The 262,552-nt window shown below is 46.3% G+C and overlaps 1 protein-coding gene across 7 annotated transcripts; it reads left to right on the top strand.

Moving 5' to 3' along the window:
- The first annotated feature begins 50,773 nt into the window (after positions 1-50,773).
- On the top strand, positions 50,774-226,894 carry arhgap40 (Rho GTPase activating protein 40). Of its 7 annotated transcripts, XM_072515021.1 has the most exons (17): positions 50,855-50,997; positions 133,115-133,180; positions 150,174-150,356; positions 169,139-169,332; positions 186,340-186,560; positions 190,900-190,990; positions 197,206-197,369; positions 203,242-203,407; positions 204,666-204,757; positions 205,668-205,745; positions 205,856-206,015; positions 207,728-207,810; positions 213,862-214,068; positions 215,932-216,057; positions 217,936-218,099; positions 224,562-224,620; positions 225,769-226,894. In XM_072515021.1, the coding sequence occupies exons 3-17, from the start codon at positions 150,232-150,234 to the stop codon at positions 225,873-225,875; spliced, it is 2,037 nt and encodes a 678-aa protein (XP_072371122.1). In that variant the 5' UTR covers positions 50,855-50,997; positions 133,115-133,180; positions 150,174-150,231; the 3' UTR covers positions 225,876-226,894. The 7 variants fall into 7 exon arrangements, with proteins under 7 accessions (XP_072371120.1, XP_072371119.1, XP_072371118.1 ...); XM_072515019.1 differs by lacking the exon at positions 133,115-133,180 and having other exon boundaries at positions 50,774-50,997; positions 190,900-190,975; XM_072515018.1 differs by lacking the exon at positions 133,115-133,180 and having other exon boundaries at positions 50,774-50,997; positions 217,942-218,099.
- Positions 226,895-262,552: the final 35,658 nt, after the last annotated feature.

Raw genomic sequence — 262,552 nt, 5'->3', positions numbered from 1 at the left:
GGAGCGCTACAATCAAACTCATTCCTCCACCAAAACCATCCGAGAGCACTTCTTCACCACTCATTGGTTCCTTCTTAAATTGCGCTTCTGCTGTGCCTGCATTTAAAGCCACGTTCCACAGAGTGTTTATCACAGAAGTAACAATTCCCATTCAGTAAAAAGCGTGCAAAAATGCAGCACATGTCAATCAGGAATACTGCTGGTGTCCCTATTTCCTCTCTAGCCATCACACTGTCCGAAATATGTGGCATGCCTTGATCGTTACATCTGATACTGTGAGAGGCCACAACATATCTTAATTATAACAAACAATTGCAGAGAATGGATTATATCTTGCCTATACTTGTCAAATATTATGGAAAAATATCATCTGTGTCATCTTTGTGTTGTAATTTAAAAACTAATTCTGACCACGATGTCTAGGTGCTACCCTGATATCAGCAGCTAGGTGGCAACAGTTTGCTTCACTATGATGTCCCTTGCCTTGGATGACTGCGGTGGCTGTCTTCTGGAGGTGTGGGGCCTTGAGGGCTGCAGTACTGGAGGTCTCTAGCACTGGCACAGGAGCATCGTGACCTTCCCTGCTGAAGCTGTTGAAGTCAGCGGTGGAGGGGATGAGGAGACTCTTGAGGGATAAAAGCAAATTACTGCGGATGCTGGAATCTGAAACCAAAGAGAAGATGCTGGAAAATTGCAGCAGGTCTGGCAACATCTGTAGGGAGAGAAAAGAGCTAGCGTTTCGAGTCTAGATGACCCTTTGTCAAAGTTCTTGAGGGTGTCCTGAGAGGAAGGCCTTGGGGCAGGTGGCATGTGCTCCTCTGCCATCTGGGTGCATGAGACATCTCCATAAGGGGAAGTGGCTCCTGGATGGAGGCCCATGGGCCTCATCCCCCTCTTGCCTAGCCAATGAGCTCATCGGTAGTGATGGAATGCATGTCTGAGCGCATATGGATCGAATGCTCGATCTATGCCGGTTGCCATGCGCTTCAAATTCTGGAACATGGCAGAACTCATGGCGAGCATGGCCTCCTCCATACCCTGTGCAAAGCTGCCCAATACCCTTGGCATTCTGTCATATTTTTACCGAAACTCTGCTACATGTCCAGCAGGCTTCTTGGGGCCATGAGGAGAGGCCAAGAGGGGCCTGGTTCCCAGCAGTCCTCCGAAACTGGGAACCCAGATACCACATTCTCCCTCAGCTGTTTGATCATATGATAGAATCTCTCCAGTGCAATAATAATCTTTGTTGTCACAAGTAGGCTTATATTCACACTGCAATTAAGTTACTGTGAAAAGCCCCTCGTCGCCACATTCCGGCGCCTGTTCGGGTACACGGAGGGAGAATTCAGAATGTCCAAATTACCTAACATCACGTCTTTCAGGAGGAAACCGGAGCACCCGGAGGAAACCCACGTAGCCACGAGGAGAACGTGCAGACTCAGCACAGACAGTGACCTAAGTCGGGAATCAAACCTGGGACCCTGGCGCTGTGAAGCAACAGTGCTAACCACTACGATACCGTGCTGCCCAAAAGGAGGCCATTCGGCCCATCACATACCAACCCTGCAAATTGCACTCCACCAAGTTCCACTCACCCATCCCATCCCCGGAACTCTGTAACCCCATCTGACCTTTGGACATTGAGGAGCAATTTAGCATGGCCAACTAAACTGCACTTCTTTGGACTGTGGGAGGAAACCGGAGCACCTGGAGGAAGCTCACACAGACACTGGGAGAATGTACAAACCCCACACAGACAGTCACCCAAGGCTGGAATTGAACCCAAATCCCTGTAGTTGTGAGGCATCAGTTCTAATCATTGTGCTGCCCTATGGATATCTGTGCTGTGCTCAACAGATTGTGTTCCCGAACCTTGACACAAATCGTCCACAGACCGTGTGGATGTATCTGAGCTGGTCGGAGTGAAGGATGAAGCAGATGATGCTGAACTCTCTGGGACATTGGCTGCTTTGTCTCCAGAGGAGACTGCCTTGGCTGTAGCCATGGGCCGGGATTCTCTAGCCCTGCGGCCAAGTTCTGACACCGCCGTGAAAAGTGGCGCGAGCCACTCCGGCGTCAATGAGCCTCACCTGTCAGCTATCCACCCCTTCCCAGGGGGCTAGTATGGTGCCGGAGTGGTCTCCGCAGCACCGGCACCTGAAAACCAGTGCGCCACGGCCGGCGCGAGTTCACGCATACGCATGGGTTCCCGTCTCCGCGCCGGCCCCCGGGCAATATGGCGGAGCCCTACTGGGACCTGGTGTGGAACCCCCATGGAACCAGCCCACCCGCCGATCGGTAGGCCCCGATCACAGGCCGGCCACCCCCCCCGGGCCGGATCCCCCTGCCCCCCCCCACCAGGACAGCCCCCGCAGACAGAACTCCGAGGTCCTGCTGGGTGGGACCATACGTAACCCACGCCGGCGGGACTCGGCTGAACCCGGCGGGCACTCTGCCCTTCGAGGCCCGGAGAATCGCCGGGGCGCCACTTTCAACAGCCCCCAACCGGCGCGGCGGTGATCTCGCGGGCACCTGAGATTGTGTATTGAGTCTGAAGAGATAGGAGAGGTCTTGAACGAGTACTTTTCTTCTGTATTTACAAATGAGAGGGGCCATATTGTTGGAGAGGACAGTGTGAAACAGACTGGTAAGCTCGAGGAAATACTTGTTAGGAAGGAAGATGTGTTGGGTATTTTGAAAAACTTGAGGATAGACAAGTCCCCTGGGCCTGACGGGATATATCCAAGGATTCTATGGGAAGCAAGAGATGAAATTGCAGAGCCGTTGGCAATGATCTTTTCGTCCTCACTGTCAACAGGGGTGGTACCAGGGGATTGGAGAGTGGCGAATGTCGTGCCCCTGTTCAAAAAAGGGAATAGGGATAACCCTGGGAATTACAGGCCAGCTAGTCTCACTTCGGTGGTAGGCAAAGTAATGGAAAGGGTACTGAAGGATAGGACTTCTGAGCATCTGGAAAGACACTACTTGATTAGGGATAGTCAGCACGGATTTGTGAGGGGTAGGTCTTGCCTTACAAGTCTTATTGAATTCTTTGAGGAGGTGACCAAGCATGTGGATGAAGGTAAAGCAGTGGATGTAGTGTACATGGATTTTAGTAAGGCATTTGATAAGGTTCCCCATGGTAGGCTTCTGCAGAAAGTAAGGAGGCATGGGATAGTGGGAAATTTGGCCAGTTGGATAACGAACTGGCTAGCCGATAGAAGTCAGAGAGTGGTGGTGGATGGTAAATATTCAGCCTGGATCCCAGTTACCAGTGGCGTACCGCAGGGATCAGTTCTGGGTCCTCTGCTGTTTGTGATTTTCATTAATGACTTGGATGAGGGAGTTGAAGGGTGGGTCAGTAAATTTGCAAACGATACGAAGATTGGTGGAGTTGTGGATAGTGAGGAGGGCTGTTGTCGGCTGCAAAGAGACATAGATAGGATGCAGAGCTGGGCTGAGAAGTGGCAGCTGGAGTTTAATCCTGAAAAGTGTGAGGTTGTCCATTTTGGAAGGACAAATATGAATGCGGAATACAGGGTTAACGGTAGAGTTCTTGGCAATGTGGAGGAGCAGAGAGATCTTGGGGTCTATGTTCATACATCTTTGAAAGTTGCCACTCAAGTGGATAGAGCTGTGAATAAGGCCTATGGTGTTCTAGCGTTCATTAACAGAGGGATTGAATTTAAGAGTTGTGAGGTGATGATGCAGCTGTACAAAACTTTGGTAAGGCCACATTTGGAGTACTGTGTACAGTTCTGGTCGCCTCATTTTAGGAAGGATGTGGAAGCTTTGGAAAAGGTGCAAAGGAGATTTACCAGGATGTTGCCTGGAATGGAGAGTAGGTCTTACGAGGAAAGGTTGAGGGTGCTCGGCCTTTTCTCATTAGAACGGAGAAGGATGAGGGGGCGACTTGATAGAGGTTTATAAGATGATCAGGGGAATAGATAGCGTACACAGTCAAAGACTTTTTCCCTGGGTGGAACAATCCATTACAAGGGGACATAAATTTAAGGTGAATGGTGGAAGATATAAGGGGGATGTCAGAGGTAGGTTCTTTACCCAGAGAGTAGTGGGGGCATGGAATGCACTGCCTGTGGAAGTAATTGAGTCGGAAACATTGGGGACCTTCAAGCAGCTGTTGGATAGGTACATGGATTACGGTAAAATGATATAGTGTAGATTTATTTGTTCTTGAGGGCAGCATGGTAGCATTGTGGATAGCACAATTGCTTCACAGCTCCAGGGTCCCAGGTTCGATTCCGGCATGGGTCACTGTCTGTGCGGAGTCTGCACATCCTCCCCGTGTGTGTGTGGGTTTCCTCCGGGTGCTCCGGTTTCCTCCCACAGTCCAAAGATGTGCAGGTTAGGTGGATTGGCCATGATAAATTGCCCTTAGTGTCCAAAATTGCCCTTAGTGTTGGGTGGAGGTGTTGACTTTGGGTAGGGTGCTCTTTCCAAGAGCCGGTGCAGACTCAATGGCCGAATGGCCTCCTTCTGCACTGTAAATTCAATTATAATCTATGATTAATCTAGGACAAAGGTTCGGCACAACATCGTGGGCCGAAGGGCCTGTTCTGTGCTGTATTTTTCTACGTTCGATGTTCTATTTCTTGGGTACATTTGGCCTCAGTAAAAAAAATCAGAGGAAGACCAGATTTTTTTTCTTTACTGGTTTGATGACCTTACAAATCACGCTGTCCTGATGCAAGGCGTTGATGAATCTGAAACCTGCCATGGGGAATTGTTAACAGCCTTTGATAAATATTTTTATCTTCAAGCTGAGCAGAGTACAAGCGTAATAACAGGCATTTTTTAAAAAACCCAGCAAAATGATGAAAAGGCAAAAGACACCACCCAAACAAACCACGCAAGGTGCCTGAGAGGCACAGAACTCCCCAGAAGACCCAATAGTATGTTCTGACGAGAAGCCTGAGCGAGAAGTCCCAAATGATTTCCCGCTTGTAGTCACGGGCACATTTCCAGAACTGTAGCATCAGCTAGTAGTGAGCAACGAGGAAAAAGCCCTGCGCCAAGCCAAGCAAGGAAAAGCAAAAACACAATCTGATAATGTTCGCATCAAAGCTGGGTTGGAAGAACAGAATCCAAATACACCCAGGCGTAGCAGCAAACAGGGAAGGCACTCACAGAGCTCATTACTTTGAAAGATGTTTTGACAACTCAATATCTATTCCTGGGGAAATACGAGAAGCTGGAAAAGACTTTGAATGCTACTTCAGGAAACGTTGTGTTGGAGCTAGCAGCAATGACAAAGCTATACACTGAGACACAGAGTGAGAACACGAGAACTGAACAAGAGAATAAACAATTGAAAGTGCAGCTAATTGTCATTCAGGATCGGATTCAAAAATAGTCCATTACTCTTTAGCCTCAAGACAGAATAAAGACGACCCTGAGCAGCAAAATGGTAGAACAAACTCACTGAGACTCTGTTAAATTACAAGAAAACTTAAGTCAAAATAACTGCAGGAACATTCCGAAATGTAACATAATGAATTTAATGCCACTTTAAAAGAACTGCACACCAGTATTCAGAGCAGTCTCAGAATGTTCATTATTCTCGGAGGAGCCGAGAGGTGTAAGAATGAGACTGCAGCACTGAAGGAAAGACATAGACATAGAATATACAGTGCTGAAGGAGGCCATTCGGCCCTTCGAGTCTGCACCGACTTCAGCCCTCACTTCCTCCCTATCCCTGTAACTCAATAACCCCTCCTAACCTTTTTGGTCACTAAGGGCAATTTATCATGGCCAATCCACCTAACCTGCACGTCTTCGGACTGTGGGAGGAAATCGGAGCATCCAAAGGAAACCCACGCAGACAAGGGGAGAACGTGTAGACTCCACACAGACAGTGACCCAGTGGGGAGGAATCGAACCTGGGACCCTGGTACTATGAAGCTACAATGCTAGCTACGTGTGCTACCCGTGCTGCCTCTGAAAGTGTCGCACATTTGGAAGGAACCTTGGTAAAACATTACATTCCCAAATAGGTATACAATGGGATAAAAATCAGGACCATAGAATGGCAAGCAAAGATAGAAGTTCTCACTCAACTGCATGAGGTCTTTCAGAAACAATTGGAAGAAGTTCAAGAACAGATTATGAGCTTAAAAGGGTAGCACAGAGGAATGATACTCAGCCAAGGAAAAAGTGATCTGCGAAACAAATACAACATGAGGCAGAAGTCAACCCTCAGTCCAGCTTATTTGGTCACAAAGACTCAGGGGCAATCTGAGCCAGGAAAACCAATTCACAAATGGCTAGGCAGAACGGCTTTGCCAGCAAGACCAAGATTTCATGCCGTCTATAAAGCAAGCAAGCCATAGTTTGGTAGCATAGGTTTCTGGATCATGTATTCTTTAAACTGAGTAATAGATGTGTCTCATCTAATTAAGTAATTGTTTACAATATTGTTTGGAAAAATAACAAATTAAAATTATCGAGGAGGGGATAGTTGTAAATTATATGCACAGCTGCTGATTCACATTTTCCTTTTATGAGTTGTAAGAATGTGGATTGAATATCATTGCTTTCAGCACCTGTAGAGTGACTTTAACATTATGCAGATATGCCTGAGTTAGATACTATCTTGTTTGGCTGTCTGCGAAGAAACACAAGCAGCATTGAAAAATATAAAAAGTGGTAGGAACCACCTTCCAGCAGGTGTATCCCCATATTGTGATTTTAATGTGTTTAAGATTGCGAAATTTGCTTTGAAATTTTGATTTTGCGGATGTTAGATAAATATGTGAACCATTATGCAAATGCTTCACTGTCTGCTTGGAGTGAAAAGTCCCTTTCTGGACTATAAACCTTTTGATAATTGAAGTATGGTGTCACAATGCATTGGGGTCCACTGCAAAATGAATGGTATCAGAGTGATAAAGGTTGTGGAATGTAATATTTCTTAAATCATTAGTTGGCTTTCAGTTTATGCATGAGGCAGATCTATTTCACTATGTGCAACTTTTTAGCAGCAAAATATTCAACTCTAGTTCTGACTAATAAAAATAATAAATTGCATTACAGGCTTTAATTCCTCAACAATTTGTTCAATGATTCAGTGTTATTTTCTCTTCACATTTAGGCTTTTGGCGTGTGGCATATCTCTCATTGATCTGGATTGATGTCGTAATACTGAAACTGGTATTTCTACCCTGCTCTGTTTGAGCTGCTTGTTTCCAAGCATTGAATAGTTTAAATCTTCAGAATATAGCATGTTATATCAAAGAAATGGCACTGCTGCCTTTGCTTTATTTGCCCTTTTCTTCAAATTGTCAGTGCATTTTGGGAGCTCGGTATTGGTGGCTGAGATCTTCTCAAAAGAGAAATGGAAAAGAAATGCAGTACCAAGGAACAAATTGTGCTTGTTTCATATAAATGTAAACTGAATGTAAGTTTTAAAATGTAAGTATTTTTTATCTATGTCATTTTAATGTTATTTCTTTAATTTGATTGCATTAAGACTGGACATATCCAAATAATAAATAAATATCTGGAATCAAAGTTCACCTCATTAGTAATGAGAAAAACTAGGCTTTTTAAGAATGACAGAAATTTATAAAATGTTACTTATCACATTACCCTGTTTAGCTGTGGTCAGATAGTTTGTGTGGAAGTGTACATTAAAGCGGTGAATTTTAATTGTTTTTCAGAAATTATAAGATAATAGATCAAATCCTATTAAATGAAACTGGGGGGCCCGGGCAGTGTGGGATGTCCCCGTCGGGAGCACACAAAAGGATACTTCTTTCCCTCGCCTGGCCTTTGGGCCTTTCCCCACTGGTCTCCAGAACCCCCCACCCCCACCCTCTTCCTCCCCTCCCATTGGGTCCCTAATCCAGCCCTAAACAAAAACCCCAGACTCACATGTCAGTCCAGCATCCATAGACCATCTCCTTGGGACTGCCTGTAGTCCCAACAGTGGCCACTACTGAGTTCTGGCACTGCTGGCACTCAACTGGCAGTCAATCAGATTGGTTGGCAGCTCTGGACGGTGGGGCTTCCTTTCTCTAAGAGGCAGAAATCCCACTCTCAGCTTGTTGAGGCTGGCTCCAATGTAAATGTCACCAAAGTTCCATGATGTGGAGATGCCGGTGTTGGACTGGGGTGAGCACAGTAAGAAGTCTTACAACACCAGGTTAAACTCCAACCGGTTTGTTTTGAATCACTAGCTTTCGGAGCACAGCTCTTTCCTCAGGTGAATAATTCCGGACCTTGGAATGTGTCAGTCTGCAAAAGTCAGCCATGGAGAGCGCTTTTGATTGGAAGAATCTAAATGAAAGACTTATTATTTATACAGTTAAGTACACAAAACACACATGGCATTGTAGCTGCCCCTCGTGACTAAATCTCCAACAACTGTGCATAGTCCTTTGAGAGGATGTAAACGGGATCTATTTCAGGAAAATTTGACAAGCAGGTTGATTGACAATTAAAAGCAGACTGACTCAGAAATCCAATAACAGCCCGGCAAGTCCACAAGGAACCATATGGCACTATTGTTAACTGACCAGGCAACCTGCTCATTAATGGAACCTGGGAGAAGTAGATCTGTTAGAGGTTGGGATCATTCCCAAATGAGGGTCAGATAACGCTGTAATCCAGATGATCTTTTGTCTCTGTGCTGGTTTGTTCTAACCTACATGGGGGCCACCAGACCAGGCTGATTAAGCCCCTCGTGATTCTCCGATTCCCAGGAATGTTAGAACATCTCACTGAAAGCTCCAGTTTTATTATCATTGGCAAGGCAATTTAATGTTGATGACTTAAAGCCCTCGATTTACAACATTTACTGATTGAATTTGTACAGGATGAAAAAAAATCTGCCAGAGAATTCGGCTGAGTTGGAGGGACTCATTGATAATAATTGTGGCAACTCCAAATGTAAGGTCACTTGCACTGTTACCTGGCAAAGGTCAATAACTATTACTGGGCAGTTAAGTGGCAAATGAACTTTAATATAGATAGATATGAGAAATAGTTGGTAGGAAAATGAGAAACGCCACTTACAACTTAGAAAAAAACTGAATGGGGGGAGGGGGGAAGAGCAAAGAGATCCCAGAACACAGAACAATCATTAAAAACATTTCAGGTCAGCAAATCAATTAAAATGTTAACAAAGCATTGGTGTTTATTTCCAGGGGTAAAGAATTGAAAAGTCATGAGGTTATATTGAACTTCAAGTACAGGGGCTGTTTAGCACAAGGCTAAATCGCTGGCTTTGAAAGCAGACCAAGGCAGGCCAGCAGCACGGTTCAATTCCCGTAACAGCCTCCCCGAACAGGCGCCGGAATGTGGCGACTAGGGGCTTTTCACAGTAACTTCATTGAAGGCTACTTGTGACAATAAGCGATTTTCATTTCATTCAAGTAAGTACTGTGCACGGCTCTGGTCTCCATTATATTAAACCTGGGGCGGAATTCTCCCGAAACGGCGCGATGTCCGCCGACTGGCGCCCAAAACGGTGCCAATCAGACGGGCATCGCGCCACCCCAAAGGTGCGGAATGCTCCGCATCTTTGGGGGCCGAGCCCCAACATTGAGGGGCTAGGCCGACGCCGGAGGAATTTCCGCCCCGCCAGCTGGCGGAAACGGCCTTTGTTGCCCTGCCAGCTGGCACGGAAAGGACATCTCGGGGCGGCGCATGCGCGGGGGCGTCAGCGGCCGCTGACAGTTTCCCGCGCATGCGCAGTGGAGGGAGTCTCTTCCGCCTCCGCCATGGTGGAGACCGTGGCGGAGGCGGAAGGGAAAGAGTGCCCCCACGGCACAGGCCCGCCCGCGGATTGGTGGGCCCCGATCGCGGCCAGGCCACCGTGGGGGCACCCCCCGGGGCCAGATCGCCCCGCGCCCCCCCCAGGACCCCGGAGCCCGCCCACGCCGCCTTGTCCCGCCGTTCAAAAGGTGGTTTAATCCACGCCGGCGGGACAGGCAATTTATCGGCGGGACTTTGGCCCATTCGGGCCGGAGAATCTAGCGGCGGGGGGGGGGGGGGGCCCGCCAACCGGCGGGGCCCGATTCCCGCCCCCGCCGAATATCCGGTGCCGGAGACTTCGGCAACCGGCGGGGGCGGGATTCACGGCGGCCAACGGCCATTCTCCGACCCGCTGGGGGGGTCGGAGAATGACGCCCCAGGTGTTGTAAAACTTCTTACTATTATATTAAAAGGACAGAGAAGCACTGAAGAAAAGTGCAAAATTGTTTTGTTTTTACAGGGATGAATACCGAACTGAGAGATTATAGATATTGAGGAGAAAATGAGCAGTTTGAGACTATTTTTCTTTAGAAAAACGAATACCTAGAAGTGACCTTGAGCAAAACCTTTAAAATTATGAATGGGTTCGGCAGAGTAGTGGCAGAATTTTGAAATGATAGTTCCAGCTAAAACGACAGGAACTGTACTGGGTTGGCCACATGTTGGCATCTCCAATGGGCTTTGCAGAGGATCTTTAACTGAGCCAAGGTGTTTAGAATACAGCTCCTGGGTTTCCTGACCAATCAGAGAGGCTAGGTGGGATGATGTTCCAAATCTGCCAAAGGAAGGACTTCTAATTAACTTGTCATGGGTCAGAATGGGACTGGAATTCCTGATGCTGCAGCAACCACGGGAATGGAGTGGAGATCTGGGAAGGCTGTTCACCGCATCTGTCACTCATCCCTTGTGAGGTTGCTGTGGAATCTGAGGGGCTGAAGTGATCAGGACGAGGCAGCCTTTCAAAACAAGCAGGCATGCATATTAGAGGCCAAGGAAGTGAGGAGCAGGTGTGCAGTCATCAACGCTGGAGTCAATTCATCTGGAGGATCAGGACGTCAAAAGGATGGGAAAGGTAAGTGGCATAGCAATATCAGGTTCGAAGCCTTACATTCTGCCTTTCCCGGCATTTTCCTGCACAACACTCCTCAGAACCATAGACTTTGCAGATCTATTCGTGCCTCTTTCTCCGGGCACATTCTCACATATCCATTTGGAAAGCAAAACTCATCCTATTGTCCTTTTACACCCATGCCTCATAGTCACTCTCCACAAATGTTGTTCTTCCTACCTCTCCACAGAATCCATTTCTTACATTCCTAACTGTCCACTTTCTCTCCTTGCAGAAGGTATCGCAGAACTTTAGGAAGAGGCAGCGATCATGGGCTCACTTCTCCCTGTTTTGCTGAGCCATAATGTCCAGCCTTCATCAAAAACCGTTTTCCTTAGTCTTTTGAGAATCCCTGAACACCAGCAAGGGTCATTCCTGTGATTCCGTCTCCCAGCATCTCCAGAGCAAATCTTTCAGTGACTATAAATCTCTCCAAGTCCCTTCACTTCTCCCAGAGGCCAAACTTTCTCTTGCATTCTGCCTGGTAGCTGGCAGAGAATAGATTTTTCCCCCTGCTGTTTGCATCAGCTGCTGGCTCCCTGTCCTCCTCTCTCACTGTCTAGTTTTTTTTTTAATTAGACTGCCTGGGAATTAATGAGACTGGACAAAGTAACAGTAGCTGCCTCAGAGTCTGTAAGCCTATCCATATCACATCCAGATGTTCTAACCTTTGTTTTCAGGTCTTAAACCTGGCATGTAAATTTCAAAAACATTTGACCTGGGCCCCTGTGTCCATGGTAACCAGGTCACATCAGCTTGCCGCCAGGCAGAAATAACAGCAGGTCACATGTCGATTTTTGCTCTGTCATGTTACCTAAAATTAAAGGGACAGTCCAAAACATAATCATCTCACAAAACCACACATTTGTAACAAGCTGCATTACTTGTGCACGTGCTAAGATGAAACCTGACAGCAGGGATGTTCAGCTCGAGGTGAGTGAAGTGTAAGACAGGTGAATTGACTTCCAAAATAATGTCAATCACCTGTCAAACAGAGAAAACACATTCACAGAAGTACTGTGGACACCAGCCTCTCATCTGGCCATGGCTGGAGCTCTTCACTTCAACAATTCAATCCTTGCCAGCCTGTCAGTTTTACTGAAGCAGCACTCCCTACCATGCACTAGCTTGGTTGACCCTAGCAACCTGCTGAGATTTGGGAAATATGCTTTGGTTAAAGTCAGAATGTCTGAGTAAAGACGGGCAGCACGGTAGCACAAATGGATAGCACTGTGGCTTCACAGCGCCAGGGTCCCAGGTTCAATTCCCTGCTGGGTCACTGTCTGTGCGGAGTCTGCACGTTCTCCCCGTGTGTGCGTGGGTTTCCTCCGGGTGCTCCGGTTTCCTCCCACTGTCCAAAGACGTGCAGGTTAGGTGGATTGGCCAAGATAAATTGCCCTTAGTGAACGGTTAGGAAGGGTTGTTGCGTTACGGGGATAGGGTGGAAGTGAGGGCTTAAGTGGGTCGGTGCCGACTCGATGGGCCGAATGGCCTCCTTCTGCACTGTATGTTCCATGTTCTAAAACAGCAGATAGTTACTTATTTGCATATTGAAACTACATACCTGACAATTCTAAGGAGGGTCCTCATTTGTCAGCAAACTCATCTGGATGAAACTGGTAAGTGGGAACGGTGATATTGGGAGCATGACCTAACATACCGGGCGCGATTCTCTGCTCCCACACCGGTTGGGAGAATCCCCTGGCACGCCATTTTTCCCTCCGACGCCGGTCCGACGCCCTCCTGCGATTCACCCAAGAGGCGAGAACGGCCGCGTCGAGTTCTGCGCGGCGCAGGCCGGAGAATCGCCCGGGACACCCAAAATAGCGATTCTCCGCTACACCCGCTATTCTCCAGCCCAGATGGGCCGAGCGGCCTGCCCAAAACGGTGCCGCCATCCATACCTGGTCGCTGCCGGCGGGAACAGCGTGGGGCGCTGGGGGGGGGCGGCCTGTGTGGGGGGGGGGTGGGTGAGGGGGGTTCTTTCACCGGGGTAGGACTCAAAAGGGGTCTGGCCCACGATCGGTGCCCACCGATCGGTGGGCCGGCCTCTCTGAAGGAGGACCTCCTTTCCTCCGCGCCCCGCAAGATCCATCCGACATCTTCTTGCGGGGCGGCCTCGGGGAGGATGGCAACCACGCATGCGCGGGTTGGCGCCAGCTGGCGCCGGCTACCCCGCGCATGTGCAGGTGTCGCCAGTTACGCCTTTTACGCGGCGCCAATGCCCGGCACGCACTGACGACGCTGCTTTCGCGCCACGCCCCCCCGAGTTTCCTGCGGCCCCGATCCTAGCCCATTTTCGGGCCCAAAATCGGTCGGGATTGGGGCCGTTTCGCACCGTCGTGAACCTCTACGGCGTTCACGACGGCATGGGCACTTAGTCGCGGGAGCGGAGAATCGCGCCCAACGTTTTTGGGATTTGACTGACCACATGCACCCAAGCTTGACTCCCATTGGCAGTTAAAATGTTGAGGCATTGCTTCTACTTGTGGGAGAACTCAAAACCAGAAAATAGAGCAGTTATCACTTTGAAATCACCCAAATGATCTGGAGATAGTCTTGAGATTGCAGAGAGATCCTTATAGAGCTGCTTGCTTAGAGAAACAAAGAAAAATGTATTTACACATGGCATGACTAGAATGTGGAACTCAAAGACGCAGGAAGTCATGGAGACAATACTGTAGCTTAGATGCATTCAAAGGGAATCACAGCAAATATGTGAGACAAATATCATGAGAACGATATGCTGAAAGGGCAGGATGAGGTATCTGGAATGGGAGGACGCTGGTGAGGATCGGTAGGATGGCTGCCCTCTTTTTTCACTTCTCGTTTGACTGCAACACCTTTTTAAAAATAAATTTAGAGTACCCAATTATTTTTTCCAATTAAGGGGCAATTTAGAGTGGCCAATCCGCCTACCCTGCACATCTTTGGGTTGTGGGGGCGAAACCCACGCAGACATGGGGAGAATGTGCAAACTCCACACGGACAGTGACCCAGGGCCAGGATTCGAACCCAGGTCCTCAGTGCCGCAGGCAGCAATGCTAACCACTGTGTCACCATGCAGCCCTGACTGCAACACAAAAAGGATATATTTGCCGTGCTGTGACTGTAAAAGACAAATTGACAGATTTTGGTCAATTCTTTGAAAAATAAAATATTTATTGTACTTAATCCGGTCCAAGAGAAATAATAAAAATGCTCCGGCTTTCACACAGACCTGCACCAGGGGCACACAGACAAAGCAGATCTCGAGTGGGAGAATAAATTACATGATATTTGGAAGTCCAATAAATATTACAGTTAATACGTGGGGTGATGACTTGGGTGGATCCAGGCTGAGCTCAGCGGTCCCTCAGGATTTGGCGTCAAGGTGGTTTGAAGATGTTGGTGATTAATATACCTTTTCCTCTGGACATAGCAGCTGCAGAGTTGATAGCTTTCAAAATCTTTGCTTGTGAGGAATGGGATAATCAAACAATAGACTGAGCTGAAACTTGCACGTTGGATGGTGGAAGAGGGAAGTCCACGCAGGGGGTCTTGCTACATCAGTATCCCTTCTGCTTCTGACTGATCTGGAGAAAGCGGGAATGAAGGTTAGCTGACTTGTCACATGATCCCCCCTTGTGAACTGAATGGTAACCCCAATATGGTGATGGCTAGTGGATTCAGAATGCATTGCTTTAACGTAGATTATGGCTGGGCAAACTCTCTTAGCCGGTCTTTCATCTTAATTCATTATGTCTAATGCCTGTTTCCCACCCAATTAAGTCTGGATGTCATGTGAATGACTCAGGAGATGTGGTTCATACACATTATTCTCAGGTGATTATATTTGATGTGCTCCTGCAGACAGGTTGACTCCATTTAATGGGTACAGTGGTGCCAATGTTCAGCCACCTTTGAATCTGCGATTTCAAGTCACTGGAATGTTACCTCAGTCTTTTGAAAATTAATACAGTGGTTGTCAGTCAGCCAATAAAAACATAGAAAATAGAAGCGGGAGGAGGCCATTTGGCACTTCAAACCTGCTCCGCCATTCATTATGATCATGTCTGATCATCAAGTTCAATACCCTGATCCCGCCTTCCCCCCATATCCCTTGATCCTTTTAGCCCCAAGAGCTAGATCTAATTCCTTCTTGAAATACACAACGTTTTGCCCTCAATAGCTTTCAGTGGTCGTGAATTCCACAGATTCACCACTCTCTGGGTGAAGAAATTTCTCCTCAGCTCAGTCCTAAAAGGTTTACCCCTTATCCTCAAATTATGGCCCCTAATTCTGGACTCCCCCACCATCAGGAACTTTCTTTCTGAATCTACCCTGTCTAATCCTGTTAAAATTTTATACGTTTCTATGAGACCCCCTCTCACTCTTCTAAACTCCAATGAATATAATCCTAACCGACTTAGTCTCACGTCATATGACAGTCTTGCTATCCCAGGAATCAGCCTGGTAAACCTTCGCTGCACTCCCTCCACAGCAAGAACATCCTTCCTCAGATAAGGACACCAAAACGGCACACAATACTCCAGGTGTGGCCTCACCAATGCCCTATACAATTGCAGTAAAACATCTCTATTCCTATACTCAAATCCTCTCGCTATGAAGGCCAACAAACCATTTGCCTTCTTTACTGCCTCGTACCTGCACGCTTACTTTCAGCAACTGATGCAGGAGGACACTGAGGTCTCACTGAGTATCCCCCTCTCTCTCTTTACACCCATTCAAATAATAATCTGCCTTCCTACTTTTGCTACTGAAGCGGATAACATTACACTGTGTCACGTGAGAGAACATTTAAGAACTGGGTGTTTATTAAATAGCTGTAATGGATGTATCTTTAAGAAATGGGTATTTATCAAATAACAGAGTGTGGGTGGAGCTGGGATGGGATCCTTTCGCTTTGAGCAGGCAGCTACAGGGTGTTTTTAGTTTTGTTTTGGGAGCTGGGTAGCTGCAGGAAAAGCAGGCAGCTCTATAAGGATCTCTCTGCAATCTAAAGACTGGCTCCAGATCATTTGGATGATTTCAAAGTGATAACTGCTCTCAGTAGAGAATTTAAACCTGATCTCTGTGTTAAAAAGGGTCTTTTTGTCTTATGGATGTTGTAAGGAAAGATTAAGGGTTACATAGGATATTGTACCTGTGGGGATGATTGGTGTTGATAAAGTGTTAACTGGTTTCATAAAATAAACATTGGCCGGGATTCTCTGCCGGCGGGATTCTCCGTTATGCCGGCGCCCGGGGTTTCCTGGTGGCGTGGGGCTGCCCCACAATGGGAAACCCCATTGACTGACGGCTGGTCGGGGCAGAAATGTGGCGTGGCGGGGCAGAGAATTCCGGCCATTGTTTTAATTTAAAAGTACTTTAGCTCTCTGTTTGCATCACACCTGTAAAGTAGGCCCTTGAGCCCCTCATAACCACAATCTATTAAAAGTTGTGGGTCAGGTGAACCCCATGATACACTTTGGGATTCTCTAAACCCTGGCCCATAACAACTGCCTCTACCATGCATGTGCCCACTCATTCATCCTGTCCAAATCCTATTGAAGCATCTCTGCCTCCTCCTCACGGCTCACCCTCCCACCCAAATTTGGAGATAATACATTTAGTTTCCTCGCCCAAATCATTAATATATAATGTAAACAGTTGGGGTCCTAGCACAGATCCCTGTGGTATCCCACTAGTCACTGCCTGCCAATCAGAAAAAAGCCTCATTTATTCCAATATTAGTTCTAAAATTTTCAGATGGCAAGCGTCTCACTCTGCCATCTGGAAAGTCAGCAGGAAATGCATCCCCACTTATTTTGACAGGCCTGCTGCTATTTTATGCTCAAATGAACAGTGATTTCAGCAGATGGGACATCTGTCTCCACGTGGAAGGGAGTCTCACCTTGGAGAGATGTTGGCCAACATGATAGGCCGAAAGCTCTCCAGACACAGTGCTGCAGTGGCCAGACAAGGCACTGCAGAACCGTGACCGGGACTAAGTGCAGGAGTTGGTGTAAGGTACGTGGCAGGAGTTCAGGAGAAGAGAGGATAGAAGATGCTTTAGGAGGTTATGGGAGGTAAAAGTAAGTGGGTAGTCAAGGGATAGGATGGGCTGGGGGAGGGACAGAAAAGCATCGAGATGCCTGGGTCTGTGATGGGAGGGCACTCCAGTCAGAAGGGGCCTTCCAATGGAGAACTCAGGACTCTCCCTTCCATCCTGAGAATAATTTTTTCTCTTTGCTACCTTGAGATATCTGGCACCCACCAGTGGGCTAGGAGGGGGGTGGGGCCATAAAGTCATTTCGGACATAAGCATACCTTTGCAACAAGTGTATAAATATCAGCACAGACTTGTTGGGCAGAATGGCATGATTCTGTTGTGTATATTCCTAGTAATTCCATAGAAGATCCATAGAATCCCTACAGTGCAGAAGGAGGCCATTCAGCCCATTGAGTGTGCAGCAACTCTCTGAAAGAGCACGCTACCTTGGCCCACTCCCCCACCCTGTACCTGCAACCCCACCTAACCTGCACATTTTGGACACTAAGGAGCAATATAGTGTGGCCAATCCACCTAACTTGCACAACTTTAGATGGTAGGAGGTAGCCAGAGCACCCAGAGGAAACCGATGAGGACACGTGGATCCACAGTCACTAGAGGCCAGAACCGAACTCGGGCACCCTGGTGCTGTGAGGCAACAGTGCTAACCACTGTGCCACCGTGTCGCCATCTTTTACATCCGTTCATGGGATGGGATTCTATGTAATTCTATGTAATATCCTTTACTTCCTCGAAAGTCAGTATGGAGGCAGATTTACAGTTATGTCATTTTCTGCAAAGAATCGTGCCTCCACCATGAAGGCAACATTGTCAACAGTGATCAAGGTTACTTCCTCAATACCTTCTGGCTACGGTTCTTTTCCAGTTAGCAAAGGAATCATCTGCATTATCAGCCAATTTGCTGCCCAACTTTTATTTCAGAACAAGGGTCCGTTGTGCAGTGCCAGCACTCTCAGCTCAATTTTCATGGCATAGCAGCTAGAACATGATTCAATTACCAAATGTCACCGCAGATAATATCATTGAGGAATAGTATATAAAAGATAGGTAAGATGGGGACTGAAAATCCTCAAGGATACGAGAGGTAATCATTTGGTTTTTTTTTTAACACTGTTTTAAAATCGTTAAACAGCTTATTGACCCATCATTTAGCAATGTGACTAAGCACATTCATTCTACCTAAAATATTTGATGACTTCATGTGGTCAGACTTTATATCACATCCATAAGTACAGAGACTATTTTTGTGCATTAGAACCCTTCTTAGGTTACATATCTTCAGTTCTAGGGACAAAAATATTTCCTGCTTTAATCCTGGTACTTTATGTGGTGAAGTTGTCTTTCTCTCTATTCTCCTGGCAATCTCAAAATTAACTTGTTTGGGGCGGCATGGTGGCACAGTGGTTAGCACTGTTGCCTCACTGTGCCGGGGATCCATGTCCGATTCAGACCTCGGGTGACTGTGGAGTTTGCACTTTCTCCTGTGTCTGCGTGGGTTTCCTCCGGGTGCTCCGGCTTCCTCCCACAGTCCAAAATTGTGCAGGTTAGGTGGATTATTATTATGATTGGCTATGCTAAATTTCCCCTAGGTGGGGTTACGGGGATAGGGTGGAGGATTGGGCCTAGGTAGGGATGTACTTTCAGAGGGTTGGTGCAGACTCGATGGGCCGAATGGACTCTTTCTGCCCTGTAGCGATTCTATGATTCTATTGTATTCAGTTTGTCACAAAGAAAATATTTGAATCTCAATGACTTCTCCTGACTACACTAAAATTGCAGGTTTATGAATGAGAATAAAATTCAGATATACTTTAAAAATTGGTGGATACATTCAATTGGCTTAACATTGTACTTATGACTTTTATCATAGAATTTACAGTACAAAAGGAAGTCATTCAGCCCAGCCGGCCTGCACCAGCCCTGCAAAAAAGCACCCTACTTAATCCCACACCTCCACCCTATCCCCATAACCCAGTAACCCCACCTAACCTTGGACACATAGGGGCAATTTAATATGGCCAATCCACCTTCCCTGCACATCTTTGGACTGTGAGAGGAAACCGGATCACCCGGAGGAAACCCACACAGGCATGGGGAGAAAGTGCAAACTCCGCATAGACAGTCACCCGAGGCCGGAATTGAACCCGGTCCCTGGGGCTGTGAGGCAGCAGTGCCAACCACTGTGCCACCCATATGGCATATCTGGTCAAGTGGCAAAACATGCCTTATACTGGGGTAATAAGCTATGCTTCTCCTTTGCAACTCATTTCTGAGAAAATATGTGATTTATGCACCGGATGTTGTGCAAGAAATCTTTACTTCAGCAGTTCGGACTGTAATTATAACATTCATATTGTAGATCCACTGTATTAACTGCCTTGTAATTGTGACAATAAGCAATTATTATTATTAAATGCAACAGCAAAACTGCATTTGTGGCCTATTGTAAAAGAGAAATCAAAGAGGGAAGAAGTTGCATGTCCTATGAGGAAGTTCAAAATATACATTTTCTGAAGTGTTTGATGGAATTATTGTTGCCTGAATCACTAGCAGATGAAATGATGCAAATATTTAGGTCAAAGATGACCCATGGATGCGATACTTGTTCAAATAAATGATAAAGCAGTCAGTTCTCTCTGAAAAACACATTCGGCCGAATTCTCTGCCTCCCGACGCTGGCAGCTGGAATTGTGGTCGGGTGGAGAATAGTGGGTAATGGAAAAATCGTAATCTAATCCTGCCCCCAATTCTTTTTTTAATAAATATATTTTTTATTGTCATTTCTCAAATTTATGAACAATTGTATATATACATCACATTTTTCTTACCCACGTTAATTTACTTTATTGTCCAGAAAGGTTTATTTTGTCTTTTTAAAAATTGACCCTATATACATTTTGCCGCCCTCTGGATCGGTCTATGGTCCCTCCACTCACCCCCTCTGCCCCACCTTGCGTACTCCCTCTGTCTCCCCCCCCCCCCCCCCCCCCAACCCACCCATTGGCTTCAGCTGTGCTTTTCTTTTATTTCCCCTCTTCTTTTGTAGTTTTCCCACCTTCTGCCTGTTTTCACACCCCCGCCTTGCCGATTCTGATGCCATGTTTCAATCCCCCGCTGGCAGCGTTAGTGAAGCTCGCGTCCTGCTTGCGGGCCCATGCAAAACTGGCATTTGCCATGATTAAAATCTCATTAGCTGCTTGGACACAGCATGCTCCACCCCTCTGCGATGCTCCACCCTTCCGCGATGCACCACCCCTCTGCAATGCTCAACCCCTCCGCGATGCTGCACCTCTCCGCGAAGCTTCATCCCTCTCACGCTAGAGCCACATGGACGTGAATTGCTGCAAGCATTTCCAAATGGGGCCTGGATGTCATGGCTGTTGAGGGGGAGCGAGAGAGTAAAAAAGTCTCTCAAAACTTGTCGGGCTTGCTAGGGGGTGGCTGGGGGGGGGGGGGGGGGGGGGGGGGTAGCGGGAAATGACTTGGTGCCATGTCCGTGCACTCGGGGTGTCCCCCTCGGGATCGGGGTGACCAGGTTCAGACAACCATTGCTGCAGTATGTGTTCTAAATGCATCCCTCTGGTGCTACTTACAGGTTCCTGGTTGCTCACAGTGTCTTTTAAATGCACAGAGAGTCTTTGATCATGTGGGGGCCCACCCAGGCCACGTGGTTCAAGTTCAGGTTATGATTAATAATACAGCACACCGCTTAGTAAGGATTAAAACAACGGTCATTTATTATATACAACAAGCAATATTAATACCCTAATACTACTTTCTATATAATAAACCTATCACTACTGGCCAATACTTAACTTAGGAAGAGCCCACCAGGTCAGGGAAATGAATGGCTTGTCCAATCAGATCTGGCCCGCGGGATTCAAAAGGCTGCTACAGGTCGGTGGCTAGGTGTCTCTACCGGATAGCAATCGCTGAATTCAAACTTACTGTTGCCGGTTGCTGTTCTTGCGAAGGTCTCGAGAAGGCGAAGAGGAGAGAGAGCGAGATCTGAACTTGGCCCCTCACTTTTATAGGGCCCAGGGGCTTCCTGCCTCCCGGGGCGGCCCTTGACCCTGAGTCCCAAGTGATTGGATTTGTTCCCAATCCCTGGGGTCGATGTGTCCAATGGCGAGGCGATTCCTCGATCGGGGGGTGGTCGTTCAACTGTCTTTGTTTCGGCCACTGCAGGCACTGACCGGCCTGGCCCGGTATTCAATTGCTAATATGTTGCAATTGTTCCCGGGGCTAGCCAATTTAACTGCAGATGTCTGGATAGATGGGCTGCAAACAGTCCTGAATGTAACTGCAAATACCTGGGTTGATGGTCTGTTGATAGCCCTGAGTATCGATCTGGGCTAACTTCCCCAGAGCCGAATATGCAATACTGTCTGCAGCTGCCTGCTTGTGTCTTGTTAGCTGCTTTTCCCAGCAGTCTTTCGGGTTAGCCATTTCAAACTGGGTTTTGGCCAGATTAATCGGAACGCAGCCATTTTACGTGGCTACATTCCCGCCTTGTGATCCTAACGCGAAGCGTGAAGGATCACATAAATTTTGTCCTCTTCGTTCCCTGACCCGGGGGGGGGGGCGGGGGTGCACCTCCTACATGGCCACTACTCTGACCCTAGCTATGCACAAATATTTACCTAAACAATTCTTGAAGGCGCTATGTCAGGCAGGGGCATGTATCTACATTAAAAAAATAAACTGGGAACCTCTAATTTACCTAAACAATTTTTCAAGCATTATACAATCTTATCTCTCTAAACATACAATAACAATCACAACATTTAATATATTCTTTCCTGGCTTGGCAGTCAAGCTCAGGATCATACATACCATACATTTTCTTTTTATTTACAGGAAAAACCGCCAGTGCATGTTTTATTATTCATATGTCGCGGGGGTCTGGGGTCTGGTCATAGCCGAATATCGGGGATCGGATCCGTTCGAGCGCGGTACGCTCTCCTTTTCCACTTGCGGAGGCGCATGGTCTGTACTGCACAACTGAGTATAGCCAATGCCAACAGTGCCTCAATGATGTACGATAGAGAGTACCAAGTTATGAACTTGGCGCACCAGGATAATGCAGCGTGGTTGGTGACTGGGCCCTCGGTACTACTGGGCCGTGAAGTGTTAACAGTAAAGGGGTTTGGAGTGATGGGGTCCGTGTTCCCGCGCAACCAAATGTCCAGCACAAACATGTTGAGCACGAAGAAAGGAGTCCTCATGGCTGTCTTCTTTCTTTCCTTTTCCTGTGTTCGCTGGTTTTCTCCGGACTTGGAGCTTCTGGAGTTCTGTAAGGCAAGCGTAGCGTGTGTAAATACTTTGGTTTAATATCTGGTGTGTTAGTGTGTCCTTCTTGGGGCCAATTAAACCCTTATAATTGGTCACAGTATGTGACTCTCCCCCCATTTTTTTTTTCAAAACAAATGTTTGGACACGGCACACTGCCCAATGGCGGACCAGTGCTAGGTTTATCATCCAAATGTTCCAGGATGTAAATAGCATGTGGCAGCAACCCAAAGGTTACCACAATAAAATAAACTGTTTTTGAAAGAAAAGGTCGAATGAGGTGCGTGTGGGCCGCGACGGGTAAGACTTGGGTGGAGTCCCCGAGTAGGACGGCTACCAATACCGTATCTTCCCTACCCCAGCGTTTTTGACCAACGGGGGGGGTCCCCAGGCAGGGCGGGTCTCACGCCGTTTCTCCACTGCCTGAGCAACCAAAGAACAGACAAAAATGTAGTCATCATGGTGGGGTTACTGTGCTGATTCTACCATCGAATCAGAAGAGCAGCTACGATCGGGCGTCTGGTCTGGTGACCACGTAGCTGTGGACAAGTTGGTACCGCTGAAAAAGTGTCTGGCTTGTCCAATTGGAAAGAGCTAAAAAAGGTCAGGTGAATGGGTGTGGGGTGGTGAGAACATTCTCCTGTAGGACGAACAACATTTAACAAACAGACAGATAACGTAAAACATTCTGCAGGTTCCATCAGAAAACGGGACATCGTAAATCACATTTGGGCTGGGGTGTAATTAGCATATGGAGGGAGTGCAGCGTGACCAAAGAAGAAAGGAAGGAGGAATGAAACAAAAATGAAGTGGCCTTGCTGAGGTAACGCTGCCATGAGAAGTGGTGGGTAAGCGCTCCCAGTTTCCATGGGGCAGCTGGGACCTTGTAGCTGCTGTGGGTGGTGTCCTCTTTCATATCTGGGGGCTAGTCTAGCTGGTGGGGGTCTCCTGCAATCTCGGGCGAAGTGTCCTGGCTGCTCACAGTTGTAACATGACCCCTGAGGCACATAAGGTGGAGCAGGCTCTCTGGTGCATTGTTCCCTTGGGTGTGGTTCCCTGGGTGGGGGGTCGGGGCTGTTGGTTTCTTTGCTGGTTCGGGGGGCATTTGTGGGCTTATCCCGTTGCTGCTTCAGGGGGGCTTGCCATTCTCGTGCGTAATGTCCTAATTGTCCGCAATTGTAACATTCCGGTGGTTTCTGTGGGGGGCTGTTCCTTCGATTACCCATGCGGGGTTCTGGTGTGTTTTAACTGGATGCATGTCTGCCTGCTCTTCCTCGGGTTCCCTAACTGCGGGTTTGTCTGCTTCTGCCTGCTGTTCTTCAGGATTTTTAACTGTGGGTTTGCTTTGTACAGACTGCTCCCAGGTGTGGGACAATCTTTTTAAAACCCATTTCTCATTGTGGGCTTCCTCTGAGGGGTCATAATTTGTACAGGCTTTCTGTCCTGCCTCTGTGGCATGGGAGATAAGGGTGCAGGTCCACTTGGCCATATTGTCTGGGGACAAATGGGCATGATCTACGTTGCCGAAAACGGCTTCAAAATGAATCCACAAGCGTCCTGCGAACGCTGTGGGGTGTTCAGACTTTTTCTGTCTGCATTTATTCAGACCGTCTACGGGGTCGCCCCGGTTGTACCCGATCGCATCCAGGATGGCGGCATGCATTTCTGCAAGGGTGCCTCCTCCTACATTCTGTGGGTCGGGAAGGGCTGCTGCGAACGATGGGTCTAAGCTGAGGACCGTGAGCTTTACCTGCTCTGTCTCATCCAGGTCGTACATGGTCGCCTGGTGTTTGACGGTGGCAAAGAAATGGTGTGGGTCTAAAGCGGGGAGGAACGGTGTGATTTTGGCACACGCGTCCCGTAATTGGGTCACTGTGAGGGGGGTGGAATATAAGACTTCCGCCTCGTCTGCTGTGGTGGTGCGGTGGGTTGTTACAGGGTTCATGGGAGCCTGTATTATCTGTTGTGTGGGGGGTGGGGGTGCTTTCCTCCTTTGGGGTTTTCCCTGCGCACATGCTCCCTGAACATATCTCTGCGCTGTCTCTTGCAATTCTTCCCAATCAGGGCCGTCTTCCTGGTCTAAACTTTCCCCAAAGGTTTCTTGAAATCCCTTTTGGACAGAAAGCAGTGCTTTCAAGTCTGCAATCTGCTTTCGGCACTTTGCATGGTCCAAAGTACTCTGCCTTTGTTCCGTGGTTGTGGCGTGGAGCGCTCTCAAGGCTGCCTTGAGATCACTGCATTGTTTCTTGAGCGTCTCTACCTGGTTTTCTGTTTCTTTCTTTACCAGGACTGCACGCTGCAGGTCCTGATAAGCCTTTTCATATTGTGACTGGAAACTATTCAAGTGCGCCAGACAAGATTGGTGACCCCGTTTGGCATCAGCCGCCTCTTCGTCCTTTGCTGCTAATTTCCCTTTTAACTCCAGGTTCTCTTTCTCAATTTTGCATACATCGATTTTACTCATCCGATGTATGCCTTCTATTTCCTTGCGGAGCGTCCTGACGACCTCCTCTGTGCCTCGCAATTGTGCCAGACAGGACACAATTGCCATCGGCTTGCGCGCTTTTGCTAAACTCTTTTTGTGGATCTCACCCAGGTTCTCCCACCAAGTATGCCCTATACTTCCAGGACCTGAGTCGTCATTATTGCAGAAATCCTTCCACATGGGCCATCCTTTGCCCAGCAGAAATTTGCGGATTTCCACTTCCCAAACGGGACACTGTCCCGCTCCTACGCTGCTGACTGGTGCGACAGCAAAATCTTCGGGGTTCATGAGGCGCTGCATCGCTTGCATTGCCTGCATGGCTCTCTCTTATCTGCTCGTTACATTCAAATTTGGAACAGGGGGCTAAGGTGGTGTGGTAGATGTGGGTACGGCTTGCGCTAATTTCCGAAATACCAACTGCCGATAGTTTTGACGCAACAAAAACTCTATCAGTTTTGCCTTATAACCCTGTTAGTTACGCATGCATATACACACTTCCGAATTGTGAATTATTAACCAGAACCGCTTGAACACTTATGTTTTTTTTTGTTTCCGATTGGATTCTAATTCAAAATGTTGGGGTTCTCCCGGAGTGGTTTTCCACTTTTAAGTCGGGTCCCGGCGGAGTCGCCAATTATGTTGCTCTTTTTAACCTTAGTCTATTTGCTCTGATTACGTCATCTTTGCTCATGAGTCGCCAGGTATCTTTATGATACCGCCACGTGGTTCAAGTTCAGGTTATGATTAATAATACAGCACACCGCTTAGTAAGGATTAAAACAACAGTCATTTATTATATACAACAAGCAATATTAATACCCTAATACTACTTTCTATATAATAAACCTATCACTACTGGCCAATACTTAACTTAGGAAGAGCCCACCAGGTCAGGGAAACGAATGGCTTGTCCAATCAGATCTGGCCCGCGGGATTCAAAAGGCTGCTACAGGTCGGTGGCTAGGTGTATCTACCGGATAGTGATCGCTGGATTCAAACTTACTGTTGCCGGTTGCTGTTCTTGCGAAGGTCTCGAGAAGGCGAAGAGGAGAGAGAGCGAGATCTGAACTTGGCCCCTCACTTTTATAGGGCCCAGGGGCTTCCCGCCTCCCGGGGCGGCCCTTGACCCTGAGTCCCAAGTGAGTGGATTTGTTCCCAATCCCTGGGGTCGATGTGTCCAATGGTGAGGTGATTCCTTGATCGGGGGGTGGTCGTTCACCTGTCTTTGTTTCGGCCACTGCAGGCGCCGACAGGTCTGGCCCAGTATTCAATTGCTAATATGTTGCAATTGTTCCCGGGGATAGCCGATTTAACTGCAGATGTCTGGATAGATGGGCTGCAAACAGTCCTGAATGTAACTGCAAATACCTGGGTTGATGGGCTGTTGATAGCCCTGAGTATCGATCTGGGCTAACTTCCCCAGAGCCAAATATGCAACACTGTCTGCAGCTGCCTGCTTGTGTCTTGTTAGCTGCTTTTCCCAGCAGTCTTTCGGGTTAGCCATTTCAAACTGGGTTTTGGCCAGATTAATCGGAACGCAGCCTTTTTACGTGGCTACAGATGCCAGCATCTAAATTAACCCCCCCCCCCCTCCCCCCAAGCCCCCCCGTAGCATCCGGCCGTAGGGCACGGCAAAAGAGCGGGGTGAGAACCACATTCCGGGAGCCAAACCACAGATTAAAGAGGCAGCAGCTGCCATCACATGGCCTCCAGGTATCGAGCAATGCCCAAATCGACAGTACAAAAACTCTCCCTCCCCCCCCACAGCCCCAGTAGTGGACTCGCATCAGTGGAAAGTTGCTGAACGAAAGGGCTAGAAAAGGTGCCCGAAAATAGTCTGTTCCACGCCCAACCTGGTTGGAAACCTGCATCCAACAGGTTCACTAGAAAATCTAAGTTGAACCGCATTTCGGAACCTGGAATGTACGAATGCTCGTGGATATTGAGCAAAACAATCGACCTGAACGGAGAACTGCCCCTGTTGCCCGTGAACTCAGGTACTTCAACATTAACACACTGCTCTGGAAGAGACCAGAAGAGCAGGCGAAGAGTAGCTGAGGGAAGATGGTGGTGGTTATGCCTTCTTCTGGAGAGGAAAACCTGAGGACCAGCCCAGGACACATGGAATAGGATTTGCCATTGAGAAGAAACTCATCAATTGATTCTCAGTTTCCTGTCGGCATCAACGAGTACCTCATGACCCTCCCTCTGCGTCTTACCAAGAACTAACAGGCAATAGCTGTGACTGTCTATGCCAAATCCTTGATGCCAATGATGAGTCCAAAGAAGACTTTTACTCCACCCTCTCCAACATTCCTAAGGAAGATACAATCATCCTCTTTGGGGACTTTAATCCCAGGCTTGGTAATGATTCTCAAATCTCGAAAGGAACCATTGGAAAAGAAGGAGTTGGGAATTGCAATGCCAACGGGATTCTCCAGCTCAACAAATGAGCAGAACACCAGCTTGTCATCACTAACACACTGTTCCACTGAAAAGACAAGTTCAAAACTTCCTGGAGACATCCACGATCAAAGGATTGGCACATGATCGACTTTGTCATCGTCCAATTCCGAGACCAAAAGGATGCTTTAATCACCAAAGCAATGACAAATGCAGATGACTACTGGACAGACCAATGGCTCATCTGCTCCTCTACATCCATCAAAATCCACCTGAAGCAGCGGAAGATAAAGAAACAGCTCAGAAAAAGATAAACGTTGAGCAGATTCAAGAGTCAAGAATGCTAGTGAACTTCCAACAATGTCTTCTCAAAAATATCTTCAAAGTACCCACTCTAATGGAGTGGAGGAAAACTGGAAAGAGCTGAAGTCAGCCATCATCTCAAGCTGTGAAGAAACTATCAGCTACAAGTTCAGGAAACACCAAGACTGGTTCAATGAGAAAGATCTCATCGACAAATAGAGGAAAGCTCTCTGCGCCTGGCAAAACAACACAACCAGCAAGACAAAGAGGCGATTCATCAATCAACCAAGTCGGAGATACAAAGAAGAACTAGGGAAACCAAGAATCACAGGTGGATTGAGAAAGCTAAGGAGCTGTAACTCCTCGCCGACAAGCATGACACCCATGGCTTCTTCAGTCCACCAAAGCAATATATGGACCCAATATCCAAGGCCTCAAACCAGTGCAGAGTAAGGATGGAACCCTCTTGAGAGATAGAGAAAATATCAGTCTTCGATGGAGAGAACACTTCAAAGAACTCCTAAACTGTGATACAATCATAGATGAGGACCTGTTTGAGGAAATTCCTCAACTCCACATCAAAGATGATCTTGGACACACACCAAGGGTGGATGAAGTCGAAGCCGCCATTATATCCATGAAGAATGGAAAAGCAGCAGGAATGGTGGGATTTCAGCAGACATTTTAAATCTTGGAGGAGAAGAGATCACCCATCATCTCCATCAGCTGTTCCTGAAAATCTAAGACTTGGAAGAAATTCCTGCCAACCTCAGGAATGGCATCATCGCCTCCATCATCAAGAAAAGAGACAAAGCGAACAGTGGGAACTACCGAGGGTAGCACAGTGGTTAGCATTGCTGCCACACAGCACCAGGGATCTGGGTTCAATTCCAGCCTGTCTGCACATTCTCCCTGTTTCTGAATGGATTTCCCCTGGGTGTTCGGTTTCCTCTCACAGTCCAAAAGATGTGCAGATTAGGTGGATTGATTGGCCATGATCAATGAATAGGGTTGCAGAGATAGGCCTAGTTGGAGTGCTCTTTTGGAGAGTCGGTGCAGACTCGATGTAGAGATTCTATGGAATTTTCCTACTTGCCATTGCTGGGAAGATCATTGCCCAAATCCTCACTAGCTGCCTTCTCCCAGACTCGGGAAAAACCTTCCGGAAAGCCAATGTGTGGCCTCCGACCAAATCATGGAACAGCAGGCATAATTCTCACAGCTTGGCAACTTCAAGAGAAATGCCAGGAGCAACACCCACCACTCTACATGGCCTTCATTGATCTGGCCAAGGCTTTTGACTCAGTCAGTTGGGAAATGCTATGGAAGACCCTGTCAAAGTCCAGCTGCCCAAAGAAACTCATCGACATCCTCCGAATCCTTCATGACAAGATGTCAGTGACAGTCCTCCCCGACAGACATAAGACAGATATTTTTGACGTCAAGGCTGGAAACCAGCAGGGATGTGTCATCGCTCTCACCCTTTACTGCACCTTCATCAGCACCATATTTCACTTTGCCAAGAGCAAGCTTTCCAGTGGAGTGGTCGTGGTCTACAGGATGGACGGAAAACTTTTCAACCAGTTGAAATCCAAGAAGAAAACAACATTTATTTTGTTCATGGAACTTAAGTATGCGGATGACATCACCATCTTGTTCCTACGAAACTCATCTCCAAACTCCGTGGCCTTGGCCCCGGATCCTGAACTTTCTAACCCACAGGCCACAACCAGTAAAGATAGGCAACAACACCTCCTCCACGATCATCCTCAACACCGGTGCCCCACAAGGCTGTGTCCTCAGCCCCCTACTATACCCCTTATACGCCTATGACTATGTGGCCAAATTCCCCTCCAACTCGATTTTCAAATTTGCTGATGACACCACCGTAGTGGGTCGGATTTCAAACAATGACGAGACAGTACAGGAATGAGATAGAGAATCTGGTGAACTGGTGCGACGACAATAATCTCTCCCTCAATGTCAACAAAATGAAGGAGATTATCATCGACTTCAGGAAGCGTAGTGGAGAACATGCCCCTGTCTACATCAATGGGAACGAAGTAGAAAGGGTCGAGAGCTTCAAGTTTAGATGTACAGATCACCAACAGCCTGTCCTGGTCCCCCCATGCCGACACTATAGTTAAGAAAGCCCACCAACGACTCTACTTTCTCAGAAGACTAAGGTAATTTGGCCTATCAGCTACGACCCTCAACAACCTCTACAGATGCACCATAGAAAGCATTCTTTCTGGTTGTATCACAGCTTGGTATGGAGCCTGTTCTGCCCAAGACCGCAGGAAACTACAAAAGGTTGTGAATGTAGCCCAGTCCATCACGCAAACCAGCCTCCCATCCATTGACTCTATTTAAAATTCCCGCTGCGTCAGAAAGGCAGCCAGCATAATTAAGGACCCCAAGCAACCCGGACATACTCTCTTCCACCTTCTTCCTTCAGGAAAACAATGCCAAAGTTTGAGGTCACGTACCAACCGACTCCAGAACAGCTTCTTCCCTACTGCCATCAGACTTTTGAATGGACCAACCTCGTATTATGTTGATCTTTTCTCTACACCTTGCTATAACTGTAACATTATATTCTGCAGTCTCTCCTTTCTTCCCTATGTGTTAAGTAATGGGTTAAGAGACATTGCAATTAGTTGTCTCATTTATGTTAAGTATCCATTAAATGACACTGATATGTAAAGGGACTTCAGCTGGCCTCTGTCAGGTGATGCGTTGTTAAGAGTTTTGTGCAGAGGCTGTGGAAGTGAAATAAATGGTGTTTGGTAAAAAGGAACAAGAACTTTAGACTCTTCATTTCACAGCAACTAAAACATCTAACAATGGTAGCAGAGGATGGTTGCTGTGCAAATGTGAAGGGTTGAAAGATACAACTTTTCCTGATCAAACCAAGGAGTGAGTGAGAAGGAAAAAAAAGATACATGGCTGAACCCAGGATAAAGATGGCTGGATATGACTATCCTCCCTTATTTTCTGAAAGGGAATCGTATGATCAATGGAGAAGTGCAGTAGTTATGTGGACGAAAGTAACTGCTTTGGGAAAGAGAAAACAAGGTATGGCATTGGCTCTTTCTCTACCATATGGCAGTAAAATCCGAAACAAAGTGCTTTCTGAGCTGGAATTGGACGAGTTAGACTCAGAAGAAGGTCTGGAGACTTTATTACATTATATGGATAAGATTTATAAGAAAGATGACTTGTTAAGTGCGTATGAAGCATGGTCGGATATTGATAAGTTCTGGAAAATGGAGGATATCTCCATGGAAGACTATATAATGGAATTTTATATAAAAGGCTGCAGAAACACAACTGGAATTTCCACAGTCTGTGTAGGCCTTTAAATTACTTGACTGTACTAGAGTGAGCAACATGGATAGGCTCCTGGTTTTGACAGGAGTTCAGTTTACTGATAAGGATACCTTATTCGAACAGATGACAATGCTTTACAAAAGTTTCTGGGGAAACATTTGATTCCGATGGCTCTGATGACCCAAATAGGTCAGCCTGCAATAAGGCAGAATATGGAAGATACACGAGTAACAGGATGGCAAATCATATGTCTACGAATAGGGCTCAAGACTATAGACGGAGACCGAGACAAGGAAATTATGAAGACAAAAGTGACATACTTGCCTGAAGGGTTTAGTCAATGGAAGGATGCAACTGTTAATAGTAGAGCAGGGAAGGCCATTGGAAAGTATGAACATTGGTTGAATGTACAGCATTCAGGGGAAGGCGCCAAGACAATGGATTGGGAAAACGAAGTTCAAAAATGGAGGGCACAGAAACGCAGTGCCAATTCAGATAGTACATCGGATAGTAAACAGGTCCGCAGGAAAAGGTCGAGAACTATTGAAAGGACATCCCACAGCAGAAGGGAAAGATCAAGCAGAAGCAGTACAGAACGAGATACCAGGCGGGAGAGGGGACGTAGTTTGTCAAGATCTCGGAACATGAGTAAGACTACGAATACTAATAGGAGTAGAAGCCCACATGCACGGGAGATTTTGGTGGCTTCAAATAAATTAGATGAAAAAGTTATTAAAGATGCTAAACAGCAAGAATTGCATAGTTGGAGTGAAATTGGGGTATACATGGAAGTACCGGATAGGGGACAAAGAGCTCTAGCCCACAGATGGATTTGCACGGAAAAGGTTCTTCCGGACGGAACTTATAAGGCAAAGGCCAGGCTCGTGGCAAGGGGATTTGAAGAAAACTTAGAAGATCCGGATTTAAGGGTAGATTCACCTACAGCAGGAAAGGTTATTTTAAAGATCTTCTTGGCCCTATTAGCCACAAAGGCATGGGAATGCAAATCTATAGATATAAAAGCTGCCTTTTTGCAGGGGCATCAGCTCCAGAGATACATTTTTCTCCGTCCTCCTAAAGAAGCAGCTAACACAGAAGGGGTACTCTGGAAGTTGAACAAATGTGTATATGGATTAAATGATGCATCTAGTATTTTTCGGTAAGGTCAGTTTTGTTAAAGTTAGGCTGTTGCTAGTTGAAAGCAGATCCTGCAATGTTTTACTGGCACTATAAAGGAAATCGTTCTGGCATTTTTATGATGCATGTCGATGATTTTTTTGTGGGGTGGGACTAGTGATTTTGAAGCTATTGTAATCTCTGGTTTGAGAAAAGAATTCAGGGTTGGAAGTCAGGCTTCCGGTGCATTTAAATATATTGGACTGGAAATTGGACAGACTAAATTAGGGGCAACTTTACGTCAGCAATCGTATTTGGAAAGCATCACCCCAATAGCAATTAGTCGTGGCCGAGTTTCACAAAAAGACGTAATGGTTTCAAAGATAGAAAAAGAGCAACTACGAAGTTTAATTGGGCAACTGAACTGGTTAGGTAGACAGACTAGACCGGACGTGAGTTTTGATGTCTTAGAGTTGAGTACAAAAATGAATGATCCCAAAGTGGAAGACATAATAAGAGCAAATAAAGCGTTGGCCAAACTAAAAATGCAGGAGTGTGTTTTGAAATTCCCAGTTTTAGGTGACCTTAAGCACTTGAAACTCATAGTTTATAGTGATGCGTCCTATGCAAATTTATGTGATGGTGTTTCAAGCGCAGGAGGTTTTATAATTTTCATTTTGGGGAACAATGGTAAATGTTGCCCACTTATGTGGGAAACCAAGAAAATAAGGAGAGTGGTAAAAAGCACTTTGGCTGCTGAGGCGTTAAGCCTTGTAGAGGCGGTGGATATGGCTTTTTATATAAGTATGATATTGACAGAAATTTTGGGATTAGGGGATTTGGGTAATATACTTATTGACTGTCACATCGACAATAAATCCCTGATGGAAAATATGCACTCTACAAAAAGTGTAAATTAAAAGAGGTTACGGATAGACATCGCAAATTTGAAGCAGATGTTGGACAGAGGGGAAATAACAAAAATTAAATGGGTCGACAGGAGCTATCAACTGTCAGACTGTTTTACGAAAAGAGGGGCGAGTTCACAGAAACCTTTGGACATTGTTAATGAAGGGCGCTTGTTTCTGTGACTGTTTTTTTTCTTTCTCGTCCAAACAAAAAAAACAAAAAGAAAAGAGGTGGACATTATGTGTGTGTTTTTGAGTTTCTTGAAATTTTGTTGCCACCTAATTATTTTTTTCTCCAAGGAAGGGGAGACTGTTAAGTAATGGGTTAAGAGACATTGCAATTAGTTGTCTCATTTATGTTAAGTATCCATTAATTGACACTGATATGTAAAGGGGTTTCAGGTGGCCTCTGTCAGGTGGTGTGTTGTTAAGAGTTTTGTGCAGAGGCTGTGGAAGTGAAATAAATGGTGTTTGGTGAAAAGGAACAAGAACTTTAGACTCTTCATTTCACAGCAACTAAAACGTCTGACACTATGTACGGTATGCATTGTTTGTACAGCATGTAAGAAACAATAATTTTCACTATATACTAATACATGTGACAATAATAAATCAAAATCTCCAGTCTCTCAGAAGACAACCTCCAAATGATGCTTGATACCTTCCTAGAAGCATACCAAAGAACCGGTCTCAGCCTCAACCTCAGGAAGACTCAGGTTCTTTACCCCCCCCCCCCTCCCCCGGGGCAAGATCTGGTTTCTCCTTCCATCAAGATCAACAAAACATTTTCCACTTCTCATCTAAGGCTGATATCAATGCGGAGATCCAACATCGGATCCAGTCCGCCACAGCCTCCTTTGGACGGCCAAGGACGAGAGTCTTTGATGACCGCGACATTTGTGCTGAATCCAACCAAGATGCACATGTACAAGACAGTCGTCCTTCCAACTCTTTTATACAGCTCAGAAACTTGCACCATATACAAACACTACCTCAACACCCTGCTGGCGAGGTAACATCAATGCTGTCTGAGGTGTATTCTCTGCATCAGCTGGGAGGACAGTGTCCTTGAAGGAGCCAAGAGCACCAGCATCGAAGCCATTATCATCTGGATACAACTCTGCTGGGCCGGCCATGTGCTTAGGATGTCAGAGTCCTGAATGCCAAAGTAAATCTTCTTCACCTATCTCAAGGAAAGTACCCAAACAAGAGGAAGACAAAGGAAGCACTTCAAAAACACCCTGAAGGCTTACCTCAAGAAATGCTACATAAACATCAGTGCATGGGGAAGCCTTGCTCAGAAGAGGCCCACTTGGAGGAACTTCCTGATTGAAGGGACATAATTCATCAAGGACACCTGACGACAAGATGGAACCCAGAAAACGAGCCCGGGAAAGGGATACCAGCGATCTAGAATCCAAAGACCAATCCTATGTCCCGGGAACACCTGCCAAATGTCTGCTCTAGGATCCAGCTCATCAGTGTGCAAGAACCCCAGAACCCAATAACACAGAGTTTCTTAGATGGACAATCATACTTGTTAGCGAATGATTGGTGAAGATGTCTAGTCTTGCAAGTTGACTAGCTTCTGGAGAGTTCCCATGTGAACTGAAATTCAGACATGCATGACACCCTTCTCTGAAATTTCACACCTCAGGATGGCAAGAACCATTTCAAAGGGATTTCCTGAAATGCCCTGGTCATAGCATTTTGCATTTCTATAAGACTACCTCTCAAGCAGAAACATAACATTTGCCACATCAATGGTTATATGGAAATATGACTTCCTATCTCGTCAAGATGGATAATGGCTCATTCAGGAGGTTAATGAATATAGAACATAGAACATACAGTGCAGAAGGAGGCCATTCAGCCCATCGAGTCTGCATCGACCTACATTAAGCCCTCACTTCCAACCTATCCCTGTAACCCAATAATCCCTCCTAAACCTTTTGGACACTAAGTGCAATTTAGCATGGCCAATCCACCTAACCTGCACGTCTTTGGACTGTGGGAGGAAACCAGAGCACCCGGAGAAAACCCACTCAGACAGGGGAGAATGTGCAGACTCCACACAGACAGTGACCCAGCAGGGAATCGAACCTGGGACGCTGGCGCTGTGAAGTCACAGTTCCATCCACTTGTGCTACCATGCTGCCCTAAATGGCTGGGACATCACAGAAACTACTCAGCCCCAGTCATGAAACAAAAAGAACTGTAAGGTTCAGACATCGATAAATAAACCCATTCTGAAATCATTATGGGAGAGAGTGGTCATGTTACTGAAGTAATCATTTTGAAACCTCTTTAATCTAAGCTGCTAAAGACAGAAGTAGTCAGTATTCTGGAAAGCTGCCAATGAAGTAGTAATGAGCTCCCTTCCCTCCTCTCCCAAGTTAGCCCCATCTCTTATAGTTTAAAAATCCAGCAGAGATACTGAATTTTCCATCAAAAAGAACGTCAGGCGCAAAATGCATCGACTTCTGGAAGAGATGGATTGCAGAATAAAAGGATGTTTTAACCCAGCAATTGCAGTTACACAGACTTCAACTCAACTCCCAGAATCTAAAGATATAGGGAAATGTTTCTGCCGTAGCCACAGTGACCAAACAAAGACGAAAACAGTGAAATTGCAAGTTCTTTTCTTAGCATTTTCAGCATTAAACTTTAATATTGCTACAAAAGTAACTACCTACAGTATAACTTGTAGATTTTACGTGCTTGTGTGTGAATGTGAGTAGCAAAAGTTCAAGGAGCGTGGGTTTACTTTTAAAAGTATTTAGCTATCTTTCTCTGTTTCTTTTTTAACTCAGTAAAATCTAACCCCTTTTTGTTTTAACCTGAAGAAAACCTGTCAGATTTGTTTCTTTTCAATCAGTATGTAAATTGTTAAACACAGACATTGAATGAATACCTTCATCCTTCTAAAACCCTGCCATGGTCAGGAGTCATATTTGTATCCCTCCTCATATGACCGTTGTAAGGCACATTGTGAATATTTTATCAAACTCTCGACTTAAATCTTGGATTTTGGAGAGGCTTTGAGGAGTCAGGAGATGTGCCATTGCAGAGTACCCAGCTTGTGCCCTCCTCTCATAGCTGTGATATTGATATGGCTGCTGCAATTAAGTTTTTGATCAATGGTATCTGCCAAGTTGTTGTGGGGGAACTTTCTGATGGTTGTCAAAGAAATGTCCCTTTAATAAATGTTTTTGTCTTATCACATGGCTTCAGTGATGTCATTGTGTAGGCGGTGCTGGGCTGTGGCTCTGGGAGTTGGTTTTACTTTTGCTTTGGGTTTGGAGCTGGTTTGTGGCTCTGAGCATTTACTTTTGTTTTCACATTTGGCTGCTGTAGACTCAGACAGAGAAGTATTTTTGGCCTGTCTCTCTGTTTTCAAATTTCAAGAGTTATTCCAAGGAAGAAACCCAATTATTATAGTTACCTACTGTTTTGTAGAAAGGGGTTTTTGGTTTATGGGATCTTGTTATAAAATTGGAACAGTTAAGCGGGAATTCGTTAAGGGTTATACATAGGTTTTGGCAGCTGTGTGGGGTCTTTATGTTTGTAGTTGATCATAATTCTTACTGTGTATGATTATGCAAATGTCACCTAGATTTGTCAAACAAAGCTTGTTTTTTGATTAAAAGCTTCTAAGAATGCTGTTAAATAACACCTGAAAGGCAGGCTCTTGTGCTTATCGTAACCAAAATCAATAAACAGTTATAGGTCAGGTGAACTCCATAATATACTTTGGAGTTGTTCAACCCTGGCCCATAACATAGTAGTGCTACCAAAGTTCAAATGGAGGTTTCTGGGCTTTTTCTTGCCTGAGATAGCCATTACATGGCATTTATATTGTAAAGATGTAACCTGAAAGTTGACAACTCATGTCTTATTTTAACGAGGTCCTCTTCTAGCTTGCACAGACCTTTCATTATCAGGGGAGTTGCAAGTGGATCTGGACACTGCGGAACCATCGGCGAACAGTCCCACTCCTGTGATGGAGGAAAGGTTCTTAATGAAGCAACTGAAGACACCATGCAATGACATCATGGGGCTATAATAACTGATTTCTAATATCCTCAGAAATCTCTATTTGCATCCAGTTTGATGCCATCCACTTATACGGTTCCTTGGTGCAATACTTCATCAAATGTTCACATGTTATTCTCATCTCTCATCTGGGGCGGGATTCTGTGGGGTGGACAACTCCGGCAGGAAGGAGTGGCATGAACCACTCCGGCGTCGGGCCGCCTCAAAGGTGCGGAATCCTCCGCACCTTCAGGGGCTAGGCCGGCGCCAGAGTGCTTTGCGTCGCGCCGGCGGGGAAGGGGCTTGGCACCACGCCAACCAGCACCGAAGGGCCTCCACCGACCGTCGTGAGTTGGCGCATGTGCAGGAACGCCAGCGTGTGCTGGCATCATCCCAGCGCATGCACAGGGGGAGGTTCATCTCCTCATCGGCCATCGCGGAGGAACAGCAGCCGACGCGGAGGAATAGAGTGCCCCCACGTCACAGGCCCGCCCGTGGATCGGTGGGCCCCGATCGCGGGCAAGGCCACCGTGGGGGCATCTCCCGGGGCCAGATACCCCCCCCCCCCCAAGGACCCCGGAGGCCGCCCGCGCCACCAGGTCCCGTCCGTAAGGACCTACTCTAATTTACGCCGGCGGGACCGGCAAAAAACAGACGGCCACTCGGCCCATCGCGGGCCGGAGAATCACCAGGGGGGGCCGCTGCTAGCGGCCGTTGACCGGCACGCCGCGATTCCCACCCTCGCCAAATCTCCGGCGCCGGAGAATTCGGAAGCCGGCGGGGGCGGGATTCAGTCTATTCCCCGGAGATTGGTCGGAGAATCCCACCCCTGGTATTTAGTTCTTGCATTCATGTGTGGATCAAGGTTTCAATGAGGTTTGATGATGACGATGTGTGGTTCTCGCAGAATTTGAAATGAACATTGGTGAACAAGCATTGCTTGATAAGGAAATAAGAAATAGGAGCGAGGTATATGGCCCCTCGAACCTGCTCTGACATTAAATAGAATCATTGCTGATCCTCTTCCTAAACTACACTTTCTTGCCTGGTCCCAATATCAATGGATTCTCTGAGAGGCCAAGATTTGTCTATCCCAACCATAAATATACTCAATGATGGAACATCCATGATCTGGAGTGAATGATTCCAAATCCTCTGAGTGAATAAATTTCTTCTCATCTTGGTCTTAAAGTTTTGGTCCTAAGGCAGTGCCCGTGTTCTGGATTTTCTAGCCAGGGGAAACAGCTTCTCAATGTCTATCCTATCAAACCCCCTCAGAACCTTATGTGGTTCCATGAGATCACCTTTCATTCTTCTAAACTTGAAAAAGTATCAGCCGAATTTATTCACCCTCTCATCATTGGACAACCCTCATTCTAAGAATTGATCTAGCAAGCCTTTGCTAAATCACTTCCAATGCAAGAAAAGCCTTCCTTCAATATGGAGACCCAAACTGTCCACAGTACTCCACTACAGTTCTATTATTATAGCAAGTTTTCCTTATTCCTGTACGACAGTACCCTTGTAATAGTTATAAAGATGCTATGGATGACTCCTTCCATAATTTAATGATTTTTAGGAGGTAGTTGATGTGGTAATGATTACCTGGATTCGATTTCCTCTTTTGTTTTGGGTTGGAATGTACCTGATCAGTCTATTATATTTTTAGGTACATGCCAGTGTCACAGATGTACTCGAACAGCCTGTCTAAGGAAGTAGTTTACTTTGGTGCACAGGTCTTCAGTACTTCAGCTGGGAAATTGTTCGGGCTCATTACCTTTATTTGCACTTATTAGATGGTTAATAATGAATAAAATTGGTTTGGAAGGGCAGCACGGTGGCGCAGTGGATTAGCCCTGCTGCCTCACGGCGCCGAGGTCCCAGGTCGTTCCTGGCTCTGGGTCACTGTCCGTGTGGAGTTTGCACATTCTCCCCGTGTTTGCGTGGGTCTCGCCCCCCCCCCAACACAAAAGATGGGCAGGCTAGGTGGATTGGCCACGCTAAATTGCCCTTAATTGGAATAAATGAATACTCTAAATTTATTTGAAAAAAGATTGGTTTGATATTGATATCTATGATGGTGGAAGGCGAAGACCATCCAACTCAATATTTTTGGCTGAAGATGTGTGCAACCATGTCAGTTCTGGCTCTTGAATTCATAGTAGCCTCCACTATGGTTGGATAGGAATGTTCACAGAGCCTCCTCCTCCTGAGCTGTTGATTGTGGATTTCTTTTAAACTCCGTCTATTGCCACTGTTTTTGGTGTTTGATTTTCAGGTAACCCTGGTAGTAGATTCGTTAGAGTTGTACCTTATTCCAAGACTGGGTTTTTCAAAGTTAGGGCCGCAACCCGCGGGTGGCGCAGCATTCCCGATCGTTGGAGAAGTGCCCAATGGCCGCGACCGGCTTTTAGAAATGTATGCCGTAACTGGTTTTCAAGAATGCCGGCCATCCCACTTTCCCACTCATACGTGCCCCCTCAGATGTGTCTGCCCCACAGGCCTGGAGCCCACTGGAACAGACCGCCTCCTCCTGATGTCAGCACATTGTCCCAGGACCAAATTTGTTTTTAAAAGCGATCGAGTCTGTGAGAGGGTTAGGAGGTCCGGTCAAGAGGTCAAGGGTGCTTGTGCATCTTAAAAGTTTGGCAATGCAGCAGGGGACTCACTTGAGGGTGAAGGATCAGGTGAGACTTAAAAAGGGCTGGGTTAGTCAAGTGTTTCACTCTGGATTTGACGGAAGGGCTCGCGGGGTAGCGGTACTGATCAGCAAAAGGGTACGCTTCCAGATGGAGAAGGTGGTGGCAGATCAGGGGGTAGGTATGTGATTGTGACAGGGGCTCTGGAGGGGAGATTAGTGGCGCTGTTAAGTGTATACAGTCCCAATTGGGACGATGTGGGAATCGCGAAGAAGGTGTTTGGGGCCATCCCCGGCTTGGACACACACAAACTGATAGTGGGGAGGGACTGGAACTTGGTGCAGGAGCCAAGGTTGGACAGGTCACGGCCGCGCTCACTGGTCCCATCGGGGGGGGGGGTGAAAGCACTGGCTGGGCTAATGGTGGAAATGGGAGGGGTGAACCCTTGGAGGTTTCTGCACCCAAGGGAACGGGAGTACTCGTTTTTCTCAGCAGTCCATAAGGTATACTCGCGGATCGACTTTTTTGTGGTGGGGAAGGCTTTGCTGGCTGGGGTTAAGGGGACGGAATACTCGGTAATTGCAGTGTCAGATCTCGCTCCGCATTGGGTGGATATGGTGCTGGAGAAGGGGTAGCGCAGAGGCCAGGGTGGAAATTGGATGTGGGACTTTTGGGGAACCAAGTGTTCCGTGAGAAAAATGAAAAGGTAATTAAGGAATATGAAGGTTTCAACTGTACGGGTGAGGTGTCGAAGGCAGTTGTCTGGGAGGCTCTAAAGGCGGTAGTGAGGGGCGAGGTAATTTTGTTTAAGGCCAGGGTGGACAAAGAGGAGAGGTTGGAGCGGCAGAGGGCAATAGATGAGATGTTGGGGTTTGATAGGAGTTATGCAGTAGATGGGGACCCAGCGAAGCTGGAAAAGAGGAAGGAACTACAGGCGAGCTTCGACCGACTGTCTACCAGGAAGGCGGTGCGCCAACTGAGACGAGCAAAGGGTGCAGTTTATGAACATGGAGTATGTTAGCAGGTCAGCTCCGGAGGGAAGCAGCGGCAAGGGAAATTCTTCAGGTGAGGGATAGGGCAGGGAAGTTGGTGGTGGCTCCAGATCTGATTAACAAGGTTTTTGAGGAGTTTCATGAGAGGTTGTACAGGTCAGAGCCACCTGGGGGAGACCGTGAGATGCAGGAATTTCTAGATGGGTTGGAGTACCCGAGATTAGGGGAGGGGGGACAGGGCTACATTAGAAGGAGCAATAGTGGAGCAGGAGATAAAGGATGCGATTTGGAGGATGCAGTCGGGGAAAGTGGCAGGGCCAGATGGGTTCCCGGTGGAATATTATAAAAAATTCAAGGATAAGCTGGTGCCCCTGATGGTGGGGATGTTTGAAGAGGCGAAAGGGAAGGGGGTGTTGCCACAAACTTTGGGGCAGGCATCGATTTCACTGTTGCTAAAAAAAGATAAGGATCCGACGGAGTGTGGGTCGTATCGGCCCATATCACTTCTGAATGTGGACGTAAAAGTATTGGCGAAGGTACTGGCGGGTAGGCTGGAGGAGTGCCTCCTGAAGGTTATAGGTGAAGATCAGACGGGGTTCGTGATAGGGAGGCAGCTCTTTTCAAACGTTAGAAGGGTATTGAACGTCGTTATGGCACCGGCGGAGGGGAAGGAAACAGAGGTGGTTGTGGCATTGGATGCTGAGAAGGCGTTTGACCGGGTAGAATGGGGGTACTTAATGGCAGTTCTGGAGCGGTTTGGGATTGGACCAAGATTTATAAACTGGGTAAAGCTACTATATAAGGAGCCGAGGGCGGGTGTCCGCACAAACAACATCAGCTCGAGATACTTTTCTCTCCATCGTGGGACGAGGCAGTGATGTCCTATGTCCGCCCTGCTGTTTGCACTTGCAATTGAGCCGTTGGCAATCGCATTAAGAAGTTTGATAGCATGGAAAGGAATAGTGCGGGGGGGGGGGGGGGGGATAGAGCATAGGGTGTTCTTATATCCCGACAGCTTGCTTATACGTGTCAGAACCGAGTGTGTCGATAGGAGGAATATTGGAGCTGCTTCGAGTATTTGGGTCTTTCTCGGGGTACAAGCTCAATCGAGACAAGAGTGATTATTTTGTGGTGTCTTGGCCAGGGGTGGGGGCAGGTGTGGGGGGGCAGGTGTGGGGGGGCTGCCATTCCGTAGGGCAGGGACTCACTTTAGGTATCTGGGGGTGCAGGTTGCCCGGGAGTGGGGGAGGCTTCGCAGGTACAACATCTCTAGTTTGGTGGGGAGAGTGAAAGTTGATCTGGCAAGGTGGGATGGTGTCCCTCTGTCACTGGCGGGTCGGGTACAGGCGGTTAAAATGAATGTGTTGCCGCGATTTCTGTTTATTTTTCAATGCCTGCCGATTTTCCTGCCAAAGGCTTTCAGAGAGATTGAGAGAAGGATTACCTCATTTATATGGGGAGGGAAGGTGGCCAGAGTGAGAAAGGTGCTGCTACAGAGGGGAAGGCAGGCAGGGGGTTTGGGTCTTCCGAACCTGATATATTATTACTGGGCGGCGAATATGGAGAAGGTGCGGAGCTGGGTCAGAGGGGTTGATTCCCAGTGGGTCAGAATGGAGGAGAGTTTGTGCAGGGGGTCGAGACTGTAAGCACTAGCAACAGCGCCGCTCCCGATAGCTCCGGGGAAATACTCAGGGAGTCCGGAAATAATAGCTTCATTGAGAATTTGGAGGCAGTTACTGTAAGCACTAGCAACAGCGCCGCTCCCGATAGCTCCGGGGAAATACTCAGGGAGTCCGGAAATAATAGCTTCATTGAGAATTTTGAGGCAGTTTCGCCAACACTTTGGGTTGGGGGCAGGGTCAAGGGAAATGCCGATTCGGGGGAACCACAGATTTGAGCCAGGGAGGTGGGATGGAAATTTTCAGAAATGGGAGGAGAAGAGGATTAAGACGCTAAAAGATTTTGTTTCTTAGGGGTCAGTTTGCAGGACTGAAGGAGCTGGAAGCGAAGTATAGGCTGGAGCTGGGGGAAGTGTTTAGGTACATGCAGGTTCGGGATTTTGCGAGAAAGGAGATACAGAGCTTCCCGGTGGAGGCAGCCTCCACATTGCTGGAGGAGGTGCTGGAGTAGGGGGTAGTGTCAGCGGTTTACGGAGCTATTTTGGAAGAGGAAAAGGCACCACTGGAAGGGATCAAAGCAAAGTGGGAGGAAGAGTTGGGAGAGGCTATGGAGGAGAGGTTCTGGTGTGAGGTGCTCCGGAGAGTGAATGCCTCCACCTCGAGCGCGAGATTGGGGTTGATATAGCTGGAGGTAGTATACAGAGCACTCCTCACGAGGGCGAGGATGAGCAGATTCTTTGTAGGAGTAGAAGATGTGTGTGAGTGTTGTGGGGGGGGGGGGGGGCGCTAATTACGTTCATATGTTTTGGTCCTGTCCAAACCTAGAGGATTACTGGAAGGAGGTTTTCAGGGTAATTTCCAAGGTGGTGCACGTGAAACTGGACCTGGGTCCCCGGGAGGCTATATTCGGGGTGTCGGACCAGCCAGGGTTGGAAACGGGTGCGGAGGCAGATATCGTAGCCTTCGCCTCGTTGATCGCCCGAAGGCGGATCCTGTTGGGATGGAGAGCAGCCACTCCATCCTGTGCCCTGGCGTGGCAGGGAGACCTGTTGGACTTCTTGACTCTTGAGAAAGGAAGGACGGAGGGGTTCTACAATTCATGGGCATTATTCATCAAGCACTTTCAAGCACTGGATAACATCGAACATTAGTTGGGGGGGATGGGTGGGAAGGTTGGGGGGAGGGGGGCTGTGTGTCTTAAGGGTGACTATAAGAACATAAGAACACAAGAACTAGGAGCAGGAGTAGGCCATCTGGCCCCTCGAGCCTGCTCCGCCATTCAATGAGATCATGGCTGATCTTTTGTGGACTCAGCTCCACTTTCCGGCCCGAACACCATAACCCTTAATCCCTTTATTCTTCAAAAAACTATCTATCTTTATCTTAAAAACATTTAATGAAGGAGCCTCTACTGCTTCATTGGGCAAGGAATTCCATAGATTCACAACCCTTTGGGTGAAGAAGTTCCTCCTAAACTCAGTCCTAAATCTACTTCCCCTTATTTTGAGGCTATGCCCCCTAGTTCTGCTTTCACCCGCCAGTGGAAACAACCTGCCCGCATCTATCCTATCGATTCCCTTCATAATCTTATATGTTTCTATAAGATCCCCCCTCATCCTTCTAAATTCCAACGAGTACAGTCCCAGTCTACTCAACCTCTCCTCGTAATCCAACCCCTTCAGCTCTGGGATTAACCTAGTGAATCTCCTCTGCACACCCTCCAGTGCCAGTACGTCCTTTCTCAAGTAAGGAGACCAAAACTGAACACAATACTCCAGGTGTGGCCTCACTAACACCTTATACAATTGCAGCATAACCTCCCTAGTCTTAAACTCCATCCCTCTAGCAACGAAGGACAAAATTCCATTTGCCTTCTTAATCACCTGTTGCACCTGAAAACCAACTTTCTGCGACTCATGCACGAGCACACCCAGGTCTCTCTGCACAGCAGCATGTTTTAATATTTTATCATTTAAATAATAATCCCTTTTGCCGTTATTCTTACCAAAATGGATAACTTCACATTTGTCAACATTGTATTCCATCTGCCAGACCCTAGCCCATTCACTTAGCCTGTCCAAATCCCTCTGCAGACTTCCAGTATCCTCTGCACTTTTTGCTTTACCACTTATCTTAGTGTCGTCTGCAAACTTGGACACATTGCCCTTGGTCCCCAACTCCAAATCATCTATGTAAATTGTGAACAGTTGTGGGCCCAACACTGATCCCTGAGGGACACCACTAGCTACTGATTGCCAACCAGAGAAACACCCATTAATCCCCACTCTTTGCTTTCTATTAATTAACCAATCCTCTATCCATGCTCCTACTTTCCCCTTAATGCCATGCATCTTTACCTTATGCAACAACCTTTTGTGTGGCACCTTGTCAAAGGCTTTCTGGAAATCCAGATATACCACATCCATTGGCTCCCCGTTATCTACCGCACTGGTAATGTCCTCAAAAAATTCCACTAAATTAGTTAGGCACGACCTGCCCTTTATGAACCCATGCTGCGTCTGTCCAATGGGACAATTTCCATCCAGATGCCTCGCTATTTCTTCCTTGATGATAGATTCCAGCATCTTCCCTACTACCGAAGTTAAGCTCACTGGCCTATAATTACCCACTTTCTGCCTACCTCCTTTTTTAAACAGTGGTGTCACGTTTGCTAATTTCCAATCCGCCGGGACCACCCCAGAGTCTAGTGAATTTTGGTAAATTATCACTAGTGCATTTGCAATTTCCCTAGCCATCTCTTTTAGCACTCTGGGATGCATTCCATCAGGGCCAGGAGACTTGTCTACCTTTAGCCCCATTAGCTTGCCCATCACTACCTCCTTGGTGATATCAATCCTCTCAAGGTCCTCACCTGTCATAGCCTCATTTCCATCAGTCACTGGCATGTTATTTGTGTCTTCCACTGTGAAGACCGACCCAAAAAACCTGTTCAGTTCCTCAGCCATTTCCTCATCTCCCATGATTAAATCTCCCTTCTCATCCTCTAAAGGACCAATATTTACCTTAGCCACTCTTTTTTGTTTTATGTATTTGTAGAAACTTTTACTATCTGTTTTTATATTCTGAGCAAGTTTACTCTCATAATCTATCTTACTCTTCTTTATAGCTTTTTTAGTAGCTTTATGTTGCCCCCTAAAGATTTCCCAGTCCTCTAGTCTCCCACTGATCTTTGCTACTTTATATGCTTTTTCCTTCAATTTGATACTCTCCCTTATTTCCTTAGATATCCACGGTCGATTTTCCCTCTTTTTACCGTCCTTCCTTTTTGTTGGTTTAAACCTTTGCTGGGCACTGTGAAAAATCACTTGGAAGGTTCTCCACTGTTCCTCAACTGTTTCACCATAAAGTCTTTGCTCCCAGTCTACCTTAGCTAGTTCTTCTCTCATCCCATTGTAATCTCCTTTGTTTAAGCACAAAACACTAGTGCTTGATTTTACCTTCTCACCCTCCATCTGTATTTTAAATTCCACCATATTGTGATCGCTCCTTCCGAGAGGATCCCTAACTAGGAGATCCTGAATCAATCCTGTCTCATTACACAGGACCAGATCTAGGACCGCTTGTTCCCTCGTAGGTTCCATTACATACTGTTCGAGGAAACTATCGCGGATACATTCTATAAACTCCTCCTCAAGGCTGCCTTGACCGACCTGGTTAAACCAATCAACATGTAGATTAAAATCCCCCATGATAACTGCTGTACCATTTCTACATGCATCTGTTATTTCTTTGTTTATAGCCTGCCCCACCATAATGTTACTATTTGGTGGCCTATAGATTACTCCTATCAGTGACTTTTTCGCCTTACTATTCCTGATTTCCACCCAAATGGATTCAACCTTATCCTCCATAGCACCGATGTCATCCCTTACTGTTGCCCGGATGTCATCCTTAAATAACAGAGCTACACCACCTCCCTTACCATCCACTCTGTCCTTCCGAAAAGTTTGATACCCTCGGATATTTAACTCCCAGTCGTGACCATCCTTTAACCATGTTTCAGTAATGGCCACTAAATCATAGTCATTCACGATGATTTGCGCCATCAACTCATTTACCTTATTCCGAATACTACGAGCATTCAGGTAAAGTACACTTATGTTGGCTTTTTTACCTCTGTTCTTAATCTTAACACCTCGATCAGTAACCTCTCCTAAGTTATATTTCCTCTTAACCTTTCTCCTAATTTTCCTTGTCGTCGAACCCACATCTTCCTGTAACAACCTGCCGCATCGCTTACCAATAATGTTTTCACTTCCCGTTTTATTCCTTTTAGTATTCCTGGTCCTATTCACTGAGCTCCCCTCAGTCACTGTACCTTGTACTGTCGCCCTTTTTGAATTTTGACTATGGCTTCTCTGCCTTACACTTTCCCCCTTACTGCCTTTTATTTCTGTCCCTGTTTTACTACCTTCCAACTTCCTGCATCGGTTCCCATCCCCCTGTCACATTAGTTTAAACTCTCCCTAACAGCTCTAGCAAACACATCGGTTCCAGTCCTGCCCAGGTGCAGACTGTCCGGTTTGTACTGGTCCCACCTCCCCCAGAATCGGTTCCAATGTCCCAGGAATTTGAATCCCTCCCTCTTGCACCATCTCTCGAGCCACGTATTCATCCTCTCTATCCTGACATTCCTACTCTGACTAGCTCGTGGCACTGGTAGCAATCCTGAGATTACTACCTTTGAGGTCCTACTTTTTAGTTTAACTCCTAGCTCCCTAAATTCAGCTTGGAGGACCTCGTCCCGTTTTTTACCTATATCGTTGGTGCCTACGTGCACCACGACAGCTGGCTGTTCACCCTCCCCCCCAGAATGTCCTGCAGCCGCTCCGAGACATCCTTGACCCTTGCACCAGGGAGGCAACATACCATCCTGGAGTCTCGATTTCGTCCACAGAACCACCTGTCTATTCCCCTTACAATTGAGTCCCCTATCACTATAGCCCTGCCATTCTTCTTCCTGCCCAGCTGCGCAGCAGAGCCAGCCACGGTGCCATGAACCTGGCTGCTGCTGCCTTCCCCTGGTGAGCCATCTCCCTCAACAGTATCCAAAGCGGTATATCTGTTTTGCAGGGAGATGACCGCAGAGGACACCTGCACTGCCTTCCTACTCTTGCTCTGTCTTTTGGTCACCCATTTACTATCTCCCTCAGTACCTTTCACCTGCGGTGTGACCAACTCGCTAAACGTGCTATCCACGACGTCCTCAGCATCGCGGATGCTCCAAAGTGAGTCCATCCGCAGCTCCAGAGCCGTCAAGCGGTCTAACAGGAGCTGCAACTGGACATACTTCTTGCACGTGAAGGAGCCAGGGACAGTGGACGTGTCCCTGAGCTCCCACATCGCACACGAGGAGCATGACACGGGTCTGAGATCTCCTGCCATGTCTTAAACCTTCGGTTAACTTGAACAATTTCAATTTCCCCCCCCAAAATTTAACTAAATAAATAAACAATGAAGAAAAAAAAAAAATATATATATATACACCAATGAAAAGAAACAGAAAACAGAAACACTACTTACCAGTCACTTACCAGGGATAAAAAGCACTTCCTCCCCACCCAGCTTCGAATTCCCACCTCGATTCAAATTCCCAAACTCACTCTTTGCTGTCTCACTCTGGCTGTGTCTTCTCTGGCTCACTGGGAGAACTCACTGGGAGTGAGTTACAAGTTGCTCTTTTTAAACTGTCCTGAATTGACTCCCCTCCCCCACCTGCTTTCAGATCAAAGTAGATTAAAGTGACTGACACTTAACTGCCAACCAGTTATGTGAGTGGGTGGGACAGCCCTTGTTAACCTACACTGCCCAATGCCCAATACTAGCTTAATATAAATTAATTTAAACTCCTGAAATTTACAAGGAGCTGCCTTACTGATTCAATTCAATTCCCACCTCGATTCAAATTCCCAAACTCACTCTTTGTTGTCTCACTCTGGCTGTCTTCTCTGTCTCACTGGGAGAACTCACTGCTAATGGTTGATTCCTGTTTCCTTTTTGTCATTTGTTTATGTGAACCTGCGGGCTAATGTTTGGGGTTTCGTAGGAGGATGGGATTGTTGTTATGGGGATTGACATATTTGTTGCTGATTATTGTTTATTATTGGTGGGTGTAAATTTGGGAGAAAATGTGAAAAAGGAGGAGAATAAAAATATATATTTTTAAAAAGCGATCGAGTCTTCCCTCCAGAAGTGGCGGCAGAGCAGTTCATGCACCCAGCACGTACACTGACATTATGCGCCCTGTACCTTCGTGCTTTGGGTGCGAAATCACGGAGGAGAGATTCCTCCAATTTGTAGCTGCCATCAAGCAACAGGACTGTAAAGAATTGAAAATGGATTGTTTCGTAATAAGGAAGAGAGAGCCAGAGATACAAACAGGCCAGGATTTCACAACTAAATCTGCTGGAGAGAGCTGATCAGGAGAGTCCACGGCAGGACAAAACAGTGCTGGTGCAAGCTCCAGGGCCTCAAGTAAACAACCCATTAAGAAGAAGCTGAAAACGGGAACAAAACAGTGGAAAGATGATTACTTGAGGTATGGCTTTATTAATTGTGCCAATGCAAATCAGGATGCAAAGCCCATGTGTGTTATATGCTGGGAAGTACTAGCAAATGAAAGTTTAAAATCCTCAAAGCTTCAAAGACATTTAAACTATGGCGAGTTTGAGGACAAATCTCTTGATTTATTTCAAAGGGTGTTACAAAAATTTAAATCATCAGCTGAAATCATTATCAGAAATGTAACATAGAACGACAAAGCAAGTGGGATCATGAGGACCAAGCAGGCTCACCTGTCGCATTAAAGGTAAGCGAAAATGGTGTGTTGTGAAGGTTGGCCAGCGTGGGTCACGAAGGTCGGGCGGCGTGGGTCATGAAGGTCGGCCAGCATGTGTCATGAAGGTCGGCCGGTTGATAAAAGTGGGTCCTGGGACAAAAAGTATGAAAAATGCTGTTCTAAGGTATGCCTGGTGATGGCTCTGGCATGGCCTTCTCCCTTCACATTGAATGAAGGTTGCTCGACCTTCTTGATGGTCAGCACAAGGTACGGTTTTCACTGTGCCAAATGCTGACAGACATTTTGCAAATCCCAAGTTCCCACAAAGAGCAAACGAGCTAAAAAAACAGCTGATATGTTGTTGCGGACAATCTTATTTGATCACATTGCCAAAGCCTTGGTTTAATATTGCCTCAAAAGGCCATTGCTTTGAAGTGATGGAAAATGTCCTTCAACTTTGGATCAACAACTTTCTGCCAGATTGGAGACAATACTATGAACTGAGAGAAACTGAGTCTTTATCTATGTATTTTTTCTCATTTTATGTCCTATTTAAGTCACAATAGACGATTAATTGAAAAGCAAATTATTTCTATGGAGGGATTTAGGTTTCACGGAAACTCTTGTGGTTTTAAGTGAGGTTTACTGGAATGACTCAGTAGATGAATGGAGATACATTGTTCAATATGTCACACAACTATGCACTTACTCCACGGAACTAATTTATATATCCCATGACTTTATACAATATGATAGAAACTGTAAGTATGTGTGAGCATTGCTGGAGAGTCCAGACTTTCTGCCTCCCTGCCTGCTACCCCAGTTCCTGTGTGCGATAAACTAAATGCAACCTTGAGACTGCTCCTCTATTCAATAAGATTGTAACTGATCGTCACCTTAACTTCACTTGCCCACTCCACTCGAATATCCCTTGATTCTCTTTGCGTCTGTCGTTTTTTAAAATTTAAAGTACCCAATTGGTTTTTTTTCTCCAATTAAGGGGCAATTTAGCAAGGCAATCCACCTACCCTGCACATCTTTGGGCTGTCGGAGTGCGACTCAGACAAACACGGGGAGAATGTGCAAACTCCACACGGACAATGACCCGGGGCCGGGATTGAACCTGAGTCCTCAGCGCCGTGTGGCAGCATTGCTAACCACTATGCGATGGTGCCGCCAGCACGCATCTCAGTCTTGAAGATACTCAACAATTGAGCAATCCAAACAACTCTTTTCTACCTGTTATTGTTAATTCAGAGAGCTCGCGGCCATCAGCTAAAGGAGCATGACCCCAGGTCAGTGGCAACACTTGAATTGGGTCAACCAGGTGGTTGTTTAACCCCTGCCGTTTGGGGGTGGGTTCGCTCAATTGGCTGGACCGCTGGTTTGTTGATGCGGAGGGACGCCAACAGCCCGGGTTCAATTGCCGTACCAGCTGAAGTTATCCACCAAGGCCCAGCCTCCTCAACCTTGCCTCTCGCCTGGGGTGTGGCTGGCCCTCAGGTTAAATCAGCACAAGCCAGCTCTCTCTCAAAAAAGGGGGAGAGAGCTGCCTATGGTCCTCGGGAACTGTGGCGACTTTCATACCTTGTCCTATCCCACCAGAGTACCTGGGCTGCTGTCAGATTGAAATCTGAGATTCCAGAACCACATGACTTGACAGTCAAACAAGGAAATATTAAGGAAAGGAAATATGACACTTTACGTTTTTCCAAATTAACTGAGGTTTTTTTTAATTGGCGCGGGGGCGGGGGGTGTCATTTTAATTAAAATAGTAGAAGAGATGAATTCCAAACCATCTGGAAAACACAGAGAAAGTAAACGGTGCAACTTTTCAAGAAAGTTTCAGAAAGAGCAGTTCATAGGGATTGCACAATTCGAAGGGGGTTCTAAAAATAGCTCCCGGATATTGTAATGTGCAGACATGAATAAACATGTAGCATTGACTACAAGGCAACAGGAGAAGAATTGCCCGCTGCCCATTCAGGGCAGTGGAGGCGCCTCGGGTTGCAGGCTGACGTCAGGCGGAGCCACAAGAGCGCCGTTTGCTCCGGGGCGATCGTCCAACGAGGCTGAGCCGAGGACATGCACCCTACATTTCTGTAGCCCCTTCCTCTCACTGACACCGGAAAGGTTGGTGTTTTATGTACATATGCACAATCTCTCTCTATACACTCCTGCGCTCTGGGAGACTCGGGAAAGCGAGAAGAGGCTTTCGCCCAAACTTCTGCTCAGGGGAAGCAGCTGCTCTGCTCGATCTGGTTGCTCAGGGCAGCTGGAGCGGTTGCCATGGAGAAACTTGGTTGATTTACCATTCCTTCTCCCTGCCTCAGGGCGGAAGCACGGGGAATTGGGGACGAATTGTTTGAGGAGGTACTGGCGGGTTTATTTATCTGAGGAAACGTAACTATTAACAAATGTCTTTCTTCCAGGTTGCAGTTAGGCGCAACGAGAAAATTGCACCGACAGGGATCAGCTCCTTTTAAGATCAGATTTCCACCCCCAGTCCCTTGTTTGGCGATTATTTTTTACGGGGGAGAGGGTATTATGTATGTAACAGGACACACCTTTTACCATGTTACAAAGGACTTGGCACCAAAGCAACTTGTTGGTCGCCGAAGGTGAAAGGAATCTGTTGGCGAAAAATAAACTGCTGGGGAAAGTAACAAAAGGGCGAGTTTTCCTCTAAATTACCAACCCAGCAGCTTCGATCTCAAAGCGCCTTGCCGATTGATTTAATATTTAAATGGCTTTGCACTATTGACACACACACATTATCAAAACGTTGCCCTCCAGCAGAATGTTTTATGGACCTTATTTGGGGCGAAGCAACAGCGAACCACAATAACTTATGTCAATTGCAATGGAAGAGAACCGTTCTTATGTTGGCCACTTTGCAAAGGGTTTAAAATCGGCGTACTCGGCGCCCTGTATCGCGAGGTTCACGACACAGTACCCCCGGATCTGCACTGAATGTGATCCGGATGCAAGGGAGATTGTTTGGGTGCGGGGAAATCTGGAGGGAATACCGCCTTACCGTGTCCGGATGGAAGCAGCTCTCCGTGCTCCCAGAGTCAAACAGACAGGGCGTTTCGTGCCCATTGACCCGGATGGCCATCATGGAGTTCTTGAGGTGCTTGGGCCGTGACTGGTCGAGAGTGACAGGGCCAAGCTGCGGGTAGCCGGCGTGGTCGGTGGTAGCGGGGTGGTCCCAAGGTGGCTGCCCCCATCGGTCGCACGTGTCGGGCGGCGTTGAAGATGGCGGCCCCATGAGTCGCACGTGTCGGGTAGGGTTAAAGATGGCGGCCCCCATGGAGAGCACGAGGCGGATGACGCGTCAGAAGGGGGCGTTACCGGCAGGCACACAGCCACGCTGCGGGGTCTGCGGGCCTGTGAGTTGGGCCTGCGATTTTGGAACTTTGGGTCGGGCCACGCAGACTTTGGCAAAATGTCCTTTCTTGCCGCAGTCGCTGCAGGTCGCGTTCCGAGCTGGGCAACGCTGCCTGGGGTGCTGGTTCTGACCGCAGAAATATCAAGGCGGCTCCCGGGTTGGGCGGGCTGCCGCGCGGAACAGGCCTGGGACACCCTCGGGTCGGGTGATGGTCGCGCCTCCGGCGCCCACGAGGAAATCGGAGGGGGAAGCATTTAGGCTCTGGAAGGCTACCTCTAATGAGGTGAATAGTTTTACCGTCTCTTCTAGGTCGAGGGTGCCCTTTTCAAGCAGGCGCTGTCTGACGTAGTTGGACCGGACTCCAGCCACATAGGTGTCCCAGATGGTGAGTTCCATGTGCTGCAAGGCCGTGACGTCCTTGTAGTTGCAGTTTCGAGCGAGTACCCTCAGGTCACGTAGATATTCCTCCAGTGATTCCCTGGGGTGTTGACGACGTGTGGTGAGGAGATGCCGCGCAAACACTTCGTTCATCGGCCTCATGTAATGTCTTTTCAGGATTGTGACCGCGTCTGCGTACATGGCCGCGTCTTCGGTTAGTACAGAGATTCTGTGGCTCACCCGGGCATGAAGGAGACTCCGCTTCTGTGCCTTGGTGACGGCGGGCGAGGAGGAGGCGGCGAGGTAGGCCTCAAAGCAGCGGAGCCAGTGTGAAAAGATTCCTTTTGTTTCAGCTGCCTGTGGGTCGAGTTCCAGTCGATCAGGTTTGAGGGTGGCTTCCGTTGTGATATCTTAGCTTATTAAATTGATGCGACCATCAATTCACACGAGACGATTAGTAGAAGTGAACAGTGGTTTTAATAAGCTAGACCTGTGCCTGCCTGTGACTGCTCTGTACTGAGTGCCGCCTACAGGCTGCAGATCTATATACCACCCCTGAGGGGGCGGAGCCCACAAAGGCATCAACAAAATACAATATAATACAGTGGTAAATTGTAGCAGCGATACGTTCACCACAGGAGGCTACCACAGTGAGGCAGGACATGGCCCTTCATTGGTGCTTTTGTGTTTAATTGTCTCCCTAGTGGGTGGCCATGCTGTGTTTTCCTTAATTTGCTTTGCCTGCTCATTATTTTATTTGTAGAGCTTTCTTGTATTATTAATACCTTTTGTATCAGTAATTTCTGTTGTAATAGTGATTATCCCAATGCAAGTGATTATTCCTCTTTCATTTAAAGAACAATAACCAGTTTCAAGTTGATGTCTTTGCACGGTTCTGTACCAGATGTTGGCAGCTCGGACAGGGCAATTGACTGCAATATCATGTTCCACCCTATGTGACATCATTAATACATCTGGCCCCACAGTTCTGATTAATCTCTTTTTTTCAATTTAGAGTATCCAATTCTTTTTTTTTTCAATTAATGGGCAATTTAGCATGGCCAATCCACTTACCCTGCACATCTTTGGGTTGTGGGGGTGTGACCCATACAGAAAAGGGGAGTCTGTGCAAATTCCACATGGACAGTGACCTGGGGCCGGGATCGAGCTGGGTCCTCAACGCAGTGAAGCAGTAGTGCCAACTACTGCACCACCGTGCAGCCCTCTTAATGTTGCCAAAATTTCCAATTGTATTGATGTCTGTGGCTCTTTCAGTCAGTCAAGTCTCTTTTTTTAACATTTGTCCTGGCTGTATCTTTTAGTACCAAACTATGAACAAGCATCATAAATGTCAGTTGCCTGTGTTGTTCAGAGATCTGGAAGGTTAGTAGTGTTGATTTGTTGCAGTTATGCAAAGTCATGATGCCACTTTCTTACCATAGCCTGCACACCAGGCAATGATACAGATGTTCCTATCCGAAACGTATTAAAACCAAACAAAATTTACAAAGAGATTTCCTAGTGAGAGCATTGGACATTAAATAATTAAGCTTACATAAGCTGAACAACACAGGGATATATTCCTGTGTATTTTCAAAAAAATCAGATTTTATCAACACCACCCAACTATGGGACAACAGAATCCTACAGCAAGAGCAAATGTGTAGATTTGCAATAAATTCTGGTTTTGTCAGTGTATCATTATAACATGGATTCCTTCTGACTTGTTATTATGTCGGTGATGATGCAGGGATGAGGAATGTGTTTCCAAGTCAGGATGGTGTGTGGCTTGGTGAGCAGAACTTTGAAATGGTTTTGTTTACATGTGACTGCTGCCCTTGTTCTTCTAGAATCATAGAATAGAATCATCTCTACAGTGCAGGAGGCCATTTGACCCATCTTGTCTGCACCGACCTTCAAAGAGCACCCCACACAGGCCCACTGCCCCACCACCCCACCCTATCCCAGTAACCACACCTAACCTGGACACTTAAGGAATAGTCTGCACATCTTTGGACTGTGGGAGGAAACCGGAGCAGCCGGAGGAAACCCACACAGACACAGGAAGAAAGTGAAAACTCCACACAGTCAGCCAAGGCAGGAATCAAATCCGGGTCCCTCGTGCTGTGAGGCAGCAGTGCTAAATACGGTGCCTCCCACTGCCACTGTGCCACCGTCTAGATTGTATAGGCTGTGTATTTGAGAGACGCTGTCTAAGTCTTGGCAAGTTGCTGCAATGCACCTTGTAGATGGTAGGCACTGCAACCATGTTGCACCTTGGTGGATGGAGTGGATGTTTAACGTGGTGGATGGAGCATTGATCAAGCGAGTTTCTTAGTGTTGACTTGTGTTCAAAGTCTTGAGTGTTGTTAGAGCTGCACTTGTCCAAGCAAGTGGAGAGTTTTTCCTCACACTCCTGACTTGTGCCTAATGGAATGTGGACGGGCTTTGGGAATCAAGAGGTGAGTTGCTCACCACAGAATTCCCAATCTCTGACCTTCTCTCATAGATGCAGTATGTATGTCGCTGGTCAAGTTAAATTTCTGGTGACTTCCGGGTGCGGCTATGCAGAGCTAGGTCGCATATTCGGTAGCTCCCGCTTGGAATGGACTTTTGGGCTCTTTTACAGGGCCCCCACGGCATTTGTTTGACATTTCCCGGTGTGGGAAGAAGACTGCAACATTCCCCTGACAGTGTCCCCCAGGAATGGCATGTCTTTTGGTTACCAGACCCGGCAGAAACAGTAAAAGATTTGGCTGTAACTGCAGGGGAGAGAGGGCCCTCTTCCAACATGCAGGCTGGGAAGGGCAAGCTTAAAGCTGCAAGCTGACTTGAGGGCCTCTATTAAAGGTGAATTCTAGCAGCAGAGGGAACAACCGTGAAAAGATCTACCAAGGCCATTGAAGAAGCGGGGACGAGGCTTCCGGTGGCGGCCATGGAGGAGTAGGTCTTGCATTCGACAGCTCCCGTCTGGAACGGACTCTCCGACCTTTTTCAGGAGTTTCCATCGACTTTTTGGGGCAGATTGGTGAAGTGAACACTGCCAAAAGGATTCCCTCTCGAGACTTCCGGTTATGGCTATGCGGAGCTAAGTCGCACATTCGGCAGCTCCCCCAAAAACTGATTTTTGGGCTCTTTTCAGGGCCCTCAAGGGCACTTTTTCAACGTTTCCCGGTGTGGGAAGGAGTTAATAATAGCTCCCCGTCAGTATATGGCTTTAACTAGGAGCGGGGCGACAGAAAAGGTGGTGGTGGACCAGAAGAAGGGTGGGAAGAGGGACAAAATGGCGGCGGGCGGAGACCAGGCAGCGGGTGGAGGAGCAACAGGAGGGTATCCAAAGCTGCCTCAGAGAGATTAAAACGGACCTGCTAGAGCCGATGAAGGCTTCTATTGATAAGCTGCTGGAGACACAGACGGCCCAGGGGGTGGCGATCCGAGAGGCTCGACAAAAGATCTCTGACAATGAGGGCGAGATCTTAGGCCTGGCGGTAAAGGTGGAGGCGCACGAGGCGCTCCACAAGAAATGGCAGGAGCGGTTCGAGGAGATGGAGAATCGGTCGAGGCGGAAGAATCTGCGGATTATGGGCCTCCCGGAGGGGCTGGAGGGGCCGGACGTGGGGGCCTATGTGGTCACCATGTTGAACTCGCTGATGGGAGCGGGGTCCTTCCAGGGGCCCCTGGAGCTGGAAGGGGCCCATAGAGTGTTGGCGAGGAGGCCCCAAGGCTAACGAGCCTCCGTGGGCAGTGCTGGTGCGGTTCCATCGGTTCGTCGATCGGGAGTGTGTGCTCAGGTGGGCCAAGAAGGAGAGGAGCAGCAGGTGGGAGAATACGGAGGTTCGGATATATCAGGACTGGAGTGCGGAGGTGGCAAAGAGGAGGGCCGGGTACAATCGAGCAAAGGCGGTGCTACACAGGAAGGGGGTGAAGTTTGGCATGTTGCAGCCGGCGTGACTGTGGGTTACCTACAAGGACCAGCACCATTATTTTGAGTCTCCGGAGGAGGCGTGGGCCTTTGTTCAGGCCGAGAAGCTGGACACAGACTGAGGGTCGGGATAGGCGATTGGGGACTGCGGTGAATATGTTATGCCTATTTTTGGTTCGGGGGGGCGGGGGGCGGCCTTTGCATTGTTTTGGGTTTCTTTTTCTCTGTGTTTTTCTCTTTCGGGTTGGGGAGGGTGGATGGGGCAGGTTGGGCACTGTTTTGGTTGGTGGCGGGTCCTGGTAGGTGGAGAGCGCGGGCTTTTTTCCCACGCCGATAACTGGGGGGGGGGGGGGGGGAAGCGAGGATTGTTTCCCGCGCTTAGAACGGAGGGGGAGAGCCTGTGGATGGGGAGCGGGAGAGGAGGGTGTGCCACACAATGAGAGGAGTCGAAGGGGAGGCGGGAGTGGCCGGGGTCAGCAGGCGTCAGCTGACTTGCGGAAGTGCAATGGGGGGAGTAAACCAGCTAAGATGGGTCCTAGCCCGGGGGGGGGGGGGGGAGAGGAGAGAATCGAGTTGCTGCTGCTAAGGTCAAGGAGGAGCTGGAGCGAGTGGGTGGGGGGGGGGGTGTCGAGACGGGGGTATGCCGCTGTGGGGAACGGGCCGGGTGTGAGGTGCGGGCACGTGGCTGGCCGAGGAGGGGTCATGGCTAGTCAGCGGGGGAGGGGGGCGGGTAGCCCCATGATCCGGCTGATAACCTGGAATGTAAGAGGACTGAATGGGCCGGTTAAGCGGGCCCGCGTGTTCGCGCACCTGAAGGGGCTCAAGGCGGATGTGGTTATGCTCCAGGAGACACACCTGAAGGTGGCAGACCAGGTAAGATTGAGGAAAGTGTGGGTAGGTCAGGTGTTTCACTCGGGGCTAGATGCCAAAAATCGATGGATGGCGATCTTGGTGGGAAAGAAGGTGTCATTCGAGGCGTCGAGCATTGTGACAGATAATGGTGGTAGGTACATAATGGTAAGTGGTAAGTTGCAGGGAGAGAGAGTGGTACTGGTCAATGTGTATGCTCCGAACTGGGACGATGCGGGTTTTCATGCGGTGTATGTTGGGTCGGAACCCAGACTTGGAAGTGGGGGGCCTGATAATGGGGGGAGACTTTAACACGGTGTTGGATCCGGCACTGGATCGCTCCAGGTCTAGGACGGGTAGGAAGAGTGTTGAGGGGATTTGTGGAGCAAATGGGAGGGGTGGACCCTTGGAGATTTGCAAGGCCGGGGGCTAGGGAATTTTCATTCTTCTCACATGTCCATAAGGCTTATTCTCGAATCGACTTTTTCATTTTGAGTAGGGCGCTGATAGCGAGAGTAGAGGATACCGAGTATTCGGCAATAGCCATTTCGGACCACGCCTCGCATTGGGTGGACTTGGAGTTGGGGGAGGAGAGGGACCAGCGCCTGCTGTGGCGCTTGGAGGTGGGGCTGTTGGCGGACGAGGAGGTGAGCGAGCAGGTCCGAAGAAGTATAGAGAGGTACTTGGAGACCAACGACAAAGGGGAGGTCCGAGTGGGGATGGCATGGGAGGCACTGAAGGCGGTGGTGAGGGGAGAGCTGATCTCCATTAGGGCCCACAAGGAGCGGGGGGAGAGGGAGAGGCTGGTGGGGGAGATGGTGAGGGTAGACCGGAGGTATGCGGAAGAGCCTGAGGAAGGATTGTTGAGGAAGAGGCGCAGCCTCTAGGCCGAATTCGACCTGGTGACCGCCAGGAAGGCGGAGGTGCAGTGGAGGAAGGCCCAGGGGGGCGGTCTACGAGTATGGGGAAAAGGCAAGCCGGATGCTGGCGCATCAGCTTCGGAAGTGGGGCGCAGCTAGGGAGATCGGGGGAGTTAAGGACAGGGGAGGGAGCGTGGTGCGGTGTGGGGTTGGCATCAATGGGGTCTTCAGGATCTTCTACGAGGAATTGTACCGATCCGAGCCCCCATGGGAGGAGGGAGGGATGGGCCGTTTCCTGGACCAATTGAGGTTTCCAAAGGTGGAAGAGGGACTGGTGGCGGGACTGGGGGCCCCGATTGGGCTGGAGGAGCTGATCAAAGGGATAGGAAGCATGTAGGCGGGGAAGGCATCGGGGCCGGACGGTTTCCCGGTCGAGTTCTATAAAAAATATATGGACCTGTTGGGCCCGCTGTTAGTTAGGACCTTTAATGAGGCAAGGGAGGTGGGGGGCTTTACCCCCGACGATGTCCTGGGCACTGATCTCCTTGATCCTGAAGCGGGACAAGGATCCCCTGCAATGTGGGTCTTGCAGACCGATTTCCTTGCTAAATGTAGATGCCAAGGTGCTGGCGAAGGTCTTAGCCACGAGGATTGAGGATTGTGTGCCGCAGATCATCCATGAAGACCAGACGGGGTTTGTGAAGGGGAGACAGTTGAACGCGAATGTGCGGAGGCTTTTGAACGTTATCATGATGCCGGCGAGGGAGGGGGGAGGCGGAGATAGTGGTGGCGATGGACGCTGAGAAAGCCTTCGATAGGGTAGAGTGGGGGTACCTGTGGGAGGTGCTGAAGAGGTTCAGGTTTGGGGAGGGGTTTGTCAGGTGGGTTAGGCTGTTGTATGAGGTCCCGATGGCGAGTGTGGCCACAAATAGGAGGAGGTCCGAGTACTTTTGGTTGCACCGAGGGATGACACCCTGTCCCCCCTGCTCTTCGCATTGGCGATTGAACCCCTGGCTATGGCACTGAGAGAGTCGAGGAACTGGATGGGGTTGGTGCGGGGTGGGGAGGAGCATAGGGTGTCGCTTTATGCGGACGACCTGCTGCTGTATGTGGTGGACCCGGTGGGAGGAATGCCAGAGGTAATGAGGATCCTTGGGGAATTCGGGGACTTTTCGGGGTACAAGCTCAATATGGGGAAGAGCGAGCTGTTCGTAGTTCAGCTAGGGGACCAGGAGAGGGGGATTGGCGAGCTCCCACAAAAAAGGGCAGAGAGGAGCTTCAGATATTTGGGGGTCCAGGTGGCCAGGAGCTGGGGGGCCCTGCATAGGCTTAACTTTACAAGGCTGCTGGAGCAAATGGAGGAGGAGTTCAAGAGGTGGGATGCGTTGCTGCTGTCTGGCGGGTAGGGTGCAGTCAATCAAAATGACGGTGCTCCCAAGGTTTTTGTTCCTGTTCCAGTGCCTCCCCATGTTTATTCCGAAGACTTTTTTCAGGCGGGTTTTTCAGGCGGGTTAACAGGAGTATAATGGGGTTTGTGTGGGCGCGAGGGACTCCGAGGGTGAGAAGGGTGTTCCTGGAGGGAGTAGAGATAGGGGGGGTTGGCGCTGCCCAACCTCTGTGGGTACTACTGGGCCGCCAATGCGACAATGGTGCGCAAGTGGGTGATGGAGGGGGAGGGGGAGGGGGCTGCATGGAAGAGGCTGGAGATGGCGTCCTGTGTGTGTACGAATCTGGGGGCGCTGGCAACGGCGCGCTGCCGCTCCCTCCAAGGAGGTAGCCCTCAAAATTTGGGGGCAGTGGAGGCGGCATAGGGGGGAAGTTGGGGCCTCAGCGTGGACCCCATTACGGGGGAACCACCGGTTCGCCCCAGGAAGAACAGGTGGAGGGTTTTTGGGGTGGCACAGGGCAGGGATACGAAAGTTGTGGGACCTGTTTGTGGACGGGAAGTTGGCGAGCTTGGGTGAGCTGGAGGAGAAGTACGGGCTCCCCCCGGGGTGCACCTTCAGGTACTTACAGGTAAGGGCGTTTGCCAGACGGCAGATGGTGGAATTCCCGCGGCCACTGCCACACACAGTACAGGACAGGGTGCTCTCGGGGCGGTGGGGGGGGAGTCGGGAAGATCTCGAAAACTTACCAGGTGATGCAGGAGAAGGAGGAGGCCTCGGTGGTGGAGTTGAAAGGTAAGTGGAAGGAGGAGTTGGGAGAGGAGATCGAAGAGGGGACGTGGGCAGATGCCCTAGGGAGGGTGAATTCTTCCTCTTCGTGCGTGAGGCTCAGCCTCATACAGTTTAAGGTGCTGCACAGGGCACACATGACCGGGACAAGGATGAGCCGGTTCTTTGGGGGTGAGGACAGGTGTATTAGGTGCTCAGGGAGCCCAGCAAATCACACCCATATGTTCTGGGCATGCCCAGCGCTGGAGGAATTTTGGAAGGGCGTAGCGAGGACTGTGTCGAGGGTGGTAGGATCCAGGGTCAGACCGGGCTGGGGGCTCGCAATATTTGAGGTGGCAGAGGAGCCGGGACTGCAGGAGGCGAAAGAGGCTGGAATTCTGGCCTTTGCGTCCCTGGTAGGCCGGTGAAGGATTCTCCTTCAGTGGAAAGATGCGAGGCCCCCAAGCGTGGAATCCTGGATCAGCGATATGGCAGGGTCCATTAAATTGGAGAGGGTCAAATTCACCTTGAGAGTGTCGGTACAAGGGTTCTTTAGGCGGTGGCAGCCGTTCTTAGACTTTCTGGCAGAAAGATAGACATTGGTCAATGGCAGCAGCAGCTCGGGGGTGAGGGGGGGGGGGTTACTTTATTTTTGTTTATATTATTTACACTGGAGGGTCTGAGGGGGTGTATACACCTGTTGTGTTAAGTCGGGGTGTTAATGTTAATTTATTATTTATGTTCGGGGGGGGAGAGGTTTGGGGGTTGCTTTTTTAGATTGTGTTTTGTACTTAACCCTGTTGGGTTCTTTTTTCTTTCTCATTTTGTTACTGATATTTTATGAAAACCTTTAATGAAAATTATTTAATAAAAAAAGTTACATTTCTGGTCAGTAAGATCCCCAGGATGTTGATGATGGGGGACTTGATGAGGTAATGCCATTGATTGTGACGTGGAGGTGATTAGATTCTCTTTTGTTGGAGATAGTCATTGCCTGGCACTTGTGCGGCACAAATGTTACTTACCACTTTTCTGCCCAAGTATATTAAAAAATTTCTCTTGACTAGTCATGAAATAATATTTTTAATTCTCCTAGTTAGACATTCTCATGAATGATAATGTGACGTGTGAATTACAGTCAACTTCACGAGAAGAAATGTAATTTACAAAGACCAGGATTATTTTATTCAGAATACTCATGAATTTGTGTTTGACCTATTTGCTAGTCAACTCCCCTCTACATAGCATTGAGTCCATACTCAAATGAGGCCTACGTGATGGATACAATCAAATCCATGTTGGAAACTGCAAATGTTTAGGTCATGCCTGAGTTTGTATTGATGGATCCAACACGGGCAGAATTCCAGTCAGGCAGATTTTTCTTATAAATGTTCATCACTATTGTGTGAGGAAATAATTTGGAATTGTTTGTGTCTTGGGAAGAGATTCAGTGGTCCTCCAGTATAAAAATTGCAGGAGGAGAGAAGATAACCTATAACAGGGTAAATGATAATATGGCAATAGTTTTTTGGTGGGGGCAGGATGGTAATATCACACCTTCTTATTATATTGTCTGTCATTATATAAAGTACATTTCTGGATCGTAGGTTAAAATTTAGAAAATTGGTGGTTGTAATAACTGTGAACAGCCTGGCTTTCTGCTCCGCTGCATGGTATAATCAGAGTGCCAAAACAAGCACTTGCCCAATGATCTATTATCTGCATTATTCTTTACAGTTTTTTTGTCACAAGATAATTCAAACATTACTGATTAGCCCATTGAAGTACTGTTCTTTGTTTATTGCTGGTAGGTAGCAAATATGTCTGTGCAGTTTTTATTTGTAATTCGGTAATCTACATCTTAATACACAAGATTTCAAATCAACACTAAACAAAAAGATTTGTAATTTGTTGGTAGAAATCCCTACCCATGAAATAATAAACAATAATATCAATGTAGTATTTATTATAAAACACTGAAAATAAGTCTTCAATCAAATACACATAGATTTTGCTTTATTATGGGGAGAGAGTGACAAAGTGGTAATGTCACTGGTCTAGTAATTGAGAGGCCCAAGCTAGTATTCTGGGGACATAGGTTCAAATCCCACCATGGCAGCTGGTGGAATAAAGAGCCAGTCTCCGTAATGGAGACCATGAAACCATTGGTGATTGTTTTATGAAGCCATCTTGTCCAGGGATGGAAATCTGCCATCCTTACCTGGTCTGGCCTACATGTTACTATAGGCCCTCAGCAACGGGGTTGATTCTTAACTGCCCTCTGAACTGGCCTCTAAAGCCACTCTGTTTCAGGGAAATTAAGGATGGACAACAAATGCTGGCCTTGCTTTCAGTGCCCACATCATACGAAAGAATAAACAATAAGGGAAGAGATTTAGAAATTGAAACATTCCCTGTATTTGGGTTTAATATAAAGCTTTATTAGTTTGACTAATTTGGAATCACTGGTGTAAAACTGTAGTAAGATAAATAGTGTGCTCTTACACTAATGAAATGAAATGAAAATTGCTTATTGTCACAAGTAGGCTTCAAATGAAGTTACTGTGAAAAGCCCCTAGTCGCCACATTCCAGAACCTGTTTGGGGAGGCTGGTACGGGAATTGAACCATGCTGCTGGCCTGCCTTGGTCTGCTTTCAAAGCCAGCGATTTAGCCCTGTGCTAAACAACCAATATTAAATGGTAATGGATGGATTATTTTCTAACATAGGATAAAATTGTTATAAGTTATTGGGAACCAGAAACTGACTCAAAGGGAGACTGAAAAATGGAAGAGTATGTAAAGCCTGTATTATGCCCAGTGATTCCCTGGGGGGAAAAGCTTCAGGGTTTAGCTTATTTTCAAATCGAGCTATTCTAAATTGTTATGCAACAATGTATTTGTGTAATTCCTACTCGTGTGCAGAGAATATCACAATATTAATGTTCAGAGAACCAGGGTGAGAAATTGAATCATATAGAGCTGCTATGAGCATCCACCACCCCTGGGCAGACAGCACTGCGAGTTGCTACCTGCACAGATAATGTGCATTTCTTCATTGATTTTAAATTTTTTTTAGAGTACCCAATTCTTTTTTTTTCAATTAAGGGGCAATTTAGCGTGGCCAATTCACCTACCAAGCACATCTTTGGGTTGTGGGGGTGAGACCCACGCTAACACGGAGAATGTGCAAACTCCACACGGAGAATGATCCAGGACCGAGATCGAACCTCGGTGCCGTAGGCAGCAGTGCTAACCACAGTGCTACCGTGCCGCCCAACATTGAGTTTCATGGTGTGATAAGAGGTGTGAGCTGTATTGAGCGCCCTCTTCACTTGTTCTATTGTAATACTTCGTAAAATTCTCATTTAAAAGTACAGGCACATATCTCTCAAGACAAGACGAGGAAGCCCTTGGCAAAGTACTTGACTTGGAAGTTATTGCTATTGCTGTGCAAGTGAAATCAGCTGCCATTTCCCCCTCAAACAATAATAATAATGACAACTTCATCTATTTTAGGAAGGAACTTTAGTCCAGCTGTACACCAGCTCTTATTCAGAAATTGCCGTGAGATATTCAACAGCAGGGAGGTGAGGTCTCAGTTTGTTGTATTGGTGAAAAGAAGGCATGTTGAACAATACAGCACTCCACTGAAAGATCACCAGAGATTGCATTCAAGTTGTGAAGTTAGTGGGGGAGTTGAACCCTCGATTGCAGAGCAAAGAATGCTGTAACTCGGCTCAAGTTGAAAACCTTTCCTTTTATTTTTGATATTTTTCTCTTTGTCTTCCATAGAAGTTCCTGATTCTTGCTGTTCAGCTCTCTGGTACCTCACCCTGATAGACATCATTCATGCTCATGGAACATTCTCATTATACCCAATGAGTTTGGTAAATTATTCAACTGTTGATGGCATTAAATTTGAGCCTGATCCTGTGTTGACTTGCTCTGTAGATATGGATCACTAGATCGTAATCAGGCACAGGAATATTCCCATTCTCAATCCCAGGGACACTGTGAGACCAATTGGAGCATTCCATTACTCAAAATTTTCCATTGGGATGAAATCAGCCAATTCAGCCCTGACTGGAATCAAACCTGGATACCTCCTACAATAAAAGCAGAATGCATTTTTTAAATGTTCAACAGCTCGAAGAGCATCTGTGGAGAGATTTTAGGCTCATTAGTTTTTGTCCAAATGACAGGGTCACCCTGAAATGCTAACTCTGTTTCTGACGTCAATGAAGAGACGCGGGCAGCACGTTGGCGCAGTGGTTAGCACTGCTGCTTCACGGCACTTAGGACCTGGGTTTGATCCCAGCCCCGGGTCACTGTTCGTGTGGAGTTTGCACATTCTCCCCATGTCTGTGGGTTTCGTCCCCACAACCCAAAGATGTGCAGAGTAGATGGATTGGCCATGCTAAATTGCCCCTTAATTGGAAAAAAATTATTGGGTATTTATTTTAAAGTTAACTCGATGTTTTTACAATTACGTGGCTCTTCCTTGAGGCTCTATAAACTGCAAAGCTCAAAAATTAAATCTTTTTATTAAGAGCTTCTGTCTCACTGAGCAGGCCTCAGGCCAATCTACATTTAACAACCTGCCCAGGAAACGCAGCTCACGTTTTGACAGATTCCACCACAGCAGCTGAGACAATCCACAAGATTCTAAAACAATCAACACATTCTAAATAAGACAACCTAAGGCCTTGTAAAAATCTCTCGCTATTCTATCTGTGTACCACGTTTGACTGAAAACCATCCATTTTTTTTGTGATATTATTGTTTGCAGACTCCGACTAACAAACAGGGATGAAAATGTTACCTCCATCAACCTTCAATGGCAGAGGTAGTGGTTTGTTCACAATGCTTCAATGTCACTGAACATTGAGGTAAAAATGCAGATCCCTGTGTATTGAAGATTTTGTGTTAATTTTTGACGACCGAGGCTTAGGAAGGTGGCATAAAGAATTTAAGACTAAAATATTATTTTACAAGTCTGGACCTGGTCAGATAGTACAGCTAAACTTTTGTTACGTTGAAAACGTAACAACACCTATGCTCATTTTAAAACAGGTGGGCGGGCAGCACAGTGGCGCTGTGGTTAGCACTGCTGCCTCATGGCGCCAAGGACCCGGGTTCGATTCTGGCCCCGTTTGGAGTTTGCACATTCTTCCCGTGTCTACGTGTGTCTCCCCCCAACAACTCCAAGATGTGCAGGGTAGGTGGATTGGCCATGCTAAATTGCCCCTCAATTGGAAAAACTAAAGAGAAAATAAGAGGAGGGGCATGATTAAAATGTTATTGTTCTTACAAATTTGCTCTAGTTACTTCCCGTGTATTTATGATTTTAAGAAGGTTTAAATAAATAATTACTGAATGCAAAGCATTCATTTTCCTTTCTCCATTATTTATGGAAATCCCTCCAAGCAGTTTTGCCCCTTTAAATAGGGGCACCTGTTAATTCATGGATGAAAATTGTCATTCTAATAGGCAATATTTTTCAAGGAATAAAGGTGGCATATGGGCTGATATTTAGTATGACTTTTCAGAAAAACATTTGCGGCGCGATTCTCCGAGCCCCGCGCCAGGCCGGAGAATCGCCACAACCGCACTACGTCGGCACGTGATTCTCCGAGTTGCGGAGAATCGGCACCATTTGCGCCGGCGCGTTTGGCGCAGCGCCGGTCACGGGCCGCTGTACAAGGCCAGGCCACCGAGTCTCCGGCCCGGATGGGCAGAGCAGCCGCGCGGAAACGGCAGAGTCCCGCCGGCACCGTTCACCCCTGGTCGCTGCCGGCGGGAACTCTGCGTGTAGGGTCGGGCGGTGGCCTGTGGGGCGGGGAAAAGCGCTCCTTCACCAGGGGGGCCTTCGATGGGGTCTGGCCCGCGATCGGGGCTCACCGATTGGCGTGCCGGCCTCTTTCTTTCTCCCCTCCCCGGCCTACTTTGTTCCGCTTCCGGCCCCAGAACCACCGCGCCATGTTGTGTCGGGGCCGGAGCGTTGAAGAAGTCCCCCGTGCATGCGCGGGTTGGCGCGGCCCAACTGCGCATGCGTGGGTTGGCACGGCGCCCATTTGGCGGCAGGAAGGGTGGCTGCAGCGGCATGAACCGCTCCAGCGCTGTGCTGGCCCCTTGTGGGGGACAGAATCGGTAGCCCCCCTGCCGGTTTTGCGCCGTTGTGAAATACGACGGCATTCACGAGGGCGCGAACACTTAGTCTCCATTTTGGAGAATCGCACCCTTGAGGTTTTTAGCATACCCTCGCCTACATTGTAGACAAGATTGCAAAAACAGGTTATTATTTTTCAAAATTATGTGCCATGCTTTGTTGTTTAATTCTGAAGTAGACGTTTGGCATGATTTCTTTGGAACACAATTTTTCTCTGACATAATAGAAACAGAAAGTGCTGGAAAAAATCTCAGTAGTTCTGGCAGTGTCTACGGGGAAAGAGAAACAGTTCAGTGCAATGTAAGAGAGGGGACAAACACCCATCGTTAAGGATAAACATAAAGACAAAAACAAAGGCATACCATATTGTAAAGGCCAGTGGCAGGCTGGAAGGTTGGGCAACTTTTAAAGATCAACAAAGGGTTACTAAAAATAATAAAAAGAGCAATGTAAATTATGAAAGAAAACTTGCGCAAAATATAAAAAAGGATAGCAAAAGCTTCTATGTATATAAAAGGGAGAGAGTAGCTAATATTATTAATAATTGCTTAGTGTCACAAGTAGGCTTCAATGAAGTTACTGTGAAAAGCCCCTAGTTACCACATTCTGGCGCCTTAAGAGGCAGTTAAGAAGAGGTTCAGTAGATTGATTACAGAGACAAGGGGTTTGTCTTATAAAGAGAGATTGAGCAGTTTAGGCCGATACCTTGATAAAAGGTATTGACAAAGTAGGCATTGACAAAGTAGGCATAGAGTGTATGCTTCTTCTTGTGGGGAAATCTCGAGTGAGAAGTCATAGTTTTAGGATAAGGGATGGAAGATTTAAATGAAATGAAATGAAAATTGCTTATTGTCACAAGTAGGCTTCAAATGAAGTTACTGTGAAAAGCCCCTAGTTGCCGCATTCCGGCGCCTGTTCGGGGAGGCTGTTACGGGAATCGAACCGTGCTGCTGGCCTGCCTTGGTCTGCTTTCAAAGCCAGCGATTCAGCCCTGTGCTAAACGATGAGGAGAAATTACTTCTCTCAAAGGGTCGTGAATCTGTGGAATTCACTAGCCCACAGTATGGCGGATGCCGGGACATTGAGTAAATTTAAGGAAGAGACAGACAGATTTTTAATTAATAATGGGTTGAAGGGTTATGGGGAGTGGGCAGGAAAGTGAAGATGAGGCTGAGATGAGATCAACCATGATCAAATTGAATGGCAGTGAAGGCCAAGAGGGGCTGAATAGCCTTCTCCTGCTCCTAGTTCTTATGTTTTTATATGACTCTTCGGATCTCTTTTTAAAAAAAATAATCTTTATTGTCACAAGTAGGCTTACATACACTGCAATGAAATTACTGTGTGAAGCCCCTAGTCGCTACATTCCGGCGCCTGGTCGGGTACACAAAGGGAAAATTCAGAATGTCCAAATTACCTAACAGCACGTCTTTTGGGACTTGTGGGAGGAAACCGGAGCACCCGGAGGAAACCCACACAGACACGGGGAGAACATGCAGACTCCACACAGACAAATCAGGAATCGAACCTGGGTCCCTGGCGCTGTGAAGCAACAGTGTTAACCACTGTGCTATCATGCCACCTACTCATTCTGGGTTCTGAAGGAAAGTCCTATTGGAATCCAAAATGTTAACTCTGTGGGCGCGATCTTTCCAAAAGGGAACCAAGTTCTCGAGCGAGCGTGTTTAGCCGTGTGTTTCTGGGCACTCGCAGTGCCAAGAAGCACGTGGCTATTCAATGTGACTCGCTAACGGGGAATGCGTGGCCAAAGCCGCACATAGCCTTATTTTATACAATGGGGAGCTTTGCTCACCAGAACTCCCCATTGTAGTGAGAATTAATTAAGCCATTTCAAACTCCAAGGCGCACAAGAAACTACCCGACCTCTATGCAACATGTCCTGCAACCCTGGCCCAATCACGTGCGCACAAAAAATGCCAGCTTGGCACTCTGGCAACGCCAACCTGGCGGTGCCACCTAGGTCCCTTGGCAATGCCAGGTTTTCGAAATGGAAAAAAACTTTGCGATGCTTTTTTGCAGTGGGATCTGGGTCTCCTTGTACATGAATTGCAGAAAACTAGCAGATAATAAGGAAGGCAAATAAAATTTTGTTTTTTTATAGCTAAAGGAATAGAATAGAAAAGTAGGGAAGTGTTGCTGCAACTGTACAAGACCGCATCTGCAGTACTGTTTAGAGTTTTGGTCGCCGTATTGGAGGATGGATGGGGTTGCCTTAGAGGCAGTTCAGAAGGGCATGCAGCTGGGGGTCTCCAATCCCCTTGGGAAACCCCCACGAGTGCCGTTGGGGACCAGTACCAAACAGCACTCGCCCGAGGTCCCTGAGGTGAAGGGATTGAATCCCAAAACCTCATATATTTTGCTCTATATGCAGATTTGCCAAAAACTGATCCCGCCGATTTGTGGGTGGGATTCCTCTTGCAATGTCTTGTGAGATTGCACTGAATCTCGCGAGGCGTTGCGAGCCAGGTAGATCCTGGGAGCGGGTCTCCTGGCTTTCTCAGGCCACACTGCGCCACGCGAGATGCTTTTCTGGCGCAGCGTGGCCGGAAGATCACGGCCTATTTCTCTCTCCACAGTGGCTGCCAGATCTGCTTACAGTTTGTCCCTAATATTCTTTGAACAGATGACCAAGAGTAGTTTAACATACTTGTATTCTGTTGACTTTCTCATTTGTTCTGTGTTTTCTCTTAGCACAGTGTACTTACTGGAATATTAGACTTACCAAATGTTGAACTGATCAAATAAAGTGTCTGGTTTCAGATAAGCCTCCTGTACTCAACACATGAGCTAATTCATTCTGTCTGTCTCTTTAGCTGTTGGAGGATTGTTTGTGTATTTGTGTATATCTTTGTGTATTTGACATCGGTATACAAAAATATGTCTTAAATTTATCCTTTTACCGACATATCTATTGAAAGGTTTGATTGATATTTAAAATTTTGTATGCACTACTATTGCAATGTTGATATTAAAGTTGCCACATAATTTTGCAGCAGGATTCATGTGCTTCTGCAATCCAGTCATGTGAAACTATCATGAGTAGGTTGGTTCATCCGTGCATAGTGTAACCAAAAGAGAAAATGCTGGAAAATCTCAGCAGGTCTGGCAGCATCTGTAGGGAGAAAAAAGAGCTAACATTTCGAGTCCAGGTGACCCTTTGTAACATACTTTTTAAACAGAAATCTACCTAGCATTAAAGTAAATGTTTTACGAGTAGCAAATCTGCCACATGCACTACTGAAAGAACAGTTGTGCAAGGAGTTCTCTCCCGGATGAGTGAGTTGTAGTTCTAACTGTGTACTGCAAAGAGAGTAGTGCAGAAAAAAGACACGTAAGTTTTTCATCTTGCACTCATCAGTACACTTTGCAAGAATACAAATTTAGGGGGAAAACCCCAATTTATACTGTATGAGAAGAGAGTGCTGATTGGTAGAGGCATTGCCATGCCGACTGCACCAGTTAATGGTGACTGATCATTAACTCTTGAGCATTGTAGAATGGCACAGTGGATAGCACTGCTGCCTCACGGCGCTGAAGACCCGGGTTCGATCCCGGCTCTGGGTCACTGTCTGTGTGAAGTTTGCACATTCTCCCCGTGTCTGCGTGGGTCTCACCCCCACAACCCAAAGATGTGCAGGGTAGGTGGACTGGCCACACTAAATTGCCCCTTAATTGGGAAAGAAAAAGAATTGGATACTCTAAATTTAAAAAAAACACTCAATCATTCTTTGAAAATTTAAACCATGCAGCTTGACCTGATTTGTCAAGGCTTTGTACTACCAAGATACTAAAAAGAGTATTGGCTGACTGGAACAATTGCTGTATTAGACCTGCAATTGCAATATGTGCAGCATGAAAGTACATTACAGATTATTCAACTTGTTTGCAATTCATTCTAACAACCCTCTTTCGCATGAAGGTAGTATAAAGGATTAGTCGTACCTGACGATGACTGTGACATATAAGGATCAACAAATTGGAAATCCATAAAAGATGAGTAAGGAGTGAGCATCTATAATGGAAAAGGCAGGCTAATATTTTCTACAAGACTAAAACATTAGTTTGTCTTTTATTTATACAGCTGTTGATGGCGTTGCTGTATATTTCCAGTTCATGTTACTTATTTGCAAACTAACTTATTTTCAAAGTTTGCAACGTGTGTTTTCCATTTTGCATAAGGAATGCTACCATTATTATATTCATATCTCTGTTTCAGCTGTAGGATATTCACATTACTGAGTCAGATGTCTTCATTTGACCTTTCAGATTACATCAAATAATGTGGATAGCAGTTTTCCTATTACAAACACTTCCTCTAACGGAGAACGCTAAACCAAATTGTTAAAATGTGCTTACCGAAGGAAGTTCATGTTCATGATCTCACCACATCTGCACATGAAACGCAACCTGATCTCTGCCTCTCTGTGTACTGACAATTTTTGCAGACATAAACCAGCCACAATGGACAATAAGTTACAATAAGACTATTATTTAACAATAATGGGGAGGTGAAAGTAAATTAATTTACCAGTGATGTGTTTTTTAACTTTGTGTTTGAGGCAGATCGTATGGCTGGATGTATTTAACATATTTCAAACTTTCCAGTCCATATTTTCTTCTTGTTGTACTTTCTTTGGTGGGATCAGTTGGATAACTCACATTATGGTGGCAGTATGATTGAATACAGAATTGTCCAAACATTTTTAAAATCCAAATACCTAAATTCTCTGTCGAGTTTTGTTCCCATGAATTTGCAAATGTCGCAAGTTGTTGACACTCAGATATTGATGCCTAAATTTGATATGTTAAATACAAATCTTTCCCATTCTTCAGCCACACAAAATTCAAATAGCGAAGAGCAGCAAATAAGAATTGTACTGAGTTGTCTGGGTGTAAGGCTGAAAAGCTGTATTTAAAAATATGAGTCACAAGTTGGACCTATGAGCAATCTGAGCATGCGTTTTTTTTTCACATGCTCAGCTGCCTGTCCGATAAACAAGTTTTAACTTTCTAGAATCAATCAATGGTGTAACAGAATCTTTCAAAACTGGTCCATATGGAGGTCCACAGGGTTACTGCATTCAGAATTCGTCCGTCTATTTGTCATCAACTTCTTTCCGTCTCTGCATTTGTTGATTTACTTGGATGTGAAAAGGAGGCATAAACTTATTTGGGGGGTAACAGTGTTTAAAAAATAGGGAACTACCAGAGAAATTGGACTGAAAAGATAGAAGTGAATCTGTTTCCACTTTTGGACAATGCATTGCAGATCCTAACCACTCTGTGTAAATAATCATTTTCTTTCTGTCGCCATTGGTTCTTTTGCAAATCACCTTAAATTGGTATCCTCTAGTTCTCTACTCCAGTGTTCTTCTAGCTTTTTTTCTGGGGACCCATTTTTACCAACCGGCCAACCTTTGGGACCCAACCCGGCCGACCTTCGCAACCCACGCCAGCCGACCTGCGCGACCCACCATTTTCTCTTGCCTTGTTGCTGCTGACAAAAATAGAGGAAATGGTTTTGGGTCCCTTTGGCCCTCGTACACGCTCCTCCAATAGAACCTGTTGGATGAAGGTGAAGCCTTCCGTTGTCGGAAAGTATGGATTCTCCATCTGTCCAAAGTTCTGCATTTTTTGTCCTGCAAAATTTTATCAAATAAAACCCCCAAAATTGTAAATTAAAAAAATGAATAAAATAAATGAATAAAACCGCCCCGAACTTGTAAAACAAAAAGCTGCGGGCGTTTAATTAAAAAAAGCAGCTGCACTGTGCATGCGCGCTGTGCATGCGCGCTGATGATCGGGCACGCATACACAGTGCGGCCACATTTTTTAACACATTCACGGGTCATATTGAAGGCCCCTTGCAGCCGGCGTTATTAACAGCCGGCTGTTGCGCGCAGATTTGGGCGATCAGGAGCGCTGCGATGGACGGCTCCGCGACCCTCGCGACACCCACCCCCGGGTCGCGCCCCCGAGTTTGACAATGCCTGCTCTACTCTTCTATCAGTGGGAGTGGGGGGGGGGGGGGGGGGGGGGGGGGAGGGGGGGGAGATTCTCTCAACCTCCTCTGTCTCGACCTCTCATGGTTTTAAACAATTCTATTCTCAAAGTTCTCTGAGAAGAACAACCCCAGTTTCTTGAATCCATCCATGTACCTCAAATACTCATCCCTGAAACCATTCTTGTAAATCTTTTGTGCACCACCCTGAAGTCCTCACATTCTTCCCAAAGTGTGGTGACCAGAATTGTACACTAATTGTGGGCCGGTTTAGCGCACTTGGCTAGCCAGCTGGTTTGTGATGCAAAGCAAGACCAGCAGCATGGGTTCAATTCCCGTACCGCCGAGGTCATTCATTCATGGAAAGCCACTTTCTCAACCTTCCCCTCGCCCGAGGTGTGGCGATCTTCAGGTTAAATCACCACCAGTCAATTCTCCCCTCAAAGGGGAAAGCAGCCTTTACCTTCACGCAATACTCCAGTTGAGGCCAAACCAGTGTTTTTGCACTCCTAGGCCGGAATTCTCTGGCTGTTGGGATTCTCTGTTCCCATCGGCAGCAGGCTTCCTAGCGATATGGGGTGTCTTCAATGGGAAATCCCATTGACCGGCGGCAGGAACAGAGAATCCTGCCACCAGCAAACGATGCGCCATTGAGAAACTAGCTAGTGGATGGAGAATCTAGCCTCTGTTTATAAAACCCAGGATCCCGTAAACCCTTTTAACCACTTCTCAAGCTACCGAGTCACCTTCAAGGATTTGAGCAAGGTGTTCCTGCACCACTTTTAGCGTGCGATTTTCTGGTTCCCACCCAAGGTCAACTAACCTTTTCATGTCCGGCGCATGACAATTCCCGCGGTAGGTGAGATGGAAAGATTTATGTCTTAAAATGTCACCTTTTTAAAATATTTTGTCGTCTCATTCATCCTACCAAAATGGATCACTTCGCACTTCCCTGCATTAAATTTAATATACCTAGGGGGCGATTCTCCGAGCCCCGCGCCGGGCCGGAGAATCGCCGTAACCGTGCCACGATGCCCTGACGCCGGCGCGCGATTCTCCGAGGTGCGGAGAATCGGTGCCATTTGCGCCGGCACGTTTGGCACGGCCGGCCACAAGCCGCCGATTCTCCGGCCCGGACGGGCCTAACGGCCGTGCCGATACGACAGAGTCCCGCTAGCACCGTTCACCCCTGGTCACTGCCGGCGGGAACTCTGCACGGACGTTCGGGAGGTGGCATGTGGGGGGGGGGGGGGGGGGGGGCGGTGCGGGAGGGGGCTCCTTCACCGGGGGGGGGGGGCCTCTGATGGGGATTGGCCCGCGATCGGGGCCCACCAGCCGGCCTCTTCCCCCCCCCCCCCCGGGCCTACTTTCTGGCGCCCATTTGGCGCAGCGAAAGGAGGCTGTGGGGGCCAGAATCTAGCGTACCCGGGCCCGGTTCACGTCGTCTTGAAACGCAACGGCGTTCACAACGGCACAAACACTTGGGCTCCATATTGGAGAATCGCCCCCCATGTGCCGTCCATTCCAGCTGCCTATCTGTGTCCTCTTGAAGTCTACGACTATGGTCCTTGCAGTCCACAATACTTGCAAGTTTTGATTCATCGGCAAATTTTGAAATTGTGCCCTGTGCTCCCAAGTCCAGGTCATTTACATGTATCAAGGAAAGCCATGGTCCTCTGGGAACGCCACTGGGGGACCTACCTTCAGCCTGAAAAACAACTTTTCATCACTATTATCTGTTTCCTGTCACTTTAAAAAAAGTAAAATTCCAACTAAGGAGCAATAGAGCTTGGCCAATCCACCTACCCTGCACATCTTTGGGTTATTGGGGTGAGACCCGTACAGATACAGGGAGAATGTGCAAACTCTACACAGACAGTGACCTGGGGCCAGGATCGAACCCGGGTCCTCGGCGCTGTGAGGCAGTAGTGCTAAGCACTGCGCCATCGTGCCGCTCTTCCAGTCACTCTTTCAACCTGGTTTCCTTACTGCCCCTTTCCCTTTGATTCCATAGATTTTAGCTTTGCTGACAAACTTATTATCCAATAAGAATGAAACTTTATCAAATGCCTTTTGGAAACCCATATGCACCAAATTAGCATTATCTTCATCAATCGTCTCTATTGCCTCATCCAAAATGCAATCAAGTTATTTAAATCCAATTTGACTTCCAAGAAGTGGGCAAATATTATTATTGCAAATGGACTTTTACTCACTGTCCACTCCATTTCAGGTGGTTTTTATTTAACTTTACAAGAAACCTCCAGTAGACACTTGAACAATTTTTTATTGATCTTTGGCTTGTGTGGTCATGGATAGGTATTAGTCCATTTGTCTTCCTACTTGTGTGAGCCTTCTCAAACTTTATTGGTCAACTGCAGCTTACACATTAATATGGTAACAAAAGGCAAGGCGCTCTAAGATGTAGAAAATATTTGATATTAAAACCCATTTGACAAACCCATTAGTTTTATCGGTATATGTGCCCTCTGCAGAGCAGCTGTGAAGAATTATCTGCATCTGTTTACCAGGCTTGATTGCATTGACCTTGTTGTTAACCGTAAAAGATATGCAATTTGTATTTATATCCGCTATTGTTATTCCACTTTCTCAGCAAAAGTATAGAGCTGAAAATTACTGTTGGTGATTAAAGTGGACGTATGTTTAATACATTTGTATGACATTCCTCTATTTACTGCATTTTAATGGAGGTGCTAATCCATGTAAAGTAAATGATAAATGGATCAACAGAGAATTGCCATCCAAAAATGTTGGCCACAAAGATTTGGTTCCTTTGCTGGTGCCAAGAATACCTCACACACACTTCTGGTCGGGAAGAAACAGCAGCGATACAATTATCAATGTACTGGAAAATGAAGGTGAGGGGGATAGGACTAGAACAAGTTGTGTTTCACATATCTCACGAAAATGCATAGCTGAGAGACGCAGGTTTCCAGAATAATGGATTTTTATTGGGAGGAAGTCAGTGGGGTTAAAGGAGAAGTTGTTTAATCTGAGATCACATTCAGGAAGACGGTGGTGATTGGGGACTGTTTGAATATCCGTTTACGAAAGATACTGGGAACTCTCAGACCACCGTGATGGCAACGGATACCGAGATATTGGATGTCCATGGTGAACAGAGGATGATTGTAGCTAGGACATGAAATTGTTCAAGAGGCAAAGAGCATCAGAACAGTCGAGAACCTGAGTTTAACTATAGCCTGTAATAGGATTGGTTCGCTGATGGGATAGGCACAACTAAGACACCAGCAAAGTGACACTGGTGGGGTGCTGAATGCTATCACCCTGAGAGAGTGCAGCAGGATCCTACTCCATTAAACCACTGCCACACCACCTGTAACCTTTAGTGGACTGCTGTGATGTCCTGCGAGCTCCTTTCAACAGCCACCGCCGTGATGGTAGCAGTCTGAGTTTGCATGACAGCAAACTGAACTTGAATCTGGGTTCAAAAGAGAAAATGCTGGAAAATCTCAGCAGGTCTGGCAGCATCTGTATGGAGAGAAAAGAGCTAACGTTTCAAGTCCAGATGACCCTTTGTCAAAACTAAAAGACACAGAAAGTGGGAGATATTTATACTGTAGGGTGGGAGAACGCAAGATGAGTCACAGCCATAGAAACCAAGGGACTCCGGTTGCCCATGGGCAACAATCCATTTGACTGCCACTGGTGGGGGCTCGGAGCCTCTTCTGGGCTGCTGGTATAGATAATCCGAGATTGGCAACAGATCCTTTAGAATTGGTACGGGCAGAATTGGTACGGGCAGATTGTAAGATGTCCTGGGAAAATCCCCAGAGGTCAAGACGGCTTGGGTAAGATGAAGGGGGCCTTGGCTAAAATTTATGTTGACTGAGAAGCTCAATCCAAGTATTTTAGGGCCTGCCCAGTCTTGTATGCCCTGCTGTCAATGGAGGAAGACCAACTTAGATGGCTAGACAACTTGGGATTATTCACCCAGTACACTTCATGGAATGGGCAGCACCAGTGGTACCAATGCTGAAGCCGGACAAGACTGCCCACTTGTGTGGCAAGTATTAAATGATGGTCAATAAGGCCTCCCATTTAGAAGGGTACCTTATGACATATGTGGAAGACCTATACGGAAATTGGCTGGGGCCATTCTTTCATGCATACATTCAGCTGGAATTGGACACCACATCCAGGAAATATGTATCTATTAATACCCACAGGGGATTGTATGAGTACACCAGGCTCCCAATTGGAGTAAAATCTGCATGTGTAATCTTCCAACAGATTATGGAGGGTGGTGGTGGTGGTCTACCTGGAGACATGTTGATAACAGGAGGCATCTGCTTGAAAAGGGGCAAGTATTTCTTCCAGGCGAGAGGGATCATAACTCTGGTCCCAGCTTGATTCAGGTGAAAACCATCCCATCAGAACAGCTCCCTCCTTCCCTAGTACTGATGCCAATGCCTCCTAAATTCAAACCCATTTCTCCCACACCAACCTTTGAGTCAGACATTTACCTCATTTATTAACACTATGCCAATTAACACGAGGCTCACTGTGTCAATTAACTCGTGGCTCAGGGAGTAATCCAGAGACTATTACCTTTCTGGCTTTGCTTTTTAATTTAGCCCATAGCTGCTCATATTCCTTCAGCAGAACCTCTTTTCTACCTTTGTCGTTGGTACCTTTTGTGAACCACGACAATTGGATCTTTACCGTCCCACTCCCAGGTTCCCCTGCAGCCCAAATGAGATATTCCAAACCCGAGTACCAGGTAGGCAACACAATCTTCGGGACTCTCAGAAAACAGTGACTATGCCCCTAACTATACTAACCCCAAATACGATGACATTACTTTTCTCTCCCCCAACTTGAATGACTCCCTGTACGTGCTGTGTTTAGTTTGCTCATCCTCCCTGCAGTTACCATTCCTACACAGGGACAGGGCCAAGGGCTGAGGCTTCTGCAACCCTACCTCCTGGATCCCTCTACCTGCCTCACTTACAGTCACACTTTCCTGTCCCTGGCCACTGGCCGAGTTCAAGTTAGTTAATCTAAGGGGTGTCACTGCCTCCTGAAACAGAGGCAATGTCCAGGTACCTCTCCCCCCTCCCTGATATGTCACAGCATCCAAAACTGAGAATCCAGCTCATCAACTCTTGAGCTGGAGTTCCTCAAGCAACCAACATTTACTACAGATGCGGCCACTGGTATCCACCAGCTCCCACATCATGCAGGAACAACACATCACCTGGCCCTGCATCTCTATTTTATTTAATTAGATTTAATTTTTAAAAAATAAAAAATTCCAGCTAGTTTTAGTCTTTCTAATCTGTGAAATATTTCCCTTTTTACCTTTAATCTGAAAGCATTTTAGAACAGGTCATGAAAATTAGCAGTTACTTACCAGCCAATGAACTTACTGTTGGTCTATCCCAAATTGTTTTTCAAACTCCATCCGCTGCCTAGAGGTGTCCCGCTCTTTTAAAATCTCCGCTCAAACTCTCTGCTCCCTTTGAATCTCCGCACCAATGACAGTACCACTTTCACGAGTGAGGAATTTCTGGCGTTTTATGCAGATGAATGGGGTTAAGCACATTCAAACCGCCAACATCACCCTTCTTCAAACGGTCCGGCTGAGTGGGCAGTGCAAACCTTCAACAGGGGCATGAAAAAACAAACTACGGGGTCAGTTGAAACAAAACTGGCTCGTTTTTTTGTTGTTGTTTGTTTAACTGTAGGACCATGCCACATGTGATGGTTAGGGTAGTGTCGGCAGAGCTGGGCTGACAGCTTAGAACCCATCTAAGCTTGACATTTCCCAATTTTAATGCGAAGGGGGAGAAGAAACAAGACCCACAGAAGAGGTATCATGATCACCGGAAGCAGGACAGAGGGTTCAAGCCAGAGGGCACTGTGTACATCCGGAACCTTGGGGACGGCATCCTGTGGATCGTGGGGACGATAGCGGAGAAGACAGGACCAGTCTCCTCTCTACTCAAAACCCAAGAAGGCACTGTGCGTAAGCATGTAGACCATCTTAAAGGCAGAGAGCCTGCACCAGAGGCAGCCGGCAAGACTCATCAGTTTGTCGTCCCCCTTACCTACCATCCATGTGCCAGGGAGCACGACTCTCTAAGGAACAGGGCATAGCCACATGAGATGGAAGGCTCTATGCCAGATATGGAGTCGTAATCCTCCATGCATTCGGAGGACAGTATGGTCAGGAACGATCTCTGACAGGACCCCTCCGATGCTTGCATCATGTGCAGTTTGTAAATTGGAGTGTGTGGTATGTGGGAGGGAATGGGGTGTGAAAAGGCAGATCAGATATGAGGCTGCCATCATCTTTGATCATTTCAGCCCTGCCGCTGACCACAGACCCCAATGTTGGCTCCAATGATGCCAATCACTGTCTCCTCCGTTGAAGCATCTGATGATCCATTTGCTGACCTTGACGCTCATGTGAAATAATTGAACTGCTTGCGGTACTGCATCCAGGCCCTTGGAGTTTTGGCTCCTGGCATTGACCAAGATGGCTATCTTGTCCCACTGCCTTTTGTAAAGTTTGTTTGGAGAGTCTCCTTCTCCTTCTTCTCCTCCGCATGTCCTGCCCCAAGACACCCAGTGTGGCATCAAAGAACTTGGAGCATGTTCTTTCCTCCGTTGTGTTATAATCTATTCTCTTTGCTGCTCCGACTCTTCCACAAATAGTACGAACACTTGCTCCAGTCAGAGTGCACGTTCCCTTTAAAAAGTGCAGGCTGGCTGTAAATATTGTTTGCCCACAGAAATTGTCGCCCCTTGTTGAGATCTGCTGCATGCTTATGGTTGCTGCATGCAGCAATCATGCAAATTAGCAGGTGGCATGCCAATAAGAGCAGGTTAATCAATCATAAGACCATAAAACATAGGGGCATAATTAGGCAATTCGACCCATCGAGTCTGCTTTGCCATTCACTCTTGGCTGATTTCTCATCCCCATTCTCCTGCCTTATAACCCCTGATCCCCTTAGTAATCAAGAAACAATCTATTTCTGTCAGTGACTTGGCCTCCACAGTGATTTGGCCTCCACAGACTTCTTCGGCAATGAGTTCCATCCTCTGGCTGAAGAAATTCCTCCTCATCGACGTTTTAAAGGATCGTCCCTTCAGTCTGAGGCTGTGCCCTTGCGTTCTAGCATCTTCTACTAGTGGAAACATCCACTCCACGTCTGCTCTATCTAGGCCTCTCCGTATACTATAATTTTCAATAAGGCCCCCCCCCCCAAAAAACCTCTTTCGAAACTCCAATGAGTACAGACCAAGAGTCCTCAACCGCTTCCTATATGACAAGCTCTTCATTCCAGGAATCTTCTTGTGAGTGTCCTCTGGACCGTTTCCAAGGTCAGCACATCCTTCTTTAGATATGGGGTCCAAAACTGCTCACAATGCTCCAAATGGGGTCTGACTAGAGCCTTGTATAGCTTCAGAAGTACATTCCTCCTCTTGCATTCTAGCTCTCTCGACATGAATGCTAACATTGCATTTGCCTTCCTAACTGCTGACTGAACCTGCACATTAACCTTAAGAGAATCTTGAACTAGGACTCCTAAGTCCCTTTGTGCTTCTGATATCCTAAACCTTTTCCCATTTAGAAAATAGTCCATGCTTCCTGAGGAAGGAGCAGTGCACCGAATGCTAGTGATTCGAAACAAACCTTTTGGACTTTAACCTGGTGTTGTAAGAGTTCTTACTGTGCTCACCCCAGTCCAACGCTGGCATCTCCACATCCATTCTTCCTACCAAAGTGCATAGCCTCATCCTTTTCCACATTGTATTCCATCTGCCACTTCTTTGCCCACTCTCCGAGCCTGTTCAAGTCCTTTTGAAGCCCCCTTGATTCCTCAATACTACCTGTCCCTTTGCATATTTGGGCAGCATGGTAGCACAAGTGATTAGCACTGTGGCTTCACAGCGGCAGGGTCCCAGGTTCGATTCCCTGCTGGGTCACTGTCTGTGCAGAGTCTGCACATTCTCCCCGTGTCTGCGTGGGTTTCCTGACATACAGGTTAGATGAATTGGACATGATAAATTGCCCTTAGTGACCAAAAAAGGTTAGGAGGTGTTATTGGGTTACGGGGATAGGGTGGAAGTGAGGGCTTAAGTGGGTCAGTGCAGACTTAATGGGCCAAATGACCTTCTTCTGCACTGTATGTTCTATGTGCTATGGTCTATATCTTTGTATCATCTGCGAACTTAGCAACAGTGCCCTCAGTTCCTTCTCCCAGATTGTTGATGTATGTTGTGAAAAGCCACCGACCCCTGAGGCCCACCACTAGTCACTGGTTGCCATTCTGAAAAAGACCCCTTTATCCCCACTCTCTGCCTTCTGCCAGTCAGTAAGAAGTCTTGCAACACCAGGTTAAAGTCCATTCACCTGAAGAAGGAGCAGTGCTCCAAAAGCTAGTGATTTGAAACAAACCTGTTGGACTTTAACCTGGTGTTGTAAGACTTCTTACTGTGCTCACCCCAGTCCAATGCCGGCATCTCCACATCATTTCTGCCAGTCAGGCATTATTGAATTTTGCCCCTGTTCAGTTTGCTCTGCAAGTTTCTTCTGCTAATATAACCAATAGTAATTTTGAAGGTATAATTCTGTATCAGTTCTATTAAGATTACTAATTTCTAGCTTGGTCATCAGCCTCATTGGGAGCTGTAGTCCACACAACCAGGCTATCTTCACTTTCCTCCCACAGGATTGTAACAGTACTGAGAGTAGTTGAATTTACTGGTGCTTTTTATTTACTCTAATTGTATATAGCCATCTGTTATGCACACAGCTACAAAAGTAAACAAAAAAAGCTATGTATATTTACCTTATGAATACTATTCTACATACTGAAACTCCGTTACTTCAGATCCAATGATTATGACGATATTTCCAGTGTCTTATGGGAAGCTCCAGTCTTTCAAAAATTGACTTCTATTTCTGGATCAGGTTATCTTGGGGTGTACACATAGGCTGGCAAAACCCTTGCCCAGCGAAGTTGGCTTCAGAAGTGGGGAGATGGGGTTGTTTGGAGAGAAATGCTTTGGACTTGCTTCCCAACATGTTCCCGCCTCAGCGCTTTTTCCGAATGCCAACTGCCATCGTCAATGGCTACTGGCCCACTGCCTATTAATTGGCTGACTCCTGCAACATTGTGCCAGGTGGCACACTGCTGACACAAGTGAGGTTGGGGCCCATAAATAGTCCTGATTTCGAGTTCCCGATGCTTTTGAGAAAATTTAGCTCCTTTGTTCTTGTCCTCCATTGCTTAGGCAGTTATTAATTGCCGAGATGAAAACAAGGGCAGGATTCTCTGGTCTCCCCATGCCGTGCTTCTCAGTGGCAGGAGGCAGCTGGTCCCGCTGCTGTCAATGGAATTCCCACTGATTCCTACCCCACACTGCTGGAAAACCGTGGATATACACCGTTGGCGAGACCAGAAGATCCCGCCAGTGTGAAGAGCTGGAAGATCTCGCCCCAAGTGTACAGAGGAATCTAGTGTCAGCTAGCACCTTGGCTAATTCGAAAATGCACCTGTAACTTCTACAAGTGTTAAAAGATTCTGAATGGTGAGGCAGATTCATAAGCCATTTTACCCTAAATTTAAGTGACCTAGTTCTAAATTTACTTTAAAGTTAAGTGTGTAATTTGCAGATGAGTTTGAAATTTCGAAACTGATTTTAGCAAAAGATGTGAGAGCATTTTGAGGAAATGATCTTTCAGCAATTTGGCTTTGAATGAGATGGCTTGCAGCGCCAGACCTTCTGAAACTGGGGTGTGGGGGGGTGGTGGCACTCCAAAGATGCGCTGTGGATCCCCCCCCCCCTCCCTCCACACACACACCACACCCACACCTCCCAATCCTACCCACTTTCTTTACAAAGCTACCTTCTCTCTGGCTTCTGAAAGTGGCTGCACCTTTAAGCTGACCTGCTCTAAGGCAGCTAGTACCACAAGAAAGCCAACTCTCCAGCTCTTGACTGAGGGCCTCGGGAGCGTGATGTCCTATTCACTTCTCGCCCAGCCTAAGTCAGGTGAGACGGGAACTGCTGGATTTCCACGCAAGTAACTCGGGGCATAGTGTCAATCCAACTTTTTAGCCAACAAAATTATGATTGTGTTGAGAATGCGGTGTTCACATTCTCGCAATATTAAAAGAACTCTTAGTACATTTGTAAAATGACCTCGGTTATCCATTGGATGATCTGGAGATTATTTTTCAGAATACCTTTGCTTTCAGAACAAAGATAGGCAAACATGGCACAAAGCCAAAGTAATTTAAAATAGAGGTGATTTTGCCAGGAATCAAAAATGAGGGACTCCGTTTGTTGGTTTGCTTCCTAGGATTGGCACCTCTGCTTGACATATTCATAGAGCTCTGATTACACAATGTCTGATTATTTAATCTCCTAGTTCCCAATGAAGTATCTATCTCTCGGGCAGCACGGTGACGCAGTGGTTATCACTGCTGTCTCACGGCGCCGAGGTCCCAAGTTCGATCCTGGCTCCGGATCACTGTCTGCATGGAGTTTGCACATTCTCCCCATGTTTGCGTGGGTTTCGCCCCCACTTCCCAACGATGTGCAGGGTAGGTGGATTGGCCATGCTAAAAATTGCCCCTTAATTGGAAGAAAATGAGTTGGGTACTCTAAATTAAAAAAAAAAAAGCATCTTTCTCTGCTAATTGTGCCTCCGTGTCCCCAAAGGCAGGGAAAGGCACAAATGGATCGCAGGACATTTGTCCAAATCACCAGACGTTTCCAAATATGTCCCCAGGTTCCCTTCCAGTACCTCATCCAATAGGCCCAACTTCTCCGGACAGAGTGTGTCAGCTGGTTACTTGACCGTAGGAAGAGATTCACTGTTGAGCCTGGATCCTGCCCTCACCCGACACCCTCCTACTCTGTAACAGTAATAACTGGACAGTGTTCAGGAGCTAGATCTTGAATATTCCATTACTCCCAACCTCATCACCGAGGCTCATTTCAGTCCCTAATCTCTCAATGAACCAGAACCAATCTAGCTACGGTACTCACTTTAAAAAAAATAAATCTTTGTCTTTGAAACTATGGTTGGCAGAGTCTGAGCAGGGAGAAAGAGATTTGAACCTGTTCAAAGTTCTGTGCCACACCCTAATTTCATTGACAATGCACACATTTGTGTTGTAAAAATTCGATTATGAATAATAAAATATTGGCCTCCTCAACCTTGCCCCTTGCCTGAGGTTAAGTCACCACCAGTCAGCACTCCCCCTCAAAGAGGGAAGCAGCCTATGGCCATCTGGGACTATGGCGACTTACAATAATAGAATCCTTATAGTGTAGAAGGAGGCCATTCGGCCCATTGAATCTGCACTGATCCTTCGAATGAGCACTGCACCAATGTCCACCCCGCCCTATTACCGTACCCCATAACCTAACCTGCACATCCCTGGACACTGAGGGGCAATTTATCATGGCCATTCCACCTAACCCGCACATCTTTGGACTTAATATCCTCTACTTTAGCATGAAGATCGCAGTCTCTTGCAAGGATAACTAGCCCTCTGAAGTCTTCCCAATTTAACCTCTTGTTGAGTCTGGCAACATTTTATTTTGACTTCCTGAGGCTGGACCTTTGATTACTAACTTAACAATTATGCAATTTATGCTCTATTCTCACCCTCCACCATTGTCCCCCAACTCCCAACACCATCCCCTCCTCTCCAAATTTGATTGCACTTTCGGGGCATTTGCTTGGTCCGTATTCGGTTGTTGAATTGCAGGAGTCCTATGCAACTTCCTTGGCGTTGACTGAATTGCATCCTTTTGTGAGTTTTCATTCAAGTGTTTAAAGGAAAATTTTGGCACGGGAAGTTGATACACAAGAATGTCCTGTGAAGCAAGATCAGAGAAGTGTGGAGTAATCAATTTGCTAGGTAGAATGAGGAGGGGCATTATGAAACCGTAATAACCTGCACAGGACTCATCCAGCTGGGGATGATTGTTCCCTGTGTTCAATTGGACTGAGTTAACCCAGCACTAGCATAAAAGGTCGGCAGCTGTAGAGCCAGCTAAAAAAGGAATGAGGACCCGGTGAAAGGAAACCCTGTGCATGTCTGATGCTGTTGCTGAAATTATGGGGGCGATTCTCCCAAATGGAGCCCTAGTGTTCGTGCCGTCAAACGCGACGGCACGAAACGGGCACGGGGACGACCGATGCTGGAGTGGTTCACGTCGCTCCAGCCACCCTTCCCGGTGCCGAATGGGTGCCGCGCCAACCTGCACATGCGCGGGGGCTTCTTACACGCACCTGCCCAGACACAACATGGCGTCGGTGTTCAGGGGTCGGCCATGCAGGAAAGTAGACCTGGGGGGGGGGGGGAGGAAGAGGCTGGCCTGCCAATCGGTGGGCTCCGATCACAGGCCAGACCCCATTGGAGGTCCCCGTCCCCCCCGCGGGGACAGAGCCCCCCCCCCACAGGTCGCCCCCCAAAACCTTTCGCACAGAGTTCCTGCTTGCAGCGATCAGAGGTGAATGGCGCCAGTGGGACTCTGTCGTATCCGCGTGGCCGCTTGGCTCATCCGGGCCGGAGAATTGGCGGCCCCGCCAATTCCAGCGGCTGGCGCCGCGTCAAACGCGCCGGTTCAAATGGCACTGATTCTCTGCACCTCAGAGAATCGCGCGCCGGAGTCGGGGCGTCGTGGCGTGATTGCGGCAATTCTCCGGCCCGGGGCAGGGCTCGGAGAATCGCCCCCCAAAGGACTTTTAAGAAGTTTGTTGGAGACCCCTGGCGTTATCACAGGAACAAAGGGTCAATGTGCAGGTGCAGATATATATACAAATCATTGAAGGTGGAAGGACAAGTTGAGAAAGCAATTCAAAAACCAGAAAGGATCCTGGGCATTATAAATAGGGCGGGAGTACAAAAGCAAGGGAGTTAGGATAAAATAGTGGTTTGGCCTCAACTGGAGTATTGTGCCCAATTCTGAGCACCACACTTTTTAGTAGGAAGAATATGAAGGCATTAGAGGGAGTGCAGAGAAGATTCCAGAGAATGGTTCCAGCGATGAGGAAATTCCGTTATGTGGATAGATAGCAGCCTCTTGAAGGAATAATTGGGCCTTAAAGTCTTTTTTTTAAAAAAAAATATTTTATTGAAAATTTTTGGTCAACCAACACAGTACATTGTGCATCCTTTACACAATATTATAACAACACAAATAACAATGACCAATTTTATAAACAGAAAATGAATAAATAATAAATAACAAAAATGAAAACTAACCCTAATTGGCAACTGCCTTATCACAAGTAACACTCTCCAAAAATATAATTTAACAGTCCAATATATAATTATCTGTAGCAACGACCTATACATATTATACAGTATATATTAACAACCCTGAGAGTCCTTCTGGTTCCTCCTCTCCCCCCCCCCCCCCCCCCCCACCGATCCTGGGCTGCTGCTGCTGCCTTCTTTTTTCCATTCCATCTATCTTTCTGCGAGGTATTCGACGAACGGTTGCCACCGCATGGTGAACCCTTGAGCCGACCCCCTTAGGACGATCTTAATCTGCTCTAGCTTTATAAACCCTGCCATGTCATTTATCCAGGTCTCCACCCCCGGGGGCTTGGCTTCTTTCCACATTAACAATATCCTGCGCCGGGCTACTAGGGACGCAAAGGCCAAAACATCGGCCTCTCTCGCCTCCTGCACTTCCGGCTCTTGTGCAACCCCAAATATAGCCAACCCTCAGCTTGGTTCGACCTGGACCCCCACTACTTTTGAAAGCACCTTTGTCACCCCCATCCAAAACCCCTGTAGTGCCGGGCATGACCAAAACATATGGGTATGATTCGCTGGGCTTCTCGAGCACCTCGCACACCTATCCTCCACCCAAAAAATTTACTGAGCCGTGCTCCAGTCATATGCGCCCTGTGTAATACCTTAAACTGAATCAGGCTTAGCCTGGCACACGAGGACGACGAGTTTACCCTGCTTAGGGCATCTGCCCACAGCCCCTCCTCGATCTCCTCCCCCAGCTCTTCTTCCCATTTCCCTTTTAGTTCATCTACCATAGTCTCCCCTTCGTCCCTCATTTCCCTATATATATATATATGACACCTTACCATCCCCCACCCATGTCTTTGAGATCACTCTGTCCTGCACCTCTTGTGTCGGGAGCTGCGGGAATTCCCTCACCTGTTGCCTCGTAAAAGCCGTCAGTTGCATATACCTGAATGCATTCCCTTGGGGCAACCCATATTTCTCGGTCAGCGCTCCCAGACTCGCGAACTTCCCATCCACAAACAGATCTTTCAGTTGCGTTATTCCTGCTCTTTGCCACATTCCATATCCCCCATCCATTCCCCCCGGGGCAAACCTATGGTTGTTTCTTATCGGGGACCCCCCCAAGGCTCCAGTCTTTCCCCTATGCCGTCTCCACTGTCCCCAAATCTTCAGTGTAGCCATCACCACCGGGCTTGTGGTGTAGTTCCTCGGTGAGAACGGCAATGGGGCTGTCACCATAGCCTGTAGGCTAGTCCCCATACAGGACGCCCTCTCTAATCTCTTCCACGCCGCTCCCTCCTCCTCTCCCATCCACTTACTCACCATTGAAATATTAGCGGCCCAATAATACTCACTTAGGCTCGGTCGTGCCAGCCCCCCCCTATCCCTGCTACGCTGTAAGAATCCCTTCCTCACTCTCGGGGTCTTCCCGGCCCACACAAAACCCATGATGCTCTTTTCGATCCTTTTAAAAAAAGCCTTCGTGATCACCACCGGGAGGCACTGAAACACAAAGAGGAATCTCGGGAGGACCACCATCTTAACCGCCTGCGCCCTCCCTGCCAGTGACAGGGATACCATATCCCATCTCTTGAAATCCTCCTCCATTTGTTCCACCAACCGCGTTAAATTTAACCTATGCAATGTGCTCCAATTCTTGGCTATCTGGATCCCCAGGTAACGAAAGTCCCTTGTTACCTTCCTCAACGGTAGGTCCTCTATTTCTCTACTCTGCTCCCCTGGATGCACCACAAACAACTCACTTTTCCCCATGTTCAATTTATACCCTGAAAAATCCCCAAACTCCCCAAGTATCCGCATTATTTCTGGCATCCCCTCCGCCGGGTCTGCCACATATAGTAACAAATCGTCCGCATACAAAGATACCCGGTGTTCTTCTCCTCCTCTAAGTACTCCCCTCCACTTCTTGGAACCCCTCAACGCTATCGCCAGGGGCTCAATCGCCAGTGCAAACAATAATGGGGACAGAGGGCATCCCTGCCTTGTCCCTCCTATGGAGCCGAAAATATGCAGATCCCCGTCCATTCGTGACCACGCTCGCCATCGGGGCCCTATACAACAGCTGCACCCATCTAACATACCCCTCTCCAAAACCAAATCTCCTCAACACCTCCCAGAAATAATCCCACTCCACTCTATCAAATGCTTTCTCGGCATCCATCGCCACTACTATCTCCGTTTCCCCCTCTGGTGGGGGCATCATCATTACCCCTAACAGCCTCCGTATATTCGTGTTCAGCTGTCTCCCCTTCACAAACCCAGTTTGGTCCTCGTGGACCACCCCCGGGACACATTCCTCTATTCTCATTACCATTACCTTGGCCAGGATCTTGGCATCTACATTTAGGAGGGAAATAGGTCTATCGGACCCGCATTGTAGCGGGTCCTTTTCCTTCTTTAAGAGAAGCGATATCGTTGCTTCAGACATAGTCGGGGGCAGTTGTCCCCTTTCCTTTGCCTCATTAAAGGTCCTCGTCAATACCGGGGCGAGCAAGTCCACATATTTTCTATAGAATTCGACTGGGAATCCATCCGGTCCCGGGGCCTTTCCCGCCTGCATGCTCCTAATTCCTTTCACCACTTCTTCTACCTCGATCTGTGCTCCCAGTCCTACCCTTTCCTGCTCTTCCACCTTGGGAAATTCCAGCCGATCCAAAAAGCCCATCATTCTCTCCCTCCCATCCGGGGGTTGAGCTTCATATAATTTTTTATAAAATGTCTTGAACACTCCATTCACTCTCTCCACTCCCCGCTCCATCTCTCCTTCCTCATCCCTCACTCCCCCTATTTCCCTCGCTGCTCCCCTTTTCCTCAATTGGTGTGCCAGCAACCTGCTCGCCTTCTCCCCATATTCGTACTGTACACCCTGTGCCTTCCTCCATTGTGCCTCTGCAGTGCCCGTAGTCAGCAAGTCAAATTCTACATGTAGCCTTTGCCTTTCCCTGTACAGTCCCTCCTCCTCCGGTGCTTCCGCATATTGTCTGTCCACCCTCAAAAGTTCTTGCAGCAACCGCTCCCGTTCCTTACTCTCCTGCTTCCCTTTATGTGCCCTTATTGATATCAGCTCCCCTCTAACCACCGCCTTCAGCGCCTCCCAGACCACTCCCACCTGGACCTCCCCATTATCATTGAGTTCCAAGTACTTTTCAATGCACCCCCTCACCCTTAGACACACCCCCTCATCTGCCATTAGTCCCATGTCCATTCTCCAGGGTGGGCGCCCTCCTGTTTCCTCCCCTATCTCCAAGTCTACCCAGTGTGGAGCGTGATCCGAAATGGCTATAGCCGTATACTCCGTTCCCCTCACCTTCGGGATCAATGCCCTACCCAGCACAAAAAAGTCTATTCGCGAGTAGACTTTATGGACATAGGAGAAAAACGAGAACTCCTTACTCCTAGGTCTGCTAAATCTCCACGGGACTACACCTCCCATATGCTCCATAAAATCTTTAAGTACCTTGGCTGCTGCCGGCCTCCTTCCAGTCCTGGACTTCGACCTATCCAGCCCTGGTTCCAACACCGTATTAAAATCTCCCCCCATTATCAGCTTTCCCATCTCTAGGTCCGGAATGCGTCCTAGCATCCGCCTCATAAAATTGGCATCATCCCAGTTCGGGGCATATACGTTTACCAAAACCACCGTCTCCCCCTGTAGTTTGCCACTCACCATCACGTATCTGCCCCCGTTATCCGCCACTATAGGCTTTGCCTCGAACATTACCCGCTTCCCCACTAATATAGCCACCCCCCTGTTTTTCGCATCTAGCCCCGAATGGAACACCTGCCCCACCCATCCTTTGCGTAGCCTAACCTGGTCTATCAGTTTCAGGTGCGTTTCCTGTAACATAACCACATCTGCCTTAAGTTTCTTAAGGTGTGCGAGTACCCGTGCCCTCTTTATCGGCCCGTTCAGCCCTCTCACGTTCCACGTGATCAGCCGGGTTGGGGGGCTTCCTACCCCCCTCCCCCCCTTGTCGATTAGCCATCCCATTTTTCCAGCTCCTCACCCGGTTCCCACGCAGCTGTATCTCTCCCAGGTGGTGCCCCCCCGCCCATCCCCTCCCATACCAGCTCCCCCCTCTCCCCAGCAGCAGCAACCCAGTAATTCCCCCCCTCCCACCCCCCCCATCCCCCCCGCTAGATACCCCGCTAGCGTAATTACTCCCCCCATGTTGCTCCCAGAAGTCAGCAAACTCTGGCCGACCTCGGCTTCCCCCCGTGACCTCGGCTCGCACCGTGCGACACCCCCTCCTTCCTGCTTCTCTATTCCTGCCATGATTATCATAGCGCGGGACCCAAGCCCGCGCTTCTCCCTTGGCCCCGCCCCCAATGGCCAACGCCCCATCTCCTCCACCTCCCCTCCTCCCCCATCACCACCTGTGGAAGAGAGAAAAGTTACCACATCGCAGGATTAGTACATAAAACTCCTCTTTCCCCCCTTTTTAACCCCCCTCTTCGCCCCCCACATTCGCCCCACCACTTTGTTCAAACATTCTTTTTAATAACCCGCTCATTCCAGTTTTTCTTCCACAATAAAAGTCCACGCTTCATCCACCGTCTCAAAGTAGTGGTGCCTTCCTCGATACGTGACCCACAGTCTTGCCGGTTGCAGCATTCCAAATTTTATCTTTTTATGAAGCACCGCCTTGGCCCGATTAAAGCTCGCCCTCCTTCTCGCCACCTCCGCACTCCAGTCTTGATAAACGCGGATCACGCGTTCTCCCATTTACTGCTCCGAGTTTTCTTTGCCCATCTAAGGACCATTTCTCTATCCTTAAAACGGAGGAATCTCACCACTATGGCTCTGGGAACTTCTCCTGCTCTCGGTCCTCGCGCCATCACTCGGTATGCTCCCTCCACCTCCAACGGACCCGCCGGGGCCTCCGCTCCCATTAACGAGTGCAGCATCGTGCTCACATATGCCCCGACGTCCGCTCCCTCCACACCTTCAGGAAGACCAAGAATCCTCAGGTTGTTCCTCCTTGCATTGTTCTCCAGTGCCTCCAACCTTTCCACACATCGTTTCTGATGTGCCTCATGCATCTCCGTCTTCACCACCAGGCCCTGTATGCCGTCCTCATTCTCGGCTGCCTTTGCCTTCACGACCCGAAGCTCCCGCTCCTGGGTCTTTTATTCCTCCTTTAGCCCTTCGATCGCCTGTAGTATCGGGGCCAACAGCTCTTTCTTCATTTCCTTTTTGAGCTCTTCCACACAGCATTTCAAGAACTCTTGTTGTTCAGGGCCCCATGTTAAACTGCCACCTTCCGACGCCATCTTGGTTTTTGCTTGCCTTCCTTGCCGCTGTTCTAAAGGATCCACTGCAATCCGGCCACTTTCTCCTCCTTTTTTCATCCGTATCCAGGGGGGATTCCCTTCTGGTTTACCGCACAGTGTTTTTAGCCGTCAAAATTGCCGTTTGGGGCTCCTATCAAGAGCCCAAAAGTCCGTTTCACCGGGAGCTGCCGAAACGTGCGACTCAGCTGGTCATTGCTGCACCCGGAAGTCGGCCTTCAAGTCTTCTAAACTCTCCCCAGTTCAGTTCTCTTGTTGATTCTAACATTTTATATAGACTTTCTAATGCTGAACCTCGGATTCTTATAAAGCCGGACAGTTAGGCAAGTATACTCTGTTCTCACATTCCCCGCACACATCCCAGCCACTCCTGGAGCTGGAGCTGTTCTCCTTGGAGAAGAGAAGGTTGAGAGGAAATTTGGTGAGAGTATTTTGAATCATGTGGGGTCTGGACAGAGTAGATAGAGAGAAACTATTCCTGTTGGATGGATCACAAACTATAGAAGGCACAAACTTCAGGGAATTGGCAAAAGAAGCTGGTAGTAAGTGGTTGGGATCTTGAATGCACTGCCTGAGAATGTGGTGGAGGCAGATTCAAACGAGGCCTTCAAAACAAATTGGACAATTATCGAAAGAGGAAGCATATGTAGGGTTGCAGGGACAAGCCAGGGTGTGACATCCGCTAAATTGCTCTTTCAGAGAGCCGACATGGACATTCAATGACTCTGAGAGCACAGGTGTAATAACCCAAGTACCTTACGGGGTGGGAACAATTAACTTCCCCATGGACCTTGCAGAATATGAGCTCCCCAATTAAGGGGTCAGGGGACATCTAAACAATGTTCAGTTGTAGGGTACATAAAGCCACCCAGTTAGGCACCGGCAAGGCAGACCTAGTTGGGATCTACCGTGAGATGTATATAATAGTGGTTGTAAATAAACCAAGTTTCTTTGAACTACTCGGTGTGGACTCATTCGTGGCCTCTGTCATAATATACATCAGTATATCATGGTGCAGATACACACACACACTGATGGACACACAGCAAGACCAATCAACACTTACAACACCCCAGCCAATCACCAGTTAGAGCACACTCACTATAAAGCCAGGGGCATCAGAGTTCCCGCTCATTTGGGATGCAGCCTACTAGAAGGACAGAGCTTACAGCTTACAGCACAGATCTTCACCATGTGCTGAGTGCATAGACTGGTTAGGACAGGCATAGGTCTTTAGTTTAATCTAACATCGTGTTAAACCACAGTGAAAGTATGTTCAACAGTTTCTAACTTAATAAAATGGTGTTGCACTATTTTAAGTGTTGGTGGCCTGTATGTGTTCCATGGATCCAGAGCACCCAACACATCATGATACCAGGAGTTGAGAGATAGAACTTCTTAGACCTACCTGCAAGTGATCTGCCTTCCACCAGCATACAGTCATCCTGCAAAATGGACAGCGTCCGCCCGCCGCCGCTCCGCATCACCGGTAACCTGGGGGCCAACTGGAAGATATTCAAACAACGCTTCCAGCTCTACCTTGAAGCCACAGACCGGGAGGATGCCTCGGACACCAGGAAGATCGCTCTCTTCCTATCCACGGCCGGGGAACATGCCATCCACATTTTCAATTCTCTCACCTTTGCTGATGATGAAGATAAATCAAAATTCAAGATGGTCCTCCTCAGGCTTGACACTCGCTGCAACATAGAGGTGAATAAAAGTTTCGAGTGCTATGTATTCCAACAGCGTTTGCAGGGTAAGGATGAACCATTCCAGTCCTTTCTCACCCACCTCCGCATCCTTGCGCAGTCCTGTAATTACGGGCCCACCTCCGACTGCATGATACGCGACCAGATCGTTGTCGGTGTTCAGTCGGATGCCCTACGCCAGCAGCTCCTCAAGGTAAAGCAGCTCACCCTAGCAACCGCCATCGAGACCTGCGTGCTACACGAACACACCACTAGTCGGTATTCCCACATCCAAGCGGCTGAAACGGCGCAGCAAGGTCCCCACGATGCAGAATGGGTCCAAGCAATCGAGCAACTCCAGGGCCTCAGCCTGGATGAGGGCGGCCATTTTGCGCCCTTTTCGCGGAACCCCGCGCTTGTGCGCACCGAACGAGGGGACGGCGACGTCGACGAACGTACTGCGCAGGTGCGCACCACGTATGACCGCACCGTGCATGCGCGGTGGCGCAGCGAACGTACTGACGCTACAATGTGCGGCAACTGTGGCTCCACCCACTTAAAGCAGCAATGCCCTGCCAAACCCCGACGATGCCTGAGATGTGGCAAACTTGGCCACTATGCTGCTTTATGCAGATCAGCTCAGCCTGTCAACTCGTATCGCTCCAGCCAGCCTCGCAGGAATGTCCGGGCCATTCAACCCATGGTCACGGAGTCCGATGCGGACCTACTACCCGATATTGACACCGAGGACCCGAAGGCGCCTGTTCGAGTTGGTATCGTTACAAAAAACAGGGTGTCCCCAAAGCAAAGAATCCAGCCTCTATCGGTATACAGCATCGATCCAGACGATGAGTGGTGTGCCACCCTGACGGTCAACCGGTCCCAAATACCATTCCGCCTGGACACTGGTGCCTCCGCCAATCTCACTGCGAAGTCTGACCTCCAAAGCCTTCGTGTCAAACCAGCCATCCTCCCATCAGCCTGCCAGCTATTAGATTATAATGGCAATGCCATTGCTGCCAGCGGCTCATGCCAACTTGAAGTGACGCACAGGTCACGCAAAGCCATCCTTCGCTTTGAAATCGTGGGCTCCTTGAAAGCCTCCCTGCTTGGTGCGCAGGCATGCAAGCTGTTGAACCTAGTTCAGAGAGTTCACTCTCTCTCTCTCTCTCTCTCTCTCCTGTTGACGCGTCTGCCTTTCAGGACACTGACTTCAGGGCTAAGCTCGACGCCATTATCAACCAGTACCACGACATCATCGAGGGCATGGGCACGCTCCCGTACACCTACAAGATTTCATTAAAACCGAATGCCACACCTGTGGTGCACGCACCTCGCAGGGTCCCAGCACCCCTTAAGGACCGTCTCAAGCAGCAGCTGCAGGACCTCCAGAACCAAGGAGTGATTTCCAAAGTCACGGAACCGACCGACTGGGTCAGTTCCATGGTATGTGTAAAAAAAGCCTTCCGGCGAATTGAGAATTTGCATTGATCCCAAGGATCTAAATCGCAATATCATGAGGGAACATTATCCAATTCCCAAGTGCGAAGAGCTCACGTGTGAGATTGCTCGCGCCAAGCTCTTCACCAAACTCAACGCTTCAAAAGGATTCTGGCAAATCCAGCTCGATAAATCCAGCAGGAAAATTTGCACATTTCATACCCCCTTTGGCAGATATTGTTACAACAGGATGGCGTTTGGGATCATATCTGCACCAGAAGTGTTCCATAGGATTATGGAACAAATGATGGAAGGCATTAAAGGTGTTCGCGTCTCTGTCAATGACATAATCATTTGGTCCACCACCCTGCAGGAGCATGTTAGTCGCCTCCAGCACGTATTCAGACGTATTCATGAGCATGGCCTCTGCCTCAACCGGGCCAAATGCTCTTTTGGTCAGACGGAACTCATGTTCCTCGGGAACCACATCTACCAATTGGGTGTGCAGCCAGATGCAGACAAGGTAGCTGCCATCACAGCTATGAAAACACCAGAGGACAAGAAGGCGGTCCTCCGATTTCTAGGCATGGTCAATTTTTTAGGAACATTTATCCCTAACCTCGCCTATCATACCACGGCTCTCAGGAACCTAGTCAGGAAGACGACAGACATCCAATGGCTCCCTGCCCACGAGCGCGAATGGAGAGAACTCAAAACAAAACTGACCATGGCCCCGGTCTTAGCTTTCTTTGATCCAGCAAAGGAGACCAAAATTTCGACCGATGCCAGTCAATCCGGCATTGGGGCAGTGCTCCTTCAACGTGATGAGGCCTCATCATGGGCCCCCGTTGCATTTGCGTCACATGCAATGACCCCACGGAGCAGCACTATGCGCAGATAGAAAAGGAGTGCCTGGGCCTTCTGACCGGTGTGGTTAAATTTCACGATTATGTCTACGGACTTCCTCAATTCACCTTCGAGACCGACCATCACCCGCTGGTCAATATAATACAAAAAGACTTGAACGACATGACGCCTTGCCTCCAGCGTATTCTTCTCAAGCTCCGGCGATATGACTTCCAGCTGGTCTACACCCCAGGCAAAGGCCTCATCATTGCTGACGCTCTCTCCAGGGCAGTCAACACTCCATGTGACCCAGCGGGATTTGTCTGCCAGGTTGACGCCCATGTGGCATTCGCGGCCTCCAATCTACCTGCCACAGATGAACGCCTCGTCCAAATTCGCCGCGAGACGGCGGCTGACCCCTTGCTACAGCATGTCATGCACCACGTATCGGACGGGTGGCTCAAGGGCCAATGCCCTCAGTTCTATAATGTCAGCGATGATCTGGCGGGAGTAGACGGGGTTCTTCTAAAACTGGACCGCATTGTTATCCCGCACAGCATGCGCCAGCTCGTCCTGGAACAACTACACAAGGGCCACCTTGGCGTGGAGAAGTGCTGCCGACGGGCCCGAGAGGCAGTGTACTGGCCCGGCATTAATGAGGACATAGCCAACACAGTGCTCAACTGCCCCACTTGTCAGCGCTTCCAGCCGGCCCAACCACGTGAGACCCTGCAGCCCCATGAGTTGGTCACGTCACCCTGGACCAATGTGGGCATCGACCTGTTCCACGTGCTGGGTAGAGACTATGTCCTGATCGTGGACTACTTTTCGAATTTCCCAGAGGTGATACGGTTGCACGACATCACCTCGTCTGCAGTCATTCGTGCATGTAAAGAAACCTTTGCTCGACACGGCATCCCGCTCACGGTTATGTCGGACAATGGCCCCTGCTTCGCCAGCCAGGAATGGTCCTACTTTGCCAGGCGGCACAATTTTGCCCATGTGACAGCCAGTCCCCTGTACCCCAAATCCAACTGCAAAGCGGAGAAGGGAGTACTATAGTCAAACGGCTTGTATGCAAGGCTGCCGATGCTGGGTCTGATTTCTACCTCGCCTTGCTGGCCTATCGCTCTGCCCCACTGTCCACTGGCTTGCCGCCAGCTCAGTTACTCTGACGCAGTCCAGCGCGCTCCTGAACCGGCGGCTCTCGACTCACCCTTGAGGCGTTTAACCAGAATTCGCCCACCTCAGAGACTTAATTTTTGAACTTTGCGGACTTATAGACTCTGAATTGATTTGTTGCTTTGTTTGATCGTTTCCCTGGTTTGTATATAGTGTTGATCTCGTTATTCTTGTTGCATACTGCTTCTCTGCACCAGGCACCTTCCCATGTAAATAGCTTAGTTCTCATGTACGTAGTCCTGTAAATAAGTCTTCGCACCCCACACGTAGTTAGGAACATTCTCGCCATACATTATTTATTGCCACACACATACATTCTTTTATAAAAGGGAGGGTGTCATAATATACACCAGTCTCTCATGGTGCAGACACACACACTGATGGACACACAGCAAGACCAATCAACACGCACAACACCGCAGCCAATCACCAGTTAGAGCACACTCACTATAAAGACAGGGGGCATCAGAGTACCTGCTCATTCGGGATGCAGCCTCCTAGGAGGACAGAGCTTACAGCTTACAGCACAGATCTTCATCATGTGCTGAGTACATAGACTGGTTAGGACAGGCATAGGTCTTTAGTTTAATCTAACATCGTGTTAACCCACAGTGAAAGTATGTTCAACAGTTTCTAACTTAATAAAATAGTGTTGTACTATTTTAAGTGTTGGTGGCCTGTATGTGTTCCACGGACCCAGAGCACCCAATATATCAGCCTCATAAAAACAGGTAATAATTGGACCAGGTTATCAGCTATAATTCAATCTCCATTTGAAAGTCATAAATTCTATTCAACTTTTACACTTCAATGTAAATTCTATAATTTGTGATGATAAATTGTTATGCTTTTGCCAGGCTCTCCTGCCAGTGTTGGCACCATGGCATCTCTGTTGATGAGACCACTTTCCCTGAATATTTCCATTGTAAATGTAAGCACAGTAATTTATAATGCTGGACAGTAGTGTAAATGGATGATAACGTTTTTATATAGATTTTCTTTTTCAAAAAATGTTCCATCACAGTTCAAGCTGTGGGCAGCACGGTAGCATAGTGGTTAGCACAATTCCTTCACAGCGCCAGGGTCCCAGGTTCGATTCCGGCTTGGGTCACTGTCTGTGCGGAGTCTGCACATCCTCCCAGTGTGTGCGTGGGTTTCCTCCGGGTGCTCCGGTTTCCTCCCACAGTCCAAAGATGTGCAGGTTAGGTGGATTGGCCATGATAAATTGCCCTTAGTGTCCAAAATTGCCCTTAGTGTTGGGTGGGGTTACTGGGTTATGGGGTTAGGGTGGAGGTGTTGACCTTGGGTAGGGTGCTCTTTCCAAGAGCCGGTGCAGACTCGATGGGCCGAATGGCCTCCTTCTGCACTGTAAATTCTATGAAAAAGTTTGACGTTACATAAAGTACAATACAGTTTCAGTCCAGTATGAGGCATTCTGTGGTGTCCCTTCCACTAACAATTACAGTTTATATTTATAATACATATAATGTATATTTTCTGGTGCATACAGGCTGAGGATATATGCTCAATTCAAGCATTGCGCAGGTCAAGGAGACACAGCCTGAGTGAGTGAGACACAGACAGAGTGAGAATTTGGTAATTTGGTGCAGTGAGGTAATTCGGTGAAGAGTGGGAGAAGGTGCTTTTTCCCGACTGTTTTGTTCTCTCTCTTTCTCCGGGCCTAATTTCGGGAGCCGTTCAGAGGAGGAGGAGCAGTCTCTGTGAGTATAAAAACCTAAACTTCGTTTTCCAGTTTTTTTGTTTTTTTTTCCAAAAGTGACATCAGAGGGAAGCTGTGATCTGATTGGTTGATAGCAAATCTGCCCCAAATTTAAAAAAAAACACACACAGCTAAACTCGTAAACTTAAATTAAACTAATTAATTGATTAGAGATGGCTGGTCAGGTGATGTGCTTGAGCTGCTTGATGTGGGAGCTGGCAGATCCCATTGCGAGCTGCAGCGACCACATCTGCAGTAAGTGTTGGCTGCTCGAAGAGCTCCGGTTCAGAGTTGATGAGCTGGAGTCTGAGCTTCAAACACTGAGGCACATCTGGGAGGGGGAGACTTACCTGGACACTGTGTTTCAGGAGGCAGTCACACCTGTCAGAGTAAGTAGTTTAAATCCTGCCAGTGGCCAAGGACAGCATGGTGTGACTGCAAATCAGGCAGGTAAAGGGAACCAGCAGTCAGGAAATCAGGAGCCTCAGCCCTTGACCCTGTCCAACAGGTATGAGGCACTTGCTCCCTGTGTGGATGGCGAACAGGGCTGCAGGAAGGATGAGTCAGCTGACCAAGGCACCATGGTTAAGCAGGCCATTCAAGGGGAGGGAGTAAATAGGCAAGGTTTAGTTGTAGGGGATTCTATTATCAGGGGGACAGATAGTATCCTTTGTGAGCAGGATAAAGAGTCCCGCATGGTATGTTGCCTGCCCGGTGCTAGGGTGCGGGACATCTCTGACCGGCTTGAAAGGATACTGGAGAGGGAGGGGGAGGATCCAGTTGTTGTGGTCCATGTCGGTACCCACAACATAGGCAAGTCTAGAAAAGAGGACCTGTTTAGAGATTATAAAGAGCTAGGATTCAAATTAAAAAAACAGGTCCTCAAGGGTCATAATCTCCGGATTACTGCCCGAGCCACGTGCAAATTGGCAGGGAGGCAAGAATAAGGGAAGTTAACACGTGGCTGAAAGAATGGTGTGGGAAAGAGGGGTTCCTTTTCATGGGACACTGGCATCAGTTTTGGGACAGTGGGGTCCTATACCGTTGGGATGGTCTCCACCTGAACCGAGCTGGGACCGGTGTTCTGGCGAAAAGAGTAAATAGGGTGGTCAATAGGACTTTAAACTAGAGATTGGGGGGGAAGGGGAAAGTCAGGGAACCAAGAGGTGAGGTAATCAGTGGGAAGCGTAGCTGCTTAGGAATACAAAAAAGCACGAAAAGACAGAACTCAGGAGAGGTTACGATACTCCCCATCTCACAAAACATGACACAGTGTATGGAAAGGCTCAGTAAACCAAGGTCCACCACACTAAGAAAACAAAAGGGGACGGTCAATAGAGAATTAAATGTGCTATATTTAAATGCGTGCAGTGTACGGAACAAGGTAGATGAGCTTGTGGCCCAGATTGTGACTGGCAGGTATGATGTGGTAGGTATCACAGAGACGTGGTTGCAGGGGGTTCAGGACTGGCATTTAAACATCCAGGGATTCACAACCTATCGAAAAGACAGAGAGGTGGGCAGAGGGGGCGGGGATGCCTTGTTAATTAGGAATGAAATTAAATCAATAGCACTAAACGACATAGGGTCAGATGATGTGGAGTCTGTGTGGGTAGAGTTGAGGAACCACAAAGGCAAAAAAACCATAATGGGAGTTATGTACAGGCCTCCTAACAGTGGTCAGGACCGGGGGCACAAAATGCACCACGAAATAGAAAGTGCATGTCAGAAAGGCAAGGTCACAGTGATCATGGGGGACTTCAATATGCAGGTGGACTGGGTAAATAATGCTGCCAGTGGACCCAAGGAAAGGGAATTCATTGAATGTTTACAGGAGGGCTTTCTGGAACAGCTCGTGATGGAGCCCACGTGGGAACAGGCCATTCTGGACTTAGTGTTATGTAATGAGCCAGACTTGATTAAAGATCTTAAAGTAAGGGAACACTTAGGAGGCAGTGATCATAATATGGTAGAATTCAATCTCCAATTTGAAAGAAAGAAGGTAGAATCAGATGTAAAGGTGTTACAGTTAAATAAAAGTAACTACAGGGGCGTGAGGGAAGAACTGACGAAAATCGACTGGGAGCAGAGCCTAGTGGGAAAGACAGTAGAACAGCAATGGCAGGAGTTTCTGGGAGTAATTGAGGACACAGTACAGAGGTTCATCCCAAAGAAAAGAAAGGTTATCAGAGGGGGGATTCGGCAGCCATGGCTGACAAAGGAAGTTAGGGAATGCATCAAAGCAAAAGAGAAAGCCTATAATGTGGCAAAGAGTAGTGGAAGTCAGAAGATTGGGAAGGCTACAAAAACAAACAGTGGATAACAAAGAGAGAAATAAGGAAACAGAGGATCAATTATGAAGGTAGGCTAGCCAGTAACATTAGGAATGATAGTCAAAGTTTCTTTAAATACATTAAAAACAAACGGGAGGCAAAAGTAGACATTGGGCCGCTCCAAAGTGACGCTGGTAATCTAGTGATGGGAGACAAGGAAATAGCTGAGGAACTAAATAAGTACTTTGCGTCAGTCTTCACAGTAGAAGACATGAGTAATATCCCAACAATTCCGGAGAGTCAGGGGGCAGAGTTGAATATGGTAGCCATCACAAAGGAGAATGTGCTAGAGAAACTAAGAGGTCTAAAAATTGATAAATCTCCGGGCCCAGATGGGCTACATCCTAGAGTTCTAAAGGAGATAGCTGAAGAAATAGTGGAGGCGTTAGTTATGATCTTTCAAAAGTCACTGGAGTCAGGGAAAGTCCCAGAGGATTGGAAAATCGCTGTTGTAACCCCCCTGTTCAAGAAGGGAACAAGGAAAAAGATGGAAAATTATAGGCCAATTATCCTAACCTCAGTTGTTGGCAAGATTCTAGAATCCATTGTTAAGGATGAGATTTCTAAATTCTTGGAAGTGCAGGGTCGGATTAGGACAAGTCAGCATGGATTTAGTAAGGGGAGGTCATGCCTGACAAACCCGTTAAGAGTTCTTTGAAGAGATAACAAATAGGTTAGACCAAGGAGAGCCAATGGATGTTATCTATCTTGACTTCCAAAAGGCCTTTGATAAGGTGCCTCACGGGAGACTGCTGAGTAAAATAAGGGCCCATGGTATTCGAGGCAAGGTACTAACATGGATTGACGATTGGCTGTCAGGCAGAAGGCAGAGAGTTGGGATAAAAGATTCTTTTTCGGAATGGCAACCGGTGACGAGTGGTGTCCCGCAGGGTTCAGAGTTGGGGCCACAGCTGTTCTCTTTATATATTAACGATCTAGATGACGGGACTGGGGGCATTCTGGCTAAGTTTGCCAATGATACAAAAATAGGTGGAGGGGCAGGTAGTATGGAGGAGGTGGGGAGGCTGCAGAAAGGTTTAGACAGTTTAGGAGAGTGGTCCAAGAAATGGCTGATGAAATTCAACGTGGACAAGTGCGAGGTCTTGCACTTTGGGGAAAAAAGAATAGAGGCTTGAACTATTTTCTAAACGGTGACAAAATTCATAATGCTGAAGTGCAAAGGGACTTGGGAGTCCTAGTCCAGGATTCTCTAAAGGTAAACTTGCAGGTTGAGTCCGTAATTAAGAAAGCAAATGCAATGTTGTCATTTATCTCAAGAGGCTTGGAATATAAAAGCAGGGATGTACTTCTGAAGCTTTATAAAGCATTAGTTAGGCCCCATTTAGAATACTGTGAGCAGTTTTGGGCCCCACACCTCAGGAAGGACATACTGGCACTGGAGCGGGTCCAGCAGAGATTCACACGGATGATCCCAGGAATGGTAGGCCTAACATACGATGAACATCTGAGGATCCTGGGATTATATTCATTGGCGTTTAGGAGGTTGAGGGGAGATCTAATAGAAACTTACAAGATAATGAATGGCTTAGATAGGGTGGACGTAGGGAAGTTGTTTCCATTAGCAGGGGAGACTAGGACCCGGGGGCACAGCCTTAGAATAAAAGGGAGTCACTTTAGAACAGAGATGAGGAGAAATTTCTTCAGCCAGAGAGTGGTGGGTCTGTGGAATTCATTGCCACAGAGGGCGGTGGAGGCTGGGACGTTGAGTGTCTTTAAGACAGAAGTTGATAAACTCTTGATTTCTCGAGGAATTAAGGGCTATGGAGAGAGAGCGGGTAAATGGAGTTGAAATCAGCCATGATTGAATGCTGGAGTGGACTCGATGGGCTGAATGGCCTTACTTCCGCTCCTATGTCTTATGGTCTTATGGTCTCAGCAATGTAATCTTTGATAGCTACCAGGTTACCCATAAGGGTAGACTTGCTCAATTTCAATGTGCAAATTCTTTGCAGCAAAGGTTGCTTATTCTGTATGGTTCTGTACCTAGATAGGAGAGCATTTTCTAAGAAATGTCATTTGTAGATCAGTTCTAACAAGACTAATCAGTACATCCCAGCAATAATCAGAACTATTATTCTTGGGCAGCCGTATGGAATAGTATTCCCAACATGCTTCCTTTTTGATTATTTCTCCACAGCAAGCAACTAGTAAACCAGCAGCCTTAATTTTTTTTTTGTTTGCGTCCCATTATTTAATCAGTAGACAACCAATATGCATCACCTGCCCTGCCATTTTTTATCGCATTTAATTAATTCAGAGATTAGTTGCTCATATTGTCTGAGCAGCCTATCTTTCCTAGTCTCACTGAGGTCATTGGTAACTACGTGAACCATGGCAACTGGATCCTCCCCTCCCATTGCAAATTCCTCTCCAGCCTAGAGCAGAAGTCCTGAATGCTGTCACTACACAGGCAGCAAAGCCTGCTGAACTCTTGCTCTTGGCTGCAAAGAACTGTGCCTATCTCTCTGACTATACTGCTCCCTGATGTGTTGGGTGCTCTGGATCCGTGGAACACATACAGGCCACCAACACTTAAAATAGTGCAACACTATTTTATTAAGTTCGAAACTGTTGAACATATTTTCACTGTGGGTTAACATGATGTTAGATTAAACTAAAGACCTATGCCTGTCCAAACCAGTCTATGCACTCAGCACATGGTGAGGATCTGTGCTGTAAGCTGTAAGCTCTGACCTTGTAGGAGGCTGCATCCCGAATGAGCTGGAACTCTGATGCCCTCTATATGGTGCGTGTGCTCTAACTGGTGATTGGCTGCGGTGTTGTGTGTGTTGATTGGTCTTGCTGTGTGTCCATCAGTGTGTGTGTCTGCACCATGATATACGCGTGTATATTATGACACTCTACGAGCACTACATTCCTATTGACTCGCCCAGCCTGAATGGCTGCTTCCTGAACTATGGTGCCAGGGTCAGTTTGCCATTCACCCTGTCGCACCCGCCGCAAGAACCTCTAACCTGTTGAACAATTCTTATAGCTTTTGCAATCCCGATGCTTTGATTCATTTGCAGTCTCATCCTCCTGTGCCTAATCATGAACAAAATCCGATGACCCTTTCCTAAGGGGTGTGACCACCTTCTGGAACAAAGGGCTGGATTCTCCGCACCCCGACTCTGAAATCGCAGCCGGCGCTGGGGTGGAGAATCCATTTCCCCACATGGAATCGGGACCGGCACCGGTTCCCTGATTCTCCGGGCCCCAAAAAGCGGCGTGGATCCTGCTGGTCGGGATACTAGCGTGGCGGGTCGGGGGGGCGGGCCGATCGGAGGGCAGAAGGGGCCTTGTACATGGCCAGGCAATGTTTGGGCAGGCGGTCAGGGTTGGGCACGCGGCCGATCGGGGGCACTATGCTTAGGGTTCAGCTCCGCGGTCTGAGTCCGCCATGGAGCACAGCGTGGCCGCTGGAGGCCTCCGACCCGGAAGTGCGAGGGCCCGTTTTTCTGGCGTGAAAGTCCACCGTTTTTACAATGGCGTGGGTCATAGTCCCAAAAACAGAGGATAGAATTTTACAATGCAGAAGAAGGCCATTCAGCCCATCGGGTCTGCACCGGCCCTTGGAAAAAGCACCCCATCCAAGCCCAGAACCCCACCCCATCCCCGTAACCCCACCTACGTATATTTGGACACCTAAGGGGCAATTTAGCATGGCCAATCCACCTAATGTGCGCATCTTTGGACTATGGGAGGAAACCAGAGCACCCAGAGGAAGCCCACGCAGACTCTGCACAGTCAGAATCAAGCCCAAAGTGTTCCACCCTTACCTGACATGTCGCCGAGCCTATGGCTCGACCTTCAGCTCAGTAATTCTGAGCTGAAATTCCTTCAGCCTCGGACACACTACAGATGTTTTTGCCTAGGGGGCGCATGCTGGTGTCCACACACACTCCCACATTCTGCAGCCGCACCTGCCCTGCCATGTTACTAATGCTTAATTAATTAAATACTGTCCTGACTAAATTTTAAATAATTGTCTCTGGTCCTCCCTGTACTTATAATCTTATTATTTCAATAATTGTCTTACTTACACTAATTGAAATTCACAAGTTAAGATCAATAGGAAATACTCGCCAACCATTCTAATAAGCTTTACTTCTGATTGTAAACCGTATTATTCCTAATAAAGTCATATAATTACTAAAGTTAGCTGAGTTCTGAAGATGAATGAAAGATGAATAAGAGAACTTCCTGGGATGCCACACTTTGATTTTTCTCAGAATGCCATAGATTACTGACCTTTTAGCGGCGGTCTGTCTCCGGGTCCTCCTCTCCGCACTCTCCTCTTCTTTTCGGTGTTGCTGTCTTGTCTTTTTATATTCATTGGGATGTGGGCTAACATCTATTGCTCATCCCTGATTTACGAACCAACTGCATTGCTGTAGATCTGGAGGCCAGACCAGATAAGAATGGCAAATAGCCTTCCCGCAAGGACACTAGTGAACAGTTGCTTCTTTATGACAATAGTTTCATGGTCACTATTAGACTTTTAATTCAAGATTTTATTGAATTCAAATTTCACCTTCTGCCATGTTGGGATTCGAACCTGGGTCCCGAGAGCATTACCCTGGGTCTCTGGATTGCTAGTCCAGCAACAATACCACTACACCACTGCTTCTACTATCCTTTTCTCTTTACTCATTACTTGTGTGACTGTTCGGATTTTCACTGTACTGAGGGGTGATGATCAAATAAGCGGACTGGGAATAGCACGGTGGCACTGTGGTTAGCACTGCTGCATCACAGCACCGAGGTCTCAGGTTCGATCCCGGCTCTGGGTCACGGTCCATGTGGAGTTTTTGCACATTCTCCCCGTGTTTGCGTGGGTTTCACCCCCACAACCCAAAGATGTGCAGTGTAGGTGGATTGGCCACACTAAATTGCCCCTTAATTGGAAAAAATGAATTGGGTACTCTAAATTTATTTTAAAAAAACAAGTGGACTGAAATGGAGAGCTGATGCAATATGCTTCATGCTGATGCTAGTTTTCTGCAGGATTTTGTTGTGAGTTAATGTTGGTTCCGTTTACTTCAGTTACAGGTTACCCCTTGCAGCCTGCATGCAAATGTGGTCTATGATTCATTTTGCGGTGTACATTAAAATAGACAAGCACACCTTGCTGAGAAAGTATTGCAGTCGGCTTGCAATTGGATAGGTCTTGACTTTTCTTTCCCTTCTGATTTGTATTCCTGGAACACAGGAAAATATTAGATAGTTGACAGACTGCTGCATTTCCTGTTCTTCAACCTTCAAAAAAATGTACCATTAGCAATTTTCAAAGTTGTACAGTAGACGTTACTGCATTACAAAGTGACGAGAGGAAAGTATATGCTCCTGATACTGACGGGCCTGTTGTGCATTTCCAGTATCCTGTGTTTTAATTGCAGTTCATTTTTTTTGGTCAGCTAGTTTTTTTTAGTATTAATCTCCTCAACATTTCTTTAACAGGTGACTTGTATGAAGCGGAAGAGGTGTTGGCCGTCTGTCAGGCAGACATGTAACTACCATTGCCCTGTTGATTTTTATTATGCGCACCACCTTATTAAATGTTCCATATTTACGTGCTGACTAAGCTGTTGTTCGTGGCCCATTTGTTTACCTTCTGAAAAGCTGAAACTGCATTTCCTGCAGTTTTGGTTCATGAGGGTGAATTTTCACACTGTGGATTGTGCTGCTTTTGCATCTGTGGGAAGAGATTTGTGGTCACAAGTGGTTAGTAGCGGTATTTATAGTAGGGAGAATTCACCAGAGAGTGTTTGGAGAATCAAATGGGCTGGATTTTAGACAGGACTGTTTGGGTTGGGCTTGGGCCAATTGTTAATAATTTTAAAACGGCACAGTGGCGCAGTGGTTAGCGCTGCTGCCTCATGGCGCCGAAGACCAGGGTTCGATCCCGGACCCGGGTCACTGTCCGTATGGAGTTTGCACATTCTCCCCATGTTTGCACGAGTCTCACCCCCACAACCCAAAAGATGTGCAGGGTAGGTGGATTGGCCACGCTAAATTGCCCCTTAATTGGAAAAAAATGAATTGAGTACTTGATGCAGTATCAATTACGACGAGACAAGAGTAGAATGTAATCGAGGCTTTATTACACAGAGATGTGTGGCCTCCTACAGCAGCTTACGAAATGGCTGCTGTTCGGAGAGCACACACATTTATACTCTGCCTACTGGGCGGAGCCAGCAGGCAGGGATCTACCCCCGTACCTGTAGTACAGGGGCCTTACCGTAATACCCATATATACAATATAATACAACAGTGGTGACAGTACTTTAAATTTATTTTTTAAAAATAATTTAAAAACGTCAAACCCAACCCCTGCCTCTAAAACACCCGGAGGCTGGGGAAAAGGTGGGCAACCACCATTAAATGTTTTATGAGGCTGGCAATCACTGATTTAACCTGTTTTGGAGACTTTACTACGCATGACCAAGTTTCTTAGGCCTGGGAAAACCAGTACCTGAAATGAGGCAAAGACAGCTTCACACAGAAGGTGAGTGCCTTCACAGCACTGCTTGGATTCGGAGGAACAAGAGTATTTTCTTCGAGCTTCCCACCTCTTTTCCCCATCATTTTCCCCTCCTTCCAACAGCTTCATTGGCCCCGATTTGGACTGATCGCTCACTCCCCTGGGATTGGAGATCATATTGCCCCATCTTGTGGACGATGATGTGGAAGGAGCCTTGGTGAGTCTCTGCAGTGGATCTTCTGTGTATACAGTGTGCCGCTGTGTGCTGTGGTGGAAGGAGGCCACCTGAAGGAGAGCTCCGAGGATGCCACTGCAAATGACGCGTGACTGTTGTCATCCCCACCCTCCACCCGCGCAGAGGCATGCACCTCGGTGGGAAATGTTAGTGGTCAGGCTTCTGGGGCACAGTCTGGTGAGCACCACACTGTTGCTGATGTACATAAGGTGGAGGCCGGAACCCCTGGGCGAGACAGCAGTCAGAGGCCTGCGGGATCCCAGGACCCAGCTGGGTCCCAACCTGATGCTGAGCCTGTGGAAGAGGTTTTCCCTGAGCTGATGGAGACATTAGGGAGCAGCTGGGACATTCAGAGGGAGAAGTCAGCGACACTCCAGCAGATCCATAGCATCTTTGAGGAGGCCCAGAGGGCATGGGCGCTAGAGATGTCGCCGGCAATGCGTGGCACTGAGGCCAACACTGATAGGGTAGCGACCGCAGTGGAGCCTGATGTATGATGAGTGAAGGTGTACAAGGCGTCGCGCAGTCAATGACGGCCATGGCTGAGGGCCTCGGCAGTATGTCTGCCTCACTGGAGGATGTTACCCAGACTGACCTTGATGAGGTGCTGCGGGACATGTCCGGCTCTCAAATTAGAATGGCCGAGGCACTGTGCAGCTTATCCCAGCGACAGGTGGGCATTGCAGAGGCATTGTAGAGCATGTCCCAGTCACTGAGGAGTATCGCCAAGGGTGTCGACATGATTGTGCGGACGACAGGGAACCACCAGGACTGGCAGAACCAGAGGTCCAGGCATCGCGGTTTGATTGGGATGCAAGGCAATGACTCCCACATGTTACATGGCCCACCCACCCACAGGAATCCACTTGTTCACTTAAGCACAATTGCCAATTCTCTATCAACAATAGCCGTCAGCCGCATGGCCAGAGGCCTCGGCAGTCAGTGGGTTTATGGGTGGTCGTTGGCCAGACGGGCAGGGACAAGTGTTGCCCCCAGAATGGGTAAACATGATCCAGGGGTTGGCATGGTGGTGCTGTGAGCGGTTGCCCCCCTGGTTGCCCACTTCCCCGCCCCTTCCAATGGCAGCTCACTCCTGCGGAGGGTCCCCAGCGCCCCCAGGCTGTGAACAAAGATGGCTACTCACTTGCTCAGCTCCCCACAGAATCCCTTCCGCCAACTTCCCTTTTTAAAAAATAAATTTAGAGTACCCAATTCATTGTTTTTCCAATTAAGGGGCAATTTAGCGTGGCCAATCCACCTACCTAGCAGATCTTTTGGTTGTGGGGGTGAAACCCACACAAACACGGGGAGAATGTGCAAACTCCACACGGACAGTGACCCAGAGCCGGGATCGAACCTGGGACCTTGGCGCCGTGAGGCAGCAGGGCTAACCCACTGCGCCACCGTGCTGCCCAGCTTCACGTTTTAATAAGGAGTACTAATCGGCGCCAACGTGTCCACTTGCTGGGAAGGTCGATGAATGACGGGAAGCCATAGGATATGGCATCGCTCCCGTTACTTGTATGGCCCACAACAAAATCCTTGACGGCCCGATCGCGCGTGTGCTCAAAATGCCACCTTGGCAGTGACACCCTGGCAGTGCAACCTAGGCACTTTGGAAGTGCAAATCTGGCACTGCCAGGGTGCTCAGATGGCACCAGCAGTGCCAGGGCATGCAGCTGGGAGCTTTTGATCCCCTTGGAGGCGCCTACGAGTGACGTTCCGTCTTGTCTCCATTCATGGGGACCACTACCAACCGCCACTCGCTCGAGGCCTCCGCTACCTGGGGAAACTGCACATTGGAGTAAGACCTACTGCCTTGCTCTAATATGCAGATTTGCCAAAAATTGATATCGTCATTTGTGGGCGGAATTCCCCTTGCAACGTCTCGCGAGATTGCGTTGAGTCTCGCGAGGTGTTGAGAGCCAGGTAGATCCCGGGAGGGGTGTCTCCCGATTTTCACCGGCCACACTGCGAGATGCTTTTCGCTGCAATATGACTGGTGATCGCGCCATTAGATATATTTTTGTTAAATCGTGCCCCCAGTGTAGTCAAGATACAAAATATTTTCAGCCAATTTGTATCTTTTTATTTATTGCCATGATATTTCACAAGAATACCTCCTGACTAATCTAAACTATTGCAGGAAATTAGCTTGTGGACACAGACGTTGGGATGAATTTTCTGCCTCCCCTGGCACGCCGTTGCAGGCAGCGGGATTCCCCGTTCCACTGCTGGCCAATGGAGGTTCCCATTTTAACCAATCCACACCGCCAGGAAATCAGGGTCAGCTGCTGGCGGAATGGAGAATCCTGTTGGCGAAGAATTCACCCCGTCATGTTTAAGAAAAATTAAAAGAACTATTCCGTGGTGACAGATTGAGAACCGCTGGGCTTTCATTTAGTAAAGCAAGTGTCTTCTGGATAGATGGTGATGCACTAAACAGACATTTATAAGGATAGCTTTGAAATTAGACCATTGTCTATTTATTAACATTTTCTTTGTCATGGGCCGGGATTTCTCATTCCCTGCCGCTAAAATCGGGAATTCTGATCGGGTGGAGAATCCCATGTTGGCCCAAGAAAAGGATCGGTGCCTGGTGGCACCGTGCCCAGTCTTTGGTCCCACCCATTGGCCACAGCAGGCTCCATGACCTGCGCCGGCAGAAACATGCAAATGGCTGGTATGCATTGATTAGAATGCAGATAATGAGCTGGAAGCACAAATCTCCAACCCCCGTCATGCTCCGTTCACCCCAATCCCCCCATACCCAGCGGGGACTCCACCAGGTGGGCTTTGGTGCAAGTATTGACAAACTCAGTCTTGGTGCGATGGATTCCAAGGGGGTGAGCCCATTGCTCATGTGCCCCTTTGCTGCTACCAGGCTGCTGTTGAGCCTATCAGAGTGTTCTTTGAAGATTCAAGCCAGGAAGACTTTTCTCGCATGCTCCCTCAGAATTATGTTTCTAAAATTACTGTTCTTTGAAGTGTCAGAGCCTTCCCATAAAGACTAACACTTAAAGAGCTTTCAAATTCGCTGTGAGCCTTTGATTAACAGTTCAATGGTTTAAATACAGCAGCCAAGAAGTTTGTTTATTTATCTTTCTCTTCACACTTGAATGCACTAGGAGCACCCTCCATTTATCCTAACTGTATTGTTTATAAACATGCTTGTTCCGATTGACAGGTGCTGACCACGTCAATAATGCTAAGTGCTTTCTGCAGTTAGAAAAAAGGAAGTGAAAGCACTTATCTGGTTTGAAGTGGCCAGCATCTGGCTGAAGGAGGGGGTGGAGGGAGCTGGGGGTTAGAATGGAGGGGGGGGGGGAGATTGGGTTGGGTTACCCTCATGCCTGTGTGTATGTGTGTTTGGGGGGGGGGTGGGTGGTTAAGATGACCCTCCTTGATGAGTGGCTGGGGGTACTTCCCTAGTCAGCTTGGGGGGGGGAGGGGCTCCAACATTTGCGTTGTGCGGGAGAGGGGGGGATGTTGGGATTGGGTCTCCCATTCAAAATGGCGGGCTGACAGTAGTAAGGGCTGGGAAACCGCCGTGTTTGCCGCTATGCATTATTTTCCATAGCAAAGGTCTGAGAATTCCATCTTGGCGACGCATCAACGGGACACAGTTTGGATTCTCCACTGGTAAGCGCACCTAGACCCTGGAATGGAGACTCCCACCTAGGGTCTTACTGTCTGTTAGTTACATTGTTCAGAATCCCAGGGAGACAGCTACTGCTTCTCTGAGTAGTTGAAACCCAGTGAGCAATGTCTGCTTCTATTTTGTGGGGAATAATGATAGGGATTTTCAGGTGAGACATTAAACCAAGGTTCCTCTCAAGTAGATGAAAATGATCCCATATTTTGATTTTGATTAAAGAGCAAGGGGGTTATCCCCAATATCCTGGCCAATATTTATCCCTCAATTAACACCATAAAAACAGATTATCTGGACATTATTACATTGCTCACTGCTGTTCGTGGAGTTTGCTGTGTGCAAATTGGTTGCTGCATTCCCTCTATGGCAATGGTAACTGTGCTACCAAATGTTGGCTGTAAAGTGCAATGGAAAGACCAGGGGGTGTGAAAGGTGCTGTATAAATGCAGTTATTATTTTGCTCTGTCACTCTCTGTCTCTGTCAATCTCTCTCTGTCTCTGTCACCCTGACTCTGTGCTACTCTGCTATTCTGCCTCTCTATCTCTGTCTGCATCTCCCTCCCAGTCTCCACACTCCAAAACGTACCTCGCTCTTAAGTAGTTCCATGCAGTCTGCATATACATTGAGCAAGCTCTGACATCATGCCCGCTGGCCTCAACATCACTTCAGTTCTGACAGGGGTAGGGCTGATAGGAGGGAATTGAGGCATAGGAAGGGGTGGAAGTTAGTTGCTGGGAGGGGTAACTAGGGTTAGGAGGTGGCTTTAGAGGTGGGAGTAGGAGGGGGTGGGGCTAGGTGTAGAAGCGGGGGGTCAGGTGGTCAGTGGGGGTTGTAGGGAAGGTGGGGGTATGTCAAGGATTTGTTGGGTACTTTTTTGTCACATCAGAAATTGGGAGGCGGACATGTCGAGGCCAGCCCATAATAATTGTTCATACTTGGAGTTATACCAGGCTGCAGGGAATTAGTTACATTTCCAATTACTGTAGGGACTTGTACATTTCTACTTGTGAGTGCTCAATCAGCTTTAAGGTACTTGCTATGAGCATGGGTGAAGCTAGCTGGGTGCTGATTCAGCATCATTCCAAGTCATCGGAACAGCAATGATGGCAGCTGGACACCTGCAACCAAATAAATGTATGCAACTGATATGATTTGAGTACAGCGTGAATTCATTTCAAGTCAGTGACTTCACTTGATCTTTTCAGATGGCTAGTGATGACTGAAACTTTGCTTCAGAACGCAGAGTATCACATCCGAGTGCAAGTTAAAACTGTTGCACACAGAATTCTCTCTCAATTTTCAGGTAGGGGCTGGTTTAGCACAGTGGGCTAAACAGCTGCCTTGTCGTGCAGAACAAGGCCAGCAGCGCGGGTTCAATTCCCGTACCGGCCTCCCCGAACAGGCACCGGAATATGGCGGCTAGGGGCTTTTCACAGTAACTTCATTGAAGCCTACGTGTGACAATAAGTGATTATTATTAGTTTTATAATTACTATTATAATGAATGTAAGAAATTGTCTTATTTTATATATTTTTGCAGTAATGTCATTAAAACCTGGGTTAAGCTGCAGAGTCAGTATGTCTGCGAAAGTTGCGATTAGTGGGTCATGAAAGTGAGGTAATCATTGATTTTGCAGGTGAAGTGTTCTATTGATAGACTTGAGAACCCATGTACAGCTGGCTAGCTAATGGAATATTGTTTACATTTAAAAGATAAATAGGGTGTAGATAATTTCAAGGGTTGTATTTGGTCATTGCGAAACAGGTCATGGGGACTCTTGTGGGAGGAGACAGAAGGATGCCTTGTGCTTTGGCTACAGATGATGTAATTAAGGGGAGGAGCTAGGTCTGTCTGGAAAAAGTTAGTTCTTCCCAGGATTTTAATCTGAACAGAGGGTGTTTCAGTTTTGGTCCTGAAAGATTCTCTCACCAAAGATCCTGGACAGAGAAAAGCAAGTGAAAAGACATGGGGCGGGATTCTCCAATAACGGGGCTATGTCCCCAAGCCAGCCAAAAAATGCGGCGAATCACACTGGACTTTCCATAAGAAGGTCCTGAGCAATTCTCCTACCTGCATAGGGTTAGCAGGACCCCGGAGTGCTTCTCGCAGCTGTGGCTGCACTTCCGGTCGGTATCTGTGCATGCGTTCGGCGGCGGCTGCCCCGGACATGGCGGACTCGGACTGCGGAACGGCACGAGAAATATAGGCCCCCCCCAAGCTTGCGCGTGCCCGTGGGTCCGTGACGCCCGATCGCCCCCCTGGCCGACCATGAAGCCCTCCCCGGTGATCGACCCCCACCCACCTCACCTCCCCACCAGGGCGGCAGTGGACTTGAATCCGCAGCCACCACCGGCTGTTCCCGACGGCCGATAGGTAGTTATAACCATGCCGTCGGGAATTCGGCCAGTTTTCCTCTGAGAATCGCGGGATGGGCCTCTGTCAATGATTCTCCTGGGACCGGCGTCGGACCGGATTTCGGCGTAAACGCCCATTTTCTGCCCCCGCGCTGATCGCGATTTCTTCTCCAACATTGGGATGCTCCGTTTTGCCGGCTGCCCAAGGATTTCCCGATGGCCTGGTGCTGTCCCACAATGGGAAACCCCATTGACCAGCCGGCGAAACGGAGCATCCGCCGGCGTGCTGAACCAGAAATCTGGCAGAACGGAGAATCATGCCCATGGTTGTTAACTTTATTCATGAATGGTATTTCAACTATGTTGATTTGCTTAATTGGAAATGTTTTAGCAGGTTTAGAAAGGACATTAAAGTTTCTTGTTTCACTTGAGAACTGTTGTAATGTTAACTGTAAAGTCTGTTGTTAATGTGATTGATTCTGTGTTTAAATTAAAGTTTGTTTTAACATAAAAGATACCCACTGATCTGTGCCATCGCACCTGGGTGCAGTAACCTTTCCTCATAGTTTTACAAATTGCAAATAGTTGGCTTCTTGTTCAGGATCTTAACATTATAATGGATGTGACAATTGAACAGAAGGGATGGTTGGCATGGAAGCATCAATCATGGAGGGATGTTTTTTTTTGCTTCTGCTTGTTTGTGTGACCTCACTATGGACCAACTGTGGTTTTGTTCATTTGTAAAATAAAAGGACAAATGTTTGGTTAGTTAGCACGCATAAGCAATAGTGCATGGGCAGATGTGGTTGGCAGCCAGTGGAATGCCACAAGATCAATGTTAGAAATGTAGTTATTTATCATTTTCATAAATCAATTGGAGGAAGGAACTGTGTGTAAAATGTCCCAAGTTTGCAGCAGGTACCCCCATTGGGAGTAGTGACATCCACTACTGAACATACATTCAGCCTCTTGAGAGTAAGCTTTTCTAATAGTAGCATTAAGTGTGGATGACACAGCAGGTGAGACTGCAGTGTGAGATGAAATGCATCAAAGATAAAGGGGTTGTCTACATTTTCTACTGTGAGTTGCAAACAAAAATGATCCTGACCTTGGCTCATTTATTTGGGTACAAATTCACAAAGGATCTTGACGAGCTCAATCGGTGGGCAGAAATGGCAGTTGCAATTTAAAGCGGACAAATATAAAGTTGGGGTTTGGCAGAGTGAATATGGAGTATGTGTTATACTGGACTACACTTGAGGTATCGAAACAGGAGAGCGATTTTGGGAGTTCTTTGTGGCTGGATCGCTTACACAATCAGCACAATATTCCCTGGCTGTTAAAAAACAAATAGTGCTGGGATGAATGGAAAGGCGTTTAGGCTGCTTTAGCACACTGGGCTAAATAGCTGGCTTGCAATGCAGAACAAAGCCCGCAGCACGGGTTCAATTCCTGTACCGGCCTCCATGAACAGGCGCCGGAATGTGGCGACTAGGGGCTTTTCACGGTAACTTCATTGAAGCCTACTTGTGACAATGAGCAATTATTATATGGGGCTGGTAGCACAGGGCTAAATCGCTGGCTTTTAAACCAGACCAAGGCAGTCCAGCAGCACGGTTCAATTCCCGTACCAACCTCCCCGAACAGGCGCCGGAATGTGGCGACTAGGGGCTTTTCACAGTAACTTAATTTGAAGCCTACTTGTGACAATAAGGGATTTTCATTTCATTTCATTGTAAATCCTAAGGAAGTTATTTTAAAACTCTTTTTGATCTTGGTGAGACCATATCTGAAGGACTGTGTGCAGTTGTCATTTCTCTGATTCCAAAAGACTATTCAGTTATTGGAGGGATATAGGAAAGGTCTGCAGAGTTGATCACAGAATTTAAGGGCCACATGAGAGAGCTTCACTATGCTGGCTGTTTTGTCTCTTGAAAAGAGAAGATTGAGAGGGCATACGAACATTTTAAAGTTTTTAAAAGTTGAAGAAATTGGTTGCAACATTTTTATTGTATCACCAACAGAATACATTTATTTTCCACATTTAAAAAAATGTATTCATTCACAGGATGGGGAAGATGCTGGAAAAGTCAGCATTTATTGCCCCCTCTCCCCCTTGCTTTGAGAAATAAGTGGTGAGATATTTTCTTGAACTGTTGGCAGTCCATACAGCAAAGGAAACAGCTTTCGGTGAGGCGTTCCAAGATTTTGATCCATAACAATGAAGCAACAGTGATACATTTCAAAATGAGGATGAAGTGTCACTTCAATGGGAACTTGGAGATCGTGGTATTCCCATCAGCTAGTTGCTCTTGTTCTTCCAGAGTTTTGGACGTGCTGTCAAAGAAGTGCTTGTGAGTTATTGTAGTGTGTCTTGTAAATGGCACACACTGTAGCAGGTTATGATAATGATGATGGAGGGAGTGAATGTTTAAGTTGGTAGATGGGTACTGAACAAAGAGGTTGTTTCGTCTTGGAAGCTGCCCAGTCTCTTGAGTGTTGTTGGAGGTGCACTTATTCTGGCAAGTGGAGTGTATTCCATCATACATCTTACTTGTGCTTTGTGGCTGATGTGAAGCCTTTTGGAAGACAGGAGATGACTCCCTTAGAAGATCCCAGCCACCGACCTGCCCTATAGCCACAGTATTTGCATTATTGGTCCAATTAAATTTCTGGTCAATGGTGATTCCCAGGATGTTGATGGTTGGGAATTAAAAAATGATGATATTATATAATGTCAAGGGGGAGCTGGTTAAACTCGGTTTTTAGCTGAAGAGTTCTGAATGGAGCTGAACATTTTGCAATCGTCAGTGAACATCCTGACTTATGATCTTATGATGGGAGGAAGGTTGTTGATGAAGCAGTTGAAGATGGCTGGGCATAGAGCACTGCCCTGTGGAAATCATAATAATAATCTTTATTGTCACAAGTAGGCTTATATTAACACTGCAATGGCGTTACTATGAAAAGCCCCTAGTCGCCACATCCCAGCGTCTGTTCGGGTACACAGAGGAAGAATTCGGAATGTCTACATTACCTAACAGCACGTCTTTTGGGACTTGTGAGAGGAAACCAGAGCACCCGGAGGAAACCCATACAGACATGGGGAGAACGTGCAGACTCCTCACAGACAGTGACCCAAGCCGGGAATTGAACCTGGGACCCTGGAGCTTTGAACCAACAGTGCTACCCACTGTGCTACCGTACCCTAGGGTTGGGATAATTGTCACCTAACAGCTGCAAACATCTTTTGTGCGAGTTATGGCTCCAGCCAATAGAGAGCTTTCCTCCCAATTCCCATTACTTCAATTCTACTAGGGCTCCTTGATGCCACACTTCATCAAATGCTGCCTTAAGATCCAGTTCACCTCGATTCTTGAATTCAGCTCTTTTGGCCATATTTGGATCAAGGCTTTCATAAATCTGAAGCCAAATGGTCCTAGTGAAACCCAAGCTGAGGTCAGCAGGCTACTGTGCCTCACCTGCCATGTATCCAGATCATTAGTCCAGGTCTCTGGATTACTAAAATAAAAGCAAATTACTGTGGATGCTGGAATCTGAAACTAAAGCAGAAAATGCTAGAAAATCTCAGCAGGTCTGACAGCATCTGTGGAGAGAGAACAAAGCTAATCTTTCAAGTCTGGATGGCTCTTTGTCAAAGCAGCTTTGACAAGGAGTCACCCAGACTCGAAACGTTGACTCCGTTCTCTCTCCACAGATGCTGTCGGACCTGCTGAGACTGTCCAGCATTTTCTGCTTTTGTCTCTGGATTACTAGCCTTGCAACCTAATAGCCATGTTACCATATCCCCTCCATCACGGAGCGAACAACCAGGCTTCTAGAAATGCTTTAATGAATCTGCTTCTGAGAGATCTTCCAGGGCATGCTGGAGAGAGTGATTATTTCTTCCTGTTCCCATCTTTGTGAGGAGATTAATCTCCGGTATGCCTAATGTTTTCATATGAACGTACAGTAAGGGGCAAAGTTGTCCTGTTTCCTAACTGTCTACAGCTCAGAATTAGCAAGCGTGGCTATTGCAAATTTAACCTAAACATTGAGCAGTATGCTCCAGTTAACAGACATTTCATTGTGTGAAAGAAAATGATCAAATTCAAGTGAATTTGCAGCTGGAGTTGTCCTGTAACGAATCGCTATGGTTCAACATCTGCAACAGCATTGATGTACAACAGTTACTCATTACCTGCTGGCTCAACCACACTGTAGCCGAAGTGTAAAACATTTGTTCCCGTGCATGCTGCCCCCTGGAGGATAAATCGCTACATGCTTAGTGGCCATTTCTGAATTTGTGACACAGACATTGTGCATATGTCACACAATGTTAGTTTTTATATGTTGGAGGGATTTCTTAAAAAGAAATAAAGCAGTATTTTACAGTCGGCCACCAATGTGAGTCTGCCAGAAATGAACAATTACACAGCATCGTTAACCTCAGGCGGTATTTCCTCCCCACACTGACCATACCACCAATTAGTTAACAACTTAGCAACATAAACCATGCTGCATTTATTTGAATGCGCCTCAGAAAACGAACATTGAGAACGCAGAGGCCCTGACTATGAAAGTGAAATTTTGCGTATTTGAAGCCTCGAATTGTGTGGATTGCACAGCAGTGCTGATTTTGAAAGCTAGCAGGAAAGGAAGGACACGTTACAAAAAAGGATTTTGAATTGTTTGTTCGGGAGGAAATCATAAATAATGAAGCAGATGCATTTTCTGTTCCATTCTGTCAGTTCTGTATAGCCTGTACTCTTCAACTGTTCAACATCCCGATTAAAAACAGAAATAAAGTAAGTCATCTTGGGGAAGGGTGGATGGAGAGATGAAAAATCCTGCAGGCAATCGAGTTGAATGTTCACGTGCATTTACCGTAACTGGGTGGGGAGGCAGGCTGGTAGTGGAACAAGAGTTGGGAACCCAGAGCGAAACAGGTGAAATTGATGGATGCTGTCGTTCCAGTGTTTCTCTGACTTTTCTGTCAAAGGGATGGTGTACAAATGGGGGAGTCACCATAGAACATTTCCTCCGTGGTGCCCAGGACTTTCATGCTGGGCAGGGATCAGATCATCCTTATTTGCTTTGCTGCATCCAAGGTTTTGTTCTTGACAATACCTTGAGTTCCTTTATCCTTTCTGTCATTGTGACAGATCAATTCGATCAGAAAATGGTGCTGGACTCAAATTAGATGGACTTGCGTCTGCAGCTGAATGTCTGATATATGCTCCTGTCATGCAGTGTACTGTGCCAGGAGTGCAAATCTTCATATTTATATTCATATTCTTGAGTGAATTGTCTTCTGGGAGAAGTGGGAGTGCATTTTAAAAATTGTGTAATGTGATTATCTCTGATGAATAATGAAAGAAAAAAAAGTTCCACTTGTTTGAGTATAAATATAGCTGTAGAAATAAATATAGATACATTTATTAACAGAAATCCCATAACATTGCTTATGACGGCCAAGAGGACTGACTCCACATTTGGGGTTTCTTTCTTCAAATACTTTGATCTGATTGATACCTGTGACGTCAATGACATTGACGAATCAGAAAGCCAGAAACGTTCCGCTCATTTAGTCATACAATTGTGCAGGTGCAAATCCTTTCATGAGAAAGTTTATTTTTCATTTGCTAAAAATAAAATTGTTGCTTGCTGCTTTTGTGAGCTGAGATATATAAAATGCTGTTGAGTCTGAAATGGCAAATAATGAAGTGGAACGCCTCCAATAGATTCTTGCTGGACATAATAGGGTTGTGAGAATGGGGCAGAGTGCTTGATATTGTGATGGGCAATCTCCCAAGAAAAGAGATACAGCAATGTGCCCACGTGAAAATGTGTTGGCTGTTCATACTCTTGGTTCACAAAAGAATCTGTAGCCTATTGAAGATGTGTTCATTTCAACCTTCCATTGGGCAGATTGTCACCTTGGTACAATACAATTTCAATGAAACCAGAAGTATGAAAGACAAAGGGTGCGATTTAACGTGGGGGGGAACCAGAGCCCCGTTTTTGGCCTGTTTAGCGCGGTGTTTCTCAGCATCAAAAACAACCCCGCTATCGAATGGGAGTCTTCCTTTTTAGGTCTTTGAGAGGAACATCCCCGAGGCTGCACTTAGCTTCATTGCCTGTAGTAAGAGCTGCAAGAAGTGATCGAGGCACCATTTTTAAATGCCAACCCGATCATTGGACCATGCACTGTGGCCTCTGGACCCCCAATGTCCCAACTTAGCTTTTAGAGAGTCCTTGAGCAACCTCTCACCACACCTCTTGAGGGCAGGGCACCTCTGGGCCAGACCCCTGGCAGTGCCAATCTGGCACCCTGGCACCTTGACATTGGCACCTGGCAGTGCACCCGCCAGCCTGGCAGTGCCATCTGGGCACCCTGTAAACGCCAGGGTGCCTGGGTGGTGGCACCAGGCTGGCAGGTGGCCACTGGTCCTGCCCTGCCAGAGTCCTGGGGCCTTTGATGGCCTGGTAGACCGCCCCCCCCCCCCCCAAGGTTCCATTACGCCTGGTCCAGTGATATATGGCGAGGCCTCCCAGGGATGGGCATTCGATCCCGGGCCTTGGGGGAATCCGGCGCTGATGTATTTATGTGAACCTAGCTGCTCACTTAAATATGCAAATCTGGATCCCACCCAGTGAGGGCGAGATCCAGATCATGTAGTCTAGTGAAATCTCGTTCGATCTCGCGAGGCGTCCCTAGCGGCGCAAATCTTGCGAGAGGCATCTCGCGAGATTTAACAACGTTTTTGTGTCCCGAGTTGGATGCGATGAGGCTGTCCGACCGGGTATAAGATAAAGAGATTAATAAGGATAGCAAAGATCCTCGCGTATCTTGGATCAGTTAATTCTTCGCGGATAATAATGAATCTGGATTCAGTTCTAGCGATCATTTGCATAAATAAAAGAAGTACTGACTACTAAAGTAAAGGAACCATTAACTATTATTAATTAAAATTAGTTACGGTCAGATAAGAAGTGATAGAATGGCTCCTGCCTTTTTCCACCAGGTTTTTTTTGTTGAGAATTTGCTTGGCAATTCAGTCAGTGTTTAACTGTTCCAAGTGTTGTGACTGTAACACACACACTGGTTTTCTGGTATACTTTAATGGTCATATTTATTATACTTAACATCCAATCTAACTAAAAATAATAAAAGCTCTCCAATTTGCACTCGCGTGTGCATTCAAGAGTTCATGCGCACACACACAACACACACACACATGCCAAAGTAATTTACACAATGGGAGGGTAGGGTTACTTTGTTTAAAAGTCCAAAAAAGTCAATTGTATTTGGATTCTGTGGATTGAAGGCTTATATGGTTACAAACTGGTCTCAATGGTCTTAGTGGAGAAGATTTAAAGATGCCGAGGAATGATTTTTGTCCTTCCTTCTGGAGTCAACAGCTGCTGTGTTCATATATAAGGTGCTGCCTGCAGTGTGTGGCTGGTCAAAAACAGGCATGTCACAAGCTTGCAGGATGGCTGGAGAGGGAGAGAGAGATTCTTATGAAATATGAAAAGTTCATCACATGACCTTCCTTCCACAAATTGGACAGTCACCCAAATGTGGTCATAGCAAGCTGATTCCAAGTCCATTGTAAAGATGATTAGAATATGGCAGGTGGAGTTCCCTTCTCAAATAACTCTTAATGGCTTGGTCCACACTCCATTGAATGCACAAATTATGTCTTGTGAATGGTTCAGGAGATGGGTTATTCAAACTCCTCTAAGTTGATTATCTCTGGTGGGCTACCTCTAGACAGCCCGGCTCCATTCTGATTGCTTTGCAAATGGCAGGATTTTTGGTGCGCCTCCCCATATCTAAATAAATGATTAATGGTCAATTTGGCTTTCTGCCAAGACAATTGACTGGGATATTACACTGCCCATGGCAGTTGAACAAGGGTGGGAATGTGGGGGGGGGCATATCATTTGGAAGTGCATCGGAGGCAATTCCTTCCAAGATGTCACTGCTACCCCCCGCCCCCGGCCCCTCAGTTCCATTTTGTGAGGAAGAACATAACAAGTGACAATAAGATAGCCACCAAAATACCCAATAGGAAATTCAGAAGAAACGTCTTTATCCAAAATTTAACCATGAGTTCCTTGTGCATACGAACATATAAATTAGGAGCAGGAGTAAGCCATTTGGCCCCTCGAATCTTCATAGAATTTAAGCCATTCGGCCCATCAATTCTGCACCAGCCCTTGGAAAGAGCACCCCACTTAAGCCCATGCCTCCACTCTATCCCTGGAAACCCCACCTAACCTCTTGGACACTAAAAGTCAATTTAGGATAGCTAATTCACCTAACCTGCACACCTTTGAACTGTGGGAGGAAACCGGAGCACACGGAGAAAACCCACGTAGACATTGGGAGAAAGTACAAACTCCACACAGTCACTCGAGGCCAGAATTGAATCCGAGTCCCTGAAGCTGCGAGGCAGCAATGCGAACCACTGTGCCACCGTGCTGCCTGTTTTCTCTGCAACAAGATCGTGGCTGATCTGATTGTGGCCTCGGCTCCATATTCCACCTACCCCTGATAACCCTCGAGTCCCTTGTGAGTCAAGAATCTACTACCTCTGCCTTATAAATATTCAATGGCCACTGCTTTCTGGGAAGAGCGTTCCAAAGACTCACGACCTTCTGAGTGAAAAACATTTCTTCTCAGTCCCATCTTAAATGGGAGACCCCTTATTTTTAAACAGTGTCCCCTAGTTCTAGTCCCTACCACACAGTTAAACATAATGAGAATAAATATTTTTTTTTAATAAATGTTTTATTGAGGTATTTTCTTTGGCAGTTTAACAGCAACAAAATCCACCATATAAATAACAAGAAAAGCAAAAAAATCCATACATAGTGCAAATTCCGCCACTCTCTCCCACAGGTCCTGCCATTACTTACCCCCCTACGCTACACTAACCTAACTTACCCCCCTACGCTACACTAACCTAACCCCCCCCCCCTTCTGCTGATGTTTAATTCTCTGCGAGGACGTCGACGAATGGTTGCCACCTCCCGGGCGAACCCTAACCGAGACCCTCTCATGGCGAACTTAATTTTTTCCAGACAGAGGACGCCTGCCATGTCTGAAAGCCAGGTCTCCGATTTTGGGGGCTTTGAGTCCCTCCATGCCAGCAGTATACGCCTCCGGGCTACCAGGGAAGCAAAGACCAGAACATCTGCCACTTTCTCCTCCTGATTCCCGGGTCCTGCGATACCCCAAAATCGCCACTTTCGGACTCATTGCCACCCTCTTATTTAATACCGTGGACATGGTGTCGGCAAACCCTTGCCAAAATCCCCTCAGTTTTGGACATGCCCAAAACATGTGGACACACTTCGCACATCTGTCCTCTATCCCAAAGAATCTGCTCATCCGGGCCACCGTCATGTGAGCCCGGTGGACAACCTTAAACTGGATTATTTGTCTGTGTACTAGCTACCGGCACCCGGTACAGCAGCCTAACCCAGTCAACAAAGCCCCTCCCAAACCCAAACCCCTCCAGCACCTCCCATAAGTAATCCCACTCGACCCGGTCGAACGCTTTTTCCGCATCCATCGCAACCACCACTTCAACTTCCCTACCTCCCAGGGGAATCATAGTGATATTGAGCAGCCGTCTAACATTGGTCCCCAGCTGCCTGCCCTTAACAAACCCTGTCTAGTCTTCTCCTATAACGTCAGGTACACAGTCCTCAATCCTAGAGGCCAGAATCTTGGCCAGGAGCTTGGCATCCACATTTAACAAGGATATCAGCCTATAAGAACCACACATCTGCAGGTCCTTGTCCCTTTTCAAAATGAGCAAAATCATGGCCTGTGACATTGTCTGGGGTAGAACTTCTCTTTCCTTGGCCTCGTTAAAGACTTTCAAAAGCACTGGCCCCAATATCCCGGAGAACTTTTTTATAGAACTCGACTGGGTACCCGTCTGGTCCCGGGGCCTTTTCGACTGCATGGCCTTCAAGCCCTCCATTATCTCCTCCAGCCCGACCAGGGCCCCCAGCCCTTCTACCAGCTCCCCGTCCACCCTCAGAAAAGTCAGCCCATCCAAAAAGTGCCTCATCCCCTCCGGCCCACAATGGGGTTCCGATCTATGCAGCCTACTGTAAAAGTCCCAAAAGGTCTTGCTCACCTCCTCCAAGTCCCCAACTAAGTTCCCATCCCCATCAACCACTTTCCCTATTTCCCTAGCCGCCTCCCTTTTTCTGAGTTGCTGTGCAAGCAACCTACTGGCCGTTTCCCCGTGCTTGTACATTGCTCCCTTCATATTCCTGAGCTGCTCCACTGCCCTACCTGTAGTTCACAAACTAAATTCCGCCTGCAGTCTCCGGCATTCCCTCAAACGTCCCGCCTCTGGACCCTCCGCATAACTCCTATCCACTCAAAGGATCTCTCTTACCAGTCGGTCCATTTCCACGCTATCCGTCCTTGCCTGTGAGCCCGGATCGAGATCAGCTCCCCTCTCACCACCACCTCCAGCGCTTCCCAGACCATCCCTGCTGAGACCTCCCCCGTGTCATTTACCTGCAGGTAGTTCCGCATACACTTCCTCATTCTCTCGCAGACCGCTTCATCCGCCAACAACCCCACATCCAATCTCCAGTGCAGATGCTGCTTGCCATCCATACTGACCTGCAGGTCCACCCAGTGCAGAGCATGGTCTGAGATCGTAATCGCCGAATAGCCCGTGTCCACCACCCCCGCCAACAGGGCCCTGCCCACAACAAATAAATCTATCCGGGAATAGACCTTGTGAATGTGCGCGAAGAAAGAAAATTCCCTGGCTCTCGGCTGCTTAAATCTCCATGGATTCTCTCCCCCCCCCCCCCCCCCCCCCCCCAATCTGCTCCATGAAGTCTTTCAGCTCCTTTGCCATTGCTGGCACCCTACCCGTTCTCGAACATGACCGGTCCAGGCCTGGATCAATAACCATGTTGAAATCCCCACCCATAATCCACCTGTGCAAATCCAGGTCCAGAATCTTCCCCAGCACCCGCTTTATAAAGTCCCCATCGTCCCAATTTGGAGCGAATAGGTTGACCAACACTACCTTCATCCCCTGCAGCGTACCACTCACCATGATAAATCTCCCTCCTACATCCAAGACTATCCTCCCCACCTCAAATGCCACCCGCTTATTGATCAAAATCGCAGAACCCCGAGTCCAGCCCCGAGTGGAAAACCTGCCCAACCTGACCTGATCCACCACCTTAAGATGTGTCTCCTGCAGCAGCACCACATCCGCCTTCAAACTCCTAAGGTGTGCAAATACACAAGCCCTCTTCACTGACCCATTGAGCCCCCGGACGTTCCAAGTGACCAACCTATTCGGGGGGGACAAAGTGCCCCCCCTCCCCGCCGGTCAGCCATCACCCTTCTTGGGCCCGCCTCTAACCCGTGCGCCGTACCTCCTCCGGCCCGCCACGGGGGTCCCCGACCCCCTCAATGACCATCCATGAAAATCCCTCCGACGTCAGCAGAACCCCCCCCCCCTCCCCGCACGCGCCCCCCCCCCCCCCCCCCCCCAGCAAAACTTCTCTAAATCCCAACCCAACTAATAAACTAATCTTAAACACACATCCCACTGTGCTTCTGTGAGCTAGATAACTCTAGCTAGCTTGGTGACTCCCCGCCTCTGGCGCCTAGAAGTCTCCCACCCATTGTTCCCTCACTCCCCTTCCCCCGCTCCTACAAACAAGTTTCCTCATCCAGCTGTCTCCCAACAAACACCCAGCACCAAACTAAAACAAAGATCAAAGGCACCACCCACCTAAACCCAGACAGGCACATCTCCATCCCACCAAAGTGCACAAGAGCATAATTACCCAAGCTACAACACAAGAAGAACAATTACCAACATCTACCCCACAAAACAGAAAAGAAGCAAAAACAAAGCAAAAAAAAAAAAGCGATTTCGCCCCCCCCCCCCACTCCCCTCTCCCCTTTACAGAGCTCCAAAGAGAAAACTTATACAAAGCAATACGAAAAAACATAGCCAATTTCAACACCAATAAGAGAGGAACCCCCCCCCCCCCCCATTCCCCACCAACCGCAGCCCCACCGGCAATCCGAGGGGAGATGAAAAAACCAAATAAACAAACCCCCCCCCCCCCCAGAAAAAGAACAGACAAAGAAAAAGGGCCCAATAGAGGCCAACATATTGTCACTGAGTCCAAAAGTTCTCAAGCTCCCACCAGTCCTTTTCTTTTTGTGTAGCCCAGCACCTCATCGGGCGACTCAAAATAATGGTGTTGGTCTTCATGCGTGACCCACAAGCGCGCCGGGTACAGCAGGCCGAACTTCACCTCCTTCTTAAAGAAGATTGCCTTGACCTGGTTGAAGCCTGCCCTCTTCCTCGCCACATCCACGCTCAGGTCCTGGTATACCCGCAGGATGCTATTCTCCCACTTGCAACTTCGCGTGCACTTGGCCCACCGCAGAATACATTCCTTATCCAGGAACCTGTGGAATCTCACCACCTTCGCCCTCGGAGGTTCCCCTGCCCGCGGCTTCCTGGCAAGTGCCCGATATGCCCTGTCCACCTCCAGCAATCGGGGGAATGACCCTTCGCCAAGCAGCTTTTCGAACATACCCGCCATGTATGCTCCTGCATCTGCTCCCTCAGCTCCCTCAGGAAGCCCGACGATTCTTAGATTCTGTCGGCGGGACCGGCGGCAGCACGGTTCAATTCCCGTAACAGCCTCCCTGAACAGGTGCCGGAATGTGGCGACTAGGGGCTTTTCACAGTAACTGAATTGAAGCCTACTTGTGACAATAAGCGATTTTCATTTCATTTTCATTTCATTTCTCAAGGTCTTCCACCTTTTCCAAGAGCCTTTTCTGCTGCTCTCGGAGCATCCCCACCTCCAGCTCCACCACTATTTGGTGCTCCTCTTGTTCCAGCAGCACCTTCTCCGCCTTCTGAATCGCCCGGTCCTGGGTGTCCAGTCTGCTTTCCAGGCGATCAATTGACTCCTTGATCGGGTCCAGGCATTCCCGCTTCTGTCTGGCGAAACCATCCTGGATGGCCTGCATCACTGGGTCCGCTGCACTCTGCGCTGCCACCCCAGGGGCCCGCCCCTTGGCCATACTGACTCCCGTTCCAGCTTCCACACCAGTCACTACTGGCTTCTTGTTCCTGCCCTTTCTCACGCTTCTAATCCTTTTTTCCATAAATCAATGCGAGGAAACAGCTGCCTCAGCCAACAAATCTTCTGATTAAAATCGAAGAAAAGTCCGGGGGAAAGGTCCAAAAGCCCAACAAGAGCGGGAGCCACCAAATGTGCGACCTACTCCTCCATAGTCGCCACCAGAAACCCCCATGAGAATAGGTATTAACTGATTCAGTTGTACCTAACATGTAGATGAATGATGCACGGAGAGCTTCAAATAGGCTATATTGTTGAATGTGTGATAACAAATGTTTGTGATCTGGAGCTCACAAATCGTGATGGATTCAAGGGATTTTGCAACACATTTACTGCAATAATTGGCAATAGAGGTATTTGTTTCCCTCTAGTGAAAATGGAGGACTATTACACCGCAACAAATTTAAATGCTGTTTTTTTTCTCCTGTGCTTGGATTCAAGACAAATATTATAGTGCGCAGGACAAATCTTCCCCTTTATTTGATGAGATACAGACTGACCATCTTTTTAAAAAAAAAAAAAAGTATTTTATTACAAATGTGTATCAAAAAGGATTACAGCAAATAAACACCCCGGGAAACATACTTCCCAGCAATCAACTCTACAGTCTGTACAGATTTGTTTTCCTTTTTCCACCCCCCACGAACAGCTCCTCAAACACGGTCACAAACATCCCCCAACTTTTTTCAAAACCCCCTGCAGACACCCCTTAACTCATACTTTTTTAAAATATAAATTTAGAGTAGCCTATTATTTTTCTTTTCCAATTAAGGGGCAATTTAGCATGGCCAATCCACCTAACCAGCACGACTTTTGGGTTGTGGGGTGAAACTCAGGCAGACATGGGGAGAATGAGCAAACTCCACATGGACAGTGACCCAGGGCTGGGATTCGAACCCGGGTCCTCAGCGCTGCAGTCCCAGTGCTAACCTCTGTGCCACATGCCGCCCTCCCCTTACAGTGACCCAGGACCGGGATTCAAACCCGGGTCCTCAGCGCTGCAGTCCCAGTGCTAACCTCTGCGCCACATGCCGCCCTCCCCTTACAGTGACCCAGGACCGGGATTCAAACCCGGGTCCTCAGCGCTGCAGTCCCAGTGCTAACCTCTGCGTCACATGCCGCCCTCACCTTAACTCCTACTTTATCTTCCCCAACTGCAGGAAGTCATACACGTCACCCAACCAAGCCGCTACCCCTCGTGGTGATGCCGACCGCCACTCCAGACAGACCTGCAATCTGATTAAACTGAGAGAAACCTGTAGTTTATTTGAACAGGCAGTGGGAAAATTCCATACCACAGGATTGCGTTTACCAAAGTTATATAGACAGAATTGTTCAAGATGATATAAAGCACCTTCCAATTCTAGTTAGAAGCCTCTGAAGAAATTAGTTTGTGTGAAATTATTAAGGGAAAAATGGCTAGGGCAAAACTGTAAAACTATAAAAAATTACCAAAAAACCCAACATATTGCATTAAATGAAGCACAACACTTAAGATCTACAGAGTTGAGAGGATTGTGAAAGAAGTGTGATTTAATTCTTAATGTCTTTAACTTCTGTTAAGAATGGAGCTTCCATGTTTCTACCCATGTTCAGTTTGGGGAGCATAAGTAATAGAGTCTTAGAGGATTGAATTCTAGACAAGATGACTTTTAAGTCAATGCTCATTTTTGATTAAATACCAATAGCTATCATTTAGCCAGTTTGAGGTAAAGTTGTTGTCAAACCAATTTACTTATGAACCATTACAACATAGGCACCATTGTTCCCTAAGTACTATTTCTGTATGGTACGCTGACATACATGGTGTTATTCAGTTTTATGCCACACAGCGTATTGTAGTAAAATGTCCTAATGTCAGGTATTTCAGTAAGCAGTGCATTGCCATGTATTTCCATTTTTGGCAGTAAGGATTCTCTTGATTTGATGTTTCCTTAAAAATACTATGACATTATGTCACCAGAAGTACCTAGAATCAGCAGCTGGCAGGATTTTTACCATTATTCCCTGGAATAATATTGTTGCCCATGTTTGTTTCTGTCATGATTGACAAACAGGTATGCATGGGCATAATGAGGTAGTCAAACATTCAAAGACTCCACGTTCAATACCAGATTTCTGCTCCAGTCTGCATGCTGCACATTTCTATTGGTAATATGGGCAGATGCGGCTAGCTCCATCTAAAACATAATGACACCTCAGTGACATTACGCGCTCTGTTCTGCTTGTTGCCTGTTCCGCATAGACTGCCCTATTTCTGTCCGTTAACCTGTTTGAATGTCGTACCGTATTTTTCTCAAGTGAATTTTGTTTTTACTGGTGCAAAATCCACAATCTGCAAGGGGGCGTTGATTCATTGAAAGATTTTGGAATGGTATCAGTAAAGATTGATCAATAAATGGAAGGGTGAGCAGTGGAGGGAAATGAAACTTTGAGTTATTGAAGTGGGGCTGGTCAAGGTGAGGGATTTGTATTTGCAGGAAGGATTCGCCAGTCTGGAGGAGCTAAGGGAGAGGGTTGAGTTGTGGAGGGGTAGTGAGTTCAGGTATCTACAGGTTAGAGACTTTGCACGAAAGGTCTGGAGGGGGTTCCCTAGGTTGCCGGGCACCCTGCTTGAGTGACTGCTGCTTCCGGATATGGAAGGGGAGGGAAAAATTGGGGATATATATAAGTGGCTGGGGGAGCAGAGAGGTGAGCGGGTGGTGAAGATCAAGGGGAGTTGGGAAGGGAGATCAATTGGGGAGTATGGAATGAGCCACTGCTAAGGGTAAACGGGACTTCCTCTGGTGCAAGAATGAGCCTGATACAGCTTAAGGTGGTGCACAGGGTGCATATGACTCGGGTGAGAATGAGTGGGTTCTTTCATGGGGTAGCAGATGAGTGTGAGAGGTGTGGGCGGGGGCCAGCGAATCACGCGCACATGTTTTGGGGTAGGGAAAAATTGGGAAGATTCTGGGCGGGTCTGTTTGTGGTCTTAGCCAGGGTAGTGGAGGAGGAGGTGGACCTGGTCCCTTTGGTGGCGATATTTGGGGTTTCAGAGAAGCTGGAGCTCATGGAGAGGAGGAAGGCCGATGTCGTGGCCTTCGCCGCTTTGATTGCATGGTGGCGAATTTTGCTGGAGTGGCGGTCGGCATCGCCACCGGGGGTAGCTGCTTGGTTGGGTGACCTGTGCGACTTCCTGCGGTTAGAGAACATAGAGTATGAGTTAAGGGGCTCGGCAGGGAAGTTTGAGAAAATGTAGGGGATGTTTGTGACCGTGTTTGAGAAGCTGTTCATCTGTGGGGGGTGGGTGGTGGAGGGAGGGTGAATAATGGGAAAAATCTGGCCAGACTGTATAGTTGATTATTGGGAAGTTTGTTTCCCAGGGCATTTATTTGCTGTAACCTGCTTTGACACATGTTTGTAATAAAATACGTTTAAAAAAAAAAAAACTTGGAATTATTTAAGAAACAATTGAATGCGATAATGAGTGACCTGGACAAATGAACTAAGATGGGCTGGATAGCCTTCGGCATTTATATCTGTATTATGAATGGAATAAAATAAAAAGTAACGACAACTATTTCAATATAATGCATATATAATTAGTGTCCAATATTATAATGCTGAAGTTTTCAGTCCTTGCGCAATGACAATTACAGCATCCAAATTAGAGAGTTCTAATATAAAATATTATCTTAAGCACAAAATGGGATTTTTACATTGCTCCAATAGGTTGTCAAAAGCAACACAACCAGATCTCTAATGTTGCAGACACTCCCTTTTTCTTTATTTGAGTCTTATTATTTCTTTTGTTGAGATGTCATCATCGTTTATTTCACAGAATACTACAAACACCTTTCTCTGCAGTAACCATTAGGTGGCAGCATATTCGGTAAATCTTGCATCATATTAGAGAAGGTTTGCTTTGCATTGTGTGCAGTAAAAACAATTGTGTCTCTGGGTTTGTTTACACGTACATTAAGGAAATATTCTCATACTATTATTTTCTTAAATTCAGGTGAAAAGAATTGCATGATCAGCTATCAGTAATTTTTGAAGTCAGAAATTAAACTTCAGTTTTAATTAGCAAAACAATTCTGGATTAAACATTTAAAATACTAAAGGCAAATAACAAATGTTTACAACTAAAATTAATTCACCATGCGTCATCAGCCATACCTTCAGTGCCTCCTCCCTCTACTAACGTACATGATGCAGGATTAGAAGGTGTTTAGGACTTCTGTCCGGAGCGCAGCTTTATTTTAAAAGCACAAATATCAGCAACAATATTTCACTTCAAACATTGGTCTTTTAATCAACTGTTATCTATCAGTGAAGCACGTACCGCCAATTGTGGGGTAAAAAATGTGCTCATTAACCCTTCGGCCTTTGTTTTTCTAAATCATGTACTGTCCTGGTTGAAGAATGTTTGTAGCGCTGGTACATACTGAGGCAGTTTAACACTGCAGCAAATGGATTCTTGCATGTACGTGGGCTGGCTCTGGTATTGATAAAACTTTATTTTTGACTGTATTGCTGCAGATACATGTTCACATGCACGTACCTGGTTATTGAATGTATGTCAGCTGTGCCTCAGTTGGTGGCACTCTTGCCTCTGAATCACAAGATTCTGGGTTTAAGTCCTATTCCGAGGCTTGAGCACAAATAAATTGAGGTTGACAGCCCAACAGTACCGAGGAAGTACTGCAATGTTGAAGGTTTTAAAATGAAGCCCCAGCTGCCAACTTTGTTGGATGTAAAATATATTTTGAATTATTTATTTTGAAAAGAACAGGGGAGTTACCCCTGATTTCCTGGACAATAGTTATCCCTCAATCAACATCACAAAAATAGATTATCTGGTCGCTATAAACTTGCTGTTTGTATAATCTTCGCTGGGCACATATTGGTTGTGCTGTTTCCTGCATTACAACATTGGTCATGCTTCAAAAAGTACTCATTGGTTGTAAAGTGTTTCAAGATGTCTGGTAGCTGGGTAAAGTGCTCTATATAAATACAAGCCCTCGTTTTCATACCTAGAGGCAAATAAAACCGCATGTCAAGTTAAACCGTACCTGACCCAAAGTACATGTCAGAATTAAACTCTCAATGGTGGATCTCTGAATGGTTGAGTTCGGGTTAAAACATCAAGAGTTCTTCTCTGCACCTTACTGCTCTCTCACGCTTTGGCCCACTTGAAGCAAGCCCACACAAAATACCTCCAGCCTGTCGATCAGGCTGCCTGTAGGAAGAAAACCAACGGAAGCAGCCCTGCAGTTAATTTCTGCCAGACATTCAGGAAATCCATTCTTCTGGATTTCCTGACCAGCTCTCCTACACATTGCATCCCCCTCCAGCTGAAAATGCAAGTCAAAATTTCCGTTCTCCAAGTGGTCAATCTATGAAAAATTCAGTGAATCCTGAGGGAGTCGATGGAAGCGAGTTAGTATTGATTCATTCAAATGCAAATGAGATAGATTTCTTCTGAAAAGTAAAATTTGGGGGTACATTATATGAGACACGACGGGCGGGATTTTCCGCCTACACCTCACCCCACCCCCACCCCCATGGTGTGTTTCGCGACTGCAGAAGTGGCCCGCCATTGGTTGATGATGGGATCCTCTGGTGCAGCCACAGTCAACTAGTTTCCCGTTACCCACAACCTCCACCATTGGGGAAATCTGCAGCAGGGGTTCCCATCGTCGGGACCAGAAGGTCAACTCGGCGGGAACGGCAGAAAGCCTCGCCCAATGTGTTACGTGTGAAATAGAACAAAGAACAAAGAACAAAGAAAAGTACAGCACAGGAACAGGCCCTTCGGCCCTCCAAACCCGTGCCGACCATGCTGCCCGACTAAACTACAATCTTCTACACTTCCTGGGCCCGTATCCCTCTATTCCCATCCCTCTATTCCCATCCCATCCAAATACTTGGATGGAATAGCACTGTGGCCCTACCTACACCCCATGGATTGCAGCGGTTCAAGAAGGCAGCTCACTACTACCTTCTCAACGACGAGGGTTGAACAATAAATACTGGCCTAGCCAGGGACACATCCCATTAATTGATTTTTAAAGAACAGTTGATTTGGGACCTGAAGCTGTCCACCACTGGATTTTTCTAGCATCAGGGCTGGGTCTGTTGCAGACTAAATTGATAGAGATTCATTATTTTGATTGGTCAACAACTGCATTATAGTATCATGCCACTACCAGCTTGGTATGGACCTAGATCTTTACTTGCACAGCAATTCCAATAGTTTCTCACTTATTTTGGGGTGGATGTTTTGTTGGCCTGGAGTGCATTTTGGATATTTCCACAGTACCATGCTTCTGTTTAATTTCCAGAAATATCCCAAATTTGCGAAATCACCAGAGAAATGTGCTTCTGATTAAATGATAGCCATGGAAAATGTTAACTAGTATTGTTAAACAACAGTTTGTTAACTATTTATTCCACGATTAATTGTTTTCTTTGGACACAAATATCTTGGAAATTTTAAATAATTATGTTTTTTATTATTGTTTTTTTTCTGGCTCATAGTAATTATTCTCTGAATGGATTAAGATCAGTTGATAAGATTTTACCATCACTTTATAGTAATCTTTATTGTCACAAGTAGGCTTACATTAACATTGTAATGAAGTTACTGTGAAAAGCCACTTATTTTAAACATAGAACAGTACAGCACAGTGAAAGCTGTTGGTTAATAAATAAATCCGGTAAATTAAGCCATTTCAATTGTATTCCTCTTCGTTTTACATTTTAGATACCTGGCGCTTTCTGAAACTAAACCCACGCTGAAGCTTGGGCACCTCTGCTAAATTGTTTGCAGGTATTCAGTCATATTCCAAGTTCATACTGTTTGTCATTGTAATAAAATAGAAAACGTGATGAGTAATTTCTCAAGATAGACCTAATGTCATATTGTTCAAAACATTCACTGGAACTGAAGATTCTATTGATACAATATGGGCATATAGATCGGAACAATGCTTTGCGCATTGTAGCACACTCACCTACAAGCCTTGGACAAGATTTAGGAGCTACAATCTGTGTGTGACATACACTGGTGAAAATTGTTATCTTTCACTCCCAGACATAGATTTGGTTCAGTGAGCTTCAAATGGGTATCCACGTAAAAGCATACTAAAACTCAACAGTGCATGACTGTGCCTATATCCTTGTGGTTTGAGAGTCGTCAATGCTTAACTTTTTTAAGGGCAAAATATTTGAATCGGGGAATGAGTGACTTGACCTCTGGTCAGCCATTCAATTTAAGCAGAGCCAACCAAAATTCACTGAACTTGGAGCTGAAATGACGAGTTCCAAAATCCAAGTGAATGGGAAGGAGCAACATTGTAATTGGGTCAAATGCTGTGATTCGTGAAGTTTATATGTGGACGCTTGATGTGTTTGTATGATAAAACTGAGTTCATTCTCTCTTTTACAGAGGTGGGAAATAGAAAATTTCATTGATACTGTATGTAGGGACTGCTCTTCTAATGTTGAGGTTGAATCATATTGTTAAAAGGGTGTTTTACTCTCCATCAGGCCATATTATATATATCTGTTTGATGTTGACAGGGCATAATTATTAACCTCCAGCAATCCTTTTATACTTTAAAGCAGATCATGGTTGTTGTAAAGTTTGGGGATGGGATGGAGGGGGGAAGGATCTCCTCCACTACAGATCTGCTGCCAGATAGAATTTTCAAACAGTTCTGTAAATAGATGAACAATCAGCCATCCATTTCAGTGGAGGGTTGGTGATATAGTGGTAATGTCACTGGGCTGTTAATCCAGAAGATGGGGACACCTGTTCAAATCCCACCATGGCAGCTGGTGGAATTTAAATTTGATGAATAAAATCTGGAATGGAAGGCTTAGTAATGATGAGCAGGCAATAATCATTCTCTTCAGGGAAGGAAATCTTCCATCCTTACCAGATCTGGCTGACTCGACACCAGATCCATAGCAATCCAATTGACCCTAAACTACTCTCTGGAAAGGCCAAGCTCAGTTCAAGGGCAGTTAGGGTTGCAAGAATTGTTGTTCTTTCCAATTATGCCCACATGCCATGAAAGAATTTTTTTCAATGCAAATTGGGGTTAACTTGCGGGTAAAATTGGGAGGCTCCCTTGCGGTGCCATGAATGTTCCATCCACTTTGTTGGGTGTTGTGTTGCTCAATTGTAATGCTACCTCTGGCTCAGCCACAATGCTGTGAGCCAGCGCTGGCCCATGCTCAGCTGCTTGTAGAATCAGCTCCACCCTATGTCCCTCCATTGCAGGCTTAATTTGCCAACCGGGAGTTGGCCAGCTTCCCACTCTATGAAGCCAGGGAACTGCAACAAGATGTCTGCTTGGTGCCCACAGCTTACTAAACTCACCAAATGGGAAATACACCAGTGCCACATATTCAACCGAAGATTTGGAATGGAAATCACTACAAAGGAGGGAGAAAAATAGACTGCCATGTTCTATAAAATATGAAGTGGACAGAAACAAGTCCCTGGTCCCCTCCGGCAATGGCAAATGCAAGGTAGCCATCCACAAATTATAAAGACCATCTGTTTCCAAGACAGTGGGTGCAACTTTACGGCCGTGTTGCGGAGGGGTGGGGCTGGAAAATGTGGCGAGCCATTCTAAAGTCCAATGACTTTGGTGCGATTTTCCACTCCCACCGATGTAAAATTCCATTCAGTGTGTGAGCAATCTTTCTTCGCAAGGATAATCCTACAAGGAACGAGCTGCCAAAGGAAATAATCTTCAAAACCCATTTTTGGATTATTTTTATTTATACGTTTTCAATATCAGGACTACCATTTCAGCACCTCAGACCTGGTTTAGCTAGCGTTACCCATAGACATTTTCATGGCAAACAGATATTAGTCTGTGACGCTGACAACAAAAGCAGGAGAAGAAATGGTAGCCCAGATCTACAAAGGGTCAGATTCCCTCATGCCAACTTTGTGGTAGGAAGCAATGACAACGAAGGAGGTTGAGGGGAGACCTGATAGAGGTATACAAAATTATGAGGGGCATAGACAGAGTGGATAGTCAGAGGCTTTTCCCCAGGGTAGAGGGGTCAATTACTAGGGGGCATAGGTTTAAGGTGAGAGGGGCAAGGTTTAGAGTAGATGTACGAGGCAAGTTTTTTACGCAGAGGGTAGTGGGTGCCTGGAACTCGCTACCGGAGGAGGTGGTGGAAGCAGGGATGATAGTGACATTTAAGGGGCATCTTGACAAATACATGAATAGGATGGGAATAGAGGGATACGGACCCAGGAAGTGTAGAAGATTGTAGTTCAGTCGGGCAGCATGGTCGGCACGGGCTTGGAGGGCCGAAGGGCCTGTTCCTGTGCTGTACATTTCTTTGTTCTTTGTTGTTTGTTCAACCTCATACCTTTTGGGCAGAAGCATAAAACTGTTACTGGTTGCCTGAAAGAGTTTCATTTCCTAGAAAACAGAGACACAAGGAATGGTGCCCAAATATTATATGTGAAGTTAAATGTTCATTCTTTAAATTTACTTGAAACTAAGCTATTTCATAGAACTGATGTGGCGAATGTTTGTACAATGGTCTCCATAATCAGTTCTGTTTTTATTGCTCTTATATTTTGATAAATCACGGCTGGAATTTTTAGCCCATGTTAGCCATCAGCAAGTACAGCGATGGTGAGAATCGGGAAACTCTATTCTCCCCGGTGGGATTGCGATTTTCGATTTTTCTGCACCCCTCACCAGAGGCGTGATGTGAAATCTGCCACAGAAGGTCGGAAACCTCATTTAAATCATGAGCATACCATTACTAAGCCCTTCTGCCGCGACTTCCCCCTCATTGAATATTCATCGGTCACGCCGGCACGGTTTACAACAGCTGTATAAAAATGAGAACCTGGCAACCTCTCCTTCGATGGGGATATTGGAGGTGAGCGCTTAGGTTGTCATCAACCTCCAGGGTGCCAGTTGCAGATGGGGTATCAGAGGGGACATGGGAGACCTGATAAGTTGAACTTGGGGCTGGATGGGGGGGGTGCGGTGTGGTGGGGGGAGATTGTGTGTTCAGTACCAACATCTTGGGGGTGGCTTTGCTCACAGGCCTTAGCGGCCCCTCGTGGCTGTGAGCCTGTAGGTTTACAGAGGTCTGGCTGCTAGTATGCAGGCTTCGCTTCCCGTGTCCCCATCGCTGGGCTTGTAGCAATTTAAGGCTGAGGGATTGCCCCTCCAGAGTGGCAGCTGGAAAGTGGGTGGGAGCAGCACAAGAGGCGACTGTGAGTTCCCTGGTGGGATCCCATGAGAGGCCTGGCTGCATGAGCAGAGTTGGGGACCCTGACAAGGGGTGTTTTCCAGCCTCATGAGGCCTGAAGACCTCTTGAGTGCAGTGAAAATGAACCCCTACACTCAGGCAGCACTTCAAAACCAGAGGGCATGAGCTGTATGAAAGTTCAAGGCCACTGGCTATGGAGGCCAAGCTGCCCAGGGATATTGTATGGGTGGCTGGCTGGCTGTTCAAGTTGGAAGGCTTGTTTAATCCGCAGCCCTTGAGACTTGGGGGAACGAGGGTATCCTCTAAGGATGAACTTGGAATGAAAAATGAAAATCGCTTATTGTCACAAATAGGCTTCAAATGAAGTTACTGTGTAAAGCCCCTAGTCACCACATTCCGCTGCCTGTTTGGGGAGGCTGGTACGAGGATTGAACCCGCGCTGCTGGCCTGACGTGGTCTGCTTTAAAAGCCAGCTATTTAGCCCTGTGCTAAACCAGCCCCACTTGCCATGCTAATTACAGTTGTCGCACGCACCAGGTGTGCGTGGCCTGCCACAAGGGGAAGCCAGTTTCCTAGTCAGGTCCTTGGCCCTTCCTTGATGTGTTAGTTGTGCCAATTTAGTCAACATGGCAAGGCTTGAATGAGCCATGGATTGGTGCCCAATTTCCAACCCTGAGGAAGCCTTAGCCACCAAATATTGAACTCCAAGGCTCATTCTCAAATCTCGAGAACAGAAGGGTGACACAAAAATGCCTCCAATGCAAGGCATTATGGTGAATTCGCTCATCAGTCACTCCATTCAAGGGTTGACCAGGGGCAGCATTTTGTTCCCCCGTGAGGTTGGAATGTAGGTCGATTGAAAGCATTCAGCTACCCTCCCTCATTACCTCATCGTGATTGGGGGGAGGGGGGGGAGAATGCAGACTGTGAAGGCTCTCAAGGTCGAAGTGCATCATTCCGGTGGAGTTGAGAGGGGCAACTTTGGGGAAGTGGCTCTCTTATGGGGAATGTGCATATGTGGATGGCAGTACCTGAGAGGGCTGACAGCCAGTGTAAGGCCCTTCGTGTTGGTTCCCTTATATTCCCTTTCTTTATTTTTGCTGGTATCATTTTGATCCATGGATGCTTAATGGGCAGGGGAAGAAAGGAACTCAAAAGTTACAAAAGTGAACACTGTGCTAATTTTTGAACAGCAGAACTCAGACTTTTCAGCACCCGAGAGATCGGGGGAAACACGGTTCGATTAGAACATTACAGTGCAGTACAGGCCCTTCGGCCTTCGATGTTGCGCCGACCTGTGAAACCATTCTAAAGCCCATCTACACTATTCCCTTATCGTCCATATGTCTATATGACCATTTGAATGTCCTCAGTGTTGACGAGTCCACTACTGTTGCAGTACTGTTGATTGGTTCGCTGGTGGCCAATGAATTGGCCAATAGGCCGTATTCTGCCTGCTAACAGGCTGTGATTGGGTCCTGCCTGCGTGGGATGATATTCGAAGAGCTAGGGCAAACAGTTGGAGGAAAGAAGCTGCTCTCTCTCTCTCCCTCGTGTTTTCTCCAGAACAGCTGCAGAGCTGTGCACAGAATCTAGGTGAATCTACAGTGAAAACCTCAAACTGAATGTCTGGATTGAAGAAAGGTGTCCAGATTGAAGAAAGGTGTCCAGATTGAAGAAAGGTGTTTCGAAAGAACCATCTGAAACAAAGATTCTTATCTTATTACTTTCATTATTATTTTACACCCCTCTTCTCGCATCTGTGTTTGTCCGTCTTGTGTGTGTGCAGAGGGTGGGGCGAGTAAGTGGGGGCTGTAGGAATTATATAACAGTTAACCTGTTGTATTTGCTGCATATTTAATTTAAGTTATTGTTAACTAATGAGCAGTACGGTAGCATAGTGGTTAGCACTATGGCTTCACAGCGCCAGGGTCCCAGGTTCGATTCCCGGCTTGAGTCACTGTCTGCATGGGTTTCCTCTGGGTGCTCCAGTTTCCTCCCACAAGTCCCGAAAGACGTGCTATTAGGTAATTTGGACATTCTGAATTCTCCCTCCGTGTACCCGAACGGGCACCGAAATGTGGCGACTAGGGGATTTTCAGAGTAACTTCATTGCAGGGCACAAGTGCATAAGGGAGGTCATAGATGCGCTATTTGTGAGGGCCCATATGTACATCAACTTGGACCGGAACCAGGTGATCCAGGACCATCCACTTAGCCAGAATAGCAGGCATGCCCCAATTGCAGGGTGTAATCATCTGCACCCACATGGTTCTGCTTTCCCATGGCAGCATGGGGCATTATTTTTGAACATCAAACTTTACCACCCGGTAAATGTCCAGCTCGTCTGTGACCACGCAATGCTTATCATGCGGTGTGTGCCCAGTTTCCTGGGGAGTGTCCATAATGGTTACATCTTGGGGTGTTCACGGATTCCAGCTGTCTTTGAGGGAGAGCAACGACTGGAGGGATGGCTCATCAGGGCCAAAGGGAGATAGCTGATGAGGCCAGTGCGGATGCCACGAACACCTGCTGAGACTCGATTAATGAGGCTCATGCGTCAATGCGTATGCTGGTTGAGAAACTGATTAGACTACTCGACGTAGTTCCGGTGCCTGGACAGGTTGGGGCAAGCCCTCCAGTGCAACCCAAGAGAGTGTCCCACATCATTGTAGTCTGCTATGCTCTGCGCAACCTAATACTGCAGCGGTAAGAGCAACTGGATCAAGAGGTGATGGAGTGCCACATCCCCTCAGATGAGGAGGAAGTCAAGAGGGCGGTGACTGGTAATTCATGGAGGAAGAGAAGGATGAAGGAGTTTGGGTGATGGTTAGGGCCCTCAGGGGTGCAGGGATAGGGGCATACTCATTGACTCTCAATTTGGTGGTGACCAGGATGTGAGTGTGAAAATCACTCTCAACATGGGTGTCTCACATCTTCTCATTACTGTAGGGCCTGTGGGAGGTCATTGACATGGTCAATTCCAATTAAAGGGCAATTTAGCATGGCCAATCCACCTACCTTGCATATCTTTAGATTTGATGGGGGGGAGGGGGGTGAGACCCAGGCAGACACTGGGAGAATGCGCAAACTCCAGATGGACAGCGACCTGCGACATGGATTGAACCCGGGTCCTCGGTGCCATGAGGCAGCAGTGCTAACCACTGCGCCACCCTACTCCATTCATGGGCAGGGTGCTAAAGTGACTGACCAGACACTGCTGGGGGGGTGGGGTGGGGGAGGATAGGGGGGCTACGGAGTATGGCCATGCCATTATAGAGTGGGGGCTCTTTATGGGCCCCTGCATTCCTTCACGGGATAGAGGAGCAGCTGGAGTGAGTTCCAGAAGCCCTGCCATCCTCTGGCATTGACCCTCATGGATTTCCACTAGTGCCTGCACCATGCAGTTGAAGCCCTGCACCATGGGGCTCATGCCCTCAGCCATGGAGGTCATGACCTGAACCATGGAGCTGACATCCCGTCCCATGGAGTGCATGTCATGGGTCATGGTCTCCACTGCGGATGGCAACTTCACAGTGTTAGGCTTGAAGTATCAGATTAACGGCACCATCTCTTCGGACAAAAGTACATGGGTCTCCTGTAGTCAGCCTTGCAGTCTAAGAGAAGGTGTCATCCCTTCCTGATGCTCAAGACTCTGCCGTTGCAGTTCCAGCAGTTCTGGGATGACCCCTCCCAGGGACATGTCATCATCCTGAAGCTCAGCACAGTTCAAGGCTCAGGCACCCCTCCGAGTGTGGAATTCCTGTGACGTCATTGCCTCCGCCTGCAGTGGATCATAAGGTGTGAGGAGCTCACCAGTGAGTGACCCAGAAGCCTGCCTATTACTTAATCCGACCAAGGTGTGAGTTGATGGGGGTGTGTGTGACAGCTGTGACACTTTTCAATGTTGATCTGTGGTGTCTCAGGGCCGGGAGGATGATCCAGGCTGGTCTGCTGATTGACCTGCAATTTAAGGGAGATGGCATTGCTGTGGGACAGGGAAACACTGGTAGGAGAAAGTTCACTCACGTGAAGCTTGCACCATTGCTGGATGTATTGAGGGTTCTCACTTATGTCCTGACCTCACAGTCTGCAGAGAAGCGGTCCTGCTAATTCCTCAGAGGGGGTTAGGGTCTCGAGCTCCGGCAGGCTGTGTCCACCCTCGCCTGTTGTGCCTGGGTTTGTCCTACAATGAGATAGATGGGGAGAGTGTAGACAGGAAGGAAACCTATCTTGGCTGCACAAAGAAGGTCAATCTTCTTACGAAACTCCAGCCCGCCCTTTTGTGGAGTAAGCTGACACTGGCAATTGCAGCCAGCCGGGCTTGGTCACTTTGCTGGCCAGACGCCTGCCCAATCGTGGGTAGAAGGATTCCGCCTCTGCTTGACCCATCGAGAAGTCTGCTGAGGGCTCTCTCTGTCTTTCTGGCAGCCATTCCCCTGATTGGACTTGGAAAGTGCTGGGGAGGCATTTAAAATGATTGCCCCACTGTTTAGAGAGATAAGGTTTCCCCAATGTATCAGGGGCAAGCCGCTACGAGCGGATGTAAATCACATGGGGAAAAAAATTGTTAAAAAGGCTGAATATACGATGAGTTTTCCTGTTGGACCTGATGGCGGGATTCTACCCGGTTTCTTCCCGCAACCGACATTTTGAAAAAGAAATGGGAAAATTCTGCCCCACTTTTTTATATCATTGAATGTGAATGCAGTCCACATAAATTAATTTATCTTTGGACAAAAATAAAACTTCATTCCTCCACATCAACTTGAAACATTAAGTCTGTTTCTCTCCATAAATGCTGCCTGGCCTGCTAAGTATTTTCAGCATTTTATCTTTTAATTTGATGTTTCTAGCATCTTAAGTATTTCATTTTGGTTTTTATTTCCCCCCACAGTTCTAGTCTCTCAAAGTCACAGTTGAAAATGGGCTTTGCCAATTCTTCAGTGGAATATATCGGCATAGTTCATGAGTATTCTGCACAACAGATTGATTACTAAAGAAATCTGGAAAGGAATTGAATGGAGCTCAGTAAATATTCCTCCTGGACTCGCTGGCACAGAGAATTATGAATTGAATCTGGATTTTGGCCAAATCTCCATCAGTTAAATTAAGTTTTAAAAAAAAAAAATAATAATTTACGGGATGTGGGCGTCGCTGGTTAGGCCAGCATTTATTTCCCATCCCTAGTTGCCCTTCAGAAGGTGGTGGTGCTGAGCTGCTTTCTTGAACCGCTGCAGTCCCTGAGGTGTAGGTACACCCACTGTGCTATTAGGAAGGGAGTTCTAGGATTTTGCCCCAGCGACAGTGCAGGAACGGTGACAGCGATATATTTTGAAGTCGAGATGGTGAGTGACTTGGAGGGGAACCGGTAGGTGCTGGGGTTCCCAGCTATCTGCTGCTTTTACCCTTGACAGTTACCATACAATTTCTGACTTTGACAATGTTATAAATATAAACCGGAACCCTGTTGGGGTGTGAAATTTGATGTCAATAAAAATGTTATGTTCTTCTTTGCAATATTGACAATATTAACTTTATGTGCAAGTATCTTCCTCCTGGATCAGAGAAGATTTTATTTTCATGAACTGAGGGTGTCACTGGCAAGACCAGCATTTATTATTCAGCCCCAAGTGCCTTTTGTTTCTGGTTTCAGTTTCATCTTAATCGGTTGTTCACCAGAGGCCCTGGAGCTCACAACTGCACTGCTAGCAGCTACAAAATGGAGGAATCTCCTTTGCGCCCAGAACACGTGACATCAGTGTAGGGGGGCGCATGACCTGCTCTCTGGTGCTGCTCCAGGCAGGAAGGCTCCAGCGATTTTATAAAAATATAAATCTGCTTAGCGTGCTGACGTCAGTAGGAGGTGGTCTGCCCGCTGAGCTCCGGTTTTGCGCGCTGCTGAGGGGGCACGCATGCACGGAACAGCCGGCATTCTGAAAGCCGGTCCTGGTTGGCATTTTTAAAAGCCGGTTGCGTGTTGGACACTACTTTGTGCGATCGGGAATGCCGCGACGCATGTTCCTGTGATCGAGAACACTGTGACACATGGCCCCGCCACCCTCCCGACACCTGCCCACGACCCTGGGTTGATAAATGAATGGCCTAGAGAACTGCCTGTCAATCTGATTGGCTGCCAGATCTCCAAATGAGACTTCCTCCTGAGTGAGGGTCGAGCCTTCGCCATTCTAAGTGTTCATACCTAGGAGGTGACTTACCCACTGCAGAATTCCCAACCTCTGACCTGCTGTTATACCTACAGTGTTTATATGGTTGGTCCAATTAAATCTCTGGTCAATGGTAACTCGAAGATGTTGATGTTGCAAGGAATGAGCAATGAGAATGACAATGAAATGCAAATGGAGATGGTTAGATTCCCTTGTTGGAGATGATCTGTGCCTGAAACCTCTGTTTTGTGAATGTCATTTGCTACTTATCAGCCCAAGCCTGAATGTTGTCCAGGTCTGAATGCAGCATGGAATACTTCAGTATCAGAATATTGCTAAACATTGCGCAAACATCTCCATTTCTTACGATGAAAGAAAAATAATTGATAAAGCAACTGAAGATGGTTGCGGCGAGCACGCCATCCTGAAACTCCGACAGTGATATCCTAGGGCTTCACTTAGTCAAATGCTGCCTTGATATCACTCGACTCACCTCTGGAATTCAGCTCTTTTGTTCATGTTTGGACCTCTAATGAGGTCAGGAGCAGAGTGGCTCTGGCAGAATCCAAACTGAGCATCAGTGAGCAGGTTGTTGCTGAGTAATTGTTACTCGATAATATTCTCTGATAACATTCTTGATGACACCTTCCATCACTATGCTGATGATTGTGAGTAAATTTAATGAGCAGTCAATGAAAAGACTGGATTTGTCCTGTATTTATGGACAGTACATACCCGGTCAATTTTCCACATTGTCAGGTAGATGCCAGTGTTGTGGCTGTAATGGAACAACTCGGCTAGGAGTGGGGCCAGTTCTGGAGCACAAGTCTTCAATTCTAAGCCATGGTGTCAGGGCCCAAAAGTCTTTGCTGATTCAAAGCATTCAGTCTTTCTTGATATCACATGGAGTGAATTGAATTGGCTGAAGACTGGCATGTACAGTGCTGAGGACCTCAGGAGGCTGAGACGGATCATCAACTCAGCACTTCTGGTTTGAAGATGGTTGTTTTAGCCTTGTCTTTTAATAAGTGGTCAGGTTATATTCTACTTATTTTCTTCTTGAACATTTTCTTCCCCTTCTTTCTCTTCCCTTGGCCACCTTTTCACAAGTCTTGTAATCCCCAATGGAAAGTTCAGAAAAACTGCCTGTTCAAACCTGCTCGATAATCAAGGGCTTGGAGATGCTGATCTATTTTCCAGTTTTACATCTGGCCTTTTGCCTCCTGTGGATTGTGCAAACCTTACTCCAAATACAACTTTTATCTTATTGTACAATTTTACAACTTTTATCTTATTGTACAAATTCTTGGCGCAGTATTTTTAGCAGCCAATGTGACGTGCTCCCTTTTAAACTTAACTAGCGTGCTATGTTATCTTAAATCACCAGTGTATGCAGTATTTGTGGAATGTTTCTGTAAAAGTCTTAGAAGAAGGTGGTAGGTAAGAGCTACATTCCAGAAATTGGAGCACATTGTCCAAACTGACACCTCGGTGCCTTTCTTTTGTGTGCGCTGGGAGAGCAAACATAGCCTTGGTTAACATTTTGTTAGCAATACAATACCTCCAAGTGCAACACTACTGACCCTGGCTAAGTCAACTTCATTGTCATTTTGAAATTGGAGATATGTACCAGGACCTCTGCTTTTGGCACAGCAGAGGAATCATTGGATTTTTCCAGCATACTTTCTTGCTTGTGTTATGACCAGTCAAGTGCTGCAGCTCATTTTATTTTTTGGATAAATTAATTTCAGGCTGAGCTGTGTCATGTGAGAGTAGCTTTAAGAAATGGATTTTTAAGAAATATACCTTAAGAAATGGGTATTATCCATGATGTCAGAGTGTGGGTGGAGCTGGGCTGTCTGTCAGCTTTTTATTTTCGTTTTAGGCTGTTTGCTGCAGGGTGTGTTTTAGTTTCGTTTTTGGAGCTGAAGCCAGACCAAGCAGGTGTACTGCTGTTCTCTCTGCCATCAAAAGACTATCTCTTGATCATTTGGTGAATTCAGAATGTTTTCAGTCGTGACTTTAACCTGATGTGCTTCTATTGAAGGTTTTGTTTTTAAGTCGTATGGATGTTAAAAGGAAAGCTTACAGGATTACTTAGTTTTTGTAAGGGCCCCGAAGAATTCAGCACGAGTTTTAAGGATACAAAATAATAAAGTTTATTTACTATAACAATATATACATAGTAGTAGCAGTAACTTCCCTTGCTACCTTCTCCTTCCTCCTGGTTCCTGGACTGGCCAGCTTATTTATAGTAGGAGTTTCTCCGCCCCCCTCATTGGGGAAGTTCATACTCCCATAGGATTGTGGGATAATCATTAGTCCCCAGCCAATCGTCAGTAGGCAGGTTATAACATCCCTCCCCCCCCAAAGTCCAAGGAATCCACCGTAGGCCCTGGCGAAGGAAGGCGTCAAACTCGTTTGGCCGCAGGCCGGACGCCATTTGCACGCGGCGCTGGATCAGGCGGCGTATGACGAGACGGAGACCGGCGCTTCCGTGATGAACGGCGCGGTTGTACATCCACGGCCTGTGGACCCGAGGATTCCCCCTCTGATTCATCCTGTGTCTCCATCTCGGAGTCAGAGTCTGCTGCCTCCGTCATGTCAGCGTCTCTGTCCCCATTCGGTCCCGTCATGACCTGCGCAGGCTTCGAGTGAGGCACCAGTGGAAGATTTGGAGGACTACCTTCCCTTGTTTCTGGTCTTTGCCGCTGTTGAACTGAGCTCCGGGGGCGGGGAATCTTTTGCGGGGATAATCTTCTGGACCGGACGTGGTCTACATGTTTTCGCTGGAGACGACCCTGGGCTTGCACTTGGTACGATATAGGGCCCGTTTGGCGAAAGATTACCCCAGGAACCCATTGGGCACCACCAGCAAAATTCCGCACGAATACTGGGTCACCGGGCGCAAACTGCCGAATCGGACGATGCTGAGACAATCCCGGTCCCTGCCGTTCTTGTGTGCGGCGTACTTTTGCGCCAATGTCCGGGAAGACCATACTAAGGCGGGTGCGAAGTCTCCGGCCCATTAGGAGTTCTGCGGGAGCTACCCCAGTCACTGTATGGGGGGTGGTCCTGTACGTAAACAAAAACCGAGCCAGTCTCGTGTCCATTGATCCGGAAGACTGCTTCTTTAGGCCTCTTTTGAATGTTTGCACTGCACGCTCTGCCAACCCATTTGAAGCCGGGTGGTAAGGGGCAGTGCGGATATGGCGGATGCCGTTCAACTTTGTAAACCTAGCAAACTCCTCACTCGTGAATGGAGTGCCATTATCCGTGACCAGCACCTCGGGGAGGCCATGCGTGCTAAATGATAAACGCATTTTTTCCAATTGTTGCGCAGGACGTTGTCCCCTGCATCTTATGCACCTCCAGCCATTTGGACTGGGCGTCAATTAGTAGAAGGAACATGGATCCCTGAAAAGGGCCTGCAAAATCTGCATGTAAGCGTGCCCAAGGCCGCCCTGGCCATTCCCAGTGATGTAGGGGCGCGGCCGGCGGAAGCTTCTGATGCTCCTGGCAAATGGAGCAGTTTTGGGCCACCTTCTCAATGTCGGTGTCGAGGCCTGGCCACCAGACATAACTCCGGGCCAACATTTTCATCTTGGTCACGCCCGGATGCCCATTGTGCAAGTCTGATAATATCAGCTCCTGGCCTTTTTCCGGGACAACCACACGCGTCCCCCACAAGAGGATGCCGTCTTCCACACTGAACTCTGACAGCTTGGAGGAAAATGCCCGTAACTCGCCTGGGAGCTGTCTATGCTGCACACCATACAGGACTATGTGCCGAACCTTTGACAAGACTGGCTCCGTCTGGTTCCACTCACGGATCTGTGATGCCGTGACAGGCAAGGTGTCCATAAAATTTAGGGTTGCGACCACCTCACCGGTCGTGGGGGTCGACATGGGGCCGGTCGATAAAGGCAATCGGCTCAGTGCATCGGGATTTGCTATCTGCGTACCTGGTTTGTGCTCCAGAGAATACTCGTATGCAGCAAGCAACAAAGCCCAGCGCTGGATCCGTGCAGAAGCAATGGGCGGTATTGGCTTATCCTCTCTGAAGAGTCCCAGCAGGGGCTTATGATCAGTCACGATAGTGAAATGGCGGCCGTACAAATACTGGTGGAAGCGTTTCACCGCGAAAACCACTGCCAGGCCCTCCTTCTCGATCTGCGCGTACTTCTTCTCTGCTGCAGTCAATGTGCGGGAGGCGAAAGCTATCGGTCGCTCGGCCCCGTTCTCCATCTTGTGGGACAGGACAGCCCCAATACCATACGGGGATGCATCACATGTGACGAGCAAAGGCTTTCCCGGATCATAGTGGGTTAGTAACCCAGACAACGACAATTGTTGCTTTACCCGCCAGAAAGCGGTTTCTTGCGGCTGACCCCAAACCCAGGTGTGATTTTTCTTTAGCAGCAGGTGTAAGGGGGCCAGCGTAGTTGCCAGATTGGAGAGGAACTTCCCGTAATAGTTTACGAGACCGAGAAAAGAACGAAGATGCAAAGTGTCAGTCGGGGTGGGGGCATGTTGAATTGCACGCACCTTCTCTGCGACGGGGTGCAGACTCTCGCGGTCCACCCGATAACCTAGGTAGACTACTTCTTTTGCCTGAAATACGCACTTTGTGTGACGTAAACGGACTCCAGCCTCCGAAAGGCGTTTAAGGACAGCCTCCAGATTTTCCAAATGCTCTTGCTCCGACGTCCCTGTAATCAACACGTCATCTAGGTAGACAGCCACACGTGGTAAACCTCTCAAAATGCCCTCCATAACACGTTGAAAAATTGCGCAGGCAGAGGATACTCCAAAGGGCAACAGTGTATATTCATACAGGCCCTGGTGTGTGTTAATTGTTACATATGGTCGGGAGGCAGGGTCCAGCTCCAACTGCAGGTAGGCGTGACTCATATCTAATTTTGTGAATGAGAGTCCGCCTGCAAGTTTCGCGTAGAGATCCTCTATGCGAGGCATTGGGTATCGGTCGAGTCGGGAAACTGTATTCACTGTAAGTTTATAGTCGCCACACAAGCGAACTGTGGCACCTGGCTTCATTACTGGCACAATTGGTGCTGCCCAGTCAGCAAAACGGACAGGCCTGATAATACCCAAACTCTCCAAACGAGTGAGCTCCCCTTCTACCTTCTCGAGCAAAGCGTAAGGCACTGGGTGCGCCCGGAAATAGCGCGGTGTGGCTCCTGGTTCAACTTGGATACGGGCTACGGCCCCTTTTATTTTCCCCAGACCAGGCTGGAATACCTCTGGGTATCGTCCTAGCACCTCAGTCAACCCTCCAGAAACTGTTTGGAGGATGTGCTGCCATTGCAACCGCAAATGGCGCAACCAGTCCCGACCCAACAGGCTGGGCCCATGGCCACGCACTACGATGAGTGGGAAACGCCCCTCCTGGCGTCCATAGACAACAGGGGTCATTGTAGTTCCTGCAATGTCCAGTGGTTCCCCCGTGTAGGTGGCCAACCTGGCCTGTGAGTCAGTTAGTGTAAGGGTCTGTATACCCTGCTTGATGCGGTCGAATGTCCTCTGGGCGATCACGGAGACCGCTGCGCCAGTATCCAACTCCATCTCCAGCGGGTGGCCATTGACCCGTACTGTCACCTTAATGGGGGCCACACGGGGAGCTGCCACACAATGCAGCTGCAGGCAGTCGTCCTCCGTCTCCACGTCCTCAGGAGTGGTCGCCGCAGGTTCATCCACATGGAAGGTACGGCCTCTGGGCTGGTCCCAGTTACGGCCCCTGGGCTGGTCCCAGTTTCGGTCGGAACGACGGCGCCTCTGGCGTCCCCAGGACCGCCGTCCGCGACGGGGTCGGCGCCTACAAGTCTGACACGGACATGGCTCCTCATCCATTGTGCTTTGCACACGTGGGTTCGAATCCCATCCTCGTCGCCAGTTTTGTAAGGGCCCCGAAGAATCCAGCACGAGTTTTAAGGATACAAAATAATAAAGTTTATTTACTATAACAATATATACATAGTAGTAGCAGTAACTTCCCTTGCTACCTTCTCCTTCCTCCTGGTTCCTGGACTGGCCAGCTTATTTATAGTAGGAGTTTCTCCGCCCCCCTCATTGGGGAAGTTCATACTCCCATAGGATTGTGGGATAATCATTAGTCCCCAGCCAATCGTCAGTAGGCAGGTTATAACATTAGTGTTGTAGTCTTTGGGGGTTGTATTTGAATTAATGGTTGCTAAGATGTTCACTGTTTTAAAAAGGTTAACTTGAGTTCATAGAATAAACATTGTTTTGCTTTATAAAAAATACTTTTCCATTTCTGCTGTACCACACCTTTAGAGTGGGCCATGTGCTCCCCATACCGTAATCTATTAAAAGTTGTGGGTCAGGGGAACTCCATGATACACTTTGGGGTTATCTAAACCCTGGCCCACAACAGCTGAGCTGAAACACCCATTCATACAACATGAAGAATATTAATTAGATTTCTAATTATGCATCCTCAGATGGGAACTTATGTTACATAAATACAAAACATGCAAACATACAAATTAGGAGGAGTAGGCCACTCGGCCCCTCGAACCTGCTCCCCCATTCAACAAGGTCATGGTTGATCTGACAGTAACCTCAACTTCACATTTCCACCTGATTATCTTTCACCCCTTTGCCTGTGATGAATCGATCTAGCTCTGCTTTTCTAAAAAAAAAGAATGTCAAAGATTCAGCTTCCCCTGCCCGTTGAGGGAGACGGTTCCAAAAAAAACCCTTAGTCCAAAAGCCCCGGTTCCAGATTCACCCACAAGAGGAAACATCCCCTCCACACCCACCCCACCAAGATCCAAATGTTGTCCATATTGTCCACGAAGTTGAGATAAGTGTGAAATTAAAGACTAACTTCCTCTTTATCTTCCCTCTCCGTTGGATCATTTCCAAGTCGCGGGGACATAATGAAAGTATTGGAGCGATAACAAACATTTCACATTCGATTGCCAACGGGCTACATATCTCCTGATTGACTCCTGCGAAAGAATGAAGCAAAACGTGTCCAACCCAACTGCACCGCACCACATTTTGTTGGGACACTCGTTTTTATAAAAACAAGAGCAGCTCTTTACTTTTGAAAACGTACTCGGTGCGAAAAATTAAGTCGGGTCGGTTTAAATAAAAAAAGTGGAAGAAAATGAGGTGAAAATGATTGGCGTTTTAAAGGGTGCAAAAGATGTTGCGGCGCAATTTTAACAGGCTGCAATCTGGCGGGTTCAGATCTTGGTGGATGTTGCGTGCCTGAGCGAGGGGGGTGGGGTTGTTGACCGCTGTCACTAGCAGTGGGTTGGGCTTCACATTCCTCCTGAGTTCATTCGTCTTCAGGACAGGGAGCTGCTGTGTACTGACAAGTCTCTTCTTTTATCGAAGTCTCTTCCTTCAGCTTGTCTTACGACGTTGTAAAGGGGGAAACTCGCCAGTCGCCGCGATGGAGAGCGACCAGACAACAGGCGTCGTTTCAAAAACTTATTCCCGTATCCCCCGACCCAAATTGTACGCGAATTCGATGCCGGTGTCTGTGCGCAGCTACCCAGGTTCCAAATTTGCCCAAAGGTATAATTTTTCTTTGTGCATTTCAAAATGTAACTTTGCTATCATAAATTTATACTTCATATATCTTGGGTGAGGTGACACCAGAGATGTGATTTTTCTTTTTTGCCATTCACTGTCTGAGTACAGATTGTAGTACCATTATTTAAACAAATTGGAAACTTCTTGTGTGGAGCTGGATTAAGTCAAGAAATCTTTAGTCATGGTGAAGGTATAAAGCTTTAACGTTGCTTGTTTAAGGAGGTTTCGGGCTCTGTTTTATTTGGCTTTCAGTTACAGATTTTTATGGAACAAAGTTTAAATCGTGCATAAAATTGTTTATCTATTTGTTCCCATAGCTTTCTATTTGTTCTCACAGCTTTCCAAGTGCTTCAATACAAATGGTTTACAGTGTTTAGTGTTATCTGCTGTTCAGTAGTGGAGTCTTTTCCGTTGCACTTGACCGCTGGAGTGGGCATTTGATGGCATTGCCAGTTAGTTACACTTGTCCTGGCACATTTGGGTTTTTAAGACACTGAGGGAAACCAGGCATCTGGGAGTTGAGTGCATGGGGGCAAGCAACCATGTGTCTCCGTAACTCATCATATTGAAAGATTGTGGAATTAAGCAGCACAAGGACTTCTTTCCCTATGGTCGTAGTATAAAAATGAATGAAATATCAACATCGAAGTCAGCTATCCAGACCAAGGATTTGACTATAACAGCGTAGCTATCTTGTAGATAGGCTGCCCGTGAATCTCCTTTTGAGAACAATATTTGAAGATGTGATCCAGGGTCTGATTAGGAGCTCCACAATTCATGCAGGGGATGTTTTAATCTTCCAACAGTGGAGAAGGCAGCAGAACTATAATCGCAGTTTCTATTGAGGTTGACGATTGTTCATGGTTATGGGGATAATTTTATCCCTCGGGCTGCGGAATCCTGTTGCAGTTCTTCCAAACATTCCATGACTGGTCGTCAAGGCTAAGGGGTGAACACTGAAGGGCTTTGGTGATGGTCCAAAGTAGCCTTCTGGATTTGAGACAGGTTGATAAAGCCCGCACTGGATTGACATGTCTTTGCTGATGAGTGGATGACGATTTCCCCCAATGAGAATGGCAAACCAAGCTCAAAGACTGAAAAGGGCATTTTAATGAGTCTGGGCGAATTCACTATCAAATCAGATACAGAAAGAGAAATAAAGGGATTGTAAAATTGGATTAAGAGAGACAAGAAGAAACAGAAAGAAAAAGTTCGAATAATTTCTTAATTTTAAATTTGACATTTTGAAAAATCTCTTGCAACACCAGAAGGAATGCGACTCCACACTTGAAGTAGAAATGTTGATTGTGTGTAATTGTTGCAGTTTAGAAGGAAGTCATTTAACCCATCATGCCTGCACTGGCTTTCTGAATGAGCCATTCACCCGTCTTCTCCCCATAATCCTGCACATTATTCCTTTTACAATAACCGTCTTAATTCCTTTTTGAATGACTTTAATAAACTTGCCATCACCACGCACGTGAGTAATGCATTCCAAGCCTTGCTGTGTGAAAAGTTTTTTTTTAACCGTAGTGTTTTTTTTTTCCTAATTGCTTTAAATCTGTGCCCTCTCATTCTCAATCTTTTCATGAGTGGGAGTAGTTTCTCCCTGTCTACTCTGTCCAGAGCCCTCATTGTTTTGAATACCTCCATCAAATCTCCTCTTGGCCTTTTCTCCAAGAACAACAATCCTGACTTCTTCAATTGATCTTCAGAACTGAAGTTCCTCATCTCTGGAATCATTCTCGTAAACATTTTCTGCACTCTCTCTAATGCCTTCCCATTATTATTTCTGATGTGTGGAGCCAAAATGGATGCAGTACTCCAGCTGAGCTGTGTCTTATGAAATTCTACATAACCTCCTTGCTCTTGTACTCTGCACTTCTATTAATAAAGCCTAGGATACTCTCAACCTCCGAGACCCTCGTAATATTAAAGAAGTATTTAGAAGTGCATTTACAATGCCGATGAATACAAGCCTATGGGCCAAGTGCTTGAAAATGCCATTAGAATAGTTAGGAGGCTGTTTTTTCCCACCATAGATGCGATGGGCTGAAGGGCCTTTTCTTTGCTGTAGCCCTCTGACTCTAACCTGTCCTACCACCTTTAATGTCTTATGCACGTCTACACCAGGTTCCTCTGCTCCTACATCCTCATTAGAACTACTCTTTATTTTATATTGTTTCTTCTTGTTCTTCCTATCAAAATAAATCACTTCATCTGCCACCTCTGCCCATTCCACCAACTTGTCTATGCCCCTTTGAAGTCCTATACTATCCTCACAGTTCACCACTACCAAGCTTTGTATCATCTGCAAATTTTGGAATTGTGTCCTGTACACCAAAGTCTAGGGCATTTATATCTATAACCGGAAAAGCAAAGGTCCCAACACTGACCCCTGGGGAACTCCACCATAAACCTTTCTCTAGCTGAAAAACATCTGTTAACCACCACCCTCTATTTGCTGTCATTCAGCCCGGCCAATTTTGTGCCGCTACTGTCCCTTTTATTCCATGAACTATAACTTTGCTTACAAGTCTGTTGTGTGGCACTGAAGTCCATGCATACCAGATCAATTACATTGCCCTCATTATCCCCCTCTGTCATCCCTTCAAAAAAACTCCAGTCATATGTCGTTAACAGTTAAAGTTCATATTTACCATACATACAGCAACTTCGTACCTTTTCAGTGTTTCAGTGATGAAGCAAGCAGTAAGGTGTCATGTTCGTGAAGCTGATGACAGAGTTTAACCATGCATCTGTCCTGTGCTTAAAGCTGCTTTTCAATTTCCACATAAGTAACGGCATTTGACCTGAGCCTTGCCACTGTTTTGAGAGGTAAACCTGGGCTACTATTCGGATGCACTTTCAGAATCAAGTTGATTTAAACAGGGCAATAGCTTGGATTTTATTATTATTATTTTAAAAGGCTAAGAATATCAAGGTGGGAAGCTATTAATGCTGACCGCAACCTCTGGATGTTATTTGTATGTGTAATAACCCCCACGAGACTCATGGGGATTCACAGATTGATCTCTCCAAGGGACACGTGAAGAATGAGCTTCCCTGCTGAGTGGGCACCCAGCTGGGCCTCATTAGAACTCTTGTATAAAGACCGGCCCTGGCAGGGACCGGCATCTTGATTGACCCACCAGGACTATACTGTGTCAATAGTTCACTGCCACAGGCAGACCTATGTGACCTTGATTAAAACCAACTCTCACCTCGCCACTTAGCTTCCTGGGTCTTAATAACATGGAAGTAATTTAATTCATATTTGAGCTTTAAAAATAATCTTACTAAGTTTGTAATTTTGAAGTCAAATGCCCTTTTGGAACACATATTGAGATCGCCGAACTGTTTCTTTTATCTCTTAGTACAGACTGTGATACTCAACAGCACCATCTGTTCAATTCTGGTCAGCATTTCTTCTTCGTAATAAAGATATAGATGGTTACATGAAGGTTTCATCCATTTGATTCATTAACAATTTATTGACTGGGAATGTGGAATCTCCTTAATTTAAGTGGATCACAATATACCAACTGTTATTTTTAGTAAATTGTTTTACATTTAGTTTTGAAATTATTTCTGAGTGGGCAACCAACTGTCTTGAGAAATGTTTGTTTATTGGACACTATGATCTTGGGAGGATGAATGTTGATACTTTTTTGTTCAAGCTCCAGGAAAATGCTGTTGCAATGACGGTTCATTTAGTTCCAAATATGTTGAGGGGAAAATGCTGAATTGAAACTCATGACCCCTTTAACCCATGAGAATGTATTTTTCCTGTATCATCTTTGGGCAACTGTAAGCAAGGTAGCAGAGAAACAATAGCACTGCATGAAAATACCGGGACACACAGCTTCTGGAGTTAAAATGGAGATGAAAATCTGCTTTACAGAAGTTTTATTCATTAACTTATGTATATTACTTATTACACATTTGTAGTTTGACTAAACAATCCAGCAGAATACTGAACTTTCCTGGCACGGCAACTCATTTACTCATTTACAATCTTGGGTAATGCGAACTGACTCTCTACTTGAGTAAAATGAAGTAAGCAAAATTTTGTTGCATTGGTGAAGTCAATTTGAAAACTGATGAAGCTGCTTGCTGTAAAATGCACTATTTTAATTCTTCCTTTTAAGAAAAAAACAGATCCTAATGGGTGTCGGGTACTGCCCAGTGGGCCACTGATTTGAGGGGAGGCTATGTTTTAATTTTTGAAGAGTTAAAACATTGATAAACTCAGAAATATAAAAAACTAAACCTTAAGAATGCTTCCTATGATGTTGGTTACACATAATGACTAGAGCTGGGGCAGCCGGTGGTGCAGTGGTTAGCACTACTGCCTGATGGTGCAGAGGACTTGGGTTCGATCCCGGCCCCGGGTCACTCTCTGTGTGGAGTTTGCATATTCTTCCCGTGTTTGCGTGGGTCTCGCCCCCACAACCCAAAGATGTGCAGGGTGGGTGGATTGGCCACGCTAAATTGCCCCTTAATTGGGAAAAAAATTTGAAGAAAAAAAAATATTGACAGCTATTCTCTGTTGTATGTTTATGCATGCAATGTATCTCTTGTTTATGTAGAAGTGATGTCCCAAGTTGTGGGCTTGCAAAGGATGATGAGGCATTAGCCAAATTGTTGGCATGGTAACCAGTGTTTTGGCACTCTTATTTTATTATTTTATGCTCTGTAATTGTCAAGTAATAACTGTAATATGATGTAAATTTAATACGAGCAGTGGAAACATTACACTGTCCCAATTTGCTTGTTCCTAATTGAATGCAATAACTTTCATGTGAAATTATTATTTTCCAGGTGAAATTAAAATCTCAGCCAGCCTTATCACTATTTACCTTTTAAGATCAATGAACCCCAGTTTCTTCCCTCATGATGGGTTTAGCCTGTTTGCACTTTGGCTGAACCACCCAGTTGCATTTTTAAAGAGTTCTCCTTCAACCACAGACTGAATTACATCGACAAAATATTGCACTTTGAATATTTGCAAGATTATAACTGATTACATTGTCAAAAGGTCCACAGACACCTGAATTTAAACTTGCGGCTTGTGCATCTGAACAAGTACCCGGGTATAAATGGTAGGCAATTCTCTCTGTGGCCCACCTGGCCCCTGCTACTGACGCCAGTGAGTTTTTCGGGGCCAGATTAATCAATATAACCTTATTTGACTTGCAACAAGATTCTCACCTGTGCTTGGGTGTTTGACTCTGGGAGGCTGGTATGTGGCAATAATTGTGTGCTGGGTTTGGGCTGCTGAACAGGAGGACTAGATTAGTTAATGGATAAAATCGCTAAGTTGAGGCATGCAATCCAAATCAATTCGCTGCAAAATTTGTCCCTGGCCCGAAAGTAATAAAGTGTTCAATTGATACAATATTTAATCACATCTATCTGTACTTGTAATGTTGCTATTCATTATGTGGTGAAACTACTGTGTTGTGTTGTGCTGCCACAGTATTACGTGTTGTACAGTATTGCCACTATATGAAATGTTGTACGGTTTTGGCTCTGCCCGTGGCTCCACCCCCTAGGGCCTGGGTTTATAAGCTGCGACCTCTCACACTGCCTCATTCTGGGGCACACTGCCAGCTCTGTTGTAAGTCAATTAAAACCATAGTTAATTCACTTTGCGTTCTCCGTCTTAATTGATGGCACATCAATTTAATTGGCTTACATTAAATTAAAGAGCTGTTTAACATGGATCTGGGCCTCAAACCGGACCTCCTGCAGATAGACCCCCAATCAGCTGACACCGATGTCATCTTCGCACACTGGCTACGCTGTCTAGAATCTTTCATCAATTCTGCCGCCGTCGCCGTCACCGAGGAGCACAAGTTGCGAGTCCTCATCTCCCGGGTGAGCCCACAAATTTTTCTCATCTTCCGGGACGCAGCCTCGTTTGATGAAGCCATTAATCTCTTAAAAGGACGGTATGTGAAACGGGTTAACGGACTGTTTGCCAGGCACCTCCTTGCCACGCGGCAAGAGTCACTGGCAGAATTTCTGCATGTTTTGCGGGTGCTCGGCGGGGCCTGCAACTGCGAGGCGGTGTCGCCTACTAAGCACACCGAACGTCTGATCCGGGACGCCTATGTTGCCGGCATTGACTCACACTGCATTCGCCAGCACCTGCTAGAGAGGCAGACACTCAACTTCCGGGAAACGGTGCAGCTTGCTGAATCGCTGGAGGTGGCCTTCCATAACATGGGTGCCTATGCTTCCGACCATGCAGCACCCTCGTGGAGGTCTTTCCGACTCCATTTTTGAAGTCCATCGCCACATCTCCGACTCCATTTTTGAAGTCCATCGCCACATCTCCGACTCCATTTTTGAAGTCCACCGCCGCATCGCCGACTCCATTTTTGAAGTCCATCGCCACATCTCCGACTCCATTTTTGAAGTCCATCGCCACATCTCCGACTCCATTTTTGAAGTCCACCGCCGCATCTCCGATGCCATTTTCGAAGTCCACCGCCGCCTCCTGGAACCCCGGCTCGCCCGTCCGTCAGCTGGCCTCTGCTGCTCTCGACCGGCCCGCCCGCTGTCCGAAGGCCCCCCCGCCGACCAAAGCCAGCCCGTTGTCCCGTGGCTGCCTCCATCACCCTAGACCAGTCTCGGCCTCATCACCTCGCAAAATCTATGATGGCGATAGGGATCAACGGCCACGAGACGGCCTGCCATTTTGACTCTGGGAGCACAGATAGCTTCATACACCCAGACACGGTACGGCGCTACTCCCTTCCCGTTTTACCCGCATCCTAGAGAATCTGCCTGGCCTCTGGGTCGCATATCGTGCAAATCCGTTGGTACTGTGCCGTGACTCTCACGGTACGGGGTGTAGATTTCAAAAATTTTAGGCTCTACGTCTTCCCACACCTCTGCGCGGAAGTTCTTCTGGGTCTCGACTTCCAGTGCAACCTCCAGAGTATCACCCTGAAGTTCGATGGACCCCTGCCCCCACTTACCATCTGTAGCCTCTGTAGCGTCTCAACCCTTAAGGTCGCTCCTCCCTCGCTCTTCGCCAACCTCACCCCAGACTGTAAGCCCATCGCCACTAAGAGCAGATGATACAGTGCTTGGGACATAACCTTCATCAGGTCGGAGGTTCAGCGGTCCTGCGGGAAGGGATCATAGAGGTCAGTAACAGCCCCTGGAGAGCTCAAAGTGGTGGTCGTCAAGACTAGGGAGAAGCATCGGATGGTCATCCACTACAGTCAGACCATCAACCGGTACACGCAGCTCGATGCGTACCCCCTCCCACGCATATCTGACATGGTCAATCAGATTGCGCAGTACCGGGTCTTCTCCACCGTGGAGCTGAAGTCCGCGTACCACCAGCTCCCTATCCGCCGGAGGACCGCCAGTACACTGCCTTTGAGGCAGGAGGCCGCCTCTACCACTTTCTCCGGGTTCCCTTCGGCGTTACCAATGGGGTCTCGGTCTTCCTGCGAGCGATGGACCGAATGGTTGACCAGTACAGGCTGCATGCCACGTTACCGTATCTGGATAATGTCACCATCTGCGCCATGATCAGCAGGACCACGATGCTAACCTCAGGAAATTCCTCCACGCTGCCCAGCTCCTTAATCTGACATATAATAAGGAGAAATGCGTTTTCCGCACAACCCGGCTAGCCATCCTTGGCTACGTCGTGAAAAACGGAGTCCTAGGGCCTGACCCCGACTGCAACTCCTGCAACTCTTTTTCTCCCCCCCCCCCCCCCCCCCCCCCCGCACTGCACCTAGGCCCTGAAGCGATGCCTGGGGTTCTTGTATTATGCCCAGTGGGTCCCCAAGGCCCGCCCACTCATCAAATCCACCATTTTCCCCCTTACGGCTGAGGCTCGCCTGGCCTACGACTGCATCAAGGCGGATATTGCCAAGGCCACGATGCACGCTGTGAACGAATCCATCCCGTTCCAGGTAGAGTGTGATGCGTCTGACTTTGCCCTGGCTGCTACCCTCAACTAGGCAGGAAGGCCCGTGGCTTTCTTCTCCCGTACCCTCCAGGCATCCGAAATGCAGCACTCCTCTGTCGAAAAGGAAGCCCAAGCCATTGGGGAAGCTGTGCGATATTGGAGGCATTACCTGGCTGGCAGGCGATTCACTCTCCTCACTGACCAACGGTCGGTTGCCTTCATGTTCAGTGACACACAGCGGGGCAAGATCAAGAATGATAAGATATTGAAGTGGAGGATCGAACTCTCCACCTACAACTATGATATCCAGTGTCGTCCTGGGAAGCTTATTGAGCCCCCAGATGCCCTTTCCCACCGTACTTGTGCCAGCGCACAAGTAGACCGACTGCGGGCCCTCCACAATGACCTCTGTCACCCGGGGGTCACCCGGCTTTTCCATTATATCAAGGTCCGCAACCTGTCTTACTCCATCGAAGCGGTCAGGACCATGACCAGGGACTGCCAGGTCTGCATGGAGTGCAAACCACACTTCCATCGGCCAGACAGAGCATGCCCGGTAAAGGCCTCGCACCCCTTTGAACGCCTCAGCATTGATTTCAAAGGGCCCCTCCCCTCCACTGACCGTAACGTGTACTTCCTCAACATCCTTGACGAGTACTCACGTTTCCCTTTCGCCATCCCATGCCCAGACATGACCTCTGCCACAGTCATCAAGGCCCTGAGCAGTGTCTTCACCTTATTCGGTTTCCCCACTTACATCCATCGTGATCAGGGTTCCTCCTTCATGAGTGATGAGCTGCGTCAGTTCCTGCTTAGCAAGGGCATCGCCTCAAGCAGGACTACCAGCTACAATCCCCGGGGGAACGGACAGGTGGAGAGGGAGAACACGACGATCTGTAAGGCCGTCCTTCTTGCCCTACGGTCTAGAGGTCTCCCGCTGGCAGGAGGTCCTTCGCAATGCGCTCCAATCCATCCAGTCGCTTCTCTGCACCGCTACTAATGTGACCCTCACGAGAGGGTGTTTGCCTTCCCCAGAAGGTCCACCTCCGGCGTCTCGCTCCCGACCTGGCTGACGGTTCCAGGGCCCGTCCTCCTCCGATGACATGTGAGGACTCACAAGTCGGATCCTCTGGTAGAGAGGGTCCTTCTTCTCCATGAGAATCCCCAGTACGCCTACGTGGCTCACCATGACGGGCGGGAGGATACAGTCTCCCTTCGGGATTTGGCACCCGCATGTTCCCCAGCGACTGTCATCGGCGCTCCAGACTCCTCCCCTTTCCACTACTACCCGACCCTACACCCCCTTCCCCCGTTGCTGCCCACCCGCCTGAGAACACAGAAGCTGTCGCTCCCGGACACGCAGGCCTCAACGCTTTAGCCGTCTACGATACCCACACCACAGCCGGAACTGAGGCAGTCACGGCAGACAATTAAAGCCCCCATCAGACTCCATCTCTGACGCAACTTGTTCACTTCACCCCCGCCGGGTGAATGTGGTGAAACCACTGTGTTGTATTGTGCTGCCACAGTATTACGTGTTGTACAGTATTGCCACTATATTACCTGTTGTACGGTTTTGGCTCTGCCCATGGCTCCTCCCCCTAGGGCCTGAGTATATAAGCTGCGACCTCTCACACTGCCTCATTCTGGGGCACGCTGCCAGCTCTGTTGTAAGTCAATTAAAGCCATAGTTAATTCACTCTGCGTTCTCCGTCTTAATTGATGGCATATCACATTACAAGACTTCTTAGAACCATACAGAGCTGCAGAATGATATTGCATCCACGCTTGGCCTGCAGAGCGAGTGTTCCTTTCCTAATTTTAGAACTTGGCCTTGCAGCCTTTTTCTAGTTCTGGGTGTGTGCACTAATCTGTGTGACACAAGGACAGGATGGCAGACTCTCCTGTCATCATAAGCTGCCCCTTGATTCAAGGATGATGTCTATTCGGGGTCACGTGTTTCTGCCATGGGTCTTCATGTGATTGAACATGTCAATTCTTGGCCTGGATATCTTTGGGCTTATGGGGCCAGATATGCAACAAGGCAGTAGGATCCAAAGTGCAGAATTTGCTTTCCTTTCTTTACTTGTCTACTGCTGAACACACTGGCTCATCATTCAGACATGTTGACTCAAAACATGATTCAGCTTGATGGACAAATTGTTGCCATTTTGCATCATTGGTAGCAAACTCCACCCAGTCATTAATGTCAATACTGCTGCACTCCATGGAGAATGTCAGAGTGTCTTTGAATTGTTTTCATTGTCCTCCCCAGAATGTTGACCGTTTGATTGTTAAGGAAACAAGGTCGGTGGGAAGGTGGTTTTCCGCTATCTGGGCATAGTGACTAGTCCATTGAAGTAGATTTTTCAGGAGTTTTGTTGAATGTGGAGTTGGCATCATGAAGGATAGTAGCATTTGTTCAATGGTCCTCCCATTGAATCCGAAGGATGTGCTGGAGGCATTGCTGATGGAATTTCTCTCGAGCTCTGGCCACTGCCACCCAGGCCAGGCCTCCCTGCAGTACAGCAGTGTGGTGACGTTAATTGTTCTGCACATTCAGACTTTCATTGACCTGTGGAGATCTTTGTTGTCAAACACTCACTGCTATAATTTGTAGAAGGTTGAGGTGGCTGAACTCGCTTGTAGAATCCCTACAGTGCAGAAGGTGGCCATTCAGCCTATCAAGTCTGCATTGACCCTCTGAAAGAGCACCCTACTAAAGCACACCCGCCCTATCCCCAAAACCCCACCTAACCTTAAAGGGGCAATTTATCATGGCCAATCCACCTAAGCTGCACACATTTGGACTGTGGGCAGAAACCGGAACGCCTGGAGGAAACCCATGCAGAACGTGGAGAATGTACAAACGTCATACAGACAGATACCCAAGGTCGGAATTGAGCCCTGGTACTTGGTGCTGTGAGGCAGCAGTGCTAACCACGGTGTTGCCCAACACACAGGAGAAACCTGAACAATACTGGGTGGGGTTATCTTCCTGCACCATTTGGAGTTGATTAAGCTTTTTTTTTTGAGGTGGTAGGATGATAACATAGCGTAATAACAGTGTGTCTTATGAATTGCAGGTGCAAGGCCTAATCAGGGAGCATGCCTATGCTGGTGGTGCACCTGATTACTGTTATAGTCCTAAAATCCTCTTTGGCGACAGGTCCGAGGGAGATCTAGTCTTTTGACTTCTTGGTACAGAATGGATAGTACCTAGAAATGTTTGAGGTCTCAGTCATTGAGCATCAGCACGATTATTAAAAACAGGAGCATCGCAGTGAAACTTGACCTTATTCTCACTGGATGTACACAGTTGCTCATTTTTAATAAAGCTTAGGAGCTGGGGTCTCAGCTTATCCATTTCCACCTCCACCCCCCCCCCCCCTCCCCCCCCCCCCCCCCACGAGATGGGATTGTTTTGCCCCTTCCATGATAATGATACAATCAGTGCAGGTTGGCTGTTGACTCTTGTGAACTTGATTTTTCAAACTGCCGAGTCATTGTGAAAACCTTGTTAATGCTCCAATTGTAATGTGTGTCCAGCTGAGTTTTAAACATATTTGCATTGGTTATTTGATTATTTTGTTATCATTTTCTAGAAATATGATTGCGATATCGGCATTGTATCACTTGAATAATGACATAGTTGTTTTGATGAGGATAATTTACATAGAGAACAGGTGAAAGGTATGGTCATTTTCTTATGGAGCTGAATATATCTTTTGACATGTGCACTTGGCTGTGTTGATTTGGCCCACAGGACAGGGAGCATGAGCAGCAGCAGTGTCAAGGCTGCATTTTATGTATCTCACTGGGCATGTTTATGGTGGGCGGGCACATAGAGCAGGGTGGATGACCATCATATCACCCTCCTGTTTACCTCCATAATATGGAGAGTTGGCAGGTGCTGAAATCGGCAGCCTCCCCACCATATTTAAATGAATAATTAAGGGTCCTCTTTGATCCCGTTACCAAGCCAATTGATCCGGATAATATGCTGTCCCATGGGGAGTCAGATGGGAGTGGACAGCCCGATTATATAAAAACAAATCTTCAAAGCATACAAAGGAAAGGGGATGGGTGGGTTTTTATCTTACAGGACTGCCCTTTGCCGATTGGGGTCAGCCCCCCTAAGATAGAGCACCCCCCCCCCTTTCCGACCTGCCCAAACCCTGCTTCCCAAGACTTTGGGCTTAACTATGGTCCACTTCCTTGAGCCTGCTTGCAGTCCTGGCAGCATCCATGATTCGTGCTTAGTGCTGCCAGGACTGATGGAGTTACTGGCAAGTGCAATTGGCCGGCAGCTCCTCAGGGATGACTTCCTCCCCAGTGACGGGCAGAAGCCCCACACTGGCCCTGCCAAATGCTTCATGGCTGCAGGGTGGGCTGGCGACTTTGGACTCCATAGTGAGCTCAACAACTTCAGATTGATTTTCTTTTGCCAAGTTCCAGTTTTTATCCTGACTTTGCTTTCAGGCTGAGCTAACCTTTATTCTGCTGTTCACACCTACTCTGGACGTAGGCTTTGCTTTGCTTCCTTGCTACAACCATTATCACTCCATTTGCCTTTTGCACCATCGCATCTTTGGTATTCAATCACCTCTACCCTCTAACCCATCCCTGATCTTCCTTGTGATACTTCTGACCTCCCCCCCCCCCCCCCCCCCTTCAACAGCCTAAAACCCATCACATTTCTGTAGGACTCATATGGATTTGAAACATTAACTCTGTTCCTCTCTCCACAGATGCTGACAGACCTGCTGACTTTTTCCAACACATTGTTTTTATTTTAGAGCTCCAGCATCTGCAGAATTTTGCTTTCATCAGACCTGTCCCTTGTGCTAATACCACTGTCAGGGTTTACGGGTTAACACTTCCACTGATCTGTGAGTGTAGACTGCCGGTGGTTACTTCAAAGCCCCTATGTATTCAGCCTACCAATCTGTCCAAGGGGCACATCTATTTCTCCAAATTGAAACTGAGAACCTGAAGTGCAACCACTTGAACGTGGACCCAAACTGCAAAGCATGCAATGCGGATTCCTGTTTTTTAAGGGCCCAGCTGTAAAGACCCTGGGGGTCTTGATTTTGCAAGGTCTTGATTTTAAAATTCTCATCCTTGTTTTCAATTATCTAACATTGTAATATCCACTGCGTCTGCCCTGAGCTCACCTGCATCTTTCGGCCTCTTTACCTAACTTTCCTCCTTTAAAATGCTCCTTAAAACCTCCCCTTTGGCCAAGCTTTTGGCCGTTTGACCTAGTATCTCTTCATGTGGCTTGGTGTCATATTTCATAGTATTAAACTCCTATGAAGCATCTTGCAATGTTTTATTATGTTCAAGATGCTGCATAAATATATACTGTTATTATAAAAGGCTTTTCTGCATCTATCCATGTACCTTTTGTTCAGGCCTCATTGGCAATGCCCTGAAGTATTATGTGCACCAGGGTAGAGTACCTCCCTCCATAGCTTAATTTACCCACCGAAGGCCCCGTGAGGCATCAGAAAACCGAGAGACCAAGGTTGAATCATTTTAAAAGCCACGAAACTATGAATCTTTACCAGCATAACGCTTGCTACAAGTTTTCACTTAAAATAATAATTATTAGAATGTGTCAGATCATAAGAAACCCTGTGGCAGGTGGATGAGTGAACTTGAAGCCCTTGCTTTTAATTTTCTTGTGTAAGCGTGAAAAGATTGTTGAATATTTGCTCCTCCGAGCAAATTACGGGTACCCCACTGAATGTCATTATAATAAAGAAATGTGATTCTGTCAAAATCCACTTTATGCTACTATGCTGATTTATATAGAAGATTATTTTTAGTTACTTTCTGTACTTCCTGTAGTTGAGCAGCGTCCAGGTAAATGGTGTACAATGCGTATGAATGGAAAGCGATTACTGATCTTGAATTCCAATATGTAAAATTATTCTGTGAATACAAAATAAATACTTTTATCGCCTGCTTCCTGTTTAGTGAATGCAAAACTCTCAGTGCAACATTTGGTTTTGGTAGCTGTATGCTGGGGTTTTGATTTCGATCTGGCATGCAACGTAGTCAAAAAGCCATTGTTTCCAGTCACCAAATCTGTCTATGCAAACATATCTTGTTTTTTCATATGGGATGAAAATTAGGCAGGTTCTGCAGTGTCCATACTGGCACTACATTAGACATTGACAATATATTGATTGTGCCAAGATGTCAATATATCAGGTGATATTTCGAAGAACCTGCATGCATTTACATTGCTAATTCTGACCAAGTTGTGTCTTTTTTTCCCTGACACTGGCTGCTGGAATTGGTACTGAGGTTTAACCGCTTCCCTGCCCTGCGTGCAAATAATTCATGCATTCTCCTCATGACTTGAAGCAGGATTTCCATCCCAGTGATGCTGAACTTTGAGGCTGCCTTTCCTGTAGATCTCAGGCTGTGATCACTGTGCACTTCCTCATTTATGTTCTTTCTGCTACTGCTTTTCCTTGTAACTGCTTCATGTCTTTAAATGCAGACATAGATTAAATATTTCCAATCCTCCCTACAGTTTCATTAACTCCTTTTTCTTCCAGTACATACTTTCTAAACTACTGGATGTTGCATGAATTTCCAGCCTTTCAGTGTAGAAACCATTCTGATTTGTTTCAAATCACGAGCTTTCAGAGCACTACTCCTTCCTCAGGTGAAGGAGCAGTGCTCCGAAAGCTAGTGATTTGAAACAAACCTGTTGGACTTTAACCTGGTGTTGTAAGACTTCTTACTGTGCTCACCCCAATCCAACACCAGCATCTCCACATCAATATTATTATAGCCACTGGATCTGGCCTCTTATTTCAACTGCTTCCAGGGTTCACATATCTTGCCAAATCTGTAAATAATTGGGGTATATTTTCCAAAATCACATACATTCAATTAATAATGTAAAAAATGTGTACCAGATCTGTAGACAGTAATATGCAGGGCTCCTGCCATCTGCATCAGTAATCGCTTGCCATTCTTGCGCATTGTACACCATTTACCTGCCATCTGCTGAAGGACATCTGCAGCATCCTATATCTTGAGGCATGTGCCTTCAGATTCATGTCAGGTTCAAGGTGGAGTGCAGGTCACGAGATAGTCTTCCTGCTGAATTTAGACTGAGCAGGAATTGCTTTTCTTGGATGGGGAGAGGAGACATTGAGCATGGTGGTGACTGGCCAGGGAGGTTTGGACATGGCTGTCCAGAAGAGGGAGATCGGGTCATGGCAGCCCTAAGAAGGGTGAAAGGGGACTGGGGGAGAAAGTTGGATGACAGAGGGAAGGTCGGTCTCTAACAAAGTTATGCATGATGGAAGAGGGATCAAGAGTGATTGAGGGCTAGGATGAGCGCAAGAGCCCTCACTTCAGGTGTGATTCATCAGATTTCCTGGGCACTTTTATCAAAACAAAGTTTATTATAAGAATGTTATTAACGTATATAAAACACGTAGCAAAAATTTGTTATCAATTGCAAACATGAAAAAAAAACAGCTACAGTAATCTATGTATATAACTCTTAATGAATCCTCCTTAGCTGTTCCAATTCAATACAAAATCCAATAAAACCAAAACCCCTTTCATGGGCATGGCCCAGCACACTCTCACTTAATCTCACTTGAATGGGACTGGTCATTTTCCTGCGGTTCTGATCCAGTTTCTAACCAGCGGATTTAAAACTCCTTCAGGAAAGCAACTCTAAACATTTGATATCTTCTTGATAAGGTATCATCCCTCTCTCTCGCTCTTGTCGTGACACCTGGGTGCCAACCTGGCAGTGCCATCCTGACTTGCCAATATATTGCCTTTCCTGCGATATATTGAAGTACTGATCCTTCTGAAAGCCCTTAACATTAATCTCAAGACGATGGGGGAGGGTATTATTTATTGAGAGAATCTGCGAGATTAGCTTAGCACATCTGCAAATTTGCCCTCAACATCCACCTCTAAATCATTTATATAAATCAGAAAAAATAAGGGTCCCAACACTGAGCCCTGGGGAGCACCACTTTCAACTCTTCTCCAGCCTGAGAAATGCCCATGTGTACCTACCCACCGTTCCTTATTTCTTAGCCAACTTCAAATCCATGCTGCCAAGGACCCATCAATCCCAAACATTTTTAATTTGCTAACCAACCTGACACTGTATCAAATGCTTTCTGAAAGTCCAAATATACAACATCCACAGCACTACCTTCATCCACTGCCTGTGTCACCTCATCAAAGAACTCCTTAAATTTGTCACTGTTCTGTCACAGATTTGCTTAAAAGTGTCTGCTCCCAGTCCACTCTGCCATATCATATCTGATCTTTCCCCAGTTTAGAAATTTGATTTCAGGCCTGTCATTGACCTTTTCCATTACAACCTTGAATCTAACGCAGTTATGATCGCTTTCAGCAAAGTACTCCCCCACTGATACTTCAACTATTTGCCTGGCTTTGTTACACAAAATTAAGTGCAGGACCTCCCTCTCTCTATGTACTGGCTTAGAAAGGTCTCCTGGATGCATTTTAAGAATTCTCCTGCCTCTAAACTCTTCACACTATGGCTACCCCAGTTAATGTTGGGAAAGTTGAAAACCCCACTATCACGACCCTGTTACTTTTACACTTCTCTGAAATACCCACTGAGTTCACTGAAATTCAGTGATGGATGAGTGATTAAATTGGATTGCACAGCTTTCCCACACCTCATTAAGACTGTCGAGCAAATCCGTTCAGGTTTGCAACCTCCCTCGTAAGGATGGGACTGGGGGTTTCTTATTAGCAGGTGCTCCCAGTTCTGATGAAACATCACAGTCTTTAAATGTTCTCCCTCCACGGAGTTTGCACATTCTCCCCGTGTCTGCGTGGGTTCCCCCCCACAACCCAAAGATATGCGGGGTAGGTGGATTGGCCACGCTAAATTGCCCCTTGATTTGAACAAATTAATTGGGTACTCTAAATTTCAAAAAAAAAATGTTCTCTCTCCACTGTTGAGTATTTCCAGAATTTCCTGTTATTTCAGATTTCCAGCGTTTGCACCGTTTTCCCCATGTCGAGAGTGACCGGTTGGTGTATCGTTGAGTCATTTCAATCTGAGCTTTGTCATTTTATTTTAAAAGTGTGAGGTTGTGCATTTTTTAATATAATTTTGTGAAAAGAAAAAACTTGATTTGTGGGCTATCTCTGTTCGACCACAGATAGCCAGCAAGTGAGGGATAGAACTGGGGCCTGCGTTTATACACCAAAAAGCTTTCCTTCAGCAAAGACATGAGCAAGCTGGATTAGAGTGCAGGTTTTACCATGACTGTGTCAATACCACTTTGGGTTAGAGGAGCTGTGCTTAGTGGATATGGGTTGTGTCAGTTGCTTAACTTCCAGAGGTTGAACATTCAAGGTATTTGACTCACTGCTACAGATGTGTAACTGAGAGAGGCAATGCCAAGCATTCGGTTACCTCCAGTACAAACATTAGGAAGGTCAGCAAGATGTGAAGCAATATTTAATTAGAATAAGGGAGCAGGGAATTGTTACAATTATGGTGGTGTGGTGCAGTAACAATGCTATAGAATGTTGGAACGCATTGACTGAAAGAATTTGTGAATGAAATGATCTGAAATTTCTTTATTTGGTTCAATAGAACAAAATGTAAATTGGAAGGACAATGAATTAACTGTATAGAATAAGCTATGACTGAATTATATAAATTAACCAAAATTTACTAACTTTTTAGTTCATGTTAAAAATTGTGTTCTATCGGATGCATTTATTTCCAAACCATTCCATCACTTTGATGGTAAGCAACTCTCTAAATGGCAATAGTGGAAGTTTAAATTCTATTCCATGCAAAATAAATCAGAAGTAGATTATTTACTATTTTTGTCTCACTATTAAAGTAAGCATTATGTCAATATCACAGAATTGTTACAGCACAGAAAGATTCATCCATCATTTCTGCGCAGGCTCTGCAAATGAGCAATTCACCTAGTTCCATTTTCCCTGCCTTCTCCCCGTAACCTTGCACACCCTTCGATAACAGTCTGATTCCCCTGTAAACTCCTTGATTGAACTTGTCTCAACCACAATCTCAGTCAATGCAGGCTTTGTCTAGCTGCGTGAAAAAGATTTTCCTTGTGTTGCTTTTGCTTCTTCTGCCAGTTAGATTAAATCTGTGCCCTCTCGTCTCAACCCTTTCACGAGATGGATCCGTCTTTCCCTGTCTACACTGTCCATATCCCTCATGATTTTGAATATCTCTATCAACAAGCCTCACAGTCCCAACTTCTTCAATCTATCTTCGTACCTAAAGTCCCTTCCCTTGAAGCTATTCTTGTGAATCTTTTCTGCAGTCCACACCTTAAAGTGCGGAACCCTGAACTGGACACAGTACTGCAGCTGATGTTGAACCCGTGGTCACCTTGACCTTGCTCTGGCACTTTATTCCTCTATTAAGTCATAGGTAGTATGCTCTCAATCTACGCTGCCACCTTTAGTGACTTATGCACATACACAGCCAGGTCCCTCTGCTCCTGCACCTCATTTGGAATTGTACCCATTATTTCTATTGTCTCTCCATGATCTTTGCACCAAAATGAATCACTTCCCATTTCTCTGCATTGAACCTTATCTGCCACTTGTCCGCCAAATTGCTTCTGTCCTTTTGAAGTTCTATATTATCCTCGTCACTGTGCTTCCAAGTTTTGTGCCATTTTGAAATTGTGCTCTAGATACAAATGTCTAGATAATTAATAAGGTTACGTAAGTACTTTATCTAAGTAGTTTGATCTAAAACATGTTTTTATTCTTCTGTGCCCATTAGGAGGGAGTCGAGTCCTTCAATCATGAACCAGATGCAGTCACAACATTTCCAAGAGCAGTTATCTTCAGATTGCTCCAGTTCTCAGGATTCTTTGGACAACTTGTCACTGGATGACTTCTGGACTGAAGTAGAGAACATAAAGGAAAGCTGCGGGACTGAGTCCGATGAAAATGTTGATGTAAAAACAGTAGATGGTAAGCCACAAGAAAGTTAGGTATCTTTTGATGCCCAAGAATAAGACAGACAGGGCATATAGAATATCAAATTTGGAGTACAAAATGTTGCAGTGTAATGTTGTTTGCACCACATGATTGGCTTGTCCAGTGGTTAGTCCAATAACCCGCCTTTTACATTTAATGTCTGTGAGAAACGTGCAGAAGATGTGATTAATTGGATATACGATAGTAAAGCAGGAGTGGGACTTTGTACCACAATGAGACTCCTTTGCATTTCATTTAAGAATAATGAAGTTTGGAAAGGATTTTTTTCTCATGGGCCTGGATTCTCTTTAGATTCCTGTAAAATTCCTAGATATCTTCAGCGGGCCCAAGTTCCCAACCTTGGCCTGAAGCAATTTTCTCAGTTCTAGCTATTTTGAATTTATAGATGGATTCCCTGATTTCTACTTGGAAACTTTCCAGGAGTAAGGGTCAATCAACAGCTGTAGAACATTTAGAAGTTAAAACATAAAACAACCCCACCCCTACACAAGAAACAGGAAATGCTGTAAGCATTCAACAGGTCAGGCAGAATCAGTGGAGAAAAAAAAAATTGAGGTTTCAGTTCAATTAGCACGCATCAAAACATTTTGAAGGACTGTTTCATAATTCCAGATATGTAATCAGCAGTTTCTGATTCCAAAATCCATTCCAGAGAAATAGTTTTAATTGTATATGTCCTCTGTGTCTATCCTTGGAACAGTTTTCTCTTACAGTTCATAAAAGTGTGATGGAATCTGTGAGTGAAGCTTGTATTATTTGAAACCGCCCCTAATTGAAAAGGGGTAAGTGTTCGGCAGTTTTGACATTCTGAAATCTCCCTCAGTGTACCCGAACAGGCGCTGGAGTGTGGTGACTAGGGGATTTCACAGTAACTTCATTGCACTGTTAATGTAAGCCTACTTGTGACAATAATAAAGATTATTATGATAAAAGCAAATTACTGCTGATGCTGGAATCTGAAACCAAAGAGGAAATGCTGGAAAATCTTTGACAAAGGGTCATCTGGACTCGAAATGTTAGCTCTTTTCTCTCCCTACAGATGCTGCCACACCTGCTGAGATTTTCCAGCATTTTCTCTTTGGTTATTATTATGATTATTATAGCAAGACCTAGACAATATCTAGGCTTGGGCTGACGAGTGGCAAATAACATTTATGCTACCCAAGTACCAGTCAATGAGCATCTTCAACAAGAGACAAAATAACCAGCGCCCATGACATTCAATGGCATTGCCAGCACTGAATCCCCCACTATCAACACCCTGGGGGTGTTACCATTGACCAGAAACTGAACTGGACGTGCCGTATAAATACTGTGGCTACAAGAGCAGGTCAGAGATTAGAATCCTGCAGCGAGTAACTCACTTCCTGACTCCCTAAAGCCTATCGGCCATCTGCAAGGCACAAGTCAGAAGTGTGATGGAATTTCCTCCACTTGCCTGGATGAGTGCAGCACCAACAACACTCAAGAAGCTCAAAACCAACCAGGACAAAGTAGCCTGCTTTATTGACTCCCCCTACCACCGACACAGTGCCAGCACTGTACCATCTACAAGATGCACCAAGGCTCCTTAGGCAACACCTTTCAAACCCATGATGGCTACCATCTTGAAGATCAGGAGCAGTAAATACGTGGGAACAGCACCACCTGGAATTCCACCCACCCACGCCACTCACCATCCTGACTTGGAAGTATATTGCTGTTCCTTCACTGCCGCTGGGTCAAAATCCTGAAACTCTCTCCCTAACAGCACTATAGGTGTACCTGTACCATCAAAACTGCGGTGGTTCAAGAAGACCATTTGCACCACCTTCCCGAGAGCAAATAGGGATGGACAGTAAATGCTGGCCTCGCCAGTGACGCCCACATCCTCTAAATTAATACAAAAAAAATGGAATTTCTTTAATAATGTATTACTGGCCTTGTCTAAAGTTTGTAACAGAATTATTAGCTTGGAAAAGACTGAGTGATGCTAATACATGAATGATTGATTAATGGACCCACATCAAATTTCTTTCTCTGCTATTTTAAAGGATTCCAAATAAATGTGTTAAACATGAAGAGAGGAATTTACCATGAATGTTTACAGATTTGTCAGATAATGGATTCATAATCATTTCCAGGCTAACTGGCTGTCATTACTGAAAATGTATCACATCAGAAAATCTGCCGTGTTTTGCAGGTTTAAAAAAAACTATTTACATAACTATACATTTTGACAATATATGCCTGGATTTCTGAAACTTTGTGTGACATTGCAAATTAATTCAAAGCAGCTATGATATAATCCTGAATGCATTAAACATTGTTTTTATGGCGTTAGTATGAAGTAGTTCACTTTGCACTGATGCTACAATTATAATATAAATGCAAGTCATAATTAGAGTCAGAACCCAACCGAATACTAATGTGATTCAGACCACAAAGGGAATCACGACTTATTTTGTTCTGCTTGAGTCATGATTTCAGATTTCTATCCCACAAACTTAGAATCGTGGTGAATCGCTCTGTACTAAAGCTAAACTTGTGAATTAAACCTTTAGAATCTGTGACATAACATATCCAAGTCAAATCTAAGTTTAAAAAATTTGATTAAAAAAGATGAGGCAGAATATACCGCTCACGTTGCGCTCGAAAAGCAGCATGCTTCAACGCAACCGCTAGATGCTGGGAGATCCCACTGCTGGGATCTATCCGGCTCGCCATGTCTCGCAAGACCTAACGCGCGCTCACGAGATGTTGTGATGTGAATCCCACCCATTGTGGGTGGGTCACGTTTTGGCAAATCTGCATATTAGTGAGACAGCTAGTCTCACCCTAATATGCGTTCCTGAGATCTACCCAAGGCATGGGATCTGACACCTTCGCCTTGGACACCTCTAGTGAGTGATGTTCACAAACAGGGATAGAACACACTTGTGGATTGGAGGACCCCAGTACGCTATGCGCTGGGTGGTACCCTGGCACTGCCAGCCTGGCACCCGAGCACTGGAAACACCCGGCTAATCTCTGTCCCCATTTAGATAGATTGTGTCCTCAATCAAAATTGCTTATGGGGAAGGTCTTAATTTATTGAATTGTTGCAGTGATGGTGATTGATGGGAATAGCATGGATAAATCTTTTATTCTGGAAATCTTAGTTTCATGTGTGACGAGCAGAAAATGGTTCTCTGCTTTATCAAGTTTAAGATGAGTCCGTGTAGATTTGTAAATCATATTTTTACCTTCCTCTTTCCATGATCAATAGCTTGTTGCTATGGGAGTGATCCGATTGAGGTGTTTAAAATGACGAGGGGATAAAACAGGACTTGGAAAAATTAGTTAGGAAGACAAATGCAATGTTAGCATTCATGTCAAGAGGGCTAGAATACAAGAGCAGGGATGTCTTTCTGAGGCTGTACAAAGCTCTGGCCAGGTCCCGTTTGGAAAATTGTGAGCAGTTTTGGACCCAGTAACCCCGTATCCAAGGATAGAAGTGCTGGCCTTGGAAAGGGTCCAGAGAAGGTTCACAAGAATGATCCCTGGAATGAAGAGCTTGTCATTTGAGGAGAGATTGAGGATTCTGGGTGAGTATTCGTTGGCGTTTAGAAGGATGAGAGGGGATCTTATTGAAACTTGCAGGATAGTGCGAGGCCTGGATAGAGTGGACGTGGAGAGGATGTTTCCACTGGTCGGGAAAACTAGAACCAGAGGACAAAATTTCAGACTAAAGGGACTATCCTGTAAATCAGAGATGAGGAAGAATTTCTTCAGCCAGAGGGTGGTGAATCTGTGGAACTCTTTGCTGCAGAAGGCTGAGGAGGCCAAATAACTGAGTGTCTTTAAGTCAGAGATGGATAGGTTCTTGATTAATAAAGGGATCAGGAGTTATGGGGAGAAGGCAGGAGAATGGGCATGAGAAAAATATCAGCTCGGATTGAATGGCAAGCAGGCCGAGTGGCCTAATTGTGCTCCAATGTCTTATGATCTTACAATGGACGCGATCTACTGGCCGTGTTGCGCTCGGACAAGAGCGGGCGGTAATCTGCGGGCTTACCGATAGCCTTCACGCCTTGAGGGACCTACCCAGATCTTGTGAGGCATCAGAATCAGAACCCTGCCCAAAATGGGTGTGACCATACGCCGTGTGCCTATGTAGGTTTTAAACCTACTTGGGCAAGCTTACCTGGTATCTACCAGCCTCCCAGGACCTACCGGCCTCTCCAGGGAGGCCGAAGCCGAGCACTGTTTAGTACTGGTCCATACCGGAACTCACCGGACTGTGCCATACAACCTGAAGGCTTCTCAATTTACCGGGCGGACCGCACCGCGTCATCAGGCAAAGCAAAAGGTGGAGGGGTTTGCCTCCTCATCAATCCCTCCTGGTGCTTGGATGTGGCGACCCTGGCGACCTACAGCTCTCCGACCTGAAATACTTGACCGTGAAGTGCTGCTCATACTATCTTCCACGTGAGTTCACTTCAGCCATTATCACAGCGGTCTACATCCCACCCCAGGCAGAAGTGAGGAAGGCGCTGGACAAACTGTATACAGTTATAAACAACTACGAAACAGAACACCCAGAGGCCTTCTTCATCGAGGCCAGAGACTTCAACAAGGCCAACCTCAAGAGTGTACTGCCAAAATTCCACCAGCACATCTCCTGTCCCACCAGGGGTGACAACACTCTTGACAACTGCTACTCAAAAATCAAGGGTGCCTACCGTTCCATCCCCCGACCGCACTTTGGGAAATAAGACGGTGCTCCTTTTCCCGGCGTACAAGCAGAAATTCAAGCGGGAAAATCCAGCTAAGAAGGTTGTGCAGTGCTGGTCCGAGAAAAAAAAGAGCTCTTGCGTGACTTCTTAGAGACAGTGGACTGGTCCATATTTAAGAACTCAGCGACCAACTTAAATGGGTATGCCACCACCGTCACAGACTTCTTTAGCAAATGTGTGGACGACTGCGTGCCAAAGAAAGCAGTATGTACGTTCCCCAACTGGAAACCATGGCTCAATCGCGAGATTGACCCCCTACTGAAGGACAGGTCTGAGGCGTTCAAGTCAGATGACCCTGATCTATACAAGAAATCCAGGTACGACCTCCGCAAAGCCATCCAAGATGCCAAGAGAGAATATCAAACCAAGCTAGAGTCACTTACAGACTCTCGGCGGTTGTGGCAAGGACTAAACAACATAACGGGCTACAAAGTGAAGCCAAGCAGTATCTCCAGCAGCAGCGCACCCCTCCCCGATGAACTCAATGAATTCTATCTCGGTTCGAGCAGGTAACCAACAATCCGCTGTTGAGTGCCCCAGCAGCCCATAACTCACCCATACCCACCATCACAGCTTCCGAAGTCAGATCGGTCTTCCTGAAAGTGAACCCTCGGAAGGCGACGGGCCCGGACAGGATCCCTGGTCGTGTACTCAGAGCCTGCACAGACCAGCTGGCAGAGGTGTTCGCGAACATCTTCAACCTGTCCTTACTCCACTCCAAGGTCACCACCTGCTTCAAGAAGACAGCCATCATACCAGTGCCAAAGAAGAACCAGGCAATGTGCCTTAGTGACTACCGTCCGATGTCCCTGACAGTTGTAATGAAGTGCTTCGAGAGGTTGGTCATGAAGCGCTTCACCTCCATACTCCCAGAACGCCTTGATGCACTGCAATTCGCATACCGCCGCAACCGGTCCACAGCAGGCGCCATTTCCCTGGCCCTACACTCATTCCTAGAGCATCTCAACAACAAGAACACCTACATCAGACTCCTATTTATTGATTACAGCTCTGCCTTCAACACCATAATCCCAGCCAAGCTCATATCAAAGCTCCAAAACCTAGGACTTGGCTCCCCACTCTGCAACTGGGCAGCACGGTAGCATTGTGGATAGCACAATTGCTTCACAGCTCCAGGGTCCCAGGTTCGATTCCGGCTTGGGTCACTGTCTGTGCGGAGTCTACACATCCTCCCCGTGTGTGCGTGGGTTTCCTCCGGGTGCTCCGGTTTCCTCCCACAGTCCAAAGATGTGCAGGTTAGGTGGATTAGCCATGCTAAATTGCCCTTAGTGTCCAAAATTGCCCTTAGTGTTGGGTGGAGTTGCTGGGGTTATGGGGATAGGGTGGAAGTGTTGAACTTGGGTAGGGTGCTCTTTCCAAGAGCCGGTGCAGACTCGACGGGCCGAATGGCCTCCTGCACTGTAAATTCTATGATAACGGGATCCGCGATTTTCTGACCCACCGACCACATAAGAATGAACAACAACAACTCCACAATAGTCCTCAATACCGGGGCCCCGCAAGGCTGCGTACTTAGCCCCCTACTCTACTCCCTGTACACACGACGAATGGCAAAATTTGGTTCCAACTCCATCTACTAGTTTGCTGACGATACGACCACAGTGGGCCGGATCCATCTACACCTCCCGCTGCCTGGAGAAAGCAGGCAGCATAATCAAAGACCCCTCCAACCCGGCTTACTCACTGTTCCAACTTCTTCCATCGGGCAGGAGATACAGAAGTCTGAGAACGTGCACGAACAGACTCAAAAACAGCTTCCCCGCTGTTACCAGACTCCTAAATGACCCTCTTATGGACTGACATCATTAACACGCCACCTCTGTATGCTTCACCCGATGCCGGTGTTATGTAGTTACATTGTATACCTTCTGTTGCCCTATTATGTATTTTCTTTTATTCCCTTTTCTTCCCATATACTTAATGTTCTGTTGAGCTGCTTGCAGAAAAATACTTTTCATTGTACCTCTGTACACGTGACAATAAACAAATGCAATCCACTCCAAAAGTGGACCAGGCGAACAGCACCCCGGGGTGACCCCCAGGCCATCGAAGGCCCCTGGGAGGCCAGGGATAGTGCCAGGTGGCTCCCAGATCCTCCCCCTGGAACGCAGACACCATGGCACTGCCTGGCTGGCACCTTGGCACTGTTAAGGTTCCTGGGTGGCACTGCCAAGCTGGCAGGAGTACTGCCAAGGTCGCAGTGCAAGGGTGTCCAGGTGCCAGGATGGGCCATGCCCATGAAGGGAGGGTGGAGGGGAGATGGGCGAGTATGAAGGGTGGGTGGGGCAAGTATGTAGGGAGAGTTTGGGGGGGGTGACAGATGGAGCTCTTGGAAGGGTGTGTGTGTGTGGGGGCGCATGCAGAGGTAGGCCACTCGGCCCATCGAGTCTGCTCCGCCATTCAGTCATGGCTGATATGTTTCTCATCCCCATTCCCCTGTCTTCCCCCCCCCCCCCCCCCATAACCCCTCATCCCCTTATTAATCAAGAACCTATCTATCTCTGTCTTAAAGACACTCAGTGATTTGGCCTCCACAGCCTGCAGCGGCAAAGAGTTTCACAGATTCACCATCCTCTGGCTGAAGAAATTCCTCCTCATCTTTGTTTTAAAGGATCATCCCTTTAGTCTCATTTGGTGTCCTCTGGTTCTAGTTTTTCTTACAAGTGGAAACTATGTTATCACTCCTGGTATCATATGTTATTCTCTAAGTCTGAATAAAGATTGTAGACTTCCCGTTAACACAAATACTTTATTCAGTAGGTTTGTTCTGTTTCCAGAGCTTAACTAGATATAATACAGTCAAGAGGTATGACCAGTGAAGCTAAGGTAAACTGCCTATGCGGAGCTGTCTCTGTGTGCTGCTGCTCACTAGCCCTGTGCTTCAGAAAGAAGCGGATCCTACCTTGGGCTGGACCCTTTATACCCGTCTCTGATGCCCTCTAGTGATGCCGTGGCTGTTACATCTGTCTACAGTCCCTGGTGTATGTGCAGATGCATGTACAGATCACAACATTTCCCCCCCCCCCCTTTTATTGGACATGTTTCCTAGACTGGCCTCAAGAAAACTGTACATAACAAGTGGTGAGAATAAGCAAACCTGCACACTGTGAAAATGATAAAAGTAATACAAAACAAATTAACTGTGTTGTGAGTCCATCGTGAGAAATGTCCATATTCGTCTTGTGCGTGTGTTGAAGTGTCGTTACAAATCTAGCCGGTCGGGTGCCTTACGGCTTCTGCTAGTGCGTCTTAACGGTGGTAGTAGGGATGATGGTTTGATGTCATCAAGAGTACTGTCTGGCGTTGTGTGTCGAGGAACATCCTGTGGACAAATGGACTCGGTCAAGTCCAGTGTGGGAAATACTGGCGATTTAGGTCGAATCTCTTAATAGATCCCGGCGGTTACGGTGAAAAAGTACTCCCGCAGACGATTTGACAATGTAGGACCGCGGTGCCTCCTGCCTGATCACCGTGGCTGACTCAGATCATCCGCCTTCTGGGTCCCTGATTCTGATGGTGTCACCTATTGTCAGTGGCTTGAGTGGAATTGCATGTTGATCGTAGTATAGTTTTTGTTTGGAGCATAGTGCCCGCATGCCGTCGAGAACCGGTGCGTTGCCGGGGTCTCGGAATTGCTTTGCCGGAAGGGTTGTCCGGATGTCTCTGCCAAAGCATATTTGCGCTGGCGACAGTCCTGAGCTCAATGGGGTTGCTCGGTACGATAACAGAGCTAGGTTGATGTCGGAACGTGACTCGGCTGTTTTGCTGATGAGTCGTTTAATGATGTGGACACGTTTTTCACCTGTTCCATTTGATTGCGGGTAGCGATTCTGCGTCGCACCGTTGTCTGACCTCGACTTTTTCTTGTGTTTGTGGTATTGATTCTGTATGTCACCGTTCGTGAAAGCTGTTTTGCTTGTTTGTTCTGGAGCATATGTGAATTTGTGAGATTCTTTATCATGCCATGGCATGTTTGTAGTCTTGTTATTGTTTCGCAGTGTACTGTGGCATTGTCCTTCACGTGCAGAGTCGTACCATGTTATACAGGTTATTGTTTCATTGTTGTTACTGTCGTTTCTGTCTTTGTTGTTTTCGTTGTCGTTCTTGTTGTTTTTGTCATTTCTGTCTTGATTGTTTTCGTTGGCATTCTTGTTGTCGTTCTTGTTGTTTGTGTCGGGCTTGTTGATTCTGTTTTCGTTGTTTTCGCTTTTATTCTTGTTCTTTTTCTTGGTGTGCTTGTTGTTTCTGGGATGCTTCTCGTTGCTTTTGTCATTCTTGTTGCGCTGCATGTTTTTGTTGTTCTTGTTTCTGCTGTGCTTGTGGGTTTTGTTGTTCTTGTTGCACTCAATGAGTGTGCCATGTGGATTATTTGACTCATTGTCACAGTTATTGGTGTCAGTGTGCTTTGTGGTATCTGCTACACTGAACGTTTCTTCTTGAGAACTGTGAGAATGATCTGATGTTGCATTAATGTTGGTGACATCAGTCATTTGTGGTGGATTCAATTCCTCTTCGTTGCTTACTTGGTACTCCTCTTCTAGAGTCATTTCTGGTTCGCTTGAATCATCATTGATTTCTAAGTGCTCCTTTTGGAGTCATTTCAGGGTCACTTGAATTATCATTGATTTCTTGGTGCTCCTCTTTTGGAGTCAAAATCTTCACGATTTCATTTTGTTGTGGGTTGTGGTGCTCCTTTTCTGGAGTCAAAATCTTCAAGATTTCTATTGACATGGTCACTCTGGACTCTTGGTGCTCCTCTTCAGGCGTCAAAATCTTCAAGATTTCTATTGACGTGGTCACTCTGGACTCTTGGTGCTCCTCTTCTGGAGTCAAAATCTTCAAGATTTCAATTGACGTGGTTTCTCTGGACTCATGGGTGGCCGTCCTCTGATTATTGAGTGCTTCTGTGCAGACGAGCTGAGATATGTCAGTCTCGCTGTGATCCTGCACATTCTGTATGGGAATTGTGATTTCTTCGTCACTTGTCTCACATACAGTGGGTAGACATTCAGTGTCTTCTTCTGGTGGCTCAAATAAGCTTGATAGATCTTCATGCTCTTGTACATGCATGGTGTTTGCTATGGAGTGTTTGCTTGCTTCCATTTTTGAGTCTGTCACCGAGCTGTCTGTGGAGGCTTGCGTCACTCTCTTTTTGTGGAGGCTCGTAGTGTTCTCACTGTAGAGTCGACCTGTGCCCTTTCAACAGAGTCGTTCAGTGCTCTCTGTGTGGCGTCGTCTTCGTCTTGGGTATTGCTGTCATCCAATGTATCGACGATCTGCCATGGCACTATGGTTTTGGACTCATCTACCATGAGAAGAGTGGTATTGAGCTTTTCAACCGTGTTGCTGATGCTATGATCAGGATCTTCGAATAACTCAGCCATGTCTGAGTAGTATTGTGTGTATTACTCGATAGACAAATCATCGCTTTTTATTTCGGAGTTATGATCGTTCACTTCATCTTCAATTAACAAATCATCTTGTGTGGAGGCTGGGACCCTTCGTGGTGCGTGAACCACTCTCTGTTTCTTGGCATCAGGCCGCAGCATAATCCTGCACTCATGAGTCGGGATGTCATTTATGCTGGACTGAAGATTCCCCAATCCGAAGAACTCATCGTCGGGGTCTTCACGGTACAACACCCCTAGTCGCGGTTCGGATTTGGTACTGGGGTAGCCATCTCCCAAGATGAAATTTTCGTCTGAGTCGTAGTCTACAAGGACCATAACATCTTCTAGGGTGGTGCTAACTGCTTGTTCCAGGGTGTTGTGAAAGTTATTTTCAACTGCTGGTGTAAGTTTGGGCATTGTTCTGTCTTTTGAGGCAAGAAAATTGGGTTTTGCAGCTTTAAATTTCTTTTTGTTCATTTGCGTACATTTCCTTTTTAAGTGGGCATGGTTCTGGTCCTCTGACGTCATGACGCTCGTGACGTCATGCGTAGGACTCGATTGCCCATGCGCACTCCGAGTTTCCTGTACTGTGCGCTCTTTTCGCAACTGCGCATGTGCGGCTCCTTTCTCAAGATGGCTGCTGCTCAGAACCTCCGTCTTCCTCCGATTCAGCTCTGCCTCCGCCTCATGGTGAGTGTTCGCACCATTATACTGATTTTGTTTTCTAAATGATGATTCTGTGTTTGTAGAGACTCAAAGTATTGATTTTGTTTTTGTTCATAAGCAAGGCATTTTTTGTATAGCGATTTCTAGAGTTAGATCCTTATTTTGTGAAAATTTTTATCAGATAGTCCAGAAATTAATTGATGCATTATCACAGTGTCTCTGAAATCAGCATAATTACAGCCTTGTGGTATTAACTTGAAATTAGTAATAAAATCAGAGATGGGCCCTCCGTTTCTCTGACGAGAGTTAAATCTTTCCAGCATCTCACCAGATTGACTGTTACAGCGTTCAGCAAATTTTGTGAGTATAATTTCTACTTTGGATTTGTCCTCACCTTCTAAGTAATTAAATCAATTATAGATTTCTCTAGCTTCATGCCCTCCTGTTGAGAGTAGTAGGGCTATTTTTGTTGCATCAGAGGCAGTGCTTAAATCATTAGCTGTGATAAATATTTGGAACATCTGTTCAAACATTTTCCAGTTATATCTTAAATTACCGGTTGTTTCCAGCCGCCATGGAGTTCCAACAAGTTCCATCGAATCAGTTAGTCGTTGAGGATCCATTTGCTGAGAAGTCTTCCACAGTCGAATATCCGGTTTAAGTTTTTCTTCTCTTGCTGGTGTCTGGCTAGCTTTCTGAAATCACTCCTGGTATCATATGTTATTCTCTAAGCCTGAATAAAGATTGTAGACTTCCAGTTAACACAAATACTTTATTCAGTAGGTTTGTTCTGTTTCCAGAGCTTAACTAGATATAATAGTCAAGAGGTATGACCAGTGAAGCTAAGGTAAATTGCCTATGCTGAGCTGTCTCTGTGTGCTGCTGCTCACTAGCCCTGTGCTTCTGAAAGAGGCGGATCCTACCTTGGGCTGGACCCTTTATACCCGTCTCTGATGCCCTCTAGTGATGCCGTGGCTGTTACATCTGTCTGCAATCTTAACTGCCGACTGAACCTACACGTTAACCTTAAGAGAATCGTGAACAAGGACTCCCAAATCCCTTTGTGCTTCTGATTTCATAAGCATTTCTCCATTTAGAAAATAGTCTATGCCTAAATTCCTCCTTCCAGAGAATATAACCTCACACTTTTCCACATTGTATTTCATTTGCCACTTCATAGCCCACTCTCCCAGCCTGTCCAAATCCTTCTACAGACCCCTTGCTTCCTCAATACTACCTGTACCTCTACAGACCTTTGTATCATCTGCAAACTTAGCAACAATGCCTTCAGTTCCTTCTTCCGTTAAATCGCGCCCAATACCTTCTGATGAAGGAATCCAGAACAAGATGGTGCAATGTTAAATCGATAGCTCAGTCAGACAGGACTGAAATCAAGTTTCGCTTTTACTCATAATTTGTGCTGCAATCTTTTCTGCATATGCACAAAGTTTCTCTGTGAATTTCATTAAAATGAACAAGTTAGCTTGACAGAGACTAACAAAGTTCAGATTACCCATTCTTAGGTCTGCACATCTAGCCTACCTCGAGATTCCTCTGGAAAACATTCTCCTGACAAATCAGTAAATAATGAAGCTATGCAATCAGGAAACTTCAGTAAGTGGGATGGCCAACATTCAATTCAGTTAGAGGAGAATTGTTTGCGATGTTTAATTTAAAGACAAATTTCAGAGAAGTGTTAAAGTAAGAGGGTAGTGATAGTGGGTGATTTCATCTTCCCCAATATTAGCTGGGAGATCCATAGTCTGAAAGATTTAGAGGATGTGGAATTCTTAAGATTCACCCAGAACTTTTTTTAAGCCAGTATGTAGAAGGACTTGCAAGAGAGGTGACAGTCCTGGACTTAATTTTCAGTAAGAAAGCAGGGCAAGTGGTTAAAGTATAAAAGAACAAAGAACAATACAGCACAGGAACAGTACCTTCGGCCCTCCAAGCCTGTACCGGTCATGATACCAACCTTTGCCAAAACTCTCCGCACTTCCTTGTGTCATATCCCTCTATGACCATCCTATCCATGGTTTGTCAAGATGCCTTTTGAATGCAGTTAATGTATCCCCTTCCACACCTCCCCTGGCAACGCGTTCCAGGCACTTCACCACCCTCTGCGTAAAAAAACCTGTCTCGCACATCTCCTCTAAACTTTGTCCCATGGACCTTAAACCTATGCCCCCTAGTCTGACCCCTCCACCCTGGGAAAGAGTGCCTACCCATCCACTCTATTCATGCCTCTCATAATCTTGTAGACCTCTATCAGGTCACCCATCAACCTCTGTCTTTCTAATGAAAACAGTCCGAGTCTATTCAATCTCTCCACATAGCTAACACCCTCCAGACCAGGCAACATCCTGGTAAACCTCCTCTGCACCCTCTCCAAAGCCTTCACATCATTCTGGTAGCGTGGCAACCAGAATTGTGCGCAATATTCCAAGTGCGGCCTTACCAAGGTTCTATACAACTGTAGCATGACTTGCCAATTTTTATACTCGATGCCCCGTTCAACGAAGGCAAGCATTCCGTATGCATTCTTGACTACCTTGTCCACTTGTGTTGACACCTTCAATGATCTGTGGACCTGCACGCCCAGATCTCTCTGACTTTCTATATTCCTAAGAGTTTTACCATTTACAGTATATTTCCCCTCCACACTAGACCTACCAAAATGCATTACCTTACATTTGTCTAGATTAAACTCCATTTGCCATTTCTCTGCCCAAGTCAGTGGGGGAGCATTTTGCAGACCGTAATCATGCCTCTGTAAAGTTCAAGCTTATTATGGAAAAGGACAAGGATGGGCCTGAGATTAAAGTTCTAAACTGGGGGAAGGTGATTTTAATAAGATCAGAAATGTTTTGGTCAGGGTGTACTGGGAGCAGAGCCTTTTAGGTAAATCTGTGACAGAACAATGGGACGCATTCAAGAAGGAAACCGGGAGAGTACAGGGCCAACATGTTCCAATCAAGGCAAAGGGTGTGACCAACAAATCCAGTGAACCCTGTATATTAATGGATATACAGCATTGGATTAAAAGAAAAAGAGAGGCATATAGCAAATATCAAGGGCTCAAAACAGCAGAAGTGCTAGAGATATATAGAATGTGCAAGAGGGAACTTAAAAAGGAAATTAGGGGAGCAAAAAGGGACATGAAAGGAGACTGGCAGATAAAATAAAATAAAATTCGAAGTTTTACAAGTACATTAAGGGTTAACGGATAACTAGGGAAAGAGTAGGGCCCATTAATGACCACAGTGATAATTTATGTGTGGAGCCGGAGGTAGGGGTTCTAAATGAATTGTGTCAGTGTTGACTCACGAGAGAGACAGTATGGGTATAGAAATCAGGGAGAAGGACTGATAAAATTAAAGAGATTACCATGTTGAGAGAGGAGATTCAGAGTGGTCTGGCAGGCTGAAAGTAGACAAATCTCCAGGGCCAGATGAAATGTATCTCAGGCTGTTGAGTGAGGCAAGGGAGGAAATAGCAGGGGCACTGACAATACTTTTCAATTCTCTCTGGCCGCAGGAGGACTGAAGGATGGCCAATGTGGTACCATTATTCAAGAAGGGGGGTGGAGGGATAAACCAGGAAATCACAGGCCAGTCAGTCTAATTGAGTGGTGGGGAAACCATTGGAAGACATTCTGAGAGACAGAATTAATCTGCATTTGGAGATGTGTCGATGAGAGCAATGCATTTGATGCAGTCTACTTGGACTTCCGCAAAGCTTTTGATAAAGTCCCACATGGGAGACTGATAGCAAAGGTAAGAGCTCATGGGATCCAAGGGAATTTAGCAATTTGGATCCAGAATTGGCTGAGTGGCAGGAAGCAGAGGATGATGGTCGGGGATTTTTTTTGACTGGTAGCATGTGTCCAGTGGGGCCCCGTAGGGATCACTGTTGAGGCCCTTTTTGTGGTTTATATAAATGATTTAGACTTGAATATAGGAGGGTTGATCAGTAAGTTTGGGGATGATGTGGAGAGTGGTAAATAGAAAGGCGGATAGCCTTCGATTACAGCAGGATATGGACACACTGGTCAGATGGGCTGATCAGTGGCAAATAGAATTCCATCTGGATAAGTGTGAGGTCATGCACTTGGGCAGGTCAAAAAAGGCAAGGCAATACATGATGAATGGCAGACCCCTAGGAAGCACAGAGGATCAGAGGGACGTTGGTGTGCATGTACACCAGTTCCTTAAGGTAGCAGAGCAGGTAGATAAGTTGTTAAGATGGCATTTGGTATTTATGCCATCTTAACACATGCCTTTATTAGCCAAGGCATGGAGTTTAAGAGCAGGGAGGTTATGCTGGAACTGTATAAAACATTGGTTAGGCCGCAGCTGATGTATTGTGTTCAGTTCTAGATTCCACATTACAGGAGGTATGTGATAGACGAGATTTACCAGGATGATGCCTGGGATAGAGGGTTTTAGTTATGAAGAGTGATTGGATAGACTGTGATTGTTTTCCTTGGAGCAGAGTAGACTGAGGGGGGATATGGTTGAAATTATGAGGGGCATAGATAGAGTAGACAGGAAGAAACCTTTCCCTTTGGTGGAGGGATTAATGACAAAGGGGCATAGATTTAAGATCAGGGGACGTGAGGAAAAACTTTTTTATCCAGAGGATGATGGGACTTTGGAACTCGCTGCCTCAAGGGGTTGTGGAGGCAGAGACGCTCATATAATTTAAGAAGTATTTAGATGTGCACTTGCAATCCCAAGGCATACAAGGCTATGGCCAAGTGCTGGGAAATGGGATTAGAATAGTTAGGTGGTTGTTCTTGACTGGCGCAGACACAGTGGGCCAGAGGGCCTCTTCTATGCTGTAAGACTCTATGATACTTTTTCGTAAAATCAATAGGAAGAGTAATTTGAAAATATTTAAGAAAAAGGTCATTACTCGGTGTGCGATTTTGACCTCATTATCTTCACGCTGAGAAATTCAAAAGCTACCAACTGAGCTAAGTGGCTACATAGGCATTCTACACAAAGACGGAACATAATTGAAATAGTTAATTTTCAAGGCTACGATTGAACAAGGACACGTCTGCGGGCGACCGAATAACGTGATTTGCAGTCAGTGGATAGTATGCGAAACAAACTCGGCTGGAGGGCCCATATACGGAACTCTTGCATCCAACTAGAAAGGTGTCCGGAAGAGTAATGCATTATCCAGCAACTGCAGTGTGGCCGAATGCACATTGTGTAACTGTTCCTGATGCCTTTCCAGTCAGCAGCAGGAGTTGCAGTGCTCTCTAAAAAGGGTAGTGGAAATGGCTATCAATAGATTTTTATATGTGTATCAGGGGATACAGAAGAATGGCTGGAAAATGGAGTTGGGCTACAGTGGAGCCATGATCTAATTGAATGTTGGAACAGACTGGACATCTTACTGCAGTTCCCATTAAGAATACAAAAGATACATTTTGAATCTTGTTTTGATTATAAACACTTTGTGACCAGCTTCGAATTGATTATTCATTGAAGCTCAATCATGTGGTTGAATTTGATGACCATACAGATTACCTTGGAGTGAGATGGTTGGTTGTGTGGCTCCAACAACACTCAAGAAGCTTGACACCATCCATGAGAAAACAGCCCACTTGGTTAGCACCCCATCCACTACCTTCAACATTCTGTCCTTCCATCACCGACCCACGGTGGCAGATGTGTGAATTATATACAAGATGGACTGCGACAGTTCATTAAGGTTTCTTCAAAAGCACCTTCCAAACATTCAACCTCTAACCATCTAGAAGGACAAGGGCAGCAGATGAATGGAAACACAAAAAACGCTCAGTGTCGGTCCAAGCACATAATCCTGAATTGGAACTATATTGCCATTCCTGCAATGCACCTGGACCTCCCTTCTGAACAGCACAGCCGTCTTCCAAAGCCAGGTGGACTTCAGCTGTTCAAAAAGGTGTCTAACCACCATCTTCTCAAGGTCAGTTTGTGATGGGCAACAAATGCAGACCTTGCCAGTGGCACCCACATCCCAATAAAGAATTTTTATTAAAAATCTGTTGAAATGAGTAGATTCTCATGACTTCATACTGGACATAGCCAATGTTGACCTGGAAAGTGTGATCAAAAGTTAAAGCTAAATGTGACTTTTTATGCTTGTAGATGGAGAAGTTGAGGCTGACTGGCTTCAGGATGCTGGGCTCTCCACTCTCATCAAGGAAGGCAGTAATGATGACGATGAAGTAGTCCTGCTCTCGACTCTAACTCGGACACAGTCTGCAGCTGTACAGCGTAGGGTGGACAACTATACTCTGTCTATGCGGGTAAAGAGTAAACAGCCTGTACGAGATGTTCGGGATGTCTTTGCAAGACCCAAGTTTTCAGTAAGTGTAAACAGTCTATAATAACCAAATGATATGAATCTTAAAGCTCTCAAGACCTGATTTTTAACTTTCCCCATGTCTGGTGGGATGTGCCAAGTGGGGAGTTTAACTTATCAGCAGGGTGGTATTTGTCTTACTTGCACCATTTTAACAGGCTTCTTTTCAACATCGAAGGCCTTTGGCCCGGGAGGCAAGGATCTAATTAAAATATAACATTTGTTGTCCAGTGACATTAGGATGGCATGGTGACACTGCTGCCTCACAGCACCAGGGACCCAGTTTCGATTCCGACCTCTGGTGTCTGTGCGGTTGTGTCTGCATGGGTTTCCTCCGGGTGCTTCGGTTTCCTTCCACAGTCTGATTTTCACAGTGACTTCATTGCAGTGTTAATGTTAGCCTACTTGTGACACTAATAAAGATTATTATTATTAAGGTGCGCAGATTAGGTGAATTAGCCATGCTAACATTGCCCAAACGTTGGGTGGGGTTACGGGGATAGGAGTGGGGATTGGGCATAGATAGGATGCTCTATCAGAGCAAGGGCCGGTGCAGACTCGATGGGCCGAATGGCCTCTTTCTGCATTGTAGGATTCTATAATTCTATTCTATTTTTCTATGACATTGTTAGGGTCCTACACTAGTTTAATGCATGACTGAGTGTTCCACACCTAGTGCTGGCCTCACCTAGGTCCCTGGGCCTACCTGATTGGGAGCCTGCCCAGGGGAAGAACACCTGCCCAGGGGACAAACTCCTGCCCCAATGAAATTTAACAGTCAATTGTTCGTTAACAGGCTGGTGGCGGGTTTCCACCCCTCAGGGATGGAAAGTCATACCTCAGAGGCCTCGAGCTCCAATTCTAGTAATGGCAGGTGGGAATGGTGGGATGACAGATAATCTCCAATGGAGATTGCAGCTATAGCTGGACAATAAGTGGGGCGATTTCAGGTTGGCTGGCGTGCCCTGGAGAGAGAGGTGGGGGGCTGGGTTTGAGAGTAAATGGTCAGTGTGATTTTGGAGGGGGGGGGGGGGGGGTGGATGTTGGTGGGCTCAGAAGATCCACAACGAAGGCCCTCTCTCCTTGACAGACACTTAGCCTGCACAGCTAAAGCTGCCGGACCTCGGACCTTTCGCTGTGGGTGGGTTTCCTCCGGGTGCTCTGGTTTCCCGAAAGACATGCTGTGAGGTAATTGGGCATTCTGAATTCTCCCTCTGTGTACCCGAACAGGCGCCGGAATGTTGCGACTAGGGGCTTTTCACAATAACTTCATTGCAGTGTTAATGTAAGCCTACTTGTGACAATAGAGCATATTATTAAAAAAGTGGTCATTAGTTAGCCAACTCGGGTCCTCAATGGGCCCAAGGGTGGGTAGGACTGCCGATGGCTTACAATAATCCCCCCCCCCGCTCGATTTTACAAATACCATCTCGCACCCGCCTTCAAAGCCACCGTCAGGGAAGAGTAAGATCAAGCCATTGGTTTAAAGGGACATTAAATTGAAATGTTATTGTCTTTTTGTGGGCAGGCGGAGCAAGAAAACTTTGGGATGTTGCATGGCCTGGGCTTCTTTCCGTTCTCTTGATGATGCTCATCTTCTCCCTTCACTACCCAGTTACATGCCAAATGGGGATTGTTCCTGTGTGCACCCAGTGGTACCATTCATCTGACCAATATTCCAACCCTCAAACACATTACTTCCAGATTCAAGCTCAGGATTTGGAACTAGACTTTCGTAATTTAAAATGGCCATGGTCTTATGTTGGTGAATCTGAGCGACCCTGTCACCGCAACCCTGAGTTACCCCTCACCCACCACTATACCCTCATCCCATGTAACAGTCAGGCGTATCCTGTTAATTGAGGTCCACCATCTAATCCAGTGGCAACAGGCTATCACTATCTTTTCTTGGGAGATTCCAGACCAGTAGTTACAGTGACAATGTTGCAAGTAAATTCTTCTTGTTGGGGAATATTCATTCCAATATAAGTCTGGCAAATTTCACACAACTGCTGCCCAACTTGCACAGTATGAGGATGTTGCTCAATCGGTAATAGTTGATTTCCAGTTAGCTCCTGCTCTTGATTTCTACCACTAATCTCTGTTGGTTAGCACTGTTGCCTCACAGTGCCAGGAAGATGGGTTCAATTCTGACCTTGGGTGACTGTGTGGAGTTTGCATGTTCTCCCTGTATCTGTGAGGGTTTCCTCCGGTTTCCTACCACAGTCCAAAGATGTGCAGATTAGGTGGGGTTACAGGGATACGACGGGAGTGGGTCTAGGTAGGGGGGTCTTTCATAGCGTTGGTGTAGACTCAATAGGCTAAATGGCCTGCTTCTGCACTATAGGGAGTATATGAAACATAAATCAGGGAAGTGAGTTGATTGTGGGTGAGGACAGGAACAAATTTGGCCTCAATACTGTTGGTAGACTACACGTGCTCTGCACCTGACACAGACCATCAGAAGACTGGAACAGAGGTCAAAAATGAAGCTATATCATTGGGCAGAATCTGTGTTCTACACCAAAGGAAAATCTCACTGAATTGTTCCTTTATTAGGTGTTGTCAGATGGAGAATAGTTATTTGGGTGAGCTACTTGTGGGCACCTCACTCTGGAATGGTGTCCCAATCCCTGTCATCAGCAAATAAGGAACAAAATTAGCTGAAAGAGGTTTGTAGGAATGTACAAAAACCAATAACCAATAGTGGAAGTAGTAGAAAGAACTATTGCCTCTAGTAAGTCCTTAGCTTTGATGCGTGCCACGGGTTGAAGTATAATTTGGCTTTATTTTCCTGTCCCCCCCCTCCCCTCCTTTTACTGGTTATTGGCTCAGCACTAGTCTATTGGTTAAATCTACTATGAACATGTGACTATTCTTCACACATGAGTAAAGTGAAAAAATGCCAATGGGCAAACATATCAATTGAGTCTACTTTTATTTGATATTCACCCACTGACTATATGTGGGCCTGGAGGATCAGGTCGTCGTCTTATTCTCAGGTGGTTCCTCATTCCAGGATTGTGGATCCAGTATTGGAATTTTTAGTCATCTTAGGGCACACAACCCTGGAGTGTAGGAAAGGTGTCTGCTGCATGTTGTCCATGTCTCTGACACGTACAGGAGGAGGGCAGGTAGCACTGTAGCCTTGTAGGTCACGAGCTTGAAGTCCAAAGTCACTTACCCATCCTAATCAAGAGTAATTGAGACAAATTTCAGTATTCCAACACTGCCCTGACTGAGAACAACTAATTTAGCACAGAGATTAAGAGGATCAGAGACCAGAGTATATATTTCCAACAAGTGGACACTTAATGCAGTAGTATTAAGACAGTTTATTTGGTCATAAAGGTTATACTTAAATCAAGGCGATGGGTGTCCTAGTTCAAATGGCTCTCGCTTCCCATTGACTCCAGTTGCTACGAACAGCTTGTGACTCCTGTTCTTCTTTCCTCTCCTTGAGTCTTTCAATCTGTGCACTAAACTTCTGCGAGTTGATCGTTTTTACCCCCTGCAGCAAGGTGGCCTTCCTGTGCTGCTGTGTTCTGATCTTGCTGACTGTCAGTGCTTAAATTAACTGTAATTGTGATCAATCACAACCCATGGTTGTGATGCGTCACAGTCATGACCCAAACAGCATATTCTTAACACATAAACAGTCAATCCATAACTTGTGGTTCCAATTAACTCACACCGCCTCCTCAGGCATCTAAAGTTAACCCTCTTCTACTAGGAAGTCGTACACAATTCAAAAATGCACATAAAAATCTATTCATAACACACACAATGTATAAAAGATACAATAATTATAATGAGGTTCCCTTGCCTTTGCAGACTAGGGATTAAACCAGACATCTCTACTCTGTACAGCTCAGTTGCTGATTCCCTAAACCAGCTGAACCAAAAGCGAAATTAGCTGCCCCGACTGACAGTATTACAGTGATTGTTGACCCAGAAACTGTAGTCCTGGCTGCAGAATTGTTTGTGGTTATCCTGAATGGGAAGTTTGAGCTGATACTTATATCCCCATTGTGTAATTTGGTGTGTTAAACAGCCAAGCCATTGTGGTTGACACTTACTGCAGAAATAGATTCTGCAAGAAGGTTAGCAAGGTTCTGGACCATCTATAAGAGAACCTTTTGAACATTACAATTCCAGGTAGATCAGCAGACGTTTCTGCTTCAAATGCGCTTTTAAACGACTAGCAGGCATACACTTTTACAACAGTTTACTTATTGTGTACTCTACTGCCAGTACAGCATATGTACAAAGCACAATGCCTCAGCAGTTCGGTTCATTTGCATCAAAGGTTCCAATATCTTTGTGGACTGTGTTACTTTCAGGAAATGCAGGATAACCAAAGTCCAGTTATTGACGCATTGCAACCGGATCAGCAACTTGAGCATCTGCTGCCAGATGGTGAGAAAAGAGAAGGTACATTTCAACTTTATTTAAATAATCAAAAAATTTGTCTTGAAGAAGGGAGGGATAAGCAAAAAGAATTTATGAACTTTAAAGCTACATAGCATTTTCCTTACCAATGGAAAAAGACCAGCTGAGTTAGCCTTTGGGCCTTTTTAAGTTAGGAAGGGAACTATTGCTTATGCTATTTATTTCTTCTTCAGACCTTACTGCGGTTAAGCTGATGTTATAATTTCTGTGATTCCAGGCCATTGCTGCTTCCCCAAAATGAAGGTGGTACCAGCAACCTGCTCGACACCTTTCATTTCTCCCCCTGCATTTATTCCCCTCTTTCAAGAATATTAAGGATGTGGTGGGGTTTGGGGGGAGGTGGCAGAATTGAAAGCCACACTGTCTTGGTGTGACTTTTGTGTTGTTGAAATATGGCAATAATCTGTCTTCCTGTTTGCCCATGATTTGTCCTGTCTGTCCAAGTATGCTGTACATTGAATATTCCTTCATCTAGATATTGCCGTTTCAATTGATTCAGTCCATTATTATGTTACATCACTTATTAATGTTGAGTGCTCTACTCTGGGATAACATTGCCCTGCATGGTTTTATTTTTGCTGGTGATAGTTTTCTCAGGGTAGATTTTACAACTTTTCACTTCTGTGCAACAGAGGTACACATTGTGAAATTGAACGTGGAAACCAATACACACTACATAATTCTTTTTCTCTTAAAATTGTTTTCCCCTTTTGTGCTTCTGCCACATTTAGCTTTGCTAGCTGTTGGTTTACCAAAATTGTTTGGGATATTGGGGCAAGCCTTCCGACATCAGCAGTGTGAATGTAGAGGTTTCGGTCACTGTTACACTTCAAGACCCATCTGAAATCCTGGCATGCACAAAAACACTGCAATTGCCCCGGAAATTTAAACCCATTGTCTGATTCGCTCTGCGTGGGACCTTCCACGCATATCTCTTGTATTGATCTCAGTCTTGGGAGACTTGGGCGCAATGCATGCTACTTATCCAATACTTAATACTTACCCTAGAAATGTTACACGATAATTTCTGGTCTAACTCCATAACTCAACCCACCATCCCAACTGATCTCCAATTGCAATCCCACTGACTCAACATGTCACCCCGCAACCCAGCCCCCACTCACTTGCCAATTATTCATGCAACCACTTGCTTACCCACTCATTTACCCGTTTACCAATTTACTCACTTTCCTACTCACTCACCCATCAACTTGCTCACCCATCCACTCTTTCACCCACTCATTCACTCGCTCACCCTCTCACCACCCATCCAGTTAGCAACTTCCCCACATACCCATTTATCCAGTCACTCGTCCACCCACTCACACACCCACATGCCCATGCAATCGTTCATCCACCCATTAACCAGGCCATTCAACCTCCATTCACTCCCCCACCCACTCACGCATTAACCCACTGAAATGATTGAGATATTTAAGCACTTAACTGATAAGGCAGCTGATGGTGCAAAAAGAGGGTGTGTCTCTGCACTGCGCCTCTTCACTGGTGTTCCCTGTGGAGGCTGCAATGTGCATTGCTGCCACAGATGGGAACAGTGTCTTATCTAGAAGGACACTAAAAAGTCAAGTTGCAGCAACCTTCACAGTCAGTAGCCACTGTCCCAACATTGCCGTTGACTGGAAGATCTGGGCCAATGTCACAGGTGAACAGAGTGAAATATATTCCTATTTGTCCTTCAGGCTGGAACGTAATCCTCTGATTTTTCAGGTGTAAACTCACTTCGTTAACTCTGTTGAAGATTCTCAGCTCGAAAATATTACACCATGAATCATCAGCTGCAATATGTTAAAAGGGAGAAATTGTACGTTGATGTTTGGAGTAGGAGAGAACTGTTTTGTACAGCCAGTAAGTTGTGTGCTTTTGCTAAATTTGTAGGGTGGAATACTCACATTTTGAAACCCAAGTGAGGTGGTGGGTGGTTCCGGTGGCACCTGTCGCACTGACCAGAATGTCAGGATCCTGCGTCAGATACGGTGCTTGGGACCTCATTAATAATCCATGAAGGGGTTCCACATCTCCTCTCCTGGCAGGCCCGCAGCTGATTGGTCTGTCCGCCCTCAGCTGGTGGGTTCAAAGGTCTCGGTGCCATACTTAAATACCAGTCCAGCAAACTCATTCACTCTCTCCAGTCCACCGATCTGCACCAGGTCACGCAAGATGTTAGCAACACAGAGGGAAAAGGCTAGTGGCTTCAAGAGGACAGCACTGGGTTTCAGCACCAGGGCCCTCGAGACCCTTATTGAAGAGAGCGGGCCCACCAGCACACCCGCTACCCTAGAGATGGCTCAAAGAAGCAAGCTAACCTGGCCTGGGAGGTCATTGCATAGGAGGTCAGTGCGGCTGTCTCCTGCCGACGGAGCGTGATCCAGTGCAGTAAGCGGATGAATGAGCTCAACCACTCCGCCAGGGAATGAGCTCCAGAAGCTAATTTTGTGGTCCTCCCGCACTTCAGCATACCCCTTCCAGACACAATTGATCTTACTTTTGAGTTTGCAAGATGCCATTTTACTTGCCGGGATAGTGGTGGTGCACCTTTTTTTACAGGACTCTCTCTCTGTCTCTCTCTCTCTCAATGTACACGTGCCTGATTTACGTGAAGTCTCAATGTGCAGGTAAAGATGCCACCTGTTATTCTCCAGCCACAAGTCAGGAAATGAAAGCGAGGGAAGAACTCAGAAAAATGATAATCACCAGAAAAGTGGTATTGAACAAATTGTCGGGTATGCGGGCAGCAAATCCTCTGGTCTGAATGGACTTCATCCTAAGGTCTTGAAAGAAGTGGCTAATGAGATGGCTGATGCATTTTTAAAAAATTTCTAAAATCCCCCAGATTTGGGAAAGGTTCCATTTAGATTGGAAGGTAGCAAGTGTATCTCCTTTATTTAAAAATAGAGGGAGCCAACGCACAGGAAACTACAGGACAGTTAGACTAGCTTCTGTCATGGGAAGAATGTTAGAAGCTATTATTAAAGATATTATAGCAAGGCACTTGGAAACATTCAAGAAATCAGGCAGAGTCAACATTGGTTTGCGAAAGGGAAGTCATGTTTAACCAAGTTGTTAGAGTTATTTTGAAGGAGTCATCTGTTCTGTGGATATGGGAAACTGGTGGATGTATTGTACTTAGATTTCCAGAAGGCATTTGATAAGGTGCCACATCAAAGGTTATTGTGTAAAATAAATGCTCACGGTGTAGGGAGTAATTTATTGGTAGGGATTAAAGATTAGCTAACTGACGGGAATCAGAGCTGGCATAAATGGGTCTTTCTCTGGTTGGCAGGATGTGTTAAGTGTTGTGCCACAGGGATCATTGCTGGGGCCTCCATTTTTAACAAGTTATACCTTCAGTCCCCTCATCCCAGTAATTTGTATCAGAAGCTAAGCTGCTGATGACACAAAGATAGGTAGGAAAGTAAATTGTGGAGAAGACGTAAGGAGTCTATAAAGAGCCATGGATTAAGTGGGTGGACAAAACTGTGGCAAATAGAGTATTGTCACAACCTCCTGGACTAGCTAATTACGCGGGCAATTCCAGCCGCACCTGATCTGGAGTTGCAACACAAGTGAAATTAGATGTTATTTTAAAATACCTGAGGACCTTGGCTGAGCCCAATAAACTACAGTAACTGGGTTTGTAAATTAAACACAAATAACCTTTTATTATTTAACAGTAATATTATTAAACTGACAACAATGTAACTGACTACCTAACACACCTTTCCCAACACCTCACTTTCCAACTTGCCCCATTCTAATATATACATACACACAAGCACACACGACAACGTACAGGGAAAGGATGATGGAGAGGGAAGATGCACTTGGATGGTTTCCAGTTAAAGCTTTTCAGAAGTTCAAGCTTTTGTTTCGATGCTTCTTCCTTCTCAGCTTGGGATGGTTTTCTCTGGCATGGCTGTCTACTTTCTCTGTAGATGCAAGATTATCTCAAATATATGGTGAAGATGTACCAGGCGCTCATTGGTTTTAGAGCAATAAAGCAGTTCTTTATTTCAGCAGCAAGAGAGAGAGAGATCTTTCAAGATCTAATCACTTCTGCCCAGCTCTCTCAGAAACATCACGCAGGAACCAATCACTGTCCCTAGGCAACCCACAGATTGCCTACCAACCAATCTAACCAACTTCCTCCGAAGCTGGCTCTTAAGATTCACCGGTGCCGAGTCTGTTTTTTCCTTTCTAAACGAATCAAATCCTGGAACGCACTATCCTGACAAGCAGGTTGCTTCAAGGCACATTCCGCCGATGGGTCCACCGACCAAAAATAATAAAATAAAAGAAGGGGAACAAAGGAAAATCAAAAGGAAAAGGAAGGACAAGAATAGTATAATGTGGGCAAATGTGAGATTTTCCATTTTGGCAGGAAGAATAAAAGAAGAAGCTGGTTATCTAAATAGTGAGAACTTGCAGAGCTCTTGAGGTGCAGAGGGATCTGGGTGTCGTAATGCATGAATCAAAAAGGCAAGGATATAAGTACAGCAAGTAAAAAGGAAAAATAATGCAGTGTTATCAGTTACTGTGAGGGGAATTGATTACAAAAGTAGGGAGGTTGTGCTTCAGCTGTACAGGGCATTGTTGAGACCACAACTTGAGTATTGTGTACCAAACTGGGTCGCCTTATTTAAGGAAATATGCAAATTCCATTAGAAGCAGTTCAGAGAAGGTTTCCTCGACAAATACCAGAACAGGCAGGATGTCAAATGAGGAAAGGTTAGGTTTGTATCCACTAGAGTTTAGCAAAGTAAGAGATGAGTACAAGGGGGGGGTAAGAGGATTGAAACCTTCGGGGCATTGACAGGGTAGATGTGAAGATGTGGGAGAATCGAGAACTAGGGGTCACTGTTTAAAAATAAAGGGTCGCTCATTTAAGAACCAGGTGACGAGAAACTTTCTTCTGAGAGTCATTAGTCTCTGGGACACCCTTCCTCAAAAGATAGTGGAAGCAGAACCTTTGAAAACATTTCAGGCAGAGCTGGATAGACTCTGGATTAACAAGGGGGTGAATGGTTATTGAGCATAGACAGGAATGTGGGGTTGAAGTTAAAATTCGATCAATCATGATTTTATTGTTGGCCGAGTAGGTTCGAGGAGGAAAAGTGGCCTACTCTTGCTTCTAATTCATCTGTTTGTATCTAGACTCCCCACTAATATTTAATCCTGCCGTTGTGGTGGTGGACAGTGACATCCCAAACCCCTGCCCTCAACATGCAACCCAACTAGTCAACTTTGGACCATTATTACGGTGGCTGCATGAGTCCTGCACCACAGTGCTGACCAGATAGACACTCGTGTGTGGCACCAAGTGGAAGGAGGCCCTTCTACTCCCCAACCCCAGGTGCAGTACTGATCCGAGTTGGTGATCGAGGACAGTCCATGGATCTAGCAGCGCTCTGCTTTCCATGGAGTTGGAGGCAGGAACCAGTCTGCCTCGGCAGGCTGGTGTACAGCACATCAGGAGCAGTGCACAACTATGGCAGATGGTGTTGGGAGGTGCGCTTTCCTCAAAAGTCCTTGACGAACTGAGGGCGGCCTTGTGTATGCCAGCCTCGCCTGTTTTGATGCCAACGTGATTTCTTGCTGGCGCAATGCCAGCCTACTGGGATTCCGGTGGCCAGCTGCTTTAATGAGCATTCGTGGGATGCAAACTAATGCTAATGCCATTTGTGCCAACGGGATGACCGAACCACCATTGAGAGAATTGCAACATGGTTTATACTGGAGGGTTTCCAACCTTTTGGTTCCCACCAGATTCATCATGCCCGCCTGCCACCAATCCCGCCATGGGTGGGATGAGAGAATTCTGCCTGTGCCACAGCTTTGGAAGCGATTTTAAAAAGAGAGTTATGATGATCTTTCCTTTTTTGCGTAACCTCAAACCCAATTTTTAGAGAGCTTTCCAATGGTGGATGGATTGTTATCTTCAAAATAAAAAAGCCAAGATATTTTGTGAAACGATGACGCACTTCAGAAATTAGACATCAAGAGTCAGGTATTACTGCATATTATAAGTTTAACGTTGGTGTAGTTAGTAAGAAAATTCTAGATGGAAAATAGACAATCGCATCCATATTTTTGACAGCTGCACTTGTGTTTTTGGTTTTTTATTGTAGCAAGTAACCTATTGTTGTCAATGCAGATTTCTTTATTTCTCTTTTCTGCAGCTTGTTCTGATAAATGCAAGACTTCGCTACCAACACAGTGTGAACTTTCAAAGACAGAATTTATATCTTTTGATATTTCTTATTCTGAACAAGCATCAATTTTGCGAAACCATGCACTGTATATAAAGTCCAACAAGAAAAGAAAGGATGATGGGACTTTGCCTGTGAGTAATCTTCGTTACTTCTTTTACTCCGTCTGAAATCAGCCTAAACATAGACTGAGTGCTTAAGCCTATTTCACATTGAATACCTCTTCTCATATCTAAAGTTAGACAAAGTGATTAATCAGACAAAATAGCTGGCTCCACTTTGCAACAGAGTCACGGAATCACAGAATAATACAGTGCAGAAGAGGCCCTTCGGCCCATCAAGTCTGATGCATGAAAGACACTTGACCTGTCTACCTAATCCAATTCTCCAGCACTTGGTTTATAACCTTGAATGTTCTGACGTGCCAAGTGCTCAGTGAGGTACTTTTTATAGACTGTGAGGCATCCTTCCTCTACCACCCTCCTAGGCATGTTTGTGGATGATTGCATAATGTTCACCATTCATGAAGCCTCAGATAAAGAAGCAGTCCATTTCCAAATACAGCAAGACCGGGACAATATCCCCCCCCCCCATCCCCCTCAAAGCCTGTCCACCATCTACAAGGCACAAGTCAGGAGCGAAATGGAATACTCTCCACTTGCCTGGATGAGTACAGCTCCAACAACACTCCAGAAGCTCGACACCATCCAGGATAAAGCAGCCCACTTGAATGCTCCCCCTTCCATGAACATTCAAAACTTCCACCATCGACTAACGGTGGCAGGTGTGTGTACCATCTATAAAATGCACTGCAATCACCAAGGTTCCTTAGACAGCACCTTTCAAACTCAGGACCAAAACCATCTAGAAGGACAAGAGCAGCAGATACATGGAACCCCACCACCTGGAGGTTCCCCTCCCAAGTCACTCGCCACCCTGACTTGGAAATATATCGCCGTTCCTTCACTGTCGCTGGAGCAACATCCTGGAACTCCCTCCCTAACAGCACAATGGGTGTAACTACACATCAAGGACTGCAGCGGTTCAAGAAGGCAACTCACCACCACCTTCTGAAGGGCAACTAGGGATGTGCAATAAATGCTGGCCTAACCAGCGATGCCCATATCCCGTTTAAAAAAAAAAAAAATTAAATTCCAGATCGTCCCACGCTCTGGGTAAAAATGTTTTTCCTCAAATCCCTCCTAAACCTCCTACCCCTCACCTTGAACTTGAGTCGCCTTGTAACTGACCCTTCACTAAGGGGACAGCTGCTCTCTGTCCACCCTGTCCATGCTCCTCATAATCTTGTACACCTCGATCAGGTCACACCCTCAATCTTTTCTGTTCCAACGAAAACAGCCCAAGCCTATGCAACCTCTCTTCATAAGGTGGATCGCCTCTGCACCCACTCCAGTGCCCCCGCCAATCCTTTCTATAATGTGGCGACCAGAATTGCTCACAATACTCCAGCTGTGGCCTCACTAAAGTTCTATACAACTCCAACGTAACCTCCCTGCTTTTGTAATCTACGTCTCGATTGATAAAGTTGTGTCCCATATGCCTTTTTCACCAACTTATTAACCTTCCCTTCTGGCTTCAGAGATCTATGAACAAACGCACCAAGATCCCTTTGTTTCTCAGAACTTCCAGGTGTCTGGACATTCATTGAATGCTTCCTTGTCAGATTACTCCTTCCAAAGTGTATCACCTTACACGTTTCAGGGTTAAATTCAATTTGTCACATTTCTGCCCATTTGATCAACCTGCCTATATCCTCCTGTAACCCAAGACACTGCACCGCACTGTTAAGCACCCGGCCAATTTTGTGTCACCCGCAAACTTACTGATCCTACTCCCCACATAGTTATCTTTGTCATTTATATAAATGACTAACAATAGGGGGCCCAGCACAGATCCCTGTGGTCCCACAGGACACTGGCTTCCAGTCACTAAAGCAGCCGTCTGTCATCACCCTCTGTCGCCTACAGCTAACCCAATTTTGAATCCACCTTATCAAGTTCCCCTGTATCCCATGTGCATTTGCCTTCTTTATAAGTCTCCCATCTGGGACCTTGTCAAAGACTTTGCTGAAATCCATGTAAACTTATTGAACTGCAATACCCCCATCTACACAGCTAGTCACACGCTCAAAAAATTCAATCAAATCTGTTAGGCACGACCTCCATCTGACAAAGCCATGCTGACTATTCCTGATCAAACCTTGCCTCTACAAGTGGAGATCGATTCTCTCCTTCAGAACTTTCTCCAATAGTTTCCCTATTACTGACGTGAGACTCACTGGACTTTAGCTCCCTGGCTTATCTCAACAACCTTTCTTAACTAGTGGAACGACATGAGCTGTTTCCAGTCCTCTGACACCTCCCCTGTGGCCAGAGAGGAATTAGAAATTTGGGTCAGATGTGCCTTTTACTATACGAAGTTACGTGTGCTGAAGTCAGGAGTCACAAATTCCACAAACACTTCTGTAGATTTTAAATGGTAAATTAAAATGTTTATTAACAATAGAAAACATAAACGTATGAGGGGTGGAATTTTACCCCAAAATGGCAAATGTCTAGTTCTGACTGAAAACCGTTGGGCGGGATTCTCCATCCCGCCAGCCCCGTTTTCCAGCACGCCCCCGCCGTCAGCAGGATCCATCGTTCCAGCAGCCGGCCAATGGGGTTTCTCATTGTGGCCATCCCACGTCGATGGGAAATCCGCAGGCATGGATGTGCTGCCGGCGACGTGGAGGATCCCGTCAACGGAGAATCCCACAGGTTGTTTCTCCCCCAAGACAAGCAGACAGATTTTATCTCTAAACCTTCTGACACTTTGTCAAAAAAAAAATGGAAGGGATGTGTTCTGCACCATTCCTCTGGTGGGGTGGGGCCTGGTAGAGTCGGCGGCAAGCCTGGCTACCCCCAACCACACCCAATGGCAGTATCAGGTCTTCAGTGCCCCCACATCGCCGGCATGAGGACTACACTGCCACTGCTTCCCTGTCTTTCCCCCCCGCCCCGGTTCTGGATTTCAGTGTCCTCGCCACCATTTCTGGCGCCAGGGTTTCTTTCTCTGCCCCCCCCCCCATCGCTGGCATCCGCACATAGGGCTACCGCATCCCATGTGGTTCCTTGACGGCCCTGGCCCCAACAGAACCTGGAAGCGGCAGGTTCACACCTACCATGTCCCTGACCACCTGGGGCTGCTCTGCCCTCCATGTCCCTGTGGGGCCACCTTAACTGCAGGAAAGCAGTAGTGACTCGGCAGGGGGTGGGGAATCTGAACCCCCTTCTCTCTCTTTCTCCCCCCCCCCCCCCCCCCCCCCCCCCCCCCCCCCGGGAGGTTTGGTGTTTTCAACTGCATGGTAATGCCCTCTTTGGGTGTGAACCTGATTACGTTGCCAGCGAGGGGGGGGAAGATTCTATTTTGAAATCACCCCTGCGCAAGTCCCGTTATGACCTTTGCACAAGAGTTAGCAGCCAGAACGGGATTTGCGTCCAAGGAAAATGGGCCCCAAAATTTCCCCCCACGATTGCATTTACACTGTTAAAATTAACCTTGCAGAACATTTCCCCCAAAAAGATTTCTTCTTGGATAGACTCACAAATAAACACCCATTTAGGCAGCAGTCCCTATAGATATTTAATTTTCCATATTCCAGTAATATTACCACAAGTCACCCACTGTTGCAATAGGGAAGGTATGTCACACAGCTTCTCTGTCTCACTCCGTTGTGGAGAATTCCAGAAGCTTTGGAATAAACTCTGCTTCCTGAAGATAACAGACACTCTTCTAGGTGATTTTTTTCATTTGGCTTTTCACAGCTCTGACCAAGCACAGAACACACTCCAGGGTCTTAACGGCTACTCCTCTCAACACAACTCCCAACTGAAAATATGTTACTTCTTCATTAATCTTTCTCAATTGTCTTTATCGTTATTTGAAATCTACCTTTCCTAGAATATAAAAACCTTTTGTCTTTTCCTTATCACCACTACTTTGAGATAAAATAAGATGTAATAATTTAGCCTCATTTATTATATCCTTTTAAATTGTAAACTTTCTTGCCTCCCTTTGAAATTCAGCAGCTAAATATCCAAAGCCTCACTTATCCTCTCAGGCAAATTTCTAACTACCTTACATTTACTTGTAGAACATCCCACTTGGCCCCTTCATTTCAAGTGCCTGCTTTTCACACCTAGCCGTTTGGTCCCAATTCCAGAATTACTCAGTCCCCAGCGTAATTAAATTAGACACACACCCGTATACACCAACACAGTATCCTCAAAAATAATAACATTATAAAAAATGTTATAATTTTAATATGTAAAGTTAAAATGCATGGGATTACAGGTAGTGTCTTGAGATGGATAGAAAGCTGGTTAGCAGACAGGAAGCAAAATGTTGGAATAAAGGGACCTTTTTCTGAATGGCACGCTGTGACTAGTGGGGAACCGTAGGGATCTGTGTTACGACCCCAACTATTCACATTATAGAATAGTGATTTGGGCAAGGGAACTAAATGTATTATCTCCAAATTTGCAGATGATCAAAGTTGGGTGGGAGGATGAGCTTGAGGAGGATGCAGAGATGCTTCAGCAGGATTTGGACTGGCTGTGTGATTGGGCACAAACATAGCAGATGCAGTTTAATGTGGATAAATGTGAGGGCAGATTATTATTTGAAGTGGTGTAAATTGAGAGAGATGGATATTCAGTGAGACCTTGGTGTCCTTGTATATCAGTCGCTGAAAGTAAGCGTGCAGGTACAGCAGGCAGTACGGAAGGCCAATGGTATATTGGCCTTCATTACAAGAGGATTTGAGTACAGGAATAGAGATGTTTTACTGCAATTGTGTAGGGCATTGGTGAGGCCACACCTGAGTATCATGCGCAGTTTTGTCCTTATCTGAGGAAGGATGTTCTTTCTATGGAGGGAGGGCAGTGAAGGTTTACCAGGCTGAATCCTGGGATGGCGGGTCTGTCTTGTGAGGAGAGACTAAGTCACTTACGATTATATTCATTGTAGTTTAGAAGAGTGAGAGGGGAACTCATAGAAACTTACAAAATTCTAACAGGATTAGACAGGGTTGATTTAGAAAGAATGTTCCCATGATGGGGAGTCCAGAACTAGGGGTCATGGGTTGAGGATAAAGGTTAACCTTTTAGGACTAAGGTGAGGAGAAATTTATTCATCCAGCAAGTGCTGAATCTTTGGAATTCACGACCACAGAAAGTAGTTAAGGCCAAAACACTGTGTAATTTCAAGAAGGAATTAGAAATAGCTCTTGGGGCTAAAGGGATCAAGGGATATGGGGGAAGGTGGGATCAGGGTATTGAACTTGATGATCAGCCATGAAGATGAATGGTGGAGCATGCTTGAAGGGCCGAATGGCCTACTCCTGCTTCTATTTCTATGCCTCAGGAGAGGGAAACAGAGTCAACGTTTCGAGTTCAGAATGACTTTTTCAGAACTCAAACGATATTTACCGTAGATTTTTCTTTCTATTATCTTCATTTCTTTTCCTTTGGCAATTCTGTTTTACAAATGTGTAGCAGATTGTGAATTAATGAAGAAAATATTCTTCATTCTAATATTCGGGCAATATTTAAATAGATTAACAGATAGGGTGGCACAGTGGTTAGCACTGCTGCCTCACAACGCCAGGGACCTGGATTCAATTCCAGTCTCTGGTAACTGTGTGGAGATTGCACTTTCTCCCAGTGTCTGCACCGGTATACTTTCATGGTCCAAAGATGTGCCGGTTAGGTGGATTGGCCATGCTAAATTGCCCCTTCGTGTCTAAAAGATTAGGTGGAGTTACGGCATAGGGTGGGGACGTGGGCCTAGGTAGAATGCTCTTTCCAAGTGTCGGTGCAGACTCGATGGGCCGAATGCCCTCCTTCTGCACAATAGAGATTCTATGATTTTGTAACTTGTGAATACTACAGCATTTTGCTTCTGAGATTAAATAACATACTCTATTTTTTCCTATTTTAATAGCAATACAGAATGCGGAAGAATAAACTCGGAGTAACAAGAATAGGTGATCTCTCAGCAAATGACATGAAAAAGATTCACAGTTTGGCATTAATTGAGCTGACCGCTCTCTTTGATGTCCTGAATTTAGAGGTGAAACAATGCAAAGCAATGAAAATTAAAGTAAATGGTAGGTGTTAAATGCAAACTCCTCAAGTCAAATAAAGTAATTATGCTGTATGTTTGTAACAAAATAATTTGTCATTTTATAAGGACACTGGGAGTCCACACTGAGTAAAAATAAGAACTATGTTTATTTACAAATGGGATATGTATAGTTCCTTAGTCGGTGCCTTACTGTCCGACCTTAAATACACTGAGTGATTGGGTGGCACAGTAGCATAGTGGTTAGCACTGTTGCTTCACAGCACCAGGGTCCCAGGTTCAATTCCCCCTTGGGTCACTGTTTGTGCAGAGTCTGCCCATTCTCCCTGTGTCTGCGACGATTTCCTCCTGGTGCTCGTGTTTCCTCCCACAAGTCCCGAAAGACATGCTCTTAGGTGAATTGGACATTCTGAATTCTCCCTCTGTGTACCCGAAAAGGCACCGGAGTGTGGCGACTGGGGGATTATCACAGTAACTTCATTGCATGTTAATGTAAGCCTACTTGTGACAATAATAAAGATTATTGTTAGTGGGATGCCCTGCCCCCAGCTGGGGAGCCTGTACTTCGCAAGGAACACAGGGAAGATGCACATTCTCATTCCATAGGTCCCATGTGGGATATTATTTTTTTCTTTAATTTTTCCAATTAAGGGGCAATTTAGTGTAGCCACTCCATCTACCATGCACATCTTTGGGTGGTGGAGACGAGACCCACGCAGACACGGGGAGAATATGCAAACTCCACACGGACAGTGACCCGGGGCCAGGATCGAACCTGGTTCCTTGACACCGTGAGGCAGCAATGCTAACCACTGCGCCATCGCGCTGCCCTGTGCGAGATATTACAATCATGTTCACACTTAACTACATTGTAGAGCTCTTCAGGATTAAACCAGGCTGGTTAGGAAAACGTTTCGCAATTTATTTTTAGCTTTGCTGAACAAAAGCTCAATTTCAGAATTGGAAGGGTGAGACTTTTGTTCCGAGGTATCTTTTTGCATTTTGAAGTTGAATGAGTCGTTTTCGCGGGCTGCGGTGAAGTTTGCCATTAAGAGCACTGAACGGGTAAGTCTCAATGAGATTCCTCTTTCCTTGTGACTTTCTTCTCAGTAGAGAACAGGGCTCCCTGTATGAAGGATTCCAGGTACACCTTGAGATAGGCACTCATGATATTTATATTCTAACATTGCAGAGAAACATTTGCAACTTGGGGAATGGCAGAATCATCAGAAATCCTAATCATCATGGCGATCTGCAATACTAATATAATTTTTGTTGTGTAGAAAATAAAGTTTTTGGTGTCCCACTCGCAAACTTGATTGAAAATGATCAGAAGATTGACCCCAGCACTAAAGTTCCACTATTTCTTAAAGAGGTGAGCCCTTTTGTTTCATGCCAATAAAGAAAAGATTTCAGGAACAAAATAGACAAGCATCAAATTAAAGAAACCATACTTACAAGCGCCCCCCCCCACCCCCCCACCCCCGGCAACAAGTGTGCGTAAAGTCACACATCCTCCAGAATGGAAAATATAGTGCTGTTACTTCACTTGCTCTGTGTTTAAATCCTGGAACACCCTCTCTAACAGCACTGTGGGTGTACCAAAACAGTGTGGATTGCAGTGATTCAAGAAGGTAGCTCTAGAGGGCGACTAGGGATGGACAATAAAATTGCTAGTCACTGCAGTGATGCCCACATCCTCTGAAATAATTAAAAAGAAGCACCCCACTTTCCTACCCTCCCATAGATACTCCTGACCCCAGGCTTACCTGGGCCTCTCGGTGTTGTGACACAGTGGTCAACTCACCGGAATGATGCTGCCGAGACTGTCCGTTCTCTCTAGCAGTACAACCCACCAAGATTGGGGCCAAAATCTCTCCTTAAAACAGGAAACACTGCTCCCGGTGTTAAATTGCTGCAGGACAGCTGTTGGTCATAGGCGAGCACCCGACTGACCCTTTCACCGAGGGCGAAAACCACAGTGTCCCATAAAATCCAGCCGAGAAATGCCACAATCAAGAATATGTGATGTACTTGTTAAATTAAAGATCACATCCAGAGGTACAAGGAACTCTAAGACTGTGAGATTAGCCTGAGCAACAGTAACCAATAAAAGCATAACACTTCTTTTGTCTGTACAGAATTAGCAGAGCATTAACCTCTTCAAAATAACTGCATTCATTCCTTGGCCAAACAGCAAGAGAGGAATTTTAGAATGAATTCGATAAATTTTAAATTCGTACATGTAGCCTGTTCCAATACAAAGCCAATTCTGTTTTCCACAGTTGCTGTGCTGTCTGGAAATTGGAGGTTTAGAAACAGAAGGGATCCTCCGCATTTCGGGCTCTGTTTCTAGGATGAAGGTACTCCTAACCAAACAAACAGAATGAAGTAAAATAAATTTTAATTTTACCAACTGATAGTTTTGGCATTGTAACATTCAGCTTTTGTGTATTTTCTTTCTTGCCCACAGAATTTGCAACAGGAGATTGATGCAAACTTTTACCAAATGAATTTTGACTGGAAGAAAGTGCACCAAAACGACCTTGCAGGCTTATTAAAGATGTTTATCCGTGAATTGCCATCTCCCTTGCTAACAGCAGAATATGTGACTGCTTTCACAGCAGTCAAACGTATGTAGGCTTTCAATAAAGTGGCACATAATGAACTCGGTAATGAAAATAAAATCCATGGGATCAAGGGGAGAGTGGGGGCCTGGACCCCAAATTACTGAAGAACAGAAAGCAGAATGTTGTTGTTCAAGATTAAGTTTCAGATTGGAGGAAACTACACAGTGTTGTTCCTTGTGTTTGATATTAGGGCCACCTCTCTTTAATCTATATTAATGATCCTGCATTTGGGTAAACAGGGTGTAATTTCAAATTTTGCGGATAACTCGGAAATGTAGCAAATGACTCGGAAGTTAGAAAGAGACTTCAGGAGGATGTGAACAGTGAAATGATCGGACACGTGACTGATTAAGTTTAACACAAAGGACTGTGAAGTGATACATTTTGCTATGAGAAAAGAGTAGAGGCAATGTAAACTGAATGGTTTAATTTTAAAGGGTATGAACAGAGAAAGATGTACATAAATATTTGAAGTTGGAATACAAGTTGAAAAGATTGTTAAGAATGTGTGTGGAATATTTGACTTTCTTAATAGAAGCATAGAGTACAGAATCAATTAAGCTATGATAAACCTTTATGAACCCTCAGATTAGGCCTCAGCGAGACTACATTGCTCACTGCTGGGCAGCACACTTTAGGACTTATCCCAAGGCCTCAAAGATGCTGCAGAAGGGATTTGCTACAAAGGTACCGAGGATGAGAGACTCCAGTCATTTGGAAAGATTGAAGAAGCTGGGGTTGTTTTCCTTGGGGCAGACCATATGCAGAGGAGACTTGATAGAGGTCTTCAAAATGATGAGAGTTTTGACAGAGTAATTAGAGATCAGTAGCCACAGGACACAGATTTAAGACTATTGGCAAAAGAATCAGAGGTGACATGAGAAATCAAATCATGCAGTGTGTAGTTCGGATTTGGAATGCACTGCTTGAAAAGGTGGTAGAAGCAGTTTCAATAGTAAATTTGAAAAGAGGAATCGGATAACTAATTGAAAGGAAGGAATTTACTGCTGCCTCACAGAGTAGGGACCTGGGTTCAATTCCAGCCTTGGGTGACTGTGTGGACTTTGCACATTATCCCCGTGTCTGCGTGGGTTTCCTCCGGGTGCTCCGATTTCCTCCCACAGTCCAAAGATGTGTAGGTTAATTTCCATAGATAGGGTGGGGGAGTGGGCCTGGGTTGCTCTTTAGGGGGGGGGGGGGGGTCGGTGCAGACTCGATGGGCCGAATGGGCCTGTAGGGGTTCTATGAAAGTGAATGGGAGTGGGATTAATTGGATAGCTTTACCAAAGGTCTAGCACAGGCATGATAGGCTGAACGGCCTCCTGCGCTGTATAATTCTATGTAAGGAGTCTTACAACACCAGGTTAGAGTCCAACAGGTTTCTTTGGAATCACTAGCTTTAGGAGCGTAGCTCCTTCATCAGGTGAGTGAAGAGGTAGGTTACACAAATACCTACCTCTTCACTCACCTGATGAAGGAGCTATGCTCCAAAAGCTAGCGATTCCAAAGAAACATGTTGGACTTTAACCTGGTGTTGTAAGACTCCTTACTGTGCCCACCCCAGTCCAATGCTGGCATCTCCACATCATGTATAATTCCGTGTACATGCAGGTTTTTGATTAAATAAAAGACCATGTCAAGGGTTAATTTTACCCATTGTAATTAAAATCACTTTTTGCTTTACTTGTATTGCAACAGCTTTTGATTTATTTCAGATATCTCGGATCAAACACAGATGATACATTCCTTGAATCTTCTTGTGGTAGTCCTCCCAGAGATCTATAGAGCTACACTAAAGGTAGGATTTATTATGGAAATGAAGGATTAGAGCACTAAAACGCCACCTCCACACTTTAGTATTCAATATAAATTCAAAACTTATGGCAGGAAGCTAATAAAAGTCAACCTTGAATGGAAGTGACTGAGGGCACCTTGGTTGACCAACAACAGAGAGTAAATGATGTAGGAGAGGTAAACTCAGAATTCTACTTTGAACACCACCTTACCAGTTGGCCGCAACAAATGTAGAGCTATGGTCAGGGCGTGTTTTGCATAAATAAGTATGAACATGTGGAGCAGATCCCCTGGTTTGGTCTCAGAGACAAAAAACATGGAATCATTAAGAAACATTTGGATGCTGTTGTATAGTGACTGCAGGGTCACTTTACATGGATAATGAAGATTTGGCAAGTTTTTTTCTCAGATATATCATCCAGATTAATTGTGCGAAAACTATTAATTTGAATAATAATGTTCATATTGATGCATTATATTCTAGATTGCACTGCATCATCACGAAATTTAAAGCATCCAGATTGCCTTAGCCAGGTGGGCAGGTCTCCTTTTCCTACTGCTCAGAATGAGCAACTTCTGCCATTCCCTGATGGTCTGGAGGAGAATCTGCAGCGAGTTGCCATTGACCTGTAAGGCTGGCTGATCTCTTTCCACTGACATCAAGAATTATACTTGTAAAATCTGTAAATGGCTTGGATTTTGTTTGCAAATGGGGGCCCAGTGCAATAGGTTTTAATGAGGGGGGTGGGGGGATAAGTTTGAAGGGGTTATTGAGGAGGGCTACTCTCTATTGAGGGTTACAAAGGATTGCAAAAACAAATTGACCAAAGTTCAGAATGAACTGAGGTGGATGTGGAACCTACAGCCTTGTTAAAGTTTCCATAAGAATCAGCTCCTGACATAAAAGCAGAAGTGGCATCCCTGTGTAGGAACATCCTTGCGGGCACTGGTCACTGCCCCACTCCCATTCCCCATGACCAAGTACTCGACGAACCCAGTGATGGTAGCATCACTGAAAGCCTATAACCAGCTTCAGCACCATTTCAAGCTAAGAGACACATCCATCTCCGCTCCTATCTGTAAAAATAACAGATTCATCCCAGCCAGAATGGACGCCACATACAAAACCTGGAGAAGGGAGGAAGCGGTTTTGAGGGTCAGGGACATATACGGAGATGGCAGAGTGACAATCCTGGAGGAACTAACAGAAGTTCCAACTCCTGAAAGGGAGTGAGCTTCGGTATCTTCAGATAAGGGCAGCATGGTAGCATAGTGGTTAACACTATGTCTTCACAGCACCAGGGTCCCAGGTTTGATTCCCCCTTGGGTCACTGTCTGTGCGGAGTCTGCACATTCTCCCCGTGTCTGCGTGGGTTTCCTCCGGGTGCTCCGGTTTCCTCCCACAGTCCAAAGATGTGCAGGTTAGGTGGATTGCCCATGCTAAATTGCCATTAGGTTAGATGGGGTTGTTGGGTTATGGGGATAGGGTGGAGATGTAGGCTTAGGTAGGGTGCTCTTTCCAAGAGCCGGTGCAGACTCGTTGGGCCGAATGGCCTCCTGCACTGTAAATTCTATGATTCTATAAGAGACTTCCTCTGCAAGGAGGCCACATCGTTCCCCCTGTTACCCAGCAACACCCCGACTGAGTTTTCCCAGTGAGCCAGAGAAGACACAGCCAGAGTGAGACAGCAAACAGTGAGTTTGGGAATTTGAATCTAGGTGGGAATTGAATCAAATCAAATCAGCAAGTCAGCTCCTTTTAAATTTCAGGAGTTTAAATTAATTTAAATTAATCTAGAATTGTGCAGTGTAGGTTAACACGGGCTGCCCCACCCACTCACATAACTGGTTGGCAGTTAAGTGTCAGTCACTTAAATCTACCTTGATCTAAAAGCAGGTGGGGGAGGGGAGTCAACTCAGGCCAATTTAAAAAGAGCAACTGTAACTCACTCCCAGTGAGTTCTCCCAGTGAGCCAGAGAAGACACAGCCAGAGTGAGACAGCAAAGAGTGAGTTTGGGATTTCGAAGCTGGGTGGGAAGGAAGTGCTTGTTATCCCTGGTAAGTGACTGGTAAGTAGTTTTTCTGTTTTCTTTTTCTTTTCAGTGGTATATTTATTTATTTTTTCTTCGTTGTTTTTTTTTTTGGAAATTGTAGTTGTTGAAGTTAACCGAGGGTTTAAGACATGGCAGGAGATCTCAGACCCGTGTCATGCTCCTCGCGTGCGATGTGGGAGCTCAGGGACACGTCCACTGTCCCTGGCTCCTTCACGTGCAAGAAGTGTCCCCGTTTCCAGCTCCTGTTAGACCGCTTGACGGCTCTGGAGCTGCAGATGGACTCACTTTGGAGCGTCCGCGATGCTGAGGATGTCGAGGATAGCACGTTTAGCGAGTTAGTCACACCGCAGGTGAAAGGTACTGAGGGAGATAGAAAATGGGTGACCAAAAGACAGAGCAAGAGTAGAAAGGCAGTGCAGGTGTCCCCTGCAGTCATTTCCCTGCAAAACAGATATACCGCTTTGGTACTGTTGAGGGAGTTGGCTCACCAGGGGAAGGCAGCAGCAGCCAGGTTCATGGCACCATGGCTGGCTCTGCTGTGCAGCTGGGCAGGAAGAAGAATGGCAGGGCTATAGTGATAGGGGACTGAATCGTAAGGGGAATGGACAGGCGGTTCTGCGGACGCAAACGAGACTCCAGGATGGTATGTTGCCTCCCTGGTGCAAGGGTCAAGGATGTCTCGGAGCGGCTGCAGGACATTCTGGGGGGGGGGGGGGGGGGGTGAACAGCCAGCTGTCGTGGTGCACATAGGCACCAACGATATAGGTAAAAAAAACGGGACGAGGTCCTACAAGCTGAATTCAGGGAGTTAGGACTGGAACCGATGTCCTAGTGTTTGGTGTTTGCTCGAGCTGTTGGGGAGAGTTTAAACTAATGTGGCAGGGGGATGGGAACCAATGCAGGAAGTTGGAAGGTAGTAAATCAGGGACAGAAACAAAAGGCAGTAAGGGGGAAAGTGTAAGGCCGAGAAGCCATAGTCAAAAATCAAAAAGGGCGACAGTACAAGGTACAGTGACTGAGGGGAGCTCCGTGAATAGGACCAGGAATACTGAAAGGAATAAAACGGGAAGTAAAAACATTAATGGTAAGCGACGCGGCAGGTTGTTACATGAAGATATGGGTTCAACGACAAGGAAAATTAGGTTAAGAGAAAATATAACTGAGGAGAGGTTACTGATCGAGGTGTTAAGATTCAGAAGAGAGGTAAAAAAGCCAACATAAGTGTACTTTACCTGAATGCTCATAGTATTCGGAATAAGGTAAATGAGTTGATGGCGCAAATCATCGTGAATGAATATGATTTAGTGGCCATTACTGAAACATGGTTAAAGGATGGTCACGACTGGGAGTTAAATATCCGAGGGTATCAAACTATTTGGAAGGACAGAGTGGATGGTAAGGGAGGTGGTGTAGCTCTGTTATTTAAGGATGACATCCGGGCAATAGTAAGGGATGACATCGGTGCGATGGAGGATAAGGTTGAATCCATTTGGGTGGAAATCAGGAATAGTAAGGCGAAAAAGTCACTGATAGGAGTAGTCTATAGGCCACCAAATAGTAACATTATGGTGGGGCAGGCAATAAACAAAGAAATAACTGATGCATGTAGAAATGGTACAGCAGTTATCATGGGGGATTTTAAAATACATGTCGATTGGTTTAACCAGGTCGGTCAAGGCAGCCTTGAGGAGGAGTTTATAGAATGTATCCGCGATAGTTTCCTAGAACAGTATGTAATGGAACCTACGAGGGAACAAGCGGTCCTAGATCTGGTCCTGTGTAATGAGACAGGATTGATTCAGGATCTCATAGTTAAGGATCCTCTCGGAAAGAGCGATCACAATATGGTGGAATTTAAAATACAGATGGAGGGTGAGAAGGTAAAATCAAGCACTAGTGTTTTGTGCTTAATCAAAGGAGATTACAATGGGATGAGAGCAGAACTAGCTAAGGTAGACTGGGAGCAAAGACTTTATGGTGAAACAGTTGAGGAACAGTGGAGAACCTTGCAAGCGATTTTTCACAGTGCTCAGCAAAGGTTTATACGAACAAAAAGGAAGGACGGTAGAAAGAGGGAAAATCGACCGTGGATATCTAAGGAAATAAGGGAGAGTATCAAATTGAAGGAAAAAGCATACAAAGTAGCAAAGATTAGTGGGAGACTAGAGGACTGGGAAATCTTTATGGGGCAACAGAAAGCTACTAAAAAAGCTATAAAGAAGAGTAAGATAGATTATGAGAGTAAACTTGCTCAGAGTATAAAAACAGATAGTAAAAGTTTCTACAAATATATAAAACAAAAAAGAGTGGCTAAGGTAAATATTGGTCATTTAGAGGATGAGAAGGGAGATTTAATAATGGGAGATGAGGAAATGGCTGGGGAACTGTACAACATTTTTGGGTCGGTCTTCACAGTGGAAGACACAAATAACATGCCAATGACTGATGGAAATGAGGCTATGACAGGTGAGGACCTTGAGAGGATTGTTATCACTAAGGAGGTAGTGATGAGCAACCTAATGGGGCTAAAGGTAGACAAGTCTCCTGGCCCTGATGGAATGCATCCCAGAGTGCTAAAAAAGATGGCTAGGGAGATTGCAAATGCACTAATGATAATTTACCAAAATTCACTAGACTCTGGAGGAACCTCTTCACCCAAAGGGTTGTGAATCTATGGAATTCCTTGCCCAGTGAAGCAGTAAAGGCTCCTTCATTAAATGTTTTTAAGATAAAGATAGATAGTTTTTTGAAGAATAAAGGGATTAAGGGTTATGGTGTTCGGGCCGGAAAGTGGAGCTGAGTCCGCAAAAGATCAGCCATGATCTCATTGAATGGTGGAGCAGGCTCGAGGAGCCAGATGGCCTACTCCTGCTCCTAGTTCTTATGTTCTTATGATATCACCGGAAGTGTTAGGGGAGGGAAAGTGTACAGACCTACGTGGACGACTGCTAGAAGAGGGAAAGGCCCCACTGTTCAAAATGAGAGAGAAGTGGGAAGAAGAACTATGCCTCTGGAGCGAGATCTTGCACAGGCTGAGCTCCACCTCCTCATGCGCGAGCCTGAGCCTGATGCAACTGAAGATGGTGCACAAGGCACACCAGATCAGGACATGCATGAGCGGGTTCCTCCCCGGGGTGGAAGACAGCTGTGAACGATATGTGGGGTGGGGGGGTCCGGCCAACCACTCCCACATGTTATGGTCCTGCCCAAGACTGATGGGATTTTGGACCACATTCTTTGAGGCCATGTCCAATGTCGTAGGGGTTAAGATGAAGCCATGCCCATTGATGGCGATCTTCGAGGTGTCGGAACAATCATAACTCTTTCAGAGGAGGAGAGCCAACATCCTTGGCCTTGCCTCTCTGAAAGCCTGGCGATGACTCCTACATCATCGGGGGTGGGATGAAGGGCTCCACTAGGGAGTGGAGGGCAGCATTCACACTAAAAAACAAATTGTTTGCAGTACATCCGTTGCATGGGTGCTCACGAGCTGTATAACTGTTATGTTGTTCTGCAACTTGTTGAATAAAAATATATTTTAAAAATATATATTAAAACAGCTAAACAATTCCCTTTTAGGTGAAATTTTACCTTGAAACTATAGCAGTGTACAAATTATAAGCTGCGAATCTGCTGAAAGAAATCCATTTTCCTCTCTGTGCTCCAACATAGCAGTTAATCTTTACATGAACAAAATAAAAACAGGAAATGCTGGAAACGTTCAGCAGGTCTGGCAGCATCCGAGGAAGGAGAAACAGGTTTCGTGTTTTGAGTCCGTGTTACTACTTCAAGTTACACAGGCTCAAAACGTTAACTCTGCCTCTCACTTCAGAGATGCTGCCAGACCTGCTGCGATTTTTCAGCAGAATCCATTATTTACTTGAACAATATTGATTGTAGTATCTACTCCACCACACCGACACACAGTCTTTATCTGTAGCAGTTACAAAACTAAAACTAAATGTGTTCTATGTTTAACCAGATGTTCCACTTTCTGCAGTTGCTACTAGAGTTTCTCCGCAAAGTGATTGATAAAGAGAAGAAAAACAAGATGAATCTCTGGAACGTTTCCACAATCATCGCCCCTAACCTCTTCATGCACAAAGGAATTCTAAACAAAATTCCTGATGGCAATCAGAAGCAGCAGGCAGAAAAATCTGCAAATGTTGTTCGAATGCTGATCCACTATCAAGACCTTCTCTGGACTGTATGTTGACTTTTAGAATGCTAAAATGAAAATGTATTTGGTCACACAATTTGGTTGTGTAGCACCCATATTATTGCCACTACTGATGTTTTTTTGGCTCCAAAAGGGGTTTCCATGGTATCCAGGCAAACTTGTAATCCTGGATGCACAGGACGCCATTTTGCAAAGGACTGTAGCGCAGGCTCCGAGTGCGTGGCAGAAGTTTGCAGAGTAGACAGATTGGGATGTCAGTCAGTGCATCTATTTGTTGTGGTCTGGCTGACTTTCACTGAGGGAGATGACAGATCGATAGTCTTGCAGGATGGCCTCAACTAGCTCTTGCCCCAAAAAGGCCAGCTTCGGAGTAGGCATCTTAGTCTGGGCTGGTTGGCTGACCGGAAACAGCAAGGACTCAAGCAGAATGGCAGTGGTGGGAGGACACATGCACTCATCCTGAGGTGGCACAGCAGGTTTGTGCTCCAATAAACCTCTGTCACTCCCCTGGGTTGTATCTCTGCCATCTGACACCATGACATCCTGCAAGTCTTTTTCTCTGATGATATCCACTGAGCTTCACCTTAAGCAGTCTGAGCTTGTGTGGCAGTGAGCTGAATTTGTTTGATTGAGCTTCCTCCATGGCACTCGGACGTTGGGTGGCATCTGCTTGTGCTGCAATGGAAGCTGAAACGTCGGTAATCAGATGTTGCATCTTTGTTGACTCTTAAGTGTTCCTATAGAGTTGGCCACCACAATCATCCTGCACAAGATTCATCTTTACGTTCTGTGCAAAGCCCTGTGCCAGCTTGATGTCAGACTCATCCATACATTTTCACAGTGACCACAGGCTCTTGGGCAGGCCTGCAGAGGTACCAGGCATTTCATTCTGTACACCTTTTCCTATTGGTCACCTCATTGAAGCCCTCAACTGAGTCCACTGCAGCAGAACTTGTGTGTCATTTGCCCACTGGCGATCTGATGCCTGCACTCCCCATGCCCCCTCCCCTGGCTGAAGGCCACTGGTGCCCTGTAGCATATCGTATGCAGATCTTGCCTGTAAACTATTCTCAAAAGTACACACAATATCAGCACCTGAACTAATGGCTGTAAGCATGAGATCGAGTCTTTCATCTTCATCATCACAGTTTTCCTGCTCGTCCACCTCTTTCTCTTCCACCACTGGGTGCAGGTCTCCAGTCTCTAAAAGCAGGGTTGTGGTGAGGGGAGATGAAAGCAATAAGTGCACGCTGATACTATCTGCAGCTTGTCAGTCAGAGGAGAGAGTGGAATGAGGGGAATTGGGATGTCAGAAGGAGGATTAGATATGAGCACATGGTCACCTTTGGTTTTGTTCCTGCCGTTGTGCAGAAGTAAAACTGAGATGTTAACACAGGCACATATTGATGCTGCTCCTTTTGTGGTACTGGACAGTTGTTTCAAAATGCCATTAGGACACTTGCATGGAGAATTTCAAACATCGCTCAAATAAAAGCCTCCAGAACACTTCATAAATTGGAGTTTAAATTGCGTATTCAATTAGAACTTACCACCCAGACACTGACCTCTGCACAGGAGTATGTGGGCACAATGTACAACTCCTTCCTGAGCTAGGCAACACAATTAAAGTCTTGCTGGCTGTAAATCAATCTCAAGTGAATAGCAACAAGTATAAGTGCAGCTTAAAGACCACAGAAATTCTTATTTTCTAGATGATTGGAAAGCACTGGTGGTGACCTTATTTTAAAAAAAAAAGATATATTCAGATTAAAATCAGCGATTTAAACAGAAATATTAATCAGTATTGTTAGGAATTTCCTCAATTAACATTTTTCCGCTACAACAAATATTAAATGATAAAACTCTCACCCAATTCTTTTTGTATTGTAGATTCCATGTTTCCTTGTGGCGCAGGTGAGAAAACTGAATGATAACAGCAATAAGAAGTCTGAGAATCGTCTAAAATACCTGCTGAAGAAGATTCACACAGACAAACATGACAAGCCACATGTAGAGGTGCGTGTGTGCAGTTCAACTTTGCATTCCAGTTTACATTTCCTGTTGAAACATTGCTGAAGAAGAAAGTTTTACATTGTGTGTGCTCTCTCATATAAGGCGGGTGCTCCCTCATATAGGGCGGGATTCTATCAGCCTTGGGCCGGAGAATCCCCGCGTCTGGCGCGAATCGTGCCATGCCGCCCCGACGCCGACACACTATTCTAGTGGAGAATCGGCGCCACTGGCACCGCCGTAGTTGGCGACCTCCCGCCGATTCTCAGCTCTGGATGGGCCGAGCGGCCGTTGTAAAAAACCCGAGTCCAGCCGGTGCCGTCCACACCTGCTCTCAGCCGGCGGGAACTCAGATTGGAAGGATCGGCGGGGGCGGCCTGGGGGGCGGGGGCCTCCAATATGGTCTGGCCTGCGATCGGGGCCCACCGATCGGCGGGCCGGCCTCTCGGTCTGGGGGCCTCCTTCTGCGCCAGCCCCTGTAGCCCTGCGCCATGTTGCGTCGGGGCCGGCGCATTGAAGGATGTAAGTGCGCATGCGCGGCGTGAACCGCTCCAGTGCCGTGCTGGTCCCCTGTAGGGGCCAGAATTGCTGATCCTGAGGCCGTGTTGACGTCGTCTTGAAACGCAACGGCGTTTCTGACGGCGTCAACACTTAGCCTCAGGGTCACAGAATCCCGCCCATAGTTTATCCAAATTTGTTCCTTTTGGTACCTGAGAAATTTTAAGGTTTGCTCAATCATTAGCGACCCGAGGCATGAAAACACGTGAGCCTGGATGTGGCTACCAGTGACAGCGATCCCAAGCGTCGGCCTCGACAAGCTTAGTAGGGTCAGGATATGGTCACTTCATTTTAAAAAGATGGGTACTGGCTGCACCCCAAAGGACCACATTGTAAACATCTGCTGCTTGAAGAGGATACAAGCCACAGTGTGTACTTGGAACAGAGGACATGAGCTCCCCTCCAGAAAATTCCCCCTCAGACTCTCTAAGAAGGTGGTCAAAGATCCATTGAAATTGTTCACTTAAGATTCTCTGGATTGCTATATTGCCCAACCATCTTGGCAGCTGCATTTTTCTTCATTTGAAATACTGACCACCAATGCACGACCTAACAGAGCTCAGCATTGCTGCCTCACAGCGCCAGGGTCCCGGGTTTGATTCCAGCCTTGGTCGTCTGTGTGGAGTTTGTCTGTTCTCCCCGTGTCTGCCTACGATTTCTCCAGATGGTCTAGTTTCCTCTCATAGTCCAAAGATGTGCAGGTTAGGTGGCTTGGCTTTTCACAGTAACTTCATTTGAAGCCTACTTGTGACAATAAGTGAATTTCATTTCATTCCATTGGCCATGCTAATATTGCCCCCTAGTGTTCAAAGATGTGCAGGTTAGATGGGGTTATGGGAATAGGACAGGGGAGTTAGCCTAGGTCGGGTCCTTTTTCAGAGGGTCTGTGCAGACTCAATGGACTGAATAGCCACCTTCTGCACTGTGGAGATTCTATGGAAAGACCCATGGAAATCGAGGGCATAACTTAATTTCCAGCCCTCCTCCTAGTTATTGCAAGGCGTGCGGTACAAATGGTAGAAAAAGCAATGGTTATTGCTTATGTTGACTTGAGTTTCCAGTTGGAAGACGTCAATTCTATCGATATACTGATGAGGTCAATTCATAGCCAGTAGTCATTGAGAAAATATGGAATTGATGTACTTCTCAATGCTGGATTGCTGTCTCAAAGTATTGAAATTCTGTGTGTCCCTCGTCACATTTGTAAACTGACTTGTACTGGCTATTACCGTAAATTTGTATTTGCTTGTATGTTTGTGTATAACAAGTTAGCAGCAATATAGCTGTTTAGATAGTTAAATGAAATTAGGTGTCTTTCTCTCTTAGCAACAGCTGAACAAAGTGATAAAAATTCAAGCCCCTCAGTTATTGAAGGATACTATGGAGGTTCAGCTGAATTCTAATATTACAATTGGAGACGTTGTTGCTCAGTTTCAGAAACAGTTAAACTGCAATAATTGGGATGCCGCCACTGATGATTTCACAAAAAGGTAATTGACTTTTTCACATTTCACCTATATTCATGTTTCTGCATTTTGTTGAGTTAATGTGGATTATACCATTTGCACAACTGCTTGGATTTATGCGATCATTGTTGAAGGAACGGCATTTGTCCTTCACTGAGCTTACCGACGCCCACAGGTATATTACGTACTGTTGAGCAGATACTTGCTCTCTATAGTGGGTCTCGTCCAATTTGATGCAGTCCTCAATGACTGTGAGCAGGGTAAGGGCTCTTCAACCAAACTGAAGACCGTTCACTCAGAGATGCAGGGTCCAAAACCTAGAAATATAAAGCTGGAATTAAATCCTGTACAGAAGGCAAAATAAAGATTGGGAAGGAAAGATGGAATTTAGAAATGATAAAAGGGACACATTTGTTTTAAATGTTTTAAAAAATCAACAATACCAATTAAATTCTGAAGAATTGCAATTGGCGAGGATTGTTGCAATGTAGTCTTTGGGGATACTGTTTATCTTGGACTGCAGCTTCCAGAATTCTGTGGTTAACTATACATTTGTAGAAGCTGGATGTTGCCATCTGACTAACTTGTGATAACGGTGAGTGTTGTTGGCCTCAACATTATTATCAGTAATATTCAAAATGATATCGTCGCTGTAATATTTCATCACCCGAGTACCGAAAATACAAACCATTTATTTCTACTACAGTAGAGCAACAAAGGAGTCACCATAGCAACACAGAAGCAATTCGTATGAATTCTTGCAGCTGTTTCGAGGGTGTCAGAATGTAGACCGTGATTGAACATCTCTTCCAAATCCCAATGTGGTTTCAAAACCAGAAGATGTGCAACTGACCTAATCTTTTCAGTCTGGCAACTGCAAGATAAATGTTGTGTACTAAAGATTCCACTATGTATTGCCTCCATCAATCTCACAAAGTCATTCAATCGTGTGAGCTGAGGCGGTCTATTTAAGCTGCTGGAGAAAATAGGTTGCTCGCCAAAGCTGCTCGATGTGATCTCCTCTTGCCATGAAAGCATGATGAGTAGGTCAGCTTTGATGGTGCAACATTGGAACCCTTTTTAATCTGTAGTGGGGTCAAACGGGGTTGTGTTCTAGCACCAACACTCTCTGGCACATTGTTCTCTTTGCTGCTGTCGTATGCCTTCAGGTTGCCTCTCCAAGGTGTCTGCTTGCATACCAGAACTGACCAAAGTCTTTTCAGTCTTGCTGGCCTGAGATCCAAGACAAAAATGCGCCAAGCTGTTGTACTCTGATGATACTGCAAAAACATTCCTTACTGAGGAATTCCTGCAGCTGCAAATGGACTGACTCTCTCATCCATGATGAAGAGCTTGGTTCGACCATCAGCACCAAGAAAGCGTGGCAGCACAGTGGTTAGCACAGTTGCTTCACAATGCCAGGGTCCCAGGTTCGACTCCTGGCTTGGGTCACTGTCTGTGCGGAGTCTTCACATTCTCCCTCTGTCTATGGGTTTCCTCCAGGTACTCTGGTTTCCTCCCACAAGTCCCAAAAGACATGGGGCGGGATTCTCCGCATCTTGGGGGGCCGAGCCCTCACCGTGTGGGGCTAGGCCTGCGGCGGACTGATTTCCGCCCCGCCAACTGGCAGGAAAGGCCTTTGGTGCCCCGCCAGCTGGCGCGAAACTGACTTTGCAGTGCGGCGCATGCGTGGGATCGTCAGTGGCCGCTCACGGCATCCCCGCGCATGCGCAGTTGAGGGGTCTCTTCCGCCTCCGCCATAGTGGAGACCATGGCGAAGGCGGAAGGAAAAGAGTGCCCCCACGGCACAGGCCCGCAAGCGGATCGGTGGGTCCTGATCGCGGGCTAGGCCACCGTGGGGGCACCTCCCGGGGCCAGATTGCCCGTGCCCCCCCCAGGACCCCGGAGCCCGCCCGCGCCGCCTTGTCCCGCCGTTCGAAAGGTGGTTTAATCCACGCCGGCTGCCGTGGGTTGACAGCGGCGGGACTTTGGCCCATCGCGGACCGGAGAACCGCCGGGGGATTCCCGCCGACCGGCGCGGCACAATTCCCGCCCCGCCGAATCTCCGGTGGCGGAGAATTCGGGACACGGCGGGGGCGGGATTCACGCCGGCCCCCGGCGATTCTCCGACCCGGTGGGGGGTCGGAGAATCGCGCCCATGCTGTTCGGTAATTTGGACATCCTGAATTCTCCCGCTGTGTACCCGAAGAGGCGCCGGAGAGTGGCGACTCGGGGATTTTCACAGTAACTTCATTGCAGTGTTAATGTAAGCCTACATGTGACAGTAAAAGATTATTTTTAAAAAGGCAAATGTCATGGTCCAGGATGTTGCCACATTGCCGTCCAATGTGCCGCATCACATCTCCAGGCTCCATGCTTGCCAACAATCTGTTATTTAGTGCTGAAATCAACATATGCATAACAAAAGCTGTAGCAGTCATTCCCAAGCTGAATGAGAGTGTGGAGGAACAACCTGACACACAAGGTTCACAGGCCACTCTTTTCTCTGGGTCCTCTTCTTGAACAGCCAAGCCTTTCCTTTTTGCTCGCCTTTTCCAATGCCTTTCCAAACAGGCAGCCTCCAGAGGTCATGGCTGCGACTCAAGTATGTCTTACTGCCCTGCAGTGGTGAGACCTCGACAAGACTTTCCAGGAGAAAAGACTGAACAGTTTCCACTTTCACTGTTGATACCTCTGAATCTCTTGGCAGCTAAAAGTCACTGACTCGTAACACCTCAAGTGTGCTGATTTCATTAGCATACACACATTGCCAAACCAACAATGTTTGCTCTGACGTGGCCACATTCATCAGTTGAGTGATGGCTGTATACCGTTCAGTGCAGTGAATTGATCACTGGGCCATGATCTTCTGTGTGCCCATAGCTCTGCTACAAGGAAGTGCAAAGGGACTTGGGAGTCCTTGTCCAGGATTCTCTAAAGGTAAACTTGCAGGTTGAGTCCGTAATTAAGAAAGCAAATGCAATGTTGTCATTCATCTCAAGAGGCTTGGAATATAAAAGCAGGGATGTACTTCTGAAGCTTTATAAAGCATTAGTTAGGCCCCATTTAGAATACTGTGAGCAATTTTGGGCCCCATACCTCAGGAAGGACATACTGGCACTGGAGCGGGTCCAGCGGAGATTCACACGGATGATCCCAGGAATGGTAGGCCTAACATACGATGAACGTCTGAGGATCCTGGGATTATATTCATTGGAGTTTAGGAGGTTGAGGGGAGATCTAATAGAAACTTACAAGATAATGAATGGCTTAGATAGGGTGGATGTAGGGAAGTTGTTTCCATTAGCAGGGGAGGCTAGGACCAGGGGGCACAGCCTTAGAATAAAAGGGAGTCACTTTAGAACAGAGATGAGGAGAAATTTCTTCAGCCAGAGAGTGGTGGGTCTGTGGAATTCATTGCCACAGAGGGCGGTGGAGGCCGGGACGTTGAGTGTCTTTAAGACAGAAGTTGATAAATTCTTGATTTCTCAAGGAATTAAGGGCTATGGAGAGAGAGCGGGTAAATGGAGTTGAAATCAGCCATGATTAAATGGTGGAGTGGACTCGATGGGCCGAATGGCCTTCCTTCCACTCCTATGTCTTATGGTCTTATGGTCTTAAGATGGCAGACATTGATACTGACAACTGGGAGACAGTCATCGACAGCCAAGAAGAGAACCCAGAGAAAAGAGAGGCCTGTGAAATTGTGCATCTTTTTGGCCCCATTGTCTTCCTCTGCTCTGTTCTAATGCCAGCAAAACCGAGTTTGGAACTCAATACTCCAACTAATCCCTTCACTTAGCCTCGCACACATCTTCAGTAGCTGGAGGGACCATCAATCAGTGCTGTTTTAAAGCATCATCAGCTACTTGCTGTTTGATTTCTTCTGGCTGTTGCTTCAAATCTACGAGTGTCAGGAGCTTTCTTTAATTGTATAAAGTTGCAAAAGTTGACGGGTAGTGATGTAGCAAGTCCTGCATAGGTTTTTGCCAACTGCAAGGCTTCTGCACAAACCAGTTGCTTTCTGACATCGCTGCACCTAGTAGGCAAAATGACTTGGAAAATTAACAGAGGGAATGAATGGCAGGAGGAGCAGGAGAAGGGTTTCCAACAGGAAACCATTTCTGATCAGAGTGCTCGGGGAACAATTCCCCCAGCTGAACATCAGCAAAGAGTAGTGTGTGAAACAGCTATGCTTCATTAATGAAATCCTATCTGAAATCTGCCACTTTTGTAGCCATAACTGCAACAACTGAGCAGGGCAAGGACCACATTGCTGTGGCTGTAAGGGTAACCACTGTGATTTTCTATACATCTGGATTCTTCAGGGATGGAACTGGAGATTTTGCAACACCTCCCTTTTGCATGCAATTCAAGCACAAAGACTGAACGTAGATCATAAAACAGGATTCATTATTCCAGTGGCATGAAGTCTTTATAAACATTAATGAATAAAGTTAATTCCGAGAAACAAACCATTTCCAAAGGATATTTGCAACTGACATGCGAGATTCCCCCAGAAGACACATCGAGAGCTTAACCTCCGATCGCGAATCAGTCAGGGAGCAGAGTTCAGTTGGTGACGCTCCAGATGCTAATTCCCCATGACCTGTGAACCAGATTCCATTGTCTCCTAGACCAGAGGGTAACTTTCCCTTCCTTGGTGCTTCTCGGACTCTGACTGCTGCCAGTTGGTCCGCCCAGGTTTCCAGAAGTTCTCTGCTTGCTCCAAGCCAATTCCCAGTTCTCTAGCCACCATCAAGAGTTTCAGGCTGCCCTGGCCATTGCATTGACTCTTCCCACACCCTGTCGGTTCCAGATTCCCTTTCTCCACTGGTTCCAGAACCGTACACAAGCCACAATGCCAGCTCCCTTTTAAGAGATGCATGATCAGTGCAGGCCAGTTTCAAGTGGTAGTCACATACCGTATTGATCTTGTACTGTTACATTCAGCCATTGAACAACAGGTTGAGCTGAAATCAGGTGGAGCTGAAATCATTGTTGAAATCACTGAAATGAGTTGACAGCATGAAGTTAGCATGCTGCATGCATTGAAATCGATAGGCATGTGTTAATAACACATCAAAATCACCTAATCAGGGCAGCACGGTGGCGCAGTGGGTTAGCCCTGCAGCCTCACGGCGCCGAGGTCCCAGGTTCGATCCGGCTCTGGGTCACTGTCCGTGTGGAGTTTGCACATTCTCCCCGTGTTTGTGTGGGATTTGCCCCCACAACCCCAAGATGTGCAAGGTAGGTGGATTGGCCACGCTAAATTGCCCCTTAATTGGAAAAAAAAATTAATTGGGTACTCTAAATTTTTTTTTTTTTTTTAATTGCCTAATCAGTTTTCAGGTGCTGAGTGTCCAAAATGTTGTGGTGGTGATTTTCAACGGGTTCTCACCAGAAAAGTGAACAGTCGGCAATTGAAAATCAGTGTGGAGTGGTTCCGAGTGCAGTTTGGGGAAATGCGTATGATGAATAAATGTGTATGTGTTAAGTTGATTCAGCTCCGGGGAAGCGGGGGCATAGTGGTATTGTCACTAATAATCCAGAGACCCAGGATAATGATCTGGTTCGAATCCCACCACAGCAGGTGATGGAATTTAAACTCAGTAAAATATCTGGAATTAAATGAGTAATGATGACCATTAAACCATTGTCGATTGTTGGAAAAACCCATCCGGTTCACTAATGTCCTTTAGGGAAGGAAATCTGCCGTCCTTACCTGGTCTGGCCTACATGTGACTCCTCAAGGGCAATAAGAGTTGGGCAATAAATGCAGGCACAGCCTGCGACGTCCACTCCCCATGAATACATTTTAAAAAATGTCTCAAAAAAGCACCTAATCACCGTTATCACACCTAGGCAGTTCAATCTAGACAGAATCACAAAATGCTGCTGCTGTTGCACAAATTTGAAATAACATAATCACATTAACGAGGCCACACTGTTGGTACTCAATCGGCGTTCCAGAAGTTTTCCTAGTTTTGGAGCATTTTATTTAATCACTTGCTTGTCATCTGAAGGTGCTCTGGATGTCAGAAGAAACCAGAGCAGCAAATATATATGCAGGAGCATCACATGGCTACACAAATGTCTATCAGAACCTACCAGCCCCTGAGTTTAGACATGTGCCAGTAAGTCTGGACAAGATAGTCTCATGCCATTGTGATGTTCTGACCCATATTGAGATTTAGGTCAGTGTGTCATTTCTAATTTAGGTCAGTGTGTCATTTTTAACTCTTCTGCGGGAACCAGCACATTTTCCATGAACATGACTCAGTGGAGGTGGCACAGAGCATTGAAGTGTTGACCTAAGAGTTAATGTTTTAACTTTCATTATACATTTTTTACTGCTGGGAAATGTAGTATCAGTGTGGAATCATCATATGATCAGAACTTAAGTAGATTTTATTTTCAGTCATGAATCATTGTTGTTGAAATAATAATCCAATATTACTGAGCCTTATATTCTTTTCTGTTTAGAAACAACAATTCCACAGATGGCTCAGAGTTCTGCTTGTATGAAGTGGGTGGTAATATAGGTGAGTAATGCATCAATATTATTTTAAATATCAACATTTTGATGCCATTCTCAGTTAAAATGGATGAAGCCACTGGGTGGGATTTTCCATCCCTCCCCCACCACCGGCCAGCAGCATTTTTTCCATTGTTCGCACAGTTGCCATTAGGGAGCTCACGTTGGGGTGTCACCATTGGCGAGATTGGAAGATCCCACTGATGAGAATGGCTAAAAAACTTTGACCACTGATTATTGAAGTATGACTCCAGATTCAGATTCAAAACAATGTGGTTGACTCTTTTTAAAAAAATGTCCTGAATTGCACTCGTTCCCCTCCAAATAGGGAGGGACACATCCCATGGATTAATGGGATGGCCACTGACTGGCTACAGGAGGCCGGCTCCATGAAGCTGGTTGCCTCTCCATGAAGTGGGAAGCCATTCTGCTGCCACCAAATGCCAGTGACCCAGGAATATCACCCGTAATAGGGTCTTGAATTATTTAAATTTGCTTCATTGGTGAGCAGCTGATCCGCCTCCGATCCCGCCATTGGGAAATTTCACTGGCACGGGAAAGCTGTCCCAAATCCTCCCCGCTATTTTCCTGCCTCACGCCTATTCTCCCAGCCCACCACCCTGGTGCCAGGTTAATTCTGCTCATTGTTTCTTACACTTTTGCTCCGATGATTCTGTCAAAATATAATTGCATAGTCTGGTGTGGTCACCTTATGAATTATGATCGTCATGTCAGTTGCCTCTTCAGACAACCAAAAAAACAAAATCAAGATTTTCCACTTTTCACAGGATCAGACTAATGTGTTATATAATTTTGGACTCTTTATTTGTCCTTTTTTCTTTGTCTGAGCTTGCATGACGGGAATGGTTAGTGATCTGTCCTGTGGGGATGTAAGTTGGTGCTGTCCTTATCTGGAATTGAACACCGCTGATTAGTGATCAGGAGTGCAAATTGCTTTTCCCATCTCAGCCTGCGATCACCCCCTCACCTTTAGCTTAGCTGAGGTGAGCTGAGCACAGATGTAGACAGATTTTTCCATGTCTCTGGTGCCTAATTTTGTAAAAGTGCACTGAGCCATTTTAGAAACATCAAAACTTTAATGTAAAAAAAAAAAATCCTGTGCTTCTTTAGTCATTTTGATTTTCATTTCAACAGGCGAACACTGTCTCGATCCGGACACGCACATGTTGGAACTGCACAGGATTAACCCTCAGGCAGAGTGGGTCATCAGACCGCGAGCAGCTTTGTCAAAAGACAGCTAAACCTTTGTGAACATTCATTACCTAAATCCACAGAGTAATATCTGTACTTTGGTTTATTGTTAAAAAGTTTGTGACCTCTCAAAACTAAAGGAAAAATGCTGAGGTACTTTTTCCAAGGCACAACCGAGAGTGAACTTGTTCAGCAAAGTGCACCCCTTCCCATTAGACAAGGGACATTTACCACTACTTAAAGGTAAAATCACATCAGCTTTTAACTTACTGGTGTGTTGGCATGTGGATTTGAGAACTTGAATTGTATACAAAATTTGTATTTAACCATGCCTATTTTATTGAGACATGTTCAGGAAGCACTGCCAAATATTGCAAAGAATATTATGGAAAAGTCACACAAGTCTCCTTTATCACTGTACATAATATATTTTCTTGGAATGTTTTGAAACCCTTTTTTTTGTGTTGCATGCCACCTTGGAACTTCTTGGAGAAAAAGAATGTGTAAGGTGGGGGAAAAAAGCAGCAAAACCTGAAAGAAAAATAAACTTGGCTTGTGCCAAATCACACACACAATCCATTATTTATTGAAGGGCCAGAGCAGCAGAAAGAAGAATGGACGTGAATCTGTGCCTCCGGTTTATTTGTCGTGAAGCAATATTTGAATGTCTGTATCAAACTCCTCGGGAGTTACAGGATCTTCAGTGGGGACAAATAACTATGATTGTGTCTCGCACTTCAGGGCTTGGGTACAGAAAATGTGACACAATCAAAGATAGAAATGCAGTAGCTCGCAGGAATTATTACAGACAATATTTGGAACCTGTGTGGTGTGTATTTGTCAGCTTTGAGTCACCAGCCTGCTTATAGTTGCTGATTAGCATTTACTGTTGTATAATGTTAATAGATTTACATTTGGAACTTTTTTCTACATATGGCTACAATTTGAATTAGAATTTTTTTATATTCTAACAGTTTGTTTAAATAACCATCTCAATCTGCTGTTTGTGTCATCCTGTGAATTGGTAAAGTTCTTTTTCAGAGGATTAAAGAATGTGTTCTTTACATTATTTTGGAATATTTCTAATTGCATCAAATCTTTCCAACTATTGAGGAATCACTGCACTGTTTAATAACATTAAGATTAGGAGACTTGATTTAAGCACTGGTCATAAAGCTGACTTCTTAGAATTCCTATTATTCAAATTCACCCAATACTGTATTGTTGAAAAATTCAAGATGACTGGGGGTGCAGATTGTATATTCAAAACAGAAACGATTTTTACATTAAAGTCATGGATACAATTGCAACCAATGTTTACAGTTAAACTGAATGTTTCTTTACATTAGGTAAAGAGCAGTGAAAATATGAAATTAATTTGTGACTGCAGAACATGTGGTGTCTCTGTATCCTTGCGTAGAGTTTCTGCTAGTTTGCACTGCTTTCATCAGCTCAATTGAAATTGGCCAAACCCAGGCGGCACGGTGGCGCAGTGGTTAGCACTGCTGCCTATGGCACTGAGGACCTGGGTTCAATTCCGGCCCTGGGTCACTGTCCGTGTGGAGTTTGCACATTCTCCCCGTGTCTGCGTGGGTTTCGCCCCCACCACCCAAAGATGCGCAGGTTAGGTGGATTGGCCATGCTAAATTGCCCCTTAAGTGGAAAAAAAATAATTGGGTACTAAATTTATTTTTAAAAATTAAATTAAAAAAAAAAAGAAATAGGCAGCCGACCTCGCCCTACAATCCTGGCTGTGTCCCTGCATTGAAATTGTGAGCACGCGAGTTTCAATTGTTTGATTTATTGTCACGTGTACCGAGGTACAGTGAAAAGTATTTTTCTGCGTACAGTCCATACAGATCATTCCAAACGTGAGGAAAAAAAAACATAGGCAAGTATAAATACACAATGTAAATACAGAGACACAGGCAGCGGGTGAAGCATACAGAGTGTAGTATTACTCAGTAGAGAAGATGTGCAAAGAGATCAGTTCAGTCCATAATAGGGTCATTTAGGAGTCTGTTAACAGCGGGGGAAAAGCTGTTTTTGACTCGGTTAGTGTGTGTTCTCAGACCTTTGTCTCTCCTGCCAAATGGAAGAGGTTGGAAGAGAGAATAACCCGGGTGGAAGGGGCCTATGATTATGCTGCCTGTTTTCCCAAGGCAGCGGGAGGTGTAGACAGAGTCAATGGATGGGAGGTGGGTTTGCGTGATGGACTGGGCTGCGTTCATGACTCTAGTTTCCTACGGTCTTGGGCTGAGCAGTTACCATACCAGGCTGTGACGCTTTCTATGGTGCATCTGTGAAAATTGGTAAGAGTCAATGTGGACATGCCAAATTTCCTTAGTTTCCTGAGGAAGTTTCGGCGCTGTTTTGCTTTCTTGGTCGTAACGTCAACGTGGGTAGACCAGGACAGATTGTTGGTGATGTCCACACCCATAAATATGAAGCTGTCAATCATCTCCACCTCGGCACCATTGATGCAGACAGTGGTGTGTACGATACTTCACTTCCTGATTGCATCCATTTGTTTCTTTTTGAAGAAGGCGCTTCACATTAAGCTTGTTTAACTGAAACTCACCAGCATGCACCAGTGGAACTAGCAAATGGTTCATATTGTGTTATTAAAAACGTCAGTGATTTTAGATTTGATTACTCACTAGATTAACTTATTAAAAATCCTTATTTTTGTGATAAACTTGTTTGCAGCTGTATAAATAAAACAGCATCAGTTCACCACCCTCAAATACATCACATGTTACTATAAAGGAAATGAAAACAAATGGTGTCCTGTTGTACTGCTTGATTGTGCTGATTCATGGAAGATTTTACATTTGTGATTATACAAATAAGATTGAACCATCAAAGTGGCAACATGACTCAATTATTCACAAGAGTATTTAACTTGAATATTGATAGTGTATAAGTGTTAATCAGTACTGTGGTGCTAAAAATTAAATTTTATCATGTGGAGTCTGATTCCTTCAGACTTCAATTTTTGGAGATTTAAAATGTTTTATTTTTTATTCGGGTTTTATTGCTCTCTCAACAACTTATATTTCAATTGCATGTTTAATGTAATGAAATGTCCCAAGGTGCTACACAGGAGTATTATAAACAAAATAGCTCAATCCATTTAAAAAAATCTTTTTATTCACCTCACTTTCATCGAATAAACACCAAAAGAAAAAACAAATACAATAACGATCCCCCCCCAAACATAAACAGTACCCCCCTCAATATACAGACCAAAACATCCACCCGTATGTTCCTGTTGAAAAATTGATAGTCGTCAGTAAACAGTGTAATCAAAAACAACAATAACCCCTACACTCCCCCCCCCCCCCCCCCCCCCGCCCCCCCCCCCCCCCCCCAATGTTCAAGGGCAACCAATTATCGAAAGTGCATAATAAACAGTCCTCATGAATTGTAGAACCCTTCCTTCATCCCCCTCAGCTCAAATTTCACCTCAAAAGTCAGAAATTCAAGTAGAAGCTGATCTCCACCCCAACAGGACCCGCCTCTGGGCAATCAGCGAGGCGAAGGCTAAAACATCTGCCCTCGCACCCGTCTGCAGCTTGGTCCGGTCCGACACCCCGAAAATGGCTTCGAGAGGCCCTGGTTCCAAGTTCACATGAAGCACACTCAAGATGACACTGAAAACCTCCCTCCGATACTTCTTCAGCTTTGGACAGGACCAAACCATAGGTACATGGTGTGCGGGCCCCACCCACACCACTGACATACATCCTCCACTCCCTCAGTTGGCTCATCCTCGCCCCCCTGAAGTGTGCCCTATACATGACCGTCAGCTGTATCAGCCCCAACCTCGTGCATGAGGTTGAGGCGTTAACCCTCTGGAGCACCTCACACCACAGACCTTCTTCCATAAACTCCCCCAACTCTTCCTCACACTTGGCTTTAATCCCCTCCGTGTACGCCCCATCCTCCCCTAAAATCCTCCCGTAGATTGCTGACACCACCCCATTCCCCCTGTCGTACACCCCTCTTCCAACAGCGGGAGGGGCGGCGCTATCGGAAGCTCTGAACCTCCTCCCTAGCAAAGTCTCAGAGCTGCAGGTACCTCAACCCTTCCCCTTGCCCCAGTTCATATTTCTCCCAGAACTCTTCCAACCTTGCAAATCATCCCCCCAGGAACAGGTCTTTTAATAAATACCCTGATCACCTTTTCCTCCCATCTCTGAAAGGCCTGTACGACCTACACAGCAGGGAGATATAAGCCCACACCAGTGTTTGTGGCAGCACCCCCTTCCCTATCGCCTCTTCAAACATCCCCACCATTAGCGGTGCCAATTTGTCTGTAAATTTGTTGTAATACTCCACTGGGAACCCAACTTGTCCTGCCACCTTCCTCGATTGCATCATCCCAATTACCTTCTTTACCTCCTGTTCCCCCACCAACCTCTCCAGTCTGGCCCTATCTTCCTCCTCCGAGGATACTCCAATCCATCCAGGAACTCCCGCATCCCCTGATCCTCCCCTGTTCACTAGCCAGCTTGAGCTTGCTAGTGTAGCGGGCCCTACCCAGGGCTCACTCCCCTCCAATCCCCTCCCCCCTACCTGGCCCCAGGAAAACAAAGAAATCCCCTTCAAACAAACAAACCCAGTGCAAACGCACAAACCCCTGAAAACCGAAATTGCAAAAGATCCCAACTCCTACCTTGTCCAAATAGGCAACTTCACCCCATTTCACACATATAACAACATGAAATAAAAAGTTGAACTATATATAATCTTCCACCTCTTTATCCTCAGTCCAAGACCAATCCTCAGTCCCATTTCTCACTTCTGCCCGAGTCCTTCTGCTTTCACAAACGCGTCCGCTGCTTCCACCGTCTCGAAGTAAAAGTCTTCGGAATTGTAGATCAGCCTCAACATAACTGGATACACTACGACGAACCGTACACCGTTGTTATACAGTCTTAATTGGCCTGCCCACCTCGTCACGTCCAAGGTCACATCCTGGTATATGCGTATACCAGCTCCAGCCACTGTACCTCCTGCTTCTGCTTCGTCCAACTCAGGACCTTCTTCACAATGGTACCTTTGGAAACAAATAATCACCGCTCTTGGCAGCTCATTCGCTTCGGTTTAGGCCTCAACGACCAATGAGCCCAATCCAGTTTGTAACGGGAAGGATCCTCCCCTTTCCCCAACACCTTGGCAAAGTACTCACTCGGCCTCAGGCCCTCCACCCCTTCGGGCAAGCCCACTACCCTTAGATTCTGCCGCCTGAATCTGTTTTCCTGGCCCTCCACCTTCGCTCGCCCTCTTGTGGCTCGACCACACTGCAGTTCTTCACCCATCGAGGTGAGTTGATCACTGTGTTGCGACAAGGCCTCCTCCACCCCTTTCAGTTTCTCACCCTGCTTCCGCACCTCGACCGATGTCCACGACACCACCACCTTCACCGGGGCAATCGCCTCCTTCACCAGTACCTTCATTGCCGCCTTTATCCCCTTCCTCATCACCTCCATGTGCTTTGCAATCTGCTTTTCAAATTCCACGACCATCACCTCGGTCATCTTTTCTGCCATGAACAGGGCGGCCCAACCCAGCCCCGCCACCTTTCCAGTTGCCGAGCTGACCTTTTCGCTCGATGGCGAACCTTCACTCGCCCCCTTCTTCACTGCGGCTTTCTTCTGGTTTTTGGACATCCCCTTCCTTCCTCGTGTCTTCCAGCATTTATTTGTTGAAACATTGCCCCTGGGACCGGGCATTAAATTTTTTTTTTAAATCAAGCCTCGAGCAGGAGACACCCAACGTGTGACCTCCTCCTCCATGCCGCCACTGAAAGTGGTGTTGAAATAGCTCAATCCAATCTTTCTCCCCCCCCCATTTTGCTTCCTGTGCCTAATTTGGCATTGGATTAATTATTCTAACTTACATTTCCCTCTCCACACTCTGCCTTGCACTGGGTTTGAGTATAAGAATTGGCAAGTCATGTTGCAGCTGTATAGAACCTTAGTTAGGCCACACTTGGAGTATAGTGTTCAATTCTGGTCGCCACACTACCAGAAGGATGTGGAGGCTTTAGAGAGGGTGCAGAAGAGATTTACCAGAATGTTGCCTGGTATGGAGGGCATAAGCTATGAGGAGCGATTGAATAAACTCGGTTTGTTCTCTCTGGAACGAAGGAGGTTGAGGGGCGACCTGATAGAGGTCTACAAAATTATGAGGGGCATAGACAGAGTGGATAGTCAGAGGCTTTTCCCCAGGGTAGAGGGGTCAATTACTAGGGGGCATAGGTTTAAGGTGAGAGGGGCAAGGTTTAGAGTAGATGTACGAGGCAAGTTTTTTACGCAGAGGGTAGTGGGTGCCTGGAACTCGCTACCGGAGGAGGTAGTGGAAGCAGGGACGATAGGGACATTTAAGGGGCATCTTGACAAATATATGAATAGGATGGGAATAGAAGGATACGGATCCAGGAAGTGTAGAAGATTGTAGTTTAGTCGGGCAGTATGGTCGGCGCGGGCTTGGAGGGCCGAAGGGCCTGTTCCTGTGCTGTACATTTCTTTGTTCTTTGTTCTTTGTTCACACTCTGCCTTGCTAATCAACCTTTCATCAATGTTCGAGATAAGGAGAGACCCAAGTTGCTTGCCCTGCTTAGAGGCGGACACACATTTCATTTTGGCTTTTTAATTCACGACAACACCCAGCGCAACTGTCCCAGACATCAGCTTTAATGAACAGCGGACGTCATGTCATTTTCCGGTTGCATATATTCTGGCCTGATGCTTTTTAAAATATTTGGAGTGTTGTCACAAATTTCAGATCCAACCTTGACGCTATTTTGGGCACCCGTTGGCCACGCCTGCAAGTGACTGGGGACCATATTTTGGGGGGTTGCGGTTGGCAGGGGGGGGGGGTGGGAAGAGAGTAACTGAAGTGGTGTCACAGTAAAGCTGTGACCTGATTGGCTGGTGGGGTATCGGTGTTGAATTTGGAGAAAAAAAAACACACATTAAAAAACTAATTAGCTATGAGGAGAGGGGTGACCTGATAGGAGTTTATAAAATTATTGGGGGTATAGATAGGGTGAACAGTTGGAGGCTTTTTCCCAGGACGGCAATGACAATTACAAGGGGGCACAAGTTCAAGGTGAGGGGGGGGGAACGGTTCAGTGGAGATGTGCGGGGCAAGTTTTTTTACATAAAGGATGGTGGTGGCCTGGAACGCACTGCCAAGTGAGGTGGTTGAGGCAGATACGTTAGCGACCTTTAAGACGTTTCTGGATAGGCACATGAACAGATGGGGTATAGAAGGATACAGGTAGTTGGTCTAGATAGGATACGTGATTGGTGCAGGCTTGGAGGGCCGAAGGGCCTTTTGCTGTGTAGTATTCTTTGTTCTTTGTAATTACTTAACTAGGTAGAGGAGTAACTAAACCGGAGGGCAGAGATTAGTATTTAACTTTACCATAAAAATCTAGCGTCAGGGACCACATAGTTAATTGTAACTTAATCTAATAACAATTTAAGTATTTATTTTGAATTAATTAACTAGTGTTTAAATGTCACTCAGCGGGGTGCAGTGCTCCTGTGAGATTTGGGAGATCCATGATGCTTCCAGCATTCCGGTCGACCAAGTCTGCAGGAAGTGTAACCAATGGCAGCTCCTCAGACCGCGTGGTTCGGTTGGAACAGCAGTTAGATACACTTAGGAGCATGCAGGTGACGGAAAGCGTCATAGATAGGGGTTATAGAGATGTGGTCACATCCAAGGTGCAGCCAGACAGATGGGTGACCACTAGAAAGGGCAGGCAGTCAGTGCAGGAATCCCTGTGGCTGTCCCCCTCTCTAACAAGTATACCGTTTTGGATACTGTTGGGGGAGATAGCCTATCAGGGGAAAACAAAAGCAGCCAGAACAGTGGCACCACAACTGGCACTGTTGCTCAGCAGGGGAGGGCAAAGTGCAGGAGAGCGATAGTTATAGGTGACTCTAGTAAAGTGCACAGATAAGCGCTTCTGTGGACGGGAGAGAGACTCCAGGATGTTATGTTGCCTCCTTGGTGCCAGGGTCAAGGATGTCTCTGAATGAACAGAGGACATCCTGAAGGGGGAGGGTGAACAGCCAGAGGTCATAGTACAAATAAGTACTGACGACATAGGCAGGAAGAGTGCTGAGTCCTGCAGAAGGAGTTCAGGGAGTCTGGCAGTAAGCTAAAAAGCAGGACCTCTAGGGTTGTAATTTCAGGATTACTCCCTGTGCCTCAAGTGAGGCTAAAAATAGGAGGATAGTGCAGCAAAATACATGGCTAAACTGGTGGTGCAGGAGGGAGGCTTTCAGATTTCTGGACTGCTGGGATCTCTTCCGGGGCAGGTGTGATCTATACAAGAAGGACGGGTTGCATCTAAAGGGAGGAGCATCAATATCCTGGCTGGGAGGTTTGCTAGAGTCACTCGGGAGGATTTAAACTAGTGGGGGTGGGGGGTGGGGGGGTGGTGGGGTGGGGGTGGGGGGTGGGGGGGTGTGGGGGTGGGGGTGGTGGGGTGGGGGTGGGGGGTGGGGGGGTGTGGGGGTGGGGGTGGGGGGTGGGGGGGTGTGGGGGTGGGGGTGGGGGGGGTGGGGGTGGGGGGGGGGTGGGGGGGGGGGGGTGGGGGTGGGGGGGGGAATCAGAGCATTAGTTTAGAAGGTGTAATAACTGAAGGGGAAATAGAGAACAAAAATAAGAGAACATCACCATGTCTGCTCAAATGCAGTGGTTTGAAATGTATTTGTTTAAACACCAGAAGTATAGCAGGTCAGGCAGATGAATTTTGAGCACTTATTAGTACTTGGAATTATGATGTGGCAATCACAGAAACATGATTAAAAGGGCAGGATAGGCAGCTGAATGTGTGAAGAATTTGGATTGGGTGCCGTTGTTGGAGGGTAAATCAACATCGGACATTTGGGACATTTCAAGCGACAGTTGATTAGGATTCAGGAAAGTCACGTTCCTGAGAGAACGAAGGATAAGTATGGGAAGTTTAGGGGGAAATTAGGAGGGTTAGCAGGGGTCATGAAATGTCCTTGGCAAGTAGGATTAAGGTGAATCCCAAAGCTTTTTATTCATATGTAAAAAGCAAGAGGGTGGCCAGGGAAAGGATTGGACCACTGAAGGAAAAAGATAGTGTGGGGGGGGTGAATCTATGTGTTGAACCAGAGGAAATGGGCGAGGTACTAAATGAGTACTTTGCATCAGTGTTCACCAAAGAAAAGGACTTTGTGGAAGATGATTCTTGGGTAGAGTGTGTGGACAGTCTGGGTCATGTTGGCATTGAAAAGGAGGAGGTGGAGGTTCCAACAGGGGAGGGGGAGTAGGGTTGCAATTGGGGAGGTGGAAGGTTGTAACTGGGGAGGCGGGAAGGTGGAGGGTTGCAACTGGGGATGCGGGAGAATGGAGGGTTGCAACTGGGGAGAGTGGAGGGTTGCAACTGGGGGAGGGTGGAGCGTTGCAACTGGGGAGAGTGGAGGGTTGCAACTGGGGGAGGGTGGAGGGTTGCAACTGGGGGAGGGTGGAGGGTTGCAACTGGGGGAGGCGGAGGGTGGAGGGTTCCAACTGGGGGAGGGGGAGGGTGGAGGGTTCCAACTGGGGGAGGGGGAGGGTGGAGGGTTCCAACTGGGGGAGGGGGAGGGTGGAGGGTTCCAACTGGGGGAGGGGGAGGGTGGAGGGTTCCAACTGCGGTACCAGGGGAGGAAGAGGAGGTTTCCACCTGAGGGAGAAGGGTGCCACCTGGCAGAGGCAAGGAGGATTGCAACTGAGGGAGGGGGAGGAAAAGTACCAATGGAGAAAGGCGGAGGTCCATTCCAACAGGGATAGTTGAGGAGGCGGATTCCAACTGAGGGAGGCAGAGACAAAAGCTGGAGGGTTACAACTGGGGAGGAAGGACGGGTTTCCGACTGGGGAGCGGGAGGAGGGGAGTTTCTGACTGGGATAAGGGGAGGAAGGAGATTTCTGACTGGGGGCGGAGGAGGGGATTTTCTGACTGTGGGAAGGGGAGGAAGGGGATTTCTGACTGGTGGCGGAGGAGGGGGGGTCTGACTGTGGAGGGAGGGATGGGAGGCTTGGGGGAGGAAAATGTTTCCGAGTGGGGGAGGAGGGAGGTTTCCGACTGGGAGAGGGGGGAGGTTTCTGACTGGGGGGGGGGGAGAGGAGGGAGGTTTCCAACTGGGGGGGGGGGGGGAGGAGGGAGGTTTCCGACTGGGGAGGGAGGAGGGAGGTTTCCGACTGGGGGGGGGAGGGAGGTTTCCGGCTGGGGGAGGGAGGAGGGAGGTTTCCGACTGGGGGGGGGGAGGAGGGAGGTTTCCGACTGGGGGAGGGAGGTTTCCGACTGGGGGGTGGGAGGAGGGAGGTTTCCGGCTGGGGGAGGGAGGAGGGAGGTTTCCGACTGTGGGGGGTGTGGGGGAGGTTTCCGACTGGAGGGGGGGGGTTCCGACTGGGGGAGGGAGGAGAGAGGTTTCTGACTGGGGGGGGGGGGGGGGAGGAGGGAGGTTTCCGAAGGGAAAAAAAAAGAAAAGGAGGAGGTATTGGGTCTTGTAAAAGATATTACGGTAGATAGGTCTCCTGGGCCAGATGGGATTTACCCAGGAATACTGAGGGAAGCAAGGGAAGAAATTGCTGGGGCCTTGACTGGCATCTTCGTATCCTCATTGGCTACAGGTGAGATCTCAGAGGACTGGAGAATAGCTAATCTGGTGTCGCTGTTTAAGAAAGGTAGCAGGGATAATCCTGGAAACTATAAGCCTGTGAGCCTCACGTCAGTAGTAGATTCTCAGGGGCAGGATTTATACCCTTTGGAAACAAATGGACTCATTAGCGATAGATCGCATGGTCCTCGGGTTTTTGGGGGAGATGTCAAAGATGATTGATGTTGAACTTTGTTTACATGGACTTCAGTAAAACCTTTGACAAGGTGCCTCATGGCAGACTGGTACAAATGGTGAAGTCACACGGGATCAGAGGTGAGGTGGCAAGATGGATATAGGTGGTGTTCCACAAGGATCTGTGCTGGGGCCTCTGTTGTTTGTAGTGTAAAAACAATTTGGAGGAAAATATAGCTGGTCTGATTAGTAAGTTCGCGGATGACACCAAGGTTGATGAAGTGGCAAATAGTGTTGAGGTTTGTCAAGAGGATACAGCAGGGAATAGATGTTGTCACACTTTGACTATTGCACACAATTCTGGTCATCACACTACCAGAAGGATGTGAAGGCTTTGGAGAGGGTAAAGAAGAGGTTTACTAGGATGTTGTCTGGTCTGGAGGGTGTTAGCTATGCGGAGAGGCTGAATAGACTCGGACTGTTTTCATTGGAACAATGGAGATTGAGGGGTGACCTGATAGAGGTCTACAACATTATGAAGGGCATGGATAGAGTGGATGGGCAAGCACTCTTTCCCAGGGTGGTGGGGTCAGTCACCAGGGGGCATAGGTTTAAGGTCCGTGGTGCAAAGTTTAGAGGAGATGTGCGAGGCAGGTTTTTTAATGCAGAGGGTGGTGAGTGCCTGGAACACATTACCAGGGGAAGTTGTAGAAGCAGATACATTAACGGCATTCAAAAGCAATCTTGACAAATACATGGATAGGATGAGTACAGAGTAATACGGCACAAGGAAGTGCAAAGGGTTTTGGCCAAAATTGGTGGTATGACACGTACAAGCCTGGAAGGCAGAAGAGTCTGTTTCTGTGCTGCCTTGTTCTTTGTTTACACAGTATTCCTTGTCATTCCAGGCAATGGACTTGTATTGAGTTAATACACCTTCATTGCATCAGTTTCAACTAGCTTGCCTTGACTTTAATATCTCTCGTAGCTGGCTTCAGCCTCACACTGTGTGAATTTGCTTTGTTTCAAAATACAACCATTGAACATAATTTATTTCCCCCAAAATTCAAAAGTTCTAAATGACACATTACATACTGTCATGGGAGTGTCCCTTTAAGAAATGTTTTGTCTTATCACATGGCTTCAGTGATGTCATTGCGTAGGTGGAGCTGGACTGTGGCTCTGAGTTTTACTTTCGCTTTGGTTTGGGGTTGTTTTGTGGCTCTGGGTTTTTGCTTTCGTTTTCATTTGGCTGCTGGATTCAGACAGAGAAGTGTTGTCCTGTCTCTCTCTCTACATTTTAAAAGCTGTTTCCTGATTACCTGATGACTTGAAAAGAAATAATTGTTTTCTGGAAGAAATTCAAACCTGCTGTTTTGGAAAGGACACAAGAGCATCTAAACCAGTGCTGTGTGCTGGACCACGCCTTTGAAAAGGGTTTTCTGGTTTATGGGATCTTGTTATTAAATTGGAACAGTTTAAAGGGGAAATTTATGAAGGGTTATATATAGAGTACTGTTGCTGTGTGGGGTATTTATGTTTGTAGTTGATAAAAAATGCCTACTGTGTGTTGATAAAAATGTTAACTGAATTCGTAGAATAAACTTTGTTTTTGATTACAAGTGCTTCAGGCCTCCGTTGAATAACATCTGAAAGGTAGGCCCTTGTGCTCCTCGTAACCAAAATTAATAACATGTTGTAGGTCAGGTGAACTCCATGATATACTTTGGAGTTTTCTAAACCCTGGCCCATAACAATATACATGATTGTAAGTCTGATTTTTTGACTAATCATTACCAACAACCACTGCAGAGAGAAGATGCTGCTTTGATGTGCTGAAATGCACTGGAGCGACACTTGGCAAGGTCAATGGATATATATACACAATTTGCTTAGCTTCTGATTACACACATTCGCTACACTCTTGGCCCCCTCTTGTGGTAGATTGTAAAATCAGCTCCGAAAATCTAAATGCACTGAAACTAAAAATAATTGTTCAGAATCAAGCAAATTTATTTTGACTGCAGGCATAAGAATATATGTATGCAGGTTCTTGAATGTTCTTAATCGTGTTCAATTATAATTGAATTTGTCGTAAACAGATATTTTAATAATTTATTAAAGTAGTTTTATTTAAGGTATGTTTTTTTAAATATATAACATAATAAAGACGCCCTGTTGGTAAATATGGTCTTGAGGCGTGCACACTATAACAGTTCCAGTCTTCATGTTCTATTTGTGCTTACTAAGCTGATCTCTGTTGAGATAATATTACAATTGACCGACTTTAGATTCTCCTAGCCTGAGGAAAGAGTAAAATTAGCCAGGATTCAGTCTCCTGCTACTCAGCGGCTCCAGCATTGGAATACAAACCAGTATTGGCTTCATAGTTTCTGGAGAAACGGCAATAAAATTGGACAGAAATAGGTCACTAACTGCACAAGACTATTTTGTGAGAAAGGAACAATAACATTGCAAAATACAAAATTGGTTGGAGTGCAGGCCTTCGTTTGTCAAGTAAAGATTTACAGTGATTAAAATTACAACACACTGTTTAACTAATTTTGTGATACGATTATTTTCCCCCAGCGATTAATGAATATAAATTGATATTCCAGTTGATTATATCCCTGGGTATACGGTAGTTAAATTCTTTTATCAGCATTTTTATCGCGCTCCGGTGGTTACTTGAAGGTAAAGCAGCTCTCGCTGAAAATGTTTGGCTCTTGGAAGCTGGAAAGCTTCATTTAAAAGCAAAAAGATAAGCATTTCATTTACCGTTTCAAAGTTTTCACATTTTGGGGCTGAATTGACTGATATGGTCTACATGTTGCTTTTAAATGGTAAGTTGCCTTGATGTGGAGTAAGGTCCTAGTAATTATACGTCAAATGAATGAAAGAAATGGATTTATGCCTAATATGTTCCATTTTAGTTGATTCCATTACTTCGTGTGTTTAGAAAGTTTTCAGTTGCAATTTAATGCGGTATATCTTAAAGCCTATAGAAGCTGAAGCTATTCTTGGCAATAGATTCCTCATTTGAATTTTAGTTTCTCTTACTTCGTTGTTGGCTGTTTCATTCGTTACTGCTCAACAAACACTGGAATATCTGCCTATTGTTTGCTCCTGTAGATTATGTGTGAACTTATTGATGGATAATTGACTTACTGTGGTGTAATCATAGATCATAGAATTTACAGTGCAGAAGGAGGCCATTCGGCCCATCAGGTCTGCACCGGCTCTTGGAAAGAGCACCCTACCTAAGGTCAACACCTCCACCCTATCCCCATAACCCAGTAACCCCACCCAACACTAAGGGCAATTTTGGACACTAAGGGCAATTTATCATGGCCAATCCACCTAACCTGCACATCTTTGGACTGTGGGAGGAAACCGGAGCACCCGGAGGAAACCCACGCACACACGGGGAGGATGTGCAGACTCCGCACAGACAGTGACCCAAGCCGGAATCGAACCTGGGACCCTGGAGTTGTGAAGCAATTGTGCTATCCACAATGCTACCATGCTAATGCACCAAAGAAAGACCATGGAACAGGAGAAAGAGATCGTAAAGATTCAAGAGACAACTAGATTGGACAAAATTTACTCAAAATAATAGTGAGGCTAATGACATTTTGTCATTATTTATGCACAAATGTTACAACTTCGGGCCAGGGGAAGATACAAAACTAAAAATGTCCATTCTGCTGTTAGCTCTACGGAGATTGTGATGAATGATGTGAAGTTGCAGTATTTGAGAGATCTCATTCCTTCATGTACTGATTGTTGTTCGAGATTTTGAAAACATTTTGGAAAAAAACATTTTTTTTTTGCTCTGTCTGCTTGAACTCCCTTTCATTTTATTTCTCTCTCTGCACTAGATTAAACATTCGATTCATGCACCCTAATTCACATTTCCTTTAGTCCTTAAGTTGTTAATTTCACTAGCTTGTCCTGTTTACTCTGGTTCCCCTCCCTGCACACAGCTCCTACAGCTTGCTATGCTTAAATTTAAAGACATAAATGTGCGAGGACAGATCTAGCTAACGGCAGATGTCCTGACACAGCAGAGACTGGACTGATACGTTTTTGGAAAATGAAAGAATTAAGGGATATAGTGCAAGGTGGGAGAGGGAACAGATAAACAGCAAACAGTTATTGAATGGAACAGGTTTTTCCTGTTGCTAAACATTTTATGTATTTAATAGAATGGCATTGATGATGATGCTAACAATGAGAGCAAAACCGGAGGATGTCTTCCAAATAATTACATTCTGTTCCTGCATTGTCATTTCTACCAGTTGTTACTGTTGCAAGTGCGCGGTCAATTCCAGCCCCAGGTGCCCTTGAGTCACAGCACAAATGAATTAACCAATAACTCTTATAAAGTTTCCTGCAATCTTTGGCCCTTGGCTGTCGAAAACTACAGTCACCAGGTTTGTAAGTTGAAACACAATTCCTGTTTATTTATAACAATAATGATGAAATATGTAGTAAACACGACTGGATAACGAGAAGCTAACTTACTACCCCCTTTAACAGTCCTACCCTCTACCCACACACACAAAACTGACCAACACAGAGGGGGATGGTGAAAATAATAAAGAATGAAGGTTAAAAGATGAGTCGTTGCTTCCTATGGTGTTTCTGGAGTACACTTTCCTCGCAACATGCTGGCTGATTAAAGTCCTTGATTTGCAGCCTGTAATGATCTTCTCATTTAGAGAATGCATTACTCAAGATCTTCTCGTTTAGAAATGCATTACTCAAGGCTTTTCCTGGAAAGGTCCACTTGCTTCACATCAAATTCTGCATTCAGTTTGGGGTTGATTTCCAGGCCTATGTCTTTCCTGGAGGAAACATTGGTCGGTTTACATCCGCCTTTTCTGCAGAGAGCGTTGGACCGCACCCCTCCCACCACCTCACCCCCTCCCCCTCCCCCACCCCTGCTTGTAAAGCCTGTAAAAGGTTCTCCTGTAGATAGATTCATCCAGGTTTCCTGTCAGTTCAGAAGCACAGCCTTTCTGGAGAAAAACAGAGAGGGGAAAGGACAGCAGTCCTTCCTCGGGACTTCCAGGAGTCAAACTGAAACCAAAACACAACCCTTGAAGCTCTAAAACATTCCAGTGGTATCAGATCTAATCAACACATGTTACTGGGCATATTACAGCCTTGTGGGCCATTTCATTGGACACCAGCCAAATTAATCAAACTGAGTCATCACTGAGGCTGGCCAATCTGCCAGTGGTGCCTGTTCATCTGCAATCACCAATCAGCATAGTCTTTTGGATCCTTCTGTTTGAATTAAAGGCACAGGCTGCCTTAAAGACATATGCCCATAAATCATCCATGGATCAAAAATGCAACGGCAAAACTGAAATAAGGGAATGAACAGGAACAAAAAGTCAGGACCCTTCTTTAAATTGCTTGAGTGATGACTTTGGCAGGCTGAACCACTGACGATCTTAATCATGTGTGGGTTGAATAATGGACCATCATTTGATAACCCAACACTTCCGGCTCTTTTCTCACAATTATTTTTTGTCAGGGGTTTTGAAATTACATTGTCAGGAGATTAATTTAAACACTTTTTTTGGTATTCATGTGGTTGTTGGGTGCAGGTATTGCTCGACCCTGAGGTTAATTTAATGCTTTCAGCTGACACTGTGTGAATGGTTGTGGTATCACCAAGAATGGATCTCTTGGGGTAGGAGTTCAGTGTATGGATGATGGTCCGACTTGTTGTGCCCCATGCTCCGTTTATGGAAGAAGTGGGCCACATCTTCCCTGGTCCATCCTCCAGCAGTCGAGGATTGTCCAGATATTCCATTAAAGGTTGAAACCTGGGACTTCGCCATTCGCATTAATTGCAGTTGATGATGTTGGGGTATTCAGTCACGCGGTGCGCCATTGAGTGGTGGGGCTATTGTCAGTTTATAGGGTGCGGAGTGTATTCCAGTAGGGGTTACAAGATTTCAGACCGATATGTGGGTTTTTTTTTTTAATGCAATCCCACTGACTCAGGACCTATCATATTATTCACTTCTATAATATCGCAAGTTTATCAGCAATTTCTTCTCAAAAATGATTTCCACTTGCTTCTTTTGTTGCAAAACCTGTTTCCAAGGTTGGCATCAGCATAATCCGTATCTGGCCCTAGTAAATTCAAATAATGCTGCATTTTCCTTCACATTTCCAGCTCCATGGTGTAAATTTGTTTCAGTTATACACGAAAAGGGTGGAAAAATAGGGCTTACCTACTTTAACAGGCTTAACTTCCAACATCACGAGTTCTCAAATTAAAAACAAATTTTTCGAAAGATTGGACTCATTGGTGTGTGAACAAATTGGCGGCTTGAAGGCTAGATGCAACTTTTGTTTACAGAGATGCCGAGACCAGCAATGACCAGGCCACATCAGTTTCCAATCCTCAGGCCCCACAAAGGGTTTGAAAATCTCTGTTCTGTTTGTGCTTGCATTCCTTAACTTGCTAATTCATTCTGTTCAAAGTTTGTAGGCCTGAGGAAGGATAGGATGGGGATTACCTTCGTGCTGTATTGGTAAATTGGTCTGAAATCACCAGAATATCTGGATGTTCATGTACGTTGCTCGGGCTACAGTTCGGGTTCCAACCGGGCAGAATAGGGTTTCTATTTCTTGGTTCCTGTCAGGCCAAAACTTTACTGGTTTTCCCAGGAGAGAGCTCTGCAGGTGTGTGCATAAAACCATGTACACTCAAGAATTAAATGAGCAGGTTTAGGAAGTTAGATGTGCCCAATTATATTTTATTTAATTGTACTGTAAAATAAGAGGACACTTGAATGTTAAACTGAGATTTCATTCACCCTGTCCCCCCCCCCAAAAAAAAAATATCCTCTTCTATTCAGTAACTAGACATGTTTTACAATTGTATTCTTATTTCTGGCTTGTATGCTGCTATTTGCAACAATTACTATTGTGCTGCATTTCTTTTGAGTCTATCTTCCATGCAAGAGCTGATGACTATTGTCAGTTACAGCCAGTTGTGTCACTGGTCCCATACATAGTGATGTAAGAGTGATCTATTGTCATGGCTGCTATCAGTGTTCTTCCAGATTCCAACAGTAATTTGTTTATTCCAGTCCTTCAATTTAAAAGTTAAAGCTAAAAGTCACTTGTGAGTCACAGTGCAACCGAAGGAAGAGTCAGCTGCTTTCATTTCTACCCCTAGATGACATATTTAATACTACTTATAAACTAATACACGAGTATTTTGTAAAGAAATATTATGTAGGCGGATTATTCCTACTAAGTGGGGGCGGGGGTGGGTAGGGATGACCAATCTCCCAGATTTTATAACGCGTGCGCAATCTAAACACAAAAAACAATTAGATTTCTAAATGTACTGTTTGCTATCTCTGGGTAAGATTTAGCAGTGGATTAGCTATATTTAGAGTGTTGAACATTCAGGACTAGATAATTGGCTAGCATTTTACGCTTGGATTAAGAGTTCTGTGTTTAAATGTCATGTTTGGCCAGAAATTATGCATAATAGGAATGGACGGCAAGGGATCTATGACTTGGAATTTGAGACTCGGTCCAGGTTTTGATTGAACTGGGCACTTTCTTCTAAACTTGTTGTATCTCATTAGTAACCATGGTGTTAACATAAAGTGTAATTGTGAATAATCATCTAGCTGCTGAATAAAGCCCAGCCTAATAACTTGGCAACACCAACTGCTTGTAAACTCAGATACATAGGTGTGTAGATAATATATATAGTACATCCATATATTTAGATGTCAATAAATCAATTATCTACATCTATTTGGATGTCAATAAATCAATTATCCTAACATTTGAAAAAGTACGACTACAATTTTATGTGGACAATCAATAAATGTTAATTTGTGGAATAAAATGACAGAGAGGTTTATTGATTACAATTATTTAAGAGCAGATAGTGGTGATGTTGATACCTTGCTTACTGTGCTGTTTTCTCAAAAATTTACCTCTTTACACCTATTTTGAAGGGGTAATATTGATATTGTGTAAAACAGGTGCAAGCCTGTTTTGCATCACTCCTATTTTCCCCTTCAATGACTTTGAAGACAAAATTACTTTATTTGTCTCTAATTAGGTAGTCTGCAAAGCTAGTAAGTGTGCTGGAACATTTTTCTCCCAATTGCCACGTGGAAGCGTGATTTATTCCTACAATTAATCTTCAGATTCAGCATATAATCTTCGGTATGAAAAGAAAAAATGGTGAAATCAGCAACGTAGAACTTAATTTAATTAATATTTTTCTGAAAGTATTCTTAACTGTGTGATTTTTGAAATGATAACAAAAAAATGGCCAATGATCACATTTAGTTAAATGTTTTTGTGCTCCGTATAATGCAAGGAATATGTCTGAAACTCAAAATAAAAGAAGTACCATATTTATTTTGGATCTTGTCATAGGAAGCGGACAAAATACTTTATGATATGTGCTTGTGGATTAGGGTGTTGCCCGAACATGACCTGGTTTTCCTGAAATAAGACATACTGACAGATCTATAGCTGAATCAGACACCCTTGAAATAGGCTCTGTTAGATGAACAGCAAAGGTGTAATATACAGTTTGGACTAAGTACATCAGGATTCAAGGTGACCAGAGAGGAAAAAATATAAAGCCTAGAAAACATACAAGTCTCGTTTCAACAATTGCCCTGGCACAAAAGATTTTTCCTTTTTCAGTTATTACTCTGCACCATTTTATGTCTCACTGCTGACTGAGTTTGCAGTTTTAAAAAAGACTTCACTACTGTGAGGTTATTGACAGTTTGCAAGTTGGGAGTTAGTGTCGTCTGCAATTGCAACATCTGGCCACTTTTCGCTGATGGCCATATTAAAAATATTTTTATTATCCAGGGAGAACAGGTGGAAAAGTCTTGTTGTTCAAACTAAAAAGATTGCTGCTAATTTCGAAAATGGCGAGTTAGGAAAAGCCAGTTTCACAATAATGGATGGACTGGCTAGTTCAAATGATTCGAGACTGCCTTCCGGATGGATTCTAGCACAATTTGGAACTCAAATAAGTTTTATTGGTGCTTTGTTAAGTATTTAAATGAAACAAGGTGCTTCTGATTTAGGGCTCTGCACATTAATTTATGGATGCATGTATAGAGGGCTCCTGATAGGAGAATTTAAATATGGCCAGGGAATAATTACATGCAATACTATATACAGCACAGAAATAGGTCATTTAGTCTAACTAGTCTCTTTTGTCCAATACCATATATACCATAGCCTTCAGAATTCAGTATTTATCTATATCAACCCTTATATTAGAGATTAATGGAATTGTAATAATAGAATATGTTGTAAAAATAGAATAGGGCGGCAAGATGGCTCAATGGTTAGCATTGCTGCTTCATAGTTCCAGGGATCTGGGTTCGATTCCAGCTTGGGTGACTGTTTGTATGGAGTTTGCACTTTCGCCCTGTGTCTGCGTGGGTTTCCTCCGGGTGCTCCGGTTTCCTCCCACAGTCCAAAGATGTGCAGGTTAGGTGGATTGGCCGTGCTAAATTACCCCTAATTTTCAAAGGTTAGGTGGGGTTCCTGGGTTGCGGGGATAGGGTGGAGGTGTGGGCTTAGGTAGGGTGCTCTTTCAAGGGCTGCTGCAGACTCAATGGGCCGACTGGCCTCCTTCTGCACTGTAAATTCTATGATTCTATGATTCTAATACAATTTAATAGGGATGAAAGGGTTAGGAAGGACCGGGATTGTGAAGAGAGGTGAGATGGTCTTTGTTGTATTGAGAGGCAAAGGGACGAAACAATGTTAAAATGTTGATTTATGTAACAAAGAAGAACTTACAACCCTTCCCAGCATCCACTCTGATCCTCTACTCAAACTCCGCATGTAAACTAAATCTTCTGTTTGAAATGACCTGTTCCCCTTGGCTGCATCTTGATGGCCTTTTTGTGAGGCTTGCTTAGCCTCTACCTTCCCCAACTAATTTGGAAAAACCAGGTCAAGCTGGGTCCTGAGGCATCTGCTCATTAACAACTCAGCTGGGATGACCCCAGTGGTGGTATGGAGGATTGTATTGTATGAGAGCAAGATCTTCACTAAATGAAGCAGCATTGGCCGGTTAGACTGTTTTTTGATTGCCGCTTTAAAAGTTTGAACCGCTCTGTCAGCCAACCTTGTTGGATGCAGAGTGGTAGAGGGCTGTCCTTATGTGCTGGATCCCATTGGACTTAACGAAGAGTTGAAACTCTTCAGCTGTGCAGGCGGTACCATAGTCTGTAATGATCACTTCTGGTAGCTCGTGAATGGGAAAGATTTGGTGCAGCTGGCCAGCATCGACTGCGGCAGTCATCAAACATTTGAGCTGGACTTCCACCCGGCATGGTTAGCACTGCTGCCTCACAGCGCCAGGGACCAGGGTTCAATTCCAGCCTCGGGTGATTGTCTGTGTCTGTGCAGACTTGATGGGCTGACAGGCCTTCTTCTGCACTGTAACATTCCTGTGGTTCTCTGGAGTGGGCGTCTATCGCAATTAAAAACATCATTCCCCAAAAAAGTACCGCATTGATGTGAATCCTCATTTATGGCCGCCCTGGTCACTCCCAAGTATGTAATCTTGTCTCAGTCAGATGGTTGTGTTCAGTCTGACACTGCTCACAATTTCTGACCCTACTTTTGATGTCCTTGTTGATCCCTGGCCATCAAACGTAACTCCTGGCCAGCACCTTTGTCTTAGACTGACCAGGATGACCGGCTGTGAAATTCTTGAAGAAGAAGCTGTCGCCCCAGAGGTGGCACCATCACTTTGCAAACGCAGAGGAAAACCCTGTCCTTACAAGCCTTTTGACAAAGTCCTGCATAAAAGATTACCGTGTAAAATTAAAGTGTATGGGATTGGGGATAGCGTATTGAGATGGATGGAAAACTGGTTGGCAGACAGGAAAAAAAAGTAGGAATAAATGGGACTTTTTCAAGTTAGCAGGCAGTGACTAGTGGGGTACCGCAGGGGTCGGTGCCAGGACCCCGGCTATTCACAATATATTAATGATTTAGATGAGGGAACAAAGTGTCATAACACCAAGTTGGGTGGGAGGGTGAGCTGTGAGGTGGATGCAGAGATCCTTCAGTGTGATTTGGACAAGTTGAGTGAGTGGGCAAATGAATGGTAGATGCAGTATAATTTGGATAAATGCGAGGTTATCCATTTTTATAGCAAAAACAAGAAGGCAGACTATTATCTGAATGGCCATAAATTAGGAGGGGGGAAACGTGAACAAGACCTGTGTGTCCTCGTACACCAGTCACTGAAGATAAGCATGCAGGTGTGCAGGCGATAAAGAAGGCAAATGGTATGTTGGCCTTCATTGCGCGAGGATTCGAGTACAGGTGCAGGGATGTCTTCCTGCGATTACACAGGGCCTTGCTGAGGCCACAGCTGGAATATTGTGTGCCACTTTGGTCTTATCTGAGGAAGAATGTTCTAGATATAGAGGGAGTGCAGCAAAGGTTTATCAGACTGATTCCTGGGATGGCAGGACTGACGAACAAGGGAGATCGAATTGACCAGGATTGTATTTGGAGTTCAGAAGAATGAGGGGGGATCTCATAGAAACCTCGGAAATTCTAACAGGACTGGACAGGGTAGATACAGGAAGGATATTCCCAATGGTGGGTTTATCCAGAACCAGGGGTCACAGTTTGAAGATACGGGGTAGACTATTTAGGTCAGAGATGAGGAGACATTTCTTCACCCAGAGAGTGGTGAGCCTGTGGAATTCATTACCACAGGAAGTAGTTGAGTCCAAAACATTGTATGGTTTCAAAAAGCAGTTAGGGTGAAGGGATCAAAGGAAATGGGAGAAAGCGGGATTAGGCTATTGAGTTGGATGTTCAGCCATTATCTTAATGAATGATGGAGCAAGCTTGAAGTGCTGAATGGCCTCCTCCTATTCCTATTTTTTCAATGTTGTCTATGTTTCTAATCCCTATGATGCAAACAGGGTCTGATTGTTCTGACTTCTCAAAATGCCAGCCTGTGAGAACCATGCTTTTTACCCTAGGTGGCCTTAAAATGGGCAGATGCAATAAGTAGCCTGTTGAGAAAATGCAGAGCCAAGATGATCTCCCGTAGAGGCTCAGATATCTTCTGTGGAAGTGGAAACCTGGTCAAAGCATCAGCATTTGATTTCTGTGAACCCGGTCTACGCTGAAAGATATACGAATTCACGGTCAACAGCAATGGCCATCTTTACGTTCTGGCCTATGCTATTGGCAGAATCGGTTTATCTTCACGGAAAATGCGAAGTAATGGCTAATGCTCTGAGACAATGGTATAGTGCCGGTCATAAACATATGGATGAGATATTTAATGGCATAAATAACGACCAGACTTTCTTTGTCGATCTGGGAATGTTTCCTCTCTGCCTCCGCCAATGTGCTGGAGGTGAAGCAGACAGGCCTTTCCACACAATCTTCCATCTTATCTGAGAGTAGTACACCAATGCCATAAGGTGATGTATCACATGTGACTATTATGGGTTTGTCAGGGTTAAAATGGATCAGTAAGGCCGATGACTGCAGAGTTTGTTTGACCTGGTCAAAAGACTTGCTCTGGGAATCTTCCCCTTTCCGATGTTGATGATTCTTCAGCAGTTGAAGTAGGAGTGTTAAAATGGTAAACAGATTGGATAAAAAGCGGCCCTCATAGGAATTGAGCATCCTTAATAAGGACTTTTATTCTCACAAGTTCCTTGGCGTAGATACCCCTTTTATTGCCTTTATCTTCGAGTGGATGCAATTCCTTTGCATTAACTCTGAAACTTAAATACGTGACCTCATTGGTGTGATGAATGTAGGAATTTAAGATATATTGTATTATATATAGTTGGTGCAGCGAGGATTAAAAGCCTGGGTTAGTGTGTGACTGCTGCAGTCATGTTTTTAAAACTCCTGGTTTGAAAGGCAGTTAGACCTTTTGGAGACAGAGAAGCAATTAAAGCATCGTTAAAGTTTGGGCTAATGGGCCTTTGTTTATATGAAGAGGGTTCCCTGGGGAGTAAATAATTAGAGACATTGTGTTCAGTTTAGTCAAATTCTGTCATTAATGGGAGGAGCCCGGAACTGAAGCAGTTTCTAAACAATTCAGTTTGGATCTATCTGTGAACAAACTAGCTGCTGCCCTCCCAGCAGCTAAAATGAATGTCCGTGAATAAAACAGCAGTTTCTGAAAAGGCTGGCAGTTTAAACAGTTGTTTCACACAGGCAAAAAGCTGCAAGCTGCTTCTCTCAAAGTGGCTTATCCAAGACACCTCTCTGCAGCAAGAATTCCTGAGTCTGCTAACAGTATTTCAAAGTGGATTGTGACCTTAAATGGGTGTTGTTTGAGTCGAGATAAAAGATAGCAGTTAGGAATTAGTGTTTCATTGTCATTATTAAGCATTGTTTCATGGGTAATTGTAAACTATTTCTTGTGTGGTGTTAAAGATGTTTTAGTCCTGTGTTAGTACTAAAGTTTGTTTTAATATACCATGTCCCTATTTGTGTGTGGAATCACTCCTGGAGCAAAGTATCTTTTCTCCAAAGCCTTAGAAATTAAATAAAATATTGGGGTATTCTGTCCAGATTCCTAGCAATTTTTGGAGTCCGGTCCGGGGTCGTAATATCGGCTAGAAACGTGCACTTCCCATTTTTAGCCGGGACTGGCGCAAATCACGCCTCGATGCCCCGATGCCGGTCCACCAATTCTCCGGAACGTGGAGAATCGGCTCCGATGCACTAGGCCCATCACATGCTGAAAAAGCTGAGCCCCACCAGTGCCGTCCACACCTGCTCTTTCCTGGCGGGACCTTGCCGTGGATGCATCTGGGGGTGGCCTGGTGAGGGGGGGGGGGGGGTGGGGCGGGGTCTGACCCCGGGGCGGACCTCCACTGTGGCCTGGCCCGCGATCGGGACCTACCGTTCGGTGGGCCGGCCTCTTGGGCTGGGGGCCTCTTTTGTTTTGTGCCGGCCCCTGTAGCCCTACGCCATGTTGAGTTGGGGCCGGCGCGGAGAAGGGAGCCACCGCGCATGCGTGGAAATCGCGCAGGTCCCACTGCGCGTTGGCGCCGGTGCCACCTGGACTCTGCGGCGCCCATCTGACACTGGGATCAGCAGCTGGAGCAGCGTGGGTCACTCCAGTGCCGTGCTGGCCCCCTGTAGGGGTCAGGATTTCTGATCCTGAGGCCATGTTGATGCCGTCGAGGATGTTTACGACGGCGTCAACACTTAGCCTCAGAAGCAGAGAATCCCGCCCCAGGCGTATGTAAAGGGTGGTACGGTAGCACAGTGGTTAGCACTGTTGCTTGTCAGCTCAAGGGTCCCAAGTTCAATTCCCAGCTTGGGTCACTGACTGTGCGGAGTCTGCATCTTCTCCCCGTGTCTGCATGGGTTTTCTCCGGGTGCTCCGGTTTCCTCACACAGTCCAAAGATATGCAGTTTAGGTTGATTGGCCATGCTAAATTGTCCTTTAATGTCCAAAAAAGGTTAGGAGGGCGTACTGGGTTACGGGGATAGGGTGGATACGTGGGTTTAAGTAGGGTGCTCTTTCCAAGGCCCGGTGCAGACTCGATAGGCCAATTGGCCTTCTTTTGCCCTGTAAACTCTATGATCTATGAATGAAAATGGGTCTGAATGACGCATTTGCATCCATTCAGTGAGCCCAGCATTCTATGCTCCAGCCCTCAGTGATTCGCCAGTCACCGTGGCCAGAAATTAATTGGGCGTGGATCACTTGTGGTCTCTACCAGCGTGGCTCTGGTGTGGTGGACCTCACAGTAGGCCAAGGGAGTAACTGCCCCAAGGAGTGTGCTGTTAGGGAGGGAATCCAGAATGTTGCCCCAGTAACAGTGAAGGAACGATGATATATTTGCATGTCAGATGGTGAGTGACCCATGTGGTGGGGTTCCCTGGTATCTGCTGCTCTTATCCTTTTAGATGGTAGCAGTCGTGGGTTTGGAAGTTGCTGTCTAAGGAACCTTGGCGAGTTATCGTAGTGTATCTTGTAGATGGTACACTCGGCTGCCACTGTTCGTCGGTGGTGGATGGTTTGAATGTTTGTGGGATTGTTTGAAAGTTTGTGGGATGGTTTGAATGTTTGTGGGATGGTTTGAATGTTTTTGAAAGTGGGAGCAATCAATGTGGCTGCTTTGTCCTGGATGGTGTCGAGCTTCTTCAATGTCATTGGAGCTGCACTCATCCAGGCAAGGGAGAGTATTCCATGTGTCATGTGAGAGTACCCTTTAAGAAATGGTTATTCAAGAAATGTACTTTTAAGAAATGTAGCTGCTCATAGATTTCATAGAATAGAATTTACAGTGCAGAAGGAGGCCATTCAGCCCATCGAGTTACTGGAGTGATGTCAGAGTGTGGGTGGAGCTGAGCTCTACTTCTGCTTTTTAGTTTCAGTTTGAGAAAAGCTTGGGTGTGTCTGTTTTTTTCAGTGAGCTGCACTGCTGTTGATCTCTGCCATCCAAAGACTATCTATGGATCATTTGGTGAATTCAGAATTATCAATGATCTCAGTATTAAAGGTAAACCTAATGTGCTCCTGTTTGAAGGATTGTTAAGTAGTTTGGATGTTAAAAGGACAGTTAAACGATTACTTAGTGTTGTATTCTTTGGGGATTATCTTTGAATTAATGGTTGCTAAGATATTCACTGTTTGTTTTAAAAAGGTTAACTTGAGTTCATAGAATAAACACTGTTTTGTTTTAAAAACCACTGGTCCATTTTCTGCTGTACCATACCTGTAGAGTGAGCCGTATGCTCCCCATATCACAATCTATTCAATGTTGTGGGTCAGGTGAACTCCATGATCACTTTGGGGTTCTCTAAACCCTGGCCCATAACACATGATACTCCTGACTTATGCCTTGTAGATGGTGGACAAGCTTTTGGGGATCCGGAGGTGAGTTACTTGCCATAGGAGTCCTAGCCTTTGACCTGCCATCCGAGCCCAACTGAGGGCTACCCCCCTCAATGTGCTGCCAGCCCACATCTCCTCTACCAGACTTCAGCACATCCCCTCCCGGGACCCTGTAATAGGGAGACCCTGCCTCCAGGGTCCACTGTAATAGGGAGACCCCACTCCCAGGGTCCCCTGAAATATGGAGACTCCCGAGGGACCCCTGAAATAGGGAGACTCACCCCCCTCAGGGACTCCTGTAATAGGGAGACCCCCAGATCAAAGGGACCCCCAAGCAGACAGCCTGTTTAAAAGGACATTCCCCCCATGGACATCTCCACCCTTTCTGTGATTGACAGCTTCTGCATACCACCACAACTGCTCCAATCAAAGTGACCAGGTCTCCTCCATTGGGCTGAGGGCATAGTCATTTTCTAGCCCACTCTGGCTACTGTCTTAGGTTGCGTGCTACTTCATCCTTTATGAGAGTGCCAGTTCGTGTGGTACAATGTTTGGGTAATGTGGTTGTTGTGACTAACTGTGAGCTGTGGACATGAGGCTTGAAGCATTGCTAAGTGTGTGAGGGTCGGGTGTAGATGAGAATGTTGAATGAAATTGCTGGAAAGTGAGTGAAGCAGGGTTGGTGAAAGAGTAGTGTGTGAAGCGAGGTCATTTGTAGGGATATGACATTTGGAAATAAGGCCACTGACCTTGACCCTCGTGTGAGGTTATTAAACCTTTTGTGGTTTAACTGTGGCTAAACTGCTGCCCTTGACTGTAACAACCAATTGGCCCCACTGACACTAGTGTGCGCCTGGAGGGTCTCCTGGTTCCCTATGAAAAGATGACCTTTTTCCTACTGTCCACCTCCTCAGAGTTTTCACGTGCTGTGTTGCAGGACATTGGAGCCCACTCTCTGGGAAGGTTGGGCCCTGCTTCACTCTTTATCTGGGGAGACTCACTTTTTGAATGACTTCCAGCATCAGTTCCAGTCAAAATATCCCTCCCATTTGAGAGGTGCAGGTTGACTTTAGAGCAGACTTGTTTGACCTTGTGCTCACCTTTAATGATTTTGTGCGCAATGCTCAAGCATGCAGCCACCTATCGGTGGATTGAACCCTGATTGCACTCAGAATATTGTTTGTAGCAGGTTTGGGGGTGCCTTCCTAACTTTGGGCCCGCCTCCTGCCGCGCATTTTGGTGCAGGTGGGGGTTGTCGAGGTCGCCCTCAGCTGTTTTTGATCTTTATTTGAGTTGTCACGTGACGTTCTGTAACAAATTTGTCTCCTTAAGGTGACCTTTTAGTATGTACTTAATAGGTGTGGTGCCAGTTGAACGAAGAGTCCCTGAACGTGGGAACTTTGTGCGATTAATGGGATTTTTCCTATGTTACACACTGAAGTGAGCAAGCAGCACAGTCAAGCTTTGCGATCCCACATCTATTGTCAGGCCTTATCCAATTTTACAGTCATAATTCCTAATAAACAACTTGCATAAAGAAAATTGCAAAAGGATACCTGAAGCCAGATATGCAGTCGTTTGCATTTTGATATCCTGAAGGGGATTTGGGAACATCTGTTTAAGGAAACTTAATACATATATATATTTGCATGGAAATATAAAACAAAACAAAAAGTGATTGATGTATTGAAGTAGCTACGGATCCTGCACTTTAGGTTATACACACACTCGAACAACCGGGCAACATTTGATGATTTAGATTTTCCCTGAAAGCTGCCTGGAAGATGTGATGAATCCAAGATTGGAATTCTAAAAATGCACGATTGGCATTTTTCTGAAATTTTTGCGTAGAATTAAACATGATGAGAGTTCAGATATTTGCGAGCAGCATTCAGATTCTCGCAAATTCATAAGTGTCTCCTTCAAAATAGTTAACTGAAAATCCCATGTTTGGGTTAGAATTTAACAATGATATGAATTATCCCGTTTAAAAAACAAAAAATCTGCTGCAATTGTAAGCCTGTCACATTCTGTGCGACTGTCAAATTTCATTGCAATATTCTGGGACTAAACCGGAGGTACAATGGTTGCAGGGGAAATTCAGTGCTGCGGCATTAATGCCTTGGCTGTCACACATGCTGAAAACCTTGGTTAGCTGTCGAAGGGAGAGCCTGTAGTGGCTGAAAGCTTCATTAACTCAGCTTTGTTCTGATTCAGTGCAGCCGGGTGGGCAAATGATGCCTTAAGTGTTATCAGCAGCATGCAGGTCCCTACGTTACCTAGCAACACACATTAATCCACATCACAGGCCTGCAAAGAAAAAGAATAATCCTTTTCAATTTCGTAGTAGTGCAAATCTTGCTCTGTACAATTGATGTTTCTCAGTGGAAAGTCTAGATTTATTTTCCAGCAAACGTATTAACGTTATCTTTGATTTTAGGGAAAATCAGTTGGAAACCTCATCTTTTCAATATTGTGATTAATCCCAGATAGACCAGAAACTGCTTATTATTCAGTTGCACACTCAGTTTCCATCTTGATATAAGCTGGCAATAATATTTCCTGTTACGTATCACCTAAACGATGATGCCTAAAACGGCATGTTACTATAATTGCTTTCAAAATCGAAAGCTGCGAATGGTTTTGTTTCGGAACTGTTATTCTTGCACTAGCTACAAAACTGAAAATCTGTACCATTGCATTGGCTACTCAAAGATGTTTAGATGTTAATATTGCTTTTATGATTTCACCTGAGGAAGGAGCAGTGCTCCGAAAGCTAGTGTTTGAAACAAACCTGTTGGACTTTAACCTGGTGTTGTAAGACTTCTTACTGTGCTCACCCCAGTCCAATGCCGGCATCTCCACATCATGGCTTTTATGATGGGTAAAGGAAACAAGGAGGAAATAACGGATGCTCTGAAGATAATTTTCCAATTCTCAGTAGATACAAGTGAGGTCTCAGAAGAGACCTGAAGATGTTGTCCCATTATTTAAAAAAGGGTGTGAGGAGTAGGCCAGGAACGTTTAGGCCAATCAATCTGACTTCAGTGGTTGGCAAATTATTGGAAAAAATTCTGAGACGCAGGATAAATCACTTGAGAAAGGTATGGATTGATCAGGGATAGTCAACATGGTTTTGCTAGGGGAAGATTATATCTTCGTGACTTTATAGAATTCGTTGAGCAAGTAACAAGGGAGATTGATGAGGTAAGTGCAGTGGATGTTCTCTGCATGGATTTCAGTGAGGCATTTTACAATGCTCACATGGCAAACTGATCAGAAAAGTGAGATCTCATGGGATACAGGGGAATGTGGCAGGTTGGATCCAAAATTGGCTCAGTGGCAGGAAACAATAGATGTTTTTGTGAATGGAAAATTGTTTAAGACCATAAGACATAGGAGCAGAATTAGGCCACTCGGCCCATCGAGTCTGCTCCGCCATTCAACCATGGTTGATGTTTCCAGTGGTGTTTCACAGGGCTCAGCTTGTTGTTTGTTGTATATATAGATAACCTAGACTTAAATGCGGGAGGCATGTTTGGGAAATTTGCAGATAAGAAAAATAGGTTCTGAAATTAATAGCGAAGAGGATAGCTGTCAACTCCAGAATGATATAAATGATTTAGTTGTGTGGGCGGAGAAGTGGCAAATTGAATTCAATCTGGAGAGGTGAGGTCATGCATTTGGGGAAGCCGAAAAAAGGAATACCTGGTAAACAGGAAGATATTGAGATGGGTTGAGGATGTGTCCCTAGGTCCTTGAAAGTTGCAAGAAAGGTAGAGAAGATGGTCAAGAAAACATATGAAGCAACTTTATTGGGCAAGGTATTGAATACAAAAGCAGAGATGTAATGATGGAACTGTATAAAGTACTGGTTAGGTCACAGCTGATGTTTTGTGTGCAGTCCTGGTCACCACATTACAGGAAGGTCAGAATTGCTCTGGAGAGAGTGCAGAGGAGATTTACAAGCATGTTGCCAGGTCTTGAAAATTGCAGCTCTGAGGAGAGATTAGATAGGCTGGGGTTGTTTTCCTTGGAACAGAGGAGGCTAAGGGGTAACCTAATTGAGTTGTACAAAATTATGAGGAACCTAGCTGAGGTAGACAGGAAAGACTTGTTTCTCTAGCTGAGGAATCAATTACAAGGGGGCATAGATTTATGATGATTGTTAGAAGAATTAGGAGGGAGATGAGGAAAGACTTTTCACCCAGAATGTTTTCTAAATTTAGAGTACCCAATTATTTTTTTCCAATTAAGGGGCAATTTAGTGTGGCCAATCCACCTAGCCTGCACATCTTTGGGTTGTGGAGGTGAAACTTCACTGCCTAAGTTGGTGGTTGAGGCTAAAATGCTCAACTCATTTAAAAGATGCCTAGATCTGCATCTAGAGTGCTATGACCTGCAAGGCTACGGACCAGGCGCTGAAAGGAGGGATTAAAATGAGTGGCTAGTTCCTTTTTTTCTCAACTGCCATAGATGCGATGGGTTGAATGGCTTATTTCTGCACCATAACGTTTCTATGGTTCTACATCTATTAATATTAACACTCATACTGGGTTGAATTTTACTTCTCCTTTCAGATGGGCAGCATGGTAGCACAAGTGGATAGCACTGTGGCTTCACAGCGCCAGGGTCCCAGGTTCGATTCCCCACTGGGTCACTGTGCGGAGTCTGCACGTTCACCCCGTGTCTGCGTGGGTTTCCTCCGGGTGCCTCGGTTTCCTCCCACAGTCCAAAGACGTGCAGGTTAGGTGGATGGGCCATGATAAATTGCCCTTAGCGACCAAAAAGGTTAGAAGGGGTTATGGGGATAGGGTGGAAGTGAGGGCTTAAGTGGGTCGGTGCAGACTCGATGGGCCGAATGGCCTCCTTCTGCACTGTATGTTCTATGTTCTATGGGCCGGAAGGCAGGAGCGGAGTAAATATGGCAACAAAAGGTGTTGCAGTTGAGGAAGCCATTACTGGATATTACCAAAGATAGGAATGGCAGAGCTCAGCCCGCTGCCTACCAGCGATTGAGAGGCTAATTAAGGTATTTATTTTGCCAGCTGATTGCTATTTTACCACAACATCAGCATTGTACAAGATTTGGAAAAGCCCTGGCCATGTGGCGAGGTTGCCATCCGTATCAGAGAGTGGGGATAAAGGGGTCTTTTGTCAGATGGCAGCCGGTGACTAGTGGTGTGCCTCAGGAGTCAGTGCTGGACCGCAATTTTTCACAATATACATTAATGATCTGGAAGAAGGATCTGAAGGCACTGTATATTGAGGAAGCAGGGGGGGCTGCAGAAAGACTTTGACAGGCTAGGAGAGTGGACAAAGAAGTGGCAAATGAAATACAATGTGGAAAAGTGAGAGGTTGTGCACTTTGGGAGGACGAATGGAGGCAGAGACTATTTTCTAAATGGGAAATGCTTAGAAAATCAGAAGCACTAAGGGATTTCGGAGTCCTTCTTCAAGATTCTCTTAAGGTTAACGTACAGGTTCAGTCGGCAGTTAGGAAGGCAAATGCCATGTTTGCATTCATGTTGAAAGGGCTAGAATACAAGAGCATGGATGTACTTCTGAGGCTGTATAAGGCTCTGGTAAGACTCCATTTGGAGTATTGTGAGCAGTTTTGGACCCTGTATCTAAGGAAGGATGTGTTGGCCTTGGAAAGGGTCCAGAGGAAGTTCACAAGAATGATCCCTGGTAGAAGAGCTTGTCGTATGAGGAACAGTTGAGGACTCTGGGTCTGTACTTGTTGGAGTTTGAGATTTCTAAATTCTTGGAAGTGCAGGTTCGGATTAGGACAAGTCAGCATGGATTTAGTAAGGGGAGGTCGTGCCTGACAAACCTGTTAGAGTTCTTTGAAGAGATAACAAATAGGTTAGACCAAGGAGAGCCAATGGATGTTATCTATCTTGACTTCCAAAAGGCCTTTGATAAGGTGCCTCACGGGAGACTGCTGAGTAAAATAAGGGCCCATGGTATTCGAGGCAAGGTACTAACATGAATTGACGATTGGCTGTCAGGCAGAAGGCAGAGAGTTGGGATAAAAGGTTCTTTTTCGGAATGGCAACCGGTGACTAGTGGTGTCCCGCAGGGTTCAGTGTTGGGGCCACAGCTGTTCTCTTTATATATTAACGATCTAGATGACGGGACTGGGGGCATTCTGGCTAAGTTTGCCGATGATACAAAGATAGGTGGAGGGGCAGGTAGTATGGAGGAGATGGGGAGGCTGCAGAAAGATTTAGACAGTTTAGGAGAGTGGTCCAAGAAATGGCTGATGAAATTCAACGTGGGAAAGTGCGAGGTCTTGCACTTTGGAAAAAAGAATAGAGGCATGGACTATTTTCTAAACGATGACAAAATTCATAATGCTGAAGTGCAAAGGGATTTGGGAGTCCTAGTCCAGGATTCTCTAAAGGTAAACTTGCAGGTTGAGTCCGTAATTAAGAAAGCAAATGCAATGTTGTCATTCATCTCAAGAGGCTTGGAATATAAAAGCAGGGATGTACTTCTGAAGCTTTATAAAGTATTAGTTAGGCCCCATTTAGAATACTGTGAGCAATTTTGGGCCCCATACCTCAGGAAGGACATACTGGCACTGGAGCGGGTCCAGCGGAGATTCACACGGATGATCCCAGGAATGGTAGGCCTAACATACGATGAACGTCTGAGGATCCTGGGATTATATTCATTGGAGTTTAGGAGGTTGAGGGGAGATCTAATAGAAACTTACAAGATAATGAATGGCTTAGATAGGGTGGACGTAGGGAAGTTGTTTCCATTAGCAGGGGAGACTAGGACCCGGGGGCACAGCCTTAGAATAAAAGGGAGTCACTTTAGAACAGAGATGAGGAGAAATTTCTTCAGCCAGAGAGTGGTGAGTCTGTGGAATTCATTGTCACAGAGGGCGGTGGAGGCCGGGACGTTGAGTGTCTTTAAGACAGAAGTTGATAAATTCTTGATTTCTCGAGGAATTAAGGGCTATGGAGAGAAAGCGGGTAAATGGAGTTGAAATCAGCCATGATTGAATGGCGGAGTGGACTCGATGGGCCGAATGGCCTTACTTCTGCTCCTATGTCTTATGGTCTTATGGAGTTTAGAAGGATGAGGGGGGGATCTTATTGAAACTTACAGGATTCTGCCAGGACTGGATAGAGTGAATGTGGAGAGGATATTTCCACTAGTAGGAAAAACTAGAACCAGAGGGCACAACCTCAGACTAAAGGGTCGATCCTTTAAAACGGATGAGGAGGAATTTCTTCAGCCAGAGGGTGGTGAATCTGTGGAACTCTTTGCTGCTGAAGGCTGTGGAGACCAAATCACTGAGTGTCTTTAAGATAGAGATAGATAGGTTCTTGATTACTAAGGGGATCAGGGGTTTTGGGGAGAAGGCAGGAGAATGGGAATGAGAAAAATATCCGCCATGATTGAATGGTGGAGCAGACTTGATGGGCCGAGTGACCTAATTCTGCTCCTATGTCTTATGGTCTTATCCAGGCTGTTTCCCAGTGGCTTCCGAGGGTGGGAGTATCTGGCGAGTTCTCCCCTCAAATCATTGGATACTGCCTGCCTGGCAGTGGCACATCAATAATTTTCATGTTGGCTTTTCAATGGTGCCTTATTAGTTACCCCTTGCAGCCTCAACTGCAACGATCTTTATCAGTGGTGTCACAAGCCTTGCCTGTGCCGCCAGCTCAGAGAGGCAGCCTCCCATGGGCGGCAGCTCTGGCAACAGCCTAATTGGCCACCATCAGCAAAATTTCCACTTCAGTCGCACCATTAGCTCGGGTGGGCTCGGGATCCCTAATTGATCCTGCCAGCAGGTAATGTTGGCTTCTGATAATATTCTAGTTACTCTAAAAGCTAATTAAATTATCCAGTGCATGAGGTGATCCTTGGTTTTGAGTAGGATGCAGCTTTAGGATTTTCCTCATCTAAATCAGGCTTTTTCAAAGTGGGGGTCACGGTGCACCCTGAAATTAACATGGGTATCCGAACTATTGAGTAAGATCAGCTGGATGGCAAACAGAAAAAGTGCCATGAAAATGGCTTTTGTGAGGGGAGATACGAGAGAATGCATGGCCCAAGAGTGAGAAGCAGAGTGGACTAGCAGGCTGACAGACACCCCAACAGCAAGCCAGAGGGTTAGCTGTAATTTGGAACCATCACACGGAGAAGACTGATGCCAAGCAATAGGACATTGGGTTTTCACCAATCAATCCGACTCTTCACTGAACTGAAGTCTTTCAATCAGCTAAACTTAAATTGAGTAGCATTTCAGGTTCAGCCACAAAGGGACTCAGCTTCCATTTCTGTAGAGAAGCTGGCACAGATCCATACCCTGCAAGCCCTCTGCTTACACTCTCTCTCTCTCTCTCTGCCCTCTTTTTGGAAGGAGCTTTTGGGAAGCCAGACACCAGGTTGGAGTGTTTACACATCCATTCAAAACGTGTGAGGGACAATCGGGTTTGGAGAAATGTCTTCTTTCTGGGTCTGGGTGTCAATGCTCATCCGCAACAAAACTCACTGCATTTACCAGATTAAACCTGGCACAGAACAATCACACTCGGACTCATTCAAACCTGGCACAGAACAATCACACTCGGACTCATTCAAACCTGGCACAGAACAATCACACTCGGACTCATTCAAACCTGGCACAGAACAATCACGCTCGGACTCATTCACAACAGCTACCGACGGAACATCTTCAGAAATTTATGGAAACTCGCTGCATTTGGTTTACCTCCACATCTAGCCCAAGTGTAGTACTGCAGGGATGCTGCCCTGCTAGAAATGTCATTTTCCAGTTACCATGTTACATGGAGGCTGTGCCTCTCATGTGGATGTAAAAGATTCCATGGGCCTACATTGAATAAGAGCAGGGAATTATCCCTGATGTACGAATTAACATTTATCCCTCAATCAACATTACAAGAACAGTGGGCTTGATTCTCCAATTCTGGGGCTATGTCCCCATGCCGCCATGGACATGCTGGCGTTTTACGCAACGGAAACTGGCGCAAAACGGCTACCGAATACACATTTTGCTGAGGGCTAGCAGGACGGCAGCGTAGAGCACCAGACTCTAACTGCCTATATGCCGCAGAGAATTGTTGAGTCCATGGCCGGGCATGCGCACGGCAGCGGCCGTGCCGTGCTTCATGGTGGAGGCCGCTCGCGGACCCGGCCCACAAAATAGTCACCCCCCTTCGGCCGCTGAACTGAGTACGCCGATTTGGAGGGGGAGGAGCATCACGAAAGCAGGGCTGCTCCCGATTTGGTCGTAAACTTGGATTCTCTGGCCTTTTGCCAAACGCGATTTCGGCGTCGGCAAACAGAGAATCCAGCCCTGAATATCTGGTCTTTTTCACATTGCTGTTTATGGGATCTTACTGTGCATAATTTGACATTATAGCAGTGACTGTACTTCATTGGTTTCAAACTACTTTATACTCAAGGCAGTTGTGAAGGTGCTATAAAAATGTAAATCTTTTTTTTCTCATAATTCAAACATTGACATATATCCCTACTTTCATAGAGGCTTCAGGGAGAGGTACAAGTCGGGTGAGAAGCATTAAGTGAATGCTGAAGACTTCATGGAAGAAAACCGTTTTCACATACGCTAGTCCAAATCAAGGACCTTTGTGTTAAACTAGTGGTAACTCTTCACTGGTATATGTGTCGGCCAAGATATTGCTGGGTAAAGTGTGATGAATGTAGGAACTTCTGATTTATTGCAATATATGTATTTGATGCAGTAAGGGTTAAAAATCTGGGTAAGTGTGTGCATGACTGTTGCAGAAGTGTTTTTTAAGAAATCCTGGTTTATAAAGACAACTATGTTTTTGGGAGCCAGAAGTGCAATAGTAAAAGCTTGGGCTAATGGATTTTTGTTTCGATTAAGAAAGGTTCCCTGTGGAGAGGTTCCCCTGTGGAGTAGTTAATTAGATACATTGGGCTGGATTCTCCATCCTGGAGACTAAGTGTTGGCGCCAGCATAGTATGT

This window comes from Scyliorhinus torazame, chromosome 8 (assembly GCF_047496885.1).
Source record: "Scyliorhinus torazame isolate Kashiwa2021f chromosome 8, sScyTor2.1, whole genome shotgun sequence".
In the NCBI taxonomy this organism is placed as follows: domain Eukaryota; kingdom Metazoa; phylum Chordata; class Chondrichthyes; order Carcharhiniformes; family Scyliorhinidae; genus Scyliorhinus; species Scyliorhinus torazame.
This window is presented reverse-complemented; position numbering and strand designations above follow the sequence as displayed.

What these genes read in the sequence shown, in the direction of transcription:
- arhgap40 (XM_072515017.1), top strand. Translation starts at nt 50,789, where the DNA reads ATGAATAAACATGTAGCATTGACTACAAGGCAACAGGAGAAGAATTGC. An exon ending in ATGACAAGCCACATGTAGAG is followed by an intron (nt 216,058 to 217,935) that starts GTGCGTGTGTGC and finishes TTTCTCTCTTAG; the next exon opens with CAACAGCTGAACAAAGTGAT. An exon ending in TGAAGTGGGTGGTAATATAG is followed by an intron (nt 224,621 to 225,768) that starts GTGAGTAATGCA and finishes TCATTTCAACAG; the next exon opens with GCGAACACTGTCTCGATCCG.